General features: G+C 45.0%; 10 protein-coding genes, 1 long non-coding RNA gene and 2 pseudogenes across 30 annotated transcripts in view; 4 read left to right on the forward strand and 9 right to left on the reverse strand.

Moving 5' to 3' along the window:
* The window catches only part of LOC118499775, a 31449-nt gene extending 22746 nt beyond the window's left edge, over positions 1-8703 (forward strand). The window contains exon 4 of the long non-coding RNA XR_004902308.1: positions 8693-8703. This is a non-coding gene — a long non-coding RNA (uncharacterized LOC118499775). The remainder of the gene's footprint in view (positions 1-8692) is intronic.
* A 1326-nt stretch (positions 8704-10029) lies between these two features.
* LOC118499771 (zinc finger protein 883-like) lies at positions 10030-11916 on the reverse strand. Its single transcript, XM_036022069.1, has one exon. It carries the CDS (start codon positions 10731-10733, stop codon positions 10089-10091), a length of 645 nt encoding a protein of 214 aa, XP_035877962.1. The 5' UTR covers positions 10734-11916; the 3' UTR covers positions 10030-10088.
* A 7877-nt stretch (positions 11917-19793) lies between these two features.
* Positions 19794-52932, reverse strand: ZFP37 (ZFP37 zinc finger protein). Of its 4 annotated transcripts, XM_036022059.1 has the most exons (5): positions 52651-52927; positions 50363-50489; positions 49926-50063; positions 43238-43374; positions 19794-20533 (listed from the first exon to the last, which is right to left on the reverse strand). In XM_036022059.1, the coding sequence occupies exons 1-5, from the start codon at positions 52681-52683 to the stop codon at positions 20480-20482; spliced, it is 489 nt and encodes a 162-aa protein (XP_035877952.1). In that variant the 5' UTR covers positions 52684-52927; the 3' UTR covers positions 19794-20479. The 4 variants fall into 4 exon arrangements, with proteins under 4 accessions (XP_035877952.1, XP_035877953.1, XP_028384898.1 ...); XM_036022060.1 differs by lacking the exon at positions 43238-43374 and having other exon boundaries at positions 52651-52932; XM_028529097.2 differs by lacking the exon at positions 19794-20533 and having other exon boundaries at positions 39400-43374.
* On the reverse strand, positions 22764-36183 carry LOC114513919 (zinc finger protein OZF-like). 4 transcript variants are annotated; one of them, XM_036022061.1, is made up of 5 exons: positions 35561-36182; positions 32842-32886; positions 29338-29464; positions 27694-27786; positions 22764-25466 (listed from the first exon to the last, which is right to left on the reverse strand). In XM_036022061.1, exons 2-5 carry the CDS (start codon positions 32854-32856, stop codon positions 24109-24111), a joined length of 1593 nt encoding a protein of 530 aa, XP_035877954.1. In that variant the 5' UTR covers positions 32857-32886; positions 35561-36182; the 3' UTR covers positions 22764-24108. The 4 variants fall into 4 exon arrangements, with proteins under 4 accessions (XP_035877954.1, XP_035877955.1, XP_035877956.1 ...); XM_036022062.1 differs by having other exon boundaries at positions 35004-36182; XM_036022063.1 differs by lacking the exon at positions 27694-27786 and having other exon boundaries at positions 35561-36183.
* Positions 52933-91112: 38180 nt separating the features above from the next.
* Positions 91113-93992, reverse strand: LOC114513803 (annotated as a pseudogene).
* Positions 93993-110794: 16802 nt separating this feature from the next.
* On the reverse strand, positions 110795-113103 carry LOC118499785 (annotated as a pseudogene).
* A 205-nt stretch (positions 113104-113308) lies between these two features.
* SLC31A2 (solute carrier family 31 member 2) lies at positions 113309-122445 on the forward strand. The gene is made up of 4 exons (XM_028522369.2): positions 113309-113463; positions 117486-117552; positions 120508-120694; positions 121628-122445. Exons 1-4 carry the CDS (start codon positions 113458-113460, stop codon positions 121794-121796), a joined length of 429 nt encoding a protein of 142 aa, XP_028378170.2. The 5' UTR covers positions 113309-113457; the 3' UTR covers positions 121797-122445.
* A 261-nt stretch (positions 122446-122706) lies between these two features.
* On the reverse strand, positions 122707-173853 carry FKBP15 (FKBP prolyl isomerase 15). 4 transcript variants are annotated; one of them, XM_028505452.2, is made up of 28 exons: positions 173656-173853; positions 168703-168818; positions 164020-164104; positions 163484-163553; positions 160014-160088; positions 159580-159678; positions 156971-157120; positions 156031-156099; positions 154362-154508; positions 152028-152170; positions 151501-151561; positions 149186-149293; positions 147050-147152; positions 146475-146581; positions 144682-144796; positions 142117-142226; positions 141708-141815; positions 141177-141271; positions 140274-140346; positions 137342-137513; positions 135562-135698; positions 132739-132894; positions 131766-131918; positions 130436-130561; positions 129734-129841; positions 128759-129459; positions 127618-127714; positions 122707-125312 (listed from the first exon to the last, which is right to left on the reverse strand). In XM_028505452.2, exons 1-28 carry the CDS (start codon positions 173706-173708, stop codon positions 125238-125240), a joined length of 3612 nt encoding a protein of 1203 aa, XP_028361253.1. In that variant the 5' UTR covers positions 173709-173853; the 3' UTR covers positions 122707-125237. The 4 variants fall into 4 exon arrangements, with proteins under 4 accessions (XP_028361253.1, XP_035877972.1, XP_028361245.1 ...); XM_036022079.1 differs by having other exon boundaries at positions 131766-131903; positions 140244-140346; XM_028505444.2 differs by having other exon boundaries at positions 140244-140346.
* A 4-nt stretch (positions 173854-173857) lies between these two features.
* SLC31A1 (solute carrier family 31 member 1) lies at positions 173858-206270 on the forward strand. Of its 3 annotated transcripts, XM_036022082.1 has the most exons (6): positions 184532-184545; positions 189361-189364; positions 197079-197232; positions 199909-199981; positions 201188-201356; positions 203030-206270. In XM_036022082.1, exons 3-6 carry the CDS (start codon positions 197113-197115, stop codon positions 203229-203231), a joined length of 564 nt encoding a protein of 187 aa, XP_035877975.1. In that variant the 5' UTR covers positions 184532-184545; positions 189361-189364; positions 197079-197112; the 3' UTR covers positions 203232-206270. The 3 variants fall into 3 exon arrangements, with proteins under 3 accessions (XP_028361269.1, XP_035877976.1, XP_035877975.1); XM_028505468.2 differs by lacking the exons at positions 184532-184545; positions 189361-189364 and adding an exon at positions 173858-174133; XM_036022083.1 differs by lacking the exons at positions 184532-184545; positions 189361-189364 and adding an exon at positions 174630-174726.
* Positions 206271-209361: 3091 nt separating this feature from the next.
* Positions 209362-215326, reverse strand: CDC26 (cell division cycle 26). Of its 2 annotated transcripts, none has more exons than XM_028520670.2 (3): positions 215106-215326; positions 212681-212801; positions 209362-209909 (listed from the first exon to the last, which is right to left on the reverse strand). In XM_028520670.2, the coding sequence occupies exons 2-3, from the start codon at positions 212759-212761 to the stop codon at positions 209733-209735; spliced, it is 258 nt and encodes an 85-aa protein (XP_028376471.1). In that variant the 5' UTR covers positions 212762-212801; positions 215106-215326; the 3' UTR covers positions 209362-209732. The 2 variants fall into 2 exon arrangements, with proteins under 2 accessions (XP_028376471.1, XP_035877977.1); XM_036022084.1 differs by having other exon boundaries at positions 209488-209909; positions 212681-212806; positions 215108-215276.
* Positions 215327-215335: 9 nt separating this feature from the next.
* On the forward strand, positions 215336-231742 carry PRPF4 (pre-mRNA processing factor 4). 3 transcript variants are annotated; one of them, XM_028520641.2, is made up of 14 exons: positions 215336-215481; positions 216218-216398; positions 218512-218698; positions 221922-222009; positions 222419-222498; positions 222672-222765; positions 223272-223366; positions 224797-224855; positions 225515-225638; positions 226976-227065; positions 229403-229525; positions 229637-229744; positions 229835-229953; positions 230483-231742. In XM_028520641.2, exons 1-14 carry the CDS (start codon positions 215455-215457, stop codon positions 230674-230676), a joined length of 1569 nt encoding a protein of 522 aa, XP_028376442.1. In that variant the 5' UTR covers positions 215336-215454; the 3' UTR covers positions 230677-231742. The 3 variants fall into 3 exon arrangements, with proteins under 3 accessions (XP_028376442.1, XP_028376450.1, XP_035877973.1); XM_028520649.2 differs by having other exon boundaries at positions 216221-216398; XM_036022080.1 differs by lacking the exons at positions 215336-215481; positions 216218-216398; positions 218512-218698; ... (1 more) ...; positions 222419-222498; positions 222672-222765 and having other exon boundaries at positions 223271-223366; positions 224758-224855.
* Positions 231743-234406: 2664 nt separating this feature from the next.
* Positions 234407-241534, reverse strand: RNF183 (ring finger protein 183). 2 transcript variants are annotated; one of them, XM_036022081.1, is made up of 2 exons: positions 241089-241534; positions 234407-235704 (listed from the first exon to the last, which is right to left on the reverse strand). In XM_036022081.1, exon 2 carries the CDS (start codon positions 235664-235666, stop codon positions 235094-235096), a length of 573 nt encoding a protein of 190 aa, XP_035877974.1. In that variant the 5' UTR covers positions 235667-235704; positions 241089-241534; the 3' UTR covers positions 234407-235093. The 2 variants fall into 2 exon arrangements, with proteins under 2 accessions (XP_035877974.1, XP_028387487.1); XM_028531686.2 differs by lacking the exon at positions 241089-241534 and adding an exon at positions 236419-236634.
* Positions 241535-248599: 7065 nt separating this feature from the next.
* On the reverse strand, positions 248600-268265 carry WDR31 (WD repeat domain 31). 5 transcript variants are annotated; one of them, XM_028523153.2, is made up of 11 exons: positions 268084-268265; positions 265482-265576; positions 262965-263107; positions 262416-262545; positions 260640-260714; positions 259795-259939; positions 259596-259696; positions 258344-258411; positions 257220-257361; positions 255464-255626; positions 248600-252734 (listed from the first exon to the last, which is right to left on the reverse strand). In XM_028523153.2, the coding sequence occupies exons 3-11, from the start codon at positions 263078-263080 to the stop codon at positions 252574-252576; spliced, it is 1101 nt and encodes a 366-aa protein (XP_028378954.1). In that variant the 5' UTR covers positions 263081-263107; positions 265482-265576; positions 268084-268265; the 3' UTR covers positions 248600-252573. The 5 variants fall into 5 exon arrangements, with proteins under 5 accessions (XP_028378954.1, XP_035877980.1, XP_035877982.1 ...); XM_036022087.1 differs by having other exon boundaries at positions 262416-262548; positions 268084-268264; XM_036022089.1 differs by lacking the exon at positions 268084-268265 and adding an exon at positions 267157-267248.
* Between the last annotated feature and the right edge of the window lie 4129 nt (positions 268266-272394).

Genomic DNA, 272394 nt, shown 5'->3' on the forward strand with positions numbered 1-272394 from the left:
CCAAAACGAAAAGCAAAAAAATATTCCCTTCCATTCAGGGATTCAAGTTAAGACTTCCTCACCTGACACCACATACAGAGCATTATATAAGGGGTCTGCGGGAAGGGTGACGGTCTGCCAGGTGTTCGAGACACAACAGGCAGTCCTAAGTCACGACTCAGAGTGTGGGCGAGAGGCTTGTGGAATCCATGTATGACCAGGTAACGGTCCGTCTATAACCAGGGGGCTTGATTGAAACTAGCTGGCTGACTGGATATGGACTTTGGAACCTCATCTTCCATCACAACTTTGATTCATTGAACATATAGCACTAACTGAGAAAGCCAGTGGGAACACTGAAGCCACATTATGTAATGCCAAGGCATAGTCAGCTCCAAGAAGAATAGCAAGAAATAAAAGCTTGTTTGGTTCATGTGCCAGGGTGGAAGTGTGGTTTAGTCCCCACTGTCCAGCATGGTTCTACATCCTGCTGGTACTGGCCCAAATCCAGTTCTAACACATCCCCTCCCTTCACCAATGAAAGGTTACTTGAAGCTAACATCTCCTCCGTGTCAGCTGAGTCCGAGAAAGCAGAGGCTGAGACAGATTTAGGAGTGTAAAGGGTTTATGGAGGAGTAACCCTTATGAAAAGAAAAAGGAGGAAGCAGGATTAGAGAAGAGGAGAGGCCAGACCAACATGCAGACCTGACAAAGTCTCCATGGGCTCCCCGGGGAGCTCCGGAGGTTTTTAGAAGAGTCCTGTGTTGGGCAGAAATGAATAGGACCTTGTAGCACAGTCCTGCTCAGTCGTGGACTCGGCACATGCCAAAAAGACCAGTATCTCACTCAGCTCAAGAGGTGAGGCAAATCTGAGAGAGTTCACAGTGGAGGCTGTCAGCTAACCATGCTCCTCACTGCTGGCCCGTGAGCCCCTCCTTGAGGGGAGAATGTGAGTAATGCATCTCTATGTTGGGCACACCATCCTCATATCCAGAAACAGGGAGGCTCTTCCAATGAAGAGTACTCTTCCTACACGGAGTAGGGGGTTAGGGGTGGAAGCAGAGCCCCTTTCCTTCTTTTCTAGTTTGAAATTTCTGCCATGACACAAGAGTTCCCCGGAGGTAAGAAAACCAAGAACTGCAGTGATTGTTGCTTCCAGATCCACTCATTAAATTCAGCAAGTATTTGTGTGCGTGTGGCCCCTGGTTACCCCGAGAGCCGACTGGGGGTCTCAGCAGCACATCTTTAGTCCGATGTTGCCGACACCCCCAGAAAGAATAGCAAAGGGAGGGGAAAGGCAGTTTGGATGGTGGGGAGAGTAATCATATGTCTTGGCTCTTGGACCCTCGGGGGAAAGGGCCAAGGAGCCCCAAAGATGAAAATCATCCATGCTGCAATTTTGCCATAGGCTAGACCTCATTCGAAACAGAAGAAAACCTGTTTCAGGCCACCAGCGTGAGCATTTGATGCAACTACTCACGGGAAGGGCTTGGCACAGTGCCTGGCACATAGTATGGTCAATTAATGGAAGCCAGTCATATTCTCTTATTTTGATCAACTTAGTCAACAAACAGTCATCGTTGGCTTACTGTGTCCAAGCACTGAGTACATTGCTGATCAGAATAGCTCCAGTCCCTGCCCTTTCCGAGCTTCTACGGTAGTCTGCTTATTTTTTTAACCTTCACATTCCATATCCTATAAGTTCGGGAACAGGACATGAAGAAAAAGACCAAATTAGGTGCCTCTCTCGTAATCATAGCCCCGACAAAAAAAAATCCCTAATGTCTTGCTTCTTCTCCTCACGCTGCAGTCCCTCCTGGAAAGCCCTTCCTCCTCTGCCTGCTGAGACCTCCCCTTCCTCCAGGGCCCAGCTCCAGAATCCCTCTCTCTGCCCCCCTGGACACCCACCTGTCTCACCCTCTGCACACGCCCAGAGCTTCGCTCTCGCAGCCGTGAACACTTCCCGGTTCTTGCTGTTGTCGAAGTGTAATTCTCTGAGTTAAAATTCTTCGGGCTTACACAACTCTTTTATGATTGTGTAACTCATGTGTGACCATAGAGTGAGCACATGTCAAAAGTTTAATGAACTCATTGAAAGACCTGGAAAAATGACAGCTGTTCCAAAGGAGGATATGAGAAACTCATTTTATATATATATATATATATATATATATACACACACACATACATTATATATGTGTGTGTGTGTGTGTGTGTGTGTGTGTACACCAGCACAGTTAAAGAACAAGTGCAGGAATAAAATTGCTAAGTTAGACCAAAGTGGTTAATGTCCTCCAGGGCAATAAATCCACAAGTCTTGGGGTCAGCTCCCCGATGGGACGGAAATCATTTACATATTTGCCAGACCAAAATAAACTGCATCTTTTCAGTTTTTTATTAACTAATCTCAAGTTTCACAGAGTCTGGCCTTTAAACAATGGTAAATAGTCAGTTAAACAGTTACATTTCCTGGGAGAACCAGATGGTCCTGAAAGGGCTAATTATTAATAGAGCTGTGGTATGACTTCAGTAGGTCATGTTCTTACCTTTTTTCAGTTTTTGGATAATTTTCAAAAACCATAATTTCTATGGTTGCACATATGTTGGAAAGGGAATCGTGAAAAGATAATTGGCCTTGGAGTCAGAAAAACCTGGGTTCAAACCCGGTCCACGTTTAACCTCTGTGAGGCTGCTTCCTCGAAAAGTTGTTTAAGATAACGTGAAAAGGTTTAGAAAGTGCTAGAATGCCATAGGTTCCCAGTATTGCCTCCTTCACTCTCTTCCTGTCTTCCTGAGAGGCTAGAGACCGTGTTTTCGATTTCTCGTGTTCTCCCCCAACCCAGGCCCCTGCCCAGACCAGTTCCAGTAGAATGTGTGAGCTCTATGTAGTAGGCTTTCAATGAATCTTCTCTGTTTTCCGTATGTCTTGCCCGTGACTTAGGCAGGTTCCTTCCCTTCTCTGAGCCTCCATTTACCCACTGATAAAGAATGAGAAGACTCAGTGGTTCTAAATGCTGGATAGCACTGCTCCCCGGGCAGCACTGGGAATGAGGGAGCGGGTATGGCATCATTTGTGTAGTTGTTGCTTGCAGGAACTAGAGGGTACTGCTGACGGTTGGTGGCCAGGACCCAGGGATGATGGCCTTTCTACAGTGCCTAGGTCAGCCCCCGACAAGGGGGGAGCTGCTTCATTCCGCACATCAAAACAGTGCACCCCTTTGGGGATCTCTGCGAGGCTTCTCGAATTTCACCTTCTGAAAACAAATCCATGCTTTTCTAGTGGTTTTTTTCTCTCCAAAAGACCAAAGATACACAGCTACACCACAAAGCCCTACGTTGTTTAACTGAAAGTATATTTTGTTTCCCAACATTTTAACAATTCCCCAGATTACACTTTGTCTGAAATGCAGCCTCATTTTGTAGACCCATTCTTGGCTAAAAATAGTTCTTGCTTTATGCTGTTGTTAGCCAGGCCGAGCTGATCTACTTTCTGGGGAAAGTGATTGCTCCAAGGCACCACCTCTGGGAACCAGCTAGTCTCTGCTGAGTGCCAAGGTCCAGCGTAAAGAATAGCAGGCAAGCCCTGACGGCGTGGCTCAGTAGGTTGGGCGTTGCCCCACAGATCAAAAGGCTGCAGGTTCAATTCCTGCTCCAGGCACATTCCTGGGTTGTGGGTTTGGTCCTGTCGGGGCATGTACTCTCGTACTGATCAATGTTTCTCTCCCTCTCTGTCTCCCTCCCTCCCCCTCTTTCTAAAAATAAATAAATAAAGTCTTAAAAAAAAAAAAGAATCACAGGGAAGTTGAAGACAAGGCCCTGCCAGAAGGAGGGGAAAAACAAGCCTATTTGAAAGTAACTAAAGAGAAAGCTGGAGGCCTGCTAGTTGCGTTCTGAGTGAGTCCCTTCCAAAAACCTCTTCTTTTCATCCCTGTGCCAGTGGCCTTGGAGCATCAGACAATTACTTGTCTTGCTGTCTCCCCGCACTGGACACTCCAAAGGGAGCACAGCTGGGTTCCAGGCCCCTCTCTTTTTCTGTTTCCTCCCAGGCCTCCTGTGCAGCAGGCACATTTAAATAGATACACTTTTAAAATCAAAGCTAGTTTTCCTATCAATTCGTCCTTTTGCCTGGCATCCTGAAAAGAAGCAAGTCCTTTGAGCCAAGGAACTATATACTTTTTCTTCTGGAAGAGCCAAATCTGCTTAAGTCTCCTGAGATTCTGGGGGGTGGGCAGGGCACTGGAGAGGAATGGTGGGGGGGGGGGGGGGGGGGATGGGGACAACTGTAATTGAACAGCACTAAAAAAAGAATTTTTTTAAGCCAAACTATCAAAAAAGGAGAATGAGGTAACCACAAGGTGGCAGAAGAGGAGAGATTTTTATTTTCCTCCAGAAGAAGCAATGAGGAAAAGAAAGTGTTTAGCCGTACTCACTCAGAAAGTTGTGTTGTGTTGTATTGATAAGAATCGTGTTAACACAATTCAATAGTTGAAATCTACTCATCAGTTTAAATGCCTATATTTTTAAGATTTTATTTATTTATTTTTTAACAATCCAATTTTTTAAAAGAGTGTATTTATTTATTTTTAGAGAGGGTGAGGCAGGAGACAGCATAGGAAGAAGTCTGAGACGGCAATACTGTTACTGGCCAGCCTCTAGCACCCTGGTTGCCAGGAAACGCCTTTTACTAATTAGGTAGAATAAACAGTAAACCGAGGCAGGGAGGAGGAAGGAGACAAGTCTCACATGCTGACTCAGCAGTCCTGAGCCTGGTCTGATAATATTGCCAGATGTTCCAACATCATAAGAAACACTGTGTTAGCAAAAAAGAAGGGAAGTCCTTGAAATTCTATGCAGTGTTCCCACTCTCTGGGAAAGAAAGCCTTGAAACTGTGCTTTTATCCCAGGGCCTGGAATACGGGAGAGGGTCCACAGTGCCCAAAGAGCGAACCCATAAAACAACTTTGGTTAATTGTCTGCCTCTGGTCACTATCTGTTTTACAAGGGAGTCCTTGGTGCTTACAGAAAGAGCCCATAAATAACTTTGGCAAGTGACCCAATTTTAATTAGCTGTCTCCTGTCACATACCTGCTTTACAACAAGATGAACAAATGGGGTCTGGAGCAACATAAGGATTTGCGCTAACAGACCCCTACACATACCTAAGTTCAGGTAGTCACATTCCCCCAGGAAAACTGGCACCACATTTATCCGTTAATCAATATAGAACTTTTTTTCTTCTATCCTACCAACTATATAAGTCCTCAGAACAAAGGGCTCTCCCTCCCTCTCTCTCTCTCTCTCTGGCTCAGGGCACTCTTGATGTTCTTGTCTCCCAGGCTACTGGGCCTCTGGTCACTGGACTCAGGCTGCCCAGAGGCTTGCCACCCTGGTCTTTAGCCGCTCTTACTTCTGCCATCCTGCTTTGCCTTGAAACTTTGCCTGTCACCCCCTACTCTACCCAGTCCCGTTCTCTTCCATGGGAATGAGTCACTAATAAACTGATTATACGCTAATAGATTTGCTTATGTGTAATTCTTTACATGCATCAGCAAGAAGAACCAGGTCTCTCCCGCCAACAAGGGGAAGGGAAGGAGAAAGAGAGGGACAGAAACATCAATGTGTGGTTGCCTGTCATGTGCCCCCTACTGAGGACCTGGAGTGCAACCCAGGCATGTGACCTGACTGGGAATTGAGCCAGAGATCCTTTGGTTCACAGGCCAGTCCTCAATCCACTGAACCACACCAGCCAGGGCCTAAATGCCTACTTTGAAGGAAACAAATTTTCAACTTTGATTAACTCGATGTGAAGTGGAACAATTTTGTTAGTTGTTAGTTTCCGTAGCTTTCTCCAATTCAGAAATTAAAGCAAACAGCCAGGATTGTATTCAGGGAATACTGCCCAAAAACACAATAGATATTAAGCTAAATCATTTAAAATTTCCATAGGTCAAAAAAGAGTTGAAGATAGGCAGTTTCATATGGTTCAACTAAACCATATGAAAATAGAGATGCTACTGCTGGCATTAATGATTTCCTTCTCCTGACATGTAATTTTAAAGCACATTTTATTATTATTATTATATTAATGTGAGAAACTGAAAAATGCCAAAAGAAATGCTTAAAACTGGACTGTTAAGTGTGCCTACATGAACTTGGCAATTACTAGTATTTCTTAGTTTCTGCCCTACTTAAATAGATTTTATTTAGAATACAAAGGAAACTGAAATAGCTTGTGTATATATGGAACAGATTTTTTATATTTTATGTTTTACAAATGTAGGTTTCTTCAAATACACTATTTACAAATTTACTACCACACATTTTGTTATATGTTTTAAATTTTCTCAAAGAAACTATGCATATACATTTCTATATTTATGTCTATCTACATAAGTATGTACCTCTCACAGAAGAAGAAGCAAATACTGATGAGAATATGGGAAAATAGGAACCCTCATGTGTGCTGGTACGCTCTAGAAAGGAGTCCGGCATTTCCAGAGAAAGTTGAACACAGAGTGAACCCACGACTGAGCAATCTCGCTCCCGGGCATGTACCCAAGGGAACTGAAAACATGTCCACACAACAATTTATAGCACCGTGAATGTTTATGGTGGCACTATTCACAATAACAAAAAAAAAAATAGGAACCGCCCAAACACCCTCAAGTTAATTGCTGGATAACTAAATGTGGTACATCCATACGATGAAGTTCCATTAAGCCACAAAGAGAGATGAAGTGCTGATAGGTGCTCCAGCACAGGTGAACCTTGAGAGCATTATGCTAAGTGAAAGCCAGCCACAAAAGGCCACACATTCTGTGGTTTCACTGACGTGAAAAAGCCAGGATAAGTAAATGCACAGAAAGAGAATGTACATGCGTAGGTGCCGGGGGCTGGAGGGAGAAGGTCAGTGGGTAGTTCGTGCGAATGCGTTAGGGGGTTTCTTTTTGAGGGGATAAAAATGCTCTGATATTGGACAGTGATGATGGTGCACAGCTCTGAATATACTAAAAAAACACTGAATTGTGTACTTTAAAAGAATAAATTATGGCCCCAGCCAGGTAGCTCAGTTGGTTAGAGCACTGTCCTGATATACCAAGGATGGTGGTTAGATCCCCGGTCAGGGCATATAAAAGAATCAAGCAATGAATGCATAAATAGGTGGGACAACAAATCAACACCCCAAAGAGTAAATTATATGTCTGTAAATTATATCTCAGTAAAGTTTTTTTTTAATTCCATTGAGATGTTTTTCTAATCCTCACCTGAGGATATTTGGTGGGGGGAGGAGAGGGACAGAAACATCAATAGGCTGCCTCCTGTACTTGCCCTGACCAGAGATCGAACCTGCGAGCTAGGTATGTGCCCTGCCTGAGGATCGAACCCACAACCTTGTGGTGTACAGAATAGCACTCCAACCAACTGAGCCACCCTGCCAGGGCTCCACTGTGATTTTTAATTAAATTTACAAATCAAAGATAAATTTGAAACAAATTTTATACTTATTTTTTCAATCATAACTCTTTATCTATTAGTATATGTTCTTTAGAAAAGGTTTATCCTATAATCATCTCTTGGAAGTTTTTTTTTTTTAATTTCTGGTAATTTTAGGGTTTTTTGTCAATATCATGACTCACTTTTTTCCATTTCATTTTCTTTTTCTCCTGTTTAAGAAAGCTTTTTAACCAAGGCAAAATGGGGGAGATGGGAGACATGTGTAATAGTGTCAACAATAAAAATTAAGTAAATAAATAAAGCTTCATTCTTGTGCCTTGTTCATATATATATATATATATATACATATATATATATATATATATATATATATATATAAAATCTCCAGCTTAGTTCTACTCATTGGATTTTCTATTTACCAAATATATCATGTTAAACAACGTCAGGTTTTGCTCTTCTTTCAAATATTACCTGCTCATTTTTCTTCTTATTGAATTACCTGGGAAATTCTGAACAATATTGGCTAGTCGTGGTGATATCAAACATCATTTATCTCACTCCTGTCACTGGTCAGGATGCTTTTATTTATTTGCTATATTTACTGCAGGCTTATGGTAAATATCTGTTACCCATTTAAGGAACTCTCGTTCTATTCCTAACTTTAAAAAAGGCCTATAGCATTTTACCAAACACTTTTACAGCATCTGTTGAAATATTCTTTTCTTAATTAATGTACATTTGCACTTTTGAACTAGTCTGGAAGTCCTACGATAAATCTCAGTATTGGTTTTACTAAATGCTAGATTTGACTTATTAATGACTGAATTAGAGATTTGAACTTGCCTTTTACCTGTATTTATATTTTTTCTTGCTCCTAGATGTTGTGTTTCCTCCTTTTTTACTGACATTTTCTGTTTACTATCAAATGTATTTTTATACCTATATCATTAATGTGTGCTTTTTATTTTTAGTAATACAGTCCCTTTATTTTCTTAGATATATATCATTATTCTGTTTCCTATCTTAACAGAATAATTAATGTATATTCTAGCGTTATTATTTTCTAATAATTGCATTTTGTTTGGATTTATCCTTTAACCCAAAAATTACCTTAAAATTATTTTTTAATTTCCAAATAATTTTGTGGTACTATTTTTTGTTGTTTACTTCTACTGTTATCTCATTGTGGCAAAATAAAGAAATAAAAATAAACATGGAGGGCTTGAATATTTCCCTCAGGGATAATTAATTATTTGAGGGGTTTTTTTAATCCTCATCTGAGGATGTCTTCATTGACTTTAGAGGGAGAGGAAAGGAGAGAGAGAAACATCAATTGGCTGCTTCTCATATGTGCCCCAAACCCAAAACCTATGTACCCTGACTGGGAATCGAACCTGCAGTCTTTTGGTGTATGGGATGATGCTCCAACCAACTGAGCCATCCGGCCAAGGCAAGATTTTCTTTATATGCATATACATAGTCCATTTAAAAAAATATTCCAAGAATTCTGGGAAATAATGCAAATTATACCTGTGTATTTATGGCTATTAATTAAATCTGTCAATTTTGAAAATTCAAACACTCTGTAAACGTTTTTTTAATTATAAAACTATGCTTTATTATAAGGAGAATTTAAATATAACAACAATACTAAAATTGTAATTGGCATTTACAGCCTCAGTCAGAGTAAAAGTTTCCTTAACATGAGAAAATATACCATACCATGTGAATCATCCTACAAAGTTATTATGAAACTATTTTTAAAACATTGAAAAATAACATGGGAATTACTAAAAGGATAAAAGATTATGTATATAGTCAATAATTTTCATCATCCCACTAAAACTTTTGTGTACCTGAAATGGATTTTATGATAAGCACATATATATATACCTCTAATAAATTATCTCTGAAAATAATTTTCTAAATATGTGTTTTAAAAAAATTTCAGCCCTGACTGGTGTGGCTCAGTGGGCTGAGCATCGTCCTGCAAGCTGAAAAGTCATTAGATCAGTTCCTGGTCACGGCACAGACCTGGGTCGTAGGCTGGGTCCCCAGTTGGAAGTATGCAAAGAGGCAACGAATCAATGTTTCTCTAGCACATCAGTGTGTCTCCCTCTCTTTCTCCTTCCCTTACCCTGTCGCTAAAAATAAATAAATAAATAAATAAAATCTTTTTTTAAGAACCTTCAGTTTTGGAGATGAATAATTCCACTATAAATTTTTCTTTCAAAGGTAACCCATTTTTCAGATTAATTGCAAGAAGTGTTTCTTCTCAGTACAAATATTATAATATTGAGTGTTTCTAAACTTTAAACAGAATGAGTATTTCTTGCATAACAATCCTAGGGTTCCTTACTTCTGTGAGTGCACATGTGTTAAGGGAAGACCTATGGCTACAGGTTTCCCTGATTTATTACTGTGATAGGGTTTCATTTCTGAAATGAGTTCCCTGATGTTGGATTAAAGATGCACTATGACAAATGAACGAATGAACCTATCACCACATTAATTACATTCACAACTTTTCTCCCCAGTACGAGTTCACTTATGTATAGTAAGGGCCGATCTTAAACTGAAAGATTTCCCACATTCATTGTATTGACAGGGTTTCTCACCAGAATGAATTTTAGATGTTCAGTAAGGTGTGTACTTCAGCTGAAGGTTTTTCCACATTCCTTACAGACACAAGGTTTCTCTCCAGTGTGAGTTCTCTGGTGTTGAGTAAGATGTGCACTCCTGTTGAAGGCCTTTCCACAGTCGTTACACTCATAGTGTTTCTCTCCAGTATGAGCTCTCTGGTGTTGAATGAAGGCTGGGGTGTGGCTGAAGGCTTTTCCACATTCATTGCACTCATGGGGCTTTTCTCCTGTGTGAGTTCTTTGATGTTGAATCAATGATGTGCTGTGGCAAAATACTTTCTGACATTCCTTACACTGGTAGGATTTCTCCCCAGAATGAATTCCCTGATGCTCAATAAGATGGGTGCTCTGGCTGAAGCTTTCTCCACACTCAATACATGCATACAGTTTCTTTCCAGTATGAATTCCGTGATGTTGAGTGAGGGCTGAAATATGGCTAAAAGCTTTCCCACACTCATGGCAAGGATAGGGCTTTTCTCCCATATGAATTCTCTCATGATTTCTAAGGCAGGACCTGTGGCTGAAGGCTTTTTCACATTCATTACACTCATAAGGTTTCTCCCCAGTGTGAATTCTGTGATGTTGAGTAAGGGCTGAAATGTTGCTAAAAGCTTTCCCACATTCATGACATTCATAAGGGTTCTCTCCAGTATGCATCCTTTGATGCTGGATAAGGTTACTGTTCCGGCTGAAGGTTTTACCACATAGTTTACATTCATGTCTCTCTCTCTCTCTCACATAAATTTTCTATTTTCTCAGATTCCATGACCACTGAACTATGGCCTCACCTTTAAATTGTTCCTAGAATAAGTAAGATTTTAGATATAAATGCATCCTTACTTATATCTAATAAATTATTTTTCATTTATAAATTGCCTTTTAAAAAATCAGTTGAAGCAGACTTACGCTTTAAGCTCCTACCATTTGTATCGCCATTATGAAATCTTTATCTTTTAGAAACTCACAGTTGTTTAAAAAAGTTTGAGCTCAGATTAAATATTTCCCCCAAGTTATATTCATGGCCTTTCTCTTGAATTGAGTTTCCTTGTAATTTAGTTTTACTGGTGTTTCTCAAACTGGTTATCAAATTCCAGTTCTTCTAATGTGAAATTTTAGAAATCATCATTTGAAAATTTGCTAAATTTTTCTAGTGTCACACCATGGCACTACTTGTTTTTCAGAAGTGTTCTGTTTGGGAGTTGATTCTCTGACTTTGGCTATAGGGTCCCAAACTAAGTGGAAGACCATGTCTCTTTCCTCTGAAATACAAAAGGGGAAAAGAAAACTTGCTCATCAATTATGGAAAAAATATAATAAAAATAAACCAGTGATATGTATAAAACAAAAGGTTATACAGGGTAAGCCCTGATTTATATGTAAGTTTAAAGAAGGATCACTGTAGATAGGCACAGAAAAAGAAACAGCAGCTACTGAGATGAAATGGACAATTTACTCAAAGGTGAAGATACAACAAAGTACGTGATGGGACAAAAAGTTAGTGACACTACCTCAAATGTAAGTATTTGTAGAGCGAAGGTAAAAAATAAATGGGGAAAAGAGAAGTGGAATTGAACAATAAAACACTCTGACAACTAAAGAGCCATTCAATGCCATGTAGTGGGAGATTAAAAAAATTGAAGTTTTCTGCTATAGTAATAACGTAAATATGTGATGTTTTAGGTGAAGATGCTTGTTAATTTAATCTAAAGTGGATAATGCAAGAATAAGATTTTCAAATTCAGCAGAAAAGTATAACATAAATGATGAGGGCCCGGAATGGGAAATTACTAGTAAGAATTTAGTACAGGAGTAAATCTAAAACAAAAAAAGGAAGAAACAAAATATACTGACATTGATTATGGGCAATTCTTACAAAATGAGATTCGTGAAGATAGAGTGGTTTCTAATCAAACAGACTGGAACTAATAGTGGTATTAATGGTAGAACTACTGAAGAAGGGCCAAGAGGCTACTTAGGGAGAGCTGATTTCATTTTTCACTAGATTGACTTTAAAATGATTTAAAATGAAGTGGGACATTCAGTGGAGAGAGACTGTAGGCTGGGGAAACTTTGGGGACAAAATGGAAATGAGATATATGGACTAGACAAATATATCAGGGAATTAATGACATGCAAAGACTATTTGAGGATACCACAATAAACTAATTGAGTTTAAAAAATAAATGAGTAGAATATAAATCTTAAAAGTACATGCATTTGTGTTAGGGAGAAAGTAAAACTCAGGAAGAAGCACTTGGAAAGAGATTAGAACAGAAAAGAATCTAGTGGTGTCACACAGAGACAAAATACCCAATAGAGCAGAAAGTTTGAATACAGAAAGGACTAAAGAACAGGTTGCTATCACGAAAGAATTAATGAGTCTTTTCAAAATACTTCTAGTAAAAAAAAAGAGAGAAAATAAGAATCTAACATCAAAGACTGAAACAGAACAGGAATTAGAGCAGTGAGCTACAGGTATGAAAAGTTTGGTGCTGAGAGGAAAGAATAAAATTTAAAGAAATGAAAAATTAAATTCTTGTGCAATATGCTCTCTTTAAAGCAAAGAAAACTTTTGAATGTCTGAAATTAGAACAGGAAATGATTGAATCATGAAAAAAATCCTTAAATCAAGGTCCTAAAACAAGTGGAGAAGAATGGAATCCCGGGTACAGGCGGAGACACTAAGTGACAATGGAAAAGAGCCATCGCCTCCCCTGAGGCCACAGAAAGGTGGGAAGATGCATGAAGACCGGTAGAAGTGAGGCTGATGTCATTCTCATGAAGTGAACTCAGTTTTCTACACAGAAAAGAGGGCTCTAACCAACACTTCCAAGACCACCTCCTAGTACTGATGTTGTTAGCAACACCACCACAACACACAGAGGGACCGTTCTTTACAAGGATTTCTAGCTACTTGGTTGTTACTCTGCTATCCGACTTTTTCTGGACCAAGTATTTTGTGATATTCCTTCATTTTTTTCTGTTATCTATTTTTAATAGTACTCATTTAGTACTTTCCCCTCTTTATTGAATTTATTGGGGTGATCCTGGTTAATAAAATTATACAGGTTTCAGGTATACAATTCTATAACACATCATCTGTAGACTGTATTGTGTTTTCACCACCCCAAGGTTCTGTGAGTTATTAATATGGTTCTTCCTACTTGTAAGATAACATCCGATTTAAAAGCTGATATCCTAATCTTGGTGAAGGATATGGACTTGAGTGTTTATAATAGGTTACAGAATTGTGTCCTAAGCCATCTATAGCAATTCTGAGACATAAAAATGTTGATACTGTTAAGGTAATGCAATTATCTACCTATAATGTTTTAAAGAAAATAGCTATTGCCTGTTTAGTGAAAGAAAGGAAAGGGAAGGAAAGGGATGGGAGGGGAAGGCAAGGGAGGTGAGGGGTGGGCAGGGGAGGGGAAGGAAAGGAAAGGAATCTGTAGACAAACAAAATTTAAAATCTCTGGTCCTTAAGCTCAAAACCCAGTCGCAGATAAGCAATTGTAAATCCCATAAGCCAACACACTGTAGCATTTTAGGAAAAAGTCACTGCAGTCTGGCAATATGTACTAATTATAAAGCTATACTTGTGCAATGAGAAAAATCTGCTACAGTTCTTACCACATCTCTGTATGTTGCCTGAAAATGGTCTGATTCTTTTCATTCCTACAAGGTAAAGTCCACTGGCACAACCTTCAGTGCTATTTCCTAAAACATCAATAAATACCTACTCACTAAAGGATCATTCATGCAAACATTTTTGAAAGAAACAGAAAAGCTCTCAACTGAAAACGACGAAGTGGAGAAACTTTGAACTCAAGGTTCTAAGTTCAGCAGTGGCCAAAAGTACATTATTTGGTGCCTACTGCTGAGAATATTCAGAAGCAATACTGAAGTTTCCCTACAAATATACTGAAAATAAGAAATATCTATCTATCTGCCTATTGATATCTATAAATAGACATGGATATAGAGCTATAAAACATAAACTCAAGAAATTAGAAACTCTAAGGGTATCATAAGTGGGTAATGCATAAATGAGCATGGTTATAACCCTATTCCCTGATGGTAGCAATACACATAAAGAAAAGTGGATCGATCAAAAAATAAAGCGATGGTGCCCTGGTCATTGTGGCTCAGTTGTTTGGAGCATCATCCTGTAAACCAAAAGGCTGAGGGTACGATTCCCAGTCAGGGACATGCCTAGGTTTCCAGTTCTGTCCCAGTCAGGGCGCATACGAGAAGCAACCAATCAATGTTTCTCTCTCACATGGATGTTTCTCTCCCTCTCTCTCTCCCTCCCTTCCCCTCTCTCTAAGGTCAATGAGCATGTCCTTGGGTGAGGATAAAATTTTAAAAAGTGATGGTGTCAGGACATAGAAAAAAAGGAGCTAGAGATACAAACATTGGTAAATCTTTCCTATTTCATACATAATCTCGGAGGAAAGATACTGGGACCAAGGACTGGCTAGACCTGCTTATCTCGGTAAGCAGGGAGAGAGCTATGTGGAGCCAGAACTCCTAATAGCAATATCTAAGAGCATTACCCATTTGCATCGTACCATCAACTCCCTCTGGTATAATTTATTCTTGCCACGCAAAATTAGGGTTAAAATTTGGTTTCCCGTTTGGCTTTTTTCCCAAAGTACTCAAAGATCATAAAGGACTAAATCTCTTAACGCCATGTATAATGCACACCTACGCTTTTGTGCACATTATACATGGGATTATTATGTCCATGGCATGTAATCATTATACCCATGTATAATGTGCATCCTTATTTTTCCCTCAAAAATGTGGGCAAAAAAGTGTGCCTTATACATGGCAAAATACGGGTAACTCAGGATCAGTCAGATGGAAGAGACGCATAGGGCAAGGTATGGGGAAAAGGCACGGAGCTTCCACGCCCCCTCCAGACCTGCCACTCTTCCCAAATCTCCGTGTTTTCACCCACCTAGAAGCTCTCCAAACTCTCTCCTTTTGGATTTTTGTAGAGGCTTCATTACGTGGTCAAGACTAATTCAATCACTGGCCATTGATGATTGAACAGGACCTCCAGCCCCCCTACCCTCCCTGGAGGTCACGGGGGTGGGGCTGAAAGTCAGAGTTCCAGCCCTCTCATCACAGGGTTAGTGCTAACCACCAGTCTCCACCCTGAGGTGCAGTCCCAAGGTCACCTCATTAACATAACAAAAGACTCCTTGCTTGTTTTCTTCAACCAGAACATTCCAAGGGTGTTAGGAGCTCTGCATCATAAAAGAGAATAGAAGCCAAATAAACAGAGTGGGGCGAAAGTAGGAGTACAGTTGTTTGAGTGGAAAATAATACAATAATTAATAAATAATAACCCAGGTATAAACTGTTTCCTATAGTCACACTGTAAACCTACTTTTGCCCCACCCTGTGTATTTCTTATTGCCAACCACAGCACCACAATAGGGACAACTGGCTGTGGGCTGCATGGGAACCCTCAGCACCATCTTCGCAATTTTTCTGTAAATCTAGAACTGTTCTAATAAAAAGCCTATCAATAAAAACAAGAAGATACCTCATTATATGTCCGTTAATCTCCTATTTACCTCAACTATTGTCCTACAACTTATGTTTTCCTTTGAGCACCTTTAGCTTTGTTTTATGTTTTACTTCCTGCTGACACAATTTATACGGTTCTTTTCACATATATTTTTCATAAAGAAAGATTAGAGCATAAGCAATCTATGAGACTTGCTCAATAGGTCTAACATCTGCATAACTGGAGTCTCCAAACAGAGGGAGTGGACAGTCAGGATGCAATATTTGAAGGAATTCGGGCAGAAAATTTCCCCAACTGATGACAGACATTCAAGAAGCCCCAAACCGTAAGAAAGCTAAATACCAAGAAACTCCCACCTAGGATATCGCAGTCAAACTTCGGAAAGTCAAAGGCAGAAAACAGTCGTAAAGCAGTCTAAGAACTGGGCAAAGTCACTGCCAAACAGCAGCACTGCTGACTTCTCAACAGTTGAAGAAAACCAGAGGAAAATCCATTTTTGGATGAAAAGATGTAATACTTTAAAGATGCCAGTTCTTTCCTGTTGTGAGTTAAATGCGCCCTTGCCAAAATTTTTTTAAAAGCTGAAGTCCTATCCTCAGTACTTCAGAATGTGACCTTACATGGAAATAGGGCCACTGCAGGTATAATAAGATTATTAACTAATAACACTGGAGTGGCACCCTACTCCAATGTGACTGCTGTCCTTATAAGATGGTCATGTGGTGACCCAGAAACACGCAGGGAGGATACCGTGTGACAATGAAGGCAAAGATTAAGGTTATGCAGCCTCTGTCTAACCAAGGAATGCCAAATACTGCCAGCGTGGCCATGCCGACTCCTGGGTTTCAGACTTCTGTCCTGCAGAACTGAGTGACAATAAATTGCTGGTGTGGAAAGCCCCCCAGTTTGTGGTTCTGCATTCCAGCAGCCCTACGAAACTAATATGCCTCCCAATTAGATGTATTTGTGAACAAGAAAAAAGATAAGGATGAGGAGGGACCTCTCTACATTATATATCAAAGAATTATACATCTATGTTTATTAAAACGCAGCGGTACTGGCACAAGGACAGACAGAAAGAATTGTAAAACAATGAAGAGTCTAGAAATGGGTCCTTACTTTTATAGGGATTTAATAGATGATAAACATGGCACTTCAAACATTTGGGGAAGGATGGAAATTCAGTAAATGTGCTAGGGACAACTGACTTAGAACAAATGTGGGTACATTTATACATATATTACTGGATAGTTGTATACATGTAACCTCTACATATAAATTAAGAGCAATTTAAGAGATTTTCAAGGGATATTTAACTACATGTGATTTTTCCATCTTCAGGTGGTAACTAGAAGTCAAACCCAGCTTAAGATACAAATCTTACACCGAGCTGAAGATGCAGGCTTGAAAAGCTTTGCTCACGCACAACAATGCAGCCAGGGGCCAATGGTCAGCTCCTCCTCCTTAACGCCATCTTACCTAACCAAGTAGAGACCTGGGAAGGCAGAGCTGTAAGAGGAATGGGGCCTGGAGAAACCAGGACTGTCTTTATGGGAACCCTGCCTGACTACGTGGATGTAACCCACACCCTCCCTAAAAATAAGGTCTTGGGGAGTCTAGGGTCAGGTTCCTTCCCTGAAGAGCAAGCACAACAGGAAAGGCCGCTGGCTTTGCCGTGTGGAACTCTGACCCCGTCTGGGTGGTCTCTGCAGTGTTCAGGGACACCGCTCCGATCGGGCAATCCAGACACGGGGTTAGCTCCGGAGCGCTGGCCCTCCCAGGATGGGGACATCGAGGACACCAGTCTCCTCCACGTTCATCAGTAGAGATCACAACTACACTTGTAAAGCATTTTAAGTTTTTCAAGGTGCATTCACAAATGCTATGGCAAAGGACACAGATCAACTGCTAATCACCCACAGAAAGTAGAGAACCAATTCCACGGTTCTTTACAGAAGAGGTTTCAGAAATTTACTTACAAAACCAAACAAAAAGCTACCTCTAGAGGGGCGTTTCAAAGCAAAAAGAACTGGGACCAGGAGACCTAAATTCTAGCGCCACTGAGTTCCTAAGTTCAGTTTTTCTGCAATTTCCTACCAAAGTCTGAAGGGGCAGCCCCTCCTCTTCGAGTATCTATCTGCCCAACTGATCCCATCACAGCCAAAAGCCCAACAGCCTCAAGCTCTGTCCTTGTACTCTCCCCGCCCCCCAGCCCAGAGGAGAGCGCCCAAACCCCTGACCCCTTAAGTCTGGGATGGACAGCCAGGACTCTGACTCCCTCTAACGCTGAGACAGCCCCTAGGCCTGCATAAACGGGATGCAGGGTTCACGTTACCTCTCAGCACTCCACTCCCACGTAAACCAAACCCCACCCCCTAATCGCCGCCTTTCTTCCCCGCTCCTCCCCGCCCCCCTGCCACCTAGCCAGCCCAAGTGCTCTCCCAGGCTTCTCCAGCTCAGCCCCATCTCCCTGGATGGGGGCAGTCCCGAGCGGAGCTACTCCCCAACTCCCACTCAAGTGCAAGGGTCAGTGAAAGAACGAACTCAACAGCTCCTCAGAAAGTGGTTTGTACATCGTCTGGCAAGGTAGCCCTTCTGATTCCCAGTTAGGACACGTGTCTGGGTTAAAGGCCAAGGTCCCGCGTTGGGGGCGTGCGTGAGGCAACCGATGGATGTTCCTCTCCCTTTTCCCCTCCCTTCTCCTCTTTCTAAAAAATAAATAAATAAAGTTCTTTTTTTTTTTTTTTTAAATAAAAAGTTCACTGTCAGGGTATCCAGATCCCGCAAACCAGGAGGTGAATCTGCGCATGTGACCTCCTGGAACTACACTTCCCAGCATGCTCTGCAAGGCTGGGAGCCCTTGAGCCCGGTCAGCTGCAGGCTCCTCCAGCGCCTTTCCCTCGTGGTGAGAGATGCAAATGTATCTGACTGTTGCGGTTTAAGTGAAAAGGAGAAAGGAAAAGAAAACAATCTCTTTTGCCGTAGGCAAATACTTATCCAAAGGGATGCAAATTCTTCGTTAAAATTTTCCCGTTGCACAAAGGTAATGCCTATTCGTTATATCAGTATATCAATAGATGATTTATAAGTAATCTTTTATAAATAACAGATAAGCAAGAGGACAGGAAAAAATCCAAACTAAATGGAATTCCGTAACAAAGACAGTAACTATGGACGCCATGGGGTGTGTGTGTGTGTGTGTGTGTGTAATTCTAAAAACAAATCCGATAGTCCCATTCCTCGACATGAATAGCGCTGTGTGTGAGAGGACAGGAGATGAAATATTGAATAAGATCATACTTTGGGAATAAATATTTTTTCTAGAGCTTTTTTTTCTTTCTGTGAGTAATTTAGTTTATGTTCACTTTAACGCTGCTAAAATGGTGCTTTGATGAATCCTTGTAGATTAATTTGTGCCCTCCTCCGCAACTGTTCTTGAGAATAAAGCCCAACAAATGCATTTAATTAAAAGGGAATGTACATACCTAACTTTCATCTATACAAAGAATATATATGGGCTGCAGAAAATAGAGAATAAGGATGAGGAAGAGGAAAAATAACAAAATTAAAATCAGATTAAAAGCCCACTCTAAGGTTGGAGGCCTGGGTGGAAAAAAAGTGAAGAGATTAAGAAAAATAACAGACACAGACAACAGTGTGGTGACTGCTAGAGGAAAAAGGGGTGGGGGGGAGGTAGAAAAGGATAAAGGGGAGATCAATTGTGATGGAAGGAGACTTAACTTTGAGTGGTAAATGCAACATGCAACATGCAGATGATTATAGAGTTACACACTTGAAACCTGTATAATTTAATCAACGTCACCCCAATAAAGTCAATAAAAATAAAAATAGGTTGCTTCTATGCACATACATACAAATTATATAATCATATATGCTTAAGTATGTACTCTATGTACTTTAAAAATTAACAGAGACTCTGGCCAAGTAGCTCGGTTGGATAGAGCCTTGCCCTGAGAAGCTCAGGTCGCAGGTTTGCTCCCCAGTCAGGACGCATGCTAAAATCAACCAATGAGTGCGTACATAAATGGAACAAACAGATGATCATGTCACCGCACAGGGACTGGGACCAAGGTGGGTCTGCTGTGGCGTGGTCTGGAATGTGTGGCTTCTTGACTTCATGCAGGCAAGATTTCAAGACATGAGTTCAGATGATTTTGAGAGTACGTTTATTAAAGATGAAGACAGTGAAAGAAAGGAAGCGCTTGGGATGGAAGAAGCAAGAACACAGCAACAGGAGTGAGCCCAGGTGGGGGTTCTTTTTAACTCACTGGAGTTAAGCAAAAGGAGGGCCCTTGGAGACAGGATCAGCTGCCCTCTGCTCTCCCTGGCCGTGAGTCTCATTGGAACCCTCAGTACTTAGGAGAAAGCACAGACACAAGCCTGAGGAAGGAAGGTGGGGAGCCACGCTCAAGGGAGAGAATGTGTACTGGCATCCTTTGCCTTGAGGGTTCTTATCCGTTTTTTAAAGGCAGGAATTTTAGGTGAGATTCCCTCTTTAAAAATGACTGAGTGGAACCCGTGAAACCATATAGACCTAGGGTTTTCTTTTAGGGAAGACTTTAAATTATAAATTCAATCCCTTTCATTGTTATTGGGCTATTTTGAGTATTCTCTTCTTACCCAGTTTTGGTAACTCACATGTTTCAAGGACATTTCCAATTTAATCAAATTAGCAAATTTTTAAAGTACAGTTACTAGTAACTTTCTTTTCATTGACTGTAAAATAGTGGTGTCACCTCCTTTATTCATTAGTAATTTCTGTCTCTTCTTTATTGGGATGTGCCTATCCTAAGACTTATCAATTGTACTGATTATTTCAGCGAATCGCCTTTTGTTGTCATTGACTTTTCTCTATTGTTTGTGTTCCGGTTCCGGGATTGACAAACATTTTCTGTGAAGTGCCAGATAGTGAATATTTTAGGTTTTGTGACCACTTTCAGTCCCTGTTGCACTTTGTTTTACAATCCACTTTTTAAAAACTGATTCTAGTTTAAGAACAGTATGGAAAAAGGCAACTAGCCAGATCTGGCCTGTAGTCTGACGTGTTCTAATTCATTGATTTGTGCACTTACATTTATTACTTATATTCTCTTACTTATTTTGGGTTTTATCACTCATATCTTTCCATCTTTATAAGGTGAAAGCTTAGGTAATTGACATCGCCTCTAATAAAATAAGTTAAAACTATACAATTTTCTCTAAGTGCTACTCTAATAGCATCCCCAATACATTGACGTACTGTTTTCATTTCAATATTATCTCATTTCTCTCGGGATTCAACCCTACGTATGCTACCAAATAGGAAAGGCGTAGAAATTCCATTTTTCTCCAACTTACCAGAAAAAAATCCATGGTTGGATTCCCTCCCATCCTGCCCCCAACACACTGGCATGACATTTTGACCTGTTATATTCTAAGAATGTCTGAAACAGGATAGAGCTCAGCTGTGAAAAAAACCTGAAGTTGAAACAAGCATGACACCTAATAATTTAAGTGACCATCAGCATATTAATCTTTAAATAAACACCAGCATCTCAGTGACAGACATGATTAACATTTTGACCATGTAACCTATAAAGCAACCTAAGGCATATTTTCTACATTATTAGGTAGCTCCATTTGTTTCAACTTTTGACTCTGCCTAAAGACTTTGAAATATCTGAGTTTATGTACTGTGTACTGTGTAATGTTTCAAAGCCTGGGCAGGAGCCATGGTTTCTTGCACAATCTCTCAAATTCCACTTGTTTAAAGTGAGAACAGGCTGTGCTCACTTCAGCAGCACAGACTTAAATTGGAATGAGAGACCACCATGGCTCCTATGCAAGGGTGACATGCACATTCACGGAGTGCTGTGTACTTTTAAAAATTGAGATAGTGCTTGACCCATAGCGCTCAAGAAATATCTAACAGTAGCACTACTAAAGTAGAAAGGAGGAAGTATGAAGTACCCTTCTTAATAGAATAAAAGCAAATAGGCTAATATGTCAAATATATTAGGAGGCAATTAAAAAAATGTACAGGAACCCCCTGCCTCTTTACTGGTCATGGAATTACTAGCTGTGTGTAGGAAACCATAAAATAAAAGGTAAACATTTGAAAATAAAGGTACTGAATCTTATAAGAATCTGGGACATGAAACAGAAGGAGTATAAAGCTTTCTCCTTGCTGAAATTATGCACAGAATTAATGGGATGATAGTGAAGAGGGATAAATGCTAGAAACACAATGAATTCTACTGGTTGAAGTCTCTCTGAAAATATTACTTGGTTTCATACGAGGCCTAACAGGTACACTGAACCTCAAGGAAAGTCTCAAAGGAGTTTGACAAATGATTGTTATGACTGTAAAATTTGCATGATTCATACAGTTTCTAAGATGACAACACTGAAGGACAAGACACACGGATACTTTAGTTTCTGACAGGTTTGTTCAAAAAAATCCCATACATTTACATCCCAGACCAACATTCATCTTCAAAATGACTCATAAAAAATGTCTGCAGTTCACGTCTTTTAATTTAAAAGTTAAATATTTTTTAAGATACTGATCAGGCCATTTAAGGAAACTGTTCTATTTTTTAATATTAAATTAATAATCATAGTTATTATTCACAATTTTCAATTCTAAAACATTAAAGTCTAAGAAGTATTTGATCTAAAAAAAATTTTAAATCAGGTTCAAAATGATACAGCAGCTTTACTTCCATTCAAGAAAACAATTTATTTAGCCCTGGCTGCTGTGGCTCAATGGGCTGGGCATCATCCTGAAAACTGAAAAGTCACCGTTTCAATTCCCTGCCAGGGCACATTCCTAGGTTGCCAGCCTGGTCCCTGGTTGGGGGTGTGTGAGAGACAACAGACAGATGTTTCTCTCCCTCTCTTTCTCCTTTCCTTTCCATGTCTATAAAAATAAATTAATTAATTAAAAAATAGACTTGAGTATTTTTTATAACAATCCCTCTTTTCATAATATTATTTGACAATAAATATTTATAAACATATAAGATGAGGTTACTGTTTGTAAAAGGAAAGCATACATTCGATAATGACAGAATATAAAAATTAAAGAAGTTATTTGTGATAATAAAATGACATCTCAATAAAACAGACTTAATTTTTTCCAAACAAACTAAAAAATAACAGTATAACTCCTAATACTTAGGCTGTCACAAGGAAATTTACAGAGCAGCAAAACAGATACACATGAACCAGTCTCTCAAAAACACTGTAGCCCCAATAGATTCCACAAATAAGAAAGTGGAATCTAATAACCTTTAAAAACACATTTCTTGTTAAATTACTCAACATAATGTAGAAACAGAATACAGAAAACCATGTGATGTTCAAACCAACTCAGTTCTATCTGGAGGTGAAGTGACATGGTGCCCAGTCCTCCATGTCCCCAGTAGGACAGGACACTGTGGGGATTAAGAAGTTGGTCCGAACTCCAACTCTCCACTGCCACGTGGCCTTTGCTGCGTCAGGGAACACGTCCAAGCTCCACTTGCCTCGTCTATAGAATGGTGATAATGCCAGTCTCATACATTTGCTGCAATGATTAAAGAGTGCATGTCAAAATGCTAAGTAGACACGATGCTTACGTGGTAGACATGTACAACAAAGGAAGCTTTCAAAAATTTCTGATCATCACAAAGATACAAAGACCCTGAAGTGCACACAACAGTGCTTATGTAAACACTATGCGGAGTTGAAAACAGGAGCATGACAGGAACTCCTTGTGTAGAACGTCTGTGATGTGTTCAGAACGGCAACACTGTCCACAGCCACGCTGCTGTCTTCTTTCGGCCTTGTGTTGTTCGGTGTCCTTCTTCTCCCTGCATGCTTTAAATATTGTTTTAAGTCCACCACTGACTACTGAAGTCTTTACAAATACTTAGGTTTCATCCTCTTTATTCCATACACATCAAGAAAGTGAGGAAGATCTGTATGTAATACTTTTTTATACTCTTGGTAAGTAACAAACCATACTGCTTTTGCAGACACAATTTATCCTTTTACACTTTGTGTTTTAAGGTGCGGGGGGAAATGATGTCATTTAGAGTGAAGGCAGGCAGGTGTAAATACCCACATTCACTTCCCACTAACACAATTTGGGTTTGAATGCCATTCCTACATCACTTGCAGGATGATTACATGTGGTTGTCCCATTGTTGTCCTGATTATTCAGTTTACTTCTGCATTTTAAAAAGTTGTCCTTTATAGTTAACAAGTCAATTATATGTAATTGAGATTTTTCTAGCATATTATAAAAAAACTCTTACTGTTAGGTCTGAACCGAAATGTCCAATATAGCAGTGTTTTGTTTTGAAACATGATTTTTCAAGCTTGCTTCTTACTATGAATTTTGTAGTGCTTAATAATTCTCAAGCTATTAATGAAGGCTTCCCATGTAAATTCATATAATTTCTAGCCATGTAAGTTCTATGATGTGCAATAAAATTTTGATCACTGAATTAAAGTTTTCTCATTCAATTGAAAGGGTGTCTGTTCAATGTGAATTCTTTGATGAACTGTGAGAGTCGATTTCTTGCTGAAAGCTTTTCTACATTCACTGCATTCATAGGGTTTTTCTCCAGTATGTATTCTGTAATGCACAGTGAGATGTGACTTCTTGCTGAAGGCTTTTCCACACTCGCTGCATTCATATGGCTTAGTCCCAGTATGGATTCTCTGATGCACAATGAGTTGTGATTTCTGGATAAAAGCTTTTCTGCAGTCACTGCATTCATAGGGTTTTTCCCCAGTATGAATCCTCTGATGTTCAATGAACTGAGAACGCCGGAGGAAGGCTTTCCCACATTCATTGCATTGATATCTTTTGTCCCCGGTGTGAGTTCTCTGATGGATAATGAGATCTGACTTTTGAATGAAGGCTTTTTTACATTCATTACATTCAAAGGGTTTCTCCCCAGTATGAGTTCTGTGATGTAATCTTAGTTCTGACTTCCTGTTGAAGGCTTTTCCACACTCACTACACCCATGGGGTTTCTCCCCCGTATGAATCCTCTGATGTACAACGAGCTGTGACCGCCAAATGAACGCTTTCCCACATTCATTGCATTCATAGGGTTTTTCCCCAGTATGAGCTCTTTGATGTACACTGAGTGTTGACTTTTTGATAAAAGTTTTCCCACATTCATTGCATTCATAGGGTTTCTCCCCAGTATGAGATCTTTGATGTACACTAAGTGCTGACTTTTTGATGAAAGCTTTCCCACATTCACTGCATTCATAGGGTTTCTCCCCTGTGTGAATCCTCTGATGAATAATGAAGTTTGACTTTTGGATGAATGCTTTCCCACATTCACTACACTCATAGGGTTTCTCTCCTGTATGAGTTCTCTGATGTACAGTGAGTTGTGACTTCTGAGTAAAGGCTTTTCCACATTCATCGCATTTGTATGGTCTCTCCCCAGTATGAATTCTTTGATGAACAGTGAGTCCTGACTTTCCAGTGAAGGCTTTTCCACACTGAACACATTTATGTTTCTCACTGGTTACAGTTTGTGGTTGTATAAAGAGGTGTGACCTGTGCATGGAGGCTCTGATGTGCTCATTAGCTGTGTTCAGATGAAACACTTTCCCCCATGTATTACATTCATGGTTTAGCTCCTTAGTCAGTGACTCACTATTACCTAATGCAACTTGGTTCAAAAACTTGTCTTGGTTTTCCCGGTGATTTATATCACCTCTCAGTTTCCCGTCTTCAGAAATTGAGTATCCTATCATGTTATGGAGTACCACTTCTTCAGAAATGATCTTCTGTGGAGTTAATTCTTTCACTTTGGGTCTAATTTCAAAGGCTGAAAAAATCCAAAATGTAATGATGTTACTTCACCCTTGAGCTTTGAAAAATATAAAACAAAACACAAAGTTCTTCATTTTAATGAGAACAGCAAATCTGATCATGAGTATGGTTGGTCAGCTTTAAAATGTAAGAGTATGATCTTAAAACCCAAAGACAGAAGAACAAGCAGACATTTAAAAAAGGTAGGATGGGAGAAATGGAAAAAGAAGAGTTCATTAACTCAATCAAGGTTCTATATCATGGTTCCACATGGTCCCCTACACTTCTGCCCCACCCCCACTCCACCACGAGGCTCTGTGAAGAGCAAAGGCAGACCAAAACGTAACTTCAGGAAAGACAAAGAAAGGATGGTAGCAAAAAAGAACTGAGAGTAAGTTAAAGTAATCTGCAGAACGATTAAACCCACACTAAATATAAAAATACTGTATAAGTAACTGGGCAGAGTAAAGCACACTGCAGAAAAGGGATTTTATAGGACTGTACATATATCTTAAAGTATCAGATGACCTAAAAAGGCATGGAATGGGGCAGGTTCTATTTAAAGGGAGCAATCCTGAGTTAGAACAGGTGACTTCAGAGGAAGAAAAGGTAAAAAAGAAACAAGACATACCCTCTACTTTTGGGTGGTAGTGATTATGAAAAGAAAAAGGAGGAAATTTAGGGCCCTGGGTGCAAAAAGAGCCACAGAACCAGAAAACTCAAGCCTCCTCCCCAATCACAAAAAGGAAGGAAGGAAGAAAAAAGTGAGGGATCCTACCAAAATACCTAGACTTTGCTGTATTAATGGAAAAAAACTCCAACCCTGGTACGGCACAGTGGATTGAGCTCCAGCCTGTGAACTAAAGGATCACTGGTTCGATTCCCAGTCAGAGCATATGCCTGGGTAGCAGGCCAGGTCCCCAGTGGGGGGCACACAAGGGGAAACCATACATTGATATTTCTCTCCCTCCCTTCCCTCTGTTTAAAAAATAAATAAAAGTTAAAAAAGAAAGAATTCCACTGAATTAGAATCTTATACTATGATATGATAAAAATTAACAGAAGAAAAGTAAAATCCATAGAAAACTATAGAAAAAATCAGGCAATGAATTTGTATAGAAATCAACAGAGGACAGTCCCCTGGAAAAAAAAATAAAAATAACCTAACCATGAAGCAGAAGAAAATTTTGTCTGAACTCCAGATAGAATTAAATACACTCAAACAAGCATGAGGACATGGAAAAACACCATGAAACAGAACTTTATAAAAAATTAAGTGGGAAAAAAAGGGGAGAGATGAAAATTAAATGAATAAACTCGGGGGGAAAAGTGGAAGATGAAATTACAAGATGCAGGCAGGGAGAATACACTCAAATGAAAATTTAATAAACAGCATTGAAAAAAGGCAGGGAAACAATGAAGATAGTAAAAATAAAGTAAAGAATCAAGTAAAAATGGTCACAGAGAAAGTAATGGAAAAGGAAGACAGGCAGAGAAGCAATATTTCTACTATTAAAGTCCTGAAAAAGCCCTGACCAGTGTGGCTCAGTTGGTTGGGCATCCCTCAAAGCAAAACGTTGCAGGTTCGACTCCAAGTCAGGGCACATGCCTGGGTTGTGGATTCGGTCCCCAGCTGGAGTATGTGTGAGAGGCAGCCAACTGATGCTTCTCTCACACATCAGTGTTTCTCTTCCTCTTTTTCTCCCTTCCTTCCCCCATCTCTAAAAATAAATAAATAAAATCTTTTTTTAAAAAGTCCTAAAAAAATTTAAAAAACAAAAGATTGTAACTCTAAAATATTTCACACTGAAATAAAGAAAAATAGAAGCACTTAGAAAGAATATGAATATCATTCAGTAACTTTGAAATATAGTATATCTCAGAATGCCCTGATGGCCTGGATGCATAAGGAGAGGGGTATGCACCCATCTGGGGAGAATGGGTGCTGAAGTTGTTAACCAAGGGAGGCCAATTGATTAAGAAATGTCCTAAATGATGTGGACATAGATAAGAGCCAAACTATAGGTATCAAAATTCGAGAAAAAAAAGGATCATATAGGCGTTTAGTATGTAGTAGTGTCATTTAGGCATTCAACAATCCCATGGCCATGTGTGGTCCTCAGCTGTTTCTAAACATCTATGGCCTTCAAAACGATTTCCTAAAAAATATTTCAAGGCTAAAAATGTCCTTATTTAATACGAATCTTACATCCCTGCCTCCCATACGCCAGGTTCTCACTTACCTGGATAAGCCCAACTTGAGATTTCTCCCTCCGCCATCCATGGCTCTCCTTCCTTCCACAAGAAGATTTCATCTGACTTCAGAGATTGATACCCTGTTTATGGGAAATGATACGGGACTTGGGCATTAGTGGACAACCAACCATCCTAGAACTCGGGCCCATGACATTATGTATCAGAATGGCTAAAATTAAAAAGACTAACATCGCCAAAGCTTAATGGAACTCTCATACATTGCCAGTAGGATACAAATTGGTATGACGTCTTTGGAAACTGGTTGTATCCACCAAAGATAAATATGCATATGCCCTATGACCCAGAAATGCTATTCCTATATATATCTATATATACCTAACAGAAGTGAAATCCTATTTCTACTAGAGAATATGTATAAGAACATTCATAAAAAAAGAACATTCATAACTGTTTTGCTCATGATAGCCGAAATCTGAAATAACTCACATGACCATCAAAGCCAGTGTGGATCAACGGATGATTTACCGTATAGTCATTAAATGGAATACGAAGCAGTAAGAAAAAAAATCAAACTTCTGCCACATGCCAAAACATGGCTGAATTTCACAGATACGAAGTGCAATGAAAGATGCCGCACGACGAGAACTTGTGTACTGTGTGATCACACTTGCATGAAGTTGAGGAACGAACAAGATGTGCGGGGACAGAAGCCAGTCGTTCTCTCTCCTGGGCTAAGTGGGGGACTGCCGGGTGCTGGAAATGTCCTATAGCTAGATCTGGGGAGTGGCTGAGTGAGTGTATGCAGATGAAAAACCGTGTTAAGCTGTGTACTCAAGATCTGAGTACTTACTATACACATTATACTTCAATTTATAAGAACTGACAACTTGGGCCCAGCACACTGTCTTTAGTCTCCAAGGAATGAGCAAGACACAGTTCCCATTTTCCTTTCATCCAAATTCCCAGAAAAGTAGAAGCATAGTATGGGGACTCAAAATTAATACATATTTTTTGACATTTATTCCCTGAAACGAAGCGCATTAAGCATTCAGAGACAAAACAGTTTATAATAAACGGGAAAGGAATGGCAGTCATGGGGGTACTACGATGGGTTTATTAAATGTCCACGAAGCCCTTGACACTGTCTCATTCAAGATGGAGGGCCTAGTCCTCCTCCCCTGGAGCACAGGCTGCACTTAGTCCCTCACTCCTAACAAACGCAATGAGGTAAAAGTGATAAGGTGTGATTTTGGAGACTTGGTCATAAAAGGCACTACGACTTTGGCACTGCGGCTCCCTCCTAGCTTCTCTCAGATCCGTGTCTCTGGGGGAAGCTGGCCATGTCCCGAGAGCAAGCTCACAGGTGAGGAACTGCGGTCTCCTTCCACTCACTGAACAGCAAGGGACTGATGGCTCCTCCCAGGAACCCCTGAGTGAGTCACCCTGGAAACGGATCCTAGACTCCCAGTCCTGCTTTCAGATGGCTGTAGCCCGACAGTATCCTACCACAACCACATGAAAGACCACAAGCCAGAGCCACCCGGCTAAGTCTTTCGAAATTCCTGACCTACAGAAAATTGTATATTTTGAGCCACTAAATTTTGGAGTAGTTATTGTATAGCAATAGGTGGTTAATGCCAACCAGTACCTACAGAGGAAGATGTCCTTACCCACTGCAACAAGGTTGCTATAGTTCTCCAGCATCACATCCCTGTACAGGTTCCTTTGAGCAGAGTCCAGCTGCTGCCACTCCTCCTGAGTAAAGTCCACAGTCACATCCTTGAATGACACAAACCCCTGTAACAGGACATTCTTGTTCAATCTTAAGTGAAAAGTACTGGATAATGTATGTAAAAGTGTTGAGAAATTATTGTTGTTTTCATCATGCAGAGTTTAGCAATGATAAATTAAAAATATTACTATGCAGCTAATTTTTTTTAATCCTCACCCAAGGATATATTTCTTGATTTTAGAGAGACAGAAAGGTCCAGGATGGTGGGCAGGAGACAGAGAAACATTGACCAGCTGCCTCCTATAATGCTCCCCGACCGGAGATCAAACCGGAAACTGTTTGGTGTGTGGTATGACAGTACAACTGACTGCGCCACCCAGCCAGGGCACTATGAGGCCAATTTTTTTATTTTAGAAAGAGAAGGAAAGAAATATTGATATGAGAAACATTGATCAGTTGCCTCCCATTTGCACCTGACCAGGGACTGAACCTGCAACCCAGGCATGCGCTTTGACCAGGATTCGAACAGGTCACCTTTTGCTTTATGGTACAACGTCCAACCAACTCAGCCACACCAGTCAGGACTGAGGCCAATTTTGTGTTCCACTATGTGGGAGAAGCAAAACTTCCTACTATAAAAACTTTGCCATTGAGTCCTGGCTGGTGTGGCTCAGTGGACTGAGCACTGGCCTGTGAACCAAAGGGTCGCCAGTTCGATTCCCAATCAGGGCACATGCCTGGGTTGCAGGACAGGTTCCCGGTGGGGGGCATGTGAGAGACAACCACACATTAATATTTCTCCCCTTCTGAACACCTAAGTCTCTGCCCCCCACCGTAACAAGAGCGACCAGACCGGAGAAAAAATAAATAAATAAGTAAAATAATAGGAGAGACGGGGAAAGACATAAGATGTGTCCAGCAGAACAGATCAGACCCCCAGGACTCATCCTTTTGAGTGACCAAGAAATAGCCAATCTATCAGATGCACAGTTCAAAACACTGGTGATCAGGAAGCTCACGGAACTGGTGGATTTTGGATCCAAATTACATGAAAAAATGCAGATTACCATAAAAGGGATGCAGGAAGACACACGGAGAAGAGCCAATTGTGAAAGGAAGGAATCTGAATCTCAAAACAACACAGTGGACCAGAAGGAAGATAGAATCAACCAAGCAGGAGAGCATGATGAAATAAGAATTCAAAAAATCGAAGAAAAGCTTAAGACCATCGAGGACACCTTTAAACGTTCCAACATCCGAATTATAGGGGTACCAGAAGGGGAAGACCAGCAAGTGGAAAAGTTATTTGAACAAATAATAAAGGAGAACTTCCCCAAACTGGCAAAGGGAACAGTCTTCCAAGAAATCCAAGGAGCGCAGAGAGCCCCAAAGAAGTTGGACCCAAGAAGAAACACACCAAGGCACATCATAATTACATTAGCCAAGGTAAAAACGAAGGAGAGAATCCTAGAAGCAGCAAGAGATAAGGGGACAGTAACCTACAAAGGAGTTCCCATCAGACTGTCAGCTGATTTCTCAAAAGAGACCTTACAGGCAAGAAGGGGCTGGAAAGAAATATTCCAAGTCATGAAAGACAAGGACCTACATCCCAGATTGCTCTATCCAGCAAAGCTCTCATTTAGAATGGAAGAGAAGATAAAGTGCTTTTCAGATAAGGTCAAATTAAAGGAGTTCATCATCACCAAGCCCTTACTTTATGAAATGCTAAAGGGACTTATCTAAGAAAAGAAGATAAAGAAAAGACATGTATAGTAAAAGGACAGCAAACTCACAATTATTAACAACCACACCTAAAGCAAAACCAAAAGAAACTAAGTAAACAACTAGAATAGGAACAGAACCACAGAAATAGAGGGCACAAGGGGGGGCTAGCAGTAGGGGTGGGAGGAGGAGAGAGGGGGAAAAGGTATAGAGAATAAGTAGCATAGAATGTAGGTTGAAAATAGATAGGGGGAGGGCAAGAATAGTACGGGAAATGTAGAAGCTAAAGAACTTATAAGTATTACATATGGACATGGACTAAAGGGGGGAAGGTGGGTGGGAGAGGGGGCACAGGGGGGAGGGGAGTGAAGGGGGAAATGGGACAACTGTAATAGCATAATCAATAAAATATATTAAAAAATATATATATATTTCTCCCCTTCTCTTTCTCCATCCCTTCCTCTCTCTCTAAAAATAAATCAAATCTTAAAAAAAAAACAACTTTGCCATTGAGAATCATTCACTCTCTTTCCATCAGTAAGTATTTATTAAGCACCTACGTGACCAGCACTATTTGGTACTCAGAATACAAATATGAAAAAAACACTGGAAGTTTACAGACTAGTAGATGGAGGCAAACAAGTAAACATATAAATGCTATAAGGTGTTAAGTGGGTTACGCTACAAATAGGAAAGAAAGAGTAATTTTGAGGTGCTGAGTTGGGTTTTGTAGATGTGAATTTATGCAAAATGAATAGTGAAAAATGTACATGTGAAATTGTAAAAAAAGGTCACAACAACAGCCAGCCAGGACTCCAGGGTGATGGAGCACAAAGCAGACAAAGGAAACGAGGGAGCCACAGGCAGGACAGCCACAGAGAGGCGTACAAGGGCTGAGCCTACAAGGGCAGAGGGCACGCAGGGGTTCAGGCTCGCAGACACAAACACACGAGTACACGGAACACTGGATAAGAGGTGGGACAGCCACATCATTTTAGGGGACCTCACCACAGAATATTTACTAATTACACGTGGAAAAAGTGACTTTGTGAGAGGACCAGCTGGGCCCGCCAGAATCAGTGAGTGACAGATGGACGACGCCTCCAGGAGGAGAGGCAGGGCCCCCTGCAGGGGATGGAGGCCCCTAGGCTGGTCAGGGGCACATCAGCCAGCTGCAGTGCCGGGTCACGGAGCAGAAGGAACTGAGGACCATCCGGACTAGAGGGGGCAGAGCAAGGTGGTCCCTGTGGGTGGAGCAGCGTGTTTTCGGGCAGGTCAGGAGCAAGTTCTCTGTCCTGTCCCCCATCAATTCTACAAGTCTGTGACTGTCCCCCAAGGAAAAATTTAAAGCAAACAAATACTTAGCATATCTATAAGACAGGTTTCCAATGTAAAAGAATTCAGTATTTTATAATGTTTTAATAAAAAATTGAGATCTTATTTACAAAGGGTAAGAAACAGAAGAGAGCCCTGGCTGGTGTGGCCCAGTGGATTGAGCACCAGCCTGAAAGATGAAAGGTCACCGGTCCAATTCCCAGTCAGGGCACATGCCTGGGTTGCAGGCTAGGTCTCCAGTCTAGGGTGGGGGGAGGGAGGTGTGGGAGGCGACTAATCAATGTTTCTCTCATCTCTATATACATTTTTCACTTAATTGAATTAATTTCTGAAAACTGTCTCAAATACAGTGGAAAACAAAATGGGGTGTAAACAACACACTTACCTGGGATTTAGTCATTTTCTGTTGCTCTTTAGAAGGGGCAGCTATCTGTAAAGACAGAGCTGGGATGAGCAGACAGCCTTGAAAGCTTGAGAATCTGGGCCTGCCCTGGGACTCCTAGAACCACCAGCCTAGAATTTCCTATGACCAACCACATAAAAGACTACCCTCTGAAGGCTGCCCCTTTCAAAGGCTGCTTTTAGAGAGATCACAAAGGATTATGCTCTGATAACATAAACCTATTAACTTACAATTCTGAGATCAAGACATGACATGTTTTTCCTTTAAGGGTGTGAATATATTCCATTATATCTTTAAAACTTTTCTCCCCTTGCCATATTTGACAAACCCAGAGCTAATATCATAGTCAACGGAGAAAAACTGAAAGCTTTTCCTCTAATATCAGGAATAATACAAGGATGCCCACTCCTACCACTTTCAATCAATATAGCACCAGGAGTCCTAGCTACAGTAATTAGGCAAGCAACAGAAATAAAAGGCATCCAAATTGGAAAGAAAAAAGTGAAACTGTCACTAAATTCAGATGACCCTAAAAAACTGCACCAAAAACTATTAAAAGTAATAAATGAATTCAATAAAGTCATGGAATACAAAATTAATATACACAAAATAAGTTGCATTTCTATATCCTAATAAGGAGCTATCATAAAGAAAAACTAATCCCATTTATAATTGCATCAAAAAGAATAAAATGGCCCTGGCTGGCATAGCTCAGTGGATTGAGCTCAAGCTGTGAACCAAAGAATCACAGGTTCGATTCCCAGTCAGGGCACATGCATGGGTTGCAGGCCACAGCCCCCAGCAACCACACATTGATGTTTCTCTCCCTCTCTCTTTCTCCCTCCCTTCCCTCTCTAAAAATAAATAAATAAAATCTTTTTAAAAAAGGGTGTTTAAAAAAAAGAATAAAATGCCTAACAATAATTTAACCAAAGAAGTGGAAGATCTGTACTCTGAAAACTATAAGACATTCATGAAAAAAACTGAAGATGACACAAATGAAAAAATATAACATAGTAAGGAATTAAAGAATATTGTTAAAATGTCCATATTAGCCAAAGCAATTTACAGGAAATCCCCATCAAAATACCAGTGGCATTTTTCAGACTTAGAACAAATAATCATAAAATGCGTATGAAACCACAAAAGACCCCAAACAGCCAAAGTAATCTTGAGAAACAGTAGCCAAGCTGGAGGTATTATGTTCCACTTGACTTCAAACTATATTACAAGGGTAAACAATCAAAGCCAGCAGAGTATTGTTACAAAAACAGACACACAGATCAATGGAATAGAATAGAGCCCAGAGATAAGCCCATGCATATATATATTCAATTAATCTATGACAAAGACAAGAATATACAGTAGGTTTTAGACAATCCCTTCAATAAGAGCTATTGAGAAAATTGGACAGCTACTTTCAAAAGAATGAAACCTGACAACTCTCACACCATACACAAAATAAACTCAAAATGGTTTCAAGACTTGAATGTAAGCCCATAAAACTTCTAAGAAAAAACATAGGCAGTAAGCTTTTTGACATCAGTCTTAGCAATATGTTTTTGGACCAGCTTCCTCAGTCAAAGGTGACAAAAGCAGAAATAAACAAACGGAATTACATCAAACTAAAAAGTTTTTGCACAGAGAAGGAAACCATACACAAAATGAACAGGCAACCTACTGAATGGGAAAAGATACTTGAAAATCGTATATCCAATACGGGGTGAATATCCAAAATATACAAAGAACTTACACAACTTATTCACAAAATTTAAATGTTACAGAACCAAAGTAAGGGTTTCGCTGCCTGTCGCCTCCAATAGGCAAATTCTAGAGGCAGAGACTGGTAAGAGAGAAAAGATTTTTATTCAAATGACGTATGATCCGGGAGAATGGCAGACTCTTGTCTCAGAGCCTGTTCCCTCCACCCGAGGAAAGCCCAAACCATCCTCAGCCAGACGACCCCAACGGCAGTGCCCCAGTTCCTGTCCCGTCCTTTGGGAACCGCGGGCAGCCGCTGAGCGGTCATCCAGGAAGCTCAGCTTGCTGCAGGCCGCCACTGTCCGGCTCCTGGCTCCCCGCAGGAACCTGAGTGTGGGGTCAGCGCTACCAATGGCCATGTGGCTTCCACGGACACAAAGTACCTCAAATGCACCAAATAGTATGGTCCCCAGGTGAGTAAGAGAGTGTCCCTTCCTCCCCCTGAGTTTATATTAGTTTCTGGCGTGGGAGGACCAGGTGCTTTCTCAGAACGTCCAATTAACTTTCCAAACTTCCCAGTGTTCTGGGAGGGTCCGCCTCCCGACCAATCCTGTCTTTTCTTCAGGATAGATTGACAGGCTTCTTCACTCCGGCACCACCCCCAGCCACCATTCTGACCTCTACGTGGGAAAGTGACTGCCTCTCCCTGGGGTCCCACCGCCAATCTGGTGAGGGAAAGGGGTAGGAGCGTTTTCCCCTATCCAATAACTTGCTGACTTTGCCCCTGCTCTGTGCAATACCTCCTTCTGCCGCCATTTCTCCTGGGGGCGGGGGAACCTGTGGCCAAGAGCAGGACGTCTCCGCCCCCAAGGCTGAGCGTGGGAAAGAAAGGTGCTTGGTTACCCGCACCGCAGCCTGGCCTACTACCAGCAGCACCACTAAATCCCAAGCTCTGCAAGGAAGCAGCTACTATCTGGTATATCGCCCTTCAATTACTCACCACAACAGGACCGGAAATTACGGACCGCTACAAACGCTCAATCGCTGATCATACATGAATCCCTAACTCCCAATACCGCGGCCAAAGACTGAAACCTCCTTTTCTGAAATCGGGCTCTTCAACTTCCCGCCTCTTGCCTCTTCTCGTGGGCCCTCAGCTGACAGCTAGGACCTGCCCCCACCACTTCAGGGGCCGTGGGACTCTCCCAGTAACCACGGAAACTGGAGCAGCCCCTCACTCGCCTTTCGCGAGACTTTGCGGGTTGTGAATCGCTGGAGCCGAGGATTAACATGGCCGCGCCCATGAATGGAATGGGAAGGAAGTGGGCGGTGCCATGTTTCGAATAGTGTTAGTGCCGTACAGCAAAGGACGTGGGAACTGAAATACTGGAGCTACGGAAAAGGTGTAGGAACAGTGTGGGGGCGACATTAGAAACTAGGAAAGCCGGGTGTCTGAGGATGGAGTCAGGGAACCGATTCAGCTAAGATATGTAGACACGGGTACGCGGAGGAAGGTGCAAAGCAAAAATTGTGGAGTCGGGAAGCAGGGGAAGCCCCTCCTGTTAAACAGATGAGAATGTCTCAAATCGATTGCTCTACATCACAGTGCCTCATTCTCCCAATCTGAGGAATAATAATAATAATGTTTATTGAGCACTTACTGTGTTTTTGAGATATGTTATTTAATGTTTTAAGATTTAAAGGCATTTATTACAAATAATTTACACATAGCATTCTTTTCTAATATTTTAGTAAAAGTTCTTTAAATTTTCTGTATAACCATCTTTTACATCTGACTCTTACAGTCATTTATAAGGTCATCAAGCCCTTTTTCAGGCCTAGTTGAGGTAGTGCATTTTTGAATTTTGAAAAGTGTTGTCAGTGGAAATTTTACTTCAAGTCTCAGGTTTTATTTCCATAGCTTTAGTACAGTTGAGTTCTTTTCCATTTGTCTTATAGGAATAGCTGTGGTCCTAACGATTTACTGTATTCTTAAGCTTATTGCAGGGACACTGATTAATAAAATTATATGTTTCAAGTGTACAATTCCATAATACATTGTCAGTATAGTGAAATGTGTTCACCACCCAAAGTCAAATCTCCTTCCGTCACCATACACTTGACCCCCTTTGCGCCTGTCTGTGGAGAAGTCAGGATGGCACAGTATTCTCCCCAGGAGATAGCTCTGGGAGAGGGTAAGTCAGATTGCCTTTCATTTGGTGAAGTCCAGCCAATCACCCTGGAAAATAAAATTCAAATGTCCTCCCCCGGGAACACGTTCCCTGAGTGGGATGAGAAGACCCCGCCCCTGCTGAAGACACATCAGATAGGAAGCAGCAGAGGGTGAGCATTGGGGTACGAACTCCGAAGGATAATTCAGAACCCCTAGATTCTCCTCTAGACCTGGTCTTGAGCTTGCTCTGTGGTCTTGGGCCAGCCACATTCCCTCAGTTCTCTCATGTGTAAAGTAGAGGAGGGCTTTGAACTACTCTTTCGGGTATTTTCAGTGTTTGCTGACATAAAGAAGAAAGCTTCAGCATCAATGTCAGTGAAAAGCACATTAGATTCCACCAGTTTTTTAAAAAAACACCATCTAGTGTTATTACTGTTAAGTTAATTAAACGAGACCGTTAGACTGAGGTGGTTCCAGTGCCTTAGCAGCCTTCCTCATAAGCAAACCCAAACCCATGCCTGTAAATGCTTCCAGTTTAAGAACTCAAAACCTCAGCACACCCATCACAGACAGCCAAGTGAGGCAACTGTTCAAACTGTAGCCCATCAAATAATTCCCTTGCTTTGCTTCTGGGTTTTCTCTGGAAAAGCCTTGCTCCCAGCTCCTGTCAGTGGAGCGCGTCTAACCATTTTCCATTTGGTGCTGCCCAATTCAAATCAATTTTTGCTCAAATAAACGCTTAAAACTTTTAATATGCCTCAGTTTATCTTTTAACATGACTACAGAAAATCTAGCCCTGACTAATGCCTAAAAACACTATGGGTTAATTCTCAAGGTTCACTAGCTCTTTAAAACCAGATACAGTGGACTTAATACTTTTGGAATATTCTCTCCAACCATATGCCAGGAAAATCACTAGTCATGCTTCAAAGCTGGGCTCGAACATTTTCTTCTCTAGTTTTGTTGTTGTTTGCTTATTTTTGTCTGTTTGTTTTCCACGACTCCCAGGAATTTGTTCCTTTTTTGTGTGTGGGCACAGCTGCATATGCTGCCCTTGTCACAGCCATTGCTACATGGGGCTAGGCTCTCCAGCGACTGAGTCATTCTCCCCTTTGGTCTGACAGCTACTCAGGGCAAGACTGTCAGAATCAGCTTAGTTTCCCTGCCTTTCTTGGTAGATATACATTGGGTTGGCCAGAAAGTTCATTCAGTGTTTTCCATAAGGTAGTTTCAGTAGTGCTTGGTTGTTGTCTCTAACTTCATTTGAAACAATTTTGTTAGATTGTATTGTGACAGCTGTCATATCACTGAGCATTTAAAACACTTTATGAAAATAGATGAATTTTTGTGTAGCCATTTTACTATTGAAAATGGAAGAAAATAAGCAACATTTTCGGCATGTTATGCTTTGTTTTCGCAAGAAAGGTACAAATGCAACTGAAATGCAAAAAAAAAAATATTTGTACAGTGTATGGAGAAGGTTCTGTGACTGATTGAACATGTCAAAAGTGGTTTGCAAAGTTTTGTGCTAGAGATTTCTCGCTGGACCAGTTGTAGTTGCTAGCGATCAAATCGAGACATTAATTGAGACAATCATTATAAACCATGTGGGAGATGGCCAACATTCTCAAAATATCCAAATCAATCAAGCTATTGGTGAAAATGAAAAATGTGTCTTTTATTTTATGGAAAAACACATACAGACTTTTTGGGCAACCCAGTATTTATGTCTACTGACTCTTCCCCTGTAATGGAAAGCTCATTCATTCCTTCAGTCATACACATGTATTACTGCCATGTCCGGTAAGGCAAAGGAGGGGCTCAGTCCGATGTGACAATGCAGTATGACCGGTGATGTGACTAAGGCCTGCCTGGTGTTGAGTGGGTACAGTAAGAGGTTACTAACCCTGTCAGGGACTGGGTGGTAGTGGAGAGGGTGTGAGAATGGCCTCTTAGGAAGGTTAGTGATGCTGATGTTCTGGGGGTCTGGGGACCCAAAGACCCACTATGACCCACTGTGGGCTCTTGGCTTCCCACAGGAAAGAATTCAAACATAAGATGGCATAGATTTAGAGTGAAATAGAGTTTATTAGTGGAGCAGTGAGACAGAGTGGGCTACTCCCCAGACAGAGCAGCCTCTCCGTAGAGGGATTTACTACTTTTATTGAGGCTCATTTAATCAAGGGGCAGGGCATTCAATAAAGGGGAGGAATATTCAGGACTTCTCTGGAAAGATGTGGAGACTTCTCAGAAAAGCTTCATTGCCACTTTTTGTCCTTATATGGGCCTTTTGTTTTAGATTTCAGCAGCTCGGGGTATGTCATTTAGCATGCTAATGTACTTCAATGAGCACATATAATGAGGCCAGAGGTCACCATGAGGTGGAATTAGTTACTGTGTTGGATCGGACTGGTCTTCCACCTGTTCTAACCCATAAATGCATTGGGGGTTGGTCTACTATAACCTTGGCAGTTCCTGTAACTCTTAAGGGTTATAGCTGTTTTGCCACATACCCTGTCTCATTAGGATATGATTTTTAAAAACTTAGTCTTAGAAGAGGAGCGGGAGTTTATCAGGAAAACAAGGTGAAGAAGGGAAGTTTCAGCAGAACACTAGGTCACTTCTCATATAGAAAAGCAGGCTGATCTGCCTCCACATCTTTGTTTAATTCAGGTGGTTCCCTCTGCTAGGAACACACACACACTCCTGTTTGGAGAGGGAGGGAATTCATTACCAAAGATTAGGGGAGTCTCATTTGCTTTGCAAGGCCCTAACTTACTAGTTCTTTTATATATGAAATATAATTCAAGGGTCTACAGTCTACAGCCCTTGGGAGAATCTTGCCCGCTCTTTTGATAAAAGTGCCTGCTCATTCATTTACGTATTCTCTTCTTGCTTTTGTGCTATCGCAACAGCTTTAGGGTCACTCGGTATGTCTATTTTCTTTCATTGTTCACCTCTAGTCATTTTTAGACATCATTTCCTCATTCACTGATGTTAACTTTTAAAACTTATTTTTTTACTGCACAGGATGGCTTTCAGCATCATTTCTACTGTTCAGGCACACCTATACTCCTGACTGTTTTGGGTGTGGCACTATTATGAGTTCTCCAAGAGGTGTGGGAAACTCAACCTAACCATAACCTGCAACTGGTTTATCCCTCCAAAAAGTGCAGATTTTCTACAGCTCTGGACAGTGATGATCATCCAATGCATACTGCTAGACCTCCACTTGATAGATTATTAATGGAAAAGTCTTTCCCATTGCATTTTCCTCCCAACTTACTTTGTAATGAGGGCATGATACAGGAGTTGATCGTTGAATACATGCATACATTCATGCCAATTCAATTCTCAATATCAGTACCTTTCAATTCTCTGAAATGAGGAGGTCAGGAAGGCAGGCACTCAAATGGGAAGTATTCGCAAAGATGGCATTTAATTACATATTTGGTGAGAACCCATCATATGCTAGATCAATATCTAGGTGGAATATATATTGAGCAGTACTGACCGTGACTGGACAAAGTCTTGCTACTGACTCATATGTTTATTCTGAGGAACACGAGGTAATGTAGTGAATGTGCTGTGAAAAATGCAAAAGATGACGTACATGCCAAAATCATTACCTTAAATTACAAAACCATTTTTGTTCTCTTGTCACTGTTCATAGCGTAACAAGTAAATTGTAAAGCAGTACAGCTGCATTTTTTTGTCTAGGACTCATGGGTAAAACACTCTAAGTATGCAGTGGAAAATAGGTTTCCTGTGTGAACCCATATTGATGCATAATACCTTCTGGAAAGCATGCTTAAGAATGATTCTGAGGCCAAGTCGTGATTAACTCAGAAAGAGTGCAGTGGTCCTTCCGCAATGGCTGCTGTCAGGCAAGGGCAGGGAACTGTGCCCCTTGCTGCGATGTGCTTGCTGTTCCAGATGCAGGTGTTTGTATTTAAGTGCTTTGAATGAGAGAAACTGGAGTGAGTGTCCAGAAAATCACGGTCATTCACCATCAGTAACAATTCATCTTCAATCTTTGAAAAAATGGCAAGTAAAAGAAACAGTGCTGAGTTATAATTGTAATTTATTATTTTAATGAAAGAACATGTTTACTAGGAAAAGTCTTTGTGAACTCAATGTAATATTCTTAGACTCATCATCATTCATAAATAGGCACAGAAACTTCTACTTTATCAAACATCACAGTGTGGGCTCAGTGAAAATTTTAATTAGTGTTGATTTGTGCATATCAAAAGGATTTTAATTGTGGGAATAATACATGTACCTGATGGAAACGTTCAAACAGTACACAGTGAACAGGAGGCCTCCCTCCCAGCCCAGACTCTGTTCCTGTCCTCCTGGGCCCAAGAGCAGCCACCCTTAAGTTTTATGTCTATTTTTCAAACAAGGTCTATTCACATACAAATACAGGTATATAGGCATACATACAGAGAGACAGAGAGACAAACATGCACCCTTTTGTACACAAGCGGGTGTATTTCAACCAGCTGCCCTTTTCACTTAACAGTTTAACTTGAACATCATTTTCTACCAGCACCTGTGTATCCTCAGCTGCTTTCTTTCATTTTCTCCTAATTTTGTGTTAATATTTTTTACATGAACAACCTGTTTATAAAGTTTTCTGCTTATGCAGAAGATAACAAAAACATTAAGAGCTGAGTGATGATATCAAAGATGAAGCTCATACCAATGACCACAAACACTTACACATAGCAGTGAACAGGTATGCAAATTCAATTCTCATATGTTGAGTATACAACACTCAAGCAACACAAATTTTCAGCATATGAATGTTTCTCTAGGGCTCTGCTTATTTAACTTATTAACAATTTTTAAAACTTTATATTACAATGTAAACAGGTCATTTACAATAATTTGTAAAACTTTTCTACAAAAGGTTTAGTATCAAGTTTAAACTTTCAATTGCTTCTATGTGAAGATTTTCAAATTCTTTCGTGTATAATGAGGTGTGACTTCTTGTTCAAGGCTTTCCGACACCTTTTAATTCAAAATACTTCTAAAGTTAAATAAAACCTTCAGTTCAATTCAAAGATTTCCCACATTATTTCACTCATGAGATTTCTCTTCTGAATGAGTTTTCACATGTTTGGTAAGGGATGCATTTTGTTTGAAGGCTTTTCCACATTTTTTACATTCATAGGGTTTCTCTCCAGTGTGGGATCTCTGATGTATAACAAGTTGTGACTTTGCATTGAAGGCTTTTCCACATTCATTACATTCATAGGGTTTCTCCCCAGTATGAGTTCTATGATGTACAATGAGGTGGGACTTTTGGCTAAAGGCTTTCCCACACTCATTACATTCATAGGGTTTCTCCCCAGTGTGAACCCTCTGATGCTGAGTAAGGCCTTCAATTTGTTTGAAGGCCTTCCCACACTGATCACATTCAAAGGGACTTTCACCCGTGTGCGTTCTCATGTGGTAAGTAAGGGATGAGCTGTGTCCAAAGGCTTTTCCGCATTCATCACATTTATATGGTTTCTCCTTAGTATGAGTTCTTTGATGTATCACGAGGTGCGACTTCTTGCTGAAAGCCTTCCCACATTCATCACATCCAAAGGGTTTCTCACCTGTATGGATTCTCATGTGTTTAGTGAGAGATGAGCTATACTTAAAGGCTCGTCCACATTCACTGCATTCATATGGTATTTCCCCTGTATGAGTTCTCACATGTTCAGTAAGAGATGAGTTATACCTAAAGGATTTCCCACACTCCTTACATTCATAGGGCTTCTCCCCTGTGTGAGATCTTACATGTTGAATAAGATTTGAGCTGTGTCTGAAGGTTTTCCCACACTCAGTACACTTATAGGGCTTTTCCCCAGTATGAACTCTCAGATGGTCAGTGAGGGCATGTTTGTGACCATGAGCTTTGCCACACTGAATACATTCATATGGCTTTTCTCCAGTATGAGTTCTCTGATGTACAACCAGGTGTGACTTTTGGCCAAAGGCTATCCCACATTCATCACATTCATATGGTTTTTCCCCAGTATGAGTTCTTTCATGGTCTACAAGTCCTTGTTTGTGGCTGAGAGTTTTCCCACACTGACTACATTCATAAAGTTTCACTTTAGCTTGAGCGGTGTCACACTTTGTAGGAGGTGAGCTATGGCTGGATGATTTTTCCTGTTTCTCCCCAGTTTCAGTGTTGTCCCATTTAGTACGGGACGAGCCATGATGAACCAAGTTCTCACATTTCCTGCCAGTTTGAGCTTTGTCACACCTGTCAGATGAGCTATGGTTAGATAATTTCTGTTTCTTTCCAGTTTTATTTTTGTCTTTTTTTGTCTCAGATAAGGTATGGCCCAATGATTTCCTGTGCTCTTTAGCTACATCAGGTTTCTTTTTTGCACGGTTTCTTATATGACCAGGTGAGTCAAAATTCTTCTGTTTCAGACTCTTTCCCTCTGAATTAAATTTAAGAAGCTTTTTTTTGGAAGAAACTTGTGTTGTACTCACATTTTTTGCCCCCAATGAACTACCTTCATGGCCTTTCTTCTTGGTCAAAGTTTTTTTCTTTAATGTAATTTCCCTAAGGAGTTTGTTTTGAGATTCCTGGTGATTCTCTAGCTGGTCATCATCTTGCTGGACTTCCTCTAAAACAGAATTCAATGAGATATTCTTATGAACCTTTTCATTCTCATATTTTAGAATACAATTTACAAAGAAATGCCCTGTTGTGAGACTGAATCTTTATTCAAGCCTAGTACCCCAGAGTGAGTGAAATACCAAGCACCTAGGTCCCTATCCTCTTGGACTTGAAGGGGGAAATGCTGTAGTAAAAACAGTAAAAGAAAACTGACAATAGTAATTAGAAAAAGCTATTTATAAATATGACCTTGCAACCTGAGATAGAACATGAAATATACACAAGGAGCAGCGAATGTGAAGTAGATGAAGTAAAAAGAGCTTGTAACTGTAGCTGACACATTTTTGAAGTCTCTCTTCAGTCCAAGCCGCCCAACTTTGATAACCACCAATCCACGCATAGCATTTGACTCCTGTAGCCTGTACTACATTAATCCTGCTCTCCATGGTCACAGGTGGAGATACATCTGACCCAAGATGTCCAATAAGAGTCTTCCTCCTAAAAATTTAGATTCTAGGTAGTCTCCAGTGGGTTCTTAAATTTATAAATGATATAAGACAAGTAAAATAAATCTCTATTTTCCCTGTGGAAACAGAGAATTCATCAGTACGAAGGATGAAGCATACATCCATAGAAAAGCAGAGATGCAGGATCACATGTCTTCAAAAGACTATTTGAATAACCTCAATTACTAATGGCTTTCCAGTCCTGGTTCGAGTCTTGGTAAGGCCTGGCTGAAGTAGCTGCCTTCACATTAGAAGATACCTACCCATGTCCTTATAGTAAATTCCTCTCTTTACTTAGGCTAGCTCATGTACATTTTTTTAAAGATTTTATTTAATTATTTTCAGAGAGAGGGGAAGGGAGGGATAGAGGGAGGGAGAAAAACATCACTGTGTGGTTGCATCTCACATGCCTTCCACTGAGGAACTGGCCCACAACCCAGGCATGTGCCCTCACTGGGAATCGAACCAGTGACCCTTTAGTTCACAGGCCGGCACTCAATCTACTAAGCCACACCAGCTAGGGCTAGCTCATGTAAACTTTTGTTATAGCACCCCAAAAAGCCAATACAGCAATAACAAGGCAAGTCCACCAAGAAGGACTGAACAACTTAAGGTGACTGAAGGAATAATCCAGAAAGGCTGTTCCCCTGCTACCACCCATGATCAATGTAATAACATTCCTGCACTAAAAGACAAGACAAAACAAAACAAAAACCTCCAGTTTCTCTGACTTCCTTAGTGCTTTTACCACATGATAAAATTCACAGAAATGAGATGGACGAACAAACTTCACCCCATTTGGATGTACAACGTACACACTTGTTTTCCAATAGTTTGCTATGGAGCACCTCTGTTTTCCTGTCAGGTCACGCTATAACCACCAATTATAAATCCAAAGCTTATTTTCTAGCCCCGAGTGATTGCTCCCATTCTTTCCTCCACACATTATGCAGTTGTATATTTTGAGGTATCTTCTCAACCCAGGCCTCCCTTCTCTGAGACCACTGCCCACACTGACAGGTGCAGGCAGCCATGTTTGTATAGTACAACCCAACTTCTAGTGGAAAACAACTGATTGGATGGTGGTAATGGCCAGGCCCCGCCCCAGCTGGTTCAATAACAATCTTTCTCTCAAGAACTTAGAATTGAAACTCAAAGACTTCTGGGAGGAGGCAGAAGAAGGTAAAGGGGGAATAAATGATGACAGAAGGAGACTTAAATTTGGGCTATGAATACATAGTACATTATACAGATGATGTATTATAGAATTGTATAGTTGAAGCCTATATAATTTTATTAACCAATGTCACCCCAATAAACAAAAAAATTTTAAACAAGAAAGAAACTCAAAGACTTCTCTTAGCAAGATATGGACATTATACATGTAAAAACCTAAAAACTTAGGCACGGAGCTACTCTGGGGTGCCTGTTTTCAGCTATGTACAGGGAAAACTTGGAAAAGCGTCAGGGTGGGAATTAAACAGACTCAAAGAGAGAAGCAGATCTAAGAGTCCCATGGCTGCAGAAAGAAACAGAAAGTGAATAGCTGTCTTGGTGGTGAAGAAACATTACATGAATAAAGTGGAAACTGTGCTCAAACAGAAAAGAGTTATGGTGTTTGGATACCCAGCCAAGAAATAATATTATTTTTATGGAAACTTTTTAAGAGATTAGTTCCCATGGGATAGAAGGTCAGTTTTTCTAAGTGTAGCTGCGGTGGTGATGTAGATAAAATAGGGAGAAGTGGAATTCCTAGCTGCTTTTCCATTTAGGAAATTTTTTAAAAAGATTTTATTTATTTCTAGAGAGAGGGGAAGGGAAGGAGAGAAACAGGGAGAGAAACATTGATATGAGAGAGCAATATCGCTCAGTTGCCTCTTGTACGTGCCCTGATCGAGGACTGAATCTGCAGTCCAGGCATGTGCCCTGACCTGGAATCGAACTGGCAACCTTTTGTTTGTGGGATGACATTCAACTAACTGAGCCACACCAGTCAGGGCTCCATTTAGGAAACGTTAAGTGATGCACGCATCCTAAGAGAAATTGTATAACAAGAACTTTCATGTAACATGGCAAAGCTTGTATCTTCCAATGCCCAGGGATTCTGGGGAGAGTGAAAGAAAATGTTCTTCTGGGAAATTCCAGAACTTCTGGCCAAGATGAAGGCATAGGTAGACACACTGTGCCTCCTCACACAACCAAAATAAATGACAATGACAAATTTAAAAACAAAAAACAACCAGAACTGCCAGAAAATTGAACTGTATGGAATTTCAACAACCAAGGAGTTAAAGAAAAAACATTCATACAGACTGGTAGGAGGGGCAGAGACGGGCAGCCATGCAGAGAGGACTCTCGGCAAGGAGGCAGCTGGCGGAGCAGGCAGATAAACCTGGAGGAACAACTGGGGAGCCAGACAGACCATGCAACCCAGGGTCCCAGCACAGGGAAAATGAAGCCTCAAAACCTCTGACTGAAAAAAAACCGTGAGGGTTATGGCATTGGGAGAAACTCCCTGCCTCACAGGAGAGTTTGTTGGAGAGACCCACAGGGTCCTAGAACATACACAAGCCCACCACACGGGAATCAGCACCAGAAGGGCCCAATTTGCTTGTGGGAAGTGAAGGAAGTGACTGAAAGCCAGCGGAGAGCAGAGCAAGCAGCACTGTTCCCTGTCGGACCCCTCCCTGCTGACAGCAACACAACACAGGAACTTAGGTTGCCCGGCCCTGGTGAACACCTAAGGTTCCACCCTTTACTGCTTAACAGGCACACCCAGACAAAAAAGAAAAAAGAAAAATGGCCCAAATGAAAGAATAGGTCAAAGCTCCAAAAAAAATACAACTAAGCGATGAAGAGATAGCCAAGCTACCAGATACATAGTTCAAAACACTGGTAATCATGATGCTCACAAAAATCATTGAGTATGGTCTCAAAATAGAGGGAAAAAATGAAGGCCATGCTAAGTGAAATAAAGGAAAATGTACAGGCAACCAACAGTGATGGAAAGACAACTGGGACTCAAATCAATGGTTTGGAGCAGAAGGAAGAAAGAAACATTCAACTAGAACAGAATGAAGAAACAAGAATTCAGAAAAATGAGGAGAGGCTGAGGAACCTCCAGGACAACTTTAAATGTTCCAACATTTGAATCACAAGAGTGCCAGAAGGAGAAGAGGAAGAGCAAGAACTTGAAAATTTATTTGAAAAAATAATGGAGAAATTGCCCAATCTGGCAAAGGAAATAGACTTCTACGAAGTCCAGGAAGCTAGAGAGTCCCAAAAAACTTGGACCCAGAGAAGCACACACCAAGGCACATCATAATTACATTACCCAAGATAAAAGAAAAGGAGAGAATTTTAAAAGCAGCAAGAGAAAAGAAGACAGTTACCTACAAAGGAGTTCCCATAAGACTATCAGTTGATTTCTCAAAAGAAACCTTATAGACAAGAAGGGGCTGGAAAGTATTCAAAAGTCATGAAAGGCAAGGACATACATCCAAGATGACTCTATCCAGCAAAGCTATCATTTGGAATGGAAGGGCAGATAAAGTGCTTCCCAGATAAGGTCAAGTTAGAGATCATCATCACCAAGCCATTATTATATGAAATGTTGAAGGGAGTTATCTAAGAAAAAGAAGATAAAAATATGAACAGTAAAATGACAACAAACTCACTATTAACAACTGAACCTAAAAAAAAAAAGTAACAAAAACAAACTAAGCAAACAACTAAAACAGGGACAGAATCACAGAAATGGAGGTCACATGGAGGGTTATCAGCGAAGGAGTGGGAGAAGGATAAAGGGGGAAAAGATACAGGGAATAAGTAGCATAAATGGTAGGCAGAAAACAGACAAGGAGAGGTTAAGAATAGTATAGGAAATATAGAAGCCGAGGAACTTATATGTACGACCCATGGACATGAACTAAAGGGGGGAATGTGGGTGGAAGGGGGTATGCAGGGCAGAGGGGAATAAAGGGGATAAAATGGGACAACTGTGTTTGCATAATCAACACAATATATTTTAAATAAAAGAAAATTTTCTTCTGGGAAAAAGGGATCAAAACTCAAACCTTTCCCCATATGGTGTAACATTGTAAGAACCTCTTATAATGATGTTTGAGCGGGTCCCAACTGACATTGGCCAGTAAGGAAAGATATAAAGCACTACAAGGGAAATTTACCATGAGGGAGGGGAGGAGAGGAGAATCTGAACTAGGAAACTGGTATAAGAGAGTAATACTCAGGGGAAAGTTGGGCGCGGGGAGCATGTATCTGTCTATAAGCTTGTCTGGAATGTGAGACAGTGACTGAAACATGAGTTGTAAGCTAAAGGGACTACAACTTCAGATACTGAGGTATGGAGCTCATTAGACTCAGCACATCATTGGAGGGAACAGAAGAGTCCTTCCTTGAAGAACCTCCAAGTACTACAGAAGAACAAGAACCAAGAAGAGAGTCACTGTAGCAATGACCAAGGTGTGTTAGATGACTCGGGATATTTGTTAGTCGTAACATTAAGTATCACTGAGAAAAGTAAAGATAGCCAAACTGCAGCCGCTAATGAATGGATCAAAAACTTCATAAGGCCTCTCATTTGTTATTTGAAGGACGGGTCCCTCCAATCTCAGGAAACTCAAGGAGTCTTGGAAAACCAAGAGGGAACTTAAAAAGATGTTTTGGACATTCTGCTAATTTGGGGACTGTAATAATATAAACAATAACTGAATGTTTTAATGTTTGGTGGCAACCCTTAAGACGATTTTTTTTAAAAAGGGGACTTAACAAATCTACCTAAGAATTGAAGCAATTTAGTTATGTGATAATATGAATCTTGTTTGGCTGCTGGCAATGAGAAGAAAAACCGCCAGGAACGGAGGAGAGAATAGGAAGAAAGAAGGCAGAGAGCACAGATTCAGAGAAACTCCAGGGCGGACAGGCCTAAAATCAGAGCAGACCCTGATAAAAACAGGGGAGGTGAAAGGAAGCTCCAATTCAGAAAGAAAGACAAAGCTTTCCATTCTGACACCCTGAGAACGAGCTGTCTTGCCAGCAGGTCAAGTGCGAGTCAACACCAAGGACCTGCAGACTGACCTAGAAACTGACCTTAGAGTCACCGCGGTAGGATTAAAAGCTTGTATTTCCACAAAGCATGATTCCTTGGAGGGTAATACCATCGAAAAAACAGATAGTAGAAGATACACCTTAGGGACAATTCAGCAAAGTGAGAAGGAAGAGACACTGGTGAAAAAAATGGTCAAGGAGCACTCAGAATAAAATCAGAGGCAAGTGTTATAATTCGAACTGGGCAGGCAAGAATTTAGCCTGATCAAAACGATTCAAATATGCACTGAAAGGTAAGCACTGGTCACTGTAAAGTCAGAAATTTAGATGGAGACATGAGATCTGTGGCATTTGGCTGCAAAGGTTAAGAAGATGTAAACGATGATGCATTACAGACCACAGATCTAGAACATTTCACAGTGAAAGGAGGAGAAGGGAAAGTACTTAGGGTCAGAAGCATCAAGCCCGAGATTTGGAAAGAGGACAGATCTAAAAATGTCTGAATATACAAAGAGAGAAATTTCATACCATGGAGTTTTAGGACTACAGTGAACCTCATATGAGAACCTTTCACATGGACAGGTTCTCAGAAAGAAGAAATATTAGAATCTCTGAGGTTAATGAATCTTTGTGGTTTGAAATCTTCTTCCTCCAGGAGATTCTGGTATTTTTCTGTTGCTATTTCCTGGTTAAGAAAGAAGGATTTGGGATCTTTAAGAAGAATTTAAGAATAAAAGATTCTTTGGCCCTGGCTGGCGTAGCTCAGTGGATTGAGCGCGGGCTGGGAACCAAAGTTTCGCAGGTTCAATTCCAGGGTACATGCCTGGGTTGCAGGCCATGACCCCCAGCAATCGCACATTGATGTTTCTCTCTCTCTCTTTCTCCCCCGTTCCCTCTCTAAAAATAAATAAAAATCTAAAAAAAAAAAAGAATAAACGATTCTTTGAATAATTCCAAAGTTACCACCAGGAAATGAGGAACTTACTTCCATTGGCTCCTTTTTGCTTGGGTCTTGGTGTTTCACGTGGTGTTCCACCTTGTCTGGGTCTTTTCCCCTTCCCCAAACATGGCTCTTCTCCTTTTTCCAACTTGGAGATCATGTCTGGCTTGGCAGCTTGACACCCTGCCCATGGGGAATGGTAGACACTGAATGTTAGAACAACAAACATCCCCAAAATCAAGCCCTGACATTTGAGCTTCAGAGCCTTTATAGGATAAAGATACAGAACATATGGATTCTGAGATTTCACAAGGCCCCACCCGAGTAGACCTTCTATTTTGGACGAAAGGGCAAAGTATCGTGCCTAGTACCCAAAAGGGATTAAAATTCCTTCACTCAAAAACCAAGGCCAAACTTAGGAAGGACTTCAGAGAGGAGGAATCACAGTGGACACATTTTGAATTACAAAGGAATTGCCTTACCCACTGAGGCGCAGTTGCTGTAGTTCTCCAGCATCACATCCTTGTACAGGCTCCTCTGAGCTGGGTCTAGTTGCTCCCATTCCTTTTGGGTAAAGGCCATAGTCACGTCTTTGAATGTTACCGGTCCCTGTAATAGGACATTCTTGTTCAGTCTAATGTCATCCACACTCATGAGTGACTGGGACAGATTTTACCTTGACCATTCACTGTTGATAGGATGTTATATAGAATACCCATTCTCTGCTCAATTTTGCATTTTTTCTTCTGAAACAAAAATCATATTAGTCCCTGTTATGGACTGACTGTGCCTCCTCCAAATTCATATGTTGAAACCCCACCCTCTGATAGGATGGCATTAGGAGAGAGGGCCTTTGGGAGGATATTACAATCGGATCAGGTCAGGAGGGTGGAATCGTCATGCATGGAATTAGTGCCCTTATTAGAATCAGGAGAAAGCTCACTTGCTCTCTCTACTCTTTCTGCCAGTGAGGACAGAAGTCTGTAACCTGGAAGAGGTGACATCTCAAATGAGCATTCAATACTGTCAGTTTCCTATTCCTCTTTCAAAGATGATTATGCCGAACATTCTCCCCTTTCTCTTTGAAATTTGCAACATCTACTCCTTTTCCACCCTCAGCTGATGCATTTGTCTACTTCAAAGAGAAAATAAATGCAAATGGACCAGAACTACCTTGCCTTGTTACCATCAATTCCACTATCGTGTTTCCAAACCCACAGAATCTGTCTTCCCTTGTGTTAAAGTGGAAGAATTGTCCTTTGTCTCACCTAAGGCCAGTCTGTCCACTTAAGCTCTGGATCCCATTTTCGACTGCCTTCTCAGGGCTTTCACCCCTGCAGTCAACCTCGTTTCTTTTATACCATCTACTTTTCCCTTTCTACTGGATCATTTCAACATACAGAGTTACCTTAATATCTATCATTCATCTGAAGAAAATCTCCCATAATCTCAAGTCCCATCCAATGACGATTTCTTTTTTCCCCTTGCCAGCAAAACTCCTAGTATCGTCTAGACTTGCTGTTTCTACTTCATTACTTCCCATTCTTTGCACTCATCCCAACAGAATTTTATACTCCACCAAAAGAGCGATAATCAATCAAAATAACCATTGAGCTACATCTCATCAAGGTCAACTTCTCTGTAGTCACACTTCTGGGACCCACAAGAGCATATGACATAACTGATTACACCCCTTGTCTTGAAAAGATTTTTTCTCCATGCTTATTTGACACATTTCCAATTTTCCTCCTGCCTCAGCTCAGTGGATACACTTTTTCATTTGTTTGTTTATTTGTTTTTATTTCCTCCTAAACTTCAAAATGTCAGAGTGACTCAGAGTGGAGTCCTGGGCCCTCTTTTCTTCCCTACCTGCCTTCTCTCCCTAGGTCACCTTGTCCAATGTTAGAGCTTTAAGTGCCATCTTCACGCTGATTGATGCCTTTCAAACACAGATTCCCTAGCCCAGACCTCTCTTAAGTCCTAGGCTCCTATATCTACCAACTACTCACATCTCTCCTTGGACACGCCATGGGCATCTGGACACGGCCCAAACAGAACCACTACCGTCTAGCCTGCCTCCCATTCACATCCACCAAACCTGGTCTCCAACACAACCCGCTCTCAGGAACGGAACCACCATCTATCCAGTTCCTCGGGCTACAAGTAAATCTTGATTTTTTCTTTTCTTCCCTCATGTTCCGTACCAATTCATCAGTAAGTGCTGTCGGCTCATCTCCACACGTATTCTGAATGTGGCTTTTCATGTCAATGCTACAACCCTTTCCCGCGCCATCATCATTTCTCCCTTCCAACTACTGCGATAAACTCTCCTGGCCGACCTTCCTGCACCTCTGGCACCCACAGGGACTCTCCAGCTTTCAACCAGCAAGCCACGGTACTCGCTGCCTCCCACACACGCCGCAAATTGCGGACCCCCACATGCCTCCCCAGTCTCTGATACACCACAAAGCCCCTTAATGAGCCCCGGGGCCTTCCCAACGGACCTTTCAGTGACTGCCACACACTCAACCTGCCCCCCAACACGGTCACCGCAGGTCTCTCATAACGCCGATTTTTTAAACTGGAGCACTCGACCGCACAGACCAATCCATCGCTACTCCACAAATCCCGCAACACGCGACCCGCCCTCCGGACTCCACTGCAATTCCCAAAGCACCTATTTCACAGACAACCGTAAAGCTCCGATCACTGACCCCCAATTACACCATCTCTTCCCACGGGAGCACCCCCGGCCCGTCGTCGCGCTCACCGCCGTGCTGCCCGCAGGCTTGGACACAGCCATCTCCGGGCGACACCTGGCCTATTCCGCAGTCCTTGCACTCTTCCTCGGGTCCACGGCCTCTGGCTTTGTGGGGATCCGGTCGGAGTCACAGGTAGACGAGGCGGCCAACCGATGCGCGGCCTCAGCGGGTCCTGCAGCGGCGATGGCGGCGCCCCTGGGTCTCTCCCACGGGCGCCGCCATCTTGGCCGGGGTTCCTCCGTACAGCGGAGACCCGGGGTCTCCCTGCCGGCTCTCAGGCGACGGTCCCTGGGGTTGGTTTTTTAAGCCGCCCTGGACTGGCCGGGTGCGAGCACGCGCAAAATCCGCTCAGTTACACCCCGCAGAGCGCTTCAGGGCGCCTGGCGTCCCGCCCTCGGCTCCGGGGATTTTCCCTATCAGAACGCTGAATCTGGAGCTGCCGTTCCTAATCCAGGTTCCGAATCCCCGCCCAGCTACCGCTAAACCGCCCGTTACGCCTAGAGCAAGCTCCTAGCTAGCGCAGATAGCTAGGATAACCGGCGAAATTGGAGGGAGAAAAAGCCCGATCGGGCAGAAGCCATTGTTTCATAGGGAGAGGAGACTAACCTTTGAAATTTAAGATGTCTATTCATTTATGATATCACAATATAACAACAATGGGGGGGGGGGCAAACAGCAGGTTAAGTGAACACAACACTCCTCACTGAGAAGCCGGATTTGACGGAGATATTTCATCCAAATTATCAAGCGATTACAGCAGAAATAATTTCTCAATGCACTATTGCATGTCTCAACATCATTTAGCAATTATTTCCTGAGCTTTTACTATGTGCAGACTAGGTGACTGTTCTGCGCTAGATAATGGGAAATGTGGAGACTCGGGTACACGCACTTCTGTTCCCCAGCTGGAATTTACGGTGGGGCAGAGGCTGGGGAATATATGTTGTTCCTTCCCTGGCCGGCCTGGCTCAGCTGCTTGGAGTATCCCCTTGTAACCAAGAGCTGCGGGTTCGATTCCAGTCAGGGCACATTCCTAGGTTTCCAGTTCCATTTCCAGCCGCCAGGAAGTGGTGAGGTGCGGGGCAAAAACCCAAAACATGTTTCTCTCTCTCCATACGAAAACATGTTGTTCCTTCTTCCACAAGCAAACACACCCTGTTCTGCACCTTCCACTCGGGTTATCCCCACTGTGTTGTCCCTCAGTCGGCAGTGGGTTGCATTTGCCCGCCTTCCCTCTCAGTCTCTTGTCTGAATATGAGTTGCCGTGCATCTTCTCTGAGTTCAGAAAAAAGATCCCCTAGGCCTCCTAGTCTCAAGACACTTTCTGCCTAGTATTTCCAACCTATTCCTGAGTTTTTTTCTAACGAAAACAAAAATTGTGTTTGGCTAACAAATCACAGTGGTGTTTCCCATTTATCCTGCGAACAATCCCAACAATGCTTCCCTAGCCGTCTCGTATCAACCCTAGGGCCCAGCAACACATGTTACAGGCATTGGGATCATCCAGTTCTAACATGTTAACCATGAGTTAGTTGGCACACATGACAATTGGTGTTCTACAAACCACATCTATTGTCGCCATTGACAGGTAAGTAACCTTTCAGACAAACAGTAGCTGCAAAGCGCCAGATGTGGAACTCAACAGGGTCTGACCTCAGTGCTCCTTCCCCTGTGACCTTTGGCATGTAGATGCCCTCTCAGAGCCTGTTTGCTCCGATGTGTTTGGGGAACCGTCTACGGAAGAGAGGTGGTGAGAGCCAGAAGAAAAGAGTGTGTGTTCAACCCTAAGTGCAATGGCAGGCATTCAAAAGGGAGATAAGTAGGTTTGCTCATTGATTCTATTAGCAAATGTCAGTGAGACAGGTAAGACAGGACTGGTGGTTGCAAGGACAACAGAAAACTTGAAAAGTAGGCACAGCAAAATGAGAACATGAGATCTAATGCTCAGTACAACTGTAAAAAGGAATTCCTTTGAAAGGAGAAACACCAGTTCAGTGTTTGGGAGGCAGCGGGGCTGTAGATCTGCATAACGGTGTGGTGAGAATACCCCACAGGGGGATTGGAGTGGAAGTAGTGGGGACGGTACACATGCATAAGCCTTCTATTGATGTACATGTGAACCTGCACCATGCGCCTTGTACATATGTCAGGGAACTGAGAGAATTAAAGACGCCTTTGACAATAGAGCATCCCCCAAAGCACCCAGCGTGCTCACTGGAAGGAAAGGCTTGATTCTAGATGGGTTTCTACATGTTCACCTTAAAGAAATACACTCTGTCTTTGAGGTACAGGCTGTGATGAAAATAAATAAATGAACACAAACACCTATGTTTCTTTCAACGGATTTTATTTTTCATAGAAAACAGGAAAACCTCTGATGGGGAAAAGTCCCAATCAGTGACAGCCACAGTAACCTGAGCCCCTGGAAGAACTGTTTTCCTCTCTAAGCTCCCCCTACAGGTTGTGTGCTGGAACACTGGCCCCGTGGGTCCCTGAGCTGGGGTCCTCTTGGAGCCACAGGGCTGCTCCATGATGTAAGGAGTTTCCCCCGACAGGTGGATTTCAGTGACGCTGTGGGGAGGAAGCTGGTTGTCTGGGATCCTTGCCCCAGAAGTTGGGAGCACGGAATCCGGCTTGGCACTCCGGCAGAAGGGACTGGGTGAGGACGCCTGCCTGCGCGAGTTGGCTTGCTAACGCTGGCTGCTGGCGGGTGGGCGGGGCTGCGGGGCCAGGAGGGTGTCGAGCTGGAAGAGCGCCCAGTGCAGGTTGGCCCCCATGTGCGCCAGCTGCCAGCTGAGCCAGGCGCGCTGCGAGACACCGATCTGGGTGCCACTTGCGGGCCCCGGTAGGAAGGCGCCCCCCGGAGCCAGCAGCTCCTCCAGGCCCACATACAGAGCACCTATTTGGTTGGAGAGGTTGGACACCAGGACTTCCGGAGGCTGGGGGGCTTCTGGAGACGGGTGTTGGCGGCGGCGCTTTGGGGAGGGCGACCTGCAGGCTGGCCTGTCCTGGCCCCATCTGGGACGAGTGGTCTTCCCTGGACTTCTGGGTGGGATCCTCCTGCCATTGAGGTGCCGGGGAGGGCGGGCAAAACCTGCTCGGGAAACAAACAGAAGGTATTGCAGTGAGTGTGAGCGGCCTGGACAAAGTCACCAGGGCCCCATCCCCAAGCTGACTGCCCCACCTCCCACTCCCCACCAAGACTGACTGGTGGCCCTGCCACAGTCTGATGGGAACCACTGCCAGGTCCTGCACCTCTGACTCCCAGCCCTTTAGGACTTCAGGGGAATCTCACCAGGGTCAGTGTGTGGCCCTCCCTCCCGTGGGTGCTGGTGTGCCACTCAGGGCAGGTGTCCACACCCCCGTCTCTGCAGAGGCACAGCCCAGCACCTACCCGGCCTGTCCCGATGTCCTGCTCCGGTGGAGTTGGGCTTGTCCTCTCTGCTCCCTTGGGTGGGGGTGAGCCATCCCCTCACCTTCCCTTCTGGGCGTCCCTTTTCTTTTGGGCCGCTGTGAAGGGAATCATCAGGGCTGCTCCCCCGACTGTGCCTGGAGCTCTTAGCCACTCGGCTCTGCCTGGTGACTGCTGTGGGTGGAGAGGTGGAGAGTAATGAGTGAGGGGTCCCGGACCCATCTCTGCAAGTCGGGAGGAGCGTGGATGAGTGGAAGAGCCCCACCCCCAACGGCTGATATCTCCGGGATGCCCACTGCCCCCCTGCTCCATGGGCAGCTGCCCAGGGCGCAGCCTTTCCCATCACTCTGCATGTCCCCCTCAGCTGCCTGGCATGCCTGCTCCAGGAAACCCTCCCTCAAGTCCAGGGCCCAAAGGTGGCTCAGCTGCTGAAGCCCATAAGCCAAAGGCATCTGGATTGCCCTGACTGCTTTCACTGTATGAAGGTCAAACCTTCTGAGGTTTGCTGCTCTGCCTACACCCATAGTCTTCTCTCTCTAACACACACACACACACACAAGGGAGAGAGAGAGAGAATTGAGAATCCTACCTCCTTTGCTGTGGGAGCTTTCCTCAGTGTCGGTGATCTTTCTCTCCCTCTCACTGTGAGGCCAGTCTTCTCCTTCTGCTCCAATGGATGGGTTTCCCTTGGAGCAAATCCTCTCATATTCCCTGTGGGAGCGACCTGGGCTTCCTGGGTGCTCCTGGCCAGGTCTTCTGCCACTTGTGACCCCTTCCATCTCCTCCACGTCTCCCACAGGAGCCAGGTTACGTGTCTGGAGGCCTGAGGAGCGAACCAGGCATGGCCCAGGCAGACTGGATGCCAGGCTTTATAGCAGTGGGTCCCCTGCTGGGTTGTACCATTACTGTAGGGTGGGGCTGGAGGGGAGACCCTGGGGAAAAACAGGAATGGCTTAATGGGATTAGGCACCTGTGGAGTCTCCAGCCCACTCTCTGAGTCCCTGTGACGCTTCAGCTGCTCATTTCTGAGTGTTTCCCCCTGCCTGGCAGCGAGCAGAGGCAACAGGTTCTGTGCTGTGTGTTGATCTCAAACAAAATGCAATCTCTGTGTTTCGTGTGCAGTCGCTCTTTCAGCATGGTACACTCCATGTGCGCCCAGGGCCGGCACAGTGCTGGAGGGAAACACTGAGTCACTCTTGCCTGTTTGGGTGTGCATTCTTTGTGGCCTGTCCTCAGTTCTGCCGTCACAGCGGCAAAGCCACTGGAGCGTCTATGGAGTGAAAACGTGAGATGAGGCTCCCAATTCTTGTTTTCTTCCAAATCTTAACCCACAGACTACAGGGCTCTGCTCTCCACAGCATGTCAACGTGGAATTTGTTGTTCGAACCGTCTGCATGTGATTTTCCCTTCACTCATCCCCATCTGACAAGATTCCATAGGCCCGGGAAGATCGTGCCAGGCTGTGCTGTCCTCAGAAAGCTTCTGCCTTCTTTGCTGACGAAGGGAATCAAGAGACACAGCTCTAGACAAGACGAATCCAGCCTTGTCAGATAAAGGATAAGGTCAGAGATGCAACTGCAGGCCGTTAGCTCTCACGTGACATTAAACCTGTGTAAAGTAGCTCCATCTCAGAGGATTTGTCATCTCTTCAGGGGAAAGGTCACAGCCAAAGGACTGGTTTCAGCTAAATGGATGCACAGCCTGAATGATTTCAGCAAAGTCACAGGCTCTTTAGAAACGGTGCTTTCACCTTCCAAATGGTGCACGCCGTTTCTTTTCCAAGAGTGACGGCCCTCGGGATCCCAAGCTGCTTGCCTGAGTGTCACCTTCACAAGCAGGGGGCTTTGTCCAGAGCACAGGTGGATTATCTCCCTCCCGTGTCTCTTCATCAGAACGAAGGCGGTGTTCGGGACACCTTCAGAATACTGCCATTTCCCCCCCTGTGCAAAATGACCTCAGTGCCTATTGGAACTCCTTTCCATAGTTACCTCCCTCCTCTCCCCATCCCCCCACCCAGCTCCACCCCTTCAGCTTAACAGCAGGGGTGGCTCTGGAGGCCAGACACTGGTTGTCTAGGGGTCCAGTGGCAAGTCCTTCAGGGCACTTCTCACCAGAGTCACTGTCTGTCTTTCCCTGGGTGCTTGGTTGGCCACGTAGGCTGTCCCCACATCTCTACGTCCCCAAATATCCAGCCCTAAACACTGTCCCTGTTCCCTTAAATTCCCGATTCAGATCCTGAAGACCTGCAAGAGGCAACTGATTGAAACGCCGCCATTTCTCTCCCTCTCTTTCTCCCTCCCTTTCCCTCTCTCTAAAGATAAATAAAACCTTAAAACACACACACACACACACACAAACAAGCAAACCAGTAGTCTACCAAGTCATTCTATTAATAAGGGTAAGTTAACAAAATAAGATACCAGAAGGATTTGTGGGTAATGGAAGTAGAGGTCTTTGGGAATGGAGGTAGGCACAGAAAACTGAGAAAATAAGGTCTACATATCAGTATGGGTCTAAAACTGAAACCCTGTAAAGGAGAGCCAAGGGCTGTGTTTTGACCCTGGGGTGAAGACATTGCCTGCCCAAGGACACAGTAGGAATGTCATATGCATGGATATGTATGTGTTGATTTGAGTTTTGTTTTTTAGAGAGAGGGCAAGGGAGGGAGAAAGAGAGAGACAGAAACCTTAGTATGTGGGTGCCTGTCACGCACCCCCTACTGGGGATCTGGCAATCCATGCAAGTTCTTGGACTGGGAATCGAACTGGTGACCGTTTGACCTGCAGGCTGGCGCTCAATCAGCTGAGCCACACCCTCCAGGGCGTGGAATGTCCGATATCTTGATGGGAGTAGTGATTACAAGGGTGTGTATACAGGTGTACACAATTTCATGGACTTGAGCATTAGCTCTGGGTGCCTTGTGTGGATGTAAATAAATCCATAAAGTTGATACAGTGAAAAACATTGGGAAAAAACAAGAATAATTGAACCACGGAAATAAATAAAGAGAAGATTCGAGACATAGCTGAACAATTGCAAGGACATTTACTCAGTCTCATAGGAAAAGTCTACAATAGTAAAGAAATTTTGGGGGGCGACCTTAGGAGCTAAGGGCCATGAATCAAAAACATGTGACTTCCATTTCAACACTTGAATATCTGTTACATCCCTCAAGTAATCAAGTTTGCTCAATTGGTTTAAAGGCTTGTAGGTGTCTGCGTTAGTCCGTGAGAACTGCCGTTAGACAGCACCACCGACTGGGTATGTTCTACAACAGAAATGTGTTTTCTCACAGTTCCACTCAAAGGCGCCAGGCTCACCTGGCAGCCCCATCCAGACAGGAGCTGAGCTGGGCGAGGAGACCCACAGGCCCTGCAAGGTGGCCAGCACAAGCTGCAGAGCCGCCTTACTCACAGCGGTCCTGCCAGAGGAGGTGGATCTGGAGGAGCAGGTTGAGGAGCTAGAGGCTTGGTCTTGGGGATCTGATAACCTGACACGACCCCGCAGGAGTGGAGCCGGCTTGGGCTCCACCCTGTCCTTGCCACCGGGTCTCTACCACACCCGCCTGTTATCATTCTAATACCAGAATGCACTTGTTTATTCGTAACACGGGACACAGAATGGAGGCGGGGACAGGGTTCATTCAACTCCTATTTGTTTTATTTCAGAATAAATGAATTTAGCCATTAAAAGAAAAAAAATGAAAAAAGGTGGTGGGTCTCCAGAATTTCCGTGATTCCGCGAGTGGCACGCAGCAGCCGCTAAACTGTAGGCTCTGAGCTTCGTTCACCGCCCTCCAAAGGCCACAGAACAGGCCCGACTCCCGCCACCGCGAACCAAGGCCTGGGTGGGTGCGGGAAACGCCCGCGGCCTGGGTTGGGCGAAGTGGTGCGGCTTCCACGGTAAGAAGCAGAGTCAGGTTTGCCGCTGGACAGGTTGCGTGCGAGGGGGATCCAGCCTAGGCTTCTGCACTCCCCTGGGAGCTCGGAAATAGTGAGGAAATAGCTGCCTCTCTCGGACCTGACTGCCCAGCCCAGCTTAGATCTGCAGGTGGTGATTTCAAGCACCAGTTTCCACCAATGGGAACCCGATCTCCAGGGAGAAGTGACACATGTGGGCGGTGCCAGAGAATGTGGGCCGAGAATAGGGGGCATCTGTAGCACTAAGGGAGTGCTCACAACTGCGGGACTTGGGCGGGGGGACAGGGCCAAAGGATGCTCGCGCCTTTCAAAGGACCTCTCCTGGGGCAAGTTTGAGCATTAAAATAAATCGTGATGGCAACAGGTGAAAACTCATTAAATGAAACGGCAATCAGGAGTCCACACTGACTTACCCACTCTTTGTAAATGAGGTATTTGTACAATAGGGGTGATGCCTTTAGCACTAGGACTTTTTCCATCACGTTATTCTTGACTTTTTAATACACCGTGTTAGCGAGACTTTTTTTTTTGCAGGGTAAGAGTCATTTTTTTAATTTTAATCATTGTTCAAATACAGTTTTCTCCATTTTACTCCCAATCCAGTCCCCTCTCCCCCCTCCCCACTTCCCCCCCATTACCACCCTCCCCTTAGCTTATGGCCATGTTTCCTTTAAGTTTGTTCCTGTGAACCCTTCCCACTGTCCCCTTAAATTCCCTCTTCTCTCCCCTCCGGTCACCGTCAGCCGAGACTTATTTTTCCCATTGATTGAGGCGATTGGAGACTCAAAACCATCACATCCAGTACTAATTTTTCACATTCAGGATTGTTCTGGGGAGAAACACCAACAATTTCAGAGAAAGGGAAAATGTATCTACCATCAGGGGGAAATATACAGATATTGGGACCTTCCAGCTGAATGTGTGGGGACGCTGCCCAGGGAAAACGTGTGACGTGATTGCTGTGTTGGTGGGGATGATGCATTTTACAACCTGTGTCCGCTTGCCACCATTGTTCCTTACACAGCTGGCCACGGGCATTTTTATGTCAACATCCCCTTTCCCCAATTTAGAATAATTGCATGAGCTAGAGCATATCCATGTGTTTGTTTTGTTTCGGTACATGTTTGTTTTGTTCAAGTTTCACGAAAACTTTCTTTTGTCATTTAACACCTCATTTTATTGCACCCATGCCTAAAAACCTGAGTCTTGAGTTCATGAGGGGCTGCAGCTGTCATACAATGAAAAAGTAAGGAGGGTATCTGCTCCTTAATTCACACTGGTACTTCAGATATAACACAACTTCCTAGTAGCGTTACACATTCAATTTGAATTTTCTTACACGGACAAGCCACATTGCATCATTCACTATGTGGTTAGCTCTACAGATTTTATAACACCTTATATGTACAACACATTTTTAAAACATTCCAGCATTGAGGTCTTTGTGATCTTTTCTTTTGTCTTTCCTTTTTTTTTTACAAATTTAGTTAAATTTTACTGTTACCATATAGCAAAATAATACAAGCAGGTTATACCCTTAATAATGCCACATTATCTTTTATTCTTCACTTCATTACAATGAGAGTAAACAACATCTTCTTTAAACTTTCATCTTCCCCAGTTTAAGCCACTCCTGGCTAAGCAAATGTCACATCCGTTTATTTTATTTGTAGGATCGCTTTTCCCAGTCTTTACAGTGTCTCACTAAATCGAAGTACTAGGAACGCTGTTTTGGGGTCCACAGTTCTGCAGGATGTCTGGTGGGCTTCGTTTTCTTTCTACTTTTAGTGGATTGTCTTCTTTCTAAATGCTTTATTTAATTTTATTTTTTATTTTTTAGTTGAGTCTAAAGAGAGGGGGAGGGAGGGAGGGAGAGCGAGGGAGAGACATCGACATGAGAGAGAAACATGGATCGGTTGCCTCTTGCATGTGCCCCAGCCAGCACAGAACCCGAAACCCAGGCATGTGCCCTGACTGGGAATCAGACCAGTGACCCTTTGGTTTGCAGGACGATGCCCAACCAACTGAGCCACACTGGCCAGGTCTTTCTCAACTGCTTTATAAACACTATGGCCTAATGGATCAAACATGCTTTGAGAAACAAGAATGCTTCTAATAACAAAAACAAAACATGGTTTGTGATCTTTTTAAGAACTCAAAATTCATGATATTTGCCAAGGTTTAGATTAAAGGTACATGTCAGAGTATTCCAACACCTGCCTAATTATGAACTCGATTTTCCGTACTGGGTTCTGAAACGAGGGAGACATCAGCATTTTGTACATTGCTTAACCTTCTATTCTACACTCACTAGTCCTTTCCTTGAACAATAGCTAAGAGCACAAGAAGATGAATTTTGGCCAAAATATCCTTTAGGATTAGGTTATTTAGGACTTGTAAGTATAGCCCTGGCTGGTATAGCTCAGTGGATTGAGCTCTGGCTGCGAACCAAAGGGTCACTGGTTCAGTTCCCAGTTGGGGCACATGCCTGGGTTACAGGTCATGAGAGGCAGCCACACATTGATGACTATCTCTCTCTCTCTCCCCCCCTAAACATAAATCAATAAAAATCCTAAAAAAAAAAAAACCCAGAGCCAAAATTAGTTAAAAACAAAAAAGATTGTAAGTGTACAGTGTAAGAAAATATCTTGTCTTAGAGCAATACACTCCCTTTGTCCAAACTGAAAATCTAGCTTCCAAATTAAGAACTTAAGGGAATGAACAAATCATATCTGGGGCTTATCTGTACATACTGGTTTCTCAATTAAAAATGCACAATTGTGGCCCTGGCTGGCATAGCTCAGTGGATTGAGTGTGGGCTGCAAACCAAAGAATCGCAGGTTGGATTCCCAGTCAGGGCACATGCTTGGGTTGCAGGCCACGGCTTCTAGCAACCGCACATTGATGTTGCTCTCTCTCTCTCTCCCTCCCTTCCCTCTCTAAAAATAAATAAATAAAGTCTTTTAAAAAATGCACAACTGGGTCCTGATCAGTGTGGCTCAGTTGGCTGGGCAACATCCTGCAAAGCGAAGAGTCGCCTGTTCCATTCCCAGTCAGAGCACATGTCTGGACTGTGGGTTTGGTCCCCTGACGGGGTGCATGCAAGAGGCAGCAGAAATAAAATGAGGATAATTATATTTAATTCTTAGAATAGTTAGAATTATTTTGAAAAGTAGAGGAGATATTATACTTAGGTCAATGTTTGGTGCCTAATAAAAATTCAATAAATGGACTGGCAAAGAAATTGCCTTCACTTATTGATTGAACAAACATTTATTGTAGCTCTACACCGGCCAGGGTCTTATCTAATTACTGGGATACGTTGGTAAATAAAATAACCGCTCTGTTGGGAATTTCTGAATTTCATCGAGAAATTGTACTACTAGTCATTCACCAAGAAAATGAAAACAATCTACTTCTCTGTATATGAATATTCGTAGCAGCTTTATTCACATCTCCAAAGTGGTTACAATTCAGTGTACATACACATATTATGGTATATTTATGTAAGAGAAAACAATTCAGGAGTATAAGGAAACAAATTATCAGCACATGCCACAACATGAGTGGATTTCCAAACCATCATGCCAGAAAAATGAACCAGAGACAGAAAGTGTATCCTGGTCGAGACTGGTGCAGCTCAGGGGTCGGGGGTCGTCCCTCAAACGGAAAGGCTGCCGGTGTGATCCCCAGTAGGCAGCTGATCGATGTTTCATTCCCTCCCTTCTCTTCTGTCTGAAAAGTAAATAAATAAAATATTTAAAAAATAGTATGTCCTGTGTGGTTTGATTTGCATGACTTGTAACCCTCTAAGAAGCAAATCGTGTTTGGCACAAAACATGACATCAAAACTTACTCCCACTCAATCTGCTGTTTCTCTTTCTCTGATTTTATTGTTTTCTGCAAAGCATCATTTATTACAATTCCACGTTGGACATTGTAATTGTACTCATCCCAACAGAATTTTATGACTCCACCAAAAGAGCGATAATCCAAAAAAATAACCATTGAGCTACATCTCATCAAGGTCAACTTCTCTGTAGTCACACTTCTGGCATGCACAAGACCACATGACACAACTGATTACTCCCCTTCTCTTGAAAAGATTTCTTCTCCATGCTTCTTGGACATGTTTCCAGTTTTCCTCCTGCCTTAGCTCAGTGGATACACTTTTTCATTTGTTTGTTTGTTTGTTTGTTTGTTTTTATTTCCTCCTAAACCTCAGAATATCAGAGTGACTCAGAGTGGAGTCCTGGGCCCTCTTTTCTTCCCTACCTGCCTTCTCTCCCTAAGTCACCTTATCCAATGTTAGAGCTTTAAGTGCATCTTCACGCTGATGCCTTTCAACCACGGATTGCCTAGCCCAGACCTCTCTTAAGTCCTAGGCTCATATATCTAACAAATACTCACATCTCTCCTTGGACATGCCATGGGCATCTGGGCACGGCCCAAACAGAACCACTACCGTCTAGCCTGCCTCCCATTCACATCCACCAAACCTGGTCTCCAACACAACCCACTCTCAGAAACGGAACCACCATCTATGTCAATGCTACAAGCCTTTCCCACGCCATCATCATTTCTCCCTTCCAACTACTGCGATAAACTCTCCTGGCCGACCTTCCTGCACCTCTGGCACCCACAGGGACTCTCCAGCTTTCAACCAGCAAGCCACGGTACTCTCTGCCTCCCACACACGCCCCAAACTGCGGACCCCCACAGGCCTCCCCAGTCTCTGATACACCACAAAGCCCCTTAATGAGCCCCGGGGCCTTCCCAACGGACCTTTCAGTGACTGCCACACACTCAACCTGCCCCCCAACACGGTCACCGCAGGTCTCTCAAAACGCCCATTTTTTCAAAAACCGAGTGCTTTTCTGGAGGACTCGACCTCACACAGCCCTCCACCGCTACTCCACAGATCCCGCAAAACGCGACCTGCCTTCTGGACTCCACTGCAATTCCCAAAGCACCTAGTTCACACACAACGGTAACGCTCCGTTCACTGACCCGAGTTACACCATCTCTGCGCTGCAGAGCGCCCCCGCCCGGTCGTCGCGCTCCCTGCCGTGCTGCCCGCAGGCTTGGACACGGCCATCTAAGGATGACACCCGGGATTTTCCGCGGTCTGCGCACTCCTCGTCGGCCTCTGGCTTGGTCAGGATGTGGTCGCAGTGTGGGGACTCGGCGGCCAACCCGAGCGAGGCCTCCGCGCGTCCTTCAGCGGGGATGGCGGTTCTCCAGGGTCTCTCCCGTGGGCGCCGCCATCTTGGCCGGGGTTCCTCCGTACAGCGGAGACCCGGGGTCTCCCTGCCGGCTCTCAGGCGACGGCCCCAGGGGTTGGTTTCTTAAGCCGCCCTGGAGTGGCCGGGTGCGAGCAGGCGGAAAATCCGCTCAGTTACTCCCCGCAGAGCGCTTCAGGGCGCCTGGCGTCCCGCCCTCGGCTCCGGGGATTTTCCCTATCAGAACCCGGAATCTGGAGCTGCGGTTCCTAATCCCCGTTCCGAATCCCCGCCCAGCTACCGCTAAACCGCCCGTTACGCCTAGAGCAAGCTCCTAGCTAGCGCAGATAGCTAGGATAACCGGCGAAATTGGAGGGAGAAAAAGCCCGATCGGGCAGAAGCCATTGTTTCAAAGGGAGAGGAAACTAACCTTTGAAATTTAGAATGTCTTTTCATTTATGATATCACAATATAACAACAGTGGGGGGGGGGGGAGAAGCAGCAGGTTAAATGAACACAACACTCCTCACTGAGAAGCCGGATTTGACGGAGATATTTCATCCAAATTATCAAGCGATTACAGCAGAAATAATTTCTCAATGCACTATTTCATGTCTCAACATCATTTAGCAATTATTTCCTGAGCTTTTACTATGTGCAGACTAGGTGGCTGTTGTACGCTAGATAACGGACAATCTGGAGACTCGGGTACACGCACTTCTGTTCCCCGGCTGGAATTTACTGTGGGGCAGAGGCTGGGGAATATATGTTGTTCCTTCCCTGGCCGGCCTGGCTCAGCTGCTGAAGTATCCCCTTGTAACCAAGGGCTGCGGGTTCGATTCCAGTCAGGGCACATTCCTAGGTTTCCAGTTCCATTTGCAGCCGCCAGGAAGTGCTGGGGCCCGGGGTACAAACCCAATACGAGTTTCTCTCTCTCCATACGAAAACAGGTTCCTTCTTCCACAAGCAAACACACCCTGTTCTGCACCCTCAACTCGGGTTATTTCCCGACTGCGTTGTCCCTCAGTCGGCAGTGGGTTGCATTTGCCAGCCTTCCCTCTCAGTCTCTTGTCTGAATACGAGCCTCAGCGCATCTTCACTGAATTCAGAAAATAGATCCCCTACGCCTCCTAGTCTCAAGACACTTTCTGCCTAGTATCTCCAACCTATTCCTGAGTTTTTTTCTAATGAAAACAAAAATTGTGCTTGGCCAACAAATCACAGTGGTGTTTCCCATTTATCCCGTGAACAATCCCAACAATGTTTCCCTAGCCGTCTAGTATCAACCCTAGGGCCCAGCAACACGTTACAGGCAATGTGATCATCGAATTCTAACATGGTAGCCATGCTGTCTGCCCCCAGTGACACAGTCCTGACACAGGACAATTGGTGTCCTACAAACCACACCTATTGTTGCCATTGACAGGTAAGTAACCTTTGAGACAAACAGTAGCTGCAAAGCGCCAGATGTGGAACTCAACAGGGCCTGACCTCAGCGCTCCTTCCCCTATGACCTTTGGCATGTAGATGCCCTCTCAGAGCCTGTTTGCTCCGATGTGTTTGGGGAACCATCTACGGAAGAGAGGTGGTGAGAGCCAGAAGAAAAGAGTGTGTGTTCAACCCTAAGTGCAACGGCAGGCATTCAAAAGGGAGAAGTAGGTTTGCTCATTGATTCTATTAGCAAATGTCAGTGAGACAGGTAAGACAGGACTGGTGGTTGCAAGGACAACAGAAAACTTGAAAAGTAGGCACAGCAAAATGAGAACATGAGATCTAATGCTCAGTACAACTGTAAAAAGGAATTCCTTTGAAAGGAGAAGCATCAGTTCAGTGTTTGGGAGGCAGCGGGGCTGTAGATCTGCATAACGGTGTGGTGAGAATACCGCACAGGGGGATTGGAGTGGAAGTAGTGGGGACGGTACACATGCATAAGCCTTCTATTGATGTGCATGTGAACCTGCACCATGCGCCTTGTACATATGTCAGGGAACTGAGAGAATTAAAGACGCCTTTGACAATAGAGCATCCCCCAAAGCACCCAGCGTGCTCACTGGAAGGAAAGGCTTGATACTAGATGGGTTTCTACACGTTCACCTTAAAGAAATACACTCTGTGTTTGAGGTACAGGCTGTGATGAAAATAAATAAATGAACACAAACACCTATGTTTCTTTCAACGGATTTTATTTTTCATAGAAAACAGGAAAACCTCTGATGGGGAAAAGTCCCAATCAATGACAGCCACAGTAACCTGAGCCCCTGGAAGAACTGTTTTCCTCTCTAAGCTCCCCCTACAGGTTGTCTGCTGGAACACTGGCCCCGTGGGTCCCTGAGCTGGGGTCCTCTTGGAGCCACAGGGCTGCTCCATGATGAAAGGCGTTTCCCCCACAGGTGGATTTCAGTGGCGCAGTGGGGAGGAAGCTGGTTGTCTGGGATCCTTGCCCCAGGAGTTGGGAGCACGGAATCCGGCTTGGCACTCCTGCAGAAGGGACTGGGTGAGGACGCCTGCCTGCGCGAGCTGGCTTGCTAACGCTGGCTGCTGGCGGGTGGGCGGGGCTGCGGGGCCAGGAGGGTGTCGAGCTGGAAGAGCGCCCAGTGCAGGTTGGCCCCCATGTGCGCCAGCTGCCAGCTGAGCCAGGCGCGCTGCGAGACACCGATCTGGGTGCCACTTGCGGGCCCCGGTAGGAAGGCGCCCCCCGGAGCCAGCAGCTCCTCCAGGCCCACATACAGAGCACCTATTTGGTTGGAGAGGTTGGACACCAGGACTTCCGGAGGCTGGGGGGCTTCTGGAGACGGGTGTTGGCGGCGGCGCTTTGGGGAGGGCGACCTGCAGGCTGGCCTTTCCTGGCCCCATCTGGGACGAGTGGTCTTCCCTGGACTTCTGGGTGGGATCCTCCTGCCATTGAGGTGCCGGGGAGGGCGGGCAAAACCTGCGCGGGAAACAAACAGAAGGTGTTGCAGTGAGTGTGAGCGGCCTGGACAAAGTCACCAGGGCCCCATCCCCAAGCTGACTGCCCCACCTCCCACTCCCCACCAAGACTGACTGGTGGCCCTGCCACAGTCTGATGGGAACCACTGCCAGGTGCTGCACCTCTGTCTCCCAGCCCTTTAGAACTTCAGGGGCATCTCACCAGGGTCAGTGTGTGGCCCTCCCTCCCGTGGGTGCTGGTGTGCCACTCAGGGCAGGTGTCCACACCCCCGTCTCTGCAGAGGCACAGCCCAGAACCTACCCAGCCTGTCCCGATGTCCTGCTCTGGTGGAGTCGGGCTTGTCCTCTCTGCTCCCTTGGGTGGGGGAGAGCCATCCCCTCGCCTTTCCTTCTGGGCGTCCCTTTTCTTTGGGGCCACTGTGAAGGGAATCATCAGGGCTGCTCCCCCGACTGTGCCTGGAGCTCTTAGCCACTCGGCTCTGCCTGGTGACTGCTGTGGGTGGAGAGGTGGAGAGTAATGAGTGAGGGGTCCCGGACCCATCTCTGCAAGTCGGGAGGAGCGTGGATGAGTAGAAGAGCCCCACCACCAATGGCTGATATCTCCGGGATGCCCCCTGCCTCCCCGCTCCATGGGCAGCTGCCCAGGGCGCAGCCTTTCCCATCGCTATCCATGTCCCTCAGCTGCCTGGCATGCCTGCTCCAGGAAACCCTCCCTCAAGTCCAGGGCCCAAAGGTGGCTCAGCTGCTGAAGCCCATAAGCCAAAGGCATCTGGATTGCCCTGACTGCTTTCACTGTATGAAGGTCAAACCTTCTGGGGTTTGCTGCTTTGCCTACCCCCATAATCTTCTCACACACACACACTCACACACATACACAAGGGAGAGAGAGAGAGAATTGAGAATCCTACCTCCTTTGCTGTGGGAGCTTTCCTCAGTGTCGGTGATCTTTCTCCCCGTCTCACTGTGAGGCCAGTCTTCTCCTTCTGCTCCAATGGATGGGTTTCCCTTGGAGCAAATCCTCTCATATTCCCTGTGGGAGCGACCTGGGCTTCCTGGGTGCTCCTGGCCAGGTCTTCTGCCACTTGTGACCCCTTCCATCTCCTCCACGTCTCCCACAGGAGCCAGGTTACGTGTCTGGAGGCCTGAGGAGCGAACCAGGCATGGCCCAGGCAGACTGGATGCCAGGCTTTATAGCAGTGGGTCCCCTGCTGGGTTGTACCATTACTGTAGGGTGGGGCTGGAGGGGAGACCCTGGGGAAAAACAGGAATGGCTTAATGGGATTAGGCACCTGTGGAGTCTCCAGCCCACTCTCTGAGTCCCTGTGACGCTTCAGCTGCTCATTTCTGAGTGTTTCCCCCTGCCTTGCAGCGAGCAGAGGCAACAGGTTCTGTGCTGTGTGTTGATCTCAAACAAAGTACAATCTCTGTGTTTCGTGTGCAGTTGCTCTTTCAGCATGGTACACTCCATGTGCACCCAGGGCCGGCACAGTGCTGGAGGGAAACACTGAGTCACTCTTGCCTGTTCGGGTGTGCGTTCTCTGTGGCCCGTCCTCAGTTCTGCCATCACAGCGGCAAAGCCACTGGAGCATCTATGGAGTGAAAACGTGAGATGAGGCTCCCGATTCTTGTTTTCTTCGAAATCTTAACCCACAGACTACAGGGCTCTGCTCTCCACAGCATGTCAACGTGGAATTTGTTGTTCGAACCGTCTGCATGTGATTTTCCCTTCACTCATCCCCATCTGACAAGATTCCATAGGCCCGGGAAGATCGTGCCAGGCTGTGCTGTCCTCAGAAAGCTTCTGCCTTCTTTGCTGACGAGGGGAATCAAGAGACACAGCTCTAGACAAGACGAATCCAGCCTTGTCAGATAAAGGATAAGGTCAGAGATGCAACTGCAGGCCGTCAGCTCTCACGTGACATTAAACCTGTGTAAAGTAGCTCCATCTCAGAGGATTTGTCATCTCTTCAGGGGAAAGGTCACAGCCAAAGGACTGGTTTCAGATAAATGGATGCACAGCCTGAATGATTTCAGCAAAGTCACAGGCTCTTCAGAAACGGTGCTTTCACCTTCCAAATGGTGCACGCCGTTTCTTTTCCAAGAGTGACGGCCCTCGGGATCCCAAGCTATGTGCCTGAGTGTCACCTTCACAGGCAGGGGGCTTTGTCCAGAGCACAGGTGGATTATCTCCCTCCTGTGTCTCTTCATCAGAATGAAGGCGGTGTTCGGGACACCTTCAGAATACTGCCATTTCCCCCCTGTGCAAAATGACCTCAGTGCCTACTGGAACTCCTTTCCATAGTTACCTCCCTCCTCTCCCCATCCCCCCACCCAGCTCCACCTCTTCAGCTTAACAGCAGGGGTGGCTCTGGAGGCCAGACACTGGTTGTCTAGGGGTCCAGTGGCAAGTCCTTCAGGGCACTTCTCACCAGAGTCAATGTCTGTCTTTCCCTGGGTGCTTGGTTGGCCACGTAGGCTGTCCCCACATCTCTACGTCCCCAAATATCCAGCCCTAAACACTGTCCCTGTTCCCTTAAATTCCCGATTCAGATCCTGAAGACCTGCAAGAGGCAACTGATTGAAACGCCGCCATTTCTCTCCCTCTCTTTCTCCCTCCCTTTCCCTCTCTCTAAAGATAAATAAAACCTTAAAACACACACACACACAAAAACAAGCAAACCAGTAGTCTACCAAGTCATTCTATTAATAAGGGTAAGTTAACAAAATAAGATACCAGAAGGATTTGTGGGTAATGGAAGTAGAGGTCTTTGGAAATGGAGGTAGGCACAGAAAACTGAGAAAATAAGGTCTACATATCAGTATGGGTCTAAAACTGAAACCCTGTAAAGGAGAGCCAAGGGCTGTGTTTTGACCCTGGGGTGAAGACATTGCCTGCCTAAGGACACAGTAGGAATGTCATATGCATGGATATGTATGTGTTGATTTGAGTTTTGTTTTTTAGAGAGAGGGCAAGGGAGGGAGAAAGAGAGAGACAGAAACCTTAGTATGTGGGTGCCTGTCACGCACCCCCTACTGGGGATCTGGCAATCCATGCAAGTTCTTGGACTGGGAATCGAACTGGTGACCGTTTGACCTGCAGGCTGGTGCTCAATCAGCTGAGCCACACCCTCCAGAGCGTGGAATGTCCGATATCTTGATGGGAGTAGTGATTACATGGGTGTGTATACAGGTGTACACAATTTCATGGACTTGAGCATTAGCTCTGGGTGCCTTGTGTGGATGTAAATAAATCCATAAAGTTGATACAGTGAAAAACATTGGGAAAAAAACAAGAATAATTGAACCACGGAAATAAATAAAGAGAAGATTTGAGACATAGCTGAACAATTGCAAGGACATTTACTCAATCTCGTAGGAAAAGTCTACAATACTGAAGAAATTTTGGGGGGCGACCTTAGGAGCTAAGGGCCATGAATCAAAAACATGTGACTTCCATTTCAACACTTGAATATCTGTTACATCCCTCAAGTAATCAAGTTTGCTCAATTGGTTTAAAGGCTTGTAGGTGTCTGCGTTAGTCCCTGAGAACTGCCGTTAGACAGCACCACACATTGGGTGTCTTCAACAACAGAAATGTGTTTTCTCATAGTTCCACGGAGGAGCCAGGCTCACCCGGCAGCCCCATCCCGACTGGAGCGGAGCTGAGCGAGGAGACCCACGGGCCCTGCAAGGTGGCCAGCACAAGCTGCAGAGCGGCCTTACTCACAGCGGTCCTGCCAGAGGAGGTGGATCTGGAGGAGCAGGTTGAGGAGCTAGAGGCTTGGTCTTGGGGATCTGATAACCTGACACGACCCCGCAGGAGTGGAGCCGGGCTCGGCCCCCACCCTGTTTTTGCCACCGGGTCTCTGCCACACCCTCCTGTTATCATTCTAATATCAGAATGCACTTGTTTATTGGTAACACGGGACACAGAAAGGAGGCGGGGACAGGGTTCATTCAACTCCTATTTGTTTTATTTCAGAATAAATGAATTTAGCCATTAAAAGAAAAAAATGAAAAAAGGTGGTGGGTCTCCAGAATTTCCGTGATTCCGCGAGCGGCACGAGGCAGCCGCTAAACCCTAGGCTCTGAGCTTCGTTCACCGCCCTCCAAAGGCCAACAGAGCAGGCCCGACTCCCGCCGCCGGGAACCTCCGCCTGGGTGGGTGCGGGAAACGCCCGCGGCCTGGGTTGGGGAGACGTGGTGCGGCTTCCAGGGTAAGAAGCAGAGTCAGGTTTGCCGCTGGACAGGTTGCGCGCGAGGGGGACCCAATCTAGGTTTCTCCACTGCCCTAGGAGCTCGGAAATAGTGAGGCAATAGCTGCCTCTCTCGGCCCTGACTGCCCAGCCCAGCTTAGATCTGCAGGTGGTGATTTCAAGCACCAGTTTCCACCAATGGGAACCCGATCTCCAGGGTGAAGTGACACATGTGGGCGGTGCCAGAGAATGTGCGCCTGGAACCGGGGGGGGGGGGGGGGGGGGGGGGGCATCCGTAGCACTAAGGGAGTGCTCACAACTGCGGGACTTGGAGGGGGGGAGAGGGGGACAGGGCCAAAGGATGCTCGCGCCTTTCAAAGGACTTCTCCCTGGGCAAGTTTGAGCATTAAAATAAATCGTGATGGCAACAGGTGAAAACTCATTAAATGAAACGGCAATCAGGAGTCCACACTGACTTACCCACTCTTTGTAAATGGGGTATTTGTACAATAGCGGTGATGCCTTTAGCACTAGGACTTTTTCCATCACGTTATTCTTGACTTTTTAATACAACATCTTAGCGAGACTTTTTTTTTTTGCAGGGTAAGAGTCATTTTTTTTATTTTAATCATTGTTCAAATACAGTTTTCTCCTTTTTACTCCCAATCCAGTCCCCCCTCCCCCCCTCCCCACTTCCCCCCCATTACCACCCTCCCCTTAGCTTATGGCCATGTGTCCTTTAAGTTTGTTCCTGTGAACCCTTCCCACTGTCCCCTTAAATTCCCTCTTCTCTCCCCTCCAGTCACCGTCAGCCGAGACTTATTTTCACCATTGATTGAGGCAATTGGAGACTCGAAACCATCACATCCAGTACTAATTTTTCACATTCAGGATTGTTCTGGGGAGAAACACCAACAATTTCAGAGAAAGGGAAAATGTATCTACCATCAGGGGGATATACAAATATTGGGACCTTCCAGGTGAATGTGTGGGGCCGCTGCCCAGGGAAAACGTGTGACGTGATTGCTGTGTTGGCGGGAATGATGGATTTTACAACCTGTATCCGCTTGCCACCATTGTTCCTTACACAGCTGGCCACGGGCATTTTTATGTCAACATCCCCTTTTCCCAATTTAGAATAATTGCATGAGCTAGAGCATATCCATGTGTTTGTTTTGTTTCAGTACATGTTTGTTTTGTTCAAGTTTCACGAAAACTTTCTTTTGTCGTTTAACACCTCATTTTTTGCAACCATGCCTAAAAACCTGAGTCTTGAGTTCATGAGGGGCTGCAGCTGTCATACAATGAAAAAGTAAGGAGGGTATCTGCTCCTTAATTCACACCGGTACTTCAGATATAACACGATTTCCTAGTAGCGTTACACATTCAATTTGAATTTTCTTACACGGACAAGCCACATTGCATCATTCACTATGTGGTTAGCTCTACAGATTTTATAACACCTTCTATATACAACACATTTTTAAAATATTCCAGCATTGAGGTCTTTGTGGTATTTTCTCTTGTCTTTCCTTTTTTTTTTACAAATTTAGTTAAATTTTACTGTTACCATATAGCAAAATACTACGAGCAGAATTATACCCTTAATAATGAAACATTATCTTTTATTCTTCACTTCATTACAATGAGAGTAAACAACATCTTTAAGCGTTCATCTTCCGCAATTTAAGCCGCTCCTGGCTGATGGAATGAAAACTTTATTTATTTTATTTGTAGGATCGCTTTTCCCAGATTCTTTACAGTGTCTCACTAAATCGAAGTACTAGGAATGCTGTTTTGGTGTCCACAGTTCTGCAGGATGTCTGGTGGTCTTCGTTTTCTTTCTATGTTTAGTGGATTGTCTTCTTTCTAAACTGCTTTATTTAATTTTATTTTTTATTTTTTAGTTGAGTCTAAAGAGAGGGGGAGGGAGGGAGGGAGGGAGAGACATCGACATGAGAGAGAAACATGGATCGGTTGCCTCTTACATGTGCCCCAGCCAGCGCAGAACCCAACACCCAGGCATGTGCCCTGACTGGGAATCAGACCAGTGACCCTTTGGTTTGCAGGACGATGCCCAACCAACTGAGCCACACTGGCCAGGTCTTTCTCAACTGCTTTATAAACACTATGGCCTAATGGATTAAACATGCTTTGAGAAACAAGAATGGTTCTAATAACAAAAACAAAACATGGTTTGTGATCTTTTTAAGAACTCAAAATTCATGATATTTGCCAAGATTTAGATTAAAGGTACATGTCAGAGTATTCCAACACCTGCCTAATTATGAACTCGACTTTCTGTACTGGGTTCTGAAACGAGGGAGACATCAGCATTTTGTACATTGCTTAACCTTCTATTCTACACTCACTAGTCCTTTCCTTGAACAATAGCTAAGGACACAAGAAGATGAATTTTGGCCAAAATATCCTTTAGGATTAGGTTATTTAGGACTGGTAAGTATAGCCCTGGCTGGTATAGCTCAGTGGATTGAGCTCTGGCTGCGAACCAAAGGGTCACTGGTTCAGTTCCCAGTTGGGGCACATGCCTGGGTTACAGGCCATGAGAGGCAGCCACACATTGATGACTCTCTCTCTCTCTCTCTCCCCCTAAACATAAAGCAATAAAAATCCTAAAAAAGAACCCAGAGCCAAAATTAGTTAAAAACAAAAAAGACTTGTAAGTGTACAGTGTAAGAAAAGATCTTGTCTTAGAGCAGTATACTCCCTTTGTCCAAACTGAAAGTCTAGCTTCCAAATTAAGAACTTAAGGGAATGAACCAAATCATATCTGGGGCTTATCCATCTGTACATACTGGTTTCTCAATTAAAAATGCACAATTGTGGCGCTGGCTGGCGTAGCTCAGTGGATTGAGTGTGGGCTGGGAACCAAAGCATCGCAGGTTGGATTCCCAGTCAGGGCACATGCCTGGGTTACAGGCCACGGCCTCCAGCAACCGCACATTGATCTCTCTCTCTCTCTCTCTCTCTCTCCCCCCTTCCCTTCCCTCTCTAAAAAATAAATAAATAAAGTCTTTTAAAAAATGCACAACTGGGTCCTGATCAGTGTGGCTCAGTTGGCTGGACAACGTCCTGCAAAGCGAAGGGTTGCCTGTTCCATTCCTGGTCACAGCACAGGTCTGGACTGTGGGTGTGGTCCCCTGTCAGGGTGCATGCAAGAGGCAGCAGAAATAAAATGAGGATAATTATATTTAATTCTTAGGTTAGAATTATTTTGAAAAGTAGAGGAGATATTATACTTAGGTCAGTGTTTGGTGCCTAATAAAACTTCAATGAATGGACTGGCAAAGAAATTGCCTTCACTTATTGATTGAACACACATTTATTGTAGCTCTACTTGGGCCAGAATCTTATCTAATTAGTGGGATAAGTTGGTAAATAAAATAACCGCTCTGTTGGGAATTTCTGAATTTCATCTAGAAATTGTACTACTAGTCATTCACCAAGAAAATGAAAACAATCTACTTCTCTGTATATGAATATTCATAGCAGCTTTATTCATATCTCCAAAGTGGTTACAATTCAGTGTATATATATACATATTGTGGTATATTTATGTAAGAGAAAACAACTCAGGAATATAAAGAAACAAATTATCAGCACGTGCCACAACATGAGTGGATTTCCAAACCATCATGCCAGAAAAGTGAACCAGAGACAGAAAGTGTATTCTGGTCGAGACTGGTGCAGCTCAGGAGTCGGGGGTCATCCCTCAAACAGAAAGGCTGCCAGTGTGATTCCCAGTAGGCAGCTGATCGATGTTTCATTCCCTCCCTTCTCCTCTGTCTGAAAAGCAAATAAATAAAATATTTTAAAAATAGTATATCCTGTGTGGTTTGATTGGCATGACCTGTAACCCTCTAAGAAGTAAATCGTGTTTGGCACAAAACATGACATCAAAACCTACTCCCACTTAATCTGCTGTTTCTCTTTCTCTGATTTTATTGTTTTCTGCAAAGCATCATTTATTACAATTCCACGTTGGATATTTTGATTGTACTCATCCCAGAATAATTTTATGGCTCCACCAAAAGAGTGATAATCAATCAACATAACCATTGAGCTACATCTCATCAAGGTCAACTTCTCTGTAGTCACACTTCTGGCATGCACAAGACCACATGACACAACTGATTACTCCCCTTGTCTTGAAAAGATTTCTTCTCCATGCTTCTTGGACATGTTTCCAGTTTTCCTCCTGCCTTAGCTCAGTGGATACACTTTTTCGTTTGTTTGTTTGCTTTATTTCCTCCTAAACCTCAAAATGTCAGAGTGACTCAGAGTGGAGTCCTGGGCCCTCTTTTCTTCCCTACCTGCCTTCTCTCCCTAGGTCACCTTGTCCAATGTTAGAGCTTTAAGTGCCATCTTCACGCTGATGCCTTTCAAACACGGATTCCCTAGCCCAGACCTCTCTTAAGTCCTAGGTTCATATATCTACCAACTACTCACATCTCTCCTTGGACATGCCATGGGCATCTGGGCACGGCCCAAACAGAACCACTACCATCTAGCCTGCCTCCCATTCACATCCACCAAACCTGGTCTACAACACAACCCACTCTCAGAAACGAAACCACCATCTATGTCAATGCTACAACCCTTTCCCACGCCATCATCATTTCTTCCTCCCAACTACGGTGATAAACTCTCCTGGCCGACCTTCCTGCACCGCTGGCACCCACAGGGACTCTCCAGCTTTCAACCAGCAAGCCACGGTACTCGCTGCCTCCCACACACGCCCCAAATTGGGGACCCCCACATGCCTCCCCAGTATCTGACACACCACAAAGCCCCCTTAATGAGCCCCGGGGCCTTCCCAACGGACCTTTCCCCCGACACAACCTGCCCCACAACACGGTCAGCGCAGATCTCTCAAAACGCCCATTTTTTCAAAAACCGAGTGCTTTTCTGGAGGACTCGACCGCACACAGCCCTCCACCGCTACTCCACAGATCCCGCAAAACGCCACCCGCCCCTCCGGACTCCACTGCAATTCCCAAAGCACCTAGTTCACACACAACGGTAACGCTCCGTTCACTGACCCCGAGTTACACCATCTCTGCGCTGCAGAGCGCCCCCGCCCGGTCGTCGCGCTCACCGCCCCGCGGCCCGCAGACTCGGACACAGCCGTCTCCCGGTGACAGCCGGGATTTTCGGCGGTCGTCCCACTCCTCCTCGGCCTCTGGCTTGGTCAGGATGTGGTCGCAGTGTGGGGACTCGGCGGCCAACCCGAGCGAGGCCTCCGCGCGTCCTTCAGCGGGGATGGCGGTTCTCCTGGGCCTCTCGCGTGGGCTCTTGGCCGGGGTTCCTCGGTACAGCCGAGACCCCGGGTCTCCCTGCCGGCTCTCAGGCGACGGCCCCAGGGGTTGGTTTCTTAAGCCGCCCTGGAGTGGCCGGGTGCGAGCACGCGCAAAATCCGCTCAGTTACTCCCCGCAGAGCTCTTCAGGGCGGCTGGCGTCCCGCCCTCGGCTCCGGGGATTTTCCCTATCAGAACCCTGAATCTGGGGCTGCGGTTCCTAATCCCTGTTCCGAATCCCCGCCCAGCTACCGCCAAACCCCGCGTTACGCCTCGAGCAAGCTCCTAGCTAGCGCAGATAGCTAGGATAACCAGCGAAATTGGAGGGAGAAAAAGCCGGATCGGGCAGAAGCCATTGTTTCATAGGGAGAGGAGACTAACCTTTGAAATTTAAGATGTCTATTCATTTATGATATCACAATATAACAACAGTGGGGAGGGGGAGAAGCAGCAGGTTAAGTGAATACAACACTCCTCACTGAGAAGCCGGATTTGACGGAGATATTTCATCCAAATTATCAAGCGATTACAGCAGAAATAATTTCTCAATGCACTATTGCATGTCTCAACATCATTTAGCAATTATTTCCTGAGCTTTTACTATGTGCAGACTAGGTGGCTGTTGTACGCTAGATAACGGAAAATGTGGAGACTCGGGTACACGCACTTCTGTTCCCCGGCTGGAATTTACTGTGGGGCAGAGGCTGGGGAATATATGTTGTTCCTTCCCTGGCCGGCCTGGCTCAGCTGCTGGAGTATCCTCTCGTAACCAAGGGCTGCGGGTTCGATTCCAGTCAGGGCACATTCCTAGGTTTCCGGTTCCATTTGCAGCCGCCAGGAAGTGCTGGGGCCCCGGGTACAAACCCAATGCGAGTTTCTCTCTCTCCATACGAAAACAGGTTCCTTCTTCCACAAGCAAACACACCCTGTTCTGCACCCTCAACTCGGGTTATCCCGACTGCGTTGTCCCTCAGTCGGCAGTGGGTTGCATTTGCCAGCCTTCCCTCTCAGTCTCTTGTCTGAATACGAGCCTCAGCGCATCTTCACTGAGTTCAGAAAATAGATCCCCTATGCCTCCTAGTCTCAAGACACTTTCTGCCTAGTATTTCCAACCTATTCCTGAGTTTTTTCTAACGAAAACAAAAATTGTGTTTGGCCAACAAATCACAGTGGTGTTTTTCATTTATCCCATTAACAATCCCAATAATGTTTCCCTAGCCATCTAGTATCAACCCTAGGGCCCAGCAACACATGTTACAGGCAATGTGATCATCCAGTTCTAACATGGTAGCCATGCTGTCTGCCCCCAGTGACACAGTCCTGACACAGGACAATTGGTGTTCTACAAACCACACCTATTGTCGCCATTGACAGGTAAGTAACCTTTGAGACAAAGAGTAGCTACGAAGCGTCAGATGTGGAACTAAACAGGGTCTGACCTCAGCGCTCCTTCTCCTGTGACCTTTGGCATGTAGATAACCTCTCAGAGCCTGTTTGCTCCATTGTATTTGGGCAACATCTACGGAAGAGAGGTGGTGAAAGCCAGAGTAAAAGATTGTGTGTTTAACCCTAAGTGCAATGGCAGGGATTCAAAAGGTAGAAGTAGGTTTGCTCATTGATTCTATGAGCAAATGTCAGTGAGACAGGTAAGAAAGGACTGGTGGTTGCAAGGACAACAGAAACCTTAAAGAGTAGGCACAGTAAAATGAGAACATGAGATCTAATGCTCAGTACAACTGTAAAAAGAAATTCCTTTGAAAGGAGAAGCATCAGTTCAGTGTTTGGGAGGCAGCGGGGCTGTAGATCTGCATAACGGTGTGGTGAGAATACCGCACAGGGCATTGGAGTGGAAGTAGTGGGGGGCTTATACACACATAAGCCTTCTATTGATGTGGATATGAACCTGCACCATGTGCCTTCTACATATGCCAGGGAACTGAGAGAATTAAAGATGCCTTTGACAATAGAGCATCCCCCAAAGCACCCAGCGTGCTCACTGGAAGGAAAGGCTTGATACTAGATGGGTTTCTACACGTTCACCTTAAAGAAATACACTCTGCCTTTGAGGTACAGGCTGTGATGAAAATAAATAAATGAACACAAATACCTATGTTTCTTTCAACGGATTTTATTTTTCATGGAAAACAGGAAAACCTCTGATGGGGAAAAGTCCCAATTGATGACAGCCACAGTAACCTGAGCCCCTGGAAGAACTGTTTTCCTCTCTAAGCTCCCCCTACAGGTTGTCTGCTGGAACACTGGCCCCGTGGGTCCCTGAGCTGGGATCCTCTTGGAGCCACAGGGCTGCTCCATGATGAAAGGAGTTTCCCCCACAGGTGGATTTCAGTGACGCTGTGGGGAGGAAGCTGGTTGTCTGGGATCCTTGCCCCAGGAGTTGGGAGCACGGAATCCGGCTTGGCACTCCTGCAGAAGGGACTGGGTGAGGACGCCTGCCTGCGCGAGTTGGCTTGCTAACGCTGGCTGCTGGCGGGTGGGCGGGGCTGCGGGGCCAGGAGGGTGTCGAGCTGGAAGAGCGCCCAGTGCAGGTTGGCCCCCATGTGCGCCAGCTGCCAGCTGAGCCAGGCGCGCTGCGAGACACCGATCTGGGTGCCACTTGCGGGCCCCGGTAGGAAGGCGCCCCCCGGAGCCCGCAGCTCCTCCAGGCCCACATACAGAGCACCTATTTGGTTGGAGAGGTTGGACACCAGGACTTCCGGAGGCTGGGGGGCTTCTGGAGACGGGTGTTGGCGGCGGCGCTTTGGGGAGGGCGACCTGCAGGCTGGCCTGTCCTGGCCCCATCTGGGCCGAGTGGTCTTCCCTGGACTTCTGGGTGGGATCCTCCTGCCATTGAGGTGAGGGGGAGGGCGGGCAAAACCTGCGCGGGAAACAAAACAGAAGGTGTTGCAGTGAGTGTGAGCGGCCTGGACAAAGTCACCAGGGCCCCATCCCCGATCTGACTGCCCCACCTCCCACTCCCCACCAAGACTGACTGGTGGCCCTGCCACAGTCTGATGGGAACCACTGCCAGGTCCTGCACCTCTGTCTCCCAGCCCTTTAGAACTTCAGGGGCATCTCACCAGGGTCAGTGTGTGGCCCTCCCTCCCGTGGGTGCTGGTGTGCCACTCAGGGCTGGTGTCCACACCCCCCGTCTCTGCAGAGGCACAGCCCAGCACCTACCCAGCCTGTCCCGATGTCCTGCTCTGGTGGAGTCGGGCTTGTCCTCTCTGCTCCCTTGGGTGGGGGAGAGCCGTCCCCTCACCTTCCCTTCTGGGCGTCCCTTTTCTTTTGGGCCGCTGTGAAGGGAATCATCAGGGCTGCTCCCCCGACTGTGCCTGGCGCTCTTAGCCACTCGGCTCTGCCTGGTGACTGCTGTGGGTGAAGAGGTGGAGAGTAATGAGTGAGGGGTCCCGGACCCATCTCTGCAAGTCGGGAGGAGCGTGGATGAGTGGAAGAGCCCCACCACCAATGGCTGATATCTCCGGGATGCCCCCTGCCTCCCTGCTCCATGGGCAGCTGCCCAGGGCGCAGCCTTTCCCATCACAATCCATGTCCCTCAGCTGCCTGACATGCCTGCTCCAGGAAACCCTCCCTCAAGTCCAGGGCCCAAAGGTGGCTCAGCTGCTGAAGCCCATAAGCCAAAGGCATCTGGATTGCCCTGACTGCTTTCACTGTATGAAGGTCAAACCTTCTGGGGATTGCTGCTTTGCCTACCCCCATAATCTTCACACACACACACACACACAAGGGAGAGAGAGAGAGAATTGAGAATCCTACCTCCTTTGCTGTGGGAGCTTTCCTCAGTGTCGGTGATCTTTCTCCCCCTCTCATTGTGAGGCCAATCTTCTCCTTCTGCTCCAATGGATGGGTTTTCCTTGGAGCAAATCCTCTCATATTCCCTGTGGGAGCGACCTGGGCTTTCTGGGTGCTCCTGGCCAGGTCTTCTGCCACTTGTGACCCCTTCCATCTCCTCCACGTCTCCCACAGGAGCCAGGTTACGTGTCTGGAGGCCTGAGGAGTGAACCAGGCCTGGCCCATGCAGACTGGATGCCAGGCTTTATAGCAGTGGGTCCCCTGCTGGCTTGTACCATTACTGTAGGGTGGGGCTGGAGGGGAGACCCTGGGGAAAAACAGAGGAATGGCTTAATGGGATTAGGCACCTGTGGAGTCTCCAGCCCACTCTCTGAGTCCCTGTGACGCTTCAGCTGCTCATTTCTGAGCGTTTCCCCCTGCCTGGCAGCGAGCAGAGGCAACAGGTTCTGTGCTGTGTGTTGATCTCAAACAAAGTGCAATCTCTGTGTTTCGTGTGCAGTTGCTCTTTCAGCATGGTACACTCCATGTGCGCCCAGGGCCAGCACAGTGCTGGAGGGAAACACTGAGTCTCTCTTGCCTGTTCGGGTGTGCGTTCTCTGTGGCCCGACCTTAGTTCTGCCGTCACAGCGGCAAAGCCACTGGAGCGTCTATGGAGTGAAAACGTGAGATGAGGCTCCCGATTCTTGTTTTCTTCCAAATCTTAACCCACAGACTACAGGGCTCTGCTCTCCACAGCATGTCAACGTGGAATTTGTTGTTCGAACCGCCTAGAGACACAGCTCTAGGCAAGACGAATCCAGCCTTGTCAGATAAAGGATAAGGTCAGAGATGCAACTGCAGGCCGTCAGCTCTCACGTGACATTAAACCTGTGTAAAGTAGCTCCATCTCAGAGGATTTCTCATCTCTTCAGGGGAAAGGTCACAGCCAAAGGACTGGTTTCAGCTAAATGGATGCACAGCCTGAATGATTTCAGCAAAGTCACAGGCTCTTTGGAAACGGTGCTTTCACCTTCCAAATGGTGCACGCCGTTTCTTTTCCAAGAGTGACGGCCCTCGGGATCCCAAGCTGCTTGCCTGAGTGTCACCTTCACAGGCAGGGGGCTTTGTCCAGAGCACAGGTGGATTATCTCCCTCCCGTGTCTCTTCATCAGAACGAAGGCGGTGTTCGGGACACCTTCAGAATACTGCCATTTCCCCCCCTGTGCAAAATGACCTCAGTGCCTATTGGAACTCCTTTCCATAGTTACCTCCCTCCTCTCCCCATCCCCCCACCCAGCTCCACCCCTTCAGCTTAACAGCAGGGGTGGCTCTGGAGGCCAGACACTGGTTGTCTAGGGGTCCAGTGGCAAGTACTTCAGGGCACTTCTCACCAGAGTCACTGTCTGTCTTTCCCTGGGTGCTTGGTTGGCCACGTAGGCTGCCCCCACATCTCTACGTCCCCAAATATCCAGCCCTAAACACTGTCCCTGTTCCCTTAAATTCCCGATTCAGATCCTGAAGACCTGCAAGAGGCAACTGATTGAAACGCCGCCATTTCTCTCCCTCTCTTTCTCCCTCCCTTTCCCTCTCTCTAAAGATAAATAAAACCTTAAAACACACACACACACACAAAAACAAGCAAACCATTAGTCTACCAAGTCATTCTATTAATAAGGATAAGTTAACAAAATAAGATACCAGAAGGATTTGTGGGTAATGGAAGTAGAGATCTTTGGAAATGGAAGTAGGCACAGAAAACTGAGAAAATAAGGTCTACATATCAGTATGGGTCTAAAACTGAAACCCTGTAAAGGAGAGCCAAGGGCTGTGTTTTGGGGTGAATATATTGCCTGCCCAAGGACACAGTAGGAATGTCATATGCATGGATATGTATGTGTTGATTTGAGTTTTGTTTTTTAGAGAGAGGGCAAGGGAGGGAGAAAGAGAGAGACAGAAACCTTAGTATGTGGGTGCCTGTCACGCACCCCCTGCTGGGGATCTGGCAATCCATGCAAGTTCCTGGACTGGGAATCGAACTGGTGACCGTTTGACCTGCAGGCTGGCGCTCACTCAGCTGAGCCACACCCTCCAGGGTGTGGAATGTCCGATATCTTGATGGGAGTAGTGATTACATGGGTGTGTATACAGGTGTACACAATTTCATGGACTTGAGCATTAGCTCTGGGTGCATTGTGTGGATGTAAATAAATCCATAAAGTTGATACAGTGAAAAACATTGGGAAAAAAAACAAGAATAATTGAACCACGGAAATAAATAAAGAGAAGATTCGAGACATAGCTGAACAATTGCAAGGACATTTACTCAATCTCGTAGGAAAAGTCTATAATACTAAAGAAATTTTGGGGGGCGACCTTAGGAGCTAAGGGCCATGAATCAAAAACATGTGACTTCCATTTCAACACTTGAATATCTGTTACATCCCTCAAGTAATCAAGTTTGCTCAATTGGTTTAAAGGCTTGTAGGTGTCTGCATTAGTCGGTGAGAACTGCTGTTAGACAGCACCACACACTGGGTATGTTCAACAACAGAAATGCGTTTTCTCACAGTTCCACTGGGAGGCGCCAGGCTCACCCGGCAGCCCCATCCCGACTGGAGCTGAGCTGGGCGAGGAGACCCACGGGCCCTGCAAGGTGGCAACGTCAAGCTGCAGAGCCGCCTTCCTCACAGCGGTCCTGCCAGAGGAGGTGGATCTGGAGGAGCAGTTTGAGGAGCCGGAGGCTTGATCTTTGGGATCTGATAACCTGACAGGACCCCGCAGGAGTGGAGCCGGGCTCGGCCCCCACCCTGTCCTTGCCACCGGGTCTCTGCCACACCCTCCTGTTATCATTCTAATATCAGAATGCACTTGTTTATTGGTAACACAGGACACAGAATGGAGGCGGGGACAGGGTTCATTCAACTCCTATTTTATTTCTGAATAAATGAATTTAGCCATTAAAGGAAAAAAAATGAAAAAAGGTGGTGGGTCTCCAGAATTTCCGTGATTCCGCGAGCGGCACGCGGCAGCCGCTAAACCCTAGGCTCTGAGCTTCGTTCACCGCCCTCCAAAGGCCAACAGAGCAGGCCCGACTCCCGCCGCCGAGAACCACGGCCTGGGTGGGTGCGGGAAACGCCCGCGGCCTGGGTTGGGGCGACGTGGTGCGGCTTCCAGGGTAAGAAGCAGACCCAGGTTTGCCACTGGACAGGTTGCGCGCGAGGGGGACCCAGTCTAGGTTTCTCCACTGCCCTAGGAGCTCGGAAATAGTGAGGCAATAGCTGCCTCTCTCGGCCCTGACTGCCCAGCCCAGCTTAGATCTGCAGGTGGTGATTTCAAGCACCAGTTTCCACCAATGGGAACCCGATCTCCAGGGAGAGGTGACACATGTGGGCGGTGCCAGAGAATGTGGGCCGAGAATAGGGGGCATTGGTGGCACTAAGGGAGTGCTCACAACTGCGGGACTTGGGCGGGGGGAGAGGGGGACAGGGCCAAGGATGCTCGCGCCTTTCAAAGGACTTCTCCCTGGGCAAGTTTGAGCATTAAAATAAATCGTGATGGCAACAGGTGAAAACTCATTAAATGAAACGGCAATCAGGAGTCCACATTGATTTACCCACTCTTTTTAAATGGGGTATTTGTACAATAGGGGTGATGCCTTTAGCACTAGGACTTTTTCCATCACGTTATTCTTGACTTTTTAATACAACATCTTAGCTAGACTTTTTTTTTTTTGCAGGGTAAGAGTAATTTTTTTTATTTTAATCATTGTTCAAATACAGTTTTCTCATTTTTACTCCCAATCCAGTCCCCGTTCCCACCCTCCCCACTTCCCTCCCATTACCACCCTCCCCTTAGCTTATGACCATGTGTCCTTTAAGTTTGTTCCTGTGAACCCTTCCCACTGTCCCCTTAAATTCCCTCTTCTCTCCCCTCCGGTCACCGTCAGCCGAGACTTATTTTTACCATTGATTGAGGCGATTGGAGACTCAAAACCATCACATCCAGTACTAATTTTTCACATTCAGGGTTGTTCTGGGGAGAAATACCAACAATGGCAGAGAAAGGGAAAATGTATCTACTATCAGGGGGATATATACAGATATTGGGACCTTCTAGGTGAATGTGTGGGGCCGCTGCCCAGGGAAAACGTGTGACGTGATTGCTGTGTTGGTGGGAATTTTGGATTTTACAACCTGTGTCCGCTTGCCACCATCGTTCCTTACACAGCTGGCCACGGGCATTTTTATGTCAACATCCCCTTTCCCCAATTTAGAATAATTGCATGAGCTAGAGCATATCCATGTGTTTGTTTTGTTTCAGTACATGTTTGTTTTGTTCAAGTTTCACGAAAACTTTCTTTTGTCGTTTAACACCTCATTTTTTGCAACCATGCCTAAAAACCTGAGTCTTGAATTCAAGAGGGGCTGCAGCTGTCATACAATGAAAAAGTAAGGAGGGTGTCTGCTCCTTAATTCACACTGGTACTTCAGATATAACACGACTTCCTAGTAGCGTTACACATTCAATTTGAATTTTCTTACACGGACAAGCCACATTGCATCATTCACTATGTGGTTCGCTCTATAGATTTTGTAACCCCTTCTATGTACAACAAGTTTTGTTTTTTTAATTGTTTTTTTAAGATTTTACTTATTTTATTTATTTTTAGAGAGGGAAGGGAAGGAGAAAGAGAGAGAGAGAAACATCAATGTGCGGTTGCTGGGGGCTGTGGCCTGCAACCCAGGCATGTGCCCTGACTGGGAATTGAACCTGCGACACTTTGGTTCACAGCCGGTGCTCAATCCACTGAGCTACGCCAGCCAGGCTATAACAAGTTTTTTAGACATTCCAGCATTGAGGTCTTTGTGATCTTTTCTTTTGTCTTTCCTGTTTTTTTTTTTTTACAAATTTAGTTAAATTTTACTGTTACCATATAGCAAAATAACAGGAGCAGAATTATATCCTTAATAATGACAGATTAAACCTTATCCCTTATCTTACTCTTCACTTCATTACACTGACAGTAAACAACATCTTCTTTAAACTTTCATCTTCCCCAATTTAAGCCACTCCTGGCTAAGCGAATGTCACATTCATTTATTTTATTTGTAGGATCACTTTTCCCAGAGTCTTTACAATGTCTCACTAAATGGAAGTACTAGGAATGCTTTTTGGTGTCCACAGTTCTGCAGGATGTCTGGTGGTCTTCATTTTCTTCCACCGTTAGTGGATTATCTTCTTTCTAAAATGTTTATTTAATGTTATTCTTTATTTTTTAGTTGAGTCTAAAGAGAGGAGGAGGGAGGGAGAGGGAGTGAGAGACATGGATGTGAGAGAGAAACATGGGCTGCTTGCCTCTTGCATGTGCCCCAGCCAGCACAGAACCCGAAACCCAGGCATGTGCCCTGACTGGGAATCAGACCAGTGACCCTTTGGTTTGCAGGACGATGCCCAACCAACTGAGCCACAATGGCCAGGTCTTCCTCAACTGCTTTATAAACACTATGGCCTAATGTATTAAAAATGCTTTGAGAAACAAGAATGCTTCTAATAACAAAAACAAAACATGGTTTGTGATCTTTTTAAGAACTCAAAATTCATGATATTTGCCAAGATTTAGATTAAAGTTACATGTCAGGGTATTCCAACACCTGGCTAATTATGAACTTGATTTTCTGTGCTGGGTTCTGAAATGGAGACAATGTCAGCATTTTGTACATTGCTTAACCTTCTATTCTACACTCACTAGTCCTTTCCTTGAACAATAGCTGAGGGCACAAGAAGTTGAATTTTGGCCAAAATATCCTTTAGGATTAGGTTAAGACTTGTAAGTGTACAGTATAAGAAAATACCTTTTCTTAGAGCAATATACTCCCTTTGTCCACGCTGAAAGTCTAGCTTCCAAATTAAGAACTTAAGGGAATGAACAAATCCCCTTATCTATACATACTGGTTTCTCAATTAAAAATGCACAACTGGGCTCTGATCAGTGTGGCTCAGTTGGTTGGGCAACGTGCCGCAAAGTAAAGAGTCGCCTGTTCCATTCCCAGTCAGAGCACATGCCTGGACTATGGGTTTGATCCCCTGTCAGGGTGCATGCAAGAGGCAACAGAAATAAAATAAGGATAATTATATTTAATTCTTAGAATAGTTAGAATTATTTTAAAAATAAAGAAGGTATACTTAGGTTAATATTTGGTGCTTAATAAAAATTCAGTTAATGGACTGGCAAAGAAATTGCCTTCACTTATTGATTGAACAAACATTTATTGTAGCTCTACTTGGGCCAGAATCTTATCTAATTATGGGGGTGAGTTGGTAAATAAAATAACCGCTCTGTTGGGAATTTCTGAATTTCATTGAGAAATTGTACTACTAGTTATTCACCAAGGAAATGAAAACAATCTACTTCTCTGTATATGAATATTCATAGCAGCTTTATTCATGTCTCCAAAGTGGTTACAATTCAGCGTATATATACATATTATGGTATATTTATGTAAGAGAAAACAACTCAGGAATATAAAGAAACAAAGTATCAGCACGTGCCACATGGATGGATTTCCAAACCATCATGCCAGAAAAATGAACCAGAGACAGAAAGTGTATCCTGGTCGTGACTGGTGCAGCTCAGGGGGTCGGGGGTCGTCCCTCAAACGGAAAGGCTGCCAGTGTGATTCCCAGTAGGCAGCTGATCGATGTTTCATTCCCTCCCTTCTCCTCTGCCTGAAAACAAATAAATAAAATATTTTAAAAATAGTAGATCCTGTGTGGTTTCATTTGCATGACCTGTGACCATCTAAGAAGTAAATCGTGTTTGGCACAAAACATGACATCAAAAATTACTCCCACTTAATCTGCTGTTTCTCTTTCTCTGATTTTATTGTTTTCTGCAAAACATCATTTATTAAAAGACCAGGTTAGATATTTTAAAACTCTTCTGTGGTAGAAAATCAGGATGAAACACAGATCGCTAATGGCTGGTAGCCTTTTGACCTGAGATAATGCTAGCAAGTGAGCCAATGTGTAAGATCTCCACGACAGGCATCCCTTCTCAAGGTATCCGCTCATCCGGGCTATCTCATTGTCACAGTCAGAGTTAAAGTGGAGATCTAACGGGTAATACCTGTGTCCTATCCCATTTCTAGGTCCCCTGCAGATCAGCACAGGAAGATCACAGAGGACTCTTCCACCCTGAAAGCCACCAGTGTGCACTGAGGACAAGATCCTGTGTCCTGTGAAAAGAGCGTTGTGAGGAGGGCACGGGACACTCACCAAAGAGGGCGTACCAACCTGAAAACCTCCCTCAGGCACCACCTTTGTGCTCAGAGAGAGGACACATACTCAGTTCACTGGGATGCAGCCCTGCACGCCACAGTGTCCTCGTCATTTATCAGCAGGTAACTCGGCCACCCAAACCTTCTCCTCACTCTCCGCCTCATTTCCCTGAGGTGCTCTGTGTGGCTGCAAGGGGAACACTGTCACCCGAGAATGCTGGCTGACGCTTTGACCTGCAATAAACACCATGGAGACAGCCAGTGGGAAACATGTGTGTGGTAGGGCTCCCCTTCCTCAAGGTACACACTCAGTGGGGAGACCTCATTGTCAAGTTCATCCTTAAACCACAAACATGGCGGATCCTGGCCATGGTGGCCATGGTGGATTTTGGATGATTCTAGGACCTGTGCCAGAGACCCTCCAACCCACTCAGTGCTCACCCGGCACTGGACGTTGTTTCTGTTCTCGACCCCCTTCTGGGGGTGACAGCAGGAGATGTGCCCCGTGCAGAAGTCTAATGTGTCCCTAGCTTTGAAGTTAAGTCCCCACCGTGGTGACTGGAAAGTAAACCTGCATTTCTTGTGCATACACTGAGATTCTTGTTTAAAGCTGTAACTGCCAGGTGCCCCTCCCTCTAGTTTTGCTAATAATAAGACATTTTCGGCTCTCCCCCATCTTTAGGCTCTGGTCAGGGAGAGGAGGAGGAGTGAAGCATCCTGCCTCACCCCCCTGCACCCCACCTGAGGGTGTGGAGTCCACCAAGCTGACACTGGCCACTCCACGTGCAGCCCCACCCTGTGCCCCTCACACGGGTGTCTGAGCCCTCTCGGGCTAGGTGAGGAAGATTATCTTGGAGCCTTAAACAGGCCACTGAGTCAGAGACACGTGTCTGTGGGCCAGATGGGGAAAAGCTTCACGGGTGCCTGCCTGTGTCCTCCCCACCTCACACCACAGGGCAGGGGTGTCTGGTCCCTCCTGTGAGGCATCCCCAAGGGTGGGGGAGGCTTGTTGCATGTGGACTCTGCCTCCAGCAGGACAGTGAGGAGCTGTTGGGGGCAGCCAGCCACTGTTCCTCCCAGCGGCTTCTGTTTCTCTGCACCACTGAGATGCCCCGAACTCCTACCTCCAAACTGTGTGAAATAAGAAGCTACTTGACCCTGGGGGACGCCCAGTTGTGTCCTCCCTTGTCACCTTGTCACACACCTCCTTCGTGCAGCTGTCTGGAGTTCAAGGTGATGAGGGAGCAGGACAACGTCCAGCTTATCTGTGTCTTTGGGTGGAGCGATGCTTCTCACAAAGAGAAGCTGCTGAACAGTTTATAGTGTTTCCTAGTGTTCTTTTATAAATGTATTGAGAAAAACAAACATTTTAAAGGATGGGGCCTCAACGAAAAAGCCTAGAAATGGACAGGCATGGAAGAGCCCTGTCAGCCTCAGGACGACTAAAGGGGACCTTCTAGGCCCTGAGCCCCAACTCCTGGGGTCCCCTGAGTGTACACCTCCACAGTGAGCCCAGGCAGTGCACCCACATGGCTGCTACAAGAAACATTGTTTAGGTTCCCTGCCAAGGATGAGCTGGGAGGCTCCTCGTTAGGGGCCAGCCGGGGAGAAGGTCCACAGAGTTTGTTACGTGTATGCAAACACTTCTTGTGGAGATAGGGCCACTGAGTGGACGAACCGAGGAATGATTTCAGGACGGTGATGACCAGCACCCTCCAAACCCAGCAGCCGATGCTGGGGTGGCCAGGACCTCCTTGGTCTGTCACCCACAGAGGCAGCTCTGACTTCTAGTGGTCTGGGGCTCTGCACACAGCCTGACACGGCTTGGTTTCCGTCCTTTCCTTTTCTCAGTGGTTGGAAACCCTGAGGCAAACAGCTCTCCCCGTTTCCACTTTCCCCTTGGCTAGAACCTGTGGCAAACCGGGCCTTACTCTTGACCCTCCCACCGCTGGCTGGGGCAGAGCGCCCTCAGCCTGCCTGTGTCGGCAGAAGGTGGAACTCGTGCCTTCCCCCTGTTTAGGGAAGGAGGGAGCCTTGTCATCATGGGCACTGTGTCCGTTCGGTCCCCACCTGGGCTGTGAGGACGTCCCTGGGTGGGCTCTTCTCATTGCATTTGCTCCACAAACCTCCCGTTCTGTATTTAGGATCTGGTTGGTGACTGGCTTGTTCTACAGGTTCAACACCTGCCTTGTCCTAGAAACACCTCTGGTTTCTGGTGGGCAGGACTCTGCCCGGAATTGAACATGCCCTTGGCTCTGAGCCACAAGTCTTGGAACCCCTTCCTGATCTCCAGCGTTATTTGTTTTTATTGTTGGTGTTGGTGTTGTTGTTTTTAATGGCTAAATCCATTTAGTCTGAAATAAAACAAGACAAATAAGAGTCAAAACAGCCCTGTTCCCATGTGCTGCCTGTGTCCCATGTTATCAATAAATACACTTACGCTGGTAGACAATGCTGATAGGACAGGGTGGCAGGGACAGAGTGGCAGGAATGGGGTGGGGGCAGAGCCCTGGCCCCACTTCTGTCGGGGGGTGGGGGACGGTGTCAGGTTATCGGATCACCAGGACCAAGCCTGAGCACTCCTGAGGGCCCTGCATCTCACCCAGCCACTGCAGGACCCGCTGTGCAGGAGGGTGCGGGGAGGAGTTCTCAAGTGTAGCAGGTTCAGCTCCACATGGTCAGCAGGGCTCACCTTGCCAAGATCTCTCTGGCTCTGAGCAGCCCCGGTTGCCTGGGGGTCTGTCTGTAGTGGGCTCCCCAGCAGGCCTCTGGGCAGCCCCCAGGAACTTGCCATACAGGCTAACCACCAGCTCAGGGTGCCAGCAGCTTCTGCAGCCCCAGGAGCTTCACCTTCCTCTCCTCCCTGTCCCTAGCCACACGGCTAACTCACGCACTCACTTCTCCTCCCAGTGGCGCTGCTGCAGTACTGCCATGGGTCTGGTACAGGGCGGTCCTGTGGCATTCCCCAGCTGTGTCTGTCTCTCCAGAGGGCTGAATGCGGCAATGCTCCAGCTGCTCAACCGGCTCCTTCAGATCCACCTCCGCTGGCAGGACCTGTGTGAGTAAGGTGGCTCTGCAGCTTGTCCATGGCCACCTGCAGGGCCTGGTGGGTCTCCTCATTCAATTGGTGTTGAGATGGGGCTGCCAGGTGAGCCAGGTACCCTCAGTGCTCCTTTTGCTTCTTCTGCTGCTGGCACAGCATAACTGTTCCTCCTCAGCACTGGCTAAGGCCACATTAAACATGCCGCCATGGCCTCTTGGCTACCTAGGTCCTCCAGCATGCTCAGCTTTGGCTGGGGAGCCTCTTGACCCTTCTCCTCTTCTCCATTCAGTCCACCTTCTTCCTCAGGCAGAGCTGCAAGGCTCAGCTGAGCCTGTAGCTACTGGTTCTGTTGGTGGACAGTTTCCAGAAGCCCCTGGGTCTCCTGAAACTCCTGGCGGGCCATCTGGGCTTCCACCTTGCCCTGAACTTCCTCTCCCTGCAGCGTCTCCATGAGCTGGACATGCAGCCAGACCTGATTCTAAAATATCTCCTGTCAAAGGCCAGCTGCTGCCAGGTGACCACGTGCTGCTGCAGTCACTCAGGTGCAGGCCCTGCTGCTGTTGCTGACTCTTGAGCCTCTGGGCTCCTCAGCTGCACCGTCTCCTTCAGCTCCCCCAGCTTCTCCTGCAGCTGGCCCAGGTTCTTAGCCAGCTCCTTCTTGACATACTGCTCTGTCTGGTGTGTGCTGGTGGTCTCCATATTTGTTGGTCTACCTGACAGAGCCATCCTGCAGCTCAGCCAGCTGCTCCCAGAGCTCGGGGTTCTGGGAGAGAACACGGCTGATGGTGGTGCAGTCGTCTGCGTGTCCTCCGGAATGTGCCGGCTGCGTCTCCACCCAGTGCTCGGCCTCCTGCTCTAGGTCCAGCAGTCGGCGCCCCTGCTCCTGATTCAGACGACCCAAACCCTCATGGCCCTGAATCTGGGCCTGCAGCTCCCCTGCCAGGATCTCCAGTTCCTGCTGTAGCTGTTCCGCTTCTCTTTACAGCCTCTGTTCCACCTCCGAGGGCCCTTCGGGGGGCTCCTGGGGTGGGGGGAGAGCTAGCTAGCTGGTTCCTCAGGCAGGCCAAGCTGGTCAGCTCCTGCACCTGACTCATGTGCAGCTCCTTCTTCTCCCTCAACGTGCACGTCTGCTCTGACTTCTGCTGCATCTTCTGTTGCCAAATGTCATTCTCTCCTTTCAGATTCTCTGCATATTGGACTCTCTTGACCTGCAGCTTTTCCAGCAAATCCTTCAGTTGTTCCATACATGTCCCCAGCTGTACCCGCTCTTCCAATGCTTGCTGTCACTGCCCCTCGTTCTCGGGGGTTTCAGACTGACTAGGAAAGTGTTGCAGCAGGACCTCGGATCTCTCCAGCTTTTCCTTCTGCTTTTCTTCCATCCTGAGCTGCATGGCCTCCTTGTCAGCCACCGAGACCCGAAGCTTTGCAGATCCGAGTTCTCCTGCTTCGGGCTGCCATTTGTTTTGTTGTTCTGGTAGAACTCCAGCTTTAGGGTGTCACAAGTTTGGGGTAGCTCTTTGTTGCACCTGTCCACCTGTCTCTGCTGCGTGGAGACGGCCAACGGCGTCCACTCCAGTCCTCCGACACACTGCTGGGAAGACCTCACGAGACCAGCAAGACCCTCCACCTCTCCTGTTCTTGGCCCAGCTGCTTGTGGAGAAGGGACCAGAGCTGTCTGTAAGTCTGTCTTCTCAGACACTGGAATCCCTGTGGTCTGGATATAAACCTGTAATTGCTTTCTCAGGACCTCTTGCAAGCTTTTGTTTATATTTATGCTTCTCTTTTTTTAGTTAATCTGCAACTTCCCGGTTCTGTTGTTTCTTCAGAGCCTGTATATTAGCAGAAGATGCTTGTCCCTCCACATGGACGGAGGATGCAGGCTGCCATACGAGGCCGATGAGCTGCAGGGAAAGCTCATGCAGGCTCTTGGTAGACGAGAATGTGCCTTCAGACTGGACAAAAGGACCGTGCCCAGGACCATAGTTCTGAGTTGATGAAACAGCACTGGGGGAAAGGACACTGCCAGGTGACATGGTGTCATCGGAAGGCAGTGCTGTGGGAGTGGCGTGGTCTTCGGGTGCATCCTCAGGCAAGTGACTACCATCAGAAGTGGCTGTCTCAGGGCTCCGGCCATTTTTAACCCTTGCTTTTTCTTAGCTCCTACCAGAACAGGAATGCCCCTTTACTGCAGAAATTCCCTCAACTTTTTCCTGGCCTTGGTCAATTCATTCTGTCACACTTCTGACAGCTCAGGAAGGGGAGAATGCGCCCTCTAGTGGAGCAAGTGACTGGCACTGGGCCGCTCGTTCCCAGGGTTCTCTGCTACTTGCCTGAGGAGGGAGTTCCCCAAGCCTCTCCTGCTGATGCTTTCCTGGGGTCTCCCTCTCTTGAAGTGGCGATAGCTTCTTGACCTGTCTGCTGTTCTTCCCCATCAGAGGGATGCTAACCCGTGGGCTCCCTGAGACGGGGACATGTTGTGAGAAGCTGGATCATGAGGATTCCATATAGTGAGGAGAGGGGGGCCCAAGATAAAGGGGCTGTGTGTGTGCATGAGGGCGGGATCCAGAACCTGGTTATGGTCTGGGCATAGAAGAGAAAAGGCAAGTGCGGGGGGGGGGGGGGTGCAGGTGGCAGGTGGGCCCCAACCACTGTGGGGTCCAGTGGTAAAAATGGATGAGACACAGAGGGCTCCCTTTGTTGGAGGTGGGGAAACAGAAAGTGAAGGGCTTGTGGGTGAGAGGAGGGTGGAGGCAGTGTCACTGATGACCCCGTGGGTGTAAGGTGACAAAAACTGTCCGCTTCCGTGGTTACTCTGCCACAGGCCTCAGAGCAGAGGTCTTGCAGTAACTTCTCCATGATCTGACTTCCGAAAGAAGGCTTGTGCTAGTGTGTGTGGGAGGGAGGGACTTCCAGGGATTTCTCTCAGGGACAGGCGAAGCTGGCGGGGGGTCCCAGGCCCCACGTCCCTGCCTGCACGACAGCCCACTATCCCTCCCCCAAGCTTTGCTTTCACAGCCCTTACCCACCCACGGTTCTCCCAGGCACGTCGAGGCCAGGCTTCACTGGCGTTCGGTGGGCTAGCTAGGAAGAGGGACCCCCAAAGTCACGGAAGAGAACGTTCACCTGTCGCAGGAGAAAGCTGGCCCCGTGCTGCGCAGGCCTTCCAGGGCAGCTCTCCCAGGTGGGGAGCCCAGACTCAGGTCCCACAGTGCCGGCTGCAGCAGGGGGCTCTTTCAGAAGCTCTGGGGCCTGTAGCATTTGGATACCTGCCCTTGTCCCCACTGGTGCCTGCTGAGCCCTGCCTGCTTCCCAGGAGCCATGGTCCAATCTTCCCTGAGCGTTCCCAGCTGACTTCTCTCTCTTCCCGTGCTGGTGCAAAGAGAGGGGAGAGAAAAAGGAAAGACGGGTGTCTCGAGCTTTTTTTGGTCCGAGCCTAGGGTTCACTTACCTTGTTGATGTTGTGTTCTTTTTAAAATGCTGGGACATTTCTGAGCTCGGTGACAGGAAGAAGATCACACACACACACACATACACACACACACAGATGAACCCCAGCCCCCACACCTGACTGAAGTGCAGGGTGACCCAGCCACGCTCCTTCTCTCTCTAAAGCGTCCTGCAAAGAGAATGTACGTTCCAGGCCCACGTCACAGAGGTATGGGACAGTCATAAAGGGTTACTAACTGCAGGGGAGGGGACACACAGGGGCATGTGTACCTATGGTCACACTGTCACCAGCCAGCCCAGCAGAACCTACCACCCCTCCTGTCTTCTAGGTCCTTCCACCCTTCTCTGGGGCTTCCTATTTTTTACCTCCAACCTTCCTGCATGTATATGTGTATGTGTGTGTGTGTGTGTGTGTGTGTGTGTGTGTTTGCACATCTAGTACTGTCTTTCTTCTCTTGAAAGGCCAATACTCCACGGTGCCCCCTTCCTCCTCAGAATACAAGCTTGCACACCAACTCCACCGGTGAAGGTCTGAAGTATTTTCAGGACCTTTTTCAAATTTCCTGGCACTGTGAAAACAAGGAAACAAACAAAAAACCCCGAAACCTTTGGACACTATAATACCCTGACAGAAAGTACAAATACCTTAAGCACATAGACTGATGGATGTTCACACACTCAATCGTGTAAATAGTGTGAAAGCACATCTGTGTCAAAAAGTGTTTTGTTTTCCCTACACGCCTCCTTAGTGTTCCCTGCCGTCACCATTAAGACTACTTCTCTGGTCCTGCGCCTGAGGGTGACCTTCTCCCGACCTCCAACAGTGCTAATGGTTACATCCGCCGGGCACAGTGTGATGCCCTTCTTGTTGCTCACTCCTCACAGGGACCCTCTGAGAGAGCTCTGCTGACTGCTCCTGTGTTAGAAGAGGACGCTAGAGAACACAGGCTAGCTCTGCTCACTGCCACGGTCACAATGCTAGGGGAAGGCAGGGCTGCATCTCGCCAGGGTCTCTAGCCCAGTGTCTCCTTCTTCAGCCGCTACGCTGTGCTGTGAAACACCACGACAGTCTGGAAGCAGACCAGCTCCGTGCAAGTGAGGGTGACAAAGAGTAGGCACTGACCTCCACCTGCACGCTGGGGGGCTTCACACACACCCTGTGCACTCTCTCTTCCCTTGAGGCGCAGACACCTCCGGGGGTGTGAGGCTCACAGTAGGGGAGGGACTTGCTCAAGGGCCACAGCCACTAGTGGCAGTGTCAGATTTGAGCCCCGGGACAGATTAGGGACCATTCTTTTCTTCTCCATTTCCTGAAGAATGGGAGGAAACTGAGGCCAGGTAGGGTGAGATGAGTCACAGTCACCTCTCTCTGGTGGGGCCCGATCAGCATCTGCACGTGGTTGGGGCTGAACTTGAATGAAGTCCTTGAGGGGCCTACCTCTGAACTGAATGTTTAGAAGCCACTAAACCCTCAGAATCCTTCACCTTTGCTGTACTTGTTTCAGAAAAATCTGAACACATGCCTCTAATATATTTTTATATTAGGTTATTATATACACATGTGAAACAATAGTAAAATATTGTGCCTATTATATGTATATTTACAATGTTTTAAAAATCTGTAATAAGATACTGTAAAATTATATTTCTTTCAAATTATGAAAGGGGCATATCCTTTACCCTCACAAAATGTTGTGATTAACAAATAAGTTCCCGCCCTGACTGCTGTGGCGCGGTGGGTTGGGCATCGTCCCACAGGCCCGGGGGTCGCTGGTTCAGTTCCAGGTCAGGGCATGTGCATGGGTTGCAGGCTAGGTCCCTGGTCAGGGGCACGCCAGTCCCATAGATGTTTCTCTGGCACACTGATGTTTCCCTTCCTCTCTTTCTCCCTCCCTTCCCCTGTCTCTAAAAATAAATTTTAAAAAATAATGTACAACCAAGAGTGAACTATGATTTAACTGTGGACTCCAGGTGATGGTGACACGTTGGTACAGGTTCCTCAATTGTAACAAATGTCCCACTCTGGTGGGGACGTTGGTAATCGGGGAGGCTGTGCATGTGGTGGGGGGGAGGGGGGTCTCATGGGAAATCTCTGTACCATCCCCTCATTTTCGCTCTGAACCTTAAACTGCTCTTTCAAAAAATAAAAGTATTAGAATAAAAACATATTGACAATGATGTTTCAGTGGCAGGGATGATTGAGAATGCTTCAGTTCCCTTCTACGGGTTTAATTTTTGAATTCTGACCTTGAGTAAGATATTCTTAGAATAAAACGTATACGAACAAGAAAATTGGCTGTTTTTTTTCTAAAACCAATTTTAATAGAAACTCAAAAATTATTTTACGTGGAAACTTTTAAAAATAATAAAATGGTGTGCTCCAGAGCTTTGTCCCAGGATGTGTATCACCTGCGGTAAACGAAGTCTCTCCCCCACCTCCACCTGAAAGTCCTTCAGCGCTTTTCAAACTTGAACCTGCCTCAGAATCCCCTGGGGAGGGCTCATGGACACATGGTTTACATGCCCTGCCCCCACTGCTCTGACCCAGGAGTGTGCAGGCTGGTGCTCAATATTTGCATTTTTAACAAGTGCCCAAACGATGCTAATGCTGCTGGTCCTGTGACCACACTTTGAGAACCACACTCCCAGATGGTAGAAAGACAAAAGCACAGTCTGCTTTAAGGTGACTCATCTCACCTGGTCCTGTGGTACCTAGACAGACAGACAGTGAGCATCCTAGGAAGGAGAGACTTAGCCAGGATAGTTCTGTCTCTCTTTACACTAGCCCAGATTGGACAGTTCTATGTTTCTACTTAGCAATGTTGTATGTAGAGAATGTTAAGAAACCACCGCAGATGCACCCACGTAACTTCCTTTTAAGGGAAGTGGTCAGAGCATTTTTTCCCGTGTTCATGCCACATGGTTGAGGGAAAGCAACACAGCAAGAGTGACAGGAGGCAATGTTGTGGCCACAAAGTAAACCAAACTCCAACAGACATGATCCAGCCAATCTCGTGGGAAGTAGAAGTGCTCGGTAGATAAAGAGATGTGGGCATCACACTAGGTACAGTTTCTACTGTTCTGGTTTCTCTGGGGCCCAAGTACCTCCCTGTCTGGGCAGTTCTGGAGCCCAGGGGGGTCCTACAAACACAGGTGCCTGTGCAGGTGACTTCCGTAGGAGCAGGGTAAGGGTGGTAAGATTTAGTACCAATTCCAACACCTGAGTGTGTTTTCCCCACAGCGCGGGGCAGTTCTCTGACAGCTGGGTGTCCTACAATTCAGCTCGAGTCTCACACTATCTACCTGGGTCAGTCTCACGAGATCGCCCCCCACTTACCTGTGCTTGTGACCGACAGGCTGCAGATTAGAGGTTCCGACGGTTCCCCCTTGGGTTGGATTAATTTGCTTCAGCAGTGCAGAGAACTCAGAGAAACATTTACTTACTAGAGTACTGTATAGCACAGTAGGGTATTCCTTGGAACAGTCTGATGGAAGAGAGGCATAGCACGAGGCACGGGGAAAGGGTGCAGAGCGACCATGCCCTCTCCAGACGCACCCCTCTCCTGGGATCTCCACGTGTTCACCAACCCGGAAGCTCTCTAACCCCCATCCTTTTGGGGTTTTATGAAGTCTTCATTATGTAGACACACTTAAATCCTTGGCTATCGGTAATTTATTAAACCTGGCTATGAATTACTTGCCATGAGGCTGAACAGGAATCAAACTCAGGCAGAGAAGGGGGCCCAGGGAGTGATGCCGCATTCCGTTCTGCTCACTGGGCACCTTGACCCTTAGGGAAGAACTGACCTGGAATCAGCGTCCAGGGCTGCAGTTCTGGCGTTTGCCCTCTAGGTGTCCTCAGAGGAGGCACTACCCTTGCTGGCATTACAAGATGATCTCACCGCCCTGTCCAGTCAAAACGTCCCATGACTTCTGTTGTTTCTTCTGTCCACTCCTGACCGAGTGAATGGGGGAACCTGTAAGGAAGCGCCTGATTTCCTGCTAATTCTAGGTTCCCTCCATCCCCTAGGACCCAGGGGCTCAGGGACCTTGAGGAGGCAACAGAGACAGGCACAGCGTCTCCGCACGAATTCCCTCCCCAACAGAACGCCGTCACAGTGGCCCTGCGGGGAAGACTAGTTCGGTGGCGAGGGTTCACCCCATTTTACAGATGAGCAGACAGCTTCAGGGGGTCAGATGCAGACTCACAGGATGTTAGTGCTGAAAAGGATGTCAACTTCGACTGTCATTTTACCAATAGGGGGACTCAGGCCCAAGACCGTGTGACCAGGAATAGTCATGGTAGTGGCATCAGTGAAACCTCCAGTTCTAAGGCTCCCAGTCTTGTGTTCTTGCCTTTAAATTGTGCCTCAGTTTCCTCACCTGTCACTCAAAAGGTGGCTGTGAGCACTAAGAGTTAAGCTCTCAAGGAGGCTATTCTACAATGCTGCCTGCACGCACGTTTTAACTCCATTTAAAATGTGTTCATGACGACTTTGGCCGGAAGTATCCCAAACAGACCTTTCATAAAATACTCACCCTTTTTCCTCCTGCAGCGGTGGACTGAGAGTGAGCTGGGTGCTAAAGGTCAGTGAGGGTCAGGAGAGCTGAGGACATGTTGTGTGGAGAGCGGGGAGGTGGCTGTGGCTTGGGGAATGATGCTTCTGCAGCTGTAAAGAAATAAGCAGGGCCCTGGCTGGTGTGGCTCAGTGGACTGAGTGCCAGCCTGTAAACCCAAAGGTTGCCGGTTTGATTCCCAGTCAGGGCCCATGCCTGGGTTTGGGGCCAGGTCCCCAGTTGGAGGCATGCCAGAGGCAACCTATCGATGTTTCTTTCCCTCTCTTTCTCCCTCCTTTCTTCTCTCTAAAAAACAAATAAATAAAAATTAAAAAAAAAATAAAAGAAAAGTTGCTGCATTGCTCCCCCATTGCAGCAATGAACAGGATGAGGAAGGACGCCCAGGCCCAGCTAGCAGGTCCCGGAGAGTTACTGTCACTTGTGTCCGACCTTGCCCGACGTTCCCTGAAAGAAGGGCAGCCGAGTCCTCACGGCAACCAGCGCCAGTCGCCAGAGCACAAAGCAGCTCTCTGTGCGCTCCTGCCTCTCTCCACGTGGCGCTCTTGCACCCCGGACAGTGCCTTACAGTTTTTCAAGGTGAAACTCGGGCAGATTTCATCTTGGCTCATCCTCACGGCCTCCCCGAGCAGCAGGCAGAGAAGGCCTGTCTTCTTTTCACGAGGCTCACATCCCTACTTTGCAAGCTAGGAACTGAGACGCAGAGAGGGTCGTGCAGCTGTACGTATGGTCACACGGCTAGGACACGGCTTAGCCAAGACTACGGTCTCTGAGTCCCTGTTCAGTCCTGCCCAAGTCTCTGCTCCAGAGGACTGCACTGACCGGGTGCGTTTCGAGTCTTGTGTTGCTTTGCTCGAACCACAAACACTCAGAGACACTCCATACATTTCCATGTGAAGGTCACACTCTTCTTTGTTTTCCCCTTTTCTAGGACCACTCTGAGCCCTGTATCACTGCCCAGTGTGGGGGGATGGAACCCCTCAATATGCTCAAATCATTTGTGCTCCAGGAAATCCCCAGGCCCCATGATGACGATGTGCCGTTTTAAGTGGTCACATTTCTGCCGGGGGGGGGGGGGGGGCGGTTTCTAACAATTATGAAGGACCTCTAGGCATCAAATAGCCTGACACAGCAATGCCACTCCTAGGTATTTACCCAAACAAAAGAAACGATAGCACACGTCTACAGAATCACTTGCACGTGAGAGTTCGTTGTGGCTGGACACAACCCAAATGTATATGCACGGGAAGCGCTACAATCACCAGTGGGGCACTGCTCAGCAATGAAAAGCATACACGGCAGACACAAACAAGTCTCAGAGACACTGGACTTACCAAAAGGTGCCAGACACAATAGAGCATACACTGTAGCATCCTATTTAGATGCCCATTGTTCTAGAACTGACAAAATAAACCATAGTGATAAATCGGAATTTTGCTATAGAGGGCAAGAACCGTGGTGGGGAAAAACTGACTAGAAAGGGCTGCAAAGTAACTATCTAGGAAGATGTAAAAACGTGTATCTTGTTTGGGGTGACAGTTTTACAGGTGTAGACATTTGTCAAAACTCACCAAAGGGTGCATTATAATCCATTGAGCAAATTAACAAGGCCTTAGTAAATTATACTTCATTTTTAGACCTCAAAATTGAGGGAGGGGTTAGAGTCACTTTGGAAAAATGTGTTTTTCCCATAAGGGCACTTGCTCGCACATTTCAATCTGCATATACGGTTCCATGGGTAAGTGGTTGTGCTAAAATATGGACGTGTATTAATTATGTGGTCACCCTGAGGGGAATTTTCCGTGGGGATCCTTGGCTTTTTGCCACTCAGTGGACTCGTCTTTGACCAAGTACCCACCATAGGTCTGGAAATGTCTAAAGGCCTTGGACTGGAGATATAGACGTCAATAAGACACGGGCCCATCCTGGAACAGCCCACAGCGGCATAGAGGAAGGAGGTCACAAGAATGGGTTAGACAGGAATGAGAAGAAAGTATCTGAAGTTGTTCAGAAAGGCATCCGTGAGACAGCGCAGCGCCCTGCGGTGGGTCAGGGAAACCGAGCTCTGAGAGGGCTGGGCAGGCTGGGAAGGGGGGGTGTTCAACGCAGACAGCAGCGTCTTTCACTCAACCAGTGTATGATCCCCGCTCACTGGGCCCCTGGATGTGCCCCCTAAGGACGGCCATTTTGCTGGCCCCTAGGAGGGGCCTCTGGAACCAGGATGACTGCTTGGGGTCTGTTCTTGACCAGCTGTGTGTACTAAGCAAGCACCTTGGCCTCTCTCAAAGACAGATCATCACGGCATCAGGTATCGTGCCAATTAGAAAACGGCGTCCATGTGAAATGATTGGCCTAGAGTCAGGTGCAAACTAAGTGAGCAACAACTGTTAGGCATCATCATTGCTACTGCCAGATGCCAGATTTTGGCCAAGAGCGCAGACTGGAGTCGGGCCTCCTGAGTCTGAGTCTGGCTGGGGGAGGGGACATCCACCACAGAAAAAAGGCTCCTTCAAATTCCCTGGAGCTCAGATAGAGTTTTCTGCACTCTCAGTTTTCTCAGTGGCTGCAGGAACAGGCCAGGTGACCTCTTTACTTGGTTCTTGTGCTCAATTCATCTTGGACAGAAGCACCTCTGAGCTGCTTTCTGGAAGGTGACAGCTCCACCTCTCCTCCCACAAACCAGGTAGAGGCTTGCAGAGGCAGTCTATAGGGAGACCCCTCCTCTACAGGGAAGGGGACTTTCAAGAGCTGGGCTAAGAGCAGGAGCCTAGACAGGCTGGCCCTGGGTCTGGAGAGGCACATTGGAATCAACCCTGGTACCGCAGGAAGCAGTGCGGGAAGGGGTTTGCCAAGTAAGGGACAAGGGATGTGAACTGGCCATTGAGTCCTGCATTTACCTCCGGGGGCTTGCTCATGGCCAGCAGTGGGCACTCACCCGTTCCTCCTTCCCCTTCATTTGAAGTGTACATTCACAGAAAGCCACACACATCGTTCCAACTTTTATCCACATTCTTAACTCGCACACCAGCTCACACAAACTGACTCATCACTCACTCTGACTCACAAGTACAGGGTCATAACAGCACCAAACACACGTGCACAGTTACACATGCATGCAGTGTTACACATGCACTCAGCCACACATACTTTAACAGGTACACACACCCTACACATGGCCACATCCTCATCACATAAAGTGGCCCCTCATGCACGACGCTGACCTCTCCCTGCCCATCACTTCTGAGCCATCAGAAAGGCATAATCAGACATGTTTGGGGGAAGACGCCTGGACCTCTGGGTACTCAGCAAAAAAAGCCTCCCTGACGTCTAAACCTCCATGTGGTTCCTTGCCCTGCGGTATCTGGGACCCAGACAATGCAAGTGTCTGTTGAGTGAAAAAATAAAGTCATCAACTGCTTGTTAGTGTGGTCGATGATGTGGATTTTGAAAGAATTCACAAAGAGAAGACAGTGCAGAGAGTAAAGATTTTATTTTTACTTTCCCAAGGGAGGGAGAAGGCTGGGTGTGGAGATATGCACCGCACCAGCCCTGGGGGCTGTGAGTGTTTATGGGTAACCAGGTGGTTGAGAGCAGGAGGTTTCAGTTGGGCTGCAGCTTGTTTCAGTGTCATCTTTGGATGCAGGGTGGGTGGTCGCTGTGGTCCAGTGTGTCCCGTTTCTGCAAGTTCCAGGAGCCTCTGCAACTTCGGGGTGCTTCCAGTAAATTTCTAGTCCTGAGGATAAAGGCTCATAAAACAGTGAGGGTCAGGCATGCTTTATGGGGTCCAGCCAGCTCTGGGAAAGAGGGCCTGAGAAAGTGCCTTTAGTCCCGTTACTGCTTATCACCGGATTCTTTGTGTTTACCCGAGTCACTGTTGTGGTGTGACATCATGGGGTAACTTCAATTACTTTCTGCCAAATTTACACACATCCTTCATTTGGCTCAATTATGTATTTTTTAGATTAACTTACAATTATAATTTTGAGCAAAAGAAGATAGACACAATATAGTACATGTTGCATAATTCAATTCATATTACACTTCCAACATTGGCAACATTAGCATAGGCTTACATAATAGTGGTTATGTTTTGGAAGGATACTGATGGGGTGGGGGGAGCTGCATAAAGAGGCTCCTGTAGTGCTTGTTATGTTCTGTATCTTGATCTGGGTGGTGGTTGCATGGAAATACTTAGTGAAAAGTCATGAAGTAGTATACTTGCAACTTGTGCACTTTTCTGTATTTATGTTATACTTGAATACACACATTTTAAAAGAACAGACAATAATGGGCGAAGGCCAGCAGGGGTTGGGGTGGGGGCGGAGTGAAAGGGGGTAAAGAGGGGGGAAATGGGGGACATCTGTTATAGTATCAACAGTACAAGATAAAAGAAAAAGAAAGTGGAAAGCTCTATGTATACTAATATAGAATAATTTCTTCTTTTTGAGAAAGTACAGACAACTGTAATTGAACAAGAATAAAATAAGTTACATTAACTATGGATTCTTAATATTAATCACTTAGAAGAGAAGAGTTTACACGCAGGGAATAGCAACCACAAAGGGAGAGAAACGCCCAGATGAGGAGCTGCAGACTTGAGGTCTGGGCATGCCACCTGCTAATGCGAAGGCTGCTCAGGGCAGGACATAAGTGTTCCTCCTGGGACACCGATTCCTCCCAATCTGAGAAAACCAAAGGGACAGGCTGGGTCTCAAAGCTATTATCCTGATGGGTGCTTAGCACTAATCGGTTCTGCCTTCCGGCTGTGGCCAGAGCTCAGGCTCTTTAGGGAGATAGGCCCCCACTCCCGTCTCCAACCAGAAAAACAACTTTCAGTACCAGAGCAGAATTAGCTGTGGTGCCAGGTGATTTGCCTCTCATTAACTCCCTTCCCCCTCGAACGCAGAGGAAAGGAGGTTTGCCTACCATTGGCTCAGCTGTTGGTGTACCCGTATGACATGATGCTGCGTTTCTCTTCGTTAAAAATCTTCATATGTCAGCAATTCGTTTGGTTCAAATGAATACTTTATTGCACTTCAAAACCTAAACGAGTTGGATTGGTTCTCCCCGCCCCCACCCACCCCACTGAAGTCCTTCCTCTAATAGCGAGGGATCATTTGACTTATGATGTATTAGTAGCCAAAATATACATAGTAGATAAACAAGTGGATATTAACAAGGTGACCGTTGGTTCCTTTTAACGTTACTAGGGCTAAAAATCAGTTTCTTCCTTTCTTACCAGAGGGAGAAGAGCTGCTGTAGAGGAAACTTTCCATACACAAGCTGAAACCTGCTGTGCCTACTCTTCCCCTAAGATTAGGAAATAATCTACAGTCAGGATCAGACTGATATTTTTAGGGACTCATTCAGGACGCAGCAGTTGCCTACACGGGGAAGGGGTGGGGTGGGGTGAGCTCATACCTTCTTTCTCCAAGAACTGGCAGTGCAGGGCTGAGAGTCTTGATAAGCGCTCTCCTTTCAAAGACACTTTTTTGTACACCCCTATTCAAAGCAGCACTATTTAAAATAGCACACCACTCACAAAGGAACATTATTCACAATAGATAAAAGGCAGAAAAAAACCCCCAGTATTCATCAACATAATTAGATAGGACAAGGACCTCAAACTCTGGGCAGTTCTAAATGCTATTTCTTGCTAGAGGTGAAAATATGAGGCAGTATTTTGCAGATGCCCTGGCAAACAGGATGAACCGACAGGAACTCAAGGCAATGAATTCGCCAACTGGAGAGAAGAAATCAACACGTAATTGACCAAACAGTGTATCTAAGCAATGGCTAAGCCTCCCTTCCAGGAGGCAGCCTTTTGGATCTGAATCATCTGTCTCCTTTACTTGATGCAAGTAAATAAAACTACCTTGCCACAACCACGGCTCATGTTTCACTAACGCACCCCGAGTGTGGAGCACCTTGATTTCAGTAGCAAACAGATGAATGGATGGACAAATATGGTATGCACATAAAACAGAATGTTATTCAGCCTTTAAAAGGAAGGGAATTCTGACACATGGACAAGCTGCATGAACTTTTAGAACATTATGCCCCATGAAAAACAAGCCAGTTACAAAAAGACAAATACTGTAGGATTCCACTTAATATGAGGTATCTGGAGTTGTCAAATTTATAGAAACAGAAAGCAGAAGTGGGGTTTCCAGGAACAGAGGGGAGAGGAAATGTGATGTTTTTTCATGGGTAGAGTTTCCGTTCTGCAAAATGAAAAAGTTCTGGAGATTGGTTGCACAACATTGGGAATGTACTTAACCTTTAAAAACGGTTAGGATGACAAATTTTATGTTTATCCCATAACATTAACATTTTAAAGCCTCTGTGAGCCAGCTGTCGTCAGCAGGCTGGGAGGTGGACAGCTCTGCCTCAGGACTTTTTATCCTACAAAGGTGGCATGGTCTGAGGGGCTGCTGGGCTTTATAGCTCAATGCAGCTTCGATGGGAACCCGTCTATGCTCCTTGGTCTTGCTGCAGGAGGCAGGTGTGCAGGGCCTGGGAGAGACTGGCAGCTGGAACGCGCAGCCTCACGGCGGGTGTGGAAGGAGCCTGTCGAGACAGCTCAAGTCCTGTGTCCCGGCAAAGCTGGGCAGGGAGCCTGTGCCTGGGAGATGTCACCCTCCCTACCCCTGGTGTCAACAATGAACGGGTCCACACAGAGCTTCCCTCCCCAGCGGGGCCCAAACACACTATTCCTTCTCAGTTGGCTGTAGTCCTGTTGCTCGCTCTGGTTTGGCTGAAGGCTCTGCTAGACAGGAAAGTTGTAAATGTCGATGCTTCCTATGACGGGCTGAATGATGGCCCTTAAAAAATACCCACGCCCCAGGTTCTGGAACCCATGGACGCTAACTGACACAGCCGAGGAGACTTGTACACGTGTGGTTGAATGAAGGACTTTTCGATGGGGAGGGCATCCTGGATTATCTGAATAAACCCTAAACGCCATCGTGAGTGTCCTTAGAGGGGCCGGAGGGGGCTCGGCGTAGAAGACAGAAGACTTGGAGGCCTGAAAAGGCTGCGCTGAGGGCCTTGGTGGCGGAGCAAGCTGCCTGAAAGCGGAGGAGTACAGCTCCAGAGGCTGCAAAGGACAAGGAAGGGAATGTCCCCTAGACTCTCTGGAAGGACTGACACCTTGCTTTCATCCTCGTGGAAGCGATTTCAGACTTTTGACCTCCAGATGTGTAAAGAGAATCGATACGTGGTAAGGCACCAAATGTGTGGTGAGTTGTTACAGCAGCCCTAGGAAAGTAACATACGCCCCCATGGCAGGCTGGGTGGCCCCGGCTGTCCTTCATCCCAGCAGGCTTCGGAGCCACTGGGGAGGCTGGACGCAGAGTCCAGAGGCACTTAAGTGCACCCTGCATTCCTTGGGTCTCTCTACTGGAATCTGGGGGAGCAGAAGACTGGGGGGTGGGTGAAGAAGCTGCATATCCATTTACAGGTAAATGTGGTGCCAGCTTTCCTGGGGCAATGCGACTACCTGAACTTAGATGTGTACGGGGGTCTGTTAGCTCGAATCCTTATCTTGCTTCAGACCCCATTTATTCATCTTGTTGTAAAACAGGTATGTGACAGGGGGCAGCTAATTAAAGTTGGGGCAGTTACCCAAAGTTACTTAGGGGCTCTTTCTGTAAGCATCAGGGACTCCCTCCTAAAACAGACAGTGACCAGAGGTAGGCAATTAACCAAAGTCGTTTTGTGGGATGCTTCTTTGGACACTGTGGGCCCCCTCCTCTTCCCCCTTGCAGGCCTTGGGATGAAAGCACAGTTTCAAGGCTTCCTTTCCCAGAGAGTGGGAACGCTGCATAGAATTTCAAGGACTCCCCCCTTCCCGTGCTGACATGAGGTTTCTTACGATGTTGGAACACCTGGCAGTAACAGATGGGGCGCAGGCCCGCTGAGTTAGTGGGTGAGACGGGTGTCCCTCCTCCTCCCTGCCTTGGTTTACTGTCCATCCCACCTAAGTGCTGAACAGCATTTCCTGGCAACCAGGACACTAGCCACGGGCCAGCCACAGCAGTGCAGTCTCAGAGTCCTTCCTACGCTAGCTCCCGCCTCAGAGATGCTGGACAAAGGATGATTCATGTCCCAGAGGGGAAGGAATCGGGAGGAGCGGGATTTCGTCACACTGCTGAGAATAGCACGGAATTTAAAACTCATCAGTTGTTTACTTTTTGAGTTTTCTATTTAACATTTTCACAGCACAGCGGACCACAGGTAACTGGAAGTACAGCAAGCCAAACTGCAGATAAGGGGGGGACTACTGTAACTTCAAAACATTCCCATCACTCAGAAACAAACGCCATATCCATTCCTCCCTCCAGCTCCTGGCAACCGATGGCCGGCCCATTGTGTGCCTCTGCAGTTTTGCCTGTTCCGGACATGTTATATACATGCAATCATACAACATGGGCCTTGTGCAACCGGCTTCTTTCATTTAGCATCATGCTCAGGGTTCAGACATGTTGCAGCCTGTATCAGTACTTTATGCCTTTTTTTTCCTGTTTTCGCCCAACTTGTTGGGGGTGGGAAGGAAGGGCAGCCCTGCTTTCCCTTGTGCTTCTTCATAAATCATGTTCTCATTCCTGCCGCAGATCACCCCAAACCCTCAGCAACTCTTACGAAAAACAAAACCATCCCATCTCAGAAGCTGTTTCTGTTTCTGACACTCCCTTCCCCCGAAGCAATGAAGCAGACAGCATCTGCCCCCTGGGGCTGATTCATTCACGTAACAAATGTTTATTGACAGTCTGCTTGGTGAAGTGAACTATGTTGGGGACTGGGGGTGCCTTCCTCGACAAAAACACAGAGTTCCCTGTTCTCCTTGAACTTCCATTTGAATGGCAAGAAAGGAATAATGAATAACCAGATGGAACAGCAGGCTACCAGGTGGTAAGTACAATGGAAGAAAACAGTAAAGCAGAGTTGGCAGGGAAAAGAATGCAAAGGGGACCACAGTTTTAAACGGGGCGGGCAGGGGAGGTCTCACCAACACAGCACCATTGGGGAGAGGAAAGGGAAAATCTAGGGAGAAAACCTTACATGAAAATCCCTTTGGTGACTCTTCTTTGTCCCCAAAATAAATTCCTGGCTTTGAACACGCCCTTTGTTTAAAGGGCTTGAACTTAAGACCCAGGGGATCTATTTCCTCTGGGGTGGATCCCCACCTCTGGTGGAGGCGACCCTGCACACGGCCTTTGGGTGGGTCAGAGCCTGCTCCAGCTTCTCCAGCTTCTCCAGCTCAAAATCTACCGCATACATGTTCTGCTCTGTCTCCACACTCCAACCAACCTCAAACGTACACACACTCCCCGTGCCACATATAGCAACATGATGCTCCTCATATTTTAATACAAATTGATTGAGGTTTGTGGGAGAACCCGGGAGGTCAGCTAAATGGCGCTACATGGAAAACACGCAACAGACTTAGCCAGGAAGAGTTCAACTCCAACTTCAAGCTCACTTATAGCTGCGGATCAATGGCTTGTAAATAGGAGCAGTTAGAAGTCATCCATTCTAGAAACCCTTCATTGCGGCCCAGAAAGAGAGGGGGGCACCCTTGGGGGTCACAGAGCTTGATTCGTGTATCAAGGCCATGCTGCATGCTATTCTGCAGCAATAACACTTCATGCATGGGGTCTTTTCGTGAGACCTCGAGTTCCTCTACTGAGCGCCTCAGAAGGAGAAATGACTGGGTTGCCCCTCCACCACGTGACCATGAACTAGCTGAGCGCCCCAGTTACAGGGCCCCTTGCCCATCTCGGCGACACCCGAGGCGACGCCATCTTTCCTGCCTGTGGACTTGCTGCGGAGGGGGGTCCAGGTGTGTGCTGGAGGCACAGGGCCGACTCTGTTGTTCCCCAGGAGAAGGGCATCCGCGGCTATCAAAATATAAGACCCAGTAAGAATCTCTCACCACGGACCGAGGTTGGCCGGCTGTGGTGTGACTTCAGGAGCAGGAATTCTACGGTTGGCTCCCGTTCTCTGCTCGGGGGCTGGAGGAGCGGAGTCTCCAGTGGCTCAGAAAGAGCAGGGACACTTTCAAACTTGAGGGCTAAGTGTTAAAACCGTAACACACTTGAGGAAGTTAGAACTAAGTGCGAAAGTCATCAGATTGTGACAAAGCCAACGAAAACAGTCAAAGGAGGAAAGCTGTGTTTCAAATCCTTTAATCAGGGATGGGGGTTGGGGAATGCACAGGAGCCTGCTTATGTGAAGGTCAAGTCTTCTTAGTCCTACTTCCCAGGTGGGGCCCGGAGAGTGAAACATTATATCTAAATCATCAAATCCCTCTCAAGCTCTCGGGACCCACATGCTTCAAGAAATCCAAAACCCTTCTTCCCATGGCTTCCTCCACGCCTCCCTCCCAGACCTCCTCAGGGTGCCCCAGGCCTGGAGTCTTTCCCTGGAACTGCCCTGTCCCTGGCTTCCCTCTGACGCCCACTGGTTTTCAGGTTGAGACTCTCAGAATCCCTCTGCCTCCAGCAAGTGGCTCCGATACTTTGCAGTTACTTTCTGTCGCAGGACGAAACAGCTGCCACCAATGAAGACAACCGCCACCATTTATAGAGCAAGCCCCCACTGCCTGGTTCTGTGCTGAGAATTTAAAACATTTTTTCAACGAAGTCCTTTTTATTGATTTCACTAGAAATGACTTGATTGATGAAAGCACCAGAATTGTCAGCACAAGACTTAACATTCCAATGACCACGCTGACCCGGGCTCTGGAGTGTGCTCTGCCTCCCGGAGTCCCTAAAGAGTTTTCAAGGGAGAGACATCAGGAACAGGGATCGAATCAGGCGGCTTCAGATAATCCCTCCCCAGTTACAGACAAGCTGCTCCATTACTGTCCAGAGCAGGAAAGAGACACTACTTCAGAAAAGTCTAATAAAGAATGTGACATTGCATTGTAAGATCTCTCTTAAAATTTATTTCTCAGCAGTATTGGCCCAAACTTATTTGCTTCTGATCTTCATTATTTTTTCCAACTGCTTTGTTGGTACGTATATCATTTTAATAAATAGTCCCACTCCCTGTGCAGAAATGAATGAATTCAGTGCCAAGGAAAATCCCTCAAACTGGAATAGCCTCATTTTGCTCTTGGAAAAAGGAGGTTGGTTTTTCTGCTCCTCTTCTGTGCACGAGTTGAACAAATCTCCCCCTTGAAGTCAAAAATGCCATTCCCAGCTTTGGAATGTGCAGTGTGTGGTTGGCTGATTCAAATCACCTAGGAAGGGCCGCTGCAGAACTCCTACGCAGGCTGCCTTCTTTGTAACTTTGTTCTTAAAATCATCTCTCCATGGTTGTGTACACAGGCTCTGCAGTCCAAACAGTTCCTGCTATTCCATCTCGTGAGCTAGGCTCCGAGGAGGCCCTGGAATTGTCTGGAGTGAGAGCAGCAGTGGCCCCACGAGGTAAGACCTCAATAACTCAAGGCTTGTCAACAGTCCGGGCTGTCCACGTTTCCTGTTCCACAGTGTCAACGGTCCATGCTTGGTGACCCTCTCCATGCCTGAAAGGTTTGATTTCAGAACAAAAGCCAGCAGCCTGTTCCCTTTGCAAACAAATCAGTAATCTCCCAGCTTTTGCTGAGATTCCCTAGAGGAGCCCCAAGTGCCCACTGGTTTTGCCGATGGCAATCATCTTGGCAATGATTGGCAGATTAGGAATGACAAAGGACATTCATTGTTGCTTTGCAAGGTTCTGAGAGTGTCCTGGATGCCACAGCCTGTGCTACCTGTGGCTGCATGGGCATTAATTGTGTGCATTAACCCAGTGGCAGTTGTTTAGGGTAGTTACATTGAACAGGCTTCCTGAGAGGCCAGCTCTGCCTCTTCTCTGGAGACCATTATCTATCTTTATTTTATTCCGTCTTTCAGGATTATCCAGCCATTGGTGGGCACTGACAGAAACTTGGGCGCCTAAGGGCTTGGTTAGCACTGGCACATCTCCTACAACTGCACCGTCAGACACGATGAATATGTCGGGTGGACACACAGCAGCAGCAACCCCACCCACAATAATCTGAGGGTTTACCACAGTTTGTCCCCCAGTCACTGCAGTCCCTCCTTCCTCGGCAGCACCTGAAAGCCTTTGACCATGAGTGGGGTTATCTTTTCTCATTGCTCCTCAGTCACAGTCTGGCAGATGCTGAGTAACATTAACATGTCACGTTCAGTGATGTCCACGGCACAGAGGTCACCCAGCACGTTGGCACAAGCTTTGCACCCCCTCCTGTAGGGATCTACCACCAAGGGGTAAAAGAAGTCCGTGGTGTGCAAGCGGGCCTCTGTGCCTCAGGGGTATGACATGTGAGTCTATTCCAATGCCCAGGGCAGGCAAGGTTGGGCTGGGCTCCCCCCTGACCGCTAGTCCAGCGGGGGCCGCACGTCTGGTCTTGTCGATCCCTTGGGGAGTTTGTACAGCATCTCCTGAGGGCCTTGCAGCCTCAGCCCTTCGTGCTGCAGAAGCCTGTCAGCCGCTGCCAGCTCAGGCTGAGGCCCAACACCTGGGGCTCAATGGGCAGGAAGCTCCAAAAGCCAGGACCCCGAGACAAGCCCCACAACACGCTGAGCCTCCCTTGGCCGCAGCTGCCTGCCCGTGGGCACCTGCTGCAGTGGATCCTGCCATCAGCCTGCCTGGCAGGGAGATCCTTTCCATTTTTCTACTCCAGTTAATGCCGATCAAGAGATTATTGCCCCAGAGATTCTTCCTCCGCACAATTCAAGCCACCGGACTCAAGACACACCTCGAGGTCCTGGCTTTCCTGTGTCCTGAGAACTTAACACGCAAGTCTTCATTTAAGCCTTACAACGCCCTACAACATAGACTCTGGTTTTTTTTTTTTTTTTTCATTTTACTGACCGGGACACTGAGGCCCAAATGTAAAGCCGTTAGCCTGAGGTCTCACAGCCAACACTCCCTGGTTTAGGATTTGAACTGAGGTCACTCACGTTCCAGGCTGAAGGTTGGCTAGTTCCGTCTCCCCTGAGGTTTCTCTGAAGGGCCTCTTTCCTCATAGGACGACTGGCAAAGGTTTACTAAATGAATATATTTTAAGATTAAATACTGTTACAAGTCCTTTGTTCCCCAGAAAGTCCCCCACCTTCCAAACTGGATGAAATGGACAGACAACACATAAAAATAGAAATAAGAAATAAGAAAATAAGAAAAAGTTTACCACCCTAGCAATCAAACAATTACAAACTAAATTACAATTGTGTGTTGCTTTTTGCTAATCAGATTTTTAAAAATGGCTACATTCAAAGCTTGGGAGATAATTCCTTTACTTTACCCATAATTTGTTGCTATTACCGCCACAGGATGGACTTCTCCATTTTCAACTCAACATGAGTTAAGCTTCGCATAACTTATTACAAGGAGTCATGAATATTTTATGATAATTGCGAAGGCAAGTCAAGTGCAAAACAGTAAGGCGCCAAACGAAACGTTGGAGGCAGCCCCGCAGCGCCGGTCGGCCGGGCACCTCGGGCTCGGCGGTCAGTGCGGGCCACTGGGACCACAACTCCCAGGCGCCTGTGCGCCCGCCGCGCCCCGACCACGTGACTGCCAGGCTTGGGTCGAGATCGCTGCAGCGACTGTAGGACTCGGAACCTGGAGACCCGAGCGGGCAGATCCGTCCCTGGCGCACCCCTCGCGCACTCACCATGGAGGTGAGTCTGGGCGCCGCGGAGCGAAGCGGACTCCGGCTAGGCGGCCTGGGCGGAGCCCCTCTAGCTGCAGCTGTCGGCCCCGCGGGGTGCCCGCCGCCCCTGCGGGAGGGCTGGTGAAGGGGGTGTGTTGGAAGCATTGTCAACAGCAAGAACAGGGTTGGGGAGAGGCGAGAGTTAGGGCTGGTGGTGGCTGTTGGGTTTTCTGTTTATTTCTCCCTCCTGCTGGGTCGTCCGGCCGGCCGGACGAGCAGTTGCGGAGCACCTGCTGTGTAGCAGCCCAGGGTGGGGGCGCAGTAGGCGAAGACAAGCCACTCCGGTAACCCCCTGCCCAGGGCGCAGTGCTTGGTGAAAACGCCGGGGAGGCCCCTAGGAAGAGGAGGGAAGCTCGGTGCATTTCAGCCTGCTACCGGATGCACACTCCCTGGGGCAACTTCCCTGTCGTGGCAAGTTCGTGGCTTGATTTGGAGCGGGAGGGGGGACCGGGGCGGGGGCGCATCGGGGACAACAACCAGACCCAGCTACTTTCCATCCTCCCTACATTTGGGTCGGAAATAGCATTACAGATAAACGTTGTTCCTAGGTGACGTTCACCTGGGCTGCAAAGAATCACAGCTTACAAGACTCTTTGGTCTTTGAAAAAAAAATCATGTAATTTTCTTCCCCCATTAAGCATGCCGTGAATTTAAGATATGGGAAGGCAATACCGGTCACTTGGTCAGAGCCCCCCACCCAGCGCCCCCGCCCCCCGCCGCCGCCTGCTGCCGGTCCTCTAAAAGGGGAAATAGTTGGGCACAAGCACCCCAGACAGTCCCAGCCAGAACAGACACCTTAATCTCCCCTAAACCCTTTGGTTTACATGTGAGGGAATTTTTCCTCAAAAGGTAAGTAACACCCCCCAAACGAGAAAATAGAGACGAAAAGTCCCCTGATTGCTCTCTGTTTCACCACAGCCCATCCCTACTCAGGGTGGGGCCCTGAGTAAAGCACAGATAAAAGTTAAACTCAGCTGCTTGGGGCTGAGGTTCATCCTAAACGGGAAAGATTAGAGCCCTGCCCCTTGGTATCTGACCACAGAGCCTATTAATTGAACACTGAAGCCCCTGCTTGGAGCGGGCTACTTTGAAATAACTCCAGTGAAAAGGCCAAAGAAGGTGAGGCTTTGTGTCGTCGTTCCCCCCCCCCCCCCCCCCGCCAGCTCCTCACCCCCAGGTGAAGTAGAGCCAGCCCCTCTGGGTGGGCACTTTCAGCTTGGAACTTGTGGGACTGGGACTGTCCTCCCTGCCTGCCACCTGCTCTTCCTGCTTTCTGAAGATGTGCCAGCCACCTGCGTCCCCGGCTGCTTTAGGCAGCCCCTCCCACCCCTGCCAAAGGCCTCCCCTGTGCCTCCCTTTCAGGGATTATGTACACCGTGTTGTGATGACCTGTTCACTGCGCTCTCCCCTAATACATTGGTCTCTAGCCTTTTTGCCACCAGGGACCGGTTTTGTGGAAGGCAAATTTTCCACAGACTGGGGCGGGGGTTGGTGGGGACAGGAGGAGGAGCTCCAGTGGTAATGCGAGGGCATCCACAGGCTGGAGGAGGGAGGTTGGGGGCCCCGGCCCTAACAGACCGTGAGCTTCATGAGGACCAAGCGCTTGTGTCCCTCATCTCTATCTCCAGCATCTGCAGCCCTAGCACAGCAAAAGTACATGTTTGTTGGTGGAATTGGTTTTACTGTTTTGTGGGTATTCAGGTCTACAGGAAGTGGTGCCGGGCACCTGAGGTAGCTGGCGCAGCCCCAAGGATGACAGAAGGAACCCAGTTAGGAAACCTTGCTGATCAGCTGGCCATTGAGGTCATCCCAGTCATGCCAACTGCTAGATCAGGTGAACTCAGAGGGGAGGTGATGTGGCCGCACCTTCCTCCACTGCCACCACAGAGACCGTGGGAGCCAGGGGCTTCCGCTGACCCCACCGCAGAGATGGTCTGGGGCTTCTGCTGGGTTGAATGAGTGCAGCTCCGGCATGAATGGAGTTTCACAGGATTATTTGTGCCTGTTTGTTTCGTATCTCTTTGCGAACACTTTTCCGTGTCAACAAATATTCTTTTTAAATCTTAACAAAGGGTATCTCTGCATAGGACTCCAAATTAGTTTTATTTTCTTTTTGGTACTGTTTCAGTTTTTTTACACTGAACAAGTTCCACTTTCATATTAGGGGGATAAAAAACTAGTTTTATTTTTAAATTCTTCAACCTGATTTTTAAGACTGCCTAGGTTTCTATTTTCTTTCTCTCTTTCCTTTTTTCTTTTACATCTCAGGTCAAGTTTATTCATCACTTTTAGAGAAGATTTAGAATTTATGGAATTATTTTTATTGTTGTTCAAATACAGTTGTCTCCACTTGCCCCCACCACACACCCCTGCCCCACCCACCCCACCTCCCACCCTCCATCCTTCCGCCTTTGGCTCTGTCCGTGGGTCCTTTATACGTGTTTCTTGATGCCCCTCCTCTCCATTTTCTTCTTATGAGGTCTTGAACAAATCCCCTTCCCCGTTTGGTACTCCTTTGCTCCATGGGGAAGTGGGATGTGGGCAGAGAAGGGCTGGCGTTGGACCAGGTCGGTGTTTTCCACACTGAGTTCCGGCAGAGCTCAGACCTTTCTCCCTTCGCACCTGGAGTCCTGGGTTTTATGTAGTGGGCTTACAAGGAAGATTTTATTTGCCAATGGTCCCTGGAAGAAAGTTGTAAACCAGGGAACTAAAAACTCTCTGAGAAAATAAATAAAATGGATCTTAAAAGTTCTTATCACAAGAAAAAACTGCTGTAACTGTGTGGTGTGGTGATGAATGTTAACTAGACTCATACTGTGGTGATTGTTTTGCAATGCATACATCATCCATCTGACCACTGTGTCTACCTCAAAACAATATAATGATATATGTCAATTATGTATCAGTTTTAAAAACAACTCTCTGAGGATACTGCCAGCTCTGACGTTGGAGGGTTCTAATATTTGACCGTTGTCTTAGATGGCAAAGGCCCAACCCAGCCAGGATCTCCTTAGTGTGATGAACGCAGACAGTGTTTGCAGAGCTGCTGCTTCTGGCCGAGGCCCTCTGGTGATGAGAGAGGGACTTCCCTTCCCTGAGAGGGTGAACTGAATTGATCCATCCGGCTTTTCATCTTGCCAGACGCAGCCAGTAAGCCCGATGTGTCCATTCAGAATCATCATCCAGTTCCCATCCCATAGCACAGGCAGCACGGTATACTGGCGTGCACCTGGCTTGGCATCCAATGAGACCCAGGTTTGAATCCCAGCTCTGCCAACGTAATAGCCTTGTGAACTTCAGCCCGTGACTTAACTTTTCTGACCTTAGTTTCCCCATATTTCCTTTCTGTGAGATGGGCCTAATTGTCCCTGCCCCACAGAACACTGCTGTGAAATGAGATAATGCGTGAAAAGCCCCTGATGCCTTCCAGAGCAGCAGGCGGACCGGGCGCTCTCTGAGAAGAGCCATCAGGCATCGCATGTTCACTGCTTCTCCCGGCACCGTTTCTGATGTGGAGTCCAGACCAAGGGCAGCACCCCTGGGCCTCTCCGTGATACACACCACTGCAGCCGAGTGGCATGGCCCTGGGAGTGAGCAGAGGCCATTGGTCCTCAGCCCGGTGCTTCTCCCACTGGGTTTCGAGGGCACGAAAGGCATCTCAGCCTGGTCTGAGAGCACTGTGGCCTGGCTGGCCCTATGATGATGGACACCGCCCCCGCCCCCCCACCCTGCCCATGACCTCTACTTTTACCTGGGGCGGGGCTAACTCAATTATAGCTGTGCTGTTGAACCCCCTTCTGGACCTAGGGCAAGTAAATCCCTGCCCTGTCTGGCCACAGGGGGCCCCAATTGCCACTACCAGCCCTTCTAGCATGTAAGTCCAATGACTCCATTTTTCTGGGTCTTTTAGAAGAGGATGCTTGAGACCGTTAGGGACCACAGCTTCCACTGCCCTCAGCCCGCTGTGACACAGACTCCCTTCTCTTTCAGATGCATTTCATCTTCTCAGATAAGGTGGTGCTTCTGTTTGATTTCTGGAGGGTCCACAGTCCTGCAGGTAAGAATTAGGAGGCCTGGGTTCTCTTTATTGGTGCGCTCTGTGGACGTTTAAGTGAGCCTGACTCCTCTTGCATAAACGTTGAGTGGGAACTTTGCAGCCACTGCTCTTCGGATTGCCAAGGGGCCCATTATCCCACAGATCCTCACAACGACCCAGAGAGAGGCCAGGGATGCAGCTCCTCCCTCCGTTCAGGGAAGGACCTGAAGCCCACAGAGGGGAAGAGACTTATCCAGGGTCACACACCGAGTAAGGAGTGAACGTCAGAGCCAGAACTGGATCAAGGCCTTCTGTTGCCTCTAGTGCCTCCCTCATCCAGGGTTCACTGTCCAGCATCAGCTCGGGAGCCCAGAGCAGCTGCTGCAGCCTGAAGCCTGAAATGAGATACCAGTTTGAAAGAGAATGGTATTCCTTTGACTTGAAAAGGCAGAATTGTTTCAGCTTAAATAACTGAATCTTAACAATAGACTGGAAACAGCCCGAATGCCCTTCATTGCAGGTGCTGATCAAATAAATTATGGTCATCCCTACAATGAGTTACCATTCCCGTAATCTATCACGGAACAAACTGAGTGACTTAAAACACCAGCCGTTGTTTTATTGTTGCTTCTCAAGGTTCTGAGTTGATTGGGCTCCGTTAAGTGGTCCTCACTCAAAGCCTCACAGGCAGGTATGGTCAGTGGCTGGGAAGGGGGTCACCCTGAAGACTTCCTCACTTATGTCTGTTCATTGATGCTGGTTGTTAGCTAGAACCTCAGTGGGGGTATTGTCTGAACACCTACATGTGGTGTCTCCTGTGGCCTGGGCTGCTTTGTGGCAGGGTGGCTGGGTTCCAAGAGCAAATGAGTGTCCCGGGAGAACAAGGGGGAGGAGCATGGGATTTTAAGACCTAGCCTGGTTCGATTCCCAGTCAGGGTACATGCCTGGGTTGCAGGCCATGACCCCCTAGCAACCGCACATTGATGTTTCTCTCTCTCTCTATCTCCCTCCCTCCCCTCTCTAAACATAAATAAAATCTTAGAAAAAAAATTTCTTAAAAAAAAAAAGACCTAGCCTGGGAAGCCACAGAGCACCGCGTCCACCTTCTTTGACTGAGGCAGCCACAAAAGTCTGTCCCGGTTAACAGGGAGGGAACACAAACCCCATTACTTCTTGGCGGGAATGTTGACACTGCAAGAAGAGCATGTGGGGTGGGGTGTAGTGAGGTGGCCATCTGTGGAAAATACAGCCTACCACAGATGCTGTGAAGCCACAGAAGTAAGGTAGATGTGTGGGAACCAAGGGGAACCCAGGTGGATGAAGGTAGATGTGGATGCACAAAGAGGATGCTGTTATTCAGACGAATAAAGTGAGTATGCGGACACAGTTTATTCTCATATTATTATTAATTATTGTATAATTTTCTATAAGAACGGTAGACCTACCTTGGCCCCATCTTGTATATTGCGTGTCTATTCAGGGAATTGCTAACAGAGGCTGCTCTGGGGAGGGGAGCTGCAGTTTGGGAGGCTGGTCTGGGAAAAAGACTTACTGTATTTTTCCCATGTTTAATGTGCACTTTTTTTGCCCAAATTTTTGAGGGAGAAATAAGGATGCACATTACACATGGGTATAATGATTCCATACCATGGGTATAATAATGGGCATAATAATCCCATATGTAATGTGCACAAAAACGTGGGTGTGCATCATACCCGGCAAAATACGGTACTTTTCACTGCATACCCCTCTGCACTGTTTGAATGCACACCGTGTGTTCAATTACTTGTAATGTTATATTTTAAAAACCTGCCTCTTCTGCAGATGATGTCCTCCTGGGAGCCCAATAAAACACTGTAGCTGGACCATTTAATATCCCTCCATTTGTATTGGGTTGGCTGAAAAGTTTGCCTAGTTTTTTTCCACACAGTGGCTCTAGTAGCACTTAGTTGCCTTTAACTTCATTCGAAACAATTTGTTAGATTGTATTGTGACAGCTGTCATATCCACGTGCATTTAAAAAAACTTATCCAAATTGGTGAATTTTTGTGCAGCCATTTTAATATTGACGATGACGACAATATGCATCGTTTTCAGCGTATTATGTTTTATGATTTCAAGAAAGGTAAAAACGCAACTGAAATGCCAAAAAAGATTTGTATGGTGTATGGAGAGGGTGCTGTGACTGATTGAATGTGTCAACAGTGGTTTCAGGTTTCTTGTACTATTGACATTTTGGCCAAATAATTCTTTGCTGTGGGGCTGTCTTATGTATCAGAAGATATTTAGCAGCGCCCCTGGCCTCTACCCACTAGAAGCCAAAAAGCAAGAGATAGCTGACATGATCAAAATATCCAAATCGATAAAGTTACTGGTGAAAATGAAAAAATGTCTTCTATGGAAAAAACCCTACGGACCTTTTGGCCAGCCCAATACAACAGAAGTAGCAATTAGCAGTTGATCTTACACAACAGGTCTAGTTAAGTACTTAATGTTTTTGGTAAAATAATGGTTTTCCATTATGAAAGTAATAGACATGTGAAACTTTGGAAGATGAAGTGAGAAGGAAATAAAAATCTCCTGTATCTGAATTTGCTGAGATAACTCCTTCCTTTCAGACTTCTCTGTGTATACACATATAAACAGGACCTCCTCTTCCCTTAACAAGCAGTCCCAACAGAGACTTGTGCCGCCTGTTGAGGGCGCAGCTGGGCGCAGTGGTGGTGCCTCTGCACCTTTGGCCCCTGGCTTTTCCAGGCAGCTACTCCTCCCAATCTGAGCCACACTGCAGTGGGCCAGCCCTACCAAGAAAGAACTGGCAGGGGAAGAGTGCAGGAGCTTTGAGCCCAGAGCAAGTGGGGAAGAAACTGCAAGACAGGAAGGTGGCATGCATTCAGAGGGAATGGGCGGAGGTGCTGCCAGAAGGGGAGCAGTGCTTGCCTTGCTAGGTCACTGCAACTCAGCTTCCTTTGCCAGGCATTGCCGTTTCGGTGTTGGTGGTCCTGCTGTTGGCCGTGTTATACGAAAGCATCAAGTTTGCCAAGACCAAGCTGCTCTACCGGACTCTGGTGAACATGCCCACCTCCACCAGCGAGCGGCTCGAGGGGACAGACCAGGATTCTTCAAGCTCAGAGTCACCCCCAGTCAGCAGACCGCGCCTCAGGTAACAGGCACCGGGTGCGGGGGTGAGGGTGAGGGATGGGCAGAGTGCTCACATTCATCTTGAGAGGGAGACCGGGCTCAGAGGGCATTCACCCCATGACACAGAAAGGAAACTGAGGCCTCGGGAAGGACCAGGGCTTGTCAGAGTGCTACAGTTAGTGAGTAGTGCGGTGAACAGAGCTCAGTCTCCCGATGCCCGGGCCAGAGCTTGCTTCTAGGAACAGCCACTTGGGAGGCTCAGGTCTGCAGAACTCTGGTGCAGGCCTCAGTCTAGCAACAGGGGTGTCCACCCAGCCCTCCCCTAAGTCACCAAGGCTTCCAAACCCACGATGGGATCTGCGGCTGGCCCCACACAAATGGGGAGAATTGCTCTCAGCATTGTATCCACATTGGTGTCCTTTCTTCCCTTCCCATTCTGATAGGGTGACCATTTAGGGTCCCAATTCTGCTCTATCCAACTCCAGCTGTGTATATTGAGCCTGCCTGCCTGCTCCTTACATGGGTGTCTCAAATAGTCACCACCATCCTCCAAGGGAGGTATTCTTATTTCTGTTTTACTGATGACATTTGAAGCCACTTGTGCTAAGACACGGAACTAGGAGTTGATCTGTTACCCAAGTCCATGTTCGTTCCATTCTACTGGCTCCCAGAGTAGACTGAGGGAAGTGGGGGTCTGCCTCACTGATGATTTTGTATCATCTCTATCAGGCATGTGCCATTTTCCCTTTTTGCCTAGGGTGCCAGGAAGCTCAGAGCTGAGTAGAGAAGTGATTGTCCTAGGCTCCTTGTCCAAGTTCCTTTCCCCTATTAGTGGTTTCTAATGTGTCTCTAAAAAGAAACTGGTTTTGTAACTCAGCTGCTCTTCCTACTTTGGACACCAACTCTTAGCTTTCACCTTATTACGAACATTAACTTGTCTCTCCTTTTTATCTAGGTGGTGGTTGTCTCACTTTGGCCTGTCTCTAATCCACGTCGTTCAGGTGGTCATCGGCTACTTCGTAATGCTGGCTGTTATGTCCTACAACACCTGGATTTTCCTTGGCGTGGTCCTGGGCGCGGCTGTGGGCTACTACCTCGCCTACCCGCTTCTCAGCATAGATTAGGGCCGCGCAGGCGCTGAGCACTGGCGACAGCTGGGCGCCCCCTCCAGTCATTGCACTTTCAGGCCCGAGTCTCCTTTTTCTTCTGATGGATGGTCCTCACCTCCCTCCCAGCTCCTAGAAATTTTCAGCCGAAGCCAGCACTTGCTCCCTGGAGTTCAGAGGCCACTGCAGCTACCTCTCCTCAGACAGCCCACCCAGGGGTGCTAGTCTTGCGCCTTAGCGCGCTGCTGTGACTAACAGCCCGTCCTCCGGGACAGCAGAGAGAACAGAGCCCAGAGGCAGGATTGCCGAGCCTGTGCTGACTTACCTGTGACTCAACACTTAAGAATTTCCAAAGATCTCCAAGACCAGGAGACAGGTTCTGGGCAAAGGGCTCGGAGCCCGGCCACCGTTCGCTCTCCTGACTTGTGCCTTACCTAGATGAGTGTCTTCCCTTGCACCTCCTGTCCTCTCCTGTCTTTGGAGGACAGAGGCCACACTGGGTCCCTTTTTTCACCCTCTGCCTTTGGAACATGGGAAGATTGTTTCTTCTCTTTATGGATCACGCTGACAAACTAAGATTTTTCACTTTTCCCCAGCGAACTCTTGGTTGGCAACTTTGCACATTAATACAAACAAAAATTTTCATTAAATTATTTCATTTCATTCACAATGGATGGCAGCACTGGAGAATGAGTGACAGCAGATTAAAGGCAGAGAAGCAGGACTGCAGCCAAGACTCCAGCGGAGGGAGCAGGGAGAGAGCTCTTCCTGTCCGGCCGCACTGCGGGGGAGGAGGGGTGCGGAGTGGAGGGAGGGGTGCAGAGTGGGGGGAGACAGCCTCCTGGCTGCAGGTGTCTGGGGGCTCTCCTTAATGCCCTCTCTCATCCTGATCCTTCTTTTATGTACAACAGAGAACTGAACTGAATGATACTTAATGCTTTTTATTTATTACTTGCTGCTCACCCATAACAAACATGATTCATTCACTTAAAAAACCGAGTAAGCCATAAGGTGGGGGGCGGGTGAGGGAGGGGCATGACTGAAGGTGCAATAAGCAGCCAAACCAAAACATTACATTTGGAGAGAGAGGGGACTCTCAGATAGTCGAACCTCTTCACTCTCCAGAAAAGGCGACAGGAGACTGAGGAACAAAAACCGCTTCTGTGTATTGTAACATCTAGGCTCGGGTACCTCACGGGCTAGATGAACGATGGTCTTAAGCGTTTGGAATTAAAAAAGAAATAACTTTAATAAATATATATTTTTAAATAGTGTGCGATCCGTCTTCTGTTTCTCTTCGAACAGCAAGCACACGGAACAACGGCAGGAGCTGAGTGGGTGACAGGAGCTGGCGGTGCTGGCTGGTGGGCTCTCTCGGGGCCAAGTCCGTCCATCTGCTACGAAGACAGCCCTGTGCTCAGGGAGACGCCAGCCCAAAAACCCCGTGCCCACAGGCAGACAGCCCGCAGTGCCAGCCTAGTCCAGAGTCGTTCTTCTGTTCGTGTAACAAATAGTGACTGGGTGCCACGAGAAAAATAACTGAACACAGACTACAAATACCTAAGTTGGCATAATTATAAGCACCTATCTTTCCCTGAGGGCAGAGGTAAAAATAGATCAAAACTAAGTTTTAACTTACAGCCAGAAGCAGCTGTAACAATGTAGAGGACGTGAGGCCCTCAGCGCACTCTCCACACTGGCAGGGGACTGGAAAGCTGCTGAAAGTCACAACAGGGCCGAGACTCCCAGTGACCTGTGTAGTCTCTCTGATGGAGCCTCCAGCACCCGAGTTCACGTCCCGACCTCCTCGGGCGTCCTCCCTCGGGTACTCCTCCCTCCTCAGGTGTTCTGTCACCGGTTCAGTTTGACACAGTCACATCTTTGTGTGTGAGATACATTTCAGGCTTTTTATAGAACAGAGGGCTTTAAAAAAAAATCTGTGCACTCTATAGAGACACTGATTACATGGTTCAGACTCGGGAGGCATTTCAACACAAATTTTGTAAATCAACACCTAGCTAGTACTTAGCACTTCTGGGCGGTGTTCTAAGCACTGTACAATATTAACTCAAACGCTTCTCACAACAAGGTAGAAACTTCCTGTCCTTGTCTTAGAGATGGAGCAGCTGAGGCACTGGGAGGTCAAACAACGCCACCCTAATAAGCGGCAGGGCCAGGCTGCCTCTCTAAACGGGGACGACAGTGTCTTCTGCAAGGGTTGCTGGGGGCGGGACAGTGTGTGAAGTGCTCAGCGGCAGCGCCTGTTTGTTAAACAACGAAGTTCTGTGAAGGGCAGTTCCCACTGCCTCGCAGCCCCACACGCGGGGACAGACTCAGAGCTGTCCTCGCGGAGGATGACGTCGGGCAGACAAAGTGGAGTTCAGGTTCCTATCTTATAAACTGAAAATCGGGAACATCATTACTAAAATGATTCTACTTTTTGCAGACTGAATGGTCTCTGGAAGATCTCTGAAGTAGTAAAAATACTTCTCACTACTGTTTTCTTCAGTAGTCCTGGCCCCGAGTTCAGAGGGAATGAATGAATGGCAGCTGCTCTCCAGGTGAAGAGTCTCAGGTGCTGTGATGGACGGAGCGCAGGGCCCTCCTACCTTCTCTGTGCGGCTTTCCAGGGCGTAGGGCCCGGCATGCGGGAGCAAGTGGGTGACAGGAGTGGTCCTCAGAGAACCACGATGTCCTAAGCCCTAAATTAATGCGTCAGGGACGAGCTGGGGCAGCAGAGTGATTTTGTTCTGAGGCCTGAAGTTCCAGGGTGCCCCTGTGACGTGCCAAAGGGAACACGTCGCAATGGTCTGTGCACGTTAACTGGCCCGGGTCTGTTACCGCTCCTGCCCTCAGATTCCCAGAGGGGGCGCAGACAGCCCTGGGAACCAAAGTCCTTTCTCCCCAAGAGTTTGAGTCATGTTTCATTATAGATATTTATTTTAGTTTTTTTTTTAATCTCAAAGACTTAAGGCAGAGAAAAGGTAATGTGCCAGGACTGCAGGCAAAGCTGTTAACTGAACGGGAGTTTAGATGGTGTAGTTGGCCCTCGGTTCTACCAGGGAGGCCTCACCCCAGGTGACAGGCCCCAACGCTGGGAGATGGAGGCGGCCTCCCCACAGCAGTCCGAGTTGGGGAGGAGATGAAAGGGCTCGGAAGAGGGCAGGACTCTCATAGGTGATGACCGGGGAGGAGACTGCCAGCCCTTCCTCCAAATGGGACTCCGAGGCAGGACCAGGGTCAGCCGCTGCCAACCCCAGCGTTCTGAGGACAGGCCCGCGTTCCTCTCCCTCCCGCCAGGCAGGGGGCTCAGAGGCTGGCTAGCTCAGGTACCTGGGCTCCTGTCCTCAGAACGCGCACCTTCGCCTCTCCCTGGGCTCACCCAGACCCAGGGCTGGCTGTGCAAAACATGCTCGGGGCAGGGTCGGCAGAGAAACCTTTGCATCAGGTTCCTGGTCTTCATCCCAGCCAGTCAATGTCATCATCATCGTCATCTTCGAAAAGGGGTGTTGGGGGCGGGCGTCCCTTCATGCTCTGACAAAACAAAAAAGAGCAGTCAGTCCTCACTCGTTCCTGCGCCCGATGGACTTCCCACCTCTGCAAGGTGAAGTGAGCCGACACCCTGTCCAGCTCCAGGCTGGAAAGAAGGCGGTTGGTGAGGGTTTCACTGAACGCACTGACCCTGAGGCCAGCAAACCCAGGGGTCCAGACAAAGCTGAGACAGCAGGCAGAGAAGGGAAGCAATCTTCCAACAGAGACAAGAAGACCAACTTTGGCTAATGTTGTCATTTATTTGTGAAATACATGTGTTGGTTTGACAGGTTTCCTCTCACGCAGTAACTTACATATTTCATGTGGACAAAGGAGGGCCGAGGGGGAGAGAGGGAAGGAGGACAAAGAAGCAGAGCAGATCAGCCCTAAGGGAGGGGAGGATGCAGGAGGATGAAGGGAGGCTGGGAAGAATACAGTAACATTTGAAAAAACAACGCTGTGGCCTAAGGTGGCCTGTCTGGCTCTGAACGTGGCCCCATCATTGGAGAGAGCTGAATTTAGAGGTTTGGCTGCATTAGCAGGTGGAGAATCCCAAGAGATGAAGTCAGCCCAGAACACAGGGCCATGGCCTCCCACTCCCCTGGGCCCACTGGCCCTACCCTCACTCTCTCCAACCAGGAGGAGGATGAGGGGGATTAACGGCCATGGAGGAGACTCCCGCCCCATTTTCATGGTTTGGGCTCCTGGCCTTTGTCTTCTGGACTGGCAGGGAACAGGTCCCACAGGGTAGCAGGGATTGATGCTGGAGACAGGCATTAACTAAATATTTTCTACCAAGGTACTGTCTGCTCTCGTGAGCTGCTCTGGCCCAGATCTTTCTTCACAGGGCCAGCCAAACGGTCAGAGATGCCTGGGCTAACCCCATCCCTCCCACCAACTAATGGACCTTGTACCTGTCTCTGGGCATCAGTCAAGTTATCTCTAAACTCTGACAGTACAATTTTTTTTTTAATCCTCACCAGAGAACATTTTTTCATTGCCTTTTTTTTTTATTTTAGAGAGAAGGGTAGGTGGTGAGGGAGAGAGAGAGAGAGAGAGAGAAACATCAATGTGAAAGAGAAAGGTCAATTGGCTGAATTCTTGTATGCACCCTGACTGGGGATCGAACCTGCAACCTGGGTATGTGCCTTGACTAGAAATTGAACACGCAGCCTTTTGGTATATGGCACGATGGTCCAAGCAAATGAGCCACACCAGCCAGGGCAGACAGTACAGGATTTTAAAATGAGGTTCAGTGCTTTGGTTTGTTCCCACTGAAATTCTGGCTTTGTATTTACCAGTTATATAACCTTGAGCCAGCTATATAACCCGGGGTGTGTTACTTAACCTTCCTGCGCCTCAGTCCTCTTTCCTATAAAATGGGATAAAAGTGCTGACCTCACTGGATTAGTAGAGGGTTAAACCAGAATATCTGTGAAGTATTACAGTTTACAGAATAACCTAAGAAATAGAAATGAGCTTGATGGTCAATTGTATCAATACCAATGATATACTGCTTGGAACTCGTATTTCTATTCCTGAGGCAGATCGAGCCTGAAGCTGATCCATGCTCTACATCCACATTTTGCTCCAGTGAAGTTCCCGTCACAGCAAAGTGTCATCCTAGTGACAGCCAAGGACGCTGGGAACTGCAGATGCAAGAACCGGGGCTCTGCTCCACGCTCCGGCAGCAACTCGCCCCGCTGGCCTTCACTCTGGAGCTCCACACCCCGAAGCTACGCCGTCAGCACCTAACCCATTTCCTACGCAGGGACCTTGTGGGGACCCAACCAGGCAGCAGGCTGGAAAGTAGGTGGAGGGAGCAGAAAATGCTCGGAAACAGGTGGTCACGGTAAGAGCTGGAAGGTTTTGTCCTAGTTCTGCCATTAAGTTAGTCTGTGGCTTTCGGTTCATAAATCATCCATCTAAGCCTCAGTGTCTTTGTCTATGAATAAGGATGCCAGTCAAGACAATCTTCCAAGTCCTTTCCAACTCTAAAATATAAGTAATATCCTAGCCAATCTGAGGAAACCTGAGGCTTAAGCATTCTAATATAGGACTAATCTGGCCAACTTACTTTCCTTAAAGTAAAACTCACGGTCCCTTTTCAAGAACACAGTGGTATGTGACCATCCCCACTGTGCTTACAGAGCTGCCCCCGCCCGGCCCCGAGCCTGCTCCCACAGGGCCCCGCACACAGGGCCCAGGCCGCGGGCCACCAGCAGACTCCACTGCTCCTCTCAGAGCCAGTGGGGAAGGCCGCCCAGCCAGGGGCGTGAGGACTCGGCAGTGCCTGGGATCTCCTTACCACCTCGTCTTCATCCTCCTCCTCAGACTGTGCTTTGGACTTTGGAACTTTCAGAGTTGCCCCTTTAAACAGTTCATCCTCTTCATCCCCAGAAAGACTGGAAAAAAAAAATCAAGGAAATCAAGTCACAGAAAAGGCTCCTGCGCCAGACCGCAGCGCCCACAGGCTCCGAGTGAGAACCCAGCAGCTGGGGTGACCGCCCTGGAGCGCCTCCCACCTAGCCGTCTCACGCTCTCCATGCCCTCCACAGCCTACAGGCTGCCGGATCTTCTAAAACTAACAGGTCAGACCAAGTCACTCTTCTGCTTAAACCCCTTTAATAGCTTTTCACTGCACTTAAAGTCCGAACTTCTAGCGGTGACACAAAATCTCGTATGACTTGGTCCCTGCCTAGTTTCCCAATATTGGCTTCACACCCCTGTCCTCCTACTATGTGTCTTCATTGTTTCTTGACTGTGTCGTGTCCCCTCCGGCCGCAGGGTCTTTGCCTGTGCTGTTCCCACCTTCTGAAATCTCTTCCGCTCTTGGCGTGGAAGTCCCCCTTCCATTCCTCGGGTCTCCATGTAGATGTTACCTTCCCAGAATCTGTCCCTAACCACCCTATCTAAAGCAGAATAACCTCCTTTTATTTTCTGTTATATACCATTTGTTTTTTTTTTAACTTACCACGTATTTTTAAAAGATTTTATTTATTTATTTTGAGAGAGAAAGGAAGGGAGGAAAAGAGGAAGAGAAATATCAATGTGTGGTTGCCTCTCCCACACCCCTAACTGGGTACCTGGTCTGCAACCCAGGCACGTGCCCTGACTGGGAATTGAACCAGCACCTTTCGGTTCGCAGGCCAGCACTCAATCCACTGAGCCACACCAGCTAGTACTACTTATCATATTTTTATACTTTTATAACAGCCCCCACTAGACTGTAAGCTCCTTAACTGAAGAACCAAATCTGCTTTTCCCACCACACTGTCATGGTGCCTACAGAGCCTTTTATAGTAGGTATTGCTGCATAAATACATGTATGAATGAAGGAATGAATAAGTGAGCTAGTCCATCGTTCGGTCTCTGAAGGATGAGTTGCCAGCACTGGAAAAACCAATCTGGCAGCCACCCTGTCCCTGACTCTGCTCAAGGGGACATACCTGGAGCGCTGAGAAGAGTGGCTGGGTCCGAGCGCTGCTCCTGCAGATGCAGAACCTGCCTCTGTGCTTGACAGCGCCTCGGAGGGGCCAGTGGAACCAGCGGCACCTTCCCCTTTCTGGCTCTCTGGAGGCTGAGGCTCTCCTCCTGAACTTTCAGGCTCCAAGGGCAGTGGGTCCCCCTTCTTAGAGTTTGAAGTCAGGGACAGTCTTGCGGAGCTTTCTTGCTCCTCAACACAGGCATTTCCCAACGGGCTGGCAGCAAATGCCTGCTCACACTCAGAGTCCACAGTTACACAGCTCGGAGGCAGAGGGGGGATTGAAGTCGGGGGTCCCAGAGCTCGTTGGGAGGGGATGCAGGCCAGTTCGGCGGGGAGGGAATCATCTCTTATTTCTGAGAGTGCCTCTGCTTCTGTGGGCTCTCCTTCCCTTCCCTGTGCATCCTCCTGGGGGGTGTAGAGGGGCCCAGGAGGCAATGGCTCAGCTTCCTTGACGACCTGCTCTGATGGCACCATGGGGGACTCCTGCCTCTCCCTGCTCAGGGGCACTTGGGATGGCTCAGAACTGGCCAAGACTGACTGCTCCTGGGAAGGTCTCCGAGGTTGCTCTTCTTCTTGTTGTTCTTCTTCGTCTTCTTCCTCTTCTTCATTGCTGCTCTCTCCCTTTTCTCGCTGGTGTTGGTTTAACAGACGAAGAGTCACCAACTGTTCAAAAGCCAAGGAGGAGGAGATCACCGAGAGGTAAACAGCAGGCACTCCCAGTTCTTCAGACCCCATTCACCCAACTGGTCGTCTAGCTCAAAGCCTTTGCGTCTTCCTTCCTCAGGAGGCTGCCCACATCTATCTGTCCGGATAAAGTCATTCCAGGCTGCTGAATTACTGATGCACAGGTCTGAGTGATTTTTCACTCACCACCCCTTAGAAAGCACTTAAGAAACAAGACCCCATTTCAGTGCAACAGCCCACAGCTGGCTTGTACCTTGATGGTGTTCATGACGGTCCCCAGAACGGCCCTGCCACTGTAAGACTCCTCCAGCTCAAACTCGCCCCGCAAGGAGTGGAACACCTGGTTCATGATCTTCTTGACCTGAGTGGAGATGCGAGGAGAGAAAAACACAGTATCAAAACGTATGCTGCCCAAGTCAAGTGACGAAGGGATGCACGCAAATTCCAGAAAGGGTTTTGGAAGGCTGCAGTGAAGCTTTCCCAGAACTCCACGGCAGGACACAGCTGGTCATGAACGCAGACACTGACGGGCACTGTGGAGAGGACAATGCCAAATGACAGGCTGCACTTGACAGAAGGCCATCAAGGATAGGTAAGCTGCGGCACGTGTACCTGAGACAGCTTACGGACCATGTATTATTGCCGCCCTCCCACCGTGACCATCACGAGAGCTGCCGTGGGCTCCCAGGGTCAGTGGCTAGTAGATGCTGGACACGCTCCCCACTCCTCTCCTGTGACTTAGAGGCGCTTCCCACATTTGTCAAAAACTTCGGGATAGAGCCCTCAGGGTTTACCACCACAGGGACAGGTTCCAAAGGTTAACTTGTACTTAAGTCAGGCAAGTGGTGTATTGCCAAAGTTAGGGGGAAAAAAAGCTATCAACACAACGAATGGGCCGCATTCTTTCTGAATGCCTAGTGACATGGTTCGCTGCTTCTTCAAATGACTGGCTCACCTTCTCTGATGAGTCAGTGGCAGCAACTTCAACCCCAGACACCTGGGACTTGTTTTTCTCCAGGTCCTTGATGTGCTGTTCATTCTGCTCCGTCAGGGCTGTGACCTGGGCCTGGAGGGCGGAACACTGCAAAGCGAACAGACTGCGGCTGTGGGCTCGGGCACCTGGACCGCCAGGTGAAGGCCAGGAAGCAGCAGAAGAGCTGCCCTAAGCATCCAGTGTCGGCCTCGTGCAGGTCCGCTGGTGTCCACACCCTCCACGCCCACCCGGGCCTGCTGACTCAGGGCATCCGTTTCCTCATCACTCTGTCCCCACTCCCACCTTGTCCTCCTCTTTCCCAATAAGGTCACTTGCCTCGTTCCTAATCAGGTCAAGAATATAATGAAAAAAGAGCGTTGTAACTCTAGTCACATAGACATATAAACACTGGACGTCAGAAGCAACCTATTCGCTTACCAGACTGCCTTTACCATCTCTGAGTCAAAGACTTTCAACTGGATACTCTAAGGAAAGAAACTGACCTCCAAGATATGGAGACTGGCATACCTTGACCTTAAGCCACCTCCTCTGTCTGCCTGTCTGTCTTATTTTTATACCAAGAGGCTCCCACCACAGCCATGCTCCATCCTATCTCAGTGCCTTTCTCCAGGATGCTCTGTTGCCTCTTCACCCTACCAAAGCCACTTGTCATTCTTGGCTCTTGTCCCTTGGGCACTCCCTTCCGGGCCTCACAGAACTTAATGCTCACCTTTGTTGCTCTCTTGTCTCCATTTCTCAACTGTGAGGCTCTTGCAGGCAGAGCTCTCTGTAAGCCTTTTCCCTAACACGGTGTCTGGAACACGACTGGTGCACAATAAATACTCGCTTAATGAAAGATTGCCCTGGTCGGGTGGCTCAGTTGGCTGAAGCATCATCCCGTACACCAAAAGGTTCCGGGTTCAATCCCCGCTTGGGGAGCATATGGGAGGCAACTGATCAATGTTTCTCTCTCTCTCTCCCCCTGCCTCTCTCTCCAAAAATCAATGAACATATCCCTGGGTGAGGATTAATAAATTAAATGTGTAAAAAAAAATTTTTTTAAAGAAGGATCAAATAGTCCTGGAAAACATGTGCCAGAATACTAGTGCTGCTTTTTACTTTTGTAAGTCACTCACCTGCCACACCAATAAATATGTAGGAGATTACTGTGGAGAGTTGAACAAGTGTGACTTTTGTTTTCAAGCTATCAGCATCTTTACGTTCACAAGAACTTACAGCGTCAGACAATCTGCTTGCCTCAAATTAACTGGGCTGCCCTGCCCGAGCTGTCTGGCCCCAGGGAAACGCCTACCTTCTCCTGCAGCTGGAGCAGCTTCTGCTGGCTGGCATCTCTCTGTGCACACACCTCCTGATACTGTTGCAGGTGCTCATCCTTGGCCGAGGCCAACAGGTGTTCACATTTTGCTTCCCACTGGGTCTGCAGCTCAGCCTGTACTAGAGACAGCTGCCAAGAAAAGTAATCGCCACATCCTGGGGGTCCAGCTGCGTCTAGAGAAGCCTATCTTTTATAAAGCAAAAAGCATAAGCTAACAGCCCGACTTCACAGGGGAACAACTGTCTGGAAGACCTTGGTTACTTTGAAAGGAAACGTACTTTTTTAAGGTATGAAGGAAGATGTCATTAGTTGTCAGGACTCCAAAAGGCTCCAACCAGACAAAGGTGTGACTTGTCTAGACAGGTTCCCAGAGGGCAGGGCCATAATGTGATCATACTTTTCAGGGCCAGGCCCTAGATTTTACAGAGTCAGAAAAAATTTAATTTTGTCAAAATTCCCAGAGATGATCAAACCGAGGGTCTCAATTCACTCTACTTACCTGAGCAAACAAATAGGCATTTATGAACTTACGAGGGGAAAGGTCACTGTCAGATGGACTAGAGATCCAGCTGGGCCCTGCCACCGTCCCTGCTTTCCCCGCCTGATTACATAAATCAGTCCTCCCCACCCCTCTTTGGGGCAGTAATGGGTCTGAAGCATGGTATCTGGTGGTTGAGGACTTTAGCCTTACCATGTTTGGAATTTTTTATAAAGACTTTTTTTTTCATGCTTTACTTACATAGTTAAATTTCCACCAAGCTTTAAAAATGGAAAGCTTATCCACTTGAATCCTGCCTCTTCTGCATATATTTAGATTGTGCTCTCCTCTCTCCAAAAGTGAGAGTACTGACCATGTGAAATGTCACCGTAAAGGTTAAAGAAGAAACTAGAAACTTTCCTGAGTCCTTCATGCCTTCCTTTTGTTTCCAAGTGCTCCGTTTCTCCTTACCTGCTCCGAGGCTGCTTGGTCTGTGGACACCCGCGCCTTTTTCAAAAGCTGCCGAAGTTTGTCCAATTCCTCCTGGTGTGACTTGCGAATTTCCTCTATCTCCTCCTCAGCCTGACAGCGCTCTTGAGCGGACTTCTTTTTCCTTTCTGAGAGGTTCTTAGGGACAAGAGAACCATCATCAGCTCTGGCTGTTTAACAGAGGATACACGGAGACGGTGGTGGTAGTGACTGACCTCACTGGGTCCTTTCTTTTTTGGAAACAATGCATTTTTTTAGCTTACTTTTCCCTATATATTTAACATTCTTGGCTCCTGGCTGAGAAAAATTGTGACAAGGAGGAAGACAAGAAGAGTTTTAACTACAATTCTATTAAGAGGTGGAGAATATCTTAACAGTGAAGTAGACATTTTCACATTCTGCTGTTAGGAAAATAAATGGGTATTTATTTATTTATTTAATCCCTTAAAAATGATTTTTATTTATTTTTAGGCAGAGGGGAAAGGAGAGAGGGAGGGAGAGAAACATCAATGTGTGGTTGCCTCTTGCATGCCCCCAACTGGGGAGCTGGCCTGCAACCCAGGCATGTGCCCTGACTGGGAATCAAACCAGCGACCCTTTGGTTCATAACCAGCACTCAATCCACTGAGCCATACCAGCCAGGGCTGGTTACACTCTCTTTAGATGGTAATTTGGCAGTCCTCTGAAAAGACTTTCAAAATAAGCAAACCCAGAAATTACACAAATTATAATTTATCTTAAGAAAGTAATAAATCATGTTCATAAAGACAGTGTTTTACAAGGATCTATAATAACAAAAAACTGAAAACAGCCAAAAAATCAGAATAAATTGGTTAAAAAAACCCTCATAAAATCACAGAAGAAACTATAAATGTAGCCTAAGATGCATCCCCTAAAAGGCACTAGTCCAAAAGGACTTTACTAAAGAGTTTTAATGAAACCTCAGAAACAATGTTCTTTCTATACCTAAACCATTCCAGAAAATAGAAAAAGAGAAATGTTCCCACTTCATTCAGCGGGGCTGAAATTACCCTGATGTTAAAATTTTAACGCAACAGAAGATACTATGAATAAAGTTTAAAAACAGAAAACTAGAAATATATTTGTGACATCTATGACTGGCAAAGGATTAATACCTTTACTAGCGTTTACAAATCAAACTAATATTACAATAGGAAAGAGGGCAAAAAAATATTAAAAAGATAAGTCATAAAAGAAATACAAATGGGTATTAAATATATGAAAGCTTTACTACCAATAAAAATACATATTAAAACGAGAGCACATCACCCATCAGACGATAAGGATCAGAAAAACTGATTTGTGCAGATTTGGGAAAAGCATGGGAAATGGGTTTGCTTGCACGGTGCTGGGAGGATACGCCAGCACACCCTGCTTTAGGGTAACCGGGCAATGTTTATTTTAAAAATTTAGATACATAGCATTTCCTCTGACCCAGCAATTCTAATTCCAACAATCCATGTTCTGGGAAAGCTCAAAATAAACTTGCAAAAATAGTTATATAGTACAAGAATGTCCAATGCAGCAATGCTTGAAATAGTGAAAAAATAGAATCATGAATATCCATCAAAAGGTGAACAGTTAAGTAAATTACGGTAGAGCCTCACAGTAGACTACAATGCTGCAGTTAAAAAAGAACGAGGAGGTTCTTGTTCTTATCAGTACAATGTCCATGATGTTGTGAAAAAGCATCAAACATGATCCCATTACTGTCAAAAAAATAATATCAGTGTAGCTATGTGTATGTAAAAGTATGTATGTATGTTTTATACACACGGCAAATAATTTGGAAGGATAAAAACCACACATTATTTAGAGTTGTCACTTTTTTAAAAGATTTTATTAATTTTATTTTTTAGAAGGAAAGGGAGAAAGAGGAAGAGAAACATCAATGTGTGGTTGCCTCTCGTGCACCCCCTACTGGGGACCTGGCCCACAACCCAGGCATATGCCCTAGACTGGGAATCGAACCGGTGACAATTTGATTCACAGCCTGATTCACAGGCTGGTGCTCAACCACTGAGCCACAGCAGCCAGGCCTATAGTTGTTACTCCTAACGCATGAGATTAAACAGGGTAAAAAAAAAGTATTTTATTTTACATTGGGTTGGCCAAAAAGTTCATTATGTTTCTTTCACAAAATAAAAGACACATTTTTCATTTCCACCAATAACTTTATTAGTTTGGATGTTTTGAGTATGTCAGCTATCTCCTGTTATTAGTTTCTAATGAGTAGAGGCCAGGGGTGCTGCTGTACATCTTCCAATGCATAAGACAGCCCCACAGCAAAGATTTGGCCAAAATGTAAAAATAGCAAAGAATTATTTGATCAAGAAACTTCTCACACCACTTCTGACATGTTTGATCAATCATAGCACCTCTTCCAAATACTGCACAAATCTTTTTTAGCATTTCAGTTGCATTTTTACCTTTTTTGAAATAATAAAGCATAACATGACAAAAATGTTGGGTATTTTCTTCTGTCTTCAATATTAAAATGGCTGCACAAAAATTCACCAATTTTGATTAAGTTTTTTTTAAATGCATGAGATTATGACAGCTGTCACAATACAATCTAACAAATTGTTTCAAATGAAGTTAAAGACAACTAAGCGCTCCTAGAGCCATTGTATGGAAAAAACGTAATGGACTTTTTGCCTAACCCAATACTTTTCTGTCTTATTTGTATACTATTGTAATTTTAAAAAGGAAAATAAAAATGTATATTAAACAGCTAATCCTGGCCACTGGGGCTCAACAAAGGAACACAGTTCTAAAACTTACCTTTTCCAGAGACTCCTTCTCAGCTCGAAGGTCAGTCAGCTCCTCCTCCAGGGCTGTCACCTTGAGTTCCAGTTGTCTGCGGTTTTGCTTTTCACTTTTGAACTTGGACTGTGCTTGCTCAGAGGTTTCTTGGAGCTCTGGGATAAAACAGCAGAGAGAATCAGCTGCAGAACTAGAGTGATAGTGAGCTATACAACATCCCAGAAGCTTCTTCAAAGCTGCATTCTGTGATCTCCCGATCCTACCACACAAGCACCTTCTCCTCAATTCAGTGAGGTGGATCAGTACCACCTCACTGATCAACAATAGTTCATCAAGCCATAAACTGATTCCCACTACCCACATTTATCTCTGTGTGTGTATGGCACTTCCCACACATACAATGGAAAGGTTCCAAGCAGAGACCACCTTCAAAATACATCACTCCCACAATTCCATGTCAGTCACCATCGCAGCACACTGGACACATCTTGTTGGTATTGGTCAGCCCTTTCTCACTGCCTGGATAAGATATTCTCAAGTTTCTTGGTAGCTGGGACATTCTACCAAGAGTCTGCTTTCAAAACATCCCTTCTCAAATAAAGTTACCTAGAATATCTCTTACACATGTGATGCATCAACAGTTATTTTGTTTGGAAAACATTGAGACCCTATGGCACTCTTAAGGTAGTTTTCATGGGGCCCCACAAAAACAGAGGAGAGGATATCTGTATGACATTCAAATCTAAGCCTATCTCTCATATGCACCCAGGCTATGTTGTAAAAGAAAAGGGATTTATCTTTAAGAGATCACCGCACCAACGGACATCAGTGCTTTTTAGCTCTCTAGCAGGCAGTGAACCTTGCTTCTTCCCAACTCTGCTGCTGCTCCAGCCACACCCACAGGTCCCATCTGCGCCTTCCACGTTTGTTTCTATACACTGAGGCAGATGAACCAACACGTGGGTCTTCCTAATCTATTCAAGTCACCCTGGCTTGAGCACCACCTTCGGGCCAGGCCCTGAATTCACACTAATTTGGAGGAAAGAACTTCACAAAGATGAGCAAGATGCCACCCTTCCCCCCAGGGACTTGCACTCTAGAGGGGAAAACATATATAAATAGTGCTGATAAAAGCAATGTGAGAATGATCATAATAATGTTTGAGAGAAAGAATTTTAAAGATCAAATGTAGGGAAAAAAACAAGGAAAACTTCTGAAAGAGCAGATTTTGGAAAGAAATGGAGACAAATACTGGTGATGGTGGGCACGCCAAGTCCAGAGAATGGCATGGATGAAAAGCAAGACCACAGCTACAGACATGCAGAAGAGCAGCAGCAGGCTGGCTGGTACAACCAGAGCCGGGACGGACTGCGGGACAGGATGGGACACAAGCCAAGCTGAAGGGGCCCTGAGTGCTGGATGAAGAGCTGCAATCCATTCTCTCCGAAAGCAGCAACCAGTACAGGAAGCACCTCTTTCACAAACTTCCACTGTGTCATGAGTGAGAGGAACTCAAACGCCCAGGCCTATGAATCCAACTGTAAACCCAAAGATACCGAAGGCAAACCTGCTCAAACAAAGAGGAACCATGGCCCCTGCTCAACTCTAAATGAAGAGTCAGTTCCTTTGCTGTCCTCTGTATCAAAACATCATGTAGGTCTATACTGGCCCACCTTAACGTTTGGCTCAGTCTTCACTAACTTCATGAGCACTAGCCACATGTGCTGAGAGGAAGGAAAGAGTTTAATTCCTTAAGTGTAAATGGTCCAAGTCCCAGCCCTCTCCACAAAGGACGTACCCGAGAGTTCGGCCTGCAGTTTGGTGAGCTGGCCCCTGAGGAGGTCTGTCTCCTTCACGCTCTCCGTCAGCTGCATCTGCAGCTCTGTTTCTTTCTTTTGGTGAGCGGTCATCTTCAGCTGCAGGTGAGAGACCTGTGCGGTGGCTGCTGCCAACTCCTCTGTCACCTTGGCCTGAACAGTAACGAGGCACGGGATCACTTTAAACACAGGAGTTCTTTGTCTCTAACTGACGACCCAGCCTCACACACTCTAGGCTGACTGAACTGTAGGAAGAGAGCCAAGCCCACCTTCAACCTGCATTGAACCAAAGTCAAGCCTCCAAAATGTACAAAGTCTCTGACTCAGGAATTCCCTTGCAGATATCTGTCCTTAGGAAACACTCTCAAGTAACATCTGATGAAACCAAAATAACTACCCTGGAAAACCCTCTAATTATATGTTATGTAATAACGGCAATAAGGAAAATGATGATTAAAAGAATGCCAGTAAAAAGGAATGGTAAACAAATGACAAACACCACACTAATTTTCACCTGAACTGATTCCTATAAAAATCGGGAGCAGGCAGGCAACAGGAAAGGCAGTAAGGGGCTGCTCTTCTGGTGACTGGGCTTCATTTTTGGGCAGCAACGTATTTATGGGGTTGAACTGTCTCTCCTGTACTATATTATATTGCCACTGCCATTACTGCTCTTATACCATTGTACTTTACATGCATGTTTACAGCTGTCTACTTTCTTATTATCGCTTGTCTTCCTTATGGCAGTTTTAAATTTATTTATTTACCTAAACAATGCTCAGAGAGCTCTGTGTCTCTCTGTGGCTTGCGAGCTCCCTAACACCAGACTGAGAACCACCTGCACAAGGCCTGCAGCAGCCACGGCCACTGGAGGAGAGGCCGTGGGACAGGTGAGCACTCTCTCACCAAAGGACACACAGAGCTGAAGGTCACACAAAAGCTTTTTATCTCAGAACCATACACAGAAAGGCCTATTAGGATATAAAAAATATCCTTGGGTGAGGAGAAGGAGGAAGGAAGAGGAGGAAAAGGAGGAAGAAGAGGAGCAGGAGAAGAAGGAAGAAGAGAAAGAAGGGAAGGGAAGGGAAGGGAAGGGAAGGGAAGGGAAGGGAAGGGAAGGGAAGGGGAGAAAATAAAAGCAGAAGAAGGGGGAACAGTAAAGAGTGGGGAGTAGAGAGGTGACTCCAGTACTGTTTAATGTCACCAACGTCATAGGCTGCTGAACTGACCTAGGCATTAGGAGTCAGACACAGAACCCAGGCATGGTAAAAAGTAGCAATGGGAAAGAATAAGGAGTGGACAGGGCTGTGCAGTGCAAGGCACTGCTGATCTGAGGACATGGGTTCAAAGATATTATTTACCTGGAGACTATGCCTAAGAGAACACAAAGAAAAAAAGCATGAGACACACTGTATTTTGCCAGGTATAATGCTCTCCCGTGTATAATGCGCACCCATGTTTTTGGCCCAAACTTTCAGGGAAAAAAATCTTTTGTTTCAATTTTTCAATTCAATTATTTATTTATTTATATTTAGAAACAAAACCGAGTATTGTATTCCAGGGTATTACTTTGCTTATGAATAGTGTTACTGCTTTCTAGAGTTATACTTTTAATGCACAAGCATAAATAAAAATTTAAAACATTTATATAGATATGGAATTAGTACTGCCCATGTATAATGCACATCCTTATTTTTCCCCAAAAAATTTGGCCAAAAAATTTTATGCATTATACATGGCAAAATACGGTAAGAAATCATTATCGTTATCAGAATATGAAAAAGTGAGTAAACTCCACAAGTTATAAAATGAATGCCATTCAATTTTTCATGTTTTTTAAAAAATTCAAATATAAAATATAAACTATTTCTTAAACCTCTGAGAAAATAGCAGAAGGGCTGAGATCTCCCGGCTGAGGAGTGGCAGCCCAAACAGGAAGGCATCTGTTCCAGACAAACGGTGGCACTGGAGCCAGGACAGGGGAAGGGCTTCAGAATCAGTGGATCCCAACCCACAGCCCACTGGGATCAGTGGATCCCAACCCACAGCACAGCCGACCTTCCTTACTGCTACTCCACAGCTCCTAATTCCTAATTCTGAACTGCCTGCCGTCAAACAGCAGTGTTGTAAAATGCTCTGGGAGACACGGATAGAGGAGCAAACTAAATCCTAAATTTCACTAAAAACATTTGTTACAGGGCGTAACAAGAATTTTCTATTATTTTTGTCAACAGAATAAATTTAGCTTGTAATACGCTGTATAACTCTTTTTAAAAAAACAAGAATTTTAATTATACTGTGTAAAGAAAGGCAGATTGCCATGTGCAGCGCCTCATTTGGATGCGTCTGAAGTCCTGCAAGCTTGACTCCTCTATGTGCTCTCACAAATGGACCCTGAGAGCCTGTTTGGAGGCTCCAGCAGGGGAGCGCAGCCCCTCGGGTATCTTTGACCGAAGGCCAGTCCTCTCCTCTAGTGGGGAAGGTCTTTCAGGGAAGGTCGTCCTCTTGGGGCGCCCAGCTTCGGGAGGGATGCACATGGATCGGTGAGGGAGGAAGGGGACACCCGCCTAGCCAGGCAGGTCAGCTGAGTCAACCCTGGAGATCAGTGGGGTGACAGATGTCATAGCCAGATCACCCTCACGCCCTAAACTGTATAATTCTTTCCTTACATTATTAAGATCAGTGATAATTTGAGTCAATTTATTGCAAAGCATATTACATAATAGATATCTGGATGATAGATATATTAATATCTATTCAAACTTTTCTTGTTCTCTTCCCAAAGATGGCAACAGTTCTGCTGAAAAGCAGACATGTAAGTACGTACATAGGACCACTCCTCAGCTCTACACATCCTGGGCTTTTCTCGCCCAGTTACTTTACCTTCTCTTGCTCAGCATGCAATACTCTTGCCTGTGTGTTTTCGGTGGCTGTTTGAAGTGAGTTGTTCCTCTTCTCCATCATCAGGTTACTCTGCTCCACATACCTATGAGTAAATAGGGAAAAAGAAAACATCTGTCAAGCACCAAACGCACTCCAGGTGTAACCCAACGTGCATTCAGTCCTCACAACATTGCTCTATACCTTCATGGAAACAATCTGAAGGCATTTTGTCTCCCTTAGAGCTGGAGTAACCCAGTTTGGAGGCGGGAACCTGGGCCGGAGGTGAGCTGCTTTGAACTAGCATAGGGAAGAAGAGAGAAATTGGAAGGGTGTGTGGTGGGAGGGGATGAGAAGGCAAGAGACTGGAGTAAGAAGGCTGCAAGGGGGGAAGAAAAGGAAGTCACTCCCTGCCCCCCTTCCACGTGAGAGACAAGAGACACTGGAGAAGAGAAACATGAAGAATGATTTTTCAAAGTGAAATACTATATGCTATGATATGTAAACCCTGATTCCTGTCCCCCAAATCTTCAAAAGGATGTAGAAAAATTACAAACACTTGGGTTTCACAAGGAAATCAGTGAAGTTCTGGTTGATTAAATAGGGTCAGCCTACACAGAAGAGAGAAAAGTTGATACCAGTGTTCTAAGTATTAACACTACTTTCACAGACAAGGAAACTAGGGCCAGTTAGGAGTAAGCGAAATGCCCAAAGCCGGGTAACAAACGAGGAAGAGCAGAGCTGGGATTCAGACACAGGCTAGCTGCGGTCTTTCTGCTGACATGCCTCTCTAAAAACATGCAATAGTTTACATGACAGGCGGGAAACAGAGAAAGAAGAAATGAAGATAAACTGCCCCAAACAGACATTTATTTAACTTGGGCATTTACAGATTAAACCCTTCTGTCCTAGCCAGTGTCCCGTGTCTGTTATTACCTCTGATTTCTTTCAATCAGTTCACTGATCTTGTCATTCTGTTCTTCTATCCGGCTGCTCTTCTCAAGGAGCTCTTGCTTCAACCTTTCATTCTCCTGAATTCAAAATGTGTGATGCTCAACTTAAGTTTTTAAGAGAAAAGTACCAGATAAACGGGAATCAACTTGGACAGTGACGCTGTTACATATTTTGAGACAAAAAACTAAAACTTATGTCCATATAGAAATAATACTTAAAACAACATATCAATTTATACCTTGCCATTATGCCCAATAGATTAAACACATAAATGGCTATAAAATGAAGCAAAATTCTGAAATATAGTCAAAAAGAAATGTTTCCTCCTGAATACATAGTGGTAAGTCACTGGGACTGAGTTAAGCCATAACAGACTTTCCAAAATTTCCCAACTCAGTGTAGCACTTATTACATGCTCTCCACTTCCGGAGTGGAGGTTTAAAGGGCAGTGCATCTTGGGAGAGGGCAGGGCAAGACCTCCGGGCTGAGTGTTCTGTTCCCGATCACTCTCACCTGAATAATTCGCTGGATGTTGCTCATGATCATCTTTGTTTCCATTGTAACTGAGACGCCAGGAGTGAGCAGGGAATTGCCAGCACTGTGCTTCTGTAACTCCTCAACCTAGTGAAGGGGTTCCAGGAAGACCTCTGTCAGAAATTTTTGAATAGGGAAATATAATGTACCCAACACAGAGCCGCTTTCTTGAAGGTGCTAATGAGTTTCTGAGACAATCTCTAATGTAAGCTAGGGTTTTCTTCTGCTAAATGGATTCCAAAACAATAACTACCTTCTAGGGAAATAACTACTAACTACTATGAATACAGGAAACCAAGGAGGAGTTCACCTACAACCCTGGTTGCTCCCTATTTGTACCCCCTGCTTGTCCCCACTTTCAACATAGCCCCTAACCTAACGCAGTCACCTTAGTCATGAGATGATCCATTTTATCAGCCACTTTGCTGACGGCCATGCGAATTTCAGTGTTATGCTGTCGGGCTTCAGTCATGAGAAATGAAGCCATGTCACCAGATCCTAAACAGAAGTGAGTGAAAAAGAAAGTTACAAAACTGGAGCAGAGGACACTATATGAGGAAAAGCCAACAGCTCTCTCAGCAGAGGAAAGAAGGAAGTGAACATTTCCAAATACTAGGAGTGCTGTCTGTACTTTTGCTTCGGCTACTTCTTTCTTCCCCCCAACACAGGTCTTTCACCAGGTCAGCTCGAGTGTTGGGGATGCCCCCCCGCCCCACACACACACCAGCCCGGGATTCCCCCCTGCTGTTTCCAGGATTCTCCCCTGGCCTCCCTACCCTGCACGTTATCATATGCAGTCTACTAAATGGGTATTTTCTGGAATATCCTGTTCGTGATGCCAACTGTAACACAGGAGCCCCAAACAGGGCAGCTGCTTAAGTGTTCATGATATTCTGAAAAAAACCACCCAGAAGGCTAGCAGATGTGGACACGCCGTTTATTACGCACATTATAGAGGAATGTACGGGGGGGGGTGGGGTGGGCGGGTCAGTATGAGAGAGAGACCGCACCCCCTCCAGTCTGAGGTTCATTATAAGGGGTTGCAGACAAAGGAGGCACATGTCCTACACGTGACTCTAAACTACATTACCTCACTGTGTACATGCAGGAAGAAAAGCTCAAGACACAATCACAGGACAAGAAGCTGCTCCCAAAAGGAGATAAGGAGGGAGTTCAATCCAATCCCCAAACAATACACATTCTTTCTGGCTAAGGGCCCCCAGGCCAGCCCTCCTCATGGGTGGTAGGAGAGCCATATCAGCATCGACCCCACAAGCGGACAGAAGCAAAAGGGCTCCAAAGCTAAGCTATGCTCCTGCAAAATGCATTGGAGACACAGTCTGGTCCAAGGGCACACGTATGCCCACTGTGGTCTGCTATAGCACTAGCAGCTCAGATGGCTTCTCCATTCATTTGACTGTGTGCCGGGCACTGGACCAGGAACCAGGGATACAGCAATGAATAAAGCATGGCTCCTGCCCTTTGGTGAGTTCAGTCTGGTGAGAAGAGACTCACATGTAAACAGATCACTACCATAGTGTTTTAAGTGCAAATAAAGGACCATGTACAAGGTACAAAAGGAGCATAAAGAAAAGCAAGATTAACTCCTTGGTGACATATATACACAACCGTGTCTGGGAGGAAGAAGAGGGAGTGATAGTAACAGAGATGACAGATTTCACAGTTTCCTAGACAGAGCAGGGGCAGGGCTTCCAGACAAAGGTTGCACCTGGGAAACCCACTGTAGCGTATACTTGCTTCTTCCTACCACTATCCTAATAACAAAGGTGATTATTATGTAAAAGACAAGCTGTAGGCCCTGACCAGTGTGGCTCAGTTGGTTGGAGCATCATCCCATAAACCAAAAGATCACGGTTCAATTCCCAGTAAGGGCACATGCCTAGATTGCAGGTTTGGTCCTTGGCTGGGGCATGTACAAGAGACAACCGATCAATGTTTCTCTCTCACGTCAATGTTTCTCTTCCTTTATTCCCCTCTCTCTAAAATCAACAAACATGTCGAATGAGAATTAAAAATTTAAAAAAAGCCATAGAACAAGAAGGGAGGACACCATCGCAGCTGTCTACGTTTCATTTTATTTTGTTCTATATACAAGACAACCACGTGTGTACATGCATACGAGGGATCTAAAAAGTTACCCAAGTAACTGTTAATACCAGTTCCCTATGGTCAGGGGATTTTAATAATAGAGGACAGAGCTTTCCTCTCTATACCCTTTTGTGTTGTTTGACTTTTTAATGAAAATATATTCTTTTCATAATTTAAAAATTTTAATAAATCAGTTTTCATTTGAGATATTGAACATCCACAAACAGTCATTCTGCTTTCTCCCAATTTCCTCCAGTGTTTTACTATTTTCTATAACCTTCAGAGAGCCATTCTGGCAGAGAAATTAAAAACAGCTGGTGGGAGAAAACGCAAGAAACAAAAGCCAGGAGAGTGAGATGAGGGTTTTTAGGAAGGATGTTGAAATGTTGTAAACTGGGTTGTGGTGATGGTTGCACAACTCTCTACACTTATTAAATCATACACTTCAAGTGAATGAACTATAAGGCATGTAAATGACATCTCAAGAAAGCTATTCACTAAAAGATAAAGCCCTGACTGCTGTAGTTCAGTGGGTCGGGCGTTGTCCCGGCAACTGGAAGGAAGGCTGTCAGTTCCATTCCCAGCCAGAGCACACGCTTGGGTTTTGGGCCAGCTCCCCAGTTGGGGGCGTGCGAGAGGCAAGCATCTGATGTTTCTCTTGCACATTAATGTTTCTCTCCTTCTCCCTCTCTGCCCCTCACTCTAACAATAAATAAATAAAACCTTTGAAAAAAGGTAAGAAAGAAAAGGCAGAGGTCTAATTGGAGTAAACACGAAACAGGGATGGGAGGAAGGAGAGCACAGCAAGAGCAGAAGACGAGAAACTGAAGGGATCACTCCCTACCTTGAAAATGGGGAGCCTGGGAGAGCGGTGCTGGGTACAAGGGCCGCACGGGCTGCAGCTGGGAGGTGACGGCCGGCGCCTGGGGGTAAGCGTAGGCTGACACACCTGCATAGGGCTGAGAAAACGCCAAGTTACAGTCAGTTCATAAAACATTTGTGTCTTTCTTTTTTGCTTAATTTATCTTTGATGAAGTAAAGTAGACGAGCCAGAAGGAGACTCAAACTCATTGAAGCTGCAGGTGGATGAGATGAAGGTTTGGTATCAAGTAAGAACCACAGCAGGAATGTTAGCTTTGTAACCCGTCACTGCAGCCCTGCCCAGAAAGTGGAGGTAGGGTATCTCCGGTCAGTCCCCAGTCCTCCGGAGACACAATTTAATTAAGTAGGAATTCATTCCCCAGCCATAGGGCCTACGCATGGTCTAAGAAGTGTTAACACTAAGACAACTCCGCTGACCTTCCATGAGGTAAAAGAAGAGGTGTGCACTGAGATGCCAAACCAAATCCACCGCCAGGTTCCAAAGGAGGCCTCTTCCTGGCTAGTTTCTAATGCTCATCTATGTAACCAAGAGCTCTCCTTTCCCTCTGAGCCTCATTCACCTCGACTATAAAATGAAAACAGTGACATCACTTTTTAGGGTTGTTGTGTGAACTAAATGAAGTGAAACATATGTCAAGTTCCTAGCAGCTGGTAAGTTAAGTGCCTGGCAGATAGTAAATGCTCGACAAACAGCAGCTGTCCCTTTAATGATGATGGTTATTCCTCCTTGAAGTAAAAAAAATGCAGCTATGCAGCTCATTTCCAGAGACAGATATAACTACCCATTAATAACACATTTAAAAAATCTTAGTCTACAGGATGGTAATTCTCCATCAAGGAGTGAAGAGAGGGCAAGTGGGACTTTTTTCAACACTGACACACCCCAACCTAATGGAATAGAGCCTGCCCACCATCACTCCTATTCTTCCATTAAGAATCACTAAGAAAGTGAGGCCGTGTTACGACTGGGAGTATGTCTTATGCATCAAATGCACAGAGACAGAAGAAAATGTCCACAATCCAGACAAACAGCCAGCAGAGGTAGACAGGCTGCTGCCACTGCCTTCTGTAAAAACTGAAAAAACTAAGTGCTGGCTGTGAACCAAAAGGTCGCCAGTTCGATTCCCAATCAGCACACATTCCTGGGTTGTGGGCCAGGTCCCCAGTTGGGGACGTGTGAGAGGCAACTGATCTATGTATCTCTTACACATCAATGTTTCTCTCCCTCTCTTTCTCCCTCCCTTCCCCCCCTCTAAAAATAAATAAAAACATATTTTTTAAAAATGAAAAAACCTACTTTAGGGGATCACTTTTGGAGGCTAGACACCAGAGCCCAGCTGTATTTTCTATGAAGCCTCCACCCTTACCCTACAACTACTGTGCTGAGTGAAGTGCAGAATCTTCGCCTCTCAGCTGTTTGAAAGACAAGAACAAAGGAGATGTAAACTTATACCCCTCAACTAGATATGCATGAAAAAGAAAGGAAACAAATGTGGCGTGGGCCTTGACTGTGTGCCAGGTTTTGTACCACGTGCTTTGTTTGTTCTTGCATTTAATCTTTAGAACAACCCATAAGGCACATAATCCTTTGACTGGTTTAAGGATAAAAAAGTGGTAGTTCAGGAAGGGGAAAAACTATAATCCTTGGCTGTAGAGAGCTGCTACTATACAAATTGTGGAGGAAGAAGAAAAGAGAATAACTAGAACTATAATAAATTATACCTTATAAATGATATGGTTTTAAAGTGTTGTTACCTGAAAGGGCTGGGAATTTCCAGACACAGCTGAGTGGGAATCGAGAGATGCAACTTGCATTAAGGCAGCAGAGGGTGCTTGGAGCCCAGTAACAGATGGCTGAGGTGCTAAGATAAAGCAAGAAGTTTTCACCGTTAGCCATCCTTACTTGCATGAGTCCAGAGTAGCACCTTACATACTATCGGGCTTCAGACTTCACCACAATCCTCACCTAATCTCCTAAAGCCAACTCTATCAGAGTCTCAGCAGTGGGCCAGAAGAACAAAAGTGGGTGTTCTCGGGTACATGTGACCCAGAAGGACAATCCCATCAGGTGACAGGAAGTGCAGAATTACATAAAGGGAGATATCTCATTAGCAGAACACAGATCTGCAAAACTGGTAATGCAACACAGCAGGCAGACCAAAGACATCTCCAGGTCTGAAAATGTCTTATCCAGGGACAAACTGACGAGTTTTACACCCTAGACCAATTCTCAGTACTAAAATGATACAGCCTAACAATTTAAGGAATAGTGATGGTAACTCTGGTGCTGACACAATTCAAGGCCACAGAGCCTTGGCGGGCTTCCTTACCATGTGTGGTCATCTGTGGTAGCAGAGGCTGGGCTGGCTGAAGAGAGGGCTGGATGGGTGGATTCAGCACGGGCTGCCCAGTTCCTCGCAGAGCGTTCACTTCCTGAAACAGGCACCAGCCTTTCGGTTATTATGGGTGAGCCCCTAACTGAACACTAAAGCTGACTGTCCACCCAAAACCTGCTTACAACACAGGGTTCCGAGGCAAAGAGGAGGAAGGGAAAGCAAGCAGGACGGCAAGAACTCAGGGCGCAGGCTGCTGGGAGGAAGCACTCTCCTTCCAGTATTATGTAATACTGTAAGATCCCTTCTCCTTGTAAATCATCTCGATTAAATATAACATCTTCAAATATTCCAAGTTGTTCAGGTTTTATTATTTGAAGCAGCTAAAGTGACTGCTCTCCAGAATGTATCATTTACCCAAACAGCAGTGACCGTAAGTCTGACTGACCTCGTCTGTCCCCACAGAAGTGGGGTCCCTTGCAAGGAAACCCAGGAGATAATCCAGGCTCTTCATTTCTGCCAAATAATCTCCATACATTTCAAAGTACTTGATGAAAATCAGACAGAGTAGGATTCATGCACTTCATTTCCATAATGTTTTGGGATAATATATTTTTAGTGTTCCCCCGTCTTTCTTCTCATAAAATCAAAGCAATGTTGCTCCCTACTGTAACTCTAAAGAAAGCCACCTTACAAACGTCCCCCTTCCGCACGGGAGGGAAAGGAAAACCCGAGGCACAGCACACAGCACCCGTGACCGGCTGTGCTGCAGCTCAGGGGCCGAGGCTCAGACACCCTTTCACTCTCACTGCGACGCCTCCTCTCGCCCCTGACACGCTCAGACGTGTCTTACACACTTCTGGAGAAGCACCCCACTCTACATCGCCACAGCTCTAAACTAACCTAAGTGTTTAACAGCACAGTGAATGGAATTATGATAAATCAGTATCACAGAGCGCTGGGTTGCCTTTAAAGGTAATAATGCTATGCTTTATTTATTTACCTTATTTATGTTCCTGACAAAAATGTTCATGATATGACATCGAGTCTAAAAATCAGGTCACAGAGCAATATATAGATAAAAGAATGCCCTGTTTATCAAATATATTTCTTCTTTCAATAATTTAAATTGTCCTACAAAGAATAAGTAGCACTTAAAATTTTTAATAAAGAATATGATCTTATGGGAGTAAAAGGGAGAAAACTGACCTTGAACAATGATTAAAATAAATATTAAAAAAAAAGAATATGATCTTATCCAAATGTTATTTCCGGAGATCAGATAAAAATCAATCCTATGACAAAAGGCCATAGAAATCTCACCTTGCTTTAAATGTTACATCTACTTAAGAGCTTTTCCAAAAAGAGATAAAACAAAATTGTGAAAAATAAAGGTATTTTGAAAAAATGCTTCTTAGGAGTACAACCTTTGCTATATATTTTACATCAAAGTGAAAGAATCCAAAAACTCAATCCCTATTAAGCATTTTGATTGAAAAGGGTGGTTTCATTGAACAAGATATTAACTAACCAGAAAAGAATTATGTTAGAATTGTTACTTCATATTATACAACAATTTTAAGATGGATTAAAATTTAGATCTAAATATGAAATAATAAATATTTCTTAAAAACACATATGATGTTTATATCTGAAAGTTTCTAAGCATAACGGAAAAAACTGACCTGGTTGCAATGAAATTCTTGAACTTCAAAAAAACCCACACCACATACAATGACTGAAGACACAACAGTGTGATCTTTAGTAACATGTAAAGTCAGTGGGAAGACCAACACTTTCCAAGAAGACTTAAACATTCAATTAACGAATACAAGTCTTTTATGATCTGAGTGTCACACTGCCTCAAGAGTGATCTTTACTGGCAACAGAGTTACTAGTAGAAGGCTAAATTGCCTACTTAAAACTGCCCAGTTCTTGTGGTAGATGTAAGAAATTGCTTCCATTTCTCAGGAGAATTGCTACACATGTGTCAATACCAACCTGCATCAGTTTGAATATAAACCCCTTAAATAATGATTCTGGGTTAGAGGCAGAAAAGTAATAATTTCAACGAGAGGAACAGAAGATAGCAACTTCTGCACTTGTCATCGTAACACAGGCAGGGGAACATACTTCCATTTCGGAATCACTGGGCTCCAGCTGTGGTGGGAGGATGGGCAGCATGGCCTGGCCCATTTTAGCCATCCGAGAGATCAGCTTGGCCTTGACTGTATCGGGATTCTAAAAAGACAGGAAAGTCACAAAAACCACTGTAATCAAGGTTCATTACCTTTGGTTAACCCTATGTCTGTGGCTCTTGTATCACATCCATCTAGTCCCCCTGCCGTATCTATTTGAAACCATTTCTTCTAGAAAATGAGAGCATTTTCTGGCCTAGAAACATGTGCGGGTCATACATAATAACAACAGTAAAAATAATTCCCTGTATGTTTGGATTGGACAGAGTGGTTTCACATGTATTACTTCACTTCACTTAAGCTTCCCCACTGTGCATAATTATTCTCATTTTACAGATGAAAACCTAAAGTACAGATTAAGAGAATAAGTAAGGCATTTCAGATGATAATTCTTTCTCAAAAGCCTGGAAGAAATTCAGTAGATAGACTTTCAGGAGAGATTTGGGGAGGGGAGGGAAGGAAAACAGCAGCTCTGTTCTAAATTCAGCTTCCTGTAACTCTGGCCTGGCGCTGACTGCACGCTGCACACTGGTGCATTCACACCCACTTCCCAGTAGCCCCTGTGCTCGAGGCCACTGTATCCATTAACTGGTTCAAAGTATAGCCTTCAGGGTGGAGAGCACATACCTCTGAGGGTGCCCAAGATGATCTACTGAGCACAGAAATGACCACAACCTCTACTTTAAAATTATTTTATAGCTACAGCAACAAGACAGTATATCTATTTACAAGGATTGACAGTGCTTTATAATATAATTTGTAAATAGACATGACTGGGAGTATGTACTCATTTTTTCTTAACTGACAGAGATGCATAATTAAAAAAGTTGGATCCATCAAGGGAGGACTCCACACAATAAAACAGTATGATCTAAAGACAAAATATGAATAAGAAAACTTTGTATTCCTATTTGCTAGCATCTGCATAAAGAAACACTGAAAGAACGTACAAAAAACTAATATAAGTTGTTGCCAAAGGTGGGGTGAGACGGAATGAGGTAGATGGGGGCAGGGGTGGGAGTGAGTCTTCCCCATGTGTATCTTGTTGTATTGTTCTGCTAACTGTACCATATGAATGTAATTACCTATTCAAAACAAAAAATAAAGACTTCAATGTCAAAAAAGATGGTTAACTTTATGTTATGTGAATTTTGCCTCAATTTTTAAAAAAGCAAAAAAAGAAAAAGACCTCTAGTGTACAAGTCACTGAAACTCAGAAACAGGTGACAAAGGTAGCCGTGTCTAGAGAGCACCATAGAATAAATACTGTACAACTTTTTGGTGACTGTTCAAAAATCTGAAATCATAACTGTTTTTCAATTTTTTTTCTGATTTTTTTGGCTTAACCTTCTAGGGTTTAGGGGATCACTTTTTGCATATCTCAGATCAATTATTTGCTTAATAATTATTTCTTTGGGCTGAATATAAACAAGTAAACTAGGGGTGGAGAGAAATTACTTTTTAATTTCATTCCACACAGCTATCCTGTTTCCCACTGTGGTAGGTGAGAGGCATGGGGCTCTAGAACTTGAAGTCCTTTAGTCATCCCCTCATCCACAGGCAGCAAACTCAGATGCCGTCATGAGCCAGGCAGGACAGCAGCAAACTACAGTGTACACCCTCCTACACACATTCAAATCCAAATTTTACTACAGCAGATGCTGATCTCATCTTATATTTGGGGAAACACAGAGGCCCAATGTCCTTTTCAAAGTCAACTCTAGCTGGTGCATTAGTGCAAGATTCCTTCCTCTAAGAGGGTGAAAGTATGAAGATATGCAGTATAACTACATTAATATGTGATTACAATAATAATAAGGTAATATTATCAGCTTTTACAATATGCCTGACACAGTACTAAAACTCCATAGGCTTTATTTCATTCGAACCTTATACCAGTCTCCTGAGGGATTACTGGCAACACATCATAAGCAGGCTCCGAGCTCAGTGTGTTACAGACACATCTCCAGTCCTTATAAGAACCTTACAAAGGGGCTATGAGAATCACTTCCATTTTAATAATAAAGAAGCTGAGGACCAAAGAAGTTTCTCAAAGCCACATGACTACAAGAACAGAGACTGGAATCCAGGCCTATCTATGCAGAAGCCCAGGCAAATTTATACTGACTCCCAAGTAATATGAATAAAGTAATTATCAATTTCTAGCTAAATCTACAGTTCTCAAAAGTTTTAAAAAATCCTCCCTCCACATGAAAACTGGGGGAGAGGGAGACAGACCCGTACACTCACTGTGTTGACGGCGAGCTGCTCGCTGAGGGAGTCGGCGGATTTGGTGCGAAGGGCCGGCTCCCTGCAAGCAAGCAGACATGTCCTGAGATGAGAAGGAACCCCGCGACCGCCAGTCCAGACTGCACTGGGTGCGCAAACCGTCTCTCCAGACGTTTGCCAATTCAATAGTGAAACAGAATTTTAACTCCTGAGTTTGCTTACTCTCTGAAAGCTGGTGAAGATGAACAATTTTCCATCCAAATGCTTACTATCTACATTTTTCCCCTTGGGTATGTATTTTGTGACTATGCTTTTTGCCCAATTTTATTCCAGAATTTGACAGGCATTCTTAAATATCTGAGTTAGTGCTTTAACAGGCTATGAATATTCATCCTTTGTCAGAAAAATCTGATGTGTTTCTCCCATTTTCCTCATCCCATTTTTAACATTTAGAAATTTTTTAGTCTGCAGCTATACCCCTATTTCTGAACCCCTCTCAGTAATTTTTATGTACAATAATAGGGCTTGACACGACTCTAGCGTCTTACCCTGACTTGAAAGGCACCGACATGGGCACCGACACGGCGGGGTCAGCAGGCAGGCCGTCAGCACCAGGCACGGGAGAAGGGGCCGCAGAGTCCCGGGAGCTCACGCTGTGCCCGTCAGAGCCGGAATCTCTGGCAAACTTCACCTGGGGAAAGAACGCACAGCTGAAACGGGTCACCAGAAGGCTCTCTTCCCCCTCCACCCTCCTTGCACTTTACTTACTCTTCATTATACAAGTCATTATCTGTTCATTGTGACAAATCAGAAAATGCAGATAAGTAAAAAAAAAAAAAAGGTAAGAATCACCTGCAATCCAACCACTAAGCAATAACACTGTAGGATTTTGGATGTAGTATTTCACATTCATTTCATGTGTGTTTTTACAAAAATGGAGCCACAGTGTTTTGCAATCCACTATGCTCACTCAGTGATATATTAACATATTTCCACATTACTAAATTAATGATCTACAACATCACATTTAACTACCAAAGAGTATGTCTAATTTCAAGGTTCATGTCCTTAACTTCTATTATCAACCAAAAAAAATCTCCAAAGAATTGTGGGAACAGGAGTCATAAATATCAATGCTATTGCAAAATATATTTCACCAATTCCTACCCGTTGTACATTCAGGTTATTTCTAATTCTCTCTATCACAAACAATACTTCTATGAATAGCTTTATATCTATATCTTTGCATAAAACCTTAGATATTTCCAAAGCAGAACTTCCCAGATGTTAAACTGCTGGATAAAAAGTATGCTCATTTTTAAGACTCCTGACTCATACCACTAAACTTCCACACCCGCAAGGGCGAGCTGTGTCACACTGCAGAGGTCATGGGTAAGTCCTCCTCAACACGCTTGTCGCCCTGGGCAAAGCACTCTCCATCAGTCTCGTCAATTTAATAAGCATTTCAATTTGTAGTTATTTGGCTACTGGTAAAAAAATAATTTGTTTCCTATGTTTCCAAATGCCATTCTTAATGGATACAAATTAGTCTGTTATCCATCACCAGCCATAATGTCCTCAGACTCAAAGGGAAATTGAGGCTGTAACAACCGTGGAGAAGGCAGCTGGAGGCAGGCCAGCGAACCAGGCGGAAGTGACCCCGCAGAGATAACAGCGTCCAGTTAGGGAAGAGTCCTTTAAAAGGAAAGCATATCCTTTCTCCGTTGTTGACCATAATATTTATTGGTTGTATTTTACAGTTTATGACCACAGACATTATAACATTTGGACCTAACAATCACAGTATAAAGCAACAAGGGTCTTTTTTTTCCCTTGGGGGTAGCTTCAATTTAATTAACTACAATTTGTTATAAATTTCATTGTAAAAATTAAACAAATTCATAATGAAAATTTTAAATGGTACAAAGAGATAGAATGTAAAAAAGTTTCTGAGCTCTATTTCCATTGTCCAGAGAAAATCACTTTAAAAGCATTCCTTTAAAACTTCCAGAAACTCTCTATGGATATATGAGTGTATATATATGCCTATATATATATGTGTGTGTGTGTATATATACATATACACAAAGATGTATTTATAAACATACAAGGTGGACAAAAACAGGCTTACAGATGTTCACATGGAAAAAGACATACAGGTTATGATTATTAAAACAGCTTAACTCTGTTTTACGTTCTCATAAGTGTAAACCTTTTACCTACCCTTGTATACAAACATATAGGTACATATGTATGCCTGTGTAAATATACATAGATCCATACTATCCATACTATTTTGCAACTTTCTTCTTTCCCTTAACAATAGATTTTGAATATTCTTTAAGAGTTACATATTGGAAGTAAAAGGGAGAAAACTGTACTTGAACAATGATTAAAATAAAAAAAAATGTTAAAAAAAAAGAGTTACATAAAAGTTCACTCTGTGAAAAAACCATAACCAGTCTCTCAATAATGGGCACTTTGTTTTTTCCAGTTTTTACTGTTATAAACAATGTAGCAGAGGGAGGAAACTATGTATCCATTTATATATATATATATATATATATATGTCAATAAATAGATATCTTTACATACTTGTGAGAATAAATTGATAGGATAAATTTGTAGCCATGGAATTACTAAGTCAAAAAGTATGCACATTGGGTAGGAATCACTATTTTAAGGATGAAATAAAAAGGTCAGTGTAGAGAAAAGATTTGCTCAGTCAACAACCTCTCCTAGGCTCTAAATAGAGAGCCAGTAAGGATATAAAGCTTGGCATCAAAAAAAAGTCTTCCGAGTCTGGTTCTCAAACATATTGGCTCATTTTACTTAACTAGCAAAGAGGACTCATCGACACAGCACAGGGCAATTTTACTCACCCGCCTGATCTCCACCTCAAACACCAGGACTGAGTCTGTTGATGGCGTCCATCCTATCACCCCTTCAGAGCCAGCAGCACAGGCTGGAGGGATGATAAGCAACCGCTTCCCTCCTTTTCTCATGCCCAGCATTCCATCCTCCCAGCCCTTTAGAAACCAGAGAAGGGGAAAAGCTCATCAGACACAAACCTCCTCAAAAGAAAAAAATGAAGTACAGATCATCAGGTTTCACTCATTCATACTTTCAGGTTTGGACCTCTGGAAAGAGCTCAAGTTTAACTAGTCCCGCACCTCCCCATGGGTTAAAAGAATATCTAGAACACTGCTTCTAAATTACTCGTAAAAGCCAGGCTATCTGGAGATGGATGAAATATACTTATTTCAGACGATGAGACAAATTGGGAGGAATAGGAGAATGGCGTTGAAAAAGAAAAGCTATCATTTATTAAACACATTTTTTCCAAATGCTCAGGCAAGTGCCTTTCTTGCATTATGTTGTTTACCAGAATAACCTCGTAAGTCGGCAGCATTATCCCCATTTTACAGAGGAGAAAAATGAGGCTTAGGGAGGTTACATAGTACAAGATCAGATAGAGAACCTTAAAAGCAGCAAGAGAAAAGCGGAGAGTTACCTACAAAGGAGTTCCCATAAGACTATCAGCTGATTTCTAAAAAGAAATCTTTGCAGGCAAGAAGGGGCTGGAAAGAAGTATTGAAAGTCATGAAAAGCAAAGACCTCCAACCACGATTACTGTATCCAACAAAGTTATCATTTAGAATGGAAGGGCAGAAAAAGTGCTTCTCAGACAAGATAAAGCTAAAGGAGTTCATCATCACCAAGCCCTTATATGAAATGTTAAAGGGACTTATTTAAGAGAAAGAAGATCAAAACTATGAACATTAAAATGACAACAAACTCACAACTATCAACAACTGAATCTAAAAAACAAAAACAAACTAAGCAAACAACTAGAACAGGAACAGAATCCTAGATATGGAGATCACATGGAGGGTTATCAGCAGGGAGGAGGGAGGAGGAGAATGGGTACAGAGATTAAGAAGCATAATTGGTAGGGACAAAATACACAGGAGGAAGTTAGGGACAGCTGTAATAGCATTATCAATAAAATACACTTTAGAAAAGTACAAAATAAAAAAAAATAAAGTATAAAAAAATAAAAATTATGTAAATGGCTTTGGGGACATTATTAAGTAAATAAAGGTTACTTGAAGACAAGCACTGGAATACGGTGACAGAGAACCGAGATGGCTACTAAGTGGCTACTGGGCAGGCAGTATTCACGGTACGGACATGCTGGAGCCAGGTCGACGTACCTCCACGGCAGGACAGAGCAAGGTTTCATCACATTTCTCGGAATAGCAAGCAACTTAAAACGTATGAATTGTTTATCGTGGAATTTTCCATCTAACATTTTCAGACTGCAGTTAACCACGGGAAACAAACCATGCAGAGCAAACCCGCGGATAAAGGGGGACTGCTGTATATTGTCTCACAGGTAAAAAATCTTCCAAATGCAGACAATGTTTACTTTTGATCAAGCCTTTCCAGACCCTCAGAAGACACCCAGGTTAGAAATATCACAAAACTTAATATAATTAAGCCTACTGCAACTGATAAAACCATGTAATAACACAGTTCAGCCTTTACCTTGATGACTTTTCCTGACCCTAATTTCAGGCGGAGCAGCTTGTCTTTGTTAGCAGTGGAATCAAAAACCTGCAATTTGATCAAAGTAAATGATAAATGAGGTCAATTCCAAAAATAATAACAATCATTATAATAGGCAACTTACTCCATACTAGCATAGTATTTCTGGAATAGGGAATGTCAAATATACAGGAAAAACAGTTTTTAAGAGAGCTGAAAAGACAGGACCACATCATGGCTAAAGGGTGTTATCACACAGAAGAATATCCATGAGGCATTTATTTTCCAGTTTCAGAAAAAGAGTGACTTCATCTACTAAAAGCATTTTCTATCTATAAAGAACTTTCAAATAAATTATCTCATTTATTGCTGACACCAATCCTGCCACTAACCACTAACCTCCATCCACCAATAGGGGAAAAATTTAAGAGTTTAAATGACTTGACAAAGTTAAAGTTAGGATAAAACTGGGACTGAATCTACTTTTTTTAAATAACAGTCTTAAGTTTCTTCTATCATACCACACTGCTCTGAGGGCTCAATAGTATTGGAAGACGAAAAGCTCAACCTATTCACAGTATCTAGTGTAAGAAAAACTGAAACAACAGGAAGGTCTAAAGAAGCTTTAAGACCTACTCCCATATGAATACATTCCAGTTTAAAACTGGCAGAGGAGGACAGACACAGGAGTGAACAATTCCCAAAATAATACTTGGGAAATTGGTTCCCACTTTCTCTAAGTAGCGTCATAGTGGCACCGAATAGATCTTATAGATTAGCATTTCATGACTACGCCCCAAAAGCAAGAGCAGGGATTAGAACAGGCTCCTAAAAGATCTCTATTTGCCAGCAGCAGCAATTCACAGTAATACTATCTTACATCTGAATAACCCTCATGCTGTTTAAATGACAAAGGAATTTGCAGGGTACATTCTCTTACCTGGCCCAGGGCATGATTCTGAAAGAGCCAGCTGGTATAGGCCACTTCCAAAGAATCTCCAACTTCCACAGCAGGACCCTCTGTTACAATGAGGTCCTGTGAGAGCACTGCATCCAGGGAAGAGGTGCTGTTGCACTTGGCAATGCACACCTGTGAGACAAAATCAAAGCAGCATAAACTTAGTTTAAGCTCAGTTGAGTATGCACTCCATTTTTGCTAATGTTCTTTCCCAGTGGCATCCACTAACAAAACAGATTACCAGTACATGTTTAGAAGTAAACCATTCCAAAGTCAGTATTCTTGCCAGGAATTACAGTGTCTAAGAGTATGGCTTTGAAGTCAGACTGTCTGAGTACACATCTGGGTTAATTAACTGGCACTTATGAACATGTGGACTTGGCCAAATAACTTCACCTCTGTGAACCTTACTTCAGAGGTTTTTATGTAAAAAGGAGATAAAACTTTGCAATCTCTCCTAATGTAGTTAGAAAGACTGAACTAAATCAAGTGGAGTACTAGGCACAGTACCTGGAAAATAATGGTAAGCACACCTAAATGGTAGCTATCATTACCATACTGATTATTTACTGCTGCAGAGTTTGGAAACCTAGGCAAGACAGAGAGCTTCTCAAAAAAACATACAGAAAGCATTTTTAAAGGCAATGTAAATAGGCAGAAACTTCATTTGTTTAATATGAGCTTTTCTCCTTTCTTTCCTTTTGATTCACACTGGCCTCATCCAGCACCCTGACTCACCTGCCTCCTTGTCCCTTGTACATCCACTTAATCATTGGCCTAAGACAACGAGGTTCTGGTCAGCATTAAACAGTCTTAGGAACAAAGTCTCAGTCTACTGACTACAAACAGAGTTTCAATCAAACTAAATATAGTATCTAGTCCTCAGTTTTGTTTCAGCTCCAGACCCAGAGAAGCAGTGCATCCAGAGGAAGCGGTGCCATGGCTGACAGGCGGACGAGATGCACTGATCAGCTGCCTCCTACCCTAACACTGGCCGATCAGTAGGGACCACAACCCTAACTCCCTTAGTCCCCTATGTAACCCACCTCATAGGAGTTGGGAAGCCAGGTCTTTGAGCACTGGTTCACCTGCGATTCAGGGCATGGCACCACTTCCTCAACTAGTAAGCCCTTACTTTCTTTGCTGCAAACTTCTATTTGTGTGTTATTGGGCTTTGATGTGTGCAGGCAAATGAGCACCTTTAGTCTGGTAACAAAAACAATGTAGGGGAAAAAAGGCCCTTTACAAAACCATATTGAATTCCCCTAATTTATATCTGTACTACCTACAGTTTTAGCCATATTATCTTAGCACAGTTTTAGCCGTATTATCTTAGCACTTCTTACACAAAGAAGTCAGGAACATCATTATGAATAATTATTCTATAGTTTTTTTATGGGATAGCATTTTAGTTAATGTTTTAACATAGTATACAACATTAGAAAGCTGCTACTCATTTTCTTTTAAAAAGTTTCATTATTGTACTCAAATAAAGGCCAACTAAACTAATGAGGTGTCATTTTTTAAAAGATTTTATTTATTTATTTTTAGAGAGGGAAGGGAGGAAGAGAGAGAGAAACATCAATGTGCAGTTGCTGGGGACCGTGGCCTGCAACCCAGGCACGTGCCCTGACTGGGAATTGAACCTGTGATGCTTTGGTTCACAGCCCGTGCTCAATCCACTGAGCTACACCAGCCAGGGCTAGAGATGTCATTTTTTTATCAGGCAAATAAGACTTAAAAAAACCCCAACAAGGTAATTCCAAATGTTGGCACAAGTACAGTGAGAGAACTGACGGCAATGTGAGGCAGTGCTCGCTCTCTGCAAAGCAGTGTGCCACAGTGTACAGGGAATCTAAAAAAATCTGAACCCTCTGACACAATCTTTCACTGCTAAAAATTCAGCTTCAGAAAATAATCAGGAGGAAAAAAGACTTAAATGCTCACTACAGTATCATTTATTTAAAAGACCGAAAACAATCTAAATGACTAAAAGCAAGGGAATGCCTAAATAAGCTAAGGACCATTCATATTATTAAGCTTTCAAAATGTTTCCAAATAATTTTTCATGAGGTAGAAAAAGATATATCATACATTATTAAATAAAATAAGAAAGACATAGAACTCTTAAAGGAATGGATCTATATATATATATATAATGGGTCAAAAAAATAACATGTTAGTAGTAGTTATTTAGGGTAGTAGGATTATGAATGATTTTTTTAAAAGTTTTCCCAAACTTTTTACAATCATCATGTAGTAACCCTTAAACAATTCCTTTAAAACACTTTTTAAAAAATAGTTATATACATTCCTTAAGATAATTTATGAAGTGGAAAATGTTTTAAAGAACTAAGTTTACATTTAGCCTTTTTTTCCTCTTAAAGTCTCATTTTCAAGCAATTTGAATTAAGTATTCCTATATTGTATTTCCCTAAAATACAATAAGCTCAAGTGACAAATTTAGTGGGTGTTTTATGCTTGGCCACTAGCAAAGTGTAGCAGGTTAGGGTGTTCCATATACTTTCCTCAGATCAAAAGAAATCCAGACTAGTGTCTGTTTTTTCACAGGAAGGATACCATGGTCTTACCTGTTTATTGAACTCCACGGCAGCCTTCTCTGACTCAAACATGATGGACCAGTTTTGCCTCTGGTCATCGTAAAAGGTGCTATAGTTATTGGGCCGAACCTAGGGAAAGGAAAAATGCTGGCATAACTTAACCATGGGCAGCAGAGCAGATAAATGACTGCCTAAACTGATATAGAAGGGCCCTGACCAAGGTGGACCCAAAGAAAGATATCAGGGAACTCTCTTCTTCCCTCTCACCTTCCATCAATCATCCCTCAGTCCACAGTCCCTGAAGGCAGCCAAGAGACCTTTCCAAGAGGCTCTGTTAAGATCTGCAGTCTGACATCCAGGGCTGAAGCAACTGATCTAATTCCCACCAGGTATGCACAGACCACTCTCCCCTACCCACAACCCTAGCCCAAGGGGGTTAATGATTATACTACGGGAAGTCTTACCATTAGCTCAAAGTTCAGATGAATCCTGGCAACAGTAACTGGCTGCTGTTGACTGATGTAAAGAAGAATCTTATACTGTACTCAAGAAAAGATGGGCAGGAAAAAAAAGGAAAGAAGTTAAAAGACAATACAAAAATCAGCAGTAAGATGTCAGGGGTTGTGTTTCATACATGCATAAAACTCAAAACTCAGTTAATCCCTTACAGTTTAGATTTTAAATGATATCTTCTCACTACCCATTTTAATCTCTTTTCATTTTGGCTGTACTCTTTAACTATAATTAGCAATGTCCTTATTTTGTTGGTGTTTTCATTGGTGCGAGGGGTGACTAAGAGACAAACAAATGGCTAACGGGGCGTGAAAAGACGCTCAGCATCATCAGTCACTGGGGAAATGCAAATTAAAACCACAATAAAGTACCACTTCACATCAACTAAAGTGGCTATTAAAAATAACTGAAAAAGTACTGGCATGTTGGAACCCATATATTGCTTATAAAAATATAAAATGGTAGAGTGCTGGGGAAACAGTCTGGCAATTCCTCAGAAAGCTAAATATAGGATTACCTTATGACAGCAATTTCACTCCTAGTATATACCAAAAAAAGAGAAAAAGAAAACAGGGACTCAAACACGTACTTGTATACCAATGTTCACTACAACATTATTATTTATAATTGCCAACAGCTGGAAACAACCAAGTGTCCATCAACCAATGAATGGATAAACAAAATATGCTATATACACAAGATGGAATATTACTTAGCCATAAAAAGAATGAAGTTCTGATACATACTACAACATGTATGAATCTTGAAAACATGCTAAATGTAATAAGCCAGTCATAAAAGGACAAATATTTTATGACTCCACTTATGCGGAATATCTAGAATACGAAAATTCACAGACCCAGGATGTAGATTAAGGTTCCCAGGGGATAAGGGAAGGAGGGTTGGGGAATTAGTGATTCACAATTACAGATTTTCTGTTTGGGGTGATGAAAAAGTGGAAATGAACAGGGGTGACGGTTGCTCAATACTATGAATGTAATTAATGCTACTGAATTATACGCTAAAATATGGTTAAAATGGCAACTTTTATGTTTCATTTACTATATGCACACATACAAACTAGTTGCACAAATGATTAAAATTTAACCCCAGAGGGGAGGATGAGACTATGAGGGCTCATATACACACAATCTTGCACCAGAAGGATCTTCCCTTACCCTAAGTTAGGCAGGTAGAGTGAGGGGCTGATCACCTCAATGCAATCCAATCACACATCGAACTGGTCAGGAAAGGATCCACTTCTGGGCTGTCCCTATTCTCAAGCATTATCTTCCCGGGCTTTTGATTGGGAGCCTGGAATATCTCTGACTTCTCAATCCTGCCGTTTGCCCATCAGAGATTCTGAGCTGAGTTCTTTAGCCTCCTCCCTAAGAAGTTCAAAATCTAGCAAATGTATCAAGAGGAAGGTCATTTGATGCTCGTACAGGTTCCTGTCTTACACTAGGACTTTGTGTCCTATGAACCACGAGGCTGTAGAAGTTTCCCCTCTGCCTTTCTGGCACAGCCCCTGGATTCCATCCCAGCACTCAGCAATGTCCTAGGGGGAGAAAACCAGTCTTGCTTTTGGAGAAACTCTAGTTTTTGCCAATGCCTCTTGCGCCCAGCTGTCTCAGTGCTTGGACCATACCTGATGTTTAGTCTACACTTAAGTATCAGCAGAGTCTCGAGGAAAGGAAACACTCAATTCATTGGCTCTTTCCTCTCTGAAATTTTAGTTCATCTAGTCCTCGTCATTTCCACAGCTCAACAATGAATTTTAAAGTGTAACTTTTGCAGCAATTTATCTTTTAATAATTGTTACAGCAGAAATGTTTTCTGCCACAACCTACTATACCCCATGTGGTAGTGAAGGGTAGTCAAGTCCCAACATCAGATTTTTATGATCCAAATGGCAACCCCTAATGAACAGATCTAAATAATCATCATTGAAGGCTGTTAACATGAGAAACAACCAAACTATTTATCTCCAGATGGGAAAATGAAACGGACTTCAGGGACAGAGTAACCAACTGCAATATATGGACCTATTAGATCCTGTTTAAAACAAACTTCAAAAAAAAAAAAATCAGGGAGATATGAATACTAGCTGGTAGTGAATGATCTAAAAAAATTATTGCAGATGATATTTTTTTAGGTATGATAATGTAATAATGGTTGCATTTTCAAAAATCCTTTTCTTTTAGCCCTGGCTGGTGTGGCTTGGTGGATTGAGCTTGGGCCTGTGAACCCAAAGGTCATAGGTCTGATTCCCAGCCAGGGCACAGTTAGGGGGCATACAAGAGGCAAATGATTAAGGTATCTCTCACACATTGATGTTTCTCTCTCTCTCTCTCCCTCCCTTTCCTCCCCTCTCTCTAGAAGTAAATAAATAAAATCTTTTTTTTAAAGATTTTATTTATTTATTTTTAGGGAGGGAAGGGAGGGAGATAGAGACAGAGAGAAACATCAATGTGCGGTTGCTGGGGGTTATGGCCTGCAACCCAGGCATGTACCCTGGCTGGGAATCGAACCTGGGACACTTTGGTTCCCAGCCTGCGCTTAATCCACTGAGCTATGCCAGCCAGGGCTACTAAAAATCTTTTTCTAAAAAATCATTTTCTTTGACATACATACCAAGATATTTACAGCTAAAACTATATGCTGGAGATTTATTCAAAACAATCTGAGTGGGGTAAGAAGGGAGACTGGCTTGGTTTAAGGTGGCTTGGTTTAACTGTTAGAGCCTAGTAATGGGTACTTGGGGTTCATTATTCTAGTCCTACTACTCTTATGCTTCTAAATTTCCATAATTAAGTTTTTAATACAAATGAGTGTTGGGTACATTAGCTACCCTGAACAGGTCATTTTCTGTCTCTGTGTCTCAGAGTCTCTGAGGAGTATGGAATGCATGCTCTCTGGACCTCCGAAATTCTGTAATTTCTTATGCTCATTTCAACAATGTTCAAAACCTTCTGGAACAGAATTTGAAGATAGATACAACCCACACAAGTAAATCAGTCTCAGGGCTTCTAGTCACATCTCCTTTTTGACCCAAACCAGTATTTTACTGTGTTGTCCATCTCATTACCAAATTTCCAAAGGATAAACACTGGTCGTTAATGCAGGTACAAAGACATACTGTTCTAAGTAGCACACTAAGTGTTGCTCATTACCTTACAAAGGGACATCCTTGGTGAATGGTTTACTCTGAAACTCCAAATGCTTAAGCTAGGTCCATATCACATGTTTTAATGCACAGTAGTAGGGAAAGACTATAAATGTACCTAATATTAAAAATTCACACTCAGGACAATCATTCAAATCCTCTAAAACATGAGACACTGGGCACGCCCAGAGGAAAAGCAGCTCATCAGTATGACCTGGGGCACCTGAATGTACACAAGATGTGGGACAATCTCACCTCTCTGGCTGTGTGATTTCCCAGGACTGCAGCACCAAATTTGCCCTGCTTTACATATTGACCATTTGTGCTATAGAAGGAAAGAAGCAATAGGTATTAGTACTTCCTTAAAATAAGCAGAACCAGCTTTATTTTCTGCAATATAAAAGTGAGAAATCTAGTCATTCAGCCTCTAGAAAGGAATGGAGATGAGCAGTTTACAATTTAAAGCTCTTATACAACTGCTTTACTCTTTAAATATCTACTATTCATATCTCAGTGGAGTAGCTTTTTTTGAGCACTTGGAAAGGCAGCTGTTGAGGGTGCAAGCACTTCAGAGAGGGGTGGAGAGGGAGGAAGAGAGGGAAGGAGGAGAAGAGATAACGGCTCTTCAGAGTTTTATGAGAAGTTGGAGAACTCAAAAGTTCAAAAGCATTACTGGCACTTTTTCTAGGGAAAGGCTGAGTAGCCGTTTTGCAATGAACAGAGGCTTACTGAGAAGGCAGGAGCTCAACCCACCCCTCCACTTCAGAAAGCACTCCTGCCCTGCTACTTACTATCTATATGCATGGACTGCTGTTGCAACCAATACTGTGGAAGTGCCTGTTGAGGTGGGTGCTGTTTTCGGTGTTGCCTGATTTCCTGAAGATGAAGAAGGAAGCAAAGTTGTCATTCATTTCTTGGTTGAAACTGGGTTTTTCTTTTTAAAGCTGCTTCAAAATTCTTCTTTACAAAATTCTTCTTTATACCTTATAGTTAGTGTTAAAATGCTTTCATGACCATTATCATCATTTGATCCATAAAACAGTGGTATAACCTCATGTGGGGATAAGAAAACCAAGGCTCTAAGCACTCAAGTGCTTTACACAATGACAGCAGGAAGCCTAAGACTAGAATCCAGGACTCTGACTTCACTCCAGACAACAGTTTGGGCTGGGCAAGAAGCATTATCTAGAAAATGAGGTCATATTCTATCTACTTTCTTTTCCTCCTTCAATATATATATATTTTTATATTTTATTTATTTATTTTTAGAGAGAGGGAGAAAGAGAGGGAGAGAAACATCAATGAGTGGTTGCTTCCCACTCACCCCTCACTGGGGACCCAGCCCACAACCCAAGCATGTGCCCTGACAGGGAATCGAACCTGCATCCCTTTGGTTCTCAGGCCCGCGCTCAATCCACTGAGCTATACCAGCAAGGGCCCCTTCCAATATTTTGACAGCTATCATAAATGAAAATAAAATGATTTCTCCTTCCCTTATTTCTATAATACAAAATGTATGATATTCAGGTCTCAGCCATTACTTACCTTTCACAGTGGTCTAAGAGTCACTCAGTGTTTTGAAATAAGGGTCTATTTAGATAAGTCACATATTTACACTCACTACATGAATAGTGAGACATAACAACTAAGAACTTATTTCCAAAAGCATCCTTGTTTGATTTTTTATTTTGCATTGATAAAAACAAGGCAACAGGCCCCAAATAAAGTCACTTATGCTAAACTCCACATCACCAAACTAAGATTTAATTGCAGTTTGGCCTCCCCAGAAATGGAAGCTTAACCCAATCAATCAGTAATTGCCTGGTCAGCACTAGTGAGGCAACCTGCCTGGCAGACCAGCTGCCATCCCCTAAAGGAAAGTGATCTGGCAATACCTAGCCCGCTTCTTTGCCTAATGTGACTTCTTTGCTCCTGCTCCCTTCCGCTTACAAGTCTTTCATTTTGTGCGGCTCCTCGGAGCGCCTTTCAGTCACACTGGATGCTGCCTGATTCAGGAACCGCTGAACAAAGCCAATAAGATCTTTTAAATTTTATCCAGTTGAATTTTGTTTTCTAAATTTTCTATTGACACATTTTTTTCTGATTGTAGAGTACATATACATTGTAGAAACTCAGCAAATACGGAAATATAAAGAAAAAAAAAATGACCTGTAATCTTGCCACCCAAATAAATGTTAATAATTTAATGTATTTATTCCTATTCCTTTTTCTACGTACATAAACTCTGCAGCTTTATCTTTCTGAAACAAAATTAATGATATAATGCCAACCTCCTTTTCTTACTTAGCATAGGCATTTCCTTTTATTCTTCAAAATGTCCAAAACAAAAGACAAGAGTCCTAAAAATGTTTTTAGTGGCTACATAAAATACTGTATTATCACTCTATCAAAATATACCCAATTTCCTATTGTTTGACATTTCTTTGAGCCATCTCCAATTTTTTTGTGTTACAAATAATGCTATGGTAAGCACTGCTAAAATGTACATCTTTGTGTGTACCTCTAATTACTTTCTTAGAAAAAATTTCTAAAAATGGAACTGGGGGGTGAAGGAGTACAAAAAACTTTAAAGGTTTGTCACATCCTGCCCAAATGCCCTTGACAAGTGCCATGCCACTTTACACTCCCACCAGCAGTACGAGTCTCCCAGCTTTGCACCCCTGTCAATGTGAGGATATTACCTTTTTAAAATTTTTACCAGGGGGATGGAAGCAATAGGGAAAGGGGAAAGTCATCTCATTGTTGCTTTCATTGTTTACAGGGAAACTGAAATTTTAACATTTTCTATAAACTTATACACTGAACATTTGCTTTATTTTGATGAATTGTCCACTTATACTGTTCACTTATTTTCTTAGCCTGGTGTTCACATTTTCCTTATTTTTTAGTAAAACCCTACAACTAGTTTTTACCTCATTCAGCACTTCCCAGCTATAAGTAATACTATAATATTATAAAACTTTCCCCCTGATATGCAGGGTACAACAAGAAAAAGGTAACTAAGGCCAGAATGTGGTTACCGGGACAAGTCTGAAACACTGAGAAAAACTGTCTCCGTGAGGTCAGCCTAGCATCCCTCCTGAGGTTGGTGTAACTTCTCCCAGCACACCCGCATCTCCCTACTGAATGCCACGGAACAGGAAGGTGTTTGTGGGTTTGCTAGAGGGATAAGTGAGTCAGATGTTCACACTCACATGATCTTCTCATTGGCTTTGCATTTCTTTCTCTATGAATTCAGCAGTGTACAGATTTTTGAATTCCCAACTCATGAGGACTTTCTTTTAATGGTGTGTAGTTTCCAATTTTTTTTTTGAGCAAAGTTTCCTTGTTTTTTGTATCTGTTCTTCTCCCCCTACACACTTTTTAGAAATGAATATAAATATATATTCATTTATATGTGTGTGTGTATATATAATATATAATTTTTTTGCACTCATATGTTGGATCTTCTTTGCTATCGTCAATGTTTGTTACTTTCTTTTGAAACCTTCTCTTAATTTTTTTACTTTAAAAATTTCCTGCCCTGACTAGTGTGGCTCAGTGGATTGAGTACCGGCCTGTGAACCAAAGGGTTGATGGTTCAATTCCCAGTTGGGGCACATGTCTGGGTTGTGGGCCAGGTCCCCAGTGGGGGGCACTCGGGAGTCAACCACACATTCACGTTTCTTTTTCCCTCCCTTCCCTTCTCTAAAAGTAAATTTAAAAAATATTTAAAAATAAAGGCCAGAGTAAATATCTTAAGATTTCATGGGCTATATGGTAACCGTTACAACTACTCAACTCTAAATATCCTAACAACACCTTCAGTGCTAGCATTGTGCCTAGCATGTAAAAGGCATGCAACACTTTCATCTTCATTCAACGAATATTTAATTTAATGTCCCTCACCACCTGTTCAGTGCTGGTAGCTCAGGGTTATTTCTATCAGAACCTCTCTCCTCTTCAGGCTCTTACACAAAGACAGCAAAGTACAGGAGGGAAGAAAACCTTTGGAGTGAATCAAATCAGTGTTCAAATTTTGATTCTGTTTTTTACTGCTGTATGATGCTGATCAAGTCCCTAAACTTCTCTGAGACTCTAAAATGATGGTAGTCTTACCTATAACACAAAATTGTGAGAATTAAATAAGAAAATCTATGCAAAGCACCCGAGGCTGGAAACATAGCAGGTATTATTAGTCCCCCTTCTCTCTTTTCACTCAACGAATGTTCACTCAATGTTCTTTTGTGTCCATCATGATGAAAGGTACAGGGATATAGCACTGAGTGTCACTGCCTAATCAGGAAATATTTGTTGTCATCATACATCAAGGTAAAAAAAGTAATAAGCAGCTCTTCCTTCTCACCATAACACTGGGCAGTACCTACTAAGAGGGCCCTTGGTGGAGTTTTTGAGAGTGGTGTCCACAATGGGCAGAAGAACTTACCTGTGACCTTTCTTCACCAGTTTCCAACAAAAGACACACTATCTAGCTGCTAGAACTGGCATCTCGGAACTTAGAGAGGGAAACTGACCAAGGATGAACAACCTGGCATACCTCTGTGGGAAGGCTATTTATTCTTTCAATTAACTTGGTAGGTGTTGGGAACTGCCCTGCCTGGTATCAGAAGCTGTAACCCCCGCCAAGGCTAAGGCTGAGGGAATGACCTTGGACCATAAGCCAACAAGGAGACAAAAGCTTATCTCCCTTGCAGGAGCACCGCTTCTGCTCCGTTTACTTCACTCTGCCTGGCCCCCAATGCTTGGTCAGTTAGCCAATGACAGGTAAGATTCCCCAAGGGGGAAATAACCTAAGACAGGCACGATCACATAGGAGGCCCCCAAGGAAGGACTTGGGGGGCTACAGCAAAAAGGGGTGATGGACCCCCGCCCCTCAGCTTTGACAAAACCTGAGTCCTCATTGTCTGCAAGAAAATCTCCTAATCTCTTGGCTGCCTTACTTCCCTTGCTCCACCTAAGCCTGAAACAATGACAGAGGGTGGTGCAGCCCTGTGCTGGAAAGGGTGGGTTCCCGGGGCAATCAAGCCTAAGAAAGAATATGTAAAATCCTGTGAAACCTGCTTCTTTTAGAATGCTCTCAACTAAATGATAAAGTTCCAAACAAGAAGTCAGTTTGTTCCTCAAAGTTTTACAGCTCTTTAGCTATCTGACCCTGACTCAAAATAGGCCCTCAGACTTCTTTGTTATCTATTGTTTGATCCTTACTTCCTGGCAATGATTAATGAGCTTTACCTGAATTCCTGTGTAAAGGAACCCCAATAAAAGCCTGCTCGGGCAGGAGAACGGGGCGCTCTCCACTAGAGAGAGTGGCCATTTCGTCCCTATTTCCCCACAGGTCTCAGTTGTCCCTGTGTATGTTTTTCTCGTGTTTCTACGAGCATCCGTAGCTGCGATGGATACCACTGGCCCGGTATCCTCCACAGGTAGGGGCTAATCCTAACCGCTTAACTTACCTGTTGTTGCTGTTCCCTGGCCCTTCTTAGGCTGCTTTGGGGCTGTGTACTGGAAGAATTCATTTCCATGGCCAGCAGCTGTCTGATCCAGTCCAAAAAGAGAGGCCAATCTGGCACTGTCAGTAGAAAATGAAAATAACATTTCATTTTGTCATCTCTCAAACCTGATATCATGATAAATGCAGCTCACCTACAACCTTGAATAAATACTTCCTTGACTGTATATCCCACCATTCAATACTGGAAGTGGAAGACAAGTGTCTTTGAAATCAAGATTGTATTTTTGATCGGAACATCATCAGCTGACCTTACCTGTCCATAAGACTTTAGTCAAGGCATTTCTTTCTGGACCTCAGTTTCTGCATCTGTAAATTGAGGCAGTTGTTTCAGATGCTCTCTATGGTCTCTTTAAAAACTGTAAATTCTTGCCTTTAGCAAGTCATCACTTCCTACTTTATACTAGTTGATTAAGCTGAAATAAAACTGTACTATGAAGTTACACCATCAAACACAGTCCTGTCTACCACTTCACCTAACAGGCAGAACCACTCTTTTATCATCCCTTGCAATGAAGCTTATGCCCCAAATATTCTAATGAAACTGCTTTTGCAAGGATCACCAACAACCTCTTTGTTACTAAACATAATTTACCAGTCCTTATCTGAGTTGGCCTTCATGCTGCCTTTTTACACTGTCAACTATTTTGTTCTTCAAACAAAATCTTCCCTTAACTTCTGTGGGGATACCTGTGGGATGGGAAGAGGGACAAGCCCAAATAAGAGATCAACAAATGTTAAAGACGTCCATTTCATGCCTTCCCATTTCTCTGTATCCTTGGAATCTTTCTCCTTTGCTCAACCTGTCAATGTTCATGCCCCTAAGATTTTATACTCTCTCTCCCCTGGCCATCTCATTTATTTACCTTGGTATCAAGTACTAGCCAAATGCTGATGATGCTCAAATCTGTATCCTCAGCCCAGAACTTGCTCCTGCATACCAGACAACACAGATATCCCACAGGCAACACAAATGCCACAGGTCCAAACCAGAACACCTCTCTTCCAGTCCCCACTGCCCCAGCAAAACCTGTTCTTACTCGTCTGCTTCCTCTCTTGGTGAATGACATTTTGTGTTGGGGTTCCCAAGACTAACGCCAGGTTCAGTGATCTATTAGAAGGGCTCCTAGACTCGGCATATAGTTGTACTCATGGCTAAGATCTAGTACAATGAAAGGATACACAGCAACATCAGCAAAGGAAAAGGCACATGGGACAAAGACTAGAGGAAACCAGGAGCAAGCTTCCAAGTGTCCTCTCCCAGTGGAGTGACACAGAACACATTTAATTTCTTCAGCAATGAGCTGTGACAACGTGTGTGAAGTGTAGTCTACCAGGGAAGCTCATTAGAGACTTAATTCCCCAAGCTTTGGGTCTCTAGGGGCTGAAAAACAGAAACCCTCTAGCAGGTACCAAAATTCTAGAATCCCAGAAGAAACACGAGGTTCATGAATCATTTTGTTTGTACAAACAGTTTAGATAAGTGAGCCAATCTTATCATTTACGGAAAGCTTTATTATCAAGGTGGGAAATGTTTACCAATGAAGTTCCCAGATGTCAGCCAAGTGCCAACCTTGTAAGCAGGGCTTTCTAAGAATAATGGTTTTAGTTCTACTATTTTGTCTAGTTGGGCAAAATTCCCTGTCACCATACACCTAACCCATCAAGGTGAAAGAAGTGAAAAGCAGCTATTCCTTCTTGCCAAAACACTGGTTAATTTATAATTTTAAAATAAACATCAGCCAATGCATTTATAGTTGCCAAAGTCTTTATCCAGCCTTAGTTTTATTTTTATTTTTAAAGATTTTATTTATTTTTAGAGGGGAAGAGAAAGAGAGGGAGAGGAGTATAGTTTTATACTCCTTTTCTCATCAAAAACAGTAACACTTTTTATGCTACTTCAGTATATTTAAATAAACAGGGGTTCTTTCTGTTGGTAAAGTACTTCTTTCATGAACTGTGGCATCAAACATTTACTTCTACAATAATGATAATGTCACAATGGCAATCTGCTTGCCTGATTTCAAATTCAGGTTCCTTTACTTTTTAGCTGTGTGACACTGGGCAATTTACCTCTCCAACCCTTAACTTCCCATTTGTAAATGGGTGTAATAGTAAAAACTACCTCACAGAGCAGTAGGAAGAAGTAAATATGATAATGTGTATGTATTACTTAGAAGGATGTGCAGTGCCTGGCATTAAGTACACCATGTGTTTTAAATACATGTGCACACATCCTTAAAATATTAATTCAACTCAGATACCCTTGCAGAGAAGTAAGCTTAATCGATGCACAAACTGACCTGCAACTATGAACTGATATTAAGAAGAAGACAAAACTATAGAACTGGGAAAGGTCTCAAAGATCATGTAGAGAAAACCCCATTATTTAACAGCCTAGGATATGGAGAGCCGAGGAGAATGAAGTGACTTACCCAAAGTCACACTCCTAACTAGGGGCAGAATCAACATTAGAACCTAGGCTTTCCTGTGTCTTTTATGGAACTTAAAAATACTTTTTGATAATTGGTACTAGATTTATCTTTTTCTACTTTTATACTGGTGATTTATCATTACTCTGCTAATCTGAAACACAACTATACACATAACTGGCCCTTTAAAAATGCTTCCTGATTATTAATACTGGACTCGTTTTATTCTACTAAATTGAAAGTTTCTTCGGGGCAGGAACTGTGCCTTATTCCTATGTGTATTAGCCGAAGCCAAGGACCATATACTTAGAGGGCATTTACATACTTCTTCATTTCAACGTCACAATGGTGGGGAGAGGGCTAAAATCAAAAAACAAACAAAAATACCACACACTTTCTGATTACTACGTCTAGGTTGACCATTGACTTTAAGAATTTTAAGAGGCGTGGAGACATGGAACACAGATTATCAGTCATCTAGATAGCCACCCTAGGCACTAATACTCCCTTTTCTAGTAGGCTGGAATATCCTAAATGGAATCAAGTAAGTCATATGCTGAAGTCAGGATACTTAAAAATTAATAAGCACAGTTATAGAGGAAGTGAAAAGCAGCTGCAGCACTTACTGTCATATGTTCTACTTCCTTAGATAAAACACTGAAAGAAAAGCTGAATCAGAGAATGTTATATCCTGCAACTTAAATCTGATTTGTTTTTTCTGGTTATTACTGGGCACAAAAGTAAGGTATCTGACTACCTTTGTTTACTAAGACTTTCACCATTAAATTAGCTGTTGTCTATGTTTAAGAGCACAGTCACACACTTAGAAATAAAGTGTTTGAGGTCCTCTGGGCCTGCTGTGGAAAGCAGCAAAGCTGAGGCACCAAGACCTTATCTCGGGCCAAGAATCTGGAAAAGAGCACACGACTGTCATTTTCACCCTGTAACTTTCTGTCAGCAGTGCACTGCTTGTCGCACGAAAGTTGGAAGCCCTAACTTTCATTTACAGACTTCCCCAAATACTTCCACCCAGTGAAGAATGTGAATTTAAAGTATATCTTGTAAACTTTCACAAGACACAGCCATATACAAACAAAATGGGTTTGTATGAAAAAAACACACATTAATTTAAAAAGCATACTACACAGTCGACAGGAGCAAGTGGGAATGTGTGGACATTCTGGCGAATGTGTTGGGTGGAACAGGGGAAACAGGAATCCAAGCACAGCTTCACTCTAAAATACCTGAGGAACTGAAAGAGCCCAAAGGGGAACTGAGTGGACAGAGGCCATCTAAAGTGGGGGTAGGGGCCCTGGCTGATGTGGCTCAGTGGACTAAGTGCCGGCCTGCAAAACTAAAGGGGGGTAGGTAAGAGTGAATAGAGAATTGAAGGACAGGCAGCATACAGCTAGTCACGGTGTAAGTTAAAAGACAGCCAGTGTCACTTTATGTATGGAATCTCTACTAGGACTGGAAGCAACCTGAGGGCACGCACAGCAGCTTAAGCATCTTTGCAACCTCTTGGCACTCAGTGAAATGAGGGGTACATGTTAGTGTATTCATCATTCTTCAATACATTTCTTAAATTTGTTAAACAGAGTTGTTCGACAAAAGGCTATGCAAAGGTCAGAACTTGGCAGCTCATAAGTTTGAAGGGAGTCAAGCTGTCTGCTGACACAACACAAGGGAAATGGCTGAAGTGATCACTAGAGGCCGCCGCTTGAAGAACTGTACCCCGGGCTAGTGACTGGAGGCAGGGCATAACGACTGCAGTCTCCCAGATTGGTTTCAAGTTTTGGAGTGCACTTTCACAACTGTTTTTCTATCAGCAGCCACTTCCTGAGCACTCACTATGTGGCAGACACTAGGCCGAGCGCTGGGCAGAGATGAATAACATAAGAGGTCTCTGTCCTGCCTGTCAGCGCTCATAGTAGGTTCGGTGTGCAAGAACAGAGGTAATCACACCTAGCTGTGAGACTAAAGAAGAGAAAGCGATTTTTCCTGCATGGGGCTGTGGGAGAAGAGAACGCACAAAAAACGTGACATCCGAGATGAGCCTTGAAGGATGCTGGAGCTGACTCACCAGGGCCAATTCTTAAGTGTCACGGCCTTGTCCACCCCAGGAGAAAAAGTCTTACATTGGCCCTAGGTGACTCCTATGAAACACTCTGAGACAGGTATTCACATCAGCAATCACCCTCATTGCACAAGAGAAACTGTGACCCAAAGAGCAAAAGGCGAACCCGGGGTCATACTGCGTGATCTGGGAAGATGCCAGGCCCAAAAAGCAGGTGGACAGACGCAGCAGTTCCGAGCTCTGCCAAGATTCTAAGATCTGCACGCAGAGTCCGGGAATGTGGCAAGGGTCTGGACCCGGAAGTTGGTTAGAGGTCTGGTAAGAGAATGACCCCTCCAACCACGTGCACCGATTCCTCAGCCACGCCCTCTGCCCCTCAGTCACTCACCCGCCGCTAGGCGAAAGGAAGTCGGTGTCGTCTTCGTCCCCCGCACCGAGCATCGCGCTTGCTTTCGCCCGGCAACCGGGAGGGAGTCGAAGCGTTCCGAAGGCGTTTAGCCGCCGACGTCGTGAAATGCCGCGGCGGCGTGCTGCTTTCCGGCAGGGCACATTCTCGCATGTTTTCTCAGTGGAGAGGAGACCCAGGCTTTGGGGAAGGTAAAGGGGAGGGCCTCTGGAGCACGCGTGCCGCGTGACGTAAGTTTCTCCATCCCTGAGAGGCGGCGAAATCCGCGGGAGCTCCGAAGTTGTGCTCAGGGATTGGCCAATGAAGCAGGGGGCGGAGCAGCAGCGAATCGGCGGCCTCGGTTGCGGTGTTGGACACGTCGAGCGGGTCAGAAGTGGAGGGGGCTTCTGAAGAGTCGTGAGGGGCTTACGGGTTAAGGTTCTGGAAGGGAGGCGTCGGTGGCGAGACTCGATCTGGGAAGGTAAGGCCTCCCTTGCCCCTCTCTCAACCCTGGTGCGAGCTCAGTTCTTCCCCCCCCCCCCGGGTGCAGATCTGCCCACACCACTCTTCGCGGTTTGGAGAAAGGAGAAAGGGCCCAGGATTGGCGGTCTGGAGACCTGAGCTTTCGGTCCGGCCCCAGTAGTGACATAGCTGGAGTGACCTTGAGGCACGACGTTCCGTGCCTCAGTTTCCCCGTGTGTAAAACTGGTCTGACGCCCCTGTCGCCTGTCCCCTGTGGCCGACCTCACTATCCAACGGGCTGTTTGTCCAGTGCTCCTGTGTGCCGGCTGCTCCAGAAGCTTTTAGGCCTCAGAGGTCAGCGGATCCAATCCCAGTCTCCTCATAATCCCAGAATTTACAGATAGGAGAAGAAGGAACTAAGCATTTACATGATTAGTCTGAGGTCACACACAGCAAAGGACAGGCGGGCTGTATTCCTGTCTCTTGCTTCAAGACTCAGTGAGCTGATGCAAGTTCCTTTATCAGCCTTCAGGCACTGTGTGTCCTCACGGAGTGGTTGCTAGACTGGCTGCACCTTGAGAAAAGTACCCCCTCTAGAGTCCACCTGTGCAGGTGAGGTGCAGGAGAGGAGATTCTGGGGCTGGGTGATGGAAGGAAGGAAACTTTAGAAGCCGAAAATCTCCAGCCCCAACCTTGGCCTGGGTTTTGCTTAATCTTCCTACCACACACCTAAATCAACATTATATAAATATTTCTTTGGTTAACCTGGTATAATTCTTAGAACAATTTCCACGTAGGCCTGGCTCAAGCCAAGGTGTGGATAAGCAAATAATGCCCCACTGCAGTGTCCATTTCCATAGATCTCCCTGGAGTTCTTTCTCTCCAGGCCTCTCTCAGTCAGGTGAGTACAAGAGGTGCCCATTACCCGAATGGTTTAATCTGTTAATTCAGTTCACGAAATTGAAGTGAAATGTTTGGTATCTCTCTCCCAGAGAACTTCGAACCTCTTGGCACTTCCCTTGTTATACTTTTTATTATAATTTGTGAACTTCTTAATGGTAAGCTCCTCAAGAGCAGGGGGTTGTTTTATTCATCTTGGTGTCTCTTGTGTCACAGAGCACTGTGTCTTCTTGCCCATAAGGGGCAGTTCTTTGTTAGGTTAAGTAATGGAATTCATCCTTGTTTCCCTATTTATTTATTCTCTTTGGGTTTATCCCGCGTGTGACCCAGAGCACCCAGCAATGGCTATGGCTTTTATAGGTAGCGTTCAGAAAGATAAAAATGCTGTACTAGCTGTGAACTGTCTGGGTCGCTCAGTCTTGTGTTAATTGAAGGTGATTTGACTTTCGTTTAAAGCTGGGGGGGGGGGGAGAGGGAAATAAGATAGCTAGAAATATTATATGTAACTAATTTTTGTTGGTGAAGTAATCCTCTGTTGAACTCAAGGATAGGTCTGTTGTCTGCTTCCTGTGTTTATTTTACAGATTAAGATGGTTAAAGCAACAGAGGCTGAGAGTGTTAAAGCAGTGACGCATCTGGAATCTAAGCCCTAGAACAGGGACCCTTTACAGTAACTCTGTTTAGCATGCGAAGTTGGTTCTCAGGAAATAAAAGAATGAACTGCCTAAGTAACATAGCTCTTTTTAACTCCTCTCCCCAGTTCTGGTCATTGTCATTTTAGCACCAAAACATCTAGTGCTTTTAAAAAAACACTGTAAAGAATCTCTTGGGTGTTTTATCTTGCATTCTTGAGTAGGGTGTTTTTATCTGGGGTATTTAAGTAACACCCCTATCTATTGTTGAGATAGGCAGTAATCCTAAAATGTGGATCAGCCTTTTTAATAATAGGAACACCATAAATACTCTGGCCCAGATCACTATTGTCAGAACCCAGTTGCTGGTTCTGATTGGCAGTATAAGGAAATTTGGAAGGTGAGGCTTCCTCAGTCTTTGAACTGCAGAATTGGGTGCTCCTAAAAAGCCATGTCTTCCTTAATTAGAATATTGGAGTAGGAATCAGGAAACCTGAATTCCCATCCCAAGACTTTCTAACTCACTCTGAGCTTAGGCCAGGCTCCCTAAACACTTTGTAAAAAGGAATGGATTAGATCCAGACATCTATTAAGTGCTACTGGGGATGCAGAGGTAAGGCACAACCCTGATCTCAAATTTGAAGTGAGCATTTTTGTTTTACACAGCTTTTAGATGTATTTGTAAAATGTATTGACCCCCTGAAGTTTAACCAGGAAGCAGCAGTTTTAACAATTCTACTCAAAATCAGCAGTTTTGCTACAGAGATGACAATTTTCATATACAGGTACACCCATACTAGTCTGTACTGGTGAATTCATGTTAAAATTGATAATTTAAAGTTGTAACCAAGTTAGATCATAAGTGTGGTGGTAGGGATATGAATTGAATATAGTAGGTTGGGGGGTTGGTTATCGGGTTCTTTCTGTTCAGTCACTGAAAACAAAAACGGTAGAACACAATTCAGGAAATATCTGAAAACCTGCTATGGTGTTGCCTAAAATAAGAAAATGAGTTAGTTATCAATAGTTGAGTAGCTGTTATCAGTAGTTGGGAATAATTGTAGTATACAAATAGCCGTAATAGAATATATAGCAAAGTAAGTCCCATAAGTAGAAGTTAATTATTGCAGAATTTAAACGGAAGAAATAATCATGTCTGGGTTGGAGGAGGGTGTGGAGTTAGAAAATGGGCTTTGAAGATGAGGGTGATAAGAGTTGCCCTCTTATTGGATGCAATTAGGATCAGTAGTTAACTGAAAAAGTAAGTTAAAGCAGGGAGTCATACAGATATTAGTTACAGGCAGACCTTAAACATTTTACTTTATCTTAAAACGTAAACATCTTGCCATTCTCAACATAATCCTCTCCTTGGACTGCAGGTCTCAGGGATCTGCAAAGTACAGCATAAGGGCCAAGTCTTACCCTGGTCTGCTGCCTGTTTTTGTAAATAAAGTTTTATTGGAACACAGCCAAGTTCATTTCTTTACATATTATCTTTGGTTGTTTTCCGATAGAAGGTAGAATTGAGTGGTTGTTTATGTCACCTTTACTAGTCTTTTCAGAGCTTTCAACTTGGTTTTCATAGAAACAACTACCACATTCTTAAGCTCTGGAGCCAAATTATTTTGCCATTTACTAGTTGTGGAGACCTTGGACAAGTTGCTCACTTTCCTCCTTTTAAAATAGAGACAATAATAGTATCTAGTTGCTGCAGTTTCTGTGAAGATTATCTGAGTTAATTCATGTAAAGCACTTAGAACAGTGCTTGGCGGGTATTAAGTGCTCAATTAATTCTGGCTGCTGCTGTTGTTTTTCTCTCATTTATACTTCATTACTTTGTATAATACTTTTTAAAATTATATACTTACAGTAATTGGCACACTGACACAAGTTGGTTTGTGAACGAACACACACAGCTGATACCCTGTATTAGTGCCCCCCTTCACTGGAGAGGGAGAGCAGGAGTGCTGCGTCCGTGGTATGGGAGAGTGGCCTTGCTCGAGTGTCATTAGTTACGTTGGTAACAAGGGTTCTCTGGGATAGCTGGCTGAGAGTATAGAACAGTGCACAGAGGTAAGGAGGGGATTAAAACTGAAAAGGAGACTAGGGCCATATTTGTCAATACCTTGAAGGTCAAGGTGACAAGTTTGTCCTTAGTCTAAGTAACATAGTGTGTAAAAAAAATTCAAATGGTTTAGGTGTGTATGAAGTAAAAAGTTTCCCCACTCCATGTGAGTAGGAGCTACTTCATTTTTCTAATAGTCCTTAGAATGTGGAGTGGTGAGGATTAAGTGAGACAAGGTGTGGTAAATGCTACTTAGGACACTGGTATTAATCTGTTGAAAACCTCAGCCCCGTTGTTTTGGTGGGGAGGAATCATAATATCAGTTTTGAATTGAGAAAAATAAAGGTTCTAGACTGAATGGGCCTAAAATTAAATGACTGCTCTAAAGGTAACGGTTTATACCATAGTCTTAAGAATCTCTGATCCTTAAGTCTGTTCATCTCTTTGTTCCAGTTTGGTTCTGCTGTTTATTCCTCTTTGTACCCTCTTCACCAGAACTGCTACAAAAGAGGAAAAAAATGATATAATTATCATAGGAGAAACAAGCGTTTACAGTGACAAGATGGCTTCAACTAGTGGAAGATGTCAGATAAGTCAGTGACCAGGTGGCATCAAGATAACTCTGCCAATCATGCCTGGCTTGCTAGAGCCAGGCACGACTGGGGAACAGGAAGGGAGGAAAGAGGGAGGGCTCCTGATGCCTGCATTCCCACATGCAGCTGTTAGCATAATAAACCCACTTTTAAAAACCAAAAGTTTTCTGTACTTCGTGACTAAGTGTGGGAAGTCATCAAGAGTCTGATACTTTATATACTAAAATGAGCAGCTGATGCCAAAAGAAATCTTATAGAAGAGACTGGGAAGGAAGTTCTGTTGGCTTTGAGTTATATTTCATAATTTAGGTAACATCCCCGAGCAGAGGAGGGCCCATTCTTAGGAATGCAAAGCCCTGCAGAGAAGGAAAGGGTTGAGGAGGGTCCACCCTACCTCTTTTCCTTTGCACAAAGACCCCAGGCTTGTGTAAACAACCTGCTTTTGTAGGCTGGGGACATTATGTAATACATCATAACAAGATGGAAAAAAAACCGTTGCAAAAGAAATATGAGGAATGATTTGGAGGGAACTCTTAAAGAGCAAAACTCTAGCAACCAGTGAAATATTAGAGGACCTTTTTTTAGCCAGGTTGAGTCCCTTCCTAAATAAATAGTAGAATTATTATAGAACTGTGCTGAGTGTTTATATAATTTTGAAGCAATTGAGAGCACCTAGAATGCAGTTGTTCAATTTATCAGATGAAAGGCAGAGGAATGCTGCTATGTACCCGCAGGCCCCCATTCCTTCCTCCTACCTTTCTTTCTGGCTTGTTATCAGCTCCCATGTAACCCTGTGCATAATCTGTACCTTAGTACATCTTATATTACATTTTAATTTTTAAAAAGATTCTATATATGTACTTTTAGAGAGAGGGGAAGCGAGGGAAAAAGAGAGAAAAACAGGAATGTGTGAGAGATACATCCATCAGTTTGCACACCCCAAACTGGGGACCCAGGCATGTGCCCTGATTGGGAATCAAACCAGTGATCTTTCAGTTCGCAGTCCAGCACTCAATCCACTGAGCCACACCACCAGGGCATATTTAAATTATCTATATGTATCCCTCCTCCCTCAGTCTGAGCTGCTTGAGGCCTAGGGCTAATTATAGTACTTTTACTCAATAGGTACACAACAAATCTGAGTGAAGAGCGAAGAGACTGAGTTCCTTGGGGGTCACACAAATAGTAAGCCCCAAGAAGCAGGTCTAGAATCCAGGTCTTCTTATTCCTAGCCCAGTACTTTCCTGCCACACCATGCAGTTTCTATCTGAGGTATTGAACAACACTTCTCATTTTCGTTTACATTCTCTATACATTTTCATTAAATCATCCTTTATTAATTAAAGGGAGGGAGAAGTGAAAAAGGAACAGGTAAAGTGGTTTCTAGTTTCCACCTCACACCGAGTTAATTCCCAGTATTCATAGGCAAGCCAGAAGCACTATGATCTAGGTGATCGAGACCCTATATATCTAAAGTTTAATTGGGGGTACTTTGATTATAACTTGGTTATAACAAGAAGGCAGTTAAAGCAGTGTTTTGGCCCTTGAACAACATGCATTTGAACTGTGTGGGTCCACTTACACATGGATTTTCTCAGTAAATGTGTAGTCAGCCCTTTGTACCCTCAGGTTTTGCATCTGTGGCTTCAGCCAAGCACTGATTGAAAATAGTGTTTTCCCAGTTAAGGAGGGCTGACTCTATGTGTTGTTCTATGCCATTTACACTTGATCTCAGCCAAAAGGCCGAGAAGCGATTGTTCTATGCCATTTTATATAAGGAACTTGAGCATTCATGAATTTTGGTATCTGCAGGGGTTTCTGAAATTAGTCCCCTGCAGAAACTGAGGGACAGCTATAAAGTTTTGGGGGAGTCAGATGTTTTATGTGGCTTTTGACTGCTCAGGGGTTGGTGCCCCTAACCCTTGCATTGTTCAAGAGTCAGCTGTGTATATGTATCTGACTAGCAAGTCGAACTTCTTTACATCAAACTGTAAATGGCTGTATAGGTGCTTTAAGTGACATGAAAGTGATCCCTGTGTGTGAGTTGGACATCTCCTTTCAGAGATTAATTTTGTCATCCAATGAGTAAGTAAGCTATTATTGATAATATTTCATGTGTAATATACCTTAAGATTAGAAAGTATTTGGACACTTTATTTGATCCTCATACACCTGCAAGAGTAGCAGGGTAGGTATTTTTATATCCATTTTGCAATAAAGGAGCTAGTACTTGTTGAGTTTAGGTAATTGGCTTAATGTCACCTGGCTAATAATGGTAAACTTAGGTCTATTGCTCAGAGCCTTTCATAACTAATCCAGTGCTTTTTCCACTCTTACCACACCGTCTATAAAGTTCTCTGAAAACTACCTAAATCATACTAAAGCACTCAAGATTAACACATTGGAAGTGTGTCAAGGCTACAGAAGGATCCAGTAAGAGGAGTATAAGAGACTACACCTCATGATTGCTTTATTCCAGCATGTGGCTTAGTCAACAACAAAAGGTGTCAGAAAAATAGAGTCCAGTGGCTGAGAGATACACTCCCTGTTGGACTTAGGCCCTTCCACCATTGCATAACTAAAGGGCTTTTTCAGTTCCTTTGTTTGTTTGATATAATCAAATTTGAGTTGTCCTATTTGGACAAGGCAAATAAAAGCTTTTCTAAAGCCTTTGTAAAAAAATGTAGTTGTATACTTGATCTTCTTTGTACAGAAAGGTGAGAGTGGGCAAGAGAAACAGGAGCTTCTGTGTTATTTGCCACTAAAACAGGATATGTAAAATTCAGAAATCCTTCCTGCTTAGCTGCTTCCGGGCATACCCTCTGGAGAAATGGGAGGGTTGGGGAAAGTGGTTAGCCTAATGCTACAGAAGTCTTCTATGAGAAGCAAATATTCGGGTTCAGTTGACTAAAGAGTACAATAGCATCATTATTCAACAACATGGGCCTCAGTTTCATTTTCTGTAAAATAAAGGAGTTGCACTTAAAATATAATTTTTAAAAGTAGGAATTATATTCATGTGGCTCAAAATTCAAAAGGTTCTTGCAGGTACGGCCGGCTCTCCTCCTAGGGATCATAGTGTTACAGCTTTCTTGTGCACCTACCTCCCAGACGTAGTATAGGTGTTTACACACAATATGTATATACTTTTCCCCTTTATTATTATTATTATTATTATTTTACAAATGAGAGCCTACAGTGTGCCTGCCTTGTTCATTTTGTAATATACCTTGGAGATCATTCTGTCACTATATAAGGAATTTCTTCATCTTGTTTATGGCAGCAAAGTATTCCATTTTATGGGCATACGATAATTTATCAATGCCCTGTTAATGAACATTTAGGTTGTATTTTCAATATTTTGCTCTCACAGACAGTTCTGCAACAAATAACCCTGTTCTTATAACATTTCACAGATGTGTCCGTAGGTATTTAGGAGCGGAATTGCTGACTCAAAGGGTATGTGCATCAGACTGATAATTACTGACTCTGCTAGTTCTGATAGTTTATGAGATTTTAATTGTAAGTGAACAGTGAAAGAGTTGAAGGTGTCATTTTCTTGAAAACATCCAGAGACTACATATTTTTTAAAACTATTTTATTTATTTACTTATTTATTTTTAGAGAGAAGGTGAGGGAGAGAGAAAGAGGGAGAGAAACATTGGTTGGTTGCCTCTCACACATGCTCCAGCTGGGTACTGGCCAGCATCCAAGGCAAGTGCCTTGACTGGAAATTGAACCAGTGACCTTTTGCTGTGCAGGATGACACCCAACCAATTGAGCCATGCTGGCCAGTCTTAGATAAAGGTGCCATGTTATGGCTTAGAATTAAGGGGCAGAATTACTACCCCTTACCTATTCTTAAGAAACTAAAATGTAGGAAAGATGGGCAAAAACAATATAATGTATCATATTTATATTTCAAGGTGGCATTTTGAGCACATCTCTTTTCCTTCCTCAAATCCTAATGAAATGACGATAGAAATACAAAAACAAGGAAAAGTGATATTTTGATTTGTAATAAAAGTATATATTTGGTCTTCATCCCATTTCTGGCACAGAGCTCCTAAAACTCTTGGAATTTCCTAAGTAAAGAGAACAACAAAGGTGTCTTTTTTTAATTGCATCTTCTGTTCAGGACCTCGCCCTATATATCTCTTCCTTTACCTGGCTGTTGATTTGTGTACTTTAATGTCCTTTATAATGCATTGGGAATCTAGGGAGTAAGTGGGTTTCCTGAGTTCTGCGAGCCACTCTAGCAAATTAATAGAACCCAAGGAGAGGGGTCATGGGAACCTCTGATTTGTAACCAGTTGGTCAGAAGCAAGGGTTACAACCTGGGGTCATTATAATCAGCATCTGAAGTGAAGGGCAGTCTTGTGGGTCTAAGCCCACAGCCTCTGGAATCTGACGTTATCTCTGGGTAGACAGTGTCAGAATTGCATTGAATTGTAGACACCTAGCTGGTTTGGAGAATTGCTTCGTGGTGGGGAAACAACCTACCCCCACAAAAAAGCATCTCTTATAATCAGAAAAGAGGGAGAGAGAAGCCTGAAACTTTGAGACGCTGCAAAGAAAATAGATGCAGATTGGAAGCAAATGGCTAGCCACCTGATGCAACATAGGTAAAGGACGTCCCTGCCTGTGAAGTTACGTGGATAGGATGCATTGGCACACTCTCAAAACCCCCAAACTGAGAACCGCAGAGGTTAGAAAGAAAGGTTAGCTAGCTATGAAGTAATGGCTGAAGGACAAGTCAAAATGTACCTGTGCCAAGTTTAGAAAGAACAGCAGGTTAAAAGTAACAATAATGAATATTTATTGAGGGCTTACTGTGCATAGTCCCAGTGCTAAGTGTTCAGATACTCACTGTCATGAAGTAGTTGCTATTGTCATCCTTATTTTAGAGAAAACTACCTTTGTCCTCTTAACCATTGTTCTGTCATCTACATGAGTGCCTCATAATAATCCTTCAAACAATCATATGAGGTAGGCTCCTTTTATTATCCTGATTTTAGAGCTGAGACAGATATTAAACAATTTGCCCAAGGGCCCACAACCAGCAGGTACAGTTTTACCAGTTAGAGAATGAGTACAGCTCCATGTGTACTTGGAAACTTGCCATAAAAAAGAAGTGGGAAATGCCTTTTCTGCCCACAACTTCCTCTGCATGTGTTTGTTTGCTTGTTTTTGTTTGGTTTGTTTGGGGTTTTTTTTTGGTTTTTTTTTTTTGGTGTCCTATTCAGGATCTCAAACTGAAGCCCCGATCTCAAAAAGACAGGAGCTGATGGTTAGGGACAGACCCTTGAGTGCTAAACTTGGAACAAATCTTTTTTCTTCCTTTCATTTTTTTAATCCTCATCCAAGGATATATTTTTATTGATTTTAGAGAGAGAGGAAGGGAGCAAGAGAGAGGAAAAAGAAAACATCAATTGGTTGCCTCCCGTAAGGCCCAGACTGGACCGGGGATCGAACCCACAACCTTTTTGGTGTACAGGATGACACTCCAACCAACTGAGCCACCAGGCCAGGGCACAAACCTTAATTTTATTAATCATGTTAGAAACTAACATCCAACAGTTTATTTATACAAAACAGTGCATTTCCTATTTAAGGTTTACGTTTCTGATAGTTCAGCTCCTATATTTTACAACTAATCTAAAAAAATAAAACTGTGGAAAATAAGTAATTTCACCTTCATGTGGAACTCAAGAGATTTTATTCACACAGTGGGTGAACAAACCTGTCCCAGATCCCAAAGATGAATCATTGGCGATTCAGTTAGTCCAGGTGTGTGTTTGATTGTTAGGCCGAGGTATGTGTAAGCTGTGAGAGAGACTCTGCTAGCTCCGTGCCCTGTTGGAATACCAAAATGCTCTTCTGCTTTAGATTCTAGTTAAATCTTGACTAGATTCTTGACTTTTTCTTTACTGTTTTTTTAAGCTCTTGTTAAACATCCAGCTCTTAGATTCTTTGTGCTATATATTTATGTTGTACATATTTTTAATTCAGAACTGGGGTTTTCAAATTTGAGTGCATAAGAATCACCTATGTAGCTTGGTGTCTAGATCCTTAGGCCCCATTCCCTGAGAGGAGATTCAGCCGTCTGGAGTGGGGCCCACAACTTTCACTGTTAGCCAGACATCTCAGTTGATCCTATTTCATGTTCACAATATTATGAAATGTTACTACCCTTGTTTTATGTGTATTATCCCCACAAAGTCTTAGTGACTCGTTCTGGGTTCCAAAGATGGCACAGCCTGTTGACAGCAGTCTGACTCCAAAAACCAGGAGGGCTCCTGCTGTTTCTGCTTCGGCCAGGTATCCCTCAGTCGAGGTAATTATTTAAGTTCAGTGATTTGGAATTTCTTATTTTTAAAAAAATTTTTTAAAGGTTTTATTTATTTTCAGAGAGGGAAGGGAGAGAGAGACAGACAGACAGACAGACAGACATCAATGTGTGATTGCCAGGGGTACCCTGGCTGGGAATCGAACCTGGGACACTTTGGTTCCCAGCCCGTGCTCAATCCACTGAGCTATGCCAGCCAGGGCGCGATTTGGAATTTTTTAGAAAATGATATGAACAGTGCACTCTGAAATGTGTTTAGTAAGTGTTGAGCCACTGAAATGTTAGCATGTCTAAAGCTTATCAACTAGTATTCGGAATGCATTTAGAAAAGACAAGTATGCATTTGTTTCTCATTGAAACAATATTATATACACCTAGACTTCTCTTGTTGAAATGGGTCCTAAAGATGAATTATTCTATCTCTTCACTAAGGAAACTGTGACCATAACAATGAAATTACCTAAATGTTTTGGAAAACCCAGGCTAAAACCAAAATTCCCTGATTTCTAGTCTTATATCCTTTCAAACTGTAGTAATGATAAAGGTTAAGGTGGGCTTCAACTCATATGTTGCCTGAGAATGATCCAGAAGACTGCTGAATCAATGGTTGGAAGTGATGATTCTTTGTGACAACATTCAGCATTTGAAGGTTCATAGACATAATCATCAGAAGTGATCTGGTATTTTAAAGAAGTAAAAAAAATGGTTACTTTTTTATGGGTTCTTTAAAAGTTGTTTCTGACACTGAAAATATATAGCAGAATGGCATTTGGGGTTTTTTGTGAATTTTAACAAAATGCTGAAATGTGGCCTGGCACTTGGGCTATATGGAAGTCCATTCCCACTTAGAGCCACATCGAGATGGAGCAGCCAAGAGCACTGCAGGTAACAGTGTTAGCACAAATCGTATGTCTTAACATGGTATAAAGCACTGCAAGATGCGACTGCTTTGGAGGTTGGTAACAAGTAGATTTAGTCCTTGTTGGTAACAAGGACTTCGCAGACTTGACAGGGCACGCTTGGATAACTTGACATTGATTTACCTAACATGTAGGGACTGTCCACTTGTGCCTCCCCGTAGAAATAGGTCTTCATTTCTTTCTAAGCTTCTCTCAAAACTACAACTGTTTCCTTATCTCAGTTTTTTGGGGGTGCACCCAAAAAGCAAAACAGCTAACTTTGTGTTAAGAGACAAGGGTGCAAAATGGTTGGATGCAAGTACCAGGATACAAGTAATAGAAAGAGCAATGCACTTGAGGTCAGAATCTGGACTCTAATTGCAGTGTCTCTAGACTGACTGCCACATGATTTCAGCTAGTCAGTTAACCTTCTGTACCTCAGTTTTCCATCTGTGAAATGAATAGTCATTCTTGTTTAATCCAGGCCTGTCCTTCAAGTACAGTTAGGTTTGGAATCATACTACATTGTTGTAGCTCAGCAGAAAAACCTGAGAATATGCCACAAAAGTAAATGAAGTTACTCTTGGACCCAGATTTAGAATCAGTCAACAAATACTTGTTGACTGCCCACCTAAAAGATCTGTTAGAGTGCACAAAGCCTTAACCTGAGTTTTGCAATGCATTCTATAAACAAGCTGTGTTTGTCTTCAGCCTCATTATTGAGTACTCACAGAGGAGAATAATAATAATAATAATAATGCTTTTACATATGTCATGTGTTTTTTTCTCTCAGTATTTCTTCCCATTCCTTTAATTACTTGAATGACATATAACAACCCTGAAGGAAAATAAGACAGGTACTGTGTCCATGTTTCCCTGAGTTTTGGATGAGACTCAGAGATCAAAAGTATTTCTCTATGGGGTGGGGTGATTGTGCCCCCAGGGGAATTTTGGCAATGTCTGGAGACATTTTTGGTGGTCACAGTTGGGATGGTGCATCTGGCATTTAGTGAGTAAAGGCCAGGGATACTGTTAAACATCCTGCAATGCACAGGCTAACTCATACAACAAAGAATTATCCCTCCCTGCATGTCAATAATGCCAGAATTGAGAAACTGACATAAGTGTTTTTATCCAAAAGAATAGAGTTATAGAGTTGAATGGACCAGAATCCAGATCTTGGAGTCAGTCTAGTCTTCTTCACTGAACCTAAAACAGGGCATTAAAAAATGGAGTCACATAAATTCTGGATTCATTACTAGTAATTGGGGAGGTATGAATGAAAAGTGGGGTTTGTCAATACTACTGTTGAAGGCTTCCATGTATAGTACAGATTGTATAATCTAATAAAAATCTATTGAGCATTTGCTGTGTGTCTTACAGTTTGCTCTCCATGTTCCACAAGGAGCTTAGTCTGCTCTCATCGTACTGTTTTTATTAATTAAGCAGCTAACTACCAAATTTGAGTCATTTACCCAAGTGCTATTGAAATCCAGGTACAGCCCCTTTAGAAGCCTCTATACATTGTACCTACTGCCACTCTAAAGACCCACAGAACTTTTATAGGAAATGTCACCAGGACACTTAGCTAGAGATCAGCAGAGCCAGGAGTTAACACTATCTGATGCCATACTCGTGCTCTTAACAATATTCTGTAAGCTGAACTCTCACCTATCAAAGGTTGTATGTGACTTTAGAAGCTCTTACAATCCAGGATATTTCTTATAGAATATTCCTCAGTTTTTGCCTTCCAACTATTTTGTAACCCAGAAGTTAGAAGCTTCTTCTAATCCTCCTAAAGCTTTATCAGAAGTCTTTGGATTCTGGTAATTAAAGGATTATAGCCTCTAGCTCTGTAAGTTTTGTCTTTTCCCTTCTGTGAATACCTCACAGAAGAGCTTGAATAGGAAATATTAGGGAAGAAGAGACAAAGGCTGGCTATGCTATACAGCAGCCAAAGTACTCTGCTAAGGTACAAGCTAATCACATCACTTCCCTGCTTATTGCCCATAATTAGCTTCCAGTTGCCCTTGGAATAAAATTTAGTGTCCTGAAGATTATCTTTAAACCCTTCTTAATTGATACCTGTTCTTCTCCCTCTTCTTCCTCATTGGCCTCTCTTCCTCTAAATGTATTCTATTCACACTGACCTTAAATGCCCTGGATTCTTTTCTTGCCTCAGGGATGCTGCTCCCTGCCCTTCTACCCAACTCCAGTGATTTTTCTGTCTGTTTAAGTGTTCCCTCCACAGGGCTTCTTTCTCCCTTCCCCTGCCCCTTCCATACCAATCAGCTCTTTTACTCTCATTCTCTGCCACAGTACTGGGTTTACCCCTTCATACCACTTACCACAATTTGTAATTACATATACCTACACATATTTACTTTTTACATATTTAATGAGTTTCCTCCTCTAGATTAAGCTCCCAAAGGCAAGAATCCTGTCTTTTTGCACCTGGCTCCTTTTAATTAAATATTGAAACCTTGGTGGGTTTTATAAGAATTAAATACTTTTTTAAAAAAAAGAATTGATTTATCTTCTTAAAGAGAGGGGAAGGAAGAGAGCAGGGGAGGGGGAGAAACATCCATCGGTTGCCTCTCACATCCATGCTCCTCTCCGGGGACCCGGCCCTTCACCCAGGCCTGTGCCCTGACTGGGACCCCAGGGGCCTTTAAGTTCACAGGCCAGTGCGCAGCCCACTGAGCCACACCAGCCAGGGCAGAATCAAATGCTTTTTGAATGAATATTTGTTGAGTGTCCTTCTAGATGTAGTAAGGAGGTAGAAATTAATTACTTGCCTTCGAGGAACTTGCTATATATGTATGGCACTTTTTGTCTCATAGTTTAAAAAGTCAAAATTTCTGTAAGAGAAGATTGCTAGGGAAATTCAGAAAGGAGAGATTTCTGTCAAGAATTCAATGTAAACGCATGAAAAAGGTAGCATTTTTAACCAAGCCTTAAAAAATGAGCTAGACTGTAAACTCAGAAGAGCAAGGGCCATGTTTTAACTTTATTCTAACTCTCACACATTTAAAGTGCATGGTCAGTGTTGAGTAAGTAATGGCAGGATTAGACGGAAAGTGGTGAGGGAGAGGGGAAGGAATTACAAATCACAGGGAGTTACACAAGCCAAAGAGGCATACAGTGGTCAAATTGCTACATCTATTCAGGAGAAGCAAGTAAGTCTGCTTCAGTGTAATATTTGTTTTCCCACCCCACCCCCCAGTGGAATATTTGAATGTGAGGAGGATTAGATGGAAATACAGTTGGAAAAGTAAATCTAATGGATAGAGACATAAATGCCAGATAGCATAAAATAAGTGTATCAATATCAGAAGTCGGATGTGAGGTGGTTAGGTTACTCATTGCAGACAGAAATTAGTTTCTGGGAGGCAGCCTGAAATGCAGATTACAACTTAAGAAATGCATGCAAATGGTGCCTGGGGTACAAATACTAGTTTAGCTTGGAGTACTGGTTCTACTGGCAACATCGGCACCATCAAATGGCGAGATTCAGATTCCTGTATGTGGTTTGACCAGAAAGAAACATATCCAAGAGGATACTTTTGCAGTTGTCTGCAATTGATGACAATGAGAAAGAATTTTGGAGAAATACCTCCATTCAACTGTTTCTCCAACCTTTTCTCAATACTGTTCTATCAGCACGATGACAGAAATGGGCGCAGATTGAAAAGATCATAGAAACATTTCAGGGTATTTTGTGAGACTAATCCAGTTGGAGTTATGAGGAAAGGCAAAACGTGATATGAATGTTCAGAGGTCTTAGAACTAGACCTTGGAAGAGGAGGAAGGTTTGTTGCATCAGAGATCGTGAGGATGGGTATTCCAGAATGAAGAAACAGTGTGAGCACATACCAGAGAAGTGGAGCTATGCCTAGGAACACCAGAAACTTTGGCAATTGGATTTAGTTGGCTGGAACACGAAGTACATGTAGGCAGGAAGGGAGGTTGGGACCTTTGTTTTAGAGATTTGTGCCCTCAGAACAAGGATGTTAGTAGACATTGGGAAGGTTAGTAGGCAGTGGAGTTTTTTGAGCAGCTAAGTAGAGCCATGCCGTAGGTAAATTAATTTGTCACTGATGAATCATCCAGGATGAACAGAAGGCAAGGGTACTGTTAGGCAACCCCATGTTTGTAATGGAGCTGCTGATGGTGAAAACCAGAAGCAGGCTGGATGAATCTTCTAACTTACTTGGGATCAGGAAAAGTGACTAAATTTGTGACATTAACAGGTACAAAATTGTGGCATTGGGTTAATGGTAAGGCAGGTTTAATAAAGAATAAGTTCTAGGCCAGGAATCAGGATGCCTAGGTTCTAGGCGGACTACCTCCACAGCCTTCTAGTATAACACTGACCAGGGTACTTAAGCTCTCTGTGCCTGAGTTCCTTGAGATAGGTGAGGAAAAAATAAGATAATGGAATAGGACTTACAGGAAGGAAACGCCATTGTTTCATGCCATGCCATTTGTTGAGGTTCCATGCAGTTATTCATTTGGTAGGTGTACAGAATAAAAACATTTTAAGTTAATTTTATCTTACAGTTTGCTCAAGGTTTAGTGCCCTGGAGATGTAATTTATATAAAGGATCTGGATTTGGCATTTCAGACCATTGAAGGCCAATAACAGATGGTGTGTTCTCTTTCTTTCTTCCACTTTTAGAAACATGTATGAGGCTTGTTTGTTTTTTTAGTTTCCTCACATTTGTCACAATACAAATATTTGACAAAAGTATTTTAAAGGCAAATTAGACCAAAACATGTAAATCTTAGATTCCCCCAAGAGCTTTGTGGTTTCATGCTCTAGGCTTCTGTGAAGTGAACAGGTAGATAAATTCGTAATAATATTCTTTGAACTTTTTTCTAAAAAGTTCAGTTTGTCTACGTTGCTTCTATATCAACTACACTTTGCTACTTCTAAAATACAGAGCTACTGAATAATTTCTAAGGATAGCTGTCAAATACTATGATATAGCATTTCAGAAGTCACTGAAGTTTACGCAAAACCAGTGTATCGTTGTCAGATTAAGGAATAATTTCTGTTTTTATGTCTAAGTTGTCAAAGGAGAAATGCAAAGAAAAATAATTATTTCAGAAAATACTGTAATCTATTACTAAGTGCAGGATATTACAAAATGCAGGAGAGATTCATTAATAAATAAGATGGTCCTTATATAATTTATAATATAATAGTAAGGATAGGGACAGAAAAGCATTCTGTTCTGGAAACTAAACTGAAAAAAATGTAGAATTAAGTTTTAGCTCTGGGTGGAACTTTATTCATCATTTTATACAGGTAAGGAAAGTGATGCTCTAACATATAAAATGGCTTGCCCATTGTAGTATTTATTACGTGCATCTCTTTCACATTTAAACTAGTCGTCTGTCCTTTATGTTTTGTTGCTTGAATGATAATAGTATGGTACATTCGTGTTTGCCCACAAGGCATAGATGATCTAGAAATTGGACAGTGCACATTTAAAAAATTAAGTTTGTCTCTTGCATGCTTCCTCTTGAAAATGACAGCCCTCCATGGTTGTATAATCCTCCTTGTAGTCAGTTTCTCCATAACCTGTCTTGCCCCAACAGGTTTCTCATCTTCTCTGCTCAGCCTCAGCAGCTTAGCTTACTAAAGTGGAGTGGAGATGTGGAAAGGTGAAATTTATGATAGAAAGGGGTGACCTTGAACCAGTATCTGGAAACACAGTATTGATCAGAGTTAAATCACAGGCTTGCTTTCTGTCTTCCATAGATAGTTAGAATAATATTCTCTGGGCAGCTCCTGAGTTATCATCCTTTTTACTAAAATAGATATTCTTAGCCAAGAATTGCTGAGTAAAAGGGCTACTCCCACTAATTCATAGCTATTCTTTTATTGTTCTAAAAACTTGTCAGTCCATGCAGCATTTCTTGTTTGCCCAGGTCACTGTCCACTCATAAATGAAGGCTCTCTTAAGTTTTAAGTGCAATTGTTTGAAGTAGTTACCCTCTTTATGTCTCTGGAAGTTTGTTACTTTTGATGCAGCCCATTAGTTTGATGGATGAGTAATTCAACCACATAGACTCTGCTGAGTATGCAAATTGTGCGCAGTTTGGTTTCTTCCACGAAAAGTACTTTCAGGGAGTCCTGTGCATATTACCTAAAGTAGTAGAGCTCATTTTAGTGTATGGTGAAGAAAGAGAAAATAATATTGGAATATGCAAATGATCACTAAATTAATTCCTTGCCAGTTCTATCAATAGCTTTCTTATCTTAGCCCAACACAGCCATGAAGAAAAGCAGTAAGAATTTGTTGTATATGACCCCTTGGAATTACTTTTATTATCAACAAAGGCAAAAAGTTAGAAGGGAAAATAGTAGCCTTTGTTTAGTAAAGAATTTTTAACAGGATAAAACCTAAGCTTTTTTTTTTTTTTTGGCAGTTATTCTCTAGAGTTCTGTCTTTTTAAACCTATAGTTGTAGCAGTGACCTCACAACTCCCATTACCTGCCATATTTAATCTGGGGTGTGTGTGTGTGTACAATTTTAAGGTCTCCTATATTTTTTCTTTTGACCTGAACTACTTTCTATCTACTTGTTTCTTTTTTAAAGTATATTTAATTCATTATGCTATTACAATTGTCCCATTTTTTTCTCCTCTTTATCCCCCCCACCCTGTACCCCCCCCCACAAGCATCCCCCCCCAACCCCTGCCCTTAGTTCATGTCCCTGGACTGTACATATAAGTTCTTTGGCTTCTCCATATCCTATACTATTCTTAACCTCCCCCTATTTTGTACCTACCATTCATGCTTCTTATTCCCTGTACCTTTTCCCTGAATCACCCCCACCCCCTCCCCACAGATAACCCTTCATGTGATCTCCATTTCTGTGATTCTGTTCCTGTTCTAGTTGTTAGCTTAGTTTGTTTTTGTTTTAGGTTCAGTTGTTGATAGTTGAGAGTTTGTTGTCATTTTAATGTTCATACTTTTGATTTTCTTTTTCTTAGCTAAGTCCCTTTAATGTTTCATATAAGGGCTTGGTGATGATGAACTCCTTTAACTTGACCTTATCTGGGAAGCGCTTTATCTACCCATCCATTCTAAATGACAGCTTTGCTGGATAAAGTCATCTTGGATGTAGGTCCTTGCCTTTCATGACTTGGAGTATTTCTTTCCAGCCCCTTCTTGCCTGTAAGGTTTCTTTTGAGAAATCAGCTGATAGTCTTACGGGAACTCCTTTGTAGGTAACTGTCTCCTTTTCTCTTGCTGCTTTTAAGATTCTCTCCTCTTTAGTCTTAGGTAATGTTAATTATGATGTGCCTTGGTGTGTGCTTCCTTGGGTCTAACATCTTTGGGACTCTTTGAACTTCTTAGAAGTCTATTTCCTTTGCCAGATTGGGGAAGTTCTCCTTCACTATTTTTCAAGTAAGTTTTCAGTTTCTTGCTCTTCCTGTTCTATTTCCAGCACCCCTATGATTTGGATGTTGGAACGTTTAAAGTTGTCCTGGAGGTTCCTAAGCCTCTCCTCATTTTTTGAATTCTTGTTTCTTCATTCTGTTCTGATTGAATGTTTATTTCTTTCTTCTGGTCCACATCATTGATTTGAGTCCCAGTTTCCCTCCCCTCACTGTTGGTTCCCTGTACATTTTCCTTTATTTCACTTTGCATAGCCTTCACTTCTTTACTTTGTAACCATACTCAACCATTTCTGTGAGCATCCTGATTACCAGTGTTTTTGAACTCTGCATCTGATAGGTTGGCTATCTATCTCTTCATTGCTTAGTTCTGTTTTTGGAGCTTTGATCTATTCTTTTACTTGGGCCATATTTCTTTGTTTCTGCACAACTGTTACATTGTAAGAGGCAGAGCCTTAGGTATTTGCCAGGGCAGGGCAATGCACGTCTCTGTGTTTTGACACAGTCCGAATGAATGTTTCTTCTTTAACTCGTTGGTTGTCAGACTTCCATACAGTTCGATTTTCTGGCGGTTCATTTTTAAATTTGTTGTTGTCGTCCTTCTCTTGGTTGTACAAGGAGGCGAAGTATCTGCCTATGCCTCCATCTTGGCCGGAAGTCCCTACTTCTGCTACATCTTTTTACTTACTGTTTTTGATATGGCAGAACCTTTGGAATTCTAAATTTTTGCCAGTTCTGGCTGAGAGCCTATATAAGCCTTCATTACTAATATCCTTTGTGAATGAAATTGGGAAGATTAAGTATCCTCATGATAACTGCACCTCAAGAAGGACACAGGTCAAGGAAAGGAAGCTAGAATATCTAAAGGGTTACATGGTTATAACCATACAGTTTCTACCAGTCACATTTCTACCAATCGATTTGGAATAGGAAGGGGATGGCCTAAGGGATGAGTGGAACAATATCACAGCCTTCAAGGGGAAGACTCTTCCCACTATTTACTCATCAAATTATATTTCCTGCTCCTATTTACTGGGAGCTACTACATTTTTTCTAAACAATTCCAGCATATTAGCCTAGAATGTCAAGTTATGGAGAAATACCTAAGCCCTATTTATTGCTGCATTTATTATTTCAAGGTCTCCCCTTTATTCCTACATCTTCTTTACCTCCTCCCTCCCCAAAAGGACAATATAAGTGTGGAATTCATAAAGCTATCAAAAGAGTTGTAAAGTGCGTCCATGGGAGCACTTGAAACAAAGCCAGCGCTATTTCTCAGAATATCTACTGTCTCCTTACAGTCATCAAAAGGCAGGATTAGTCCTTTTAAACTGGTTGCTTGATCATGTGAGCATAGTCCATAAGCGTGAATCCCTGTTTATGGAAGTTTACTATCTTTGACCTTGAATTTCCCTTAGCTGCTTGCCAAAAGCTATGTCACCAGTCATAAATAATGACTACAGAAAGCAGAAGCCCAACTAGATAGATTTCCCTTTGTTCAGTGTTTTTACAAATCTAAAAAGGAACATGACCCTAATCGTTTTAAGAATAAAAACTTTCTTCTTTATCCTCCTTATCATGGAAGTCAGCAAAGACTGTAAGCAGTCTTTAAAAGAGTTGTCCGAAGCTCCAGGTTACAGCTGTCTGAGCTGGAGAAGAGGGATCATGTGGCAGGTGTATGACCATGTCTGTGTAATCTTTCTGTGCGGCCTAACCTCCATAGTCCCTGTGGATTATCGTTTCTTATCCATCATTGTGCAATACCAGGAAAATAAAAAAAGGTCAGTGTTAAGACTCAGAAAAGATATCATAATTTAGCCTTTTTGCTCATTCCCTAACTGCTGCCCATAAATTTATGTTTATTTTGCTAGAGGTGCTAGATTTTATAAAGAATCTGGCCCTCTAGTTAAGCTGTACAAGGTGCCTGGGTTGTGGCGGGGAGGGTTAGCAGTGATAGAGGAAACTTCTTTTTGATGATCCTTAGAAGTAGACCCTTGAATACAAGGAAGTTTTGAATACTGTTTGTATAAACACTGCACCGTACTTACTAAATGGGGGAAAGGGGAAAGCAGAAGGAAATGCAGAGGCATGGATACATGGAACAGACCAGAGAAGGTGGGTGGGTGGGGACTGAGTAAAAGCAGGTGAAAGAATTAGTCAAAAAACGTATGCATGACACATAGATGCAGACAACAGTGTGGTGGTAGCCAGAGGGAAAGGAGGGCTGGGGGGAGGTGGAGGCAGACAAAGGCGGGGAGGAGGGGAAATAAGGATATCCGTAACAGTGTTAACAATAAAAATAAAGTTCAGCCCTGGCTGGTGTATGTCAGTGGGTTGAGTGCCAGCCTATGAACTTAAAGGTTGCAGGTTCGATTCCAGGTCAGGGCACATGCCTGGGCTGGGGGCCAGGTCCCCAGTTGGGAGCATGCAAGTGGCAACCAATGTTTCTCTCCCTGTCTTTCTCCCTCCCTTTCCCCTCTCTCTAAAATCTTTAAAAAAAATAAAGTTCTGAAAAGACGGAACTGCAAAGCTGTATGACATTCAATGTCAGATGTGCCATTTCATTTCCCATGTGTAATAGTATTAGGGAAGTAGAAGCAAGCTGGCATATAGCCAACTTCAGACAAGATAAATGTCCTCTTTGGATTCTGTTAGAGAAAACCAGTTTGACTGAATGGGCAAAAGTGTAAGTGGAAATACAGTATTCCTAATCTTTCTACCTAGTTATAAAAACCTGATGAATAAAATATTGTAGGTAGCCCTAGCCGGTGTGGCTCAGTGGGTTGAGTGCCAGCCTGCAAACCAAAAGGTCGCTGGTTCCATTACCAGTGAGGGCACATGCCAGGGTTGTGGGCCAGGTACCTGATAGGTGTCGTATGAGAGGCAACCAATCGATATTTCTCACACACATAATGTTTCTCTCCTTCTCTTTCTCCCTCCCCCACTGAAAATAAATAAATTTTTTTAAAAAGCATGCTTTCTCTGTACCTCTTAATAATGCAATGTTATATTATCCTCTTTATTTCCTCCACAGCACTAATAATCACACCATGACATTGTTTTGTTTGCTTAATTGTTTCTCTATCAGATACCTTGTTTGTCTTATTGGCAAAAAATATTAGCACTTAGCTTAGAGTTTGGCACATAGTAGAAGCTTTGTAAATATTGATTGATTGAATGATAATGAATGGCACATTCAGGCTCAGGAACAGGACTGCCTCCTTGGAATTTCTAATGCACTCTCTCCTTTCCCAACTGGAGTTGAGGAGCACTAAAAAGAGAATCCATCAACACCTCCCTTCTCTGCCCTCCTCAGCTTCCAGCTTCCCACTCCCTGCCCCCTTGCCAGCTGCAGGAGGTTTTGCTCCTTGGTTTATGATCCCAGATGGACTTGTGCAGTCAAGCAGTGACGTGGTAGTAAAGATAACAAGGCTGAATGTGCCATTGTCTAGACTTAATTTAATGTAGAATGGCTAATTTATTTGTAATTTGTTTTCAGTGTTTTTAACTCTAATGCCTGGCTAGGATTGAAATTGTCTAAATTCCGAGCACACTGATCGCCTAGGGCAGCAGTAGACCTTTTCTTCACATTTAAATTAGCTAAAGCCTGGTTGTCCTGTACGTGAAAATGTGTCCTTAATATCCTGAGTGAACGCAGGCCATCCAGTTAGGTGAATTATCTGAAGTGCTTGCTTTTTATCTACTGACATTTATGATTAGAAAGCCCAAGAGCAGTTAAATTTCATTAATGGCATCGATTTGTCCATTATTACAAAAATTGTCTGCTTCCTGCAACCCAAAGAAACTACTTTTATTCTCCTTATCTCGTACTTAAATTTGAACATGCATTGAACACATTTATTAAAGGAATGAGCCTGCAAAAGAAGGGTTAGATTTCTGAAACTCAGGGTGCAGATCTTTCTGCCACGGCCTCCAGAGATGACCCCCGTGAGCTCAGCAACTTCTCTCTCCATCTCTAGAGTATAAGAAATAATTCTACAACTCGAGGAGAGCATCATTCAGTGGGTGACGTCCCACACAGACCTGAGTATTTATCAATAACCAAGGTTTTAATATCCTTAAGTTATTGTATATAATCCTTTTTCTTAGACTCTTCTGCTGACTCTCAACTTTGACTGGAAAAATGGACCATTCCCACCATATGGGGATGAGCCCTGTGGAAAACAGCACTGCTGGCCACCATCACCCGGACACGTCAGCCTCCCACTCCCACGGCGGGGGTGACAGCAACATGATGATGATGGTGAGTACCATGGGAGAGGTCCCCGGATTCTCTCACACACTTGGGTAATAGAATAATAGAAGTAATTGAATTTCAAGACTAGAAAGTTGTTGTTTAAAGGTGGATTTACCTATGAGGAAAAACTAAGTAGACCCAGGTAAGTGATTTGTCCAAGATCATGTGGCAGGTTAATTACAGAGTCACAGCAGAAACAATATTTCCAGGGTCCCTTCTTCTGTACTCCTCCTTTCTTTCAAAATAGACCCTTTTCTGAGTTAAATCTGGTCTTTGTGATTTGTGTAGAAAAGAGAAAAAGACAGAAGTTGATGGTAGGCATGAAGGAGAGTGCTTGTGGAGAGTGCCAGTGGTGGTGATGTTACAGAACCCCGCCAGGAAGAGTGACTCCCATCGCAAGGGCTGGGTGAAAAAGGAAAGGGCTTGTTTATTTAAAGGCTATACAGACTTAGAATAATGACAGATTTCTGCCATTATGTCCTGTTCCCTTTAGAAGACCCAGAAAACACATGATCCTGCCTCCTTTTGCCAAACCAGGCCTGTTTCAGAATATGCCAGTCAGAGGTACCGTCTTTCCGAAAAGCAGAAATCTGCAGCTCAGCTCTCCTAGTCACAGTTCAGGCCAGCTCCAAGCACCCCTCACGAATCCGCGCTTGGCTCGGTGGGTCCCTGCACAGGTCCATCAGCTCTGCCGCCACCTTCTCCAGGCAGGCTTCCCGGCGGGCCTCCTCTTTCTTACTCCAGACCTCGTGGCATTCTCTTACTTACACAGCAGATCGCATGGCAAACTCCCGTGCCTTGCTGTTAGCCCATCTTCATTTAAATGCTTGGCCTGGAACTTCCTGTGACCTCATATCTAGCCCCTCCTATGATGTGTTAGCATCTGCCATTTTTGCCAGTTCCCCAGCATCTTTTACCTTCCAGCTGCCATCTTTAGTCAGGGCAAGATTTCCCCGTGACACAGGGTCATCTGCCTCCCCTGGATGTGTCATGAAGCACTATACTCATAAAGTCACGTACACCTTTCAACCTGGGTGGTAGTCTGCTCGTCTTCAGAAAAAACATGGCCAGTAAGTTGCCGTTATTATTGCAAAGTATCTTTTGCTATGTATAATGAGCACTTTTTTGCCCAAATTTTTGGGGGGAAATAAAGATGCACATTATACATGGGTAGTACTAATTCTGTATCTATATAAATGTTTTAAATTCTTTGATTTATGCTTATATGTTAAAAGTATAACTCTAGAAGGCAATAATGATATCCATATGCAAAATAATACCCTGAAATACAATAATCTGTTGCCGTGGTCCAGCCTTGGCCGGGTCTCAGGGTCCCAAAGGATGCACAGCTATGGCGAAGCAAATGAAGTGAGACACCCGGTGGGGTGCCGGAGGACAGCCAGGCTTTTTGGGCCCGACTGACTCACCGAGAAGAATCAATCTTTATTTTTATAGGGCAGGTAAGACAACATTCAGTGCATAGTGTGATTATTAAAACAGAAACAGTTGCCATAGAAATAATTTCTAAAAACACAGGTTTTACAGATCAATCATGTTAAAGAAATAACCGAAAAGTACAGGAGGTCCCACAGATCAACCATATTAAACAAAGGTTATTTTGACCAAGAGGGTCATTAATCAGATAGCCAGCGAAACTGGGCACAAACTTTCAAGTGTCAATTAGTAACTAGGTATCTATTAAGATTCTAGTGATTGGTCTAAATTAAAAGGGTGTAAGGGGTGATTTGTAGGTATATAGAAATCAACTGTTATCCATTGAGGTTAAATTTGTCTCAGTTAGGTAGCTGGTTTTTTGCCTAGGTCTTTTGATTTATACATCTTGTGGGGCGGGGGGTATGTTTTGTGTTCATTTCCATGTATTGAGATTATTATTTCCAACTAGAACTCCTTGCTTCTATACACTCCTGTCCAGGGTATGGGAGGGGTAGTGTCTCTAATAAATCTTAAGCTTTCAAGTGGTGGCTTCCTAAGAAACATTCCTAGCAACAGCTTCCTCCAGCGTTCTGGCAGTTGGTCTGCCCATAGTTTAATTTTGTCCTCAACTTCCCAGGTCAGGGAAGCAGGCAGCATTAGGGTTGCTAGGGATTTCTGTTCTGTGGTCAGCAAGTCATTTCTCGCAGAATCAGAGGCATCCTGCAGATTTTTTGTTATAACACACAGGTATCCAAAAATCTCACCACCTATTGCTAGCAGGGACAGGCATACAGGAGGAGATACACAGGAGATCTGGCCACAGCCGCCTCTGCTGTGCAGATGCGTCTCACCCGACCTGACTGTGTCAAGGATCGGCTCTTGGTTGGCTCCCGACAATCTGTTTTGTTTCTAAATATAAAAAATAAGAAACTGGATTAAAAAAATAAAAATTTTTTTCCTGAAAGTTTGGGCCAAAAATGTGAGTATGCATTGTATACAGAAACACATTATACATGGCAAGTATCATCCACTTTCCTCACTCAAGGATTGTGAGGGTTTTCTCCTATTTTCAGGGGACCCCCTCTCTGCATCCTGTTACAGTGATGCTAAAATGAGGGGGGAACCTCCCACTGCAGTGAATATCTCTTATACAAATCTGGTACTTTAAGTGTTCTAAGTTTCTTTCCTTGAAATTCTCATTTAGAATCTCCACTCATCTCTAATTGACTTGTTTTGGTTTTCTAACAGCAAATGACCTTCTACTTTGGCTTTAAGAATGTGGAACTATTGTTTTCCGGCTTGGTGATCAATACAGCTGGAGGTGAGTAAACTATCAGGTGGTGTTAGAAGGTAACAGTCACGTGAGAAACAGTGGCAAAGAATCTGGAAACCCAGCATCTCTTTCTGTTGTAATTACTTAATCATTATGGTTATTAACCACAACCATCTTGCTTCGTAGGTAAGGATACACAATGCTTATTTTAGAGTTTCTCAAAAAATAATTTAGCTACCAGATAGGAGTATTTTGCAGTCCATTTCCTTTCGTCTTTTTCCTAGTGTTTCCTTGTTTGATAAGTTATTGGCCAGGGACATAAGACTATAGTCAAGTTAAAATGATATAAACATTTTATATATACATTACCACAAAATAACTTTAGATTAAAAGCTACATTGCCCTGGCTGGTGTGGCTCAGTGCATTGAGTGCCAGCCTGTGCACCGAACAATTGCCAGCTCTATTCCAGGTCAGGGCACATGCCTGGGTTGCAGGCCAGGTCCCTATTGGGGGCGTGCGAGAGGCAGCTGATCAATGTTTCTCTGTCTCTCGCTCTCCCCCTTCCTTCCTTCCCCTCTCTAAAAATAAATAAGTAAAACCTTTAAAAAATTAAAAATAAAAGCTATTGACCTAGTATACTGCTGCCATTTTACAGATAAATTAAACTTCAAATAGTGAAGTGCTTAGCCCTAAATAACAGAATTAGTGTGTCAGACCTGGGACAGGACCCCAGACCTCCTGGACCTGCCTAGCTCAGTGTTCTTTCTAGTGTATGGAGCTGTGCTCTACATCATTTCTGATGCTTGGCACGGTCCATCTTAGTGTCAGTCCTAGATTTTGGGGAACTAATACCCTTCTCTTTGTGTCTATAATGTTGAGTTGTTGTGCTTTAATTTCAAGTTGCACAAGCTGAGTAATCAGTTGGACTGCTTTAGGTGCAGTTATATCTTTTGATCCACAAAATGAATTTTATCTGGGAAGAGGGGGAGTATTTAATTCAGGTGGTGTGTTAAATCAGAAGTTGGAATATACTCTTAGCATTACCACTGCTTCCCAGTGTGAAAGACTTAGAATTGAAATGCCTGTTCAAGAAAAAGAGTCAGCACTTACAATTGTTTTATTCCTCATTTGCATAATGTATTCAGAAATTGAGAGTGGCACCTTTTCTGTGTTGTATTTGTAGCTCAGACAGCACATCAGCAAATGATTTTGCAATGTTTGACAGAACCACCATCTTTTCTTTCCCTACTTAGAAATGGCTGGAGCTTTTGTGGGAGTGTTTTTACTAGCAATGTTCTATGAAGGACTCAAGATAGCCCGAGAGAGCCTGCTGCGCAAGTCACAAGTCAGCATTCGCTACAATTCCATGCCTGTCCCAGGACCAAATGGAACCATTCTTATGGAGACACACAAAACTGTTGGGTAAGAAAATCAAACAGCTCCAGGTAGAAGTTCAGGAGAACTGGGTTAGCTGAGCAGCAAAGCATCTATTTTATTTGCAATAGCCTCCTTCTTGAGTTAGTGAGTCTATATGACCTTCATCGTCTGTCTTTGGAAGCTTGTGGTTGTGGGTCATGAACAGGCCAAAGGAGGAATGATAGGAACCCTTCTGCAAACAGGAATGTTTGTTCTGAATTGTAAGTATTAGTCACTTTAGAAGGAGGTTAGGAATCCATATTGTAAAATACTTGCCAAAGTAATAAGTTAAGAAAAGAAATTCAGGTCAGGGTATAGAAGAATGGCAGAAAGCAATTAATTTCTTTCTCTAAAAAACTGTACCTTCCCAGTTGTAGTCTCAGTTTACTTACAATATAAGACTGTACAAGTGTCTGTATTCCGTCAAAGAAAGTATTTGAATGACTATTGGTTTTTCCCACAGACTGACAAATCCATTTTGAGATTCAATCTTAATAGAAATGTAGGTCTGAAATCTAATTGAGTTCAAGCAGTCCTGCAGACCAGTATATCCTGCTCTCAAGTAAACACAACATTATTTATTCATTGTACAGAAGAGCTTACTGAAGCCCAAACAGGTTGTGACATGACTAATGTGACAGAACTAGTAAGTGATGGAGGGGATTAGTAGCCAGATCTCCTGATCCTTTGTTAAGTATTGGGCTGGCCAAAAAAATGGTTTGATTTTTTTCCATAAGATGGCTCTAATAGCTCTTAGTTGTCTTTAACTTCATTTGAAACAACTTTGTTAGATTGTATTGTGACAGATGTCATATCAGCATGTATTTTTAAAAAACATCAAAATTGGTGAGTTTTTGTGTAGCCATTTTAATATTGAAGATGGAAGAAAATAAACAACATTTCCAGTATATTATGCTTTATTATTTCAAGAAAGGTAAAATGCAACTGAAACACAAAAAAAGATTTGTGCAGTGTATGGAGAAGGTGCTGTGACTGTTCAAATATGTCAAAAGTGGTTTGTGAAGTTTCGTGCTGGAGATTTCTCCACGGTGGATGCTCCACAGTAGACCAATTGAAGTTGATAGTGATCAAATCCAGACATTAATAGAGAATAATCAGCATTCTACCATGTGGGACATAGCTGACATACTCAAAATATCCAAATCAATAAAGTTATTAGTGAAAATGAAAAAATGTGTCTTATTCTACAGGAAAAAAACAACACGAACTTTTTGACCAACCCAATACTTTCTACTATACTATCCAGCCCTCAATTCTATTTTAATTTTTTTTAGAATGTGAACTTTGCAAAGTAGGAAGGGCTGAAGATGCTCAGGCCAATAAGTGTGGAAAAGTTTAGGCTTCCCTATCAGGATCCAAGATGGAGGTCAATCAGGGGTTTAGGTCTCCTTCCTTGCCCCAACTCCCAAAGAGGGCTCCTTCTGCTGACTTACAACCATAACCAGCCATTGCTTATAAACCTGACTACCCTATCATGTTTCATTTCCAGGGACCAATAAACAGCATACACATACACAAGTACCCACGAGCCACCAACGTGGCTGTGAGGGAATCCAGTTCAAGCTTTCATGGCAACCGTTCCCCCTTTCTTCTGCTTTGCAGAGCTTTCCCAACACTCCCAGGGCTCTCTGATTGTTATTTCCCTGTTTACTCTCCAGACAGCAGATGCTGAGCTTCCCTCACCTCCTGCAAACAGTGCTGCATATCATCCAGGTGGTCATCAGCTACTTCCTCATGCTCATCTTCATGACCTACAATGGGTACCTCTGCATTGCTGTAGCAGCAGGAGCCGGCACAGGGTACTTTCTCTTCAGCTGGAAGAAGGCAGTGGTGGTGGACATCACAGAGCATTGCCATTAATGTCAAACTCCATGGTGCGGCCTTACGATTGCAGTGGGAAGCAGTTCAAGACTGGAAGAAATAATTCCTGCTACAATCTTCCCTTCTTGCTCCTTATCTCCTTATATACACACCTGCTCAACAGAGGTTTAACTTACAGTCTCTGAGCTAAAGTGATAACCCCCATGATTGTTCTTTTTCCTGCCCTGAGATTCCCATTTCTCGGTGTGAAGTGATCCATGAGATGTCTCCTCCAACACTATCGTAGATCCAAGTTACATGTTCTTGTCTAATCCAGGTAGCCTTCTATTCGATGACTTGATGACCTGCTTTCTTTTTTAGTCTTCTGTTTTTATTTTTATAGACAATCTGTGAATTTGGTGGGTTTTTCCTGGGTCAGTGATGGGATGGATTAACTTCAGCTAGGATTCATGGCAGCTGAGGGAAATTCTTGCCCAACTAAACCCAGAACCCAAACTTAACATTAAAAAATAAGGACTCGATGAGTGGAAATACATTGTGCCTTCCCCTGGGTGCGATGTGTTGCACCAACTCTTTGTGGTGGGCAGAGGGTGGTTTGAGACTGCGTACAGGTCTGGAGCTTGCGGAAACGCACGTTATGAGCGGCTGACTTGTCTGCTGTGTCCCCACTGAACATTTTGATTACAATGAACTTGTCAATCAAAAAAAGATGACAGTCAATTTGAAACAATGGAAATAGATGTTTTAAAATCAAGCCATTGACATTTTACTTTGACTTGGTACCTTGATTTGCCCCAACTGAATGTAGCACAAGAGTTGGAACCATTATCTCCTGTTTCTGTGCATCTGCCTCTACACCAGTGGTTTTCAAACTGTAGCATGCGTGAGAATCACCTCGAGCGTTTATTAAAAAAACACTAATTGCTGGGCCTCAACCCAGAGCCCCAAACTGGCATTGCTAACAAGTTCCTAGGTGATGCTTCTGCTGATGGTCAGGGGACCACACTTTGAGAACCTCTGCTTTAAACCTAGTGAGTTAAGCATAGGAATTTGAATTACTGATGGGTAGGCGGTATGCCTGGGCTTCACTCGTGTACTAAATGCTGCTGGTCAATACTTAAACATTCCACAAACATTTGTTCAGCTCCAGCTGTGTGTACGTGTGCCTGACTACACATGCATAAAGGGCCGCAGCCAAAGTAACTTTTACCGGCGTGTATGGAATCACTGGCCCTTAGTTTTAGAGATCTGTAGTTTCTTGGAAATAGCTTAAAGATTGGGGAAGACTTTTGATGTGTAGTGTAAATTAGCCAGCCATAGGCCAGAAGGACAAAAGTCTAGCCCTGTCTTCGGAGAGGCTGAGGGCGTGGTCTGTGAATGGCCAGGTGCTCCTTGGCCCCCACACCAGGCAGATCCTCATCCTCCACTGGCCGTCTTTGTCACTCTTTGGGGCTTTATTAGATCACAGGAGGCCAAAACCTCTTTTCTCAACAGAGAATCACATTGGACTTTTATGTTTTCAGTTGTTAGTCCACACTGCAGCTTTGTTCCCAGTCCAAACTACCTCCATAAAGTGACTCTTCTGTGCTGGTCTGTTAAATCCTGCCCTCCTTGGTGCTAGACTCCAGTTGTGCCTCAGGACAGAAGACAGAACAGCCATCCTGTTCTCTGTTGTGGTTTTGAAGTTTGTACTTTCTTTGTAGGTACAGTTAAATATTGGAGCAAGGAATGTGTACTTCCATGGCTTTGAACCAAGAGAGGGTTGTGAGCCTACTGGATCGAGGTTAAAACCTAATAATCAATGCTTAGAGTTTTGCGCTTTCTCATTCCAGCCCCTGTAGTGCTGTTACTCAGCATGAGAAGAGTGACAGGTACTGACAAATCCAACATTAAGGTGTCAATAGCCCGTTATTGCCTCAGAAGTCAAGGAGTAATAAAACCTTGAGAAATGAAATAAGAATGTTTGGTAATTACCCTGGTGCTCTCTAGAAATCTTGGCATGAGCTGCTATGAAATACCCTTGTAGAACAGGACCTTATCATTAAGATAAAAAAAAATCAAGGCCAGTTTAGACAAAGTGCTATGAATTTGAAATTCCCAGAGAGAAACATCAGTTTGGGATAGGTATTCAAGATAAGAGTCTTCTGAAAAACCTGAATTCCAGCAATTCTTAGAGAAGGTTGCCAAAGCAAGAAGCTAGTGAAAGAGAAAAAAAATTAAAGCCCTTTCTTGAGCTCTTTGTGATAATATAGTGATCTTGTTGACTTTCATTTCTGTGTCTGTTCATGTGGAATTTAGTGTTGGGCTTTTGTTCCTGTTAGACCCCCAAATGCTCGTTTCTTCCCCATGCAAATCCATCTGAAGCCTGTATCCGCACTTCTTGGGCCCCTGCTTTGCTCTCCATTTCCCCTTTCTGTCTTTCATAGATAAAAAATAATGTCTTTCATCCCATGTATCTTGTTTATCAAACCTCCCTAGCCTTCCTGATGCAGTGGACCTTACTACGTAGTGAATGTAGATACCAGCTGGAAGTTGTAAAACTTGGTAGAGACCTTAAGCATGTGTCAAGGAACAGTTGTCCCACTGGAATTTCTATAAGGTTGGGTAAAGGGCCACCTGGTATCATCTGCAGTTATGGGATCTTAGTGGTCTCTCCAGTCTCTGCTGGAGAAACACTCAGCCCCACAAGGCCCACAAACGGATCCTCCATGTCCACCAGGGAGTTAAGAGATTAAGGTTTCTTAAATATTTCTATGGTAAGGTTGTCTGGAATTCCCTTCCTGACTGTGGGGCACTGGTCTTGAGTTCTAGCCACAAAGAGTTAGGAGCTTGAAGGAGATGGGGCAGGGGGTACACTTACATGCCATTTAATTTTGATCCTGCCCTGTCCAGCTGCTGCTTTCAAAAGGTACATTTAAAGATACAAAGTCTGCATTTGATATAATGCCTTAATCACTGGTTCTACAATTAATGTTGACTGCTTTAGATTGTAAGCTCCTGGAGAGCAGTATTGCAGTAGTGGGAATGTTTTAACAATGCCATGTACAAAAGAACAAAATAAATATTTTGATTTTGTGATTCTCTGCACGTCTTTTTACCCAGAGTGATGTCAGAATAAGCGGTCTCTTCATTGTGCACATAGAGTCTTGGCCATTACCATCAGTTTTTAATGCCAGTCTTTGAGTGGCATGGTCCCTTTATGTTTTCATTTCATTCTCCTGCTCAAAATGGCAACCTAATACATGGTAGATCAGCATGAACTTCTGCACAGGAGACAGGGTTTCATGAAGGTGCAAATATCTTGGTATACCAGGGATTTCTGAATTTACAAGCGGACTTGTTGGCCCTGGTTGGTATGGTTCAGTGGGGTGAGCACTGGCCTGTGAACCAAAGGTCATTGGTTCGGTTCCCAGTCAGGGCACATGCTTGGGTTGCAGGCCAGGTCCCCAGTTGGGGGTGTCCTTCTCCCTCTTTTCCCCCTCTCTAAAAAATAAGTCTGAAGAAAATAAATAAAGCTGACATGTTGTATCACGATCCCTTGGCTCTATTTATGCTGTCAGGCAAGGGAGGGGCCCTGAGTTGAGCCTCTGGGAACTTCACTAACGAGCCTTGAGGTGACTCTGGAGTCAAGTGTTACCTGGGTTTGGATCCTGGCTCCATCACTAGAAATGTGATATTCAGCAAGTTATTTTAATCATCCCTGAGCTTTAGTTTTCTCAGTTATAAAAAGGCAATACTGGTGCCTATTTGCATTAGGAGCAATATGTATAAAGCCCCAACATGTAATAGGCATTCAAGCCATAGTAAGTATATATATATTTTAATAAAGTTTTTTTTTAAGATTTTATTTATTTTTTTAGAGAGGGAAGGGAGGGAGAGAGAGAAACATCAATGTGCAGTTATGCTGGGGGTCATGGCCTGCAACCCAGGCATGTACCCTGACTGGGAATCGAACCTGCGACACTTTGGTTTGCAGCCCATGCTCAATCCACTGAGCTACGCCAGCCAGGGCTAGTATATATTTTTTTATTACCTGTTTATTTCCTGTCTCCTCCCAATACAACATAATCTCCATAAAGGCAGGGGGTTTATTTTTTTCCTACTTTGTTCACTGATACGTACCACTAACTCCTAGGAAATGCCTGGCACCTTGGAGGAGCTCAATAAATATTTCTTATTGTTACATGAGCTTTGAATTGAACTAGACAGAATGATTACATAGCTCAATAAGTGTAGTACCTGATAAAAAGATAAAACAGCAATAATAGCAGCAATGATAGTTACCCAGCGCTTATGGGCCAGTCATGGTACCGTGCTCCTTTCACTACTTCATTCAATTTCCACAACTGTCTTTTTAGATACATATTTTATCTCCATCATATTGCTAAGGTAGGTTAACAAAGTTTAAATCATTGGCTCCAGATAATAGCAAAAAAGTGACTGCTGGAATTTCAGCTCAAGACTTTCACTCCACAATCAATGATTTTTTAATCCTTTTAATTAGACAATTTTCCCAAACATACACAAAAGTAGAAAGAACCATGTTGTGAACCCTTTCTGCACCTACTACTCAGCTTCAACCAACGATAAATCCACAGCCAACCTGGTTCCCAGAGTTCATGGTCTTAACCCCCTGATATAGAATCAAGTAGGTAGAGTAGAATATTTACTCCTTGTGAGCAAAAGAAGAGCAGAACACTATACGTGGCAGTGGCAGTGGCTGGGAAAGCCTTCGAGTTCCGACTTGGTTCAACTTTCCCCTCACCATCGGATCACCCAGGCTTCATGTGCAGTCTCAAGTGATGGGACCTTCAATCCCTGCTGTTTCTGTGCTCAGGATGTGTCAGGAGCCAACCAACAACCAACCCTTGACACAGTTGGGTCAGGTGAGACGCATCTGCACAGCAGAGGCGACTGGCCAGATCTCCTGTCTTATCTCTTCCTGTATGCCTGTCCCTTGTAGTGCTAGGTGGTGGGATTTTTGGATACCTGTGTGTTATAACAAAAAATCTGCAGGATGCCCCTGATTCTGCACGAAATGACTTGCTGACCACAGAATAGAGACCCCTAGCAACCCTAAAGCTGCCTGCTTCCCCCACCTGGGAAGTTAAGGACAAAATTAAACTATGGGCAGACCAGCTGCCAGAAAGCTGGAGGAAGCTGTTGCTAAGAATGTTTCTTAGGAAGCCACCACTTGAAAGCTCAAGATTTATTAGAGCCACTACCCCTCCCATACCCTGGACAGGAATGTTTATTAATAGAACCAGGTGGGTAAAGAAGCAAGGAGTTCTAGTTGAATGTAATAATCTCAATACATGGAAATGAACACAAAACATGCTCCCTCCCCAAGATGTATAAATCAAAAGACCTAGGCAGGAAACCAGTTACCTAACCTAGACAAATCTAACTTCAACGGACAATACCTAATTTCTATATAACCTATAAATCACCCCTTGCACTCTTTTAACTTACACCAATCCCTAGAGTCTTAATAGATACCTAGTTACTAATTGGCACCTGAAAGTTTGTGCCCGTACAGCTTCGTTGGCTACCTAATGACCCTCTTGGTCAGAATAACCTTTGTTTAACATGACTAATCTGTAAAACCTTCTGTACTCTTCGAAGTTATTTCTATGGTAACTGTTTGAATAATCACACTATGCACCTGCTCCATTGAATGTTGTATAACCTCCCCTTATAAAAATAAAGATTGATTCTTGGGGAGTCGGTCGGGCCCAAAAAGCCTGGCTGTCCTCCAGCACCCCACCTGGTGTGTCGCTCCATTCACTTCGCCTGAGCCGTTCCTCCTTCGGGGACCCTGAGACCTGCCAAGGCGGGACTCCAGAAAGGATGTGAGGCCTGATCCAAAGAAAAACGGCCTGAGAAGAACTCACTTTGTTAAGTGTGCTTGCTTAATTTGGGAATTAAGAATTTTCCACTGAGGCTCACTACTGCCAAGGGGCTTGGGGTCCAGAGAAACAAGTTCAGAAAGGGAGATCAAGTTTACACAAAAATCACCAAAATCTCATCTCCACAAGGGCAGGGACCTTTGTGGATTTTGTTCACCAACGTTAGTAAGTACCTAGAATAGTACCTGGCACATCGTGGGCACTCAACAAATAACTTGCTGAATAAATCGGTCAAATGAAAGTCAGAGACAAGGATGAACTGGAAGTGTCCTGTGTGTGCTCAGGGTCTTTTAATGAAGAAGGGAAGAATGCTGTCACGTCTGAGGCAAGTAGTGTTTCAAGTCTGGGGGTTAACAGTGCTGTTATACTTCATAAAGAATGTCTCATACTTTCCCAAAAATATATTTATTTTAAAAAGATTAGACAAGTTTTATAGAGTCAAATTTTCCAGAAACAAACCAGAGTTTGGATTCCAGCTTAGAGTGAAAGTTAAGTATCAGTAATTTCATGCAGAAGTATTTCGCTCGGCAGGAGGTAAAACATTCTGAGCGCTCGATTCCCTAAATCTTGTTTGTACTTCTGCCATCATTTTACACCGTTCCAGGGCTCTGGCAAGCAAGATAATCCACCTCTAAAATTCAAAACTTCCAAATTGAGATGAACGGTTGCTGGGCTTGGCTTGGGGCTTATAACCAATTCGGTCATTAATCATCTGCTCCCGGTTCTTGGGGTCACTGCTGAGCCCTATGGCACCTTCTCCATCACTGCCTCCTACAACATCCACATCTTCCTTTTGTTTCTTACGGGTCTGAAAGTACACAAGTTTTAGGATTAAGGCACATTCTTCCCATTAGCAAATATTTATTTGGCACCATCATGTTCTTGGCATAGGGTAAATCGTGAGTCATAAAAATGTAATCAAACTGATGTCGGTAACCAACGAAATGTGAGTTTTCTTCTGGTCTCATTTTAGTGCAGGGCAAAACTCTCCCTCCCACCTAAGTTGCTCTAAAACAGGTCAAACCCACTGGACACTGCCTTTAGGAGAAAAACTAACTCAATAGTGAGCCGACTCTGCAGAGTCAAAGGTCACTACGCTAGCACCTCATGAGACTCATTACAACGGAGGTTTAAACCATACTTAAAGTTCATCCTTAAGAGGGCACTCTCAATATGAGCTTTTAAAAAGCAAAAAATTAGGACGCTTAGAGAACAGTAAAGTCTGTTTGCTAACATCCGTCATAATAAGAAGCACACACACACAGGCTGGGAGCTGAGCCCCCGGAGAAACAGACCAGGGCAGGGCAGTCAGGGGAAGTGTCTGAGAACGAACAGGCTGGTGGCCTGCCTGACTACCACAGCAGTACCTTCCCTAGCGCACTGACAGGAGTCCCTTAGTGGGATCTAATAACCAGAAATACATTTTTACATGTTAATAAAAGCATATGTTCATGGATATGTACAAGATGCAATGTCCTCTGCCAAACAGTAAAAAATATCTGCAAGGACAGCAAATGAAAACAGACTCATACTGGGCACCTCCATTGAGCCTGCTATTGCAGGGGACAGATGCAGAGAAGAATGTACTCATTCTTGCTTTCAAGCAGAATGTGGCCTAGTGGGGGGGGGGGGGGACAGAAAAACAGACAATGACAACAGAGTGGCAGTACCTGTGAGAGGGATCAGCACAGGAGGAAGAGGCTGAACCTAACCCAGCTGGGGCGAGTACTCAAGAAAGCCTTCTGGACGGAGCTGAGTCAACAGAGGAGTGGGAGTCGGCCTGACAACAGGTGAAGGGCATTTCAGGTAAAGGCAACAGAGTGTGCAGAGGCTCTGAGAGTCAAGTTAGAGATAACTCGGCAGTGAGAGATAAAGTGCAGAGATGAGCGAGGGCCTTGTATGCCATCCTAAGGAATTTGGACTTCATCCTGAAGGCCAGTGAAGATTTTTTTTTAAAGATTTTATTTATTTATTTAGAGAGAGGGGAAAGGAGGGAGAAAGAGAAGCAGAGAAACATCAATGTGTGGTTGCCTTTCACGTGCCCCCTACTGGGACTTGGCACGTGCCCTGACTGGGAACTGATGAAGATTTTAACTCTTATTAATGCACATCTAATAGCGCGGAGTAAGGCTACACTTAACAATACATACTGAGCTCCGACTATGTACTACATCCTGGGAACTCAACGGTGAAAAAGACAGACGTGATTTCCACAATCAAGGTTCCTATTGTAAATGGCTTTACAGTAAACAAATCATTGTAAAGTATAATAAATGCTACAAAATCAAAGAATGAAGTGCTCTGAGAGACCCTGATGAGCGTGGAGAGGAAGGACACACCTAAGTTGACAGGGTCAAAAGGGGCCTCTCACCCTGAGGAAGTAACATTTAAACAGAAACATGAAGTAAGAGGGAAATGTGTGCAAAGGCCACGAGTGATAAATAGTTTTGCATGTTCAAGGAAACGTAAGAAAGCCAGTGTGTCTGGGGTCCAGAGGGCAAGGCAACAAGTAGCAGGAAGTAAAACTTGAGAGGGGCCAGAACATACAAAATCCTGTAGGCCAATACAAATTGAGATTTTTATCTTCGGTGCAGCAAACCAGTGAAGAGTTTTAAGCAGGGGAATGACATGACCTGAACATTTTTAAAAATCATTCTAGATACTTGATGAAGAATGTATTAAAGAGACAAAAATGGAAGTCGAAAGCCACTTAGGATACTACTGAAATTGTAGAGAGAGAGATGATGGTTACTTGGACTAGGGTTGCAACAGTGGAGATGAAAAGGTATAGGCAGGTTCTAGAATATTCTGGAGGTAGAATCAAAGGGTTTGCAGACAGTGAGTGTATAAAGGGTGAGGGAAAGGGAGAACTGAAGAGTGACTCCTAGGACTGTGGCTTGAGCAAATGCATAGACACTGAAATGAGAAACAAGGAGGTGAAACTGTCTTGAGGAAGAAATCGAGTTTTTTGCTTTGTTTTGTTTTGACATGTTAAGTGTAGTGGGCTGAATAATGAAACCCAAAGCTGTCAGGTCCTAATCCTAGGAATCTGTACATGCTGTCTTACACAGAACAAGGATCTCTGCAGATGCGAATAAATCAAGGATCTAGAGCCAAGGGCGTTATCCTGGATCATCTGAGGAGGCCCCACATGCTGTCACCTGTGTCACTATAAGAGGGCAAGGGGACACTTCACAGGCAGAAAGAGGAAGGCAGTGTGATCAGAGAGGCAGAGAGCTGAGTGATGCAGCCACAAGGCCAGCGGCCACCCGAAGCTGAACAGACAGGAACTGGCTCTCCCCAAGAGCCTCTGGAGGGAGCACGGTCCTGCTGACACCACAAGTTTTGGTCCAGTGAGACAGACTGCAGATTTCTGGCCTACAGAACTATGAAAGAATATACTTCTGTCATCTTAAACTGCCAAGTTAATGGTAATTTGTCACAGTAGTCACAGGAAATTAATACATTAAATTGGAGATGCCTGTAGAACTTCCAAATAAGCTGTTACACAAGAGTCTGAAGTTCAAAAGAGAGTTATTATTTCAAATGCCCCTAAGCGTTGGAAAGTTGTACTCTTACCTCCAAGTCCTTCCGAATGCTCTCAAACTCCTCGATGTCATCCAGCTTCAGTTCCAGGCGGGTTGGTTTTCGTCGCAGCATACTGAAATCAACACTAAGGCCCAGGCCCAGTGAACTATAGCTGTTAAAAAGGGCAGAGAGGAGGAAAAGCTGGAAGGTTAAATCTCAGCTGCAAATATAAGATCAATTTGTAAGCAGGCACACTACACTGAATGGCAATGCAAAAGACTCACAGATTCACACAAAGACTTCTAAGTCTTTAGATGTCTGAACTTTATATTTTTGTTACATAACAGAGATCCATAACTCTGTTATTCAAAAAAAAAACCTCTTTCTTCGTGGCCTTAAAATAGCAAGTTGCCTATAAAAGAGAATTCTAGGCAAGTCACTTTAATCTCATGATCCAATCACATTCAAAGACATCTTCCAGCTAAGAGAACAACTTTAAAACACCACATCTTAATTCAGTAACACTAATTCAGTGTTAGTAGGAGAGCACACAAGCCACTAAGTTGATCAACTATACAGGAGAATTGTGAGAGATTTGTGAGCACTCCTGAATACTAAAATCAGTTTACTAAATCTCTTGAAAACTCTAACTCACCAATTCACGGAGTTATCCTTAGGGTCTAAATAGGTCCTAAATAGATATGTCATTCATTAAACAAACACTTCTTTGTGCTCCAGCGGCAGGGTTAAATGGCACAGCCACAGTGTGTAGAGAAAACAAACATGTAAACAGAAAACTGCCTAGTGTACCAAGAGCATCGATGAGGGTAATACAATGGCATCACACAGGCCCGATCCACTATGAGTTGAGTGGGGGGGGGACAGGGACAGGGAGAACTTCCTAGAGGAGATGATGTCTTAGTTGACTTGTGCAGGGCAGGCAGAGAAAGAGGATTAGGGGCATTCTAGGCTGAGAGAATAAAGACGCAAAGGGGCTCCAGAGCACACTCCAGTCTAAAAACCCAAGGTAATGCTTATGCCAACAAAAACCTTTTTTTTTGGAGAAAAAGGAATAAAACTTCCCCACTGAGTTTAAAATCTATTGATGGCATTCATCTTTACATTCTTCACAGCATCCAGTAGAATGCATCTATAATAATCAGGCAGTAAATATTTTGTTGAATAAACCAGAGATCCAAATAAAGTGACGTGAATTTTCCCTGAGCATTGTGCTGTGCTTTTCCCTTCTCATTTTTACGTTTTTTTAAACACAGAATCCCTGTGATGTTAGCAAAATTATCCCTGTTTTACAAATGAAGTGAAAGCTGTTGTTTGGTTAATAAATGCAAGCCTCTCATAAAAATTATACAAAGGTTACACAGCGAGGATTAAATGAGTGAGCAAAAGCTCCTTTATTTAGAGACATAAATTATTATTACGTTAATCTAGGATGTAGCTAGAACTGCAAAGTGGACAAAGGGAGAAATGCTTCCTTCTCCCTCCCATGAAAATTGGGATGCATACAGGTGATATTACCAACACAACATACTAGCACATCGCATTTCAAATTGCATCGTACTAAATCAGATACTGTGTTGATCCCAATGTCGATGACTGGTGGAGGAAGCCAAAGCTCCGGGGAGAAATGCTGAAAGGAAAAACATTGCTTTGCGCCGTCTTCACTTTTCTGCAAACTGCGAAAAGCTTGCCACTAGGGAGCAGTATAGGGTAGCGGGTAAACGTGCTCGCTCAGGAGGAAAAAGGGCAGAGAGCAGAGGTTCTAATACTCTCCATTGCTTATCTTCAACAATTAGCTTCATCTTTTACTAGATCTTAATTTCTAAATCGGCACTCTGTTACTGTATGGGCTGACTGACGTAATGGAGACTGAGTTCCTGGAATATAACTTATTCAGTAAATGCTCAATAAACAACAGTCATCATCATAGTAACTGTCCTTGTGGAGAGGGGCGGGAAACACTCCTGTCCAACTCGGCAAACACCAATATTTTGAGCATCACCCCCGACACGAAGGCAAAACCCTTATGTTTCTCACCTCTGGTGCGCCAGCACCCAGCGGGGCACAGGACCATGCAGAGTTGTTTGCACGTACCTGACGCCTCACATGCATCATGTCACTTTGAATCTGACACACAGACCAGGCTGAAACCAGCAAGAGCAGGCCGTAGCTCCCCCGCCAGGTCTTTATTTTATTTTGGCGCTAGAGGGCTCTTTGAGCTTAATCTCTCACTGCTGCCTAAATTCACCCACCCATAAAAGAGCCCCAGGGCAAGAACTTCCGGGCAGCGGCGAACAGCTCGCTCGCAGCAGCTTCTGGGCAGCCCTCACCGGTCCAGGGCAAGGGTTTCCATGGCAACACGGTCCCCCGCTCCTGGACCAGGTAAAGCAGCTTGCAGGCCCCAGAAGCCCTCAATTCGCTCAGTTCAGCCCGGGGCCGCGCGACCTGACGGACCTACCTCTTAAACCTGCTCAGCCCCGGTGGTACGGAACCTTAGCGCCCACCGCGAATCTTCTGCTAAGCACCGGACTACACTTCCCAGGCTGCTCTGAGCCCCTCTCCTCGCAGAACCTCGACTTTCGCGTACATTTCTCGGAGGCCCTACCGGTCACACCTCTAGACGTTCCCCCAATTTTTCTTTCTTTCCTACTACGATTCCCATCGTCCTCCACGAGGCCTCGGACTACCCGTCGCTCCCGACCCGCTTCCGGTCAGTGACGCACTTCCGCTCTGCTGGATGCGCGCGGTGGATGGTCTGAAACGTAGAGTTCGGCTTTTCCTGGGCTTTTGCGGCTTCCGAGCCCAGCATGGCTTCCACACGAACTTCCTCCACGGTACAGATCTCAGCTCACCCTGGCAGGCAGTGCGGAGGAGTTTGGGGTCCCTGCGGATGGGGCTGTGAGGGGACTGGCCAAGGCAGTGGAGGGCTGAGGAGGAAGGCTGCGAGACTCGGTTTTGTCTTAGTGGAGGGAGCTTCATTTTCCTGATTCCTAAGTGCTTTCATGGGCTTACGTTCATTTGCACCTTTCGTACAACCGCGAACGGTGGTGCCTTTTCCGACTGGTCCATAGACGAGCTCTGAAAGGGAGTAGTGTCTTGGCCAAGATTTATGTCAGCCCTCTTTATTGTCATGAGGCCTCCCAACTTCATATGTACTACCTGTCGTCTGGAAACACTTTGAAATTTATAAACCAGTACTTTTGTAACTTGTTCCCCCTTCACATCGACTTGGTTATTTCAGTTATCCTTTATATTTTCCCTGTGATGAGCAAGATCCCTGGAAGTTTCATAAAACCCAAGGAGAGATTGCACTCCAGCCGAATGAATTAAACATATTCCAAAGCAAACCCTTAATAGAAAAATCACAAAGAGAAGCCAAGTACTTTTATCAACCTCTTCCTGTCTGAGATACTGAACACGCACTCCTCACCCCCTGTCTGGGAAGACATCTTAACTGGTGTCCCCCTTGTTCTTTCCTTTGGGGAGGAAATACAGTTGAAGCTCAAGATGAGCTTTATCCTAATAAATTGCTAAGATTAAGCCTTAGGTTAATCCAAGTTTTTGATTTAGCAGGCAACCAAAACTAAGGCACCGGATGACTTGGGGGCTGCTGTTGTGAAGAAACCACACATCTACTATGGAAGCTTGGAAGAAAAGGAGAGGGAGCGTCTGGCCAAAGGAGAGTCTGGGATTTTGGGAAAAGAAGGACTTAAAGCAGGAATTGAAGCAGGGAATATTAACATAACCTCTGGTAAGATGCAAATAGTGAGTCCATCTTTATCTTTAGTGCTCAGATTTTCCACAATGAATGCCTTCCTAAACTTAGATATCACTAGTTTTACAGTGTCAAAAATTTCTGTTTTTAACCTCACATCTGTATATGGTCATACTTTGCCTACCCTGCTTAGCAACAGACAGATAGCCTTTTGCTTTAAACCTGTTAAACAGTTTTTTCCCCATGAATTATTAGTGGTTTTACCAGACTCCATATGTACAGCTGACCCTTGAACAACATGGGTTTTAACTGCATGAGTCCACTTACATGCAGATTTTTTTCCAATAAATATTGTAAGTGTGTTTCCCTTATGGTTTTTAAGTAACATTTTTCTTCTCTAGTCTGTATTGTAAGAATACAGTACATAATGTATATAGCCTACAAAATATGTGTTAATCGACTATATTGTGGGTAAGGCTTCCAGTCAGCAGTAGGCTGTTAGTAGTTAAGTTTCGGAGGAAGTCAAAAGTTGCAGGTGGATTTTTTCACTGCACTGGGTTTTGGCACCCCTCCCTCCTTGTTCAAGGGTCAGCTGTATTTAGATTCAAATTGATTCCATTTATCTTCTGAAGATCTAGCACAATTCTGGCATTGGTGTGGAACTGCTGTGGTTTATAATAATCTGTTTCCAGTTTTTTAATTATTTTTCTCCCAAAATGAAATACATTTTTAATTATAAAAATTATAGTTACTTTTATTTTGAAAAAAATCAATGTAGAAATGTGTGAATTAGAAAACCTTTAATTCTCATTAATTGGGTTATATCTTTCCATCAATTTAATGAACCTATAAGTATATAATTTTTTCCCATAAATAAAGGCATGATGTACAGATTATTTTGTAACTTGTATTTTTCACTCTATATACTGTTGAGGATGTCTTTCTATGTCAGTAACTAGTGGTCCACTATATTTTTAAAATAAAATTATACATGTTTGTAATAAGAAATTCAAACAATGTTGAATGATGTAAAGTGAAAAGACTTCTTGCACTGGTTGGGTAGTTCGGTTGATTAGAGCATTGTCACGATACATCAAGGTTGCTGGTTGATCCCTGGTCAGGGTACATACAAGAATCAACCAACAAATGCATAAATAAGTGGAACAACAAATCAGTGTTTCTCTCTCTTCTTCCCCCCCTTCTTCTGTCCCCCTTTCTCTCTCTCACATCAATAAATAAGAATGTTTAAAAAGTGAAAAGACTTCTCTGCAGAAGGGACTTCAGTCTAGTTTCTCAATGATCCTCCCGTGTGTTTTTTTTTCTTAGGTGCATGCACTTTGGCGATTTTCCTAACCTTTTATGCTGCTTTAAACATAACTGCATCACCACTATACTTAGCATTCTCATACAAATGCTTATATTTGGTGTGCATTTTTAAACTAGTTGTTAGATTCCTCAAAAAGCCTTATAGTCAAGCAATATCATTTTCATGGTAATTATTTCCAATTTACTAGTCTTGTGTCCTGATACTGGGACTGTTTTAGAGAATAGCCTTGGCAATGGTTAAAATAATGTTTCTATTATATCTTCTGATAAAAGGCCTAGTTAACTCATTTACCAAACATGCTTCATACTCTTTACTTTCTTATGTAAGGTATGTATTTATATAAGGGTAAGGTTGTCAACTGAAACAAGACAGCTGGAATTATTTTGGTACCTTTTAAAGCTGTGTCATTGCCCTGACTGGTGTGGCTCAGGGAATCGGTAGTCATCCTACAAACCAAAAGGTCACTGGTTCAATTCCAGGTCAGGGCACGTGCCTGGGTTGTAAGCCAGGTTCCCAGTTGAGGGCTTGCAAGAGGCAACCCATCACTTTCTCTTACATCAGTGTTTCTTTGCCTCTCCTTCTGTCTCCTTCCTCTCTCTCTATAAATAAATAAACAAGTAAATAAATAAATAGCTATGTCATTTAGTTTTCTCTGGGATAAGTTAATGAACTGAGAAACAGTAAACTATATAAAGTGTAGTAGATTAGACCGTTAACTTTGTGAGGGGCATATACAGACTCCAATTATAAGAAATTGTTTCTTTTTCCTTAATTGATTTCACTACCTGGCGATTATGCTGATGTTGCCTGTTCTTTTTATAGGGGAAGTGTTTGAAATTGAAGAGCACATCAGTGAGCGACAGGCTGAAGTATTGGCCGAGTTCGAGAGAAGGAAGCGAGCCCGGCAAATCAACGTTTCCACAGACGACTCGGAGGTCAAGGCTTGCCTGAGAGCCTTGGGGGAGCCCATCACACTTTTTGGAGAGGGTCCTGCTGAAAGAAGAGAAAGGTGCCCTTTCTAAATATCTACTCCCTTCTTCTTTGATCACAGGGTTCTAGTTGCAAGTTTCAGTTGGTATTTATAGCAAAAACTGTAGTCTCATGTTAACAGAATATCTTAAGTTGTATTTATATAGCTTAATCTATCATTTGAGTCTTAGGCCAATTTTTACTTTCACTACTAATTTTTCTTTATGAACCTGAAGAGGGTGTTAACATGCCCACCCCCTTTCCTCTCCTCTTTCCTCCCCTCCCTAATGTGGAATTTTGAGTTGGGTAAACATTTGTAGTTGAACTTGGAAAATTTAAACAACAGGGACTTCCAGCCAACACAGAGGTGTAGGTCGATACACTTTGTCTCCTCACACAACCAAAAGGACAATAACAAGTTTAAAAACAAAAAATAACCAGAACATCCAGAAAATTGAACTGTATGGAAGTCCAACAACCAAGCAGTTAAAGAAGAAACATTCATCCAGATGAGTAGGAGGGGCAGAGAGGACTCACAGCAAGGTGGTGGGCTGGCAGACCAGGCGGTCCCACATTTGCATGCGGATACACCAGAAGGAACAACTGGGGAGCAAGACAGGCTACACAGGAAATAGTATGGGGACAGTGTGAGGAAATAAAGCCTCACAACCTCTGCCTGTAAAAACCTGTGGAAGTTGTGGTGGCGGGAGAGACTCCCAGTCTCACAGGAGAGTTGGCTGGAGAGACCCACAGGGTCCTAGAACATACGCAAGCCCTCCCTCCCGGGAATCAGCACCAGAAGGGCCCAATTTGCTTGTGGGTAGTGGAAGAAGTGACTGAAAGCAGGCTGAGAGCTAATTGTTTCCCCTCAGACCACTGCCCCACATACAGCACCACAGTGCAGCAACGTGCGTGGGTTGCCCCTCCCTGGCAACTGAGGCTCCGCCCTTTATAACAGGTACAATGAGACCAAAAAATATGGCCCAAGTGAAAGAACAGATCAAAGCTCTAAAAATAGACTAAGGGATGAAGAAATAGCCAACCTATCAGGTGCAGAGTTCAAAACACTGGTAATCAGGATGCTCACAGAAATGGTTGAGTATGGTCACAAAATAGAGGAAGAAATGAAGGCTATGCAAAGTGAAATAAAGGAAAATGTATAGGAACCAACATGGAAGGGAAGGAAACAGCCTCAAATCAATGATTTGGAGCAGAAGGAAGAAATAAACTTTTAACCAAAACAGAATGAAGAAACAAGAATTGAAAAAAATGGGGAGAGACTTAGGAACCCACAGGACAACTTTAAATGTTAGAACATCTGAATCATAGGGGTGCCAGAAGGATTAAAGGAAGGGTAAGAAATTGAAAACTTATTTGGAGAAGTAATGAAGGAGAGCTTCCCCAATGTGGCAAAGAAAATAGACTTCTAGGAAGTCCAGGAAGCTCACAAGAGTCCCAAAGATGTTGGACACAAGGAAGCACACACCAAGGCACATCATAATTATATTACCCAAGATTAAAGAGGAGAAAATCTTAAAAGCAGCAAAAGGAGACAGTTACCTACAAAGGAGTTCCCATAAGACTATCGGCTGATTTCTCAAAAGAAATCTTACAGGCAAGAAGGGGCTGGAAAGAAGTATTCCAAGTCATGAAAGGCAAGGACCTACATCCAAGATGACTCTATCCAGCAAAGCTGTCATTTAGAATGGAAGGGTAGATAAAGTGCTTCCCAGATAAGGTCAAGTTAAAGGAGTTCATCATCACCAAACCCTTATATGAAACATTAAAGGGACTTATCTAAGAAAAAAAAGATCAAAAGTATGAACATTAAAATGACAACAAATTCTCAACTATCAACAACTGAACCTAAAACAAAAACAAACTAAGCAAACAACTAGAACAGGAACAGAATCACAGAAATGGAGATCACATGGAGGGTTATCAGTGGAGAGGGGGTGGGGGTGATTCAGGGAAAAGGTACAGGGAATAAGAAGCATAAATGGTAGGTACAAAATAGACAGGGGGAGGTTAAGAATAGTATAGGAACCTGGGTTGTGAGCCAGGTTCCCAGCTGGGGGCTTCCGAGAGGCAACCCGTCATTCTCACTCTTTAACTTACAAGTTAAAGAATTTATATGTATGACCCATGGACATGAACTAGGGGGGAGATGCTGGTGGCAGGGGGCATGCAGAGTGGAGGGGAGTAAAGGGGAGAAAAAAAAATGGGACAACTGTAACAGCATAATCAATAAAATATACTTAAGAAAAATTAAAGGCTTTCCTTATCAATGACATAAAACAGTTCTAAGTATTTTTGGATGCTACTGAAAAGGAGCACTATCCTCAGATAATGCTCCTTTTGTGATTTTAAAATTGCAGAGTCTCTTAGTGACATGCGACTCACACACAGTGATGAGGCCCTCGTCTTGTCTTTCTGTTCACTGTCCCGTCTCTTCTCGTCATCTGTTTTCTTGGTTTGCATAATGTGTGTGTTTAATAATCACTTTGAAACCTGTAACAATAGCTCACATTCATTAAACATAACCAACAGTGTGGGCCTGTTTGAATTACAAGGGAAGAAAACCATTTTCCCTGTACTCCATGCTTTAGCCATACTGAACTGTTTGTGATGCCAAGCTCAGCATGCCTTTTGCACCTCCAGACCTTTACATTGTTGAACCTCTGGCTCAGCAATCCTCTCCTATCCTTGGCCTACTGACCAGACTGAATGAGGACTCAGGTTAGGTAACACCTTCCCTGATCCTCCAGACCTAGGTTAGGTGCTCCATTTATGTTTCCCCTTAGCATCCTGTGCTTACCACTGTGTTGATACTTAATATATATATATATATATATATATAATGCACTGTATAGTTCCCTGTTGCTTTCGGCCCCCCTTGCTACCCAAGGACTGTGCTACTTGAAAGCAGAACTATTTCTTGGTTATTGTTGTGAACTTAGCACCTGAGTCGATATCCAGTACGTGTGGCACTGAGTGAGGAGTGGCTGTTTTCACAGACCAAGTGGTAGCTGTGTTGGGGCTAATTAACTACAAATTGAGTAGGGTAATTACTGGTAGTTCAGCTTAGGGTATTTTAAAGAAGATAAGTGAATGAAATTAGACTAGAAGTTTAGGCATGATATCTTGAATCTCAGAGGTTGCTTGGAGCTTGAATGGTGAGAAGGTAGGGGGAGCTTTCTCCCTTCTTCGGTGTACTCTTCAAAATCTCAGCTCTGTTTAAATTTCTGTCTTTTTTGGTATAGGTTAAGAAATATCCTCTCAGTGGTCGGCACTGATGCCTTAAAAAAGACCAAGAAAGATGATGAGAAATCTAAGAAGTCCAAAGAAGAGGTAAAATATGTCTTTACCTTCATAATATAAACATGAAGGACATGAACAGTTTTCTCATTTTGTGTTCTCAGTGGTTTGCTTTGCTGGGATTGGCGGTAGGGAGTTGACAAGTCTACGGTTCAAGAATAGTTGTTAGCAATCGTTTGTGGGTCCTCTGTAGGTGTAAATGGAGATTAGTGGGTTTCAGGAAAGAAACATAAAATTCCTAGTGTAACTTCGGACAAGGAGCCAGAATCCCTCTAGTAAGACCTCACAGAAAGAAACCCAGTGAAAGCACACATGCCTGATTTCACCCTATTACTGAACTAATTCACCTTTTTTCTGGACAGTTAAAACAGAATTGACAGCTCTGAGATTGGGGGCAGGAATGCTTCGTACTTAATATTTTTGCTCTTAATTTAACTTTTAGTATCACCAGACCTGGTACCATGAAGGGCCAAACAGCCTGAAGGTGGCTAGACTATGGATTGCTAATTACTCACTGCCCAGGTAAGGAGAGCCTCTGGAGGAGAAAGAAGCGTATCTCCTTGTTTCCTCTCGGGGACGGAGGATCTGCTCTATAATGACTGGCTGTTAAATGAAATTGGGTGGCAGGATGCTGGTGTAGACCCCTTGTCTACAAGCCACTGGCTTATGATAGTATTGTTGCTTGTGTGTCGTAGGGCAATGAAACGCTTGGAGGAGGCCCGTCTGCATAAAGAGATTCCTGAGACAACCAGGACCTCCCAGATGCAGGAGCTGCACAAATCTCTCCGGGTAAGATGCCCTCAGAAATTGTCCAGTATCTTAAAGGTTCTTAAATATTTAGCAGCTTTTCTACTTTGGCCCACCTCTAGGAGGGTGAAGGCAGCTGTGGTTATTTCTGTCTGCTTACACTGTTGCCACCTGGGGGGACCATCCGTTTAGGTGGCGGGAACCTACTGTAGTTTGTACTCAGCAGAGGCCTATGGCTCTGCTCCTTAATTCTCCCTTTTAGTATGTCAGAGCGGTACTATAGACCTCCCCGCGGTGTTCTTCTTTATATTTAGCTGCCACTGAAGCTAGTGATGCTAAGACTGTAGAAGGCAGTGTGCTGGGGTCTCGGATAAGCCTTGGCTCCATTTATTCATGAATATAAGGGTCTCCTAACGGCTCCCCCCCCCAAAAGTATAAAGGAATCTTGGTTTATATTAAACCTCAACTTGCTTTTTTATAGTGAAAAAGCCAACTCTTGGATTAGCCTATTAATGATTACCTTTTTGTTTGTTTGTTTGTTGTTTAAGTCTCTGAATAATTTCTGCAGTCAGATTGGGGATGATCGGCCTATCTCCTACTGTCACTTTAGTCCCAATTCCAAAATGCTGGCCACGGCCTGTTGGTAAGTTCCATTTTACAGTGACTTTTTTAATCCTAAATAGGCAGCAGGTTTGGTGGGGCACATCAGCGTATCTCAAATGTCTGTTTCTACATCCTCTTCCTCTGTTTCTCACGATCATACTCAACTGGAGAGTCTCCTGCTCTGCCCGCGTATTAGACAGTGATGAAGCCTTTGAGCCGTGAGCAATCTGCTCACAAGGGGCCCCAGAGGTCGTGACATGGAGCAGTTGGTCACGCTCTTGACACTCGTATTTTGGAGCATGTGATGGAGTGAGCTGATAGACCAACTACGACCCACACCCCAGTGTAGCGTTTCTTTTTCAGTTATGTGACCTAGACCAGACACTTACTTGCTGTAAACTTGTCTTTTTATCTGAAAGTAGGGTGAGATGATGTTTATAAAACATTTGGCCTTGATAGTGCCTGGTATGTGGTAAGATCTCAGTAAACATGGGTCGTTATTTTTATCTTTATTTTTTTACTTACCACCATATTTGCAGAAAACTCTTAGGACATGATAACTCTTGTTTTGTTCTAATGTAGTTGTTTTTGTGGGACGTGGTCCATGAGATAGTGAGAGGGGAAACTTCCTTATATTGTGCGCACGGGAACTACTTGTCTAGGCAGCAGTTGAGACCGTGGCTCAGGAGAACGCCAGGGGCCTACACAAATACCTCCACCTCCCTAAGCCTCGGTGCCTTCATTGTAAAGCGGAAGTTTTCATTCCTATTTTACATACTCACAGGTCTGTTAGTAATAAGGATCATCTGAGACTATAGGTATAAAAGTAATTGGAAATTTGCTGATATACAAAATTCTTTTACATTTTTTAAACTAGAAATCGAAAAGTCTAAAATATGTTAAGTACTTTGTAAGCAGCAAAATACTATTCATATATATAAGAAGATAGTGTCATTATTAATATTAGTATTGGATAGTTTACTTTTAGGATTTTATTTATTTACTTTTAGAGGGGAAGGGAGGGAGAAAGAGACATCGATGGGTTGCCTCTCGCACGCCCCCAGCTAGGGATGTAGTCTGCAACCCAGGCATGTGCCCTGAGTGTGGCTCGAACCATCAGCCGTTTTTGGGGGGTTTTTTGGTTCGCAGGCTGGCGTTTAATCCACTGAGCCACACCACCCAGGTGTGGATAGTTTAATTTGTCCTACCTTCCCTCACAAATTGACCCAGAAGTTAAGGGGAATAATAACCTGCATATATTACTTATAGTCCAGTAGAGGCCTCTGGCTGCTTGAGACTTGGAAGTAGCTTTGTACTCTTAGCACTGCAGATGATAAGCCTTTTCTTTTTCTGTCTGCCATTGTAAAGTTTATTGAGGGTGAAAAGAGATTGTCCTTTAGTAATGTTACCAAGGTGCCTTTTCCTCCCCAGACCAACCCTGGCTGAGATGCTTTCCTTTGTATTTGATAGGAGTGGGCTTTGCAAGCTCTGGTCCGTTCCTGATTGCAACCTCCTTCACACCCTTCGAGGTAAGTTAGAATCGCGTCTACATCTGTGTCTCTGTCGCAGTGTGAGCTCTGCTGAGCAGTAAAACTCTGCCTGACACTCAGACCCAGGACATGCAAGGTTAATTCTTGACTTGTTTTGACCGGGTTTGGTTTCTCCAACCCCAAGGCTGGGAGACACTGACCTCATACATATACCAGTTTCCTCTCAAGTCTAGCCCCACTCCGGTATTTTACTACCGCCCCCCCCCTTTTTTTTTTTTAAGAAAAAAGAATATATTTATTTATTTTTAGAGAGAAGGGAAAGGAGGGAGAAAGAAAGGGAAACACCATTGGGCAAGAGAAACATAGTTCAGTTACCTGTCACATACCCCCAACTGGGGACCTGGCCCACAACCTTGGCTTGTGCCCTCACCGGGAATTGAACCGGTGACCTTTTGGTTTGCAAGACAACACCCAGCCCACTGAGCCACACCAGTCAGGACTGTTTTGCTTTTTGTTAATGTGATTTAAATATTAGTTTAAATTAAAATAGTTTACTTTTTAACATAGTTGAATGCTTTCTTTAATACACTATATCATGTGCCCCTAATCTTTACTATATTATTCATTGTACTGTGTATTTGCACATAAGTTACAAGGGAGCAGGAGCCCTTTAACTTCCATCTCTTACACTCCTTCAGGCCATAACACAAACGTAGGAGCAATTGTATTCCATCCGAAATCCACTGTCTCCTTGGACCAAAAAGATGTCAATCTGGCCTCTTGTGCTGCTGATGGTTCCGTGAAACTTTGGAGCCTTGACAGGTGAGTGTTCCAGTTCTGTCCATACTGCAGTCACTGGAGTAAATGGTGGGTTGGTTGGCCCTTGGGACCTGAAAACCTGGTATTTAACCCCAGAGATACTCTTAAGAGTCAAGGAAACTTGCTATAAAAATAGAATAGAGAATTTTTCTTACACTTTTTCTCACCACAGGAATTGTGTCAGGTTCTTTCTTACTTGTTCACTTTAGACCTTGATCTTTTAAATATAGTGGCCACTTTTTCCCTGGCTCCAGTTACTCTGGAAAGGTCCATCTTACCCCCTGTGCAGTAGGTTGACATTGGAGAAATTCACTGTTTGGTAGACTGAGTAAACATGATGTTCCGGCAGCATGTGGGTCTCAGCAGACAGCCCCCAGGAGAGGAAGGTGCAGTTCTGTCTGGCAGCGTTGCTGGGGAAGCGGTGTCCCCTCCAGGGGCGTCACCCCTTACCCACACCGTAGTGTGTTTATGCATGTCGTTTTTCGAGAACCTTTTGGAAGCATGTGTTGGCTGAAAGACATCAGAATTCAATTGCTTAGTTTTATTTCTTTGGGAAAGTACAGGAAGCTTTTGTTCCAGGCTTTGGTAAAGAGCTAATTAGCATCTCCATTCTGTGCCAGACAGGGTCTTACCTACGGTCACAGCAGGTTTTAATTGGCTTCGGTAGTATTTAGCAATATTTTCCCCTGGGGCGTTGATTAGTTGTATGTTTGCACATTGACAAAGTTCCCTTTTTAATTGCCCTCTTTAGGGTTCTTGTTTGTTTTCTTACGCTGGTGTTTCAGGTCTTCTTCCTGTGGTTACTGGGGAGTAGAATTTAATGGCCACCAAGAGGAAATGAGGCCTTTATCTCCCCACGAGTTCCTTTTTCCATGGGGATCCTGGAACAAGCTAAAGTTTGAGGAGATTTATTTGTAATCTGCTTGCACCAGAACTGCTTGGTTTTGTAGCCTCACATCTCCATCAAAGTATGTTTTCTTTCTAGAATTTCAACACTTCTTTGGTACAGAGAAACAATTTTGCTTATCTTTTATTCTCGCTGGTTCTAAGTGGTATAGCCTTAAGAGCTCATTAACACAGAAGGGGTTTTTCTTGAAGTTCTGTGAACGGTTTTGCCCTGTGGGTACAGGAAGTAGTCCCCAATCTTTTAAAACCTAGGGAAGTGGCTTAAGTCATTGTTAGCCCTAAATTGGTTTTAACAGATTACAAGTTTATTTATAATTTGGCCTCTCAAATTTTACAGAATTGGTGCATCTGTGTGCAGCAGTTAATAAAGTCAATGAATATTTATTTACATGAGTATAAACCAGCTTACTCCCATGTATTTGATTCCCTTTCAGTGATGAACCAGTGGCAGATATTGAGGGCCATACAGTGCGTGTGGCCCGTGTAATGTGGCATCCATCAGGACGTTTCTTGGGTACCACCTGGTAAGCCTTTCTGTTCTGTCTTATTGACCCTTTATACTTAACTGCCAAATAAATTTTTAGAACAGAGATCTTCAGGAAGGATGTTCTCAGACAGCAAGGAATCAGAATCAGAATAGAATACATATTTGCCATGTACAGTGCACTCCCGTGTATAATGCACACCCACATTTTGGACCCAAACTTTCAGGGGAAAAAATCTTTCGTTTTAATTTGTTAATTCAACTAGTTAGTTATTTATATTTAGAAACAAAACTGATTATTGTATTCTAGGGTATTTTGCATGTGGATATCATTATTGCTTTCTAGAGTTACACTTTTAATGCATGAGCATTGATAAAAGAATTAAAAATATTTACATATATACGGAATTAGTACTACTTGTGTATAATGTACATCCTTGTTCTTCCCTCAAAAATTAGGGCAAAAAAATTGCACATTATACACAGCAAAATACAGTATATTATATAGTTAGGGCTAAGTCTATTTGCTCTTACGTTGCAGTTCATCTGAAATTTTAAAGTCATTAGTTGTCAAAAAAACTAGAATTTTCATTTTATGTTCTCTTTCTTAACTAATACCAGAAGTATTAGTACTTCTTAGTACTAATACTTAGTACTTTTTTTCCCCTACACATTGTATTATCTCTGTATTACCTCTGTAATAATATCTCTATATTATCATTGTATTATAATCTCTGCTTACAAATCAGTCTCCCCTTCTATCATTTAATAGAACCAGAATCTGTTAAAGAACTTTTTTTCTCCTTTTTTTTAAAAGATTTCATTTATTTTTAGAGGAAGGAGAAGGGAAGGAGAAAGAGAGGGAGAGAAACATCAATGTGTGGTTGCCTCTCGTGCACCCCCACTGAGGACCTGACCCCACAACCCAGGCATGTGTCCTGACTAGGAATTGAACCAGCAACCCTTTGCTTCACAGTCCAGTGCTCAATCCACTGAGCATGTCAGCCAGGACTGTTAAAAGAACTTTTAAATTCAGATATCATTTATATGAAGTGGGTATGGATTTGTTTTAAGTGCACAGTTTAATCAGCCTTGACCAGTCAGTGCTCATGTGACTCGCGTCCCTGTCAGAGAGTGCGTTTCCGTCACCCCACAAAGTTCCTGCATGCCCCTTCCCAGTAACTGGCCCTCCAGAGCAACCACTCGTCTGACTTCTGTCACCACCAATCCTGTTCGTTCCTGCTGCATGAACCCGCCTGTCTGGCTTCTTTTCACTCAGCCTGATTTTGAAGATTCGCTCATGTCGTTTGCATATATCAATAGTTCTTTTTATTGCTGAAGAGCAAACAGTTGTATTACTGTGCCATGATTTACTTATTCAGTTTCCTGTGGATGGACAGTTGGGCTGTTCCCAGGTTTTGGCTAGTCAGACTAAAGCTGCCATAAATATTCTTGTGCAAGACTTTGTGAACACGTTTTTCTTTACTTTTTCTTGAATAAATACCTAGGAATGCAAGTGCTGATCATAGGGTAGATGTATATTTAACATATAAAAAACTCTAAGTGGTTTTCTGGAGTTGTTGTACCACTTTACATTCCCAGAATTCTGATCACTTATTTCACCTCCTTGCCAACATTTGGTTTTGTCAGTCCCATCATTCTGCCCAATCTAGCAACTGTAGCAAAATCGCATGGTTTCCGTTTTTGTTACCTTAATGACTGTTGGTGTTGAGTATTTTGTCATATGCCTTTTGGCCATTTGTATATTCTCTTTTGTGTAGTCTTCAGGTGCTTGACTCGTTTTTTAAAAAATGTTTGTCTTTTTTTTTTCTGCCTTTATTTCCATACACGTAGACAGCTCTATCACCATTTATTGGACTTTCCTTAACTTGATGAAATTGCTTGGCACCCTCATTGAAAATCATTTGACCATGTATGTGTGGTGTATTTCTGTTCCCTCTGTTCTATTCCACTGATCTGCCTGTGGTTGATTTCTGTATCCCCAGCATCCAATTTGGGGCCAGTAAGCATATCAGTGCTCGATGAATGAAGGGCCATAACAGTGAAATGGGGGAGGAAAGAAGGCAACAGAATCTTGGCTGAGCCACTCTTACGGGATTCTGTTCTAAGAAACAGCCAATGAAGTAGGTTTATAGGAAGTCATGGTGTCCCGGTTGGCACCCAAGACAGACATGCTTAGTTACTGAGACAATATTTATGCCAGGAAATAATTCCTTGTTAATAGGGTTATATGAATAACTAGTTTCATACAGCATAAGTTTCAGAAGCATAACTGAAGCTATAGCTACTAACAGTACCGTGCACATTGTGAAACTGAATAAATATCTGCTGGTTGATTACTGGTTTGGTGTTCCAGCTATGACCGCTCGTGGCGCCTGTGGGATTTGGAGGCGCAAGAGGAGATCCTGCACCAGGAGGGCCACAGCATGGGCGTGTACGACATTGCCTTCCATCAAGATGGCTCTTTGGCTGGCACTGGGTAAGGCTTACTCCACATAGCCAGGGGCACCTCAGTAGTCTCGCCTCTTACGTAAGCCTGCTTCCACAGAGAACTAGATTCAAAGTGTTCCTCTGTGAATTATTTTGTCAGGGGCCTGGATGCATTTGGTCGCGTTTGGGACCTGCGCACAGGACGTTGCATCATGTTCCTAGAGGGGCACCTGAAGGAAATCTACGGGATAAATTTCTCCCCCAACGGGTAAAATAAGATCATCGAATAAGGAATGGAGAGGGTTTGGGTCAGGAAGGACTCTCTGTTTCTAACTCCGATACTCTGTCTGACCCCCAGCTACCACATTGCTACTGGCAGCGGTGACAACACCTGCAAAGTGTGGGACCTTCGACAGCGGCGTTGCATCTACACCATCCCTGCCCATCATAACTTAGTGACTGGTGTCAAGTTTGAACGTAAGCTGTTTCCCCGTTTTCAGCCTAATCACGACAAAGACAGCTTGCACTTTCATGGAAGGCAGGCAGGCTTTAGCTTAACTTGCAGGTGGAACAGGAGAGAATTTGGGCTCTGTTAAAGAAGGAAATTATCATTTCCTTCCCTCTACCCTGCTGTCAGACCAAAGTACGGCAGAGCACGCTTCTTGTTGCTGGGAAGTAAAAAAGTCTTCATGAATGCTTTGCTGCATCTTTTTCTCCATGGAAATTCTGAGCACTGAATCCTTGATATTATTCTGAACGGGTTGTGAAAAGAGCCACAGGAACTTAAAAATGTTGTTTCCCTGAGTCTGCTCGTAGTTGTCCCTTTTTCCTGGAGGCCTAGCAGGAACACAGATGAGACTGTTGGGATTTTCTGCGTGTAGAAATACCTTTTATTTTTTTCCTCGAAATGCCGTGTTCTAGATTTTTGTGCTTTCATTTTCTTGTGCTCTTTTGAATTCTTGAATTCCTCAAGCAACTCCTATGTTGTTTTTTTTTTCTCTTGTAGCTATCCATGGGAATTTCTTGCTCACTGGTGCCTATGATAACACAGCCAAGATCTGGACCCACCCAGGCTGGTCCCCGCTGAAGACTCTGGCTGGCCACGAAGGCAAAGTGATGGGCCTCGACATCTCTTCTGACGGGCAGCTGATAGCCACTTGCTCATATGACAGGACCTTCAAGCTCTGGATGGCGGAGTAGGCACGGGCATAGAAAAAGGACTCCAGCCTCAGGCTCTCCCTTAAGAGCCGGTTTCAAAAGAGAGAATTGGTGTGTTTTGTTTTATCATGTCTGTTGTCAATGACCATGCATAGACCCTCAGTAGCCTGGATGCCCGTGTCATCCCGACTCCAGGCCGGCGGCCCAGTTCCTGGATCTCCGTGAACCCCGTTTCGTGGTTGAATTGGGATTTCATCTTCAAGCCCTGCGAGTAACTAGACAATTGTTTTTATAAATCTTTTGTTTGACCGCCCTGTTGCAGTCCTCACATCTCTCGGGATTGTGGCTGGGCTCCATTTTTAGTTCTTGAAACTTGGCTTTCCATTACATGGTACGTGCTTCAGGACTGCACGTGACCCAGGGAGCCAGGTGGCTGGACCGCAGTCGGGAAGCCCTCGAGCGGAGAGGCACGTCTCCCCGCGCACCGCTGGTTAAATACTGCCTGGCAGAGCGAGAGCCTCCCGTCTGCCCTGAGAGCGGGAAGTGAAGAGGGGGACCCGCAGCCTTGCTCCGGTTACACAGTGAAGATGTACCTCTTCCTGTCGGCTGCACTGGGAATGCCGCGTGCATCGGGGAGCATCGGGGAGCTCAGAACTGAACATTTGCCTTGTCGGAAAATGAATTCCTTTTTTTTTTTTTTTTTTTTAAGTTTGGCATTCTTTGTATTACCCTGAAACTAGGCCATTGTGTCAAGATTCAATGAAATTTTCAGAAAGCTAACATGATGTCTCTATTGTGTAACCTCCTTTTTGTTTGTTAAAAGGTATACCATTCATGTTGAGGTAGCTCCAGAAAAAAATATCCCTAAAGATTATTCCTAAACATAAACTTTTCCCTTGTTTACAAAAATTTTTATTACATACTTGGTAGAGTAAAATCCTATTATAAAAATTGTCCTTCAAAGAATTATTTTCCATAGTTAAGTCTTTTCTGAATCCCAGCTTTTGGTTCATCTAGGTCCCTGTTTTTTTGGTTTGAGATATAATACATGATCTGAAATATGGTTCCTCCAATTTCTGTCTCCTTAATAAGTATTAATAATTTAAAAAATAGAGCACTGTCTGGTGTGGCTTGGGGTATTGAGTGCCAGCCTGTGAGCCAAAGGGTCACCAGTTCAATTCCCAGCCAGGGCACATGCCTGGGTTGCAGACCTGGTTCCTGGTGGCGGGGGTGTGAGAAACAACCACACACCGTTATTTCTCTCTCTCCCCCTCCATCCCCCCTCTCTAAAAAAAAAAATCTTTTTAAAAAAACCGAGGGCTATTGCATTGTGGGCCAGACTACCAGTGAACTAAATCTGGATTCTAGTTCTTAATTCATTGGCCATCCAGCAATTACCTTCACCTTTTCCCACCCCAAATACACAACCACTGAACTCTGAAAGTACCTAATCCATACAAATGTACAGGGATTTGGAAGAAGAAAGAATTGTATATAGAGAATTCAAGGAGAGCTTCTATGCTGGCCTCTCCTTGAAGTGTTAAACACACTTTCTATGTGGTGTTCCCGGGGGACTGAGAGCCGCTTGTCCAGCTCAGGTCTTCACACTGGGATTGTGGTGTGTAGCTAAATATCTTGTTTAGTTTGATTGCAGTTATAACCAAAGTGTTGCATGGCCTGTGTGTCTGTTAGGCCTCTAAATTCTCTGCCATCATTTGGGGACTTCACTATTGTTTTAAGTATTAATGGACACCATTCTGTAGTTGGCCATGAAAAGAAATTATTTGCATTACTACCTTTTTAGTATGTATAAACTGATAATGAACATGAATGTTTTAGCATGCAGTTTGGATATATTTAGTGTGTTAAGGTTTTTAGGTTCTCAGGTTTAAATTTCACTATTCCATTAACCTTGTCCTGGGTGGGGGCTGGGGGGAGGTCTAAGAGATTTAGAGGTTGCAATTGGGTGAAAGCATTTGATCTACGTCTTTGGCAAAACAAGTAAGTGTCTTGTGGAATATCTGTTTTTTCACTGGAATGTCATTGTAACAAAGCAGCTAGCTGAGGAGCATAAACCAAGCGTGGCATTTTATGATAATGAGGAGACACGCCTAGCCACCACTTAACCAGGAGACTTCCTGTCCTCTGGATGCTGTGCTGAGCGCTTTCAGACACCTCGTTTATCCTCCGTTTAATCTTCCAAGTCTCAGGACTGACTTCCTTTTACAGACAGAACCGGAGCTCAGAGAGGTTAAGTGACTTGCTCACAGTTTCCCAGTATAAGTGGTGGACCCTGGTCTGTCTTACGAAGAGATTTCATAGGGTTTCATTGACTCTGTTGGCAACACTGGCCAGACAGATCAGTCCAGCCAGCGTGGCCCATACGTAGCTTTTTAGCTGCTCCGCCTTCTACACTGCCCTTCTGACAAGTCACTGCATCTCTTCCTCGGACTTCATGCCAAAGGGAGTTAACACTTCCACCACTTTTACCTCTGAGGGGCCTACAATGTATTGAACAGAAAATGACTTGCATTTTGAGATGATATTTTGTTGTGTGGAGCTGTCTGGAGCGTGTCTGACCTCTGGAATCCTGAGAGCCAGAAGCGCAGCCCACCCACGTCACTGGTGCACCAAACGTACCAGTGAGGACGTTTCCAGATGCCCTGTAGGAGGACAGCACTGCCCCAGGGTTAGACCTACTGACTGTGAGAATAGGAGATGCTATCACGTTTCCTTATCTGAAAGTAATGAAACCAACGTCTTTCCTTCTTTGGATGGGTATAAGCCACTTCAAGAGTGTAAGTCCCATTTTGACTGAAAGTCTGCAACTTCCTGGCTGGCTCCCCTTGAACAAAGTGGTTGAACTTGTGCAGACTCAGTTTCACCTCGGAAGGGGGGTGACCTTTCCTTAACTCTGGGGCGGTGGGCTGCAGTGCAGACGCAAGTGCCCCTCCCAGGCCTCCCCCTGTTCCTGCTGACCCTGAGCACAGGGTGAGCTCACTGCCTGACTGACGGGCCACAAGGCGGAGGAGCAGGGACGGGTGAAGAGATGAAGGCCGTGGGGGGAGCATGAGTCCCCGCTTTGGTGTCGTTCCCTTGGATGGCGCCAGGGGAGAGGCAGGTGCTGGTCCCCTGGGGGATACGTTGGCGACTCCAATTTCGTAATGGAGAACTTTGTTTCACTTTTTCTTCACATCTTAAGACCATCTGGTTTCACTACATGTGAAATACATGTCTTGGCTCTTTTGGAATATCTTGTACATTAAGGCCCCTGAGAATTTACAGAAGCTAATTCCATTAAATTCATACAACGTGTAGAGCAGATACACCAACACCATTCCAGGCTTCTGAAAGCTTATTTTACAAACCCAGAAAATTCAAAATATTATCTTAACATAACTGTGATGGTGTTTTAGCCACTTTGAGATTGTTTTAGAGCCCTGGGCCACCAGGCAATATTAAAACTGGGGAAGCAGAAATCAGGGGTTTTAGATGCTGTGGAAATGGCAGCTTGTGGTCCAGGAGCAGCAGCCCAAGCACCCAAACTCCACCCAGTTTTCTCTGGTTCCTGGAGGCTGTCGTGTGAAATGAAAGCCCGGGTCCCCAGCCTGCAGGCCTGCGGTGGGAGCTGAGGTTTTGAATCTCTCCAGGGTGTCTGCCTTAGCTCTTGAGTGAGAATGTCAGTGCTTGGTGGAGGGTGGTCAGCTCCGCCCAGCACCCAGTCTTCTCAGCAGGGCCTCTGCACCTACCAAGAGGAATCAAAACCTTCTCCTCCAAATCCCAGATTTCCTTTGATCCACTGACCCTGCCTGCTTTCCACCTTTAAACTTTCAGACTCCTAACACTCCATAAACCTCATACCCACGAGGTTGCACCAGAAGCACCTGAGTGAGCACACCCTCCCTGCTGGTAGGGCTCTCCGGCACACCCCCCATAGTCCCACCCTTCTCTTGCCCTAGTCCTGTTGAGTAGATGAATAAATGAGTAAATACAGACCATTTTTACTGGGACTGGTGGCAAGATAAAGAGAAAACTGCCAGGAGGAGACACATTTTCTCACAGAATTGAAGTTCATTTTCCCAATTTTTTAGCAACCCAACAAGAACAACAACTCAGTTTAAAAAAAAAAAAAAAAAGTGAACAAGTTCAAAGCAGCTCCAGTGAGACGTGCAGCTTGCTCTCTGGGCTGGAAAGGTTTCTAGGGACAGCAGTTGTCCCCCTCCCACAGACCCCCATGGCTCCCACCCGGGGGTGGTCTCACACCCTTCCCCAGCCCTTCAGCTTTCAGAGGTGCTCACATAGTAGGACGCTGTTCCCAGAAGCAAGCACATGGTCTAACTGGTCCGTGGATTGTACAAATAAACAACACTACACGGGAAGACACCCACACACGCGGCTCTGCTGTCCCCGTAACCAGCAGCCACTGGGAGAGGCTTGGTTCCTTGTCAGGAACGGATGCTCACCCCACACTCCAAAGGAACTGCTTGGTCCAAAAGATGGAGAAGATGAGCAACAGAGTGACGCTGAGGATGACAGCCATCAGGTAGGCAAAGATGCGGAACTGGGGGTTGTGGAGACACTCCCTCAGAGAGTAGTGGCTGGAGAGGGGGACGGGCAGGGGCGTGGTGGTAGGGGCCGTGGCCTGCGGGGCCTCAGTCTGGCTCCCGAGCTGGGGACCTAGGTCCAGCGTGTAGACCCGGGGCTGGCGCAGGAAGTAGCGACTCTTGGGCTGGTCCTTGAGACAGAGCTGGTGACCTTCCAAGATGATGTGGTGGGGCTCCAGGCGGAGCAGGGTGAGCATGGCCGTATCGGTGGGCAAGTCAGTGACAGGCTGCCCGGAGGCCAGCACAGTGGGCTGGCGACAGAGTGGGCACAGCAGCTGGCGCTGGGCTGGAGTCACCAGGCTGAGGTGGGCCAGGCATTCCACGCAGAAGGAGTGGCAGCAGTCCAGCACTTTCGGGGTGTGGAATGTGTTGTTGAAGGGGTTCCAGCAGACGGGGCACTCGGGCTCCCGGCCCTGCTGCTCAGCCATCCTCAGGCCAGATGCCGGGAGGCCTGGCAGGAGATGTCCTGACGGGAAGAGAAAGGGAGCAAAGGAACACCCATGAAGCTCTGTGCCTGTGCTGGGTGCCGGGCTGAGTGTCCCATGGGTTGTCGAAAGGCATTGTCAACCACACTTCACAGACGAAAACACAGGAGTCAATGAGGTGAAGTGACTGGTTCCAGATCACCCAGTCCTCGGCCGTAGATGTAAGGCTGGTGCCCCTGTAGTATCCCCTCTCCTGGGGTGAAGGCGTGAGCCACCCCACTACTAACGAGCTGCCACCGGGAGAGACTGGACCCCAGTTTTGGAAATGGGTGAAAATAGTCCTTACGCTCCATGTGGCTGCCCTTGGCTTCTCGGACTGCAGGCAGAGGGAGGGGAGCCACAGCCCGTGGTTCGTGCCAGAGGGCAGCTACTTCCTTCCCTGCAGCCTCAACTCCCTGACTAGCACAGACATGGCCTCTGTGAATTCCCCGGTCTGCCCCTCCTCTGGGAACAAGTGCCAGGCCCTCTTTCCCTCCTCCCATCGGGCCACAGAGCCAAGCATCCAGAGCCCAGCTGCCCAGTCCTTGTGCAGGGCGCCGTGTTGACCTGGCAAGGGAGCTCCTGGCAAGGCGTTTCCCCTTGACCTGGAAGCTTGGAGGCTCCCCTACACAGGTCCCCAGATCCCTTCCGAAGCCTCCTCCCCACACTTGGCCTCCCCTGGTCCTTCCTCCCTCCCTTTGTCTCAGAAAACCTACCTGGGCTTCAGTTGGCCCTAGAGCGGTCAGCAGACCACCCTGAAGGACCCAAGGCTCCAGGCTCTCCCTTCCCTGAATCTCCCTCTCCGAGAAGCTTTGGGAGGCTGCCTTCTCGCCACCAACCCCGGGGCCCGTCTCCATGGCAGCGCACTCACAGCACCTGGAGCCACCAGGTGGCCTGGGCTGCAACCTCTTGAGCACACCTGTTTGCAATGAAGGCCAGAGAGCTGCCCAGGTGGTGGCGGGGTGGGGTGCTACGGGACCAGAGTTCCCCCAGGGCTTGGCAGACAACCAACCCCGGAAGCCAAGTATGTGGGCAGTCCCTTCGAGACCTAGGATTGCTGGCTGGAAAGGCAGGGTGGCAGTTGCCTTTTTCTATATTGCGGAGAGGGTAAGTGGGCCTGCTGGGCCTCCTCTCTCCTGGGCCCTTATTCTTTTCTAAAGTGGTTGAAACCTCCTTCTCACACAAAGGGTCTGCCTGCCCTGCACGTCAGTGGCAGAAATTCACCTATATGCCCAGTCTAAAATCTCCACTGTCCGATTCAGAGAGTCCTCTCCAGTCCCCCGCTGATCATTTCATGTGCCCGAGAAGCTGCAGCCAGGACACCGCCAGCCAGCCTGGCATGCACTGAGTCCAGAGATGTTTCAGCCCAAAGGTTGCCCATCCCGACCCTTGGGGGCTTGAAAGGGGGAATCAGGAAGGAAAGAGGAAGGAGAGCTCCAGTGAAACACCTAGCTTTTCTCATATTGGTTATTTGAATACATTGAAGAATTGAACTGCTGGGGGGAAAAAAGTTTAAAAACCATTTCTCTGCCCCAACCACACATTCTGTAGATGGTAGGTAAGAAGTGACTGTCACCCAAGGTCACCCAAGGTCACCCAAGGTCACCCAGCTGGGACTTCCAGTCCACCACCATGTGCCGTCATAAAGGCAGAACACTCACTCATCCATTCGGTTACCTGCCGCATGTCTAATGAACTAACCAGTGTTTGCATTTTCTCAGGAGATTCCTCATGGCCCTGAGGCCCTTGTGGTATGAACCCGGGAACTGTGTAGGGGCAGTTCATCGCCTGGGTGCAGCGACTCTCCCTGCTGCCCCCGATATGACATCATCTGCCCTGACTGAGCCGATACGTGAAGCAAAACCTGCTTGTCCTCCCTCACTCATGGCTAGACCTCTGTCACGGCTCCGTACAGGGGAGACAAAGCGGAGAGCTGCAGGAGGGTGGAACGGCTCTGACCGGAGCTGGGGTGGTTTGCCGAGGACCCCCACCCATGAACGCCCTCTGTGGGTCGTTTGTCCCTTCCACGCACAGCCACTGAGTGGGTGCGGGCTCACCATCGCCCAGGCACTGTGCGAGGCATCGAGTCAACTGTGGTGACAAGGCAGCCATGGTCTTTGACCTCATGACCTTTTGAGTCTAGCAAGGGAAAGAGACATTTAATAAATAATGGGCAACAAATAAACAGAGAATTTTAATGAATGCATGAAGGACAAAAAGGAAAATGGGCTGGGGGAGGGGGGCGGGTTACTGCTTCAGGTGAGACCACCAAGGAAGGTTTCTCCAAAGAGGTGACATGAGAGCTGAGACTGAAGGAAGGGAAGAGCCCAACTGTGCAGAGGGGAGGAAGGACATTCGAGGTCAAGGGGATAACATGTGCAGAAGCCCTACAGTGTGAAACAGCCGAATGGAGGAAGTGAGGGGAGGCCAGGGTGACTGAGGTGTACCGGGTGGAGCTGGGGTGAGCAAGTGGCTCAGGATGAGCGAGAGAAGGAAGAGGCAGGTCCTGAAAGCTGGTAGGGGGAGGGGGACTTGATCCTGTTTCTGGGTTTTCGTTTGTTTGTTTGTTTGTTTGTTTGTTTCTCTTTAAAAAACCCCACCCCACTGCAGAGCAGAGAACGTGCCTAAAGGGACAGAGAGGAAATGGAAGACCAGTGAGGGGTTCCAGCGGTGGTCCCCTGGCTGGGATGGTGATACCTGACTCAGGCCAGGCGATGGCAAAGAAGATCAAAGGGAGGAGGCGACAGATCGCTCTGGAGATGGAATCAAAAGCACCTCCCCAGAAACACTGGATTGCAAAGATTCTGGAACCTGTCAAGGCTCATGACCCCAGAGCCAGTGCTTCCTGGGGCTGTGACTCCAACGGAACAGCTTAACCTCCCTGTCCCTCATTGTCTTCTTGTGACAAAGAAGCTAAAAGTAGGGTAAAGCTCTAAGACAGGAGGGCACGCAGTAAAGACCATGTATGAGGTGGTTGGCATTATCACTGCAAATGGATTTGAGAGAGAAAAAGGGTCAAGGCCAACTTCAAGGCTATAAAAAGTTTTATGCACTGAGCTTTGAAGAGCCCCCAGATTTCAGAGTGTGTCACAAACAGACCTTCAGTGATTATCAAAAGTCTTAAAATTGCCCAGGCCGGTGTGGCTCAGTTGCTTGGGTGTCGTCCTGCAAAGCAAAAAGATCGCCAGTTCGATTCCAGGTCAGGGCGCATGTCTGTGCTGCGGGCCAAGTCCAAGAGGCAACCAATCCATGTTTCTCTCTTGCATGGATGTTTCTCTCCCTCACTTTCTCCCTCCCCTCCTCTCTGTCTATAAAATCTTTTTAAAAATTAAAAAGCCTTAAAATGTACATAGCCTTGATTGAGCAGATCTCCCACTGGGGATCTATCCCCTGGAAATAATCAAGGAAGGACCTGTGCAAAGCTTTGATTACAGAAATACCCATCAAAACTCCGCTTTGATTGTGAAGAATTGAAAACTACCTAGTTATCCAATAGAGGGACATTGATTAAATAAATTCTGCTCTATCCATGTAAAGAGACATTCTGTAGCTTTTAAAATGATATGAGAGCCCTGGCTGGTGTAGTTCAGTGGATTGAGCACCTGCCTGAGAACCGAAAGGTCACCGGGTTGATTCCCAGTCAGGACACATGCCTTGGTTGCAGGCCTGGCTCCCAGTTGGGGGTGCATGAGAGGCAACTGAGTGATGCATCTCACACATTAATGTTTCTTTCCCTCTCTTCCTTCCTTCCCCTCTCTCTAAAAGTAAATAAATAAAATATTTTTTTTAAAATGGTATGCTAAAACATCTATTAACATGGACATAGGTTGAGGTTATGTCATTATGTGAAAAGAACCAGTGATAAAACCATGCTAGAATATAATCCAATCTTCCAACACATGTGCACAATGGAAAAATGTCTGGAATAACAAACACCAAAGTGTCAACACTGGTTATCTCTGGGGGTAAGATTATAGGTGTTTGTTTTAAAATTATATTACCTGAAAATTCTAGCTCTACTACAGTAAACTTGTACTACTACTCTTTTTTTTTTAAGATTTCACTAATTTATTTTTAGAGAGAAGGGAGGGGAGGATGAAAGAGGGAGAGAGCCCTGGCTGGTGTGGCTCAGTGGTTGAATGCGGCCTGCAAATCAAAGGGTTGCCAGTTCGATTCCCAGTCTAGGGCACTCACCTGGGTTGCGGGCCAGGTCCCTAGTAGGGGGCATGCGAGAGGCAACTACACATTGGTGTTTCCCTCCCTCTCTTTCCCTCTCCCCTCCCCTCTCTAAAAAATAAAGCAAATAAAATCTTTTTTAAAAAAATTTTTTTAAAGAAAAAGAGAGGGAGAGAAGCATCTCCGTTGGATGCTCCGATTCCAGTACATGCCCCAACATGGGGACCGAGCCCAAAACCTGACCAGGTGCCCTGACGGGGAATCAAACCACGAACTTTCGCTTTGTGGAATGACACCCAACCCACTGAGCCACACTGGTCAGGGCCGTGCTACTGCCCTTGAGGATCTCCGTTCCCCCCAGCGCTGACCTACATTCCTGAAGTTCCATGGCCAAACTGTAAGGAGGAGAGTCGGTCACTGCTACCTCAGCATCTCGGCCCTTATCGGCCGTGGGGCCCTCAGACGTCCACTGTTTCAAGCCCCGTCAGAGCCCAGCCTCTCCAGGAGACACTCTGCCCAACCACCCACCTACCACTCACCCCCAAGGCAAGACAGCTCAGCCACAGCAAGTCCCAAACACGGCCCCAAAGGCATCGCCTCTGTCCATGACCACGTCAGTTTGCCAAATAGTAATTGTAGAACCACCCCCAAAGTTTTCAACCTCAAGAGAGCGTTTTTATAGCACCTCGGAGTTTACAAAGAGCCCCAGTCCTTGCTGGGCTAAGTGCGGTAGGAAAGCCTTTTACAATGTGTTCCTGTTTGCATAAGGCCATTCGGTTCTTTAAACCACCCTGTGAAGAAGGCAGGCTGGGGAGTAGAAAGCACAGGTTTGGGAACCAGACAGGCTTTCTCGCTGTGAGGACTTGGACTAATAATGGCTTACGCTCTGTGAGCTTCATGGTCCTCTGTGACGTAGACTACCCGATCCCCCTTTACAGGGCTGCTGTGAAGAAGGAATGACGTTTGTAACTTGCCCAACCAGGCACAGCAGGCGCTCGTTACATAGTGTGATGTTCTGATACCCAATGCTCAAGTGACTTCCCCAGGCTTCACAGCAGAAGAATGACTGAGCTTAAAAAAAAACAAAACAAAACAAAAAACCCGATTCCAGGAGCCCCGCCTCCCCGGCCGTTGTTCACCGGGACCGTGCTGCCTCTGGGGCTGCAGAGCACTCTCACCCAGGCCTCCATGACCCTCTCTGGCTCCTTACCTGTGCCCTCAGAGCCTTCTCCTTTCCTCAGTGCAGCTTGGCAGCGTGTGCTCTGACTTTTCCTGGCCCGGTTTCCTGGCCGAGGTGGGCGGGTCTCATTTGCATGAGTCTTCAGGCTGCCCCTGGCCAGCTCTCTCTGTTTCAGGTTTTCCTCTTCCTTCTGATGACTTTGGACTGACTGTTTGGTCACAGGGGACAACCTGAAAGTTTTGGTTTCATCTCCCTCCTATGAGTCACCCTTGGTTTTTCTCAAAGAGCCTTGAAGTCCACTCATCTTGCAGGCCTCTGTTCTGATTGGGTTGGTCGCCTGCCATCCTCTCTGATTGCACTTGCCCTTGGTGTGCTTGATGTGCTGACCACCTTGACGGGAAGATGGGGTGACTCACACTAGGCCTGCCTCTCAGACCAGAGAGACACTTCCCTACTCTGAGCCCCTACAACCAAAATGCAAAGAGCTCTCACAAAACATGAAGAAGGGGGCAAATAAACCAACACAAGAACAGTCAGAGGGGAGGGAGGTGTTCAAGGATAAGCATGGAGAGCCAGAGTTCTCAATGCGTCCGACTTCTGGGTCAGAGTCAAGTCCTCGATCAGCATTGTGTATAGGTTCAAAATGATTCCACATACACTCGTTTACCCCTTAAGGGAAGGTGTGTTAACTCACTTGTTTATGACAAAGAAAAAAATCGCTTTGTAATGAAATAAGCCCTGCCGGGGTGCCATCCTTCTACATGGACTGTTGGTGAGCAGTCGGCAGCCCGTCAGCTGACAGGCCGGGCTGGGGGCCAATCGGGAAGTACAGGTGGAGAAGCAGCCTCTGCAAGGGGACTTGCAGATGAGGAACACTGAGAGTCTGTAGGGACCCTGAGGACTTTGGTTTGGGCAAGGCGACCATTCTCTAACCTAAAAACTTGATGAAGCCCCCTGGGCATTCGCGTGAATCTTGGTGAGGTGTCCCTGAAAGACAGTGGTGATGCAGACAGTGGTGATAAACCTTTCAAGAAGCAGAGGTCCTTGAAAGAGGGCAGCCAGCCCCCAACACTGGCATCTTTTCTCCCTAGCAAAGAACTCCAGCAAAAGGGGACTTCCGCGCTGGCGGCTGGAAGCCAGCCCTTTGGTTAGTCACTGACTAGCCTACTTGTATAAAAGGTAGTGCCTACTTGTAGCCCTGGCTAGGTGGCTCAGTGGGGTGGAATATAGTCCCATACACCAAAAGGCCATGTGTTCAATCCCCGGTCAGGGCACATACCTAGGTTGCAGGTTTGATCTTTGGTTGGGGCACGTAAAGGAGGTAACCAATCAATGTGTCTCTTTAACACTGATGTTTCTCTTTCTCCCTCTCTCAAATCAATAAACAAAGAACAAAGTTTGTAAAATGACATAGGTAGCCCTGGCTGGTGTGGCTCAGTGGATTGAGCGCTGGCCTGTGAACCGAAGTGTTGCTGGTTCAATTCCCAGTCAGGGCATATGCCTGGGTTGCAGGCCAGGTCGCCAGTACAGGGCACACGAGAGGCAACCACGTGTTGATGTTTCTCTCCCCCTCTTTCTCCTTCCCTTCCCCTTTCTGTAAAAATAAATAAATAAATAAATAAATAAATAAATAAAATGTTTAAGAAATGACCTATGCAGTGTGAGCCAGACAGTGTAAAACAGAATTTACAGTACAAAGACCGAAAGGCCATCGGGCAGATACCGCAACAATTGCCTCTGGGGGACAAGCTTACTGGTGTTGCCGTTTTCTTCTGATCTATATTTTCTAAATTCCCACTAATAAACATGTATTACTTTTGTAATAAGCAAATTCTCTTGAAAAGTAAGTAAACCTGAGTTTTCTGCAACCAGGGACTCTGGACGTTAAAAGGAAGGCAGGCAGAGTGGGCGAGAACTCAGCCAGGGCACTGCAGGCACTGATAAAACCATCGTCCTTTTGAGGGTCGCTGATTGTCCAGTGAGCAAATTTGGTCTCATCGTGTCTCTGGGTCACGGGGGCCACGGAGCACTTTGCAGACAGTGGAAAACTTCTCTGGGGAGATACCCAGGAGATAGAGTGAGGCATCTCAGGAATTTCAGAGTTGAATTAATTTAGTTCATGCTTGGTGGGTGAGGTCAGCCAGCCAGAAAAGCACCTCATGTGAGCAGTACCTTGGAACGTGGTGAGTGAAGAGTCATGAGACTTGGTGGAGGCCAGCCAAGGCCTGGAGTGGGCGTGGGGAGCGGTTGAACCCCTCTGGGGTGGAAGAGGCAGCAGGAGGCAGTGGGGGGTGGAGAAAAGGCCACGATGAGTCAGGTTTGCATCAGGTGATGATCGGTGTTTTGCAAGCAGCCCCTCCAAGGGCAGGGGCACCTCTTCCTGTGGGGCACCACAGCGCTCAGAAACCTGGTTTCGGCCTTTCTAGAGTTCAGAGAGTTCAGGACTGTCCCAGCAGCCCAGCCATCACCTGGAGAGTGCTGGAAATGAAGAACCTCAGGCCCACCCCAGACCTACTGAGTAGGAATCTGTGATTTTACAGGATTCCTAGGAGATTCAGAAACACATTAAGATGTGAAAAGCATTGATGTAGGAGAAATACTCCCAACACATGCTCCTTGACTCATCCCGATTATGTTTGTCTTCAGATTCACAAAGACTTCCCAAGGACCGGCCGCCAGGAAGAAGAGGTGCCAGGCGGGGCTGGGTAAGTCCCCACCTGGGAGCGGGTCCCCTGCATCTGCTTTAAGTGGCATCTGTTTTTGTTCTCTTTACAAGGCCATATCCCTCATGCAAAACCCTGAGGGCCAGATGGGTTTTAGAATTTTTCATATTTTAGGAAGGTAATTTGTATTTACCATATCAAGTAACTCTCCCAGTGGGATCTGGAAGAACACCACCCTGCAATCAAATGCAAAAATATTCTGCAACTTATGATAAATATTAGCACCAAAAACAGTAAACACTGTAAGGTCAGGTCAATTTTGGCACCAGATTCCATGAAAACACTTTGCCTGCAGTGTGGGGGTTCCTGGAAAACTGTGGATAGGGGTTAGGAATTCTTTTTAGACTGTGTCCACGAATTAAGTTAGAAACACTGACAGGGTACGGTTTCCCAGCCCTTGTTCACCTCACACTTAGCAGGAGCTACAAGACCTAGATACCCTTTCAAATACAAAGTAGCTCACATACTTTCTCTCATCAGGCAGGCATGGTAATTCCCAGATCAACTCAAGGGGTTCTATGAGGAGTCATTGGCTTTTGATGAAATTAAAATGACCCCCGCTAGCATCCGCAGGAAACATCTGAGCTGAGCTAGAACCCGGGGCCGCCAGCTCCTGGTCCCACGCTTCCCTCCCCCCGCCTCACCTGAGGACAGTGTGAGGCTCTCGGGCAGCCTTCTCCTCCCCTCGTGGTCTGCAGTGTCTGCACAGGACAGGCCCCAGCTGCCGGCTGAAGGATAACGTGCTTCCTGCACATGCCGCCTGGTGTGTTTAGAAACACAAAACTGAGATTGGATGTCGCTTTCTCCAGGTGGGCTGGGCGTGCAGCGTCTCGTCTTTTAACCCCCTAGACTGTCAGCCACGTTGAGGTGACAGTGATTGGACCTTCCCAAGGGCCGTGGTGTGTGTTGGTTCAGGCACAACCAGGGGAGTCCTCACATTTAATCTGAAGCCTTTCAGCCAGGGAGAGAGCGGCAGTGTTGGCTGAAGGCCGTTTGCACAAGGAAGGTCCAGGGAGCTTCTCGGATGATTGCAAAGGCCATCTCCAAACGCCAAGAGGGAAGGCTTCTGGGCCAGGGTCCCTCCCTGCTCTTGGAAAGCTCCGTTGGCCACACCGGCCGAGGGCCCTCCCACAGGGCTCTAATCAGAGGGTCAAAATCAGGAAGCAGAGACCTCCCTCCTCCTGGGGGCCTGGGGTCTCTCCCTCTTCACTTCTCTACCACCACTCTCTCATCTGCGTGCGCTTCTCTCTCTACGGGTGTGGCTTCCCTTCTCTTGTGGGAGTTTACTATTTAACCTTTACTGTAAAACATGTCCAGTATAGAAAAACGAGGAAACGCAGCTGAATAGAATCGTTACTGACACAGGAGCGATGGTAGGCCCCACTGTAAGGACTCTACCTGAAATTTTTTGAATGTTTATTGGTTTTATTTTATTTTTAAATTATATTTTATTGATTATGCTGTTACAGTTGTCCCGATTTTTTCCCCTTTGCCCCCCTCCACCCAGCACTCCCCACTCCCTCAGACAATCCCCCACCACTGTTCAAGGCCAAGGATCGTGCATATAAGTTCTTTGGCTACTCTATTGCCTATACTGTACTTTACATCCCTGTGGCTATTCTGTAACTACCTATTTGTACTTCTTAATCCCCTCACCCCTTCACCCATTCTCCCCTCACCCCTCCCATATGAGAACCATCAAAATGGGTTTCCTGGGTGATGCAGGCCAAGGTCAGCCCCCACCTGTGTTTTGCCTGGGGCCACCATGCCTGAGTTATAGAGCAATCTGAGATGGCTGCTACTTGTGCTGGGCTTGGAGATTTCCAGGAGAAGCCAAGCTGAGAATCCAGACTGGCTGCTGCTGGTGCCTGGCCAGAGGCACACTGAGGCCAGCTGTTTCTTGGTTGAGAGGATTTAGGAAGTTGTGAAGCAGGACCTGCCATTCATATGGAAAAACAGCTTGGGTGGACCCATAAATTGGGCAGGGCAGAATCTCTGGGGATTTCCAAAGTGGGTCAAACCGTGTTTGCCAGGTTGATGGAGTCTCAGACATGGCACCAGCTTGCTGGCTCTGTGTGGGTAGAGTTTAGCAAAGCAACAATGACCTCTGCTTGCCTTGATGCCAGACACTCAGTCTCCCCCTGTGTGCCACTGGTGCCTTTCAAGCTGCCACCCCGGTGCTGGAGCTGAGAGGGAGTGAATTTGAGTAGGTGAGTCCATGTGTGGGTTCTTTAAGAGGAACTGCTTGTGGTTCCAGCAGTTTCTTCCACTGACCCAATCCCCACTGATTTTTGCAGCCAGAAGTTGTGGGGACTTTAATTTCCTGGCACTGGAACCCTGGACCATGAGACTGGTGTGGGGCTGGGACTCCTCACTCCCAAAGATATCCCTCTTGAATTTTATCCACTACACGTGGGTGAGGGACCCGCCCATTCTGTGCCTGCACCCCTCCTTCCGGTCTGGATGGATGTGGTTTCTTTAATTCTATTTTTGCCAGATTTCCATTTGACTCAATTTCTGACAGTTCTCAGTGATGGGTATTCTTTATTTTAGTTGTCATTTTGATGTGGTTGTGCGAGAGGTGAGCCATGTCTGCCTACACTGCCATCTTGCCCCTAAGTCCCCTCTACCTGAATTTTATAACTTATCCCTGATGACGGCCCAACTATACGGGTAGGTACAATCACCATCGTGGTCATCACCATCATCATCTCCATTTTTACAGGTGAGATACAGGAAGATTAAGTCACTTGCCCCGAGTCATAGGGCTAGGAAGTGGCAGACTGGGGTTTGTTTTTATCATCACCCCCATTTCACTGTAATTTTTTCCATGACCATCCCCCCGCCCCCATATCCATTTTTGCCTCCAACCCACCTCCCTCCCCCCTGGCAGTCTGGGGTTTGAATCAGGCAGCTGGGTGCCAGAGTCCACACCCGAAACCACCAGGCACACTGCCACTGTAGCGGGGACAGACACTCACCCCGAACCCCGCATTGAGAGAGAACCACTGACACACTTGGGAAATAGCCTTTAAGTCTTTTACTTTTAAGTACAGTAGTTCAAATATACATTTTTCCATAAATTATTTAAAATATGTCATACTCTTAGCCCTGGCTGGTGTGGTTCAGTGGATAGAGTGAGTGCCTGAGAACCAAAGGGTCGCCGCTTGTATTCCCTGCCTAAGCCCAGTAGGGGGCGTATGAGAGGCAGCCACACATTGATGTTTCCCTCTCTCCCTTCCCCTCTCTAGAAATAAATAAAATCTTTAAAAAATATATATTATACTCTGCCCTGTTTGGGAGCCTTTTTTTCATCTACCTTTCTGTCATAAAATAGTCTTCTACGGCCTTTTCTTCAACATGAAAGCAGTCTTCTATGCTGTGTATCTGAAACTAGTAGTGAATGTCAATTATAATGGAAAAGTCTTAAATATGTTTAAGTGAGAGTCTTTTTGATTGTGGAAGTGAAAAATAAACTTATGTATTTGCTTGTACACGCATCATGTGTCTCAGGACACACTCGTTGTTGGTAACGCTGGTCACCTCTGGGTGGAGCCAGATGGAAGGCAGACAGGGACCTGAGGGAGACTTTCTGATCGGAGCTTTTCGTGACTACGTGAACACGTTATCTATTTCAAAAAAAGTAAGGTGAAAAAAATGAAATTGATTCATCCTCATTACAAACCCTCCCCTCCCCCCCAAAAACAGAAAGGCATCAAGTAAAAAATAAGTTGATCCTTCAAGTTAATTCCCAGAGATAATGGTGAACAGTTTTGCTCTATTTCTTCCAGGCCTTGCTCTCTGAATGTGGAGACATATGTGCAGACGTGTTTTTAGACGTGTTTTTACCAAATGGGATGGCGCTGCGTGGTGCTGTTTGGTTACCTGTGTTTTCACTGAGGGTGAACCAAGGACAACATTCGGTGCAGCCTCCGTATAAAAGTCTGAGTGGTTATCGGTCATGAGAAGTTGGCCAGTTTTCAAAAGGCTATTTCTGGATGGACTGAGTCCAGCATGTGGACAGTCAAAATCTAGGCTCATTAGTGGGCGTGTGCAGGGCCTTGGAGAAACAGGATGCTGTGTCCCAGACCCTGGGGAAGTAACATCTGGGAATGGACTGAACTTCCCTTCTGTCCTCAATGTTTAACCCGAGTCACCTATTCCCCAGCTACCAATACCTTCTACCTGCCCCCACCCCCCCAGCTTTCATGCCCACCACCTCCAGGACAATGCCATGGGAGGCAGAGGGCTTTGCTGGGAAGAGCCAATCTGCACGTCCGGAGACCTGGGCTCCCATCTGGGCTCTGCCACATGCTGTGTGATCTTTGGCAAATCACTTTCCTTCTCTGCAGAAAGAAGCAATATTCCCGAGGCTGCCTACTTTACTGTGTTATTTTACTGGAAGACTCAGATGCAATTATGATTGTGAAAGTAGAATTAAAATATAGAGCACTGTGTGTCTGTAAGTTTGTGTTGGTAAATTCTGCCCTTTTGTCTAGAATTGTCAGGAAGAAAGGTAGACATCAAATCCAGCTGGCCCAGCTCTTTTCTAACATTGGCTCATGAAGCTAACACTTCCCTAGTGCACTCTTCAACTGCTCTGCACTCACCTTTACTACTGAGGGCTGCAAAATGTAAGAGCACAGAGTGTTGGCAGGGAACAACTGAGGCTCTGCTAACGCTCCTGCACAGCGGGTGGGAATGTGAACTGGGACAACCTGTTTGGGAAAGAGGTGTATCTGCTGAAGCTGATCACGCAGTTTACACACTAGCCCAGAAAGGCCTCCCTCTAATTACAGACTGACCACAACGCATGCATATGTTCACCAGAGGACATGTTATTAGAATGTTCACAGCAGCACTGTTTGTAAGAGCCCCAAACTAGAAGCTAGCCCATCAGTAGTGAAGTGGATAAATTATAATATTGTCCCACATAAGAATACTCTACAGCAGTGGGAAGGAATAACATTCCACTGCATGCAACAGTATGAATCAATCTCCCACACATGCTGAGCAAAAAAAGCCTGGCCAAAATAAAAGTATATACTTGTTTCACTTAAATCTATTGAATAACAAGCTACCCCAAAACTTGGTGTCTCGTAACAGTGATTCATTATTTTTCATGATTGTATGGAATAGCTGTGGCTTCCCTTGTGATTTCATCAGTGGCTGAATTTGGCTGCAGATCTGGCGGGGTTGCAAGGTCCAAGGTGACCTCACACACATACCTGGTGGTGCTTGGCTTTTCTCCATGTGGCCCAGGTCACCTTTGGGACACGGAGATCTCAGAGCAGCATTCCAAGAGGGTGCAAGTGAAGCCGCAAGGCCTCTGCAGCCTGGGCCTCACATGTGGCCTGGAGTTTGTTCCCCTGGATTCTGTCCGTCAAGCCAAGTCAAAAGACCAGGGCAGGTTCAAGGGGTGGGGAAGCAGATCCTATCTACTGATCAGAAAATGTCACATTGCAAAAGGTCATGCATACAGGAATGGGAGACACTGGTGCCATATTTTCCATCGACTACAATACAGCCTGATTCCATCTACATAAAACAGAACAGCAGACAAACGACTTTGATGTTACAAATTCCTTGGCAGACAGGCCTGGAGGGGAGGATGAGGGAGGCCATGTACGCTCCTGGGTGTAGTGTGCTTCTCCACCTAGGTACTGGTGGCGAGAGTGTGTTCAAAAAGCTATAAACTTAACATGTCTGAAATGGCTTATGATTGTGTACCTGCATTAAAAGTTAAAAACGTATAAATTGGCTTAGAAAGAAGGAAGTTCATTTCTCTTTCCAGTCACAGTCCAGTCCAGCTGGTCAGGCTGCCGGAGCAGCTCAGCTCCTTGAGGTTCTTCGGGCCCCAGCTTCCTTCTTTTCTGCTGGTTGGTCATCTCGTCCTCATCTGAAGAGCTGAAGCTGTCACTGGCAGGCTGCATTCCGGCTAGTGGGAGGGCCCCAGAGCAGGTCCCGTACAAATGCGTTTCTTCCAGGTGAACCGGGTGGAAGTTAACACACATCGTCACTTCCACTCCACACACACTGACCAGAACTGACTCTCACGGCCATGTCCCGCTGGGACTGTGGTCTCGGCCGGGCAGCCTGTGCCGGGGGCAAGTGCCAACTTCAGGGAACAGGTAGCAGTCAGCGCCTTCTTTACGATGAAGCTGTTCTTTAATCACTATGTTTCCAAAGGCCACTCAAAAATAGCTAAGTTCCCTTTTTCAGTATTAAAAGGTTAAAAACACCAAGTGACCTGAGTTTTATACTTGTATTTCCTGTGTCAAAATAAAGGTCATTAATAATCACCACTCCTTTCCTTAACTATGTAAATATATTTAAATGGTAAATATACAAAATACAAATTTATTTAAATTTTAAACATACAATTGGCCGGATCCAAGAGCTTATATACCTTCTGGGGAAAAAAAGCAGCTGTCTTTGGAAAACCCCTCACTACAACTTAGCGGGCCGCCTCTGACGTGAAGTGTTCGGCAGGGGTCGGGGGGAAGAATGCGTTGTAGCAGCCAGGATCTTAGGTGCTGGGGGTGCCTGTGTAGGGCACACTGAACACTGAAAATCCTACTCTGAAAAATCCTACAAAAACATTTACATTTATTCATCTCTTTTTTACTTGAACTGCACAATAAGGCACTTACACATCACGCACCTGTGTAGAGTTTGGGGAAACAACTTTATTGTAACAGAGCCCTGCGAATTCATCCGAGGCCCACTGTCTTCTCAGAGCTGTGCTCCCTCCCACCGCAGCCTGTTCCTCCCCGGGGGAGCCCCCTCCCAACCCGCTCCCTTGGGTTTTCTGACTTCCTGCCTGCTTCCTGTCCAGGAGAAAGGATCAGCTGCGGCACTAGCAGGTACCCTGGGACTTTCCCTGAGACACCTGTCTACAGCTTCTGGGCATCTGGTGAGGAAGCTCTCCTTGGAGCCAAAAAGTTAATAACTGGTCTAGAAAATGCACCAACAATTTAGTCTCTATACATTTCCAACGTGAACTTTGTGACATCACCCAAAGGCAAAGGGAAAGGGAGGAAAGTAATCCGGCTTTGAGTCAGGCTGGCCTGGGTTCAAATTTCAGTACTTCCCCTTCCTACCTATGCGTGTGACCTCGGGCCTCTGTGTCCTCATCTGTGAAATGGGAGTATCAGTAAGATTGGGAGTGAGAATAAATGTATTCAGCCACCTGTAGCTGCTCAATGATGCAGCTTCCACGTTCACCACCCCTTTGTTCTTCCCGAGTGCCAAGATCAAAGGGGAAGCTGAGCAATGACTAAAGCTTAGACAATAAGATCTAAGGAGAATGGATGAGGAACGGTAGATGTTTCATGTGGTAAAGAGAGCGTGTCATCTGCACAGAGGGCAATAAATAACAATGGCTACCACTTATAAGCACCTACTGCCTTGCTTGCCATTTAACAGGGTTCTGTTCAGTCCTCAGAACAGCCCCGTGAGGAACATGATTATGGCCCTCCACAGTAAGTGAGGAAGCTGAGATTTCACTACGTGCCCAAGATCATGCAGCTAAATGGAGAACTGGAGATTCAAACTCAGGTCAGACACTTTGCAGCAGCTTGAGATTCTCCTCCCCAGTCGGTGGGGATGGCCTGGGGGAGCTGGACTTGAAGAGGAGCAGGGGGAGGCAGGAAGGTGGCTGTCAGCCATGGGTGTCAGGGGCAGGCAGAGAAGACCAATGCAAAATCTTCTTCGGCTGGGATTCATCAGAAAGGGAATCCTCTGGGGGTGGGGGTGTGGGCCTGCTTGAAGGCAGGAGGAGCTCGATTTCCACCAGAGAGAGGAAAAGGGGCTTCTGGGCGCCATGTGGGGACTGACCTCCTGGGAAGACCCAGGCACACCGGGCACCTGCCCCTCCTAACGGAGGGGGCTCCGTGGCCGGCACACAGTGGGGTCTGCGCCTCTACTTTCTCTCTGTGATCTATCGTCATCACAGATGTTCCCTTTGCCTCACTCCCACCATTCCCTAGAGAGAGTTTACATAAAACTAAATAAAAATATGAAAATGTACAAGTGAAAAGTGTTAAGCCTTAATCTTGCAACCTCCCCATTTCCTTGCCTACGGAACCAGTTTGGTAACTCCCATAATCCTGGACCAGTTCCTTGGGGTTGTCAGCCTGTTCACGCCATCTCGGCCTTATTTGCACGCAACCTCCGCACCAGTCTAAGAAGGGCTCAGGAACCTGCAGGGGCTGGCCACCCTTTCTGCTACCGTTGTGAGTAGAAGCCAAGGCTTTTGCTTTCTGGCCCTAACTCTGATTCTTCACGTTGCCGAGGAGCAGTGACTGGACCTTCATATCGTGTCTACGATCTATTTCCTCTATGGCGCTGCACTATTCTTTCCCACGTACATCATTTGGAGCCAAGGAAAACAGTTTCTCTCCCCCTTGCTTTTTTTCCTTCTGTGGAGACACAGAAAAGGTCGATTCAAGACACTCAGACGCTGTGTCCTGACTCTCACAGAGACCCCTTTCAGAGACCTACAGGTCTCCACTTTGAGCCATAAACTGTTTTTTGAAGAGCAGTCCCAAGGGTTCACTAAAACTTGCATCTGGATTTAACAGCTTGAGAAACTTATGTTGAGTCCACATTTCTAAACTTCGCATCTGATTTGGAGCCAGTGGCCTTAAACTGCCTTCTAACACTGCTGTGCCCTCTAAGTGAACCTACGCCCCACATCGCCCTCCCCTGAAGACAACATGAAAAGCACAAAGTCACACTGAGAAAGGAGGGGCCACGGGGTGATATTGTCCAGCAAATGTCTCCTGGCCTCAGAATGCGGCCACTTCCCGCAGCTCCAGCCCTCGGCTGTGGTCCACTCTGAGCAAGTGAATCCCTCTGCTGAAACTAGCACACAGTAAGGAGGTGGTGTCGCCAACAGCCAGCGACGTCAAGGGTCCTGATCCATCCAGAGACAAGGTGAACAGGCAGGCTGGGGAGGAAGAGGGTAACCAGCAGCTTAGGCCAAGAGTGCAGCATCATAAAATGCAGTGTCTTCCTAAGAAAGCCATGTGACTAAAGCATGTGCTCTATGTATCTGACCCGGACAAGAGACATATCCCACGCTGCAGAGGAACACGCACCAGTGGGGAAGCCAGAACTTGGGTCAACCCCACGACTTCAACTATCGAGAATGGCACACAGACCAAACAGGGTGGACATGCACCAGCTAGAAGTTATGTTCAGACACTTGGGGCCTCACCGGCAAGGACATGTTAAAAAGTTGCCCTCGCTGCCCTGCCGAGAACGAAGCAAGGCCAGGGCAGAGGAAAACAGAGAGGGATACTGATTTTCAGTTGCTGGCTTCCCAGGGTCTCGGTCCCTTCAAGGCAGGATAATGGGGGAACCTGAGGGGCATTCAGGGCTTCCAACTGACCCAGTCTCCCTCCATCTGCAACTCGGAGCCTTCGCAGAACTACGGGCACACAGCTTGTTCCCCCTGGTCTCAGGTTCACGATCATGGAAGCTAAAAAGCTGTTCCTCCCACCTCCCACAAAAGTCACACCTGGGTGACTGGAGAGGGCAGCTCCCACTGAGGGTGCAGAGGGGCCGTGCTCACTGTGCAAGTTTAGCCTGGGTCCCACCTGACATGCTCTCACCTCTGTTCTCTGGGGGGCTATCCCCCCATCCCCTGCTGGACCCCAAATTTCTGGAAGATTACTATGGGAGGGGTTTGGTTTGTGGTTCTCGAAGTTAATATTGGGTTGGCCAAAAAGTTTGTCTAGTTCTTCCCATAAAATAAAATGCATTTTCCATTTTCTCCAGTAACTTTATTGATTTAGCTATTTTGAGTATGTCGGCTATCTCCCACATGGTAGAATGTTGATTGTTCTCAATGTCTTGATTTGATCGCTATCAACTTCAACTGCTCTACCCAATTGTGGAGCATTGTCCAGCGAGACGTCTCCAGCACGTAACTTCACAAACCACCTTTGACATATTTGATCAGTCACAGCACCTTCCCCATACACTGCACAAATCTTGTTTTTTTGCATTTCAGTTGTTTTTACCTTTCTTGAAATAATAAAGCATAATATGCTGAAAATGTCACTTATTTTCTTCCATCTTCAATATTAACATGGTCACACAAAAATTCACCAATTTTGATGTTTTTTTAAATGCATGCTGATATGACAGCTGTCACAATACAATCTAAAAAAATTGTTTCGAATGAAGTGAAAGACAACTAAGCACTACTGGAGCCATCTTATGGAGAAAAACAAACGATTTTTTTGGCCAACCCAATACTATTCCTGTGTCTGGCAGAACCCTATGTCCAGGACAGAACAGCATGGCGGTGGTGGGGTGCTGGTGAATCAGCTCTCTGGAAGGAAAAACAACCTTTTTTTCACAGCATTTGCCAAATTCTGTGGTGTAAATACTCCCACTATAGCGTATTAAATATTCCTGAATATTTAACAGTCAGCCATGGGGAGCAGGACCAGCACACCACTGCCTCTCGGACTCCAGGGGGCTGTGTTCCCTAAAACATTTTTTCCCTCTGGGGCTTTGATGTGCCCTGACTTTTCTGCAGTTTTGAACCTTCACTGCAGAGTCAGAACAGGGCAGAGTCTTTCTGAAACTATCTCACTCTACCTCTCCCCCACCAAGAGCTGAGGCTCTCATTTTAGTTCTTTTTTTTTTTTAAGATTTATTTATTGTTAGAGAGAGGGGAAGGGAGGGAGAAAGAGAGAGAAACATCAATGTGTGGTTGTCCCCTGTGCACCCCATCTGGGGATCCGGCCTGCAACCTGAGCATGTGCCCTGACTGGGAATCGAACCAGTGACCCTCTGCTTCACAGTCTGGTGCTCAATCCACTGAGCCACACCAGCTAGGGCTCATTTTAGTTCTTAAAAAAAATACATTTCAAAATAGCAATTTCTGTTCTCTTTTCCAGACATCTTGAGCATCACAAGTTAAAACCAAATGAGGGCCGTGGCTGGTGTGGTTCAGTGGGTTGAGCACCAGACTGCGAAGCAGAGGGTCACTGGTTCAATTCCCAGTCAGGGCACATGCCTGGGTTGAGGGCAAGGTCCCCAGCTGGGGGCGTGTGAGAGCCAACTAACCAATGACAACTGATCCATGTTTCCCTCACACATTGATGTGTCTCTCCCTCTTCTCCCCTCTCTCTAAAAAATAGAATCTTTTTTTAAAGATTCTATTTATTTATTTATTTATTTAAGAGAGGGGAAGGGAGGGAGAGCGAGAGTAACATCAATGTGTGGTTGCTTCTCATGTGGCCCCCACTGGGAACCTGGCCTGCAACCCAGGAATGTGCCCTGACTGGGAATCAAACCTGCGATGCTTTGGTTCGAAGCCCGCACTCAATCCACTGAGCTATGCCAGCCAGAGTTAAAAAACAGGATCTTAAAAAAAAAACCCTGATGAGGACTTTCAAGTATACAGAAAGCATAGAAAAGCCAAATGTACGTATTTGAGCTCTCAGAAATGAGTGGGTACAATACGGTGGGTACAGTTATGTGGTAATGGCCTCCGGCCAGAGGTTGAACAGACATTCTGGGAACTGGTGTCATGTCTTAACCACTAGGGGACTGGACAGTGGTGGGACCTGTGTGGCTTTCCTGAGCAATTTAAAGAAAATTTTAGAGTCTTTTAGGACGTCATGTATCTTTAAGAAGCACTAACAACAGGTTCCTTACCTCCAGTATCTTGGTTCCAAATCTTCACCTTGCAGTCGTATGATGAGGTAGCAATTACAGGCACCCAGGCCAGTGCTCTTGGTAGAAAGACACAGGACGCAACAGTCTGGAAATGTCCCTTATACTCACATATTCTGTTCCGCGTCTGCCTTAGGTCCCACAACTGCAAAGTGATGACACAGGCTAGCTCACACACACACCCTTCTCCAGTGTCAGTCATTGATGACACTGATGATCCATCGCCCCCGCCATGTCCTGACCTACCTGTTCCCTCCACTTACCTACTTACGTAGCCACCCCTTATCTTTATGCATCCCGTCCACACAGCCAACCGTCCATCCATCTAGTGATGATTTTAAGCATCGACTATGCCTCTAACCACCCTGGCTAAGGGTGTGCAGAAGGGCTGCTGACTTCCTCATGAACATCATGGTTAGGGAAGTGAAGCTCCATGCCCCCCAGTGTGGTGAGACAGGGTAAGGTTTCCTGCTTTCTAGGACGGCTCAAGAGCTACCTTCTATCAGCCTCTTGGTGTCTGTGGGTCCTGTGGGGACCCCACAGTTGGCAGCACCTTCTCATAAGTACATACAGGCAGAGACCTTCTGATTTAAAGCGCAGCCACTAAACCTTGGTATATGAAGACCAGAGTCTACAACCATGGCGGCGCCAGTCCTGCCAGTCCCACTCTCGCTGACACAGATGAGACCACGCCCGGAGAATAATGGTCAGGTAGGAGGGCAAAGTGAACTGGGTTCAAAAACCAGTGAAATCACTGGGCACCGTGTCATCTAAGGAACAGTGGTAGGAGCTGGAAGTGCTTAGCCTGGAGAAGAGATGCTATATCAGCAGCCTGGGATTTAAAACCTTGACCCAACGCTTACTAGAGGTGTGATCTTGTACAAGAAACTTCAACTTGCTGTGTCTCTCTACTTCCTCCTCTGTAAAATGGGAATTAATAATAGTTCTTAACTCGTGCAGCTGTTTTAAGGATTGAATGAGATAATGCATGCAGTGTGCTCAGCCCAGTACCTAGCACATAAGAAATGCTCAATAAAGGGGAGCTGTAACTGTTCTATTTGGATACCAGATAACCCTTTTCACTGACATTCTACAGTTTGGAACCCAAGGTGCTTTGGAGGGGCCTATCCCGAAATCAGTTGCAAGGAAAGCTGTACGGGTGAGGGCTGAGGTGGGCCCTGACTGACCCTGGAGCTCCAAACTTCTAAAGAACTGGCACCTCCTGCACTGGGACCACGTGCACAACGAGAAACACTTGGGTCTTCAAGCATTCCTTCCTCTTCTAAGCTCTGCTGGGAGGAGAGATATTAGCAGCCACTTCAAGATACCGCCTTCCTATCCTGACTCTCACCCTGTCAGGGGTGTCCAACCCATGGCCCGTGGGCTGCAGGCAGCCCAGGATGGCTACGAATGTGGCCCAACACAAAATCATAAATTTACTTAAGGCCTTTTTTCTGCTCATCAGTTTCCGTTAGTGTTTGTGTATTTAATGTGTGGCCCAAAACAACTCTTCTTCCAGTGTGGCCCAGAGACGCCAAGAGGTCGGACGCCTCTGCCTAGGCTAGTAGTTGTTTCTTGAAGGAACCATCTGGAAGGCAAAGGATCACTTACAGTCTGAACCTGGAATAGGCCTGAGCCATTAGCAGACTGGCGAGTGTAGCCCAGTTATAGGCAGGAGGCCAGAGTGAGTTATTTGCTCATCAGCAACGAGACCCCTGGGCCCCCCAAGGCCCCTCACCGTGGCTTCACAGCCTTCCCCTCCGAAGCCGTTGCTGCAGGAGAGGCACCGGTGTCCATCCTCACTGACCTGGCAGTAGGTCTGAATGTGTTGCTTTGCGGGAAATATATGAGCTACCTGCAGCCCCCGACTGTCCCATAATCTGAAAAAAATTGAAGCAAAACATGAGTTTATAGCAAATGTGTCTGAGATACACCTGCAATCACCTGCTAAGATAAAAGCCGTGGCTCCTCACCGCCCTGCCAGTCGGACGGAGTCACGGCACACCTGGGAGGGCGGTGTGCACCTGGAAGGGTTGGCCTCGGACCCTCCGCAGCAGGCAGGAAGGAGCAGAGCGACATCTGAGCTCTTTCCATTCCGAGATCTAGTTAATAGGAATTTAGTCCAAGCATCTTAATCATGCAAGTTAATTTGTTAATTTGGTCTTTTGGGATACCGCTTTCCAAGGACAAGAGGATATTTCTGTGCCTGTGACTTAGGAATTTTTTCCAAGATACTTATGATACAGTACAGAGGAGCGATCATCTGCCCAGGTTCAGACACAAAAGAGTTGCAGGCCGTGGCCAACCTGGGCCATGGAGTCCACTGCGGGGTATTTTATTTTATCTCTTGTCTTAGTCCTACCATTTTCTAAGCAAAATCTCTTCAGAAATCCAAAGTTTCTAGTCACACTTTCTGGTCTAAAAGCAATTTACTTCATTTGCGGCCCCTGATGGTGACTCTGCCCCGCTTTCTCAGGGAGGGCTTCCCCAGGGCTGGGCGCCTGAGAATGTTAGGGACCCAGCAGGTGGCCAGAGTAGAGCCTGGGCAGTTTGAAGCGGTGGGAGGAGCAAGTGACTGATCCTGAAGTTAGTCTGAACACAGTAGGAGCGGGAAGACTCAGCTGCCTTGAAACCAATCAGAACAGGGGATTTCCCCCCTGGCCCGACTGGCATTCACCCTCTACCCAGATGACTCCATGCGGCCAGATCAGAGAGGCCCCAGCACCAGCGAGGGGCAGAGGGGCAGAAGGCCCTGGGAAGGACACAGCGATGTGGAGAAGCAGAGGGGGAAGGGCGTCATGTAAGCGCGGGGGGCCACAAACCTTCACCAGAAACACCTTCGCTGCCGCTCAGTTAGCCCACCTGACGGTCTTATCTTCGGAAGTCTGCAGCACATATGGTTCGCGGGGGACCCAACACAGGTGCGTGACCTAGAAGCAGCATAATTTTCAAAATGTCTCCACACCAAATCATTCCTCTGCTGGAATTCCCGTCAACTGTGCTAAATAGCATCTCTGCACCACCCCTCAAGGATGCTGAACTAGGACATTTGACTTGGAGGGGTTTCATGTTTTGCCCACACCCGCCAGTCATGCTCTCCTTGCACCTCCGAGGCCATCAGCACCAGTGGGTGCAGCTGGGCTGGTTGTCAGCACCCAACTGCGTGCAGGCACTCTGAGCGCCTGAACCCCAAACACGTGGCGAAGACCCCCTGGCCTGCAGCAGCACAGGGAGGCAGCCCCTGTTCTGATGAGGGCCCACTGGAACCCCAGTCCAGGCCACAGAGGGTTCGGGAAGTGTCCTTCCTTCGCTTCATCCCCGCAGTCCCCCGGCGGACGGGCATGAAGGACTTTTCAGAACCACCCAAAGTAACAGGGTTTTCTTTTTCCCCAGGAACCTCCACAAATGGGGAAGGCATAGAGCAAATGTATCTTGTCACTGACAATTGTCTTCAAAATTGGAACAATAACTAGGGCTAACACTGGAGGACCACTAAAGAAACATCTACCATGTCAGGTGATATAATTCTCACTGTTTTAGAAATGTAGACGCTGAGACTCTGAGTAAGTTTCTTGGGATAGCACAGCTAAAAAGTAATGGATCAAGGACTTGAACCCAGGTTTGACTGACCCCAAAGAGTGCAGAGTTTATAAACTAGTCTGTTACCAGAAAACACTGGTTTTCATAAGTAGAGTAAATTATACAGAAAGCAAAGTGTAATACTTATATCTCCACGTGATGTTATTTACGCAGAGCACGGGGCTTAGGCTGTGAGCCCCTGGGGGACAGAGGCTGTGTCCTTAGTTGCTGACCTGCTCTGAGCTCAGTGTCTGGCCCACAGGAAAAACAAGTTACTGTGTTTTGAAGGAATAAGTGAGAATACCATTAAGATTCCAATATAAACTAGTGGAATTGTCCTCTGGAGCCGAGACCTTAAAGAGATCTAATTCGATGCCCTGAGGGGCTGGGGTCCGACACAGAGTTAGAGGTGCGTGGTGATGGGACCCAGGCCTCCCACACCTGGTCGTGGGACTCCCGATCTCCTGCCCAGGCCCTTGCCCGCGCCCCGTCCTCCCTCCCGCTGTCCGGCCCTGCAGCAAGTTTGAGCTCGTACCAAGTTCCTGGAGACTGAAGCTCGCTCCACACACTGTCCAGTCCCCACGTCCCACAGAAGGAGGGTGTTGTCCCGAGAACCAGTGCACAGCTGTGATGAGTCTTTGGAAACAACGGCAAGAAGATGGTCCACGAGCTGCACTTGGAAGAGGGCGTTTCAGAAAGTCCAGCGGCACTGGGAAGAGCTCTGCGTTACCTACCTGGACTCACGGCCACCCCCGTGACCGCCATGGTGTGGCCCGAGAACTGCTGGCTAGGCTGGGAGGAGCCGTGCAGGTCCCACATCAGGACCTTCCTGTCCCGAGAGGCGCTGAAGAACTGCTTCGACTTGTAGACACAGGCTATCTGCTCAGGGAAGAAAGCGCGGGCGTGCTCGTCCGATGGCACTTGACAGCGGGGAAGAGGCCTGAGGACCCGTGTGTTAGAACCTGATGTTCCTGCTCAGCCCGGGTCCAAATGTGCTGGAACTGGCAGGCAAACACCCTCTTCCGTGCTACGGGGCTGTGGCTGATGCCGAGTGTCATCATGATAGATCACGTCCTAACTTTTGGTTCATTCAGGTGGACTGCAGAGAGTCATGTAAATTTGGCATTCTCTATCACTTTTGCTGGCAAGTCACTGTACTCTGTAAAGCTACTGAACAAATTAATTTTTATTTAACTATTGGTGGCTTTTTAAAAATTTCCCCAACTTGACTGGAAGATTCCTAAGCATAGAGACTGTCGCTTTTCCAACTATGGCCAGCACACAGTAAGCCTTCGGTGCGGGCCCCTGTTGAGTTAGGATTGGTTACTCCTTATTTACCACCTGAGCTATTAAAGGCTCAATAACAAAAGAAAAATTATGTCTTGTTTACCTGTACCAAGAGCTGAGTGAATGGCTTGCTCCGCTTTTCCGGGAGTAGGGCTTCACAGCATCAAGTATAAAGCCCTTGCATTTTCTTTTAAGACTGAATAGCCAACCACTCTTACTATCTAGAGTGATTAGGTATTCCCCTATTTAGTTTCAAACTCCCTCCCTGATAATACCCAGCTGACAAAGTTACCTTGGTGATTTCATGCTCGTGTCCTTGGAACCTTCTCACCACGTTTCCGGTTTTCCAGTTATAGGCCACGACTGTCTGCGGAGAGTCATTAGCATTCTTTAGTTTAACTGAATATTCACTCGACTGAAACAACGAGCCTTACTTCATCCTCTGCCTGACTTCTCCCTCCCAGTCAAGTGACCTGAGTGGAGCGTCCGAGCTCTGCTGTGTCCCTCCTCACGCCCTGAACTTTGAGTTCTGTCTCTTCCCCTGACCGGTGCTCCGTCTCCCCCGGCTCCTGGGCTGCCCCTCAGCCTTACTGACAGGTCTGGGCTAACACGACCTCAGGGAAACTGCTTCAGGTTGAGGTTCTGGTTGTAGATGCTGAAGGAGAATTCCACATGGGACTAGATTTTTTTCCCTAGTTGTATTGTATTTTTATTTTAGTTTTTAAAATTTATCATCTTCAATCATTTGTAGGTATACAGTTCGCTAGCATTAAGTTTATTCCCTTTATTGTAAAACAGACTGTACTTTGTTTTTAATTTCAAAAAGCCTCATTTATATCCCACCTGCCAGAGAGAACCATTGTTAAAATTTTCTTTTGCCCTGGCTGGAGTAGCTCAGTGGATTGAGCGTGGGCTGTAAACCAAAACATCGCAGGTTCAATTCCTAGTCAGGGCACATGCCTGGGTTGCAGGCCATGGCCCCCAGCAACCGCACATTGATGTTTCTCTCCCTCTCTCTCTCTCTCTCTCCCTCCCTTCCCTCTCTAAAAATAAATAAATAAAAAATCTTTTTAAAAAAGATTCTTAATTTAAAAAAATTTCTTTCCACTTTTTCCTCCAGGTATATACTTTAATATTTTGTTGTCAGCATTTATTCCCCTAAATGGAATTTCCAAAGCTGTCTCTGGCCCAGTCTCTGTATTTTACTGTCAGAGAGTAAGAAGCATGTTAGCACTCGACCTAAATCCCTGTTTTTCAATCTACAAAATGGAGATGCTAATCCTTGCCCAATCTACCCCTCACAGGTAAGGCTCATTTAAATAAAATTTCATATATCTACGATGACACAGATTTTAAGACAAAAAATTGCTCCCAATTAAATGATGCTTTATTATCAGTTTTCAAATGCATACTGATTTCAGAGGTGTTAAAATGTGCACATGTGTGCATCCGAAAGTCTGTGAAATAGTGTGAAAATGAAATTCAAAGACTCTAAAAGGCTACTGAAAATGAGAGGCATTACTTACTACAAAAGAATCAACGTTTTTGCTACCAACACCCTAGCTGCCAGTGCTGCAACAGATCCCGGCGTGAGGGGAAAAGGCAGCAGGACCCGTAAGGGCAGTGGGAGGAAGCACGACACGCACCAGTGTGGAGACCCGGCCAAGGAGCAGCACAAAAGAGAAGGCCAGAGACGCCTTCTGCTGATGAGTAACTCCTGTGCCTGTGTGCAGGTGTGAAAATGGGCTGGCTGGAATAACACCAGTCACTTATAAAAAGCGCGTGGAGGCACACTGCGAAGGATCTCACCACTGAATCCTCACAAGTGTCCTGTGAGGTTGGCATTATTACTCCCATTAGATAGAAAAAGAGACTGAAGTTCAAGAAAATTAAAAGTCTTGCTCAAAGTTAGAGAAGGGCCTTAAACCCAGTCTAATTCTAAAACCACATTTCTGCACTGCCCGCCACTGCCGCCACCTCCGCCAGCAATGGAAGAGCGACGCTCGCCTCCCCCACACCCTCCCTTCTCTGCAACAAGGCGGCTCCTGGGGAGCGCTGCAGGGCCCACCTTATCGTTTCCTCCGGAGACACACAGGTCCGAGTCCAGAGCAGCAACAGCAGAGACGGCGTCCATGTGAGCTGGGCTGTACTCTTGAAGAGCTCTAGTTTGGAATCTCTCTTCTAAAACTGCGTCGGGCCTGCCAGAGAGAGGACGGAGAATGGGGGGCCCACTGGTGTGGGTGGGCATGCATAGCCGAGCAAGATGAAGAAGAGTGTGTGCGAAGGGGGCAGTGCAGGCCGCCGGGGAGAAAGATGGACGAGGAGACCCACCGACATCGCCGAAGTGGTATTACTAACTCTGCAGTAGGTGCACAGAGTGACTGAGTCTGATAAAGTGGAGTCCATACTCACTCTAGAGATTATTCTAGAGATAGAGGGCGCCTTTCTGTTTAGCTGCGGACACTAAGCTACCACGCTGTTTCTTATCCAAGAGAAAACTGAGCAAGCTGACAGTTCAGGGAAGGTCATCAGTGCTTGCTCTGGGCCTTCTCTTTCTTTAGTGGAGCACTTGAATGGGGCATGATAAAACTTGGGGTCCCAAGTAGGACTGGGGCACCTGTATCTGTAGGTGCTGTGTTTGAGTTTGCTTTGCAGTTTCCCCATCGTGGCACGGAACCTGCACAAAAGCTGCTGAGGCGGAGCTCGTTGCAGACGGCGCCGGAGGAGCAGCATCCCCTGCGGCTGCTGGAAGCTGGGTCCCTGTTCAGTGAAAACAACAACACATACTGTTAACTTTGTTAGGCACAGTGATGGTAGTATGGTGTGGGGGTTCAGAATGAGCACCCCAAGATGCACTTCTGTGGTATGTGGACTATTTGGAGCTAAAGTCAGTTTTAGCTTCAGGCTCAAGAAGAACTTCTACACTCCTTAATGACCTAGGCCTTGAATGAGGGACCTTGCCCATCATAAGGTCTTGTCAGCAATAACAGTTTTGACCCACCTACATGTCAAGGCAGACTTTTATTTACTAAACATCGGTTCTTTTTTTTAAAGATTTTATTTATTTATTTTTAGAGAGAGGGGCAGGGAGAGAGAGAAACGTCAATGTGTGGTTGCCTCTCACGCGGCCCCTATGGGAGACCTGGCCTGCAACCCAGGCATGTGCCCTGGCTGAGAATCGAACTGTCAACCCTCTGCTTTGCAGCCCAGTGCTCAATCCACTGAGCCATGCCAGCCAGGGCTCTGTTCTTCTTATCATCCCTCAATGACCCTTTGAAACCCCCACGTAGCATTACCTCACCCCTAGCTCAGGCTGTCTTATACATGTGATCCCCCTTTCTGTTTCCGAACCTCTCCTGCATGTGGGGTCTCTGACTCTCTCACATGTATGAGGTTCCCATAAATAACACATCTGGTTATTTTCTCTCACTAGTCTGCATTACGTCTATCTGATTAGAGATCAGTCAAAAGAACGTTGAAGGCAGAAGAAAGTTTGTTCCTCCCCCACAATGGTCACGTAAAAACATACCTTTTCCCAAAGACTAATTAACTGTATTCCTCTGCTTTTTCTCCTTTCCCTGACCCGCTCCTGTGGCCCTGGGAATGAACCCTACAAGGACACATTAGCAGAGAAACAAAAACAGAACCAATAGGAAAGCTCTCTGAGGCCCCCAGTAATTTTTAAGAGTGAAATGGAGCCCTGAGGTCAAAAGGTTGTGGAACCACTGACCTTTAGAACTTAACTCATGTCAAAAATGGATGATAAGCCCTGGCTGGCATAGCTCAGTGGATTGAGCACGGGCTGGGAACCAAAGTGTCCCAGGTTCGATTCCCAGCCAGGGTACATTCCTGGGTTGCAGGCCATGACCCCTAGCAACCGCACATTGATGTTTCTCTCTCTCTCTCTCTGTCTCCCTCCCTTCCCTCTCTAAAAATAAATAAATAAAATCTAAAAAAAATGGATGATATACTATATTAGAATAAAAAATATTCAAAATGTTTTCCAGATTGTATTGTCCCCAATAACAACTAACAAGGCTAGAACTAAAGAGGAAGACAGGTGCTCACCCACACGCTCGATCAGGAAACACCTCCCACAGGCCCTACGCAGGTTAAACAGAGGGAAAAAGAGAGAAACCAGATGTGGCCACCGTGGACGTGTGCTGGGACTACAGGTATGTAGCTCGGGGCTAATCTCAGCTACTCTGCTGTCCTCTGCAGCTAGCTGTTCCCTGGGATGCTGGAAGGTAGAGGGGAGTACCTGGGGAGGTGGGGGTACCCAGTGCCCATCTCTTCTGGGGTTCCGCTTAAAGAAGCTCCAGGAGATGAGTTTCTAATGGGCACAGCAAGCCTCGTTTTAGAAAGAAAAGTCTGCAAGGAGACAGCAGCTAAAACTCGCCAAGTATCCTCAATCCTCTCATTACCATGAACACATAGGGTTTTCTCTATTTCAGCCTGCATTTTGAGAGGCTGCTGGAGCTGACCTCCTGAGAAGAACTGGTAACCAGTGTGGAAGCACAATCGGTGGAAAGAACAGCGTTTGTGGCACCGAGGCCCCTGGGCGCTGGCCCCAGCTCTGCCTCCCTCACTACTTGTCCTGGAGTTCCTCCGTTCCCCGCTCTACACCTCAGCCTCCCCATTGACAAAATGTGACATCAGATCAAACAGTTTTTGGAAGACTGTGTACTCCCTAAGAGGAAGGACCCTGTCATATTCATCTTTGTACCTTAAAGTGGTTTGCACGATGTGATAAAACATTTGTGAAGTAGCGAATCTCAAATCCCTCTCAGTTCAGACATTCTAGAGTTCTCTATAACAATCATAAGATGTGCTGACAGAAAAAATTCCGGTGTAGCTTGCAAAAAGCTTGGGATGTTGTATTGTCTGTAGATTATTAGTGGTTGCAGGGCGTCCTACGTGCCAGCCTAACCCATTTTTTTTTCAACATTGTCATCAAACTAAGGACAGATGCCATTCATAGATCTAGGTCACTGGGACCTGCAGATGCTATAAATGGACTGTCTCTGCTTAAAACTGATTGGATTCTTAGCTGGTATCTTCAGAGAGCCACACTTCCCACCTGAAGAATATTCATGGAACATTTTGAGGAAAAGACAATTATAGAATTACTTACCCCAAACCAATAGGATCTTCTTGGTGAGCTGCAGTATTCAATGCTTTGTAATATTTATACTTCAGAAAATAGTTCAGGCAGCCACTTCCTAATCTCTGTAATTAGTGAAAAGATGCTTAAATTAATCTCTTTGTTGTCTGAGCAAGTTTGCACTGAAAGATTTACAAGGTAAATTAAGGACCTTGCTAATTAAAGAGATTGTTAAGTATAGTTTTCCCTCACAAAGACAGAAATCTTACAAAATTCAAAGATTTTTAGGGGTAGTATATTACAATGTTAATTATACTTCTATTAAAATATGCAAAATAGAATATATTTAAATGCAGCATTAAACAATTTTATTTTACTCATAGCACTTCTGTTCATCAAAAATCTTCAAAGGCAGAGCATGATGGGGTGAAAATGGTGACAACTGTACTTGAACAACAATAAAGAAAAATCTCCAGAGGCATCCTGGCTGGTGTAGCTCAGTGGATCGGAGTGCTGGCCTGTGAACTGAAAGGTCTCCAGTTCAGTTCCCAGTCAGGGCACATTGCCTGAGTTGTAGGCCAGGTCCCCAGTTGGGGGCATGTGAGAGGCAACTGATCAGTGTTTCTCTCCCTCTCTTTCTCCCTCCCTTCCCCTCTCTAGAAATAAATAGATAAAATCTTTAAAAAGGAAAAAAAAGGTAGTGCACATAAAGCTCTCAGTTCAGCTTGGCAAACCACTGGTAGTAAATGACAGCTGCGAACATGATTGATAGCAATACTGAAAGTAGCAATTCCACTCTTATCAGCAACTGCTCTAATACACATACATTAAACGTACGTGAATATACACAGAGAACAGATACAAATGGATATGTAAGTCTGGAGGATATTAAACTGAAGACAAGTTTGTTCTCTGGCCAGAGTGATTGATCACTCTAAGGCTAAGAATTTATTACATTATATATCAAGGCCATTTAAAATCTGAAAAACAAAGTATATATGTACTTGGATAATGTCCATGTTGTAATTTATTATGAGTTGACAAATCTAAGAAATGAAAATGAAAATACTATTCAGTTATCTTCCACCATTTATATTATGAACATGCAATATACTTGAGAGAAGGGATGGTGTCTTGTTCATTTTTGTATCTGTGCTTTAAGCATCACCTGGAAGGATGGATGCAAGGCAAGTATCTGTCGAATGATTAAAAGAATGAATGATTGAATGGCACACTAAGGTGAACAGTCTGTTTAGCAAGAAGATTTTTAAGGACCCCAAAATATAAGGGTCCTTTAAAATTACCAAGCAGCAAATCCTTCAGGGAGCAGTTACCCTGCCTCATTCAATTTCAGGTCCAGAAAGATGGCATGAACTTGGGAAATCCATAAGCTCGGTTATGGTTCTGGATGTCCTTGTTGGTTCCTGATGGAATTGGGCCTAAATCTGAATCCCGGGATCCATTCCTGCCCCAGTTTGCATATCAAAGACTCTGAGATACCCAATAGTCACCCTAAACATAACTCAGAGAATTCTATTTTAGCTCTCAAGTGCCATATTCCTTGATATACTCCAGCATATATCCAACTATTACTTTCCATGAAGAAACTGGGACCTAGAGGGTTGCTAAAGGTCACACAGGGGCAGAGCTTCAGCTTCATTTCCTTAGACTCTTGGTCCACTGTTCATTTAAATGCTGATTTTACCTGGCCTGGTAGCTCCGTTGGTTAGAGTGTTGCCCCATACACCAAGGTTGTGGGTTCTATCTCTGGTCAGGGCACATACAAGAAGCAACCAGTGAATACATAAGTAAATGGAGCAACAAATCAATGTTTCTTCCTTCTCTAAAAAATCAGTACATTTTTCCTGGCTGGCGTAGCTCAGTGGATTGAGCTCAGGCTGCGAACCAAAGCATCGCAGGTTCGATTCCGTCAGGGGACTCGCCTGGGTTGCAGGCCCCAGCAACCACACATTGATCTCTCTCTCTCTCTCTCTCTCTCTTTCTTTCTCTCTCTCTCTCTCCCCCTTTCCTCTCTAAAAATAAATAAATAAAATCTTTTAAAAAATAAGTACATTTTTAAAATTTAAATAAAATAAATGCTGATTTCGTATCGCTGTCCCTCTCCTGTGTTCCCCTCTGCACTCATCTAACCTACACTTTGGGAGACCAAATGTAGGTATGGAAACCTAAGCTCAAACACAAAATCACAGTAGAAGCATGTGGAAGATGGTCTAATTCAACCCTCTAACAGTACAAATGAGGAAACTGTGGTCCAGAGAATAAGAGGATCTCGCCTGGACTCACACAGGGAGTCAATACCAGGCCAGATTCCAAGGTTGCCCCAACTCCTGAGGACAACCTGTGTGCAGTTTTCCCTTTCTAGATCTTCAGCTTACAAATGTCCCTCGTCCAGTCCATGCAAAAATCAGCCAAAGCTTATTTCTGATGTGTGACTGGTGCGGAAGGGCCAGGGGACGTCCAAAATGGGAATCCAGCGCCACCCAATCCATGCCCAGCCCTCCGAACTCTCTCCCCGCTTCGGGCAGGTGGGAGTCTGCGGTCCGGTAAGCGTGAAGGCTCCCACTTTTGTGCCCGCCCGCTGAGCCCCTTCCATCCCGTTTGGGCTTCATACCCATCGGCGGCCTGCCCAGCCGGGAGATGAGGCTGGCGGGGGTCGCCGATCCTCAGGGAGCCAGCACCCTCTGAGCTCCACAGCCTGGGGAGCCTCCGCCCCTAGCAACGAGGCGCGCGTCGCTAGGGTGGGGGTTGTGGCGAAAAGCGTCCGGGCGCCCTCGCAGGCTGCTGTACCGCAGTTCCGCTCTCCTGACGCCTCTGCTGGAGAACCCGCCGAGAAGGCCCCACCCCGCTTTCTTAGTGTAATAATGCGTTGATGAGGTTCCTGAGAAAAAGACAGATGTGCCCAACACCACGCTGCCAAAAAAATCTATATAATGTAAGGGAAGCGGGTACAACAGAAATAGTTACGAGGAAACCCTTAATAAATATCACCCTTTAAATTGTTATTCGCCCAGATGGTGGTTCCACTTTATTTCTTTGGAGTTTCCTCTGATCCCACCCAGGCAGAGAGCCTTCCTTTGGACACTTCCCGAAGTCCCTCCATTCCTTATTCTTTTCATTCTTTCATCAAACCTTCATGGCCCACTACCATACCAAAGAGGTCCCTCACCACCTTCTTGAGATCCAATGGTAAGACCGTTGTAGAAACCAACAGCAGTTTCAAGACAAAGTTTTTGCACCTGCAATCACATTGCGTTCACCGTCCATTCATGTCTGTATGCCTAGTTCATGGCATAGGACTTGGTATGGGCTTGCTGAATGTTTGTTGAATAAGCGAACAAATAAATAAATAAATGCAGAAATCTTAGGCAATTTTTTGCATACTCATAGGCGCCGCCTGCAGTGCTGATCTGTCAGCAGAACTGCCTTCAGTAAAGATCTGTGAAATTTCTGAAAGGTAGGTGCCTGTGGGAACAGGGATGGGGGTGGTGAGGGGCATTTTCCTTTACAGAATATCACCGTTGGCAATGGGGTCTGTCTTCCCCAGATTGGGAGTCCCCTCCACAGCACCCTTGATGGGATTCCTCTTGCGCCTGTTGACACTTCCTCGATGGTGCACTCATTTCTTTCTGGTCAGTGGCTTGTTGTTAGACTTCTGTCAGGAGCTGGAATCTACCCCCTCGCCTCCTGTAACGCTGATCTTAATTCAGAGCTGAGGGCTCTCCCTACAAACTTAGTCCCTCTTCCCCATAACAGCCTGGCAACCTTCAACCAAGAGAGACTGATTGCTTTGCCCTGGGGCACTGGGCTAGGCTCAGTGCACCAAACACTTGACTTACCAGATCCCTGCCCTCAAAATGATTTGGATCTGGTGATGTAGTGCACCCCACCTGCAATATGCTCTAGGTTTAAGGCACCTGAGATTTCCAAACCGGTATCTCTAGCCAGACTTTCCCCAGACCTGTATATCCACCTGCTTCCTGCCCATCTCCACCTGGGTATGTAAAAAACACCTCATCCTTGACATGACTCACACTGGAAACATTATCTTCCCCCCAAACCTGTTCTTCCTCTTTTCTTTCTGAGTGCAGGGGCACTACCATTCACTAATCAACCACAGCAAGGCTATGGGAGTCATTTGTAACTTCACCCTTTCTTCCTCCTTCAGACTGCATGTCCTTCCTTTGTGCTTCCAAAGCCCCTCACACTATCCCCAACACAGCGTGACTCTTCATTTACTTGTCTCTCTCTTTCCTGTGTGCTCCATGTGGGCAGTGACCGAGTCTTATTTACACCTGTATCTATCACTGGTGTCTAACAGGGTCTCAAGCCCAGCACTGCAATAGAATATTCCAGTCTGATGGAACTGTTCTTATATCTGCTCTGTCCAAGCCACCTGTGGCTATGAAACACCAGAAATGTGGCTAGGACAACTGAAGAACCGAATTTTAAATTGTATTTAACTTTAACTTTAAATTTAAGTAGCCACATGTATCTGTGTGGCTATGGCATGAGACAGCACAGGTCTTATCCAGCACATAGATCTTCACTGAGTATTGTTGAATAAGGAATGAAAGGGGAAGGCAGTCGTGGACAACTGTTTAGGACACAAGATAGAATGCTATGGGTGTAAGCTACATCATTTCTTTTTTTTCCCCCCTCAAGATTTTATTTATTCACTTTTAGAGAAAGAGGAAGGGAAGGAGACAGAGAGGGAGAGAAACACCAATGTTTTGGGGATACATCGATCAGTTGCCTCTCACATGCCCCCAGCTGGGGACCTGGCCCACAACCCAGGCACGTGCCCTGACTGGGAATTGAGCCAGTGACCCTTTGGTTCGCAGGCTGGTGCCCAATCCACTGAGCCACACCAAGTAGGGCAGCAACATAATTTCATGTACCTCCTTCTTCCCCCTCACTTTTCATCCCTTCGGCCCAACACTATCAGTGCCTCCAAATCTGCCTTTTATAAATATAATCCTAGTTCACAGCTCTTTATTGCCCGGACTGATTTTTCTCTCCTGGACTTGCCCAGTTTGATACTGTCCGTCTCTGAAGTGAACTGGTCCTGACAGCCCTCTGGAGACAAGATCTGGTCTCATATGGTCTGGTCTGGTCTGGCCTGGCCAGATCAGAAAGGACTCTCTCTCCCTCGGGGTCTGGACTCCACAGGGGACCCATGTGGTCTGCACTGGCAGGCTGCCAAGTTCTTCTAAAAGGTGACAGTTGCTGTTGGTTGTGCTATGAAAGCATCACGGGAGAAAAGAAGCCACAGCATTGGCAGCCTTTTGACCACTCCTGGAAACCGTGCAAACCCCCATCAGATGACTTCCAGCCTTGACACCAGAGATGCTGGTTGGATCAGGGTGTGAAGACGAAGGAGGCAGGAGGATACACTGGGGCCCTTGCCGGGCAGGCAGACAAGGGCTGGGCCTGAGGTTGGAGAGCAGGTCTGAGGGACGGACGGTAAAGGTCAGGGGAGAACAGTTTTTTCCCATAGACTTTCCCAAGTGCTCAATACCAAAAAGTTAAAAAAAAAAAAAGTCCCAAACCAAATGTCATAAATGAGTAAGTGAAATGGCAGGTTACAGAGCAGAATTTATAGATGATTCCAATTTTATAAAAACTGAGTACATTCCTACTGTAGGTCATACATGGCAGGGGGCTAATGAATATTTTATCCTGTGTGAGGGTGTGTTAGATATACCTGGAGCACCTTTTTCAGAATGTAAATTGCGCACAGTTCTTCGGCGACAGGGGAGCTGAGGTCATGGTATAAAAAGACATTTTGCCATGGCTGGCCCCTCTGTGTGGGAAACTCCTTCCCAAACATTCTCCAGGTGTACTTGCCGTGTTTATCCAGGGCACAGGCCCAGGACCACTCCTCCGAGAGCCCTCCTAGATTGGCCTTTCTAGACCTGCACCTCCGTCCAGCTCCCCTTCCTATTCTGCCTGAGTCCTCTTCCTAGCCCTTATCACCCACCAACATACTACATTTCCATTTGCGGTATTTGTCCAGGAGAGTAGACTTTGTTCTTCTTTATGGTTGTATTCTCACTGTCTTAAATATGACCCAGGACATAGGCAGGCACTCAATAAATCTACTGAATGACGAAAATGTAACAAAGGCATCCATTCTTCTCGGTGCCCTGCTCAGGGTGTCCTACCTAGGCAAGCCCTAAAGTTCAAGTACAGCCTTTACTCCCACCAAGGCTCCAGAGGTTACCTTAGAGCAGCAGCTTTCAAACTTTTTTGACCATGACTCTCAGGAAGAAACACATTCAACCCCACTACTCATACGTAGTACAAATATATAATACATGTATATAGTACATGTACTGTATTTAACAGCAAACAAGCAAAAAACCCTTACTATGAACAATGTTTTCTATTTCTTCTTTCTTTTCTTATTTTTAAAATGCTGTTCTCTACCCCTTGAATTGATTTTGCCACCGACTAATGGCGGCCACTGGTGGTGTTTGTAGGAGTGTCATTCGTCAGAGCTCTCATTTGTACCCTAGTTGCAGTGTGACTGCTACAAATGCAGATTCCTGCTCCACCCCAGACTTGGCGAATGAATGAGAATCTCACTGGAAAGTCTGCGTTTTTCACAACCCCTCTCCTTGCCCACCCCAGGTGTTTCTGGGGCCTGATAAAGCCTGAGAGTCACCACTTAGGAGTTTATGAGTGTCCCGAGGCCTCACGTGAGGACAGGTGTTGGGCAGGGCCTGATGCAAACTAAGGGAAGGGGCTGACTTGCCGGTTCCAGTCCGCTTTAGCCCCTGAAGGGTGGAACTGATGATTCCAATTCTGTGAAAGTAAATCTAGTCCCACATGAGCCCCTTGCACTTTCCAGTCCCTCTGCCTGAAAGAGCTTCTGGTGATTTGGCTGCTTTCCTGACCCTAGGCCTCCCGCGGCCTCGGA

The sequence above is a fragment of the Phyllostomus discolor genome, chromosome 3, assembly GCF_004126475.2.
Source record: "Phyllostomus discolor isolate MPI-MPIP mPhyDis1 chromosome 3, mPhyDis1.pri.v3, whole genome shotgun sequence".
Lineage (NCBI taxonomy): Eukaryota > Metazoa > Chordata > Mammalia > Chiroptera > Phyllostomidae > Phyllostomus > Phyllostomus discolor.

What these genes read in the sequence shown, in the direction of transcription:
- LOC118499771 (XM_036022069.1), bottom strand. Translation starts at nt 10,733, where the DNA reads ATGCATACTGGAGAGAACCCTTATGAATGTCATGAATGTGGGAAAGCT.
- LOC114513919 (XM_036022061.1), bottom strand. An exon ending in TAGCAACCTTGTTGCAGTGG is followed by an intron (nt 27,787 to 29,337) that starts GTAAGGACATCT and finishes TCCCATAAACAG; the next exon opens with GGTATCAATCTCTGAAGTCA. An exon ending in CTCAAGTTGGGCTTATCCAG is followed by an intron (nt 25,467 to 27,693) that starts GTAAGTGAGAAC and finishes GGATTTTTTCAG; the next exon opens with CCTTTGAAATTAGACCCAAA.
- ZFP37 (XM_028529097.2), bottom strand. Translation starts at nt 52,683, where the DNA reads ATGGCTGTGTCCAAGCCTGCGGGCAGCACGGCG. An exon ending in CAGCAACTGCGCCTCAGTGG is followed by an intron (nt 50,064 to 50,362) that starts GTAAGGCAATTC and finishes CCCCATGGGCAG; the next exon opens with GGTGTCAAGCTGCCAAGCCA. An exon ending in GCAAAAAGGAGCCAATGGAA is followed by an intron (nt 43,375 to 49,925) that starts GTAAGTTCCTCA and finishes ATTCTGTTTTAG; the next exon opens with AGGAAGTCCAGCAAGATGAT.
- SLC31A2 (XM_028522369.2), top strand. An exon ending in GAGGGTCCACAGTCCTGCAG is followed by an intron (nt 117,553 to 120,507) that starts GTAAGAATTAGG and finishes TTCCTTTGCCAG; the next exon opens with GCATTGCCGTTTCGGTGTTG. An exon ending in GTCAGCAGACCGCGCCTCAG is followed by an intron (nt 120,695 to 121,627) that starts GTAACAGGCACC and finishes CTTTTTATCTAG; the next exon opens with GTGGTGGTTGTCTCACTTTG.
- FKBP15 (XM_028505426.2), bottom strand. Translation starts at nt 173,708, where the DNA reads ATGCTCGGTGCGGGGGACGAAGACGACACCGACTTCCTTTCGCCTAGC. An exon ending in TGCATGCTGAGCAAGAGAAG is followed by an intron (nt 137,514 to 140,243) that starts GTAAAGTAACTG and finishes GTTACTGTTCAG; the next exon opens with GCCAAGGTGACAGAGGAGTT. An exon ending in ACCAAGCAGCCTCGGAGCAG is followed by an intron (nt 131,919 to 132,738) that starts GTAAGGAGAAAC and finishes TTTTCTTGGCAG; the next exon opens with CTGTCTCTAGTACAGGCTGA.
- SLC31A1 (XM_028505468.2), top strand. Translation starts at nt 197,113, where the DNA reads ATGGACCATTCCCACCATATGGGGATGAGCCCTGTGGAAAACAGCACT. An exon ending in GGTGATCAATACAGCTGGAG is followed by an intron (nt 199,982 to 201,187) that starts GTGAGTAAACTA and finishes TTCCCTACTTAG; the next exon opens with AAATGGCTGGAGCTTTTGTG. An exon ending in GAGACACACAAAACTGTTGG is followed by an intron (nt 201,357 to 203,029) that starts GTAAGAAAATCA and finishes TTTACTCTCCAG; the next exon opens with ACAGCAGATGCTGAGCTTCC.
- CDC26 (XM_028520670.2), bottom strand. Translation starts at nt 212,761, where the DNA reads ATGCTGCGACGAAAACCAACCCGCCTGGAACTGAAGCTGGATGACATC. An exon ending in GCATTCGGAAGGACTTGGAG is followed by an intron (nt 209,910 to 212,680) that starts GTAAGAGTACAA and finishes GTGTACTTTCAG; the next exon opens with ACCCGTAAGAAACAAAAGGA.
- PRPF4 (XM_028520641.2), top strand. Translation starts at nt 215,455, where the DNA reads ATGGCTTCCACACGAACTTCCTCCACG. An exon ending in CCACACGAACTTCCTCCACG is followed by an intron (nt 215,482 to 216,217) that starts GTACAGATCTCA and finishes TTTTTGATTTAG; the next exon opens with CAGGCAACCAAAACTAAGGC. An exon ending in CCTGCTGAAAGAAGAGAAAG is followed by an intron (nt 218,699 to 221,921) that starts GTGCCCTTTCTA and finishes TTTTTGGTATAG; the next exon opens with GTTAAGAAATATCCTCTCAG.
- RNF183 (XM_036022081.1), bottom strand. Translation starts at nt 235,666, where the DNA reads ATGGCTGAGCAGCAGGGCCGGGAGCCCGAGTGCCCCGTCTGCTGGAAC.
- WDR31 (XM_036022087.1), bottom strand. Translation starts at nt 263,080, where the DNA reads ATGCTGCTCCTCCGGCGCCGTCTGCAACGAGCTCCGCCTCAGCAGCTT. An exon ending in CACAGCACCTACAGATACAG is followed by an intron (nt 262,549 to 262,964) that starts GTGCCCCAGTCC and finishes TCCTCTCTCTGG; the next exon opens with CAGGCCCGACGCAGTTTTAG. An exon ending in TTGGAACCAAGATACTGGAG is followed by an intron (nt 252,735 to 255,463) that starts GTAAGGAACCTG and finishes CTTCCTCCCCAG; the next exon opens with CCTGCCTGTTCACCTTGTCT.